We start from the raw sequence: 273700 nt of genomic DNA, 5'->3' as shown, positions 1-273700 counted from the left end.
GGTATAAAAACAAAATAGATTTTTAAACATAAATCAACACTATTTGATGTCCATCACATTCAGGCCAACAAAGGCCAGAGCAACTTTTTCCTTCTGCTGCCTGCTACATTTGAGTACGAGCACATCTCTTCACTTATAAATAACAGAGCCTAGCGAGGCCTGTCCACCACACGGACCTGGCTGAAAGAGTTTTTTTTTTTCTTTAATTTGTTCTCGGTCTTTAAAATTTAAACAGGTATGAATGCTTTGCCTGTGCATTGCCCCAAATATATTTCTAAACACAGTGAAATCGATGGCAGGTTTGTACCTGTGCTTGTAAAAAATAAATAAAAAGCATGTAATTAAAACACTTCTCAAAAATGCTGAATTAAGAATATATACTCATGATAAAGTCATTTGCTACATAAGGCACACACCCCCGCACCCCCACCAAATGGCAGATGGTGTCTTTTTCTGGCAGTCTCTGGCAGCCACATCATCTGTCTGCTGATGACAGGAGCCATTTTACTAATGTACTCATGAATGCTTTGTATGTCACACAGCGTCCTTGACACTCACCCCGACTGTCTCATTTACATTTATATAATTATAAATATAATATTAATAACACAGCTACAACTGTTTCCTTATTTTCTTTGTATAATACCATCTAAATATTAAGGCCTTATATACCTAAACACAGTGCCTTTGCTGGCTTATTTAGCTTTGAACACCCAGGCTCCTGCAGATGTCCTGCCACCAATCTGTTATGTGGCCTTTTGATAGCTTGCCCCCTTCAGTTCTAGTTATTCTCCCTCCATTTGTTTCCATCCAGCCGGATGTTTCCACTCCAAATAGCTTTCCTGTGTCATTTCTGCAGATCCTCCTGTCATTCAGCTTGACAGTTTGCGTGCAGACGACTTGACTGATGGTTGCCCTCCCCTCATAAACCTGTACCCTAGTCTTCATGCGGGTCTGACTGAAAGGGTTAAAGCACAACAGCACAAAGGGGGCACACTTCTTTAGTTTCTAGGGAGTCTCTAAGTGTGTTGTTGACCTTGTATTCTGCAAGTCCTCGAGGGCTGTGCTGTCTTATGGCTGTTCAATCAATTTCACATCTGGCAAATGATTTATTGCAACATATTACAACTGGTCAAAATCCTGTTAAAATAATCAATCTAAGGATCATCTGTGTAACACTGACAAAGTTTAATTTTCACATTTGTTTTTTTTTTATTAATCATGGTGACAGATACTGTGTACATAGTTTTAGTAGCTGTGTATTATTTTGCAGTATCCCCTTAAGTGCAAAGTGCATAGTGAAAATACCTCTATTATATCATCTATTCCACTGCCTACCTGTGCCACTGTTAAAGCTGCTATCATCAGAGTTATTACTTATCTATTTATAGTTTCAATTATGATAGAATAGAGCATATTTTTATACTCTTTTATTCTAATAGTATGACTTAAGTCTGTATACACGAGAGCCAGCTCTAACTTCACTAAATAGCAAAATACTACATAAATATGTGTTGTAAAATACTTTTTCACAGCATTACTTTACTGAATTTTTACTGATACAATAATATGTAAGTAACACCATAAATAGTGTAGTGGATCCATGGTGAGGTGGTTAACACCTGTACCTAACTCCTCCTCCAAGAGGAGACACAAATCCCAGATTTAAAAAAAAAAAATCTGCCAAATCAACTATGCAGATCCACTTTGTGTGAATAAGGGAGCAAGTGAAAGAAGCTTTAACCCATAAATAGTATAACTGTCACATGGAGCTTTTTCTGATTTATGAGTACTTTAATTTTCAGAACTGTTTTCATACTTTTAATTAAAATCTTCTCTCACTGAAAACAAAAAAACACTCAAATGATAGACTTGTAGTCAAGACCGCCTAATCCGAGACCAAGACAAGACCAAGACCAAGTTGAGGCGAGACCAAGATCGAGACCAAGACCAGGACAAAAAAGACTAACTTTTGTGTGCTTTTGAGGGCTGACATGATGGTACTGACCAGAGGTGGGACCAAGTCATTGTTTTGCAAGTCTCAAGTAAGTCTCAAGTCTTTATCCTCAAGTCTCAAGTCAAGTCTCAAGTAATGTCAGGCAAGTCAGAGTCGAGTCTCAAGTCACTGGTGTAAAAGTCCGAGTAAAGTCACAAGTCTGAAACTTTGAATTTCAAGTCCTTTCGAGTCTTTAAAAAAAAAAAAACGAAAAAATAATGTTGCAGTTATGCTAAATGTAAATATTAGACCATGTAATTTTAAAATCTGTGTTTTTCTCAACACATGACAAAATAGTGAACTTAGAAAATATACACAAATTGTGAAATTGCACCTCTTTAAAATGCAGCTCAATTAAACCTAGCTCCAAGAATAATTTTCACCGACAGTTCTGAGATAAGCTGCATGTTATTCTTGGATGCGGTTGTAGGACCGGCTTTAAAATCGCATGACAAAAATATCATACACATTAAAAAAAACTGCATCACCAACGTAGCCTGGACAACATTTGCTAGTTAGATGAAGTCAGCTATCTCATCGTAGCATATTTATATGCATATTTATAATCATACGGTTCTTGGAGTGAGTGCATACACTCATGAAGTTTAGTAACTTCAGGTCACTGCAACAAGCCCAGGTACAGTTTACCGACGGATGGGTGCAGGACCTTGAAATGCACCGTGTAGAACGAAAGACCATCGTACGTATCATAAGTTTACCAGTCTCACAAATCGTCTTCATAAATACACATTCGTTAACCGTTTATTAATAGGATTTCTGGTAGCATCACAGAAATGTAGCAGTGACAATAATATTGTATGCTGTAATCGCACTGGACAATTAGTGATACAAAACAACTGTTTTATCCTGTGAATAAAAGTATATGTTTTTGTCAATGTACCATAATAACAGAAGCGAAACACAATATTGTGTCAGGACAATTCACTATTTATGCACAATAAACAAAGGAGCATAGCGCGACAATTTCTGTTCAGCGCCAGACTTGCTTGTAACCTATATCACCAATTATGTTATGAAAAATGACGCATTAACTACAACAGCAGACTGACCTTCGTGTAAATGCTTGGAGCAGACTAACCTGTGAGCTGGAGGGTTCTGGGACGTTATATTTGATCTTTGAATGGCTGCAATCCAGGCCATCCGTCGTCTTTGTTACTTCGGAAACATGGCTCGAACAATTTCTCTTCAACGACGTAATCCGATAACAACCGATCTCTTTACCCGTCGGCTTCCCGTGGCTGTCATGCGACCGGCTATTGCAGTTAATAATACAACAGCTTCTTGACATTTTTGTGTTTCTTTTTATCGCTGTGTGACTGATTTCAATTGAAAGCCTGCGTGCGCTAGTACCTCTTGCCACGAGTTCCCAGAATCCTTTGCGGTTTTACCCCTGAATGACGTCACATTTTCAATCTCTATATAATATGCATGTTAAATTTTATATTTGGGGTGAAATATCAAGTCTTTTCAAGTAAACCGGTTCAAGTCCAATTCAAGTCCCAGGTCATTGGTGTAAAAGTCCAAGTCAAGTCACAAGTCTTAGAACATTTTTTCAAGTCAAGTCTAAAGTCATAAAATTAATGACTCGAGTCTGACTCGAGTCCAAGTCATGTGACTGAGTCCACACCTCTGGTACTGACTGGCCCCAAAGTCATCTGACAAAACAGCGATCACCTCCAACAACTGTCTAAAGAATGGGAAATATGTAACTGGTTTCAGTTATACTTTATATATAGATAAAATTGTAACATCAAACTGAAGATTATAATCCACAATGTGGAGGGATTTGAGCATGGCTGAGCCACTGTGTGTCGCTGTGTGACAGCTGAGCAGCGAAAGGAAATTAATTGAGGAGCCGGCTCTCGCTCAATGGGAGTCGACTATTCTGATTCACTACAAAGCACTCTCTAAGCACGGCTCTTAGAGCTAAAGCTTTTGCGCATGATACATTATCGAACGTTACGCTGTGTGTCATGGATACTGTTGACTCCAAATCTCCCGACCACTATGTTGATCTGAGACAGCAAGACCGAGACAGCGAGACCAAGACAAGACCGAGACCAAAGTCCGTCGAGATCAAGACAAGACCAAGACAAAAGTCCGTCGAGATCAACAAGACCAAGACCACGTAAAAGTGGTCTTGAGACCGGTCTCGAGACCAAGACCGGTCTCGAGACATCCAACTCTATCAAATGATAATTCTATGGTAGTAGTATCACCAGAACCAGTATCAGAAGCATAAACCTACAAGTTCTAGCATATCCTTACATGCTAAAGACGGAGGACAAGAGCAGTAAAAACTACATGAGGCATGTGGAAGATGGCAACTAGTGCAGCTGGCGTGACAGCTCCTTCCTGACTCATTCAAAAAAAAAAAAGGTGAGAAGGTGGGGTAAGTATTTTGTGCTGTTATAATAAAACACAGATTTTATTTGAGACAATTGCTTTGCTGTTGTGCAATCAGTGTCTGATGTTAGTCAATGACTAACGTTATATAAACACTTAAGCTGATGTAGTCCTGTTAACATTAACATTGTTAACATTTTACATAAATGGTTTCCCACCATCAAGTCAATGATTTACAATGGCATGTTAAATGTTTAAATAGAAGGGATAAGGATTTAGCTTTACAGTGATAATAGTAAATCATGTCATTATACTGGTACCATCTCTTAAGCTTCTGGTACTATGATTCTTAGAGAAGGAAACAAGACTTCTGTAGCTCATCTTGGTTCTGTTTTTAGGATTTAACAAGTCTGACCAATCACATGTATTTTCAGAGAGGAAGAAATTCAGTTGGCTGTTGAAAAAATTAAAAAGGGCAACAACTGCCTAACAAAGCAAAACAACCAAAAACAGAAATTGAGACTTACCCGATCCCAAAAAAAGAAAGAGAGAGAGTCCTAAATACAGTCTGACATTAAAAGCAATTAAATATGTTGATATGAAAACTGACTTTGAGAAATGGAGTGAAGTTGGTGACTGTCTCAAATTAGATTCTTCTTCTCCTGGTCATGTAAGCTGATGACTACATTTGAAGGTAATATTTAGCTACCTAATAGCCACAAACACAACTTCCTGGGCTAGGTTGCCGGCAGCTACCTCTTTACAGTCTATTATTCAACCATAGTGATAGGTAAGACGTAAGCCTCGGGAGGACCGCTGTATTTTAATTTTTTCCTCCTCATTTTCTAACTTTCTGCCTACTGCTCCCTAAGGTTATATTTTTTTTATTGCAGAGCTTATACTCTAAGTATAAGCTCTGCAACAGGGTATTATGTAAACTGAGTCTTATTGCAGTGCAGTGTATGATGTGAGTTCTTCTACCACCACTGTCTAATCCAGATTGTATTCTAGTTCATCTGTTTCAGCTTGAAATTGTTGCAGTGACACTTCTGTCTCTGTCTTCAGTAGCTGCTGCGTCTTTGAGCCTCTGGTGTTGTTTTCTATCCCCCACTGAGCTTTGTGCTTGCACTGACACACCTGTCCCTTCAACTTCAAGACTCTGATGTCTGACAGGAATTTTCACGGCACACACTAGCTGGATTGTGCCATTGCCCTGTCAAGATTTTTAACGATCTTTACTGTCCTCACTTGGGAGTCAGACTGAGAGTCTCTTGTTATTTAACTGGTTCATTTATGCAGCTCTGTTTCTAGTCTTCAGCCAGTAGGTGTGGATTGTTTCAGCACCCAGCTGCTGCTATAATGGTGGTGGATTCCTGACCGCATAGTTAAAGAGGGCCTGTTTGTGTTCATTAGCATCTACGTTATTAGGATCACTTATTAGGATACCAAAACATTCAAATTTAGGTTTACAGGTCAAGTCCAAAAGTTAAACCTTGTCATGTTACAGCTCCTCAATATTAATCACATTCAACACAATCTGAACTAAAAACTACAGGAGTATAAACCAAGGACACTGTGAATTTGAGTCCATCTACGTAAAATATACAAGTGATGTCGAATAATGACTTGATTGTTAAAAATTCATTAAATTTTAGAAGATAAACAGATAAATGTAACAGCAGAGACTAGTTCAGTAGGTCAATTTAATTGAGTGATGATGAGGCAACCCAGGAGTCCACGCAGTGAAGAGCACTGGTCAACAGCTTATGAGAAACACTTGTGCAAATGATTCTGATCCCATTATATTCAGCTCAGAGGAGGCAGCAGGTTACCTAATTTGATCTCATACTGTAATGAGGATAAACATCTTTATAATAGGTGCAGCCAAGTACTGCTGGACCTGGTAGGAAACTCCAAAGGGCTCACTGTGATCGCCCTATTACCGTATACTGTATGTCCGACAAAATGGCCTTGATGTAATTCTCCATCTCTCAGATCCCTCATTTAAGAGCTGGAACATATACAAGACTGTAAAGCATGATGGAAAATTGCTTTTACTAAATGTGTGCTCATCCCCTGTTGACTGCTGTTATGGCCATTATCGCTTAACATTAGATAGTGGAGGAGTTCTAGATACAACAGCTAGTGTAATTCCCAGTCATTTAACACAGGCCTGAGTGGTATGAGCTCAGATAACGCTGAACGTTATCCTGCTGAGACACTACTGGTTAATAAGAGTCACGCTAAAGGAGCCGCTTCCCCTCCTCTCGTTGTGCTTATTTGCTAGAAATCGATTTGTGTCTCTCCTGCTGCCAATGCGTCTGACAGTTGTCTTTTTGCATTCACGCTGCAAGCAATCACACTGACTTGTATGACTGAACTAACTGCTAAGCTATTCCAGGCCAGATAGGAGGTCTCTTATTGAGTATTGGCATAGGAGCACAAAAACGCTCACAGATGTTCTCCGCTGCAGGTATTGTTTAAAGGTCATCCGATTCTAAGATTAGTTTTGAATCCCAGGAAGTCGACGAGCCCCTCGTTGCTGCTTTGCCTAGAATGGATCTGTTGTAATCAGCTAAAAGCAGCAGATAAGTTTGCAAGAAATACCTTGTTAGCTGTCCAAAGCTACAGGGGTTACATGTCAGTCTGTAGGACACAAACTTCAGTTTAAAAGAATCTTTCTTCTAGCAACAGGGTTTAGGGTTTTCCATTATGCTGTGAAATATCCAAGCATGCCCTGCAGGGCTCTCTGTAAAAACAGCATGTATTGAAGCATGCAATACAAGGAACAATCAGTACATAGCAAAGTGATATTAGCACCAAGCTAGCATAGCTTGCAAGTCATCCCATCGCCTACAGTGTTAGCAGAAAATAGCCAGGCATACAAGATTGTAAGGTCACATTTTCAGCAAAAATTAGTTTAGTTTTGTTGTAAAAGTTTCAGTTTGTGGTTCAATTCATATGTCAACATGTGCAAATTCCAGTATTCATTCGACCTACATCAATTCTTCATACAACTTTCCTGAGGGTAGCAGCATGTGAACGCAAAAGCCGAAGTAGATAAAAGCATTGCTAAAACGTTCTATCGGCAAGATCTATCCAGCAAACCAAGACTCAGAGGGAAGCAGCTTTTAGGGGGTACACATTTAGACGCAAGAAGCCCTTTCCACAGATGGTGAAGGGAGAAATAACACTCATGTCTGAAACATTACTCACAGTTGTTAAAGGTAAACACTGTTGGTAAGTGTTAGGTTGGCTTATAGCTGAAATATATGTGCTTTTTGCACCAAAAGAAGAGCATTATTTACCAGTCATCACCAGTTTTCTGTGTTGCTACTTTTGTGTTTTTATTAAACTGCCCCTTCTGTAGATGGCATTGAGTGGGACATGACCAGGTGCAAACAGTTTTCACCGTGATGAGTCAGGAGCTGCCCACCTAGCGGCTACTTTAACCGTTCAGTGTCAGTCCTGTGGAGATGGAGATTATGATAAAATTATACTTTACAATGCAGCCGCACAGAGGCAGGAGCATGACTGTAACATTGCTTGTTCTTTTGCAGTGTGTGATGAATAATAACTAAATGACTACATTTGCAAAACTGTATTTATTATATCCAAAGCCAAGCTAGGCAAAAGTTCTTATGTGAGTAACCGAGGTGTATAATGATCTCATCGGGTTCATAAAGAAAGGCTGCAGGAGGTGCCCGTTAGAGTCTCCGACTTCACCTCATTTGGAGACATTAAGGTCTGGATATCAAAGCTGGAATCAGTCTTCCTGCTGTTTTTGGGGGGAACGTAAAGGGGTTCAATTATTCTGAGATCTGAATTCGTGCAATAAAAACATAAAAAGAATTTTACCTCGTGTCTGTGAAGCCGCATCGGTTCAGGCTGTGGCTGTGCGTGCTTTGTGCGAGTGTAAAGTACAGCTTTTTTTTAAATGAGATGAGTATTCCAATTATCAATATTATAATTGGTAGTTATGATGCTTGACATGCTCTGCAATCAGCTGCAATACACAACAATTTGATCTTACAATGGTTTTTAAATTGAGGTACTCACCAGCATCAAATGTTAATTTAATTTAATTAAGGACTAAAAGTCAGATGTGTGTGTGCATGTGTGTTTAAAACGAGCAGGTGTGAACCAACTGTAAAAGCAGGACCCGATGTGGGGAACAAAACATGAAGCACTGTGAATACATGTTCTATGTATTCAGAGTCGGTGTTAGCCAATGAGCTGCGAGAAGTCGATGCACCTCCATGTTGAACAGGGTGAAGTGAATCAATCATCTCTTTCAGCGTGTGCTTTACATAATACACCAAGATCCAGACACGGCTAACTGCTGTTTTCCAAAATGGAAACCTGGAACACAATGCTTCACTTAAATATTCAAAAATCCTTCAGATTTTCGAACAATGCGCCGCTCCGCTCACACGTCACCTCTTGTCACATACGTAACATTTTCACAAAGCAGTCATTCTGCATAATGAGGATAATCCCTTAAATCAAGCTCCTATTGTCAGTATTGAGCTGATCCCATTTGATTTCCTTATCACGCTGATCTATCGTCAGCATGTTCTGCTGATAAAAATCAAAGACACAAAGAGGTTGGATTATGAATAATGGCAGAGAAGGAAATCTAATCAAATTATAGATGGTGTTTAAGCTCTGAACTGACGCTCAAGGACTTCAATGTGACAGTTTACTCTGATAGGCTGGCGTACTCGTTATAAAAACATGTGCATTATACAGTGGGGCAAAAAAGTATTTAGTCAGCCACCGATTGTGCAAGTTCCCCCACCTAAAATGATGACAGAGGTCAGTAATTTGCACCAGAGGTACACTTCAACTGTGAGAGACAGAATGTGAAAAAAATCCATGAATCCACATGGTAGGATTTGTAAAGAATTTATCGACAGCCAGAGATACAACCCCTCATATTCAATTGATTTATCTTGATCTTAAAAAACTGAGGAAAAGGTTTTGCCAGTTATTGGAAAATGAAAACACTCCGCTGGCTGTTCAGTAGTGTTGCTGCTTAACCCTGTAACACCAGGAGTAACATATTTGAGTTTTTTTGAGATGTCTACATCGTCAGTGTGATTTGATTTGGTTTTTTCCCCCCTGAAAAACCTGATGTATGCAGTCAGACACATGCAATGCTACTGTGAGCAATAAATTACACAAACATTTCAATTCAAACTCAGCAGGGTTAACCAGTTGTAATGTCTGCAGATATGGTAGACAAAAAAGGACAACATGATTTAAGTTGTGTCACCTTCATTTTCTAAATGCTAATAAATTAGGAAATACACATAACACACCTTCCCTGTGATTTTCACTTTTCTTCTCTCCACCAGAGCTTGAGTATGAGCTTCATGGTTGTTTCCTTGGTAACTTTCGATCCACGTTTATTTTTTGTGGACACGTGATGTGCTTTATGTTAATGTTGCTTTCTCAGTTGCATTTAGGTTACCTTGACATGCCCTAGATTACTGAACTATCTCCAAAAGCATATTAACCCCACTACCTCCTACTCATCTGCAGATTGTTCAAGGTTTTAGCTTCGCTGTGGTGGGATTAGTTTATGTAATCAGTCTCTTGTGACTCATCACGAATGCCTCCCCCGTTTTCTGTGGGCTTATCTAACTTATATGGATAATCATGCACCTTTCTCTAACTAAGCCTGCTTTCAACTGCTGGAAATGACAGATGTGTGAGACCAATCAAAATGATCGTTATCAAAGTGAAATTAGGAGGGTAATGTAAGCAAAATAACAGTGCTGTGTAAAGCTGTGCTGGCATTTTTAAACATCCAAGATTTTATGCATTAAAGTTATATCAAACTGCAGAACCACATTTAAATGCACATTAAAATGCCTCTGTAATGCAAGACTCTGCCAAATTAATGACCCCGCAAGAACATTATGTCTTGGTTTATTGTTACATGTCTTTAGCATAATTACATGTCATCAAAAACATACTTTGTTTGACAAAACTGCCCACAACTTTAAGGTTTTTTTTCCATACTTCTTTCCCTTCCTTAAATATACAGTAAAATACATTTTTTTTGGTTGCTTACTCACATAAAGAAAAACAAAACAAAACACAGCTTCACACCAATAACCATCAAAGCAGGCAGATGAAAGCGTACAGATTAATATCAGTTATGTATTAACATATGGTCACAGTGTAGATTGAATTCTCCTTCAGATGAAATACACACCTAGCGTGTGCGCTTTGACCATCATTGCCTGCTCTGACACAAACATGCTTGGATGAAAATGAAATGCAATTGCTTTTTGATTTGCCACAGTAAACATAATGACATTTTTCTTGTACGATAATAGAAACCTTGCATTTTCTTTATCATTTCCCTCCCAGGTGTTTGTGTTTTTTACAAGCAAAGCTTTTTAACCACAGTAAGTTGTCATTATCTTCAGCGGCACATTCTTGTTTTTCAATCATTTTCTCATACTTGGCATGATTTAATGGCTGGCTTAATGAGCTGCGGCTTGAATGTGGAAGGACATCTCATCGTGTTAATGAACCATGAAAAGGGCAAGCACACATCATTGTGTGAACGGTTTTAATAATCAGCCCAGTGTCAGACACATGGCGCCGTCTACCAAAACTGTGCTCTGTCAGTAAGCACTGATGCCGAATGTTTTATTTAGACAACTTATTTTCTGATAGTTCAGCAATCACTGTCTTCCCTCTGCCGCTGTTCTTCATCTCTCCAACTCTTCCTCTCCCTCTCTCTCTCTCTCAACTGTATGTGCTACCAAATTCATGTTTTCAAGTCTATACCGACTTCCCACAAATTTGCTGTCGCAAGCTCAACTGTGATCCTAAAATGGTTCATTAGCTTTCCCATGAATATTTATTTTCATGAAAGATCAAGTGCAAATCTTATTTTATGATGCGATGTCACTGGGAGCATTGGTCTAATGTTGACTGTCGAGCTGTTTAGAGTCACATATTTTATATTTACTGCTGTTAATGTAATTTTCTGATTTATTTATTTATTTCTCCCCTTGTGTTAATATTTTTTCATATTTTTTCATTAGTTTCTCCTCTAGAAGGAATGCTAAACCTTTGCTTTTGGTAAAACAAGCCTGTAAAGATCAACAGGCTTTGACTCTAAGGCAGGCTTTCAGATGCACATTTTAGTATTGTTGCTAAATGCAAATGATTTTGCAGTAACTTAAGTGTAATGAGCAAATGGGTAGCAGTTCTTAAAATAACCAGCCCTGAGCTTAGCTTAGTAGCGCTAACAATAGTGCTGCTAATCACAGATCTTGATTTAAATTAGATACCATCTGAATCTGTTAGCAAGGGATACTATTTTTGCTACATAAGACTTTGTGCTTTTCTACTTCTTCTCTGTCAGTGTGCAGTCTGTTTTGTAGTTCAAGTTCTAAGTGGTGTCACAGACCAATAACAGTCAGTGTTGCCAACTTAGCGACTTTGTCGCTATATCTTAGCGAGTTTTCAGACCCCTTAGCGACTTTTTTTTTAAAAAGCGACAAATCTGGCGACTTTTTCTGGTGTTATTGGAGACATATTTATGACAACTTTTTGGCAGCATGTTCGATTTTCGTTTAGGAGACTTTGACACTTTTAGTGAAAGCGCATCTTACTCTCAACAAGCAGCAGTGCTGCCGGTGGCACCTCACCCGCAAGCCCACAGGAGATACCTCCATTATCGGAAGATCGGCGGACAACACTACAGTCATTCTACTGATGCTTTGTGACACATAACACAACTACACTATACACTACACACACACACACACACACACACACACACAACACACCACAAGTAACTCCACCAGAGTGCCTATTTCGGGTCACTTTTGCCGGTCCAAGCCCGGGTAAAGGAGCAGGGTTGGAATTGTGACATTAAAAAAAACAATAATTGCTAAAAGAAATTTAATTTGTAGTTCTAAATAAACTCTAAATGCATTTAGGACGTTTTTTTACTCACTTTATGTCTCTTCCACGATGTTATTTCTCTCTCCAACAACGTAGGTTACAATTACATTAGCATGACCAATTATGCAAATTAGGCGATGACGTCATTTAGCGACTTCTAGCGATTTTTGGGACAGCCAATAGCGATTTTCCTTACTGAGGAGTTGGCAACACTGATAACAGTGATATGGTTAGCTTCTGATTCAAGATGGCGGCGCGTGAACAGCGCGAGGCTCAGTGTCTCTCCAGAATCTGCTATTTAGTGGGTTTTTTTAAAATCTTTTTGGCTAAAGCACTTCTGGATGGATGCAAACTGCATTTCGTTGCCCTGTACCTGTGCATGTGCATGTGCAATGACAATAAAGTTGAATTCTATTCTATTCTATTCTGTTAACCTCTGTTAGCGGTTCTTAGCTAGTGTTAGTGAAACCTTCTTTAAAGTAGATCGTTGCTGGACTCAGACAGTCGGCGAATAAACTCAGTGTGGTGTGAGAATCAATCAGCGGTTTATCAGAGGGAAAGTGTGATTTTTGTGACACTCGAGCCGAGCCTAACATTAGCTGGAATAAAATTAGATTAAAACAGCTATTGTTGTTGTTTAGCCAGCTCGCTGTCTGCCGTCCGGAGGCGGGAGGGTTGCATGTCTAATCTGCTGACAATAAGTAACTGTGAGAATAAATTAGCATGTTTATGCACATTTTTATAAAGCCCTGACTGCAGTTCTGGAGGTGAGACGGAAGTGAGGGAGGAGGTGGAGGCGAAAGACATAATAAGAAGGAGATTATGAAAATATACATGTACAAATGTTAAATGATTAGCTCTAGTTAGAAAGAACCATTTGTGACCTTTAAGTTGTCATAAAACATGATAAGGTGGAATCATAAAACATGATAAGGTGGAATGCCCATCTCGGTCACTGTATTCAAGATGGCGGGCAACATGGCGGCTTGCACAAAACGGCACCTGCTCTAACGTGTTAATGGATTAATTCTAATTTTATGAGAGTGCATCAGTCTGTAGGAAGACGTAATTAAACACTATTCAGTATGTATTTATGACTACAGTATTCTTTTTTCTATTAAACAATCTCACAAAATTTGTTACTTTACCTTTAACTTTGAGAGCAGAGAGCCTGTATACCCTCCAGCACTCTCCATGCAGAAACTCTCACCCGAGTGATAGCGGCTTTTCTACATGGACAGTTGTTGACTTGTGGTGACTGCATAAGGACTTCTACTCTCAGCATGTGAGGACGTCTTATTGCACTCTTAACTTATACTCTTCACCTCCAAAAACATGAGTCATCATTTTGAATATGAATGTTATCATTTTTTTTTGTTCTTACAGTGTAGTGTAATCGCAGTTTGCGGGACATGAAAGTAGACCCACGCTGCGTGTCAGCAAAGTGACATGACAGGCAAGTTTTGTCTCCTTCCTTTTCATGTCCTCTAAAAATTTCGCTCAGCCTTCATCTTTGGACCTTCAAGGTCATCCTTAGATGTGCTTCAGCAGCCCTGGCAGACCCACGCACTGCACTCCCATCATCCCTCCTCTCCGTCTGCCTGCCCTGCCAGGCAGAAAGGAAAACTAGTCTATGTGTTGCAGAAGCCCTCTGCTCACCCTCATTTCCAATAGTATGCACACCCACAGCCACATCTATACACAGGCATGCATGGACACACACACACACTCCCACACATACGCTATGCACACTCGCTGACAGAGACAAGCCAGGTGAACCGGTGAAAATCTGAGTCGCCCAACAGGAACAAGGTGTCTGAATCTACTCAGACTGGTGTCCTGTGTTGACCTTCAGTGATAATGGATGAGAAATAATGGAAAAAGCTGATATCCAGGAATGAAACATTAGTGAAGCAACTTGATGTTTGTCATGGCCATGAGCTAAGACGACAGCTTTGATGTTGCATTTTTGGGGGTTAGATGGTGGTTGAGATTTATCACATAGACACACATTATTGCTATGAACACAAAATCCAATTTCACTGTTGTCTAGCTTCAGCAGATTCACACAAATTAAATAATCTGCTTGTAATTGCCTGTTTTCAAGGTCTACGTTAGCGAAATGACGTTAAAAAAATTAATTTTGTGGCCTTTGAGATGCTTTATAAAACTCTTAACTGTGAACTTCTTAGTTTCAAACCAACTCGCAGATAAGAAAAAAGCGGTACGGGGGCATGAAGTCCTTCCTTTGAAGTTGGCCTTCATTTTAATGTCAGCACACACCTGTGCAGTTCGATTGCACGGTTTTGACACTACGGCGTTGGAAAAAAAAACTGTCAACAGACCGTCTGCCTGTCTCCTTGCTCATATCACACATGCACAGACACATAAAGCCTCGCAACTGTAAACGCTGCAGATATTTAGCATCGCATTGTGCAAGGGCATGCATCACATTTAAGCTAATTTTTTAAAAATCTTCTTGTGACAATTTCAAATTTAAATCTCTACAGTTGCAATAGATGGAAATGTCTTCCTAACAAGGCTTTTATTGTGAAATGTGCAAATGGAGTTAGAGCCAGAGGCTTTTAATTTACTATTTATTTTTATTCAGAGCTTATTTTTTTTTATCTTTAGGAAAAAAACACTCCATAGAAATGAATTTATAAGGAATTTTCATATAAATTGAGAGCCTGGCGGGCACGCCACTGCAGCCCCCTCTGGCTTCTGCTCCGTGGCTACTGGGTGACCCCTCATCTGGGGCTCTCCACAGCTCTTCCCGGGGAGGGTGGCACAGATGCCCCTCCGGTGGTCCTCCTTGGGCTCTTGCACTCTGGGGCCTCTGGACGTCTGGAGCCTGGATCTCCTCCATGCCTGCTTCATGCCCTGGGGGACAGGGCTATGGCTCTCTACATCCTCTAGCAGACCATTACATGTGGAAACCTTTTGAATACAAGCGCGCTGATCCACACAGGTGTGCACACGGGTGTTCACTGTTCATAGACATAAACTACACTTTTATTGGCCATTTCCAAGCAGCCAATAAAGCGCTGTCGGTCCTGCTTGCTACACAACAACATTCAATATTTAGTATTTACTGCTGTCTACACTTAGCTAGATTAACGTGATGGTGTTGTGCTTAGTATGTTGCTGTGTTTTTTTTTTTTGTTTGTTTTCTCTTCTTTTTCTCTCAACAGGTGATCCAGGAGATTTTTTTTTCTTTCTCTTTTTAAGTGCCCTTTCTCACTGTCCCTCTTCCCTTCTGTTTTTCTTTTCTTTCATCTTTCTTTCCCCCTTTCCTATCCCTCAGTCATGTCTGTCCCGTCTGTAACAACTGAAAATAAAATAAAATAAATAATAACAACAAAGGTCGATCAAATGGACCAATACGGCAAGGCCGTGATGATCCATTTGACAAAGTAAATCCATTGGGTATCCTTGTTGGTCTTCAGACAACAATTTTGACGGCTAAAGAACCAAATGGGACAGGCAAAAAAAAAAGAAAAAAAGAAATTGAGTTAATGCTCAGGTTATAGCATCTTTCAGTTCCTCCAAGTTTTGTCCCTTACACATTCATGCGGCAAATCTTCTATTACAGCTTAAAGGTGCTGTGCTGGGCTGATCCCTGGCCAGTTGAGTAGACTGAAGTCATTGTGATTTCCCTGGAAGCTTGCAGAGATAATGGAAGCTTTGTAACATAGTTCATTATTCTGCTGGAGGTGTCCTATTGAAAACGGGTAGACTGCAGCCATGAAGAGATGCTTTTGGTCAGCAGCTAAGAATGGTGTAGCATTTAAATGATGCTCACTTGGCGTTAGGTGGCCTAGTATATGCCAAGAAACAGTGCTAACAGAATTACAGCACCATTGTTTGCTCCTCCGACACAGACTGGATAGTTCCAGGATGCTATTTGCAATAAATTCTCATCCCACAGCAACATGGTGCAACAGAAATCAGAGGTTTTCTGTGTGAGAAATGTTTACTTCTATGCCATCATGCGCAGTGTACTGTAGGTCTGGCGAACATAGACTCTCTCTGTCCTTATTTCCTCCCCAATAGCAGACAGCAGTTGAACCTTGTAGGGTCTTTTGGTGCAGCGACCCGCACATTTTCAAGGTTCAACAAGATGTGGCAGTGAATGCTCCCCTGCACCTTGCCGTTGTACTGCACTTTTATTCATTAACTCATGTCCTTCCTGTTAGTGTGAACAACTATTGCCAATTTCCTTTGACCTCACTTACTGATGAGATGTTTTCACCCACTGTACCAAATTGCCACTGACATCACGCTACATTTTTCCCCCTTCTAACCATTCCAGGTGCTTCAGACTGTAGTTAACGGGCTGAATAAATATCTCAGAAAAGGAAACAGCTTGCACATTTGTCACTGCATCTACGCTCTTCTGATTTATACTTCACGGCCACGTTTTACGTCCTCTAATACTGTGTTAATTTGCAGCCATTTATTTTGGTCCAGTACTTATGCAAAAGCTCTCAAAATGTGAAATTCACAAATGAACCAGAAAAGAAAAAAAACATCTGCTCCTTGATCTGCAGGGACTGCGAACAAGACTGTACATTTCTCAGTGATTACAATCTAGAACAGAAAGTGTGCAGTATTGCAACAGTATTGCAACCACATGATCCTATCAGTCAGATATCAGAGTGCCAGCGAGCAGATATGTCAGTGATCTGTGATCCCCCTTTGGGAGTCACACTTTTTCCCTGGGTTTGCCTCCTCAAGACCCACAATTACTCATTTTCCAACATCAGAGTGATTGAATGTCACAACACTGTGTGCACCTCTCACTTCACAACGCACACACACATGCATAAACACACACAGCACGTGGATATTAGTTTTTTTTTATACTACATTGAAATGCATGTTATAAAAGGCTAATTCAAGTAACACTAACTATAAACTATAAAAATTTCCACAATGACTCAGCCCTGACTAAATATTACTCTTAAATAATACATTTGAGATTAAGATGTGAGTGCACTTATGCTGAGTTTTAAGTCAAAGTTGCTCATTGGAAAAACACTTCTTTAAAAAATATAATTTGTCACTACATAACTTTGCAAACAAGTGCTTATTTCCTGTGATAAGAAACAGTGAAAAATGAAAATGAAGAGGAAAACTGCACAAAGCTCACCTTCATCATTTCATGCTTCAGCGCTGAAGGAGGATTTATTACTGCCATCCATTATATATACAAGCCTTCAGTCTCACTCTTCTTGTAGAACTAGTAAACATATTGATATATTGTTTTATAATAGGTGCTTATGAAGTCTTCCTCTCCATTTTGCAAACACTGATATGGAAATTTGTACTTGCATTACCTAATAGGAGAAACAACAAGTAAAATATTTATAAAAAGCAAACCAATTATTTTTTCCATGTGTATTCTCTTCAGCAACGAGATGAATTCACTGATAACAGACCACACTACTTTCATCTCATTTTAGAGACCTAACTTACAAATGTATTGCTCATACAGTTTTGACAACTTCTTTTCTTTTCCAGCCTGGTGAATTTAAAAGGTTTGTGTTTGTGAAATCGTAGTTTTCCCCAAACTGATTATGCTATTTTATTATTCATCATGCTATAACAGGAATGGTGTAGTGGTAAAGTGGTTAGCCTTGTCAACTCACAGCAACAGAGTTTGCGGTTTGGCTCCACTGACCAGCTGGGGCCTGTGTGTGTGGAGTTTGTTGTCATTCCAGGTTCCTACCAAAGTACAGTGTTGGGTTAATTAGTGATTCTTGCCCAAAGGTGTGAATGTGAGCATGTCTAATTATTGAATGGCAACCTGTCCAGTACCTCACCTCTGCCAGTCCCAGTCATAGGCTCCAGACTCACCATGACCTGGAAGTTGTTAAGAAAATGAATAAATGCTGTTACATAAGCAGTAGTGAAGAATGTTAACTATGTTCAAATTTTAATACTCATCTCCTTGTCTCTTTCGCACTGCCAGTTTTACTACATTTAGCTTTACATTTATATGTTTCACATACTGCTGCTTAATTCAGATAAGCTGGTGGGACTGGATTGCAAGTTTCACTAATCTTCCCCAGCTGATATATAAAAGAGATCATGGTACAGTAGCTGGAACTGCAGTGATTTCATTTCAGTTAGAAATTTTGGTTTGAACGGTTTGGGTGCTTGTTGGAAGAAAAGTCACTCATAATTGAATTCTTCAATTTAATTTTGTGTGTACTCTTTTAGGGAGCACAGATGTGAACAGACACATATACACACAGATAAATATACAGTGATATGAAAAAAAGACTCCACGGGAGTCCTGTGAAAAGTAAATTAGACCCCAATGATTCAGTAGCTTGTAGAACGAGTTATAGCACTAATAACTTGAAGAAATCGGTTTCTTTTTCGACTTTTTCAGTCTCTTACGTTATTGTGGAGGAATGTTGGCAACAATGTTTCAGTTCACAGTTCATTTTCAGAAATTGGTGGCTATTCATCCATTCAAAGCTCTTTTCAGATTAAAGCACAGGATTTTAATCTGGTTGACACTTGACTGGGCTATTGCAACACCTTGATTCTTTTTCAGCCATTCTGTTGAAGATTTGTGGCTGTGCTTGGGATCATTATCCTCATGTCCCAGTTTGGTCCAAGATTTCGCTGTCAGACAGATAGCTTGACATACGACTACAGAATACTTTGGCATACAGAGGAGTTTCAGGTGGACTCTATGACTGGAAGACACCCAGCTCCTGTTGCTGCAAAGCAAGCCATAATCATAATCCTTCCATCACTGTGCTCGACTCCTGATATGAGGTGTTTGTGCTAATATGCTGTTTGGTTTTCTCCAAACTTGGTGCAAACTTTGGTTTCAAAGGTAATTGTTCAAGAAGTCTTGTGGTTTCTTCAAATGCAACCTTGCAAACCTAAGCTGTGCTGCTATGTTTTTTTTTTTTTAGAGAGAAGAGGCTTTCTTCAGGCAACCCTTCCAAATAAAACGATACTTGTTCAGTCTCTTTCTTATTGTACTGTCAAGAACTTTAACATTTAACACGTTAACTGAGGCCTGCAGAGTCTGAAATGTAGCTCTTTATTTTATTTTAATTTTTTTTTTGAGGTTTCACTGAGACCTCCACAGTCTGACGTTGGAGTGAATGATTGCTAGGACTTCAACTCCTGGAAAGATTGTGGTATTGTGTTATACTGGAATGGTTCAGAAAGCAAACTACCAAAACGACTTATTTTATAGAGATGATTAGCTGCACCTGGCTGCTACTTACTCTCTTAATTCCTATGGAAGCAGTAAGGATGTAGTTGTATTTGGTGATCTAAAAAAAATTTCCCAATATTTTTGGGATTACATTCATTTAAAATTTTACTATTAACGGTTCTTGCAGAAGCTGGACTTTAAATAAGTAGGGTTATAAATAATTTAGCAGTTGAAGTTTCAATGTAATTGTGGGGTTCAGCCTAAAAAGCTCAAAGTTTTGACACCTACATGCAAGAACGTAGAGAAAACATTAAACTGCAAAGCTGAGCAGCCCATCAGTCTTATTAAACCAAACAGTTTAACTTGTTTTTGTGCTTCCTCTTGGAGTCAGAGAAAATGTTTTGCATCTCAGGCCAACGTTCATATTTTCAATTGATTGCCTCCAGTGAATGAATGTGCAGCAAAAAACCAAAACTCAAGCAGTTGGCATACACAGAAGACTTTTCTTTTATGGGTTCTTCAATAGGTTTTTTAAATTCCATTTCAATTAACTTTGAGCGTCTAACACATTGTGGAATAGCAAAGTTCCTTTTTCTAAAGAACTGAATTAGAGAATTAGTCTTCTCGTGTCCACCTCTGCCAAATCCATAACAGGAAAAAGCTCAGTAATAAAACTGTGTGTTAGTAAAAACCTGTTAATAGGAACAACAATGGCAAGCTGTTTAATAGCATCAACCTGCTTCCTGCCAACAATCAAACCTAACATGCAAGTTTCCTGGCTTAAACAGATTTTTAGAATTGCTTATTAAAATTTAAAAAATGAGACATATACTTCAGTATACTTTAATACTGTAACAAGCAGATATACAACTAGCCAGTTGAAGTCTAAAAACACAGTTCACTTACATTTTGTGATTGGCGGTTATAAAGCAGATGATTGGCTCTTTTTAGGGAGGAATGGGACTAGTAGCATCTTTGCTTTTATGGAAATGCATTACCATAATGTGTAATGTGTTTTATGATGACAGATAAAGCCAGAAGCAGAAACCCATTGGTGAAAGAGTAACATTCTTTATTCTGCCTGTGCTGATTTAGCTTTAACTCGGTCAAATCGTAATCTCCTCTCTGTGCACCTTGGAAGTAAAGTACGTGAAGTTGTGGCCTGAAAACCTCTACTGTAGTTTCTCTCACAGATTTCTAATCATATTCTTTGTGTGCGATTTCTCTTTTTAATTTCCATGATGCAACTCAAAATAATGAGGATTTTAGGTGGTGTGCAGATGTGAAACCTACATGATGTTGCTTTAGCTATGATTGAATTCAAATACTTGTATTTGAATTGGCCAATACAATTATTATTTCTTATTTTGTTTTGTGGAGATTTAGGACAGACTTGGTTATAAAACTCACTGTTTTAGTCAGCTTCATGATGTAGCCTCCAAAGTCTGTGTTATACAATAAATCAAAGTAATTTATTATATAATTTAGAGCCTGGCCGATTTATTGGTGGGCCAGTCTTTTGGTATCTACATTCATAAGAGCTGAAAAATTAACATCTTAAAAGTAAAGAAGGTCCTGATTTTGATTCTAAATCTTGCTTTAATAGATGAAATTTTAATCTATCCTACTTTTCGTCCACAAACTACTTCTACACTATTCGGAGTTAAGCAAATGTGGTGAACAGTGACATCTTAGTTGCTGCCAGTGGGTTAGAACAGGGGTGGGCAACTCCAGGCCTCGAGGGCCGGTGTCCCTGCAGATTTTAGATGTGTCCTTTATCCAACACAGCTGATTTAAATGGCTAAATTAACTCCTCAACATGTCCTGAAGGGCTGTATCCCAATTCAGGGTCTGCAGCCTTAAAGGCTGCATTTTAAGGCCGATTACGTCACAGCGACGCGACGAAGGCTGTCCCAATTCAAAGGCTGCACGAAATGCGGCCCTCAAATGCGTCCTTCATTCCCCTGAATTTTAAGGATGTGGCGGTGTAGACTTCGTGGCCCAACATATCCCAGAATGCATAGCGCGGCGGTGGGTGTGGATAATTTTGCTGAAAAAAACGGCGGATGAGGGGCGCCCGAAGAGTAAACTTTAAGTACTGAATATTATGTCACTTATTTATGTGCAAATTTTAAGTAACGAAGAACATTAAAACATTACTGTTGGCCACATGTCGGCAAAGTTATGTGACATTAGTGACGTTTGTACTAACTTGGTTTTAAAGCCTTTACTTTAAAATATACACCGTTCAATAGCTGACCTTAATCTTACAGAGAAAGATCAAAGCTCATGTAGAAACAAACAAACAAATAAACAAAAGATTTTCTCCTTCATTTCTGTCAAACAAAGCTGTATGAAACGTTTCCAGCTGTTAGATTCATGGTTGCTAGGCAACCTGGGCAGTGCGACGGAGGCTAGACCGTCCCATTTCACAAGCCTCGCACTTCCGGCCTTAGCGGTCTTTGAGTACGCGGCCCTTGTGGACTGTTAAGGCTGCATACTTTAAGGCTGCAGATCCTGAATTGGGATACAGCCAAGTTCACCACAGGCCTGGTAATGAACTAATCATGTGATTCAGGTGTGTTGACCCAGTGTGAGATCTAAAACCTGCAGGACACCGGCCCTCGAGGCCTGGAATTGCCCACCCCTGGGTTAGAATGTCATTTTATTTCACAAAAATAATATCTAATTTAGCAAATATTGAATAAACTAATTTTTCATATCTGTAGATTGTGATTGTTACAGTATCCTTATTAGGGTACATCATTTAGCACATGAACTTAAGTCAAATTCACTGTAACGAATCTTTAATGTTATAGAAATGTTTATGAAATGTAATTTACTAATTACATGTGATTAATTAATAATTAATAATAATAATAATAATAATAATAATAATAATTTAATGTAATATTACATTTTAATAATGTATGAAATCATCGTTTACTGAATGAGTGTAATGTCAAGTAACAACAAGACTGACAAAAAAAGTACATCAAGTATGTAAGTAGTAAGAATGTCAAATGCATCACTGAAGTCTGCACCTATGTTTCCCACAATTCATAAAAAACCTTTTTGTATATGGAATAAACATTTTATTTGTTAAGAGCGTTCTCCATAGAGGATCAGGCAGTAATGGTCCATCAAAGTGCTTCCTGTCTCACAATCGGATAAACGCTCATCACATCAGGCATCTAATCCAGTTACATTTCAGCTGAGAGTAAACAATCAAGAGTTAGATTACCCAAAGGATGATATCACTAAAATAGCAATTACTCTTATCACAATTGTAATGGGCCTCTTTAGGCTTTCTCTGAATGCCGACGTTTTTTGCTTCACTTGTCTGTGAGTACTGGTCAAAGATGTACAGTTTAAATTATTCTGCTCCACATGACATAAACAGTTAAAGTGAAGTAGCTGCTGCTTTGGAGTTATGAAGCTAGAGTGTGTTTACAGTTTGTGCATTTAAGAGCATTATCCCACAGTATTGTTACATTAAAGTAAGGCTATTGATCACGTTGGTTCAGAGTTTGCAAAGGAGCTTGAAAGATGTCATGCGGCAATGACCTTTCATCAGACACAAATCCTTTTTGTGAGGATTATTGGCAAAACATGATGTGCAAAGGTTTCACTGCGTCCAGTGTCACAAAGTCAGATGGTTTGAGTGGGCTAGATGTTTTATCAAATGCTTGAATGCCATGCTGGCCTACAGTACTTCACTTTATGTGTCTGTGAGGATTCATAAAGATTAAATACGTTAATATTATCAGCAGGGACAGAGCTGGATTCAGCTGGATTGGAAGGAACGAGATAGAGACGTCACTCGATTCCCTTACAAGATAATCTGTTCTGACCTTCTGCTGCTTTGGTCCCAAAATATGTTTGCATCAGCTTACGTTTTATCACCATAAGAGGAAACAATAGTGCTTAAATAGGGAGAACTCATAGATGATTTATTTTTCTGTTTTGACTAAATTCTGAGGACATTTCTTGTTTTTCTATGAAAAAAGTCAGCAATAGTTGAAAATCCATTGGAGCAGGGTATTCCTGTTAGAGCAGAATTTGAGAGGATGGACATCCATTATCTCTGGTGCTGTGGAGGTAGAGAGAGGATTATCTGACTCCTGCAGGTTCAGCTGGCGTCCCACAGTTTACAGACATCAAGATCCATCTCCCAGCTGTCGATCAGAGTCTGGCGCGTGTCTCCATTAGCGCCTCATGGCAGATGTTTTCCATCCACTATTCATCGCTTAGTGTCACACATCCTTAATTGGGCATGGTAATTATCCAATCACACAATATTAAGTGTCCTATTTGTGGAAATGTGGTTGCTGAAAATGAATAGTTATTGATCAGCAACACTGACATTCAACTTACTCCTCTTTGCACATTAGCCTAGCATTGATTGCTGGCAGCACTTCCTGTTCTGCAATACCAAGAATCGACCAGATTCCTAATGTGCGGTCCAGGCTTGACCATTAGAACGATCCATTATCACACTTGCCGTCCACGGCCGTGTCACTAAGGCCTGGTGGGAAATTGGCAAGCAGACATGATTGTGACTGTGAGGCAGAGGCAGATTTAGGTTCTCCAGTTTCTGTCAGCAAGCTATTGCATAATTAATCAGCCATAGTCTATACTGTATGGGTTGCTACTGAGAATATGTACAAGGTTTGTGCTGTTTTGTTGTGTGCCAGCCATAATATATATTTTTTTTAATAATTTACATTAAGCTTGTGGAATAAGACTCACTTTTGGAGTGTTGTTTTTTCTTTATGTGTGTCTTGAGCACTGTTTATATATATATATATATTTAAGTTGGGCGTTTTGAACTAAAGTTAAAAATTTATGGGACGTGCACATGGATCTGCTGCAATCATGCCAGGAGTAGCAAGCCAGGAAGCCAAAAGGCAAATATTTTTTGGTTTGCCCTTTTAAATTTTGAAGAAATACAGAAATATTACTCAAGCAGAGGTGTATTTGACATGTAATGCCATCTCTTGGTTGTGTGGCCTCCAGGCAATTATCTATTTTGGTACATTTGAAATGTCAACACCTTTCAACTACCTCAGTCATTATAAATGTGAGCTTTTCTTTCCAAAGACATTTCTCCTTCCATGTGCTTAATTTACTATTGGGGCCTGTATTTATATTGCTGTACTGTTATTGTAACTGTGTTGCATTGTGTTGTACTGCATAGTTCCACCCAAAATGAATGCTATGAAAGTCTTTTTATCCCATCCATTTGCCCTCGGTTCACATACAAACTCAGTCAGCTGTGTGGAGCCTGATTTCATTGCTTACAGTGGTTGTCCGCACAAGTAATCTCTTTATACTCTGCATTTATGGGTAACCAGGGCTCGCTGGGCATCCAAAGTTTTGGGGAGATCTATCATCATAACACAGGTAGGCAGTTTAATAACCCGGCTATGGGCTCCTGAGAAAAAAACAGGCATTTATTTAATGTAACATGGGCAATGTTGGGGGGCTGACAGATGGCCCAGGCAGGAAAAACGATGTCCTGTTTCCACTGCCTGCTGAATTCACAGGACATCAGCCTGAGGAGGAAAAAGAATCTGTTCCCTTTAACGTTCTGTAGGGATCAAAACGTAAATTAAGAGTTTTTATTTTCTTTGTGTGCATGTTTGGAAATGTGATATATGATAAAGGCTTATAAAACTTCTAAATTCCACAGGCATCCACTGAATCCAGGTAGAGAATATAAATCAGGGTCCACATTAGCTTAACTTCAGTTAATTTTAAGAATATACTATAATATTCATTCTCCATTTTTTTCATACTACTAATAAGCTTTCCTAAATGGACTCGGAAATTATTGCTTCAAGCATTTACAACCATTTGAACATTTGAAAGATATCCTCTTTTTACCACAAAGGATTCAGAGGGAGGTCGCTGGATGAAAAAACAAAAACCAGCTCCTTGAAACACTGGGATAATGTAATGGAGAATGTCAGTCACTCAGGCCTAGAGAATAGCATTCAACAAATAGTTGCTAGTTAGGAAATCTGTTTCTATAGTTCCAGTTAGACAAGTCTAGACCAGTCAGTGATGCTTTAACAACCTCCAGTCACTAGAGAAAAATGTATTCCCCGAGCAGATGGTGGTGGTTGCTGTCAGTTCCTAGTTTAAATTGCTCACAAAGAGATATACAGTGCTGAAAATAACATTGCAACTGCTGTAGTTGCCAACATATTGCTATGCTCACCTGTAGTTTGCATAGAAGAAGCCGATTTCTCTGCAAACACTCACCAACTACTCACCGAGTGGTAGTGAAACTGTGAAGTATGACACAAGTTTGGAAAGGTGTTGGTTAGACACCAAGCAGTGGTAAGGCAAAGCTTTTATTTTGAAAGTAGTCTTTGAAAAGCTCTGTTTCTGGTGTGCATCGAACTCCTTCAACTTTTACTACTGCTCGGCCAACAGTTGCCGATTATTTGCTATAATTTGCTATTGGCCAAAGCAGTCGCAAGAAGAGTTTTAGCGCAGCACTCTCTCTGCCAACTTTGGGGAATACACATTTTCTCCAGGAACCAGAGATCACTAACTGTTGGCCTGTGGGAATGAGGCCTCTGAGGGCTTCTTCTTTCCTTCATGTTTCCATTTTGTTATATTTTTCTTAATTACAATGAAGAAGTCACTTGGATGAGTGACAAAATATTTCTCCCATTGAAAACGCTCCGTCCAGATGAACAGAACCAACTTTTTGGGATAATAACACAATAGTTAATTGTTGATAACATATGTTGCTGTAAAGCCTGATCATTCATTATTTTTGATGCATTATTTACTTTTTTAAAAAGTAGCTGTTAAGGCCCCAGCAGGGCCGCCTCCTGAGGTTGCCCTTGGGTGGGTGTGTCCTGCTGTCTCTCCTGCCTTAGGTGCCACCCTTTTTCTACACAGCTGACTCCCATCAGCAATTAGAAGCATTTAAGGCCAGAGAAAGGTGAGCTCCAGGGTGAGAGCTTTGTTGCTTTGCAGCTAGTGAGCTTACTCTTTTCAGTTTACTGACCAACACCTGCGTTTCGTTTTGTTTCTATAAATAGTGATAGCAGCTTGTCCATCTCTTTTAGTTCAGTTATTAATACAAGTAGTAGCAAAACTCTTTATTTTAACCATTTTGCCTCTCTGTCTCCTTTTTTTCAACCTGGACACATTGTTACTTTCCCTCATCACTTGTACTTTTTTAGGGAAATGTAACACATAGAATAATGTTTTGGGGTTTTGTTTGACTGGGGTTGTTTATATCTGTTTTATTGTGTTCAAGAACATTGAAACCTTTTTTTTATCACTGCAAACTCATCTTTAACATCATTATCCATGTGAAGACATTAGATTTTCAGTCAGGTAAATCACAGAAAAACCTGAGCAGGCTTGACTATGCGGCATAAATAAAATATGTACATGGAAAATATGTGTTGTGAAGCATACTCTAGAACCCACAGTACTCGCTCAGACGAAACATTTTACATTAGTGATAGCATCACGCAAATCCTGGTGTACATCTATCCAAAATTCTCTTGGCTATCAGTTGATAAAACATTATTAAAACAATGCAGTGCTTTCCAAAGTTATTGTATAATTAGACTTTACATTGTCTTTTCCCCCTTCATTTTAAAGGACATTGTCAACACCTTTAAAGTGAAAAGTCATCCAAACTGGCTGAACATCTGGGTTGTTTGGGATGACATGATAGAAACATAAATTGATCCAATAAATAAAGCTCTCAACATGTAGCTGTGATTAAATTTCTAGTCCTGTTTGATAGGAACTTTGTATCTCTTCTGTATTTTCAGTGTATTTTTTCTCAAATATTGCAGAAATTATCCTTTTGCAGCCCTCTAGCCACAATAATGTAAGGAAAGGCGATCCAGAGTGCTTACAATAACAGTAGTTGGGTTAATATGAGTGTCAAACAGTTTAATGATAGTATTTTCTAAGTAGGGGATTTGTAAAATCTTATCTTGAGTCAGTCAACATCAATTTCATTTTAATATAGCACCTGAATCAATAAAACAGGAGGTTTCCCCTTAAAAAAAAAAAAAAGGTGTCCTCTGCAACTCAGAGCTTCCCAAAACAGCAACGGTGTTTATGCTGTGCTTTGCTTATAAATGTTTTAAATAAAATTACTCAGGCTTTTTAGCAAAAATTTTAATCCTAAAATACAGTGATGACGTAAAGCAGAGAGCAGCAGGAATCCTCTAACTTTGTTGATGCTCTCAGATTCTTTTGCATTGCATATGCAGCATGATGGCAGAGTTCACATGGAATTTGTCATGATTCGTGCGATCCAGAATTCCTCTATCTGTGCTGGCTGTGTACACCACTTCACGCTAATGCTCCTTATTGCGTGGAAAGTTTGCTGTGGCAAGAAGCCTGCTTGTAAATCATGTATATTGGATGAGACATGCAGCAGATGAGCCTGGGCCCTCCAGTCAGGCCTAGCATTAATTAAATATCAATTGGCCCTGCTTCCGTACCTCATTTCATGCCACATTCACACCTTGTCTGGGCTCGCTGAGGGAAAGTTAAAATGAAAGTTGTGGCCTTGCAGTTTCGTATAACTCACAGCACTGCTCGACTGAAGCATTGTGGGTCCTATGAATTCTGACTTCATTTCTACGGGGAGTGCACAAGGAAAAACTACAGTTTTATTACTGTACACAGTAATATTTTATAGCGAGGTAAGAATAAAAAGAGATCGTATCTGATTGCAAATTTAGATCATTCTGTTGACAAAATTATGAAACACTTGAAATAAGAAGCAAATAAATATGTGATTTAATGAACTTTAGTGATTTTAAATGCGGCTGTGCAAGACAGTGTACATGATGCCTAGATGGGAAGGTGTTACCTGTGAAAAGTTCACACTTCATAAAAATACGAATGCCTTCATTACGAACTTAATCAAATTTACATAATTACAGTTAATTGCAGTGTCCTCATAATCACACATCATCAAAGTGCTTTTACTTCAGTGCGTGCCTTACACTAATCAGACCTTCGCTGTTGTTTTGATCTTTTTCTTTGGTATCCCGTCCTCATTAGAGCAGAACTAAGTTGCACATTTTTATAGTTGTACTGAAATAACAATAATAAATGACATTGTTATCAATAATAACACACAAGGTTTGGGAAAGTGTCAGCATTAAAAGAAAAAAAAAAAGACTTAGATCATGTGAGTGACATGCGAAATACTGCAATGTGAAATTATTTTTGGTATTTTCAATATCTTTTGGAATTGTTTTGTGATTATTTTTTTCCTCGGTGTAACTGTTAAAAATAAAGCTTCTGTTCTTTTGATGAACACAACCTATAGAGAACTTACACATTTACTTTTCAACAGTTTACTTTGTGAGTGCTCTACATAGAGAACGTATGAGTTAATAAATACTTTCATACTGTGCCAATAAGGTTAAAATGAAGAAATATCTTCTTAAATATTCTGTTTATGTAAGGTTTTCACAGCTCATACTTCTTTTATATTGACTTTTCAAGGATGATATTGCACTGAATCTTGAATTATAAGCAAAAGGTCACAATAAATCCTTAATTTTTCAGAGTTCTCAGTACAAATCAAATGCCTATCCTAATGAGGACACATGTATGAACAGAACACTGAAAACACAAGTAACAATGTAATTGTAGCTATAATGTGATTACTGAATTTTATACTGTTACACATTACATTACTGGGTTACTGAGCAATGTAACGTGATTACAGTAATCCATTACTTTGGAATGCGTTACAGCTAACACCGCCTACATTATTCAAACACACTTGCATTGGATAGAGACTAAAATCTGAGCCTGCTCAGTTGAGTTGCTGCTCTCTTCACTGACACTTCATAGAAAGTCAGTGGCATGGTTCACCTTGGAGTTCCTTTGATGATGTGTAAGGGATTCCCCTAATCCTCTGAGGGTAGGCTGGAGGGCACTTTCTCCCTACTGAGGGGATGAAGCCACTTAATGCATCACAAAGTTAATCAACCGTAGGGAGAGGAGGTTGAACCATTAGACTGGATTTCTTTTGTGTCGCACACACCCCCAACCACACACACACACACACACACACACACACACACACACACACACACACACACACACACACACACACACACACCACACACACACCCAATAAACTTCATAAACTTCATGAATGCAACATTTAATGTAAATGTTAGCTTAACTGAATCTGGTACAGTTTTTTTGTTATAATATATAAGAATACCTATAATGTTTATCAGAACCCTTGTTGTGAAAAGCAACAAAGATACACACAGCATAAAAAAATACAACACAGTAAGTAAAAATTAGTAGCTAGGCTTTAAAGTGTGAAATATAACATAGGATAAAACAGGAGGCAGACTATCGGTGAAATTCACTGAAGCGCAGATGTTCAGTACAAAAACTGGGGTGACGGACGTATAGGTGCTGCAGTCAAGTTATATATGCATTTAGCAATCAAGTGTCTGCAGCCTTTGTATGTTGTCAGTGTAGTGATTGTGTGTGCTAAAACAAGGAATGAATAAATTTAACCAAATACTTATTTGCATTCAAAGCTGTAAGATTTGCATATAATTGCCATAATGGTAGCAGAAAAGATGCGCACATCTGTTCCACCAAGCATGAAATTCGTCACTCTATAAAAGGAAGTGCACATGGGACCAACCTTTCTTCAGCTTTATTTAATTATCTTTTTATTATTTTGTGCATTCTTTAGTAGCAAACACTTTTTCATCTTTCTTTTTTTCATATTTTTCGAATTAGCAGTCGAGTCACACGTGTGACGTCCTCTTTAACGTTGTTCACTTAATTTTAATTCAGTTCAATTCAGTTTCATTCATATAGCACCAGTCACAACAACAGTCACCTTAAGGCCCTTCATATTATAGGGTAAAAACCCTAAAGTATTAAAGCGAAAACCCCAACAATCAGATAACCCACCCCCAACCACGTATGACACAGTGGGAAGGGAAAACTCCTTTTTGAAAGGAAGAAACCTCCAGCAGAACTTGTTTAAGGGAAGGCAGCATCAGTCACACAGGGTTGAGGGGACAGAGAAGACTGCAGAAGCAGACACAACAAAAGAGACACTACTGAAGAGGGCCAAAACTTAATAATCACTAATTACTAAACGCCATTTTACTGATTTTTTTTAAAATACAGTACTCACAGTTTTGTTTGAATTTACAAGTATGACTTTAGAGGTCGTCCAGGCCTTTATGTCATGCCTGTAGCCTAAGTAATTGGTTTATGTTGTCTCGTTTTGTGGATAAATAATCTTGTTTATCATCTGCATAGAAATGTAGGCAATGTTTTCTAATAATGCTACCTAAAGGAAGTTTGTATAATGTAAAAAGTATTGGTCCCAGCACAGAACCCTGCAGAACTCTGACCAGCTTTCATTTGTGAAGAAGAACTGGAGTCCATCCAATACATACAACTGAAACCACTGCAGTGCACTGGTTTACATTTTAGCACCAATTATTCTGATCTCTGTGGTAAAAATATTGTGATCAGTAGTATTTAATGTTGCACTGAGGTCTATCAGGACAAGCACAGAGATGACTCCACTGTCGGCCACAGGAGGATCAGTGCCCTTCACCAGTGCTGTGATGAACTAAATCTTCAACTAGACCATCTCTCTGCAGATGATCACCCAGCTGTTTTACAACTACTACTTTCAAGAATTTTTGAAATAAAAAGAAGATGACTAATGAGCCTATAATTAGCTAAGACACCTGGGTCAAGTAAAGGCTTTTCAAGTAATAATTTAATTAAAGCCACCTTAAAAGCCTGTGGTACGCAGCCACAGCTGCACTCAGTCCCTCTGATGGATCAGAATTAGAGACTGGTTTGTTTCTCTGCAGACGAAGCTGTTGATGATTTTTTGACTTGCTAATTTCTCCTTTAAAAACAACTTTTCTTTTGGCTTTGACGCTGATGAATTGTCTCATTGTGCTTAATGAATCATTCTTATGAGTTAAGTTCTGCTGAGACCCAAACATGTATGTGTTTTTTAATTGTTAAGGCCCTCACTCATAATCAGACTTTATTCAAGTTAAATGTTATCTTCTTTTTGATAATTGTAGAATACGTAACTGTTTGCTATGTTTTTTGCCTCTTTCTTTAAAATAATTTGCTTTTATTTTAAATCTTACTATAATCTCTGCCTGTCTGCAAACTCATTCTACACACTCAGGCGTTTAGCAGTCAAATTTGACAAACAAGTACATCTGAGTACATCTTAGCCAGAAGGTTATTATCTATATCACACATTATGATGCCAATATGTTACATAGCAACCACCTAGCAACCAATAAAATGGCCCATTAGTGGCGTTCATGCACCTGTAACACCTTATAAACTCATTGCATCCTTTTTATTTCATTATGCTAACATAGTCTGTATCCACAAAACGTGACTTTTGCATGGTATTTAATTGGGCCATCATTGTACCTGGCAACCACCTACAGACAGACTAAAATTACAGACCAAACCATACTGTAGCATGAGCATATACTGCTATATATATTTCTGCTGAATAAATTTTTGCAATAAACAGATATTCCCCTCAAAATAGTTCAGCAATCCTAAACCTTTGACTATCTTAAATTGCTAATGTAAAGGAAAACATGCAGGCTGGACCAAAGTTTTTGCTATTCTGCAGTCTACTTGCTCCCGAGCAGTTTCTATGAGATCTTCATCTTCACTGAGGCAAGCAGCTATCAGTGGCCTAATCACCCATGAGCAATTCCACAGATGGTCTGATGAATTTCGACCAAGGCTTTTGGTGTGTGATCCCAGGGAATAATGCTCAGAGCTCCCTGTGTTTATCTAAAGGTTAATGGAAGGTTAATAAGAGGAACGGTGCAAATTCAAAACCCTTATTATGGAAATTGTGTTTTGTGAAAAGAGTAATACTGTATCTGCTCGTGATCTGGCCATACTAATTAGCAGATTGTCACCACATTGGTTGAAAGAGACACATCTGAGGTATAATTTGTTGAAAAATAACCGTTTTTTTTATATTAAGCTTACATGAGCTGATTACAGACACCATCAGATAAGTCTCGATCAAGGTGTTTCATCAACACCTACTGAAGAGACAGAGACACGCTTGACTTAGCAATCTCGTCTTTTTTTTAATCAACTGTTTTTTGACTCTGTGTGCAGACTTTATTACATATACAATCTAAACTGAGACCAGTGCATTCCTATAGGTTGTTGATACAGTTAACCACATGCTGAGCTCAGCATTTAACACGTATATCATGTAATTGTCAATCAAAAGTCAACGTTCCCAACAAATACAACCAGATGAGAAATGATACACTGGCAAAGCGCTCATATGCCTTCCTCAAATGAACTAGATTACATTTGAGTTACTGATTAATGTTTAATCATTCAGAAAGTAGTTTTAGCAAGGCTGGTTGTATTCAGCACCCAAAGATTTCTCTGTAGTATAGCAATATTTAAGGCTACAGATACATTAATCAGAAGTCTGTCTGGTCTTCATAAAATAGCCTTGGTTAGAAGTGATTTGATTGACAGAAACATGACAGAGAATCTCTTTCACAAAACAGCCAAGATTGTAGAGTTCATGTGGGACTCCTCTGCTCTGAAGATCACTGAGGAAAAATTGCAAGAGACTTTAGTAACTCGAAGCTCATACATAGGAGTTCTGAGTATAGCAAAGAAATAGTTGGATGACCTTCTGTTTCTTATAAGGCAGCCGAGGAGGTCGGTTTGCTCTTGCATAAAGTTGACTTTAGGGTTAACTCTGAGGATGTGAGATGAGCTTATAAAGAGAAAGAAGGGGAAGATAGTGAAGGGCAAGTTTGCAGAGACCTTTACCAGCACATGTCAATTTGAGCAGACCACTGTGCTTTGTTTTCCTCGGTTGAAAAAAGGAACTACGCATGAAAAATTGAAATCTTTCTTCCCTTTGTTAACACTCTCTGACTTCTTCTGTTACAATATTAACAGGGCTGTTTTCAACCTTTTGTTTATCATTTGGCAGGAATGAACCCTTGAATTTTTTTCTACTTTTGCCAGTCCATCCATTCGCTACCGCTTATCCTTTTTCAGGGTCGCGGGGGGCGCTGGAGCCTATCCCAGCTGTCATAGGGCGAGAGGCGGGGTACACCCTGGACAGGTCGCCACTCTGTCACAGGGCCAACACACAGGGACAGACAACCATTCACACTCACATTCACACGCACATTCACACCTAGTGGCAATTTGGATTAACCAATTAACCTATCCCCACAAGCTGCATATCTTTGGACCGTGGGAGGAAGCCAGAGTACCCTGAGGGAACCCACGCAAACACGGGGAGAACATGCAAACTCCACACAGAAAGACCCCGGCCTGATGGTGGAATTGAACTCAGGTTATAGCACTGCGGCAACAGTGCTAACCACCGTGCCACCTTGCTGCCTATGCCAGTTAAACTGTTCTTGTTTAATTTATCTGAGATTTTCTTTTCAGGAACTCTGATCTTCCAGGTCACAACAATTTTCATCAAGGCTCAATTAATTTGTTTACAAAATGTCTGTAATTAGTCAAATATTTCCAACATCTCAAGCTGATACACCAACATCAGTTAAAGGCATTCACTTTAAATATAGTTATATATATAGTTTATATTAAAAAATATAAACTACTACGATATGGAGCCGCTCTCATCTGTGACAAAAAAGCTGAAACCTATGAATGTTTTCCAGTGTTGTGATCAATAGATGCTACGATATGCTCTCCCTTGTGTGGAACAGATAAATAATTTGAAAATAAATGTCTGTCTGATTACTTTTGTGGGGACTACTCAGAGGATGATTTGTGCCACCTTTGGAGAAAGATTTGTTTATTTGTGTTTATTTTCAACTGGCAGATGCTTATTTCTGACTTTATGAACTGCAAATGACATGCTAATGATATGTTAGGAGAAAGCTGTGACCTTGTGCACAAGTATTTGCCCGCAGCGCTGTGCGCATCTTGCATATGCATTAAACAGACTGATTCATAATCTGATGTATAGGTAACTAACCAATCAACAAATTGGTTGTTGGGTCCTATTTATGGGATCTACTACAGTTAGATATGACCAGATAGAAGGAAAACTTTTGGAAAGCTAACACAAATACAAAGATTTTCCATTTTGTATGTTGTGTTTGGACAGTCTCAGGATGGCAGGTTCTGTCTATATCAACATTTAGCATTACCAGATAAAATATTGTCTAGGATCTAATGTGTGGGTGTCTTTGGTTCTTATTTTGTTGGGCTATTAACAGTCAAAATCTAAAAGCCATTAACGGTTTTTACAAGTCTTGGTTTGTGGGTACGTTTTTGGCTATTCTGAAAAAAATCTGAGAAATTGTTGAAGTAACACGAGCGACTGTGCAGCTTTGCTGCTTAGGCCCCAATCGGTAGCTTTATGGTTTTATACATTATCACGCCAATATTACCCTTAGTTGATTTTGTTACTTATTTCCCCATTAATGGATATGTTTGCTGTGTGACCCACTAGCTTTGTAGGAACATGTCTTTCCAAAGAGCAGTCTGCTAAGAAAAGGTTTGGACACAGCAGAGCTCGCAGTTTTCCAAGCTGATTTGTATTCTGCCTGTGTGTGCAACCTGAGAGTGACTGGTGGTCAGAGCCCAGTATTGACTGCTCTGAGGATGTAATAGAGGCTGGGGTGATGAGCTCATGGACATGAACACTCTCCCTGTGGCATGTGCAGCAGAGCCATACAGGATATAACCAAGGCACTTAATCATTCTGCTGGCTCCATGTAGCGATGCACTGGGCTCTGTGTTTTAGAATAATGCTTCTGTCTTAAATTAGATCCCATTGATCCTCCTTTTCTCTGTAATTGTGCAAACACGATGGATGCTAGTTTTATTGGGGGTCAGACCAGACATTTCAAATACTTTAGCTTTAACTACAGAAAGTAAATTAAATCAGACAAAAGGGAGGCACAGCTGATTCAAAGTGATTGATCTATTAAGGGATGCTTAACTTAGAACTAACTTCTCTCTCTAGTTTAGTCATTAAAAAGAGTGCACGTGGCTACTCATCATTTGTCTTTGCTTCACTGATAATGTAATTGTGCCAGTGTACTACAGTGTTGTGTGTTTAATTCTGCTATGATGACAACCAAGCAAGGAAGGGGAATAGGTATCTGTTTATATCGTTGCTTTCCAAACAGCCATGCGATGTGTGGTCAGTAAACACAGTATGTTTGTGTTTACCAGCCTGGCCAGTCTCTGATTGCATTTCACTATGGCTACGAGACAGGAAGTAAATATACCATCAAATAGTCTAGCTTTCTCTTCAAACAGAGAGGACATTACTTTTCCTTCAGTCATTCCTAAGACGTATGATTTATGTTATAACCATAGTCTATGTCTGCGTCAAAATATAAGCTTGCTAATATCTGATTTGTTGCCTCTTGCTAGCAAATCTATTTTAAAAAACCAACAATTAACTGATTATCATAACAAATATTTCATTTAAAATATAGAGCTATGTTACAGCAGGCATTGTATCTTCATTACCATGACCTTACACATGCTGTATTTTATTTTGAGTCACTCATCTGCTGCCTTACACCAGGCAGCCACAACTATACAACCACAAACAGGCCAAGTGAGTAACCCTTATTATCTTGTTTCAATGGCACCTGTCAAGGCATGGGATATATTCGGCAGCAAGTGAACAGTCGATTCTTTACTTTAACAAGGGCCAAATTGTGATGGCTGAACTGGGTTGAACTTCTTCAGCACATCTTATGGAGTGCTCCCAGCATGCAGTGGTTAGCAGATACTAAAAGCGGTCCAAGAAAGGACCACTGGTTAACCAGCAACCGGGTCATGGGCAACCAAGGTTCACTGCGGGCAAAGCTAGGGCTGGCCTATGTGGTCCGATGCCACAAAACACCCACTATAGCACATAATGCTGGAAATAACACAGAAGAGTAAGAAGGTGGCCTGTTCTGTTGAATTCCCCTTTTTAAAGTTCATATCAAGAGGTCTGCATGTATGTTTATGTGGAAACGTATGACAGTAGGCTGCTTTACAAAACAAACAAACAAGGCAGTATGATGCCATCTTCTCATCATGTTGAGGCAGTATGACTCTGCTGGGAAATGTTGGGTTTTGGCATTTAAGTGGATGATACATTGACAGATAGCCTTCTCAAACATGGTTGCAGACAGTGTCCATCCCTTTATGGAAAACATATCTGCTTACACCAGGGGCCTCCTACAGCAGGGAAATGCCCCCTACCACATGTCAGAAAGTGTTCAGGACTGATTTGTGGGATAGGAGTTCAAGGTGTTTACTTAACCTCAGAATTCTAAAGTTGGCCAATCCAATTTGGTCTTTGGGATGTGCAGGGAAAATGTGTCTGATCCATGGAGATCTCCCTCGAATTAACCGGACTTACAGGATTGCTGCTAATATGTTGGCGCCTCATTCCACATTCCATTCCCTCAAGGGTCATGTGTCTATATTTGGACAAGTTGGAGCTTTGGGTCACGTAGCGGAGGTCGTTACGATATAATATTCATACTCAGTATATCTAGAGAAAATAGTTCCCAACAGATACACAGTTTCTTGTGTCTGGAAATGTACGCTACAACTACACTGGTCATTATTATTTTAGATACCCACAGTGAAAGATTTAAAGTTGTTTAGAAACCATTAAGGCTGAGACTATATGTTACAGACTGAAAAAGACTGATTGAGATTTACTGTTGATTTACTGTTCTACTCTCAGTACTTACTGATAACATAATCTAGACTTAGACAATACCGGCAGCTGACAGAAGATGTAGTGCGTGCCAATGCTCTAAGCTAAATTATCATTTTTGTATACCAACATAATCAGAGTGACAAACCTAATAAAGTGTTAACATTGACTTCAAATTGTTGGCATGCAAATGTTTTCTTGTTGCCATTAAACACAAAGCAGTTGAGGCTTATGTGAATGACAGTATTTACCTGGCCATAAAAACAAAATAAGGTATCCCCAGAGTTGCGAAGAGGAACATAAAGGTCTGACAAACAAATTTCAGGTCAAAAATGTACGATTAAAAAGCTACATGTATCATCCTCAAGGTGATGCTGGAGGTACTGTCATAGGATCACCTGGGAGGTCATTAAGAGTCCTCTAAATACCACATCTTTCCAAAATTGCATGCCAGGCTACCAAATGGTTAACAAGACATTTCAGTCCGAACCAAACTGGTGACCCGATTAATGAATCATCCCAAAAGTCACACAATCAGCACTGCTAAAAAATTAGAGAAGCAACATTTGATTCTTTCAGAATAGAGTTATGTGCCAAAAAAGCTGCCTTTGCATTATTTTTTTGTTTTGTAGGTTCATTATATAGCCTAGAAATATACATCATTTCTTGTTGTATTTTCAAAGCGCTTGCGAGACCACTTGTTCAATGCCATTTAATTGTGACTGAGGTGTTAGACACCAAAGTGAAGATGTGTGGCAGATAAAGACAAAATCAGATGTAGGAAAAAAAATGCAAAAAGAAGAAAGTGGCATTTATAGCAGATCAGTGATCATAAACTAGCTAATCATTAATTGTGTGGGCAAACTAAATGAATGAAATTTTATTAAATGATATTATTTTTGTGGATAAAGAGGTAATTTATTCCGTTTTCTGTGGGAGTCTGAATCTAATTGAAAGAGGATGATGTCTCCGGCACAGAGCTATATTCAATTGTTCTGTTTGAGAATGGGAGCACTCAGCCTTCCCTGCAAGAGGTCTCAGGTGGTTTCTCTTCATTTAGTTTCTCTCCTCAGTTGATCTCATTCTTGTGTAAACAAAATTCCGGGGGAAAAAAACAACTGGCTGGAAAAATGCATACGTCTTATTATTTCCACATATCCTGCCTGTCATGCTTGATATTGTAGATTGGGCTCTACGGCAATCACTGAAATTCATTGTACGAAGCTTAAGTGCAAACTCTTCAATCGTTCATATGCCATCCATATGTATGTGAGAGTGGCTAACGTAACTTGTGTGGGTTTCACACTTTGAAAAATTAGCTTATCCGCTTTCTATCGACACTCACAGCTGTTGAGTCTTCTGGGTGTGATTAGCAGCCTTTGGTCAGGAGAAAATTTACGACCACACCAGGAGCTAAAACAAGAGATAAACATCGTTTTACTGGAGATATGTGGACAGCACACATCGATATCATTTCATCTTGTACACACAAAACTGGGGGATGGAAGCCTCTTTTTCACAAAGAGGCTTCTATCAAATAAAAGAGACAGGTTCCAGAAATTTCTGGAAGCTGCCGTTACCTTCAAGATTAATAGAGATATCACAAAGGTCAACAACAGAGTGGAGTTCACGGGAGGCCAATTTTGGAACTCGATGTGAAACGAAAAGGTTTAGCCACAAAACAGTGAATTCTAAAAAGCCTCTATAGCAACAATTCCCAAAGCCAAGAGTGCTGCGGCCCACTTAAAAAGTAGAAAAAACCCAATCTTAAATCCTTACTCTAATCAAAATACAAGAAAGTGGTGTATTTCCTTGAAAATGTTATGTAAAAAAACCCACACACACACAAGCAAGACAGGTTGTCGGTTATGAATTGTTAATGCTTTCCAGTCATATCTTAAGTGTTAAGGCCATTCTGTGACTCAGCTGCCACTGGGACACAAACTTCAGCTTTTCAGGTTGGAGATGCAGGTCCAGGTTGAAAGGAGTTGGTGAAAGGTGGTTTTAATGTCGATACATTTGTGTTTATTATAAATTAACCAAGCTGAAGAGACTGAATTTGTTTTACTGGAATAGCTAACTTGTGCTAAATGCTGATTGAAGTGAAATTTGCTGGTATTGGCCTACATCACTTTCTGCTCCATGCCACAAGGGGTTGCCACTGCTGGTTGAAGGTGGATTTGGCAGACTTTTATACTGGGTACCCCAGTGGGGATCTGTGTCTGTAAATGGAATTAAACCAGCAACCTTTCCCTCACAAAGTGAATGTGTTAACCACTACACCTTTGTAGAAAACTGAATCTTTCAAAAAAGAAAAAGTTTTGGGATCCACACTACACACTATCAACACACACCTGGTATTTAAGATCATTTTGGTTTGTCCAGTTGATTTTGATCCACTGAAAACAGTCAAATATGTATAAACCTGCTGTAATTCCTGAACAGTTGATGTAAAATTTTAACAAAACCATTTGAATTAAAATTTACAGTTTACACTTCATCCACATATTGACTGTTTGATTTAAAATCAACTGTGGTGGTTTACCAAGGCAAAATTTTAAAACCTGCATCTTTTTCCAAAACATTAGGGACGTAGTTATAGCTCCCTTTGTTGGCACACACGTCAATCAAAAGAGCCACAACCATAACTGTAAGCCTTACCAATATCCAAACGCATGAGTTATACAACTTACACTCAACAAAAATATAAACGCAACACCTTTGTTACTGCTCCCATTCCCCATGGGATGGACGTAGAGACCTAAAATTCATTCCAGATACACAATATAACCATCCCTCCCAAACAGTGGTCACAAATCAGTCCAAATGTGTGGTAGTGGGCACATCTGCTATATTGAGATAATCCATCCCACCTCACAGGTGTGCCACATCAGGATGCTGATCTGACATCATGAGTAGTGCACAGGTGTACCTCAGACTGCCCACAACAAAAGGCCACCCTGGAATGTGCAGTTTTGTCTCACAGCAAAATGCCACAGATGCCACAAGCAATGAGGGAGCGTGCAATTGGCATGCTGACAGCAGGAATGTCAACCAGATCTGTCGCCCGTGCATTGAATGTTCATTTCTCAACCATAAGCCGTCTCCACAGGCGTTTCAGAGAATATGGCAGCACATCCAACCGGCCTCACAACCGCAGACCTCGTGTAACCACACCAGCCCAGGACCTCCACATCCAGCAGGTTCACCTCCAAGATCGTCTGAGACCAGCCACCCAGACAGCTGCTGGAACAATTGGTTTGCACAACCAAACAATTTCTGCACAAACTGTCAGAAACCGTCTCAGGGACCTCAACTGCATGCCCGTCGTCCTCATCGGGGTCTTGACCTGACTCCAGCTCGTCGCCGTAACAGACTTGTGTGGGCAAATGCTCACATTCGATGGCGTCTGGCACGTTGGAGAGGTGTGCGCTTCACGGATGAATCATGGTTCACATTGTTCAGGGCAGATGGCAGCTGAGAATGTCCCAGTTCTTGCATGGCCAGCATACTCACCGGACATGTCACCCATTGAGCATGTTCGGGATGTGCTTGACCGGCGTATACGACAGCGTGTACCAGTTCCCACGAATATCCAACAACCTCGCACAGCCATTGAAGTGGAGTGGACCAACATTCCACAGGCCACAATTGACAATCTGATAGACTCCATGCGACGATGTGTTGCACTGCATGAGGCAAATGGTGGTCACACCAGATACTGACCGGTTCTGGGTCCCCAGACCCCCAATAGCGCAAAAAACTGCACATTCCAGGGTGGCCTTTTGTTGTGGGCAGTCTGAGGTACACCTGTGCACTACTCATGATGTCAGATCAGCATCCTGATGTGGCACACCTGTGAGGTGGGATGGATTATCTCAATATAGCAGATGTGCCCACTACCACACATTTGGACTGATTTGTGACCACTGTTTGGGAGGGATGGTTATATTGTGTATCTGGAATGAATTTTAGGTCTCTACGTCCATCCCATGGGGAATGGGAGCAGTAACAAAGGTGTTGCGTTTATATTTTTGTTGAGTGTATTACCTCAGGAAAAAAAATCTACACCTGTTTTTTTCTAGTTGCTTAAATACTTTATTACTTAGTTCTGTTGTGTTCATTTTGTACCCACATCATCTGCTTCTGATCAGAAGAATGACTTTTGTACAGCTTGATTTTTTTCCCTCCAGAAGTAAAGGCTAACCACTACATATGATTTAGCTATACGTAATCACACACTTTACTGCTGGTGAGAGGATTCTAAGAGACTTTGAAGAAGGTGTGAAGAGGCGTTGGGGAAACACTTAAGAGCAGCTAGCTTTGAAAACACAGGTACTTACACATGTATTTGAAACCACACACATACTCATTTTTACACTCCACATATCCAGACTTCTCTCAAATTATAAATGAAAGTTGTCATTATGGTGTAATATAGTATATATATTTCACTATAGTATAGTATAGGATACCATCATATAATCTCATATAAGTAATAGTTTAAATGCTGGCTTCTTAATTATTTATTGAAAATACTCAGAAATAACCTTCAGGGGAATAGTTGTTTACTCACCCATAACAGCATGTATGGGCGTGGTGGTAAAACACTGGAACACCGAATCACTGGTTTTTGCTCCTGCCTTTCTGTAATGCTGGTGTAATCTCTATAAACTTACAGTTTCACAACAGACTGAAAATAAACAACAAGCTGTTCCATCTGGCAGCTTGTTTTCTAGCAGCACTGCCCAATAACAGAAATCAATGTGGTTAAAAGGTAGTGATGCACCTAAGTGAGATGAAATGTACTCAGCTAAAGATAAGTTCAGAAAAGAAAAGGCTCCAATTCAAACAAACTGACATTGACTGATATTTACATTTATTTCATGTTCAAGTATGTTTAGAGTCATTTTATTGGAATCCATCATGTTTTCGGGGAACTGTGCTTCCACACAAATTTCTTTGTACCCAAGACACATACACACACAAATAGTCTAGTACAAAGACTTATCTGTGAGCTGTATACTGTCAAACATCTATATGGTCAATATTTAGGTGGCTATCCCTGATTGAGCTTTAAATTGAATCTCTCGATGTTGATGTAGCTTTGATGTACTTATTTGACGTATTTTAAGAAAATGCATTTTAAAATCAATTCACTGAACTCTTGCCCAAACAACTTTGCTCTTACTAGTTTCAGTTAGTAGTTAAATATCTACTTAAAAACATCTTAGTAGCATCACTGAAGTTCTAATCTGTCATTAAGTTTGAAAACAGGAGACAGTTGGAGCATTTTCTTTCACCAAATTTGACAAACTCACTATCGTGCCACCCTGTGAGAAGTTTGATGTTTTCTTCTTTTTTTTATTGAATTGTTTGGCCACCAGGTTAGAACTGGAGTGATGGATGAACTGACACTTCCCATTGAAGATAACTCTACATAATAATAAGACCTCTAAACTACAGCAAGCTCTGATGGAGTTTGTCAAAATCAGGCTGTACATAAAACTTTGTTACTAAACCAGATTTGGACGTAAAAACTCTGAAGGTTGAACCGCTTATAATAATACAAAAGGTGCTTTCTATCATTGCAGTTGTTAGGTATTTTTTCCTAGTGCTGTTAGTGTGGTATTGATCATTGCTGGTCCATGTCCTCGGGAAATCAGCTTGTATTGATTTCACTTCAGTTGTAAGCCTCTCTTTCTGCCCTATGTCTCTCTTCAGCCCAAGCACCTTTTCCAACCCTCTAACCTCTCTTCTGTGGGTTTAGTAAAACATGTCATTACAGGAGCAGTTTCCAAGCAAATTCCAAAATCATCTCTGCTTGGATTCCAAGAAAGGCAGCCCATTATATCTATTTTCATCCAATAGTTTTTGGAGACTAGATAGGCTGCCTCCTGAACCGACCACAAGAAATATTTATTGTCTGTTGTACATTGAGGATGTAGTTTTCCTTTTAGAGCCATAATTTGCTCTTTTGTGTAGGCCTTCCTTATTGTTCATAAAAAGAACCTACTTAATGTATAGCCAGATAATGGTGGATATTAATAGCTGGAAGGCAGTCAAAGTCAATATTTGTGCATATATGAGCGATTAAGTAACACGTATTAGTCTTTTTGTAATGAAGTATGTGGGTGCAAAGTGAAGAAGCAGTTTTGAGAATTTACTTCAAGAATTTAAAGATGACCTTTAATGTATATTTTACTGTTAAACTGCAGAATTATCTACTCCAGCTACATGAAACTGTTTAGTTTTGCTCCCTTTTTTGGTTTCCCAGCCTCAACCTTCCCTTGTCTGATTGTATTTGCACATGAAACCTAACAGTGTCTTGCAAAACTTGGCAATGTAAAATGCCTGTTGCGTCTTCATTTCTTCATTCCTTCCCCCAAAAGAGATTTCTGGCCATTGCTTTTGGCATCACAGACTACACACACAGCACCCTGTGATTAAGTCAGTAATGCAAATTAAACCTCATCCACATCCCATAATAGTCAATCCAACCACTGACTGTGTCACTATGTACCCCTGTGCATCCTAATACAGTCTAGTTCTGTTCTGAATCTCACTTTTATGTTTTCCACATTGTTCAGCTTTTGCTCATTCTGTCAAAGTGAATTCAGTTACATTTTGCACTGAGTTGTTGTGTTGTACCAGGATTCATTATGCCTTACAAGTTCATGAATACACAATAAGGTGCGATAAGATATATAATTTAATTGGTTTCTAACAACGTCAACAAAAATCCCGCATTTGTTTCGTTGTAAACTTTGCACATTTAATGGAAGAGATATATCTGATCTGAGGCTGCTGGTTGAAGCACAATATGAAATTATTGCTTTGTTAACGTTAGAGGACTTCTCCAGTCACAGTTACAATAATAATCAGATGGTAAAAAGAAAGCATGAAAGAAAAAGTTCAAACATAGTATGTTTGAACCTTTATGTTTTGACATAATCATGTTAAGGTGGTGCTGGTTTGTCAGCTAGGATTTAGGAGCCTTGATTTTTGCACTTTTCGGTTAGCAGCTAATGCTAGTTCTCGACAGCTAGCCTGATTAGCAAAGCTTATCTCAAATTCACTGTGATATTAAATGTGAATATGAAATATTTTGGCTAGCAAAACAAAAGTATAAACCAAATATACTTACCAGAGTATCTTTAGGTAAAACTGAATCCTGCTGAGCAAGATAATAATAGACAAAACCACTGTCACTCATTGTGGCCAGGCCTAAAAATATGCATGTCTACAATTTGAATGAGTAATTCATTGAATAAAATATTCTCCACCTGTGCTGTTGTCCTGCACCTGTCTATAAACATGTTTATGTCTGCTGCGAAGGCATTTTACCTCGAATTTGACTCATTTTTGGAGTCAGGAAGGCACCTTTGCAGGTGAGGAAATTTCCTGTTGGACAAGATCAGGTCATTCTTACAGCTTTTTGAGGGCTGTTATACAACTGATGTTACTGTTCTTTTTGCTGGGAGGGTACTTATTTATATGGTTGCTTCCATTTATTTTCGTATGTTGGTTAAGGAATCAAAAAAATCGTGTTTTAAAGTTTTGCTTTACTACTGAAGTATTTTTGCTCTACAAAATATAACATATATCCACTAAATTTACAGTTTATGACATATTCTTTTGGTTCCTTTTTTTTCTTATATACATTCAGTTCTCAATTGAATCCTCACATATATTCACTGCATTTATGTATTTACTTATTTACATTTATGTTTGTTGATGCTTCTTGAAATCTGACATCATGTCTGTACCTTTAAGTTTTTATATACAATAAGTCTCTGGATGTTTCCTCTGCAACTAAAATAAAGAAAGTAAAGAGTGCTTTCAGCATAGCACGGTTTATTCATCAGAAAGACATTCTGTGATTTAGTCTGCAGCTTGTTGCTGCATTTGAACCTTGAAGCTTCAGTAAGAGGAATTGATTGAGGTCCTCTTGGGCACAAAGACTTATCTGTAAGCTGTATACCATCAAATAGCTATCCTGGGGACAGTGAATCAATGCATACTTAACTTCATATCACAGCCAGCTTCAAAAGTCATTCCTGTGTGTAAGTGTAGTCACTTACTGCAACATGGCATTACATGACAAAAAAAATTGGTGAAATCCAACAAATTAGAATAATGAACTGGTCATAAAGATACAAAATATAATGATATAATCTTATATTAGTTATAATGATATGTTTTTACCTTTATCTTCTTGTTATTTTACGAAATAAGACTAAACTCGTAGATTATGATTGCTGGTAAAGCAACTAGTAATTTTTGTGGGTGCTGCTGCTATGGGGAAAAGAGCTGCAGTCAATTTCTGCTGCACCATAAAAATCAGAATTAAATCCCCAGAGTACAGATGGCCTCTGGAGCTAGTCTTATATTTCTGCTTGTACGATACCCTCTGATAGCACAGCCTTTATAGACTTTGAAAAGGTCTGGGTTAGACTAATCCTGCCCGTGACAGACTTATGACTCTTGGGCCTAAGCAAGAAACTCGAAAGTCCTGGGGCAGCTGGTCATCTATTGGAGTTCAGCATCACTCTCTCCCTCTGGGAATGAACCGGGATGAAGTCTGAGGTATCCTGAAGTAACTTCAGCTAGGCTAAAGAGGATGCTCTATTTCACTTGGCAAGGGACATTGAATTTCCCCCCTGAACACTTCAAGTCTCCAAAGAGAGGTGTAAACAGCAAGATATATGCTGACAGATGGCATGGTGCAGTTGTCTGAACTGATATCTGTTGAGGTGTAATTTTTTTTAAAGGTGTACACACAGGGGGGTGTTTAGGGGATGTCTAGGATATTTAAGTTCTATGATGTTAAAGGTAGGGGTAAAAAAGATGGATCCAGGGGCTGTTGTTCTATTTTTAAAGTTTATTAAATTATGATCCTGCACACTGTACCATAGGCCCACTATCGGGGATACTTGATCACCATTACACTAACCTGCCCAACTGTGATGGATTGATATCAAGGATATTACTTTTAAAGGCTCAGTATTATTCACCGGTTTGACTGAGTTTAATGATACACCTTTCAGAAAATGTGAAACCAGCGTGAACAGCCAGAGGGTTAATACCAGAGGCATACTGCTCTACAGCTTTCTGATTTATGCACAATCAGAGTGAAAATTCTAATTACTTAGATGAAAAAGTGCAATATAATAGAGACTCTGACATAGTGTCCAAATAAGCAGCAGTATTAGCAGTAGCAAAAATCACTGTGACGCTTATAATAACGGCAATAAAAGATATTACAACATGCAAAGGACTACAGTATCATGCAATCAGCAAACACACACATGCCATAAATATATAGCATGTGGATACACATAAACAATGTCACTACAATATGTGCAAAATAAATCCTAAATACCTAGAATTATGTTTAATTTTGCATGATTTGCATCGTAAAGCGAGTGGCACTGTTGTGCAGATGTTAGCTCTGTTGCATCACGGTGGAGGTTGCTTCCTGTGGCTGCTTGGGGTTTCTCCCGTCTGAAGACACTTGAGGTTAATTGGTTATTCTGAATTGGTATTAGCCTTTTGAATGACCAGCGATCTGCCCACCAAATTCTGCTGCTTACCCAGTGTCAGCTGGGATAGGCTTCAGCATCTGTGTGACCCAAAGAGGAGAAGCAGTCATGAAAAGGGATGGATGTATCAGGAATTGTAGACTAGATCACTATGTGTAAAAGTGGGGGGGAAAAGGAAGTCGTCTATGGAGCGTATCTGTATGTATTTACAAATTATTTAGCATCCAAATATGACATCATTAGACTCATGTTATCATTATTTGGGGTGGTGTGTAAACTCAAACTGATAGCTTCATGGTTGAAACAAATGCCCTCTTACTGAATTGTTGTGTGCACATTATGCCTCTCTCACTCTAACTTTTTGTATCTATACTTTTTGTTTTGTTTTACTATGGCATGTTTTACTATACATGTGTGTGTGTGTGTGTGTGTGTGTGTGTGTGTGTGTGTGTGTGTGTGTGTGTGTGTGTGTTTAAAGCTCTAAAGAATTTTATAGGTAATTTAGAGATGCCCCAAATTGGAGTGCACACATAAACTGAAGGAAGAAAAAAACTTCCTGTAATCCATCTGAGGATTACTATTTATAGCGTGTTATGATGATGATGCGTTCACCGTTAAAACATTGACATAAACATATTAATGGCTGTTGACACAAAGGAACACCCAAGATGCCTTTTAAAGCACCTTTGGGGGGGGATGACACAGAGGCTGAAGGTGCACTGTAGTTGCATCAGCTGATTATAAATAGGGTAGTGGAAAATTAACCAACTCCCTTAATGATATAGTCCGAGCATTGCTGTATTGCAGCTGTTAGATGTATGCAAGACATTAGACCTCAGGTAATAATGTATCTTTTAATGTGGTCTATATTGACAATATAATATAAAGATGTGCAAACTTGACTTATAATTAAATGCCAGCGACATTTTCTTTAGAAAGTAACATGTTTTTAGGAGGCAGAAGTATTTTTGGATTAAAATATTAAAATTAAAGTTAGCAGATTTGGTTAGCAGAGTGCTTCCTTAGACTGTAAAGTTCTTACTACCAAAGAGTCTTCCAATCAGTGTTTGCTAACATAAACATTTAAAATAAAACTAAATAATCTTTCTTACCAGAACTGCCGTACAAACTTCTCCAGCAGGCAAATACCAAAAAACACTCCAGTTACAATTATAAGTTATACAGTTATAATTCAAGGTCAGTGACAGGAATTAGCTTGTGATTCCCAGCATACATCTACCTGTGTTAGCATATACCTATCAGTCAGCTTGAAGTGTCCATTTTTCGGCACTTCCATGTTGGCTTTACTTTGTAGCTCCAGAAGTTGCTGCTCGAAAAAACATCCCATGCAGAATCAATTCATTGCTAGCTAAAGAACAGCCAGCAGCACACCGAATAAACAACAAATTGATCCTAATTATTTTGTGTAGATCCAAAGCCCGAGACATCTCTATGCCATAGCCCTCCAAAAGCTATTAAAACCTAAAACAGAGCGACACTACGTCTTACTTTATTGCAGTGAACATGAGGACAGTAGTTTAATTGAGCAAAATTCCATGCTGGCATTAGAACTCAACAAATCTGCATTAATTTACTGCTGAAAATACTCCACAACGAATTTAGTGCTTATGTACTTAAACAGTGACATATATGCAGTTGTGTATCTGTGAATCTCCAGCAGAATTAAATGAATTTAGGGGAAAATACACAAAAAAAGGGAGAAGGTTTGGGCAGTTTTATAAGGAAGGGAGATGATTTGTTGGTTTGTTGTTGTTTTTTTTGTTTTTTTTCATGGCAGTTGTTGATGATAAAGCAAATGAAATATATCAGTCTCATCCTTTCACTGACACACAGCATCATTCCTTCCAATGATGTCATGTTTCTAATGAGCTTCCTTCTGACTGGCATTTTGGTTTGTGCTCTCTCCTCAGTGAGCCCGGATGTGACCGGTAATCACAAACATCATCTTCATTATCACCATCCTGCCAAGGATTCAGAAGTGAAGGGCAGATCCAGGAGCTTCAGACTGACAGGAGCCATCTGGGTCCTGGGATTGCCTTGTTTACATGTGCTCCTGGCCTTGTAACAGCTGCTGCTTTGCAGCTTGAAACTTTCAGACTTGATTTCAAGATTATTTATCCAAAAAAGGGCCAGTGGAAGCTCTAATAAATCATGGACCTTCACTTCCACACAGAGGAGGACAGGGCAGGAGTGATTGTGTGGAAACTACAAGACTCAGTGTCTCCTATAAGCATATGGTGGCTTTGAAATGTATGAATTATTTTTTATCAGTTACATGGCATTCATTAACACTAACCATGACTTATTTATAAAAGGTGATGTCAAAAAACAAACGGCTACCGCATATGTTGTAAAGTTGGATTTCTGTATATTCAGCATAAGGTGTGTGGAAAGCATTTAATTACAAGAATCAAACTACATGTACATGCAGTATTTCATTTAAAAGCAGTTTTTTTTTAATAATATAAAAGTGCTCAAATCATTGTTGAAACCTTCAATAACTTACATATTATACATCTTACTAATAACAAATACAAAAAAGGAACTTGAAATATCTGCTTCTCTTCAATAATAGCTGCCTTGCTGTCCAGGATCCTTTTAATTGGTATACTTCAATTGTAAAACTGACCTGTGATGCTATGCGGAGAGAAACGATGAAAGGCAAACGGTGAGCAGGTGGACGTGGGGGGCAAGTGAGAGAATTTATACCCCTTTCTTCTTTAGAAATAGATTAGTTTCCTCAGGAGTCTATTATCATCTTTCAAACTCAATCCTCCTCTGCCTTCATAGGCCTGGATAGGGGCTGATAGCTCCTGGAGCCGCTGGTGAGGAAGAATCCAATTGCTTCTACCTTCTACCTGCCTGCATACCGTCGCTGTGCCGCTGACAGGTTTCCGTACAGAGAAAAGTAAAATGATTTGTTTCACATATGCCATGCAGGTCTCTCAGTGGCTGAGAGAGAAAAGTGGTGCTGAATAAAGGCTCTTTGCTCACATATCCTAGGGAGCTCTCTCCAGTGGCTAAAATGATCATTTTTATATCTAAAATGTAACTACTATATTTAGCATATGCACATAAATACATACAGTACACATTGCAGAAGTAAAGGTAAACCTTAAAGCTGCTACTGTAAATATAGATCGCGGTGTAACTGAGGCATTCCAATGGTTCGAGTGTACAAAAAGATTTCTACCACAATATACTTTAATAGGAGTAATAACCAATAATGATTATTGTTAGGAGGATGTGAAATTAATTTATGAAGTCATATTACAATTAATTTGTGCTGAGAAATGTATGTGAGACCCATGACTGTTCACCGCGCATCTTAATGTGGAACTTAGCGGCACAAAGTGCAAATTGGATTTTCTCTTTAGCTTCACCTTAAATCCCCTCTTCAGTTGCAGCTTTTTTTTATTTTCCAGCTGAAATATAATTTCCTTGGGTGCTCTGTTTGATCATATACGATCATATTTTAAAAGCCTGCGACCTTGCTCAGACTGCGGCTGTGAGGAAGCGCGAACACTAATTGCTTTCATTGGCCATTTTCACCTTTTATACGCCAGGTTAGACTCTAATGCATTCAAGGTTGTTTAACTAGCTGGAAGCTTTGAGTCTCAAGATTAATAAACGTGTATACATTTTACTCATCATTTCTTGCATCGATTTAGTGTCTTATCTTGTGGCTTCTGATCTTGGGCGAGATTCCCAAATGACAATTGCACTTGGAAACAAACTTGAGGCAGTCGTTTGACTTCATAATAAGTCACAACTGCTGCCTCAAACCAATTATATCACAGGTTACTTCCCTCAAAGTTAGCACTGTTGTCGTTTGAACAACCGTCTTAATGACACCCCTGAAGAATGTGTTCAGCCTCGTAATGACATACGGCAGACGCAGAGACAAAGGTGCCTTGAGGCTAAATAGAGATGCCAGGTTATACTGGTTCTCCTTACTTAAAGAAAGGATTTGATATATAAGGATGTCTTATATAGTTTTTATTGCTACATAGCGAGACTGGCATCCAGAGGAGGGAGGTAAGGGGCCAGAGGCTGATAGTGATGCCAAGGAGGTGCCATTGAGCTGTCACTGCAACATGCCAGAACCTCTTGAATAACATGTTTATTTTCTAATATCCAGTTTGGAGAGAAAATGTGTAATTTGCAAAATGAAATGTGTGTACGACATGTAAAATAACAAGTTTTTCATTACATCTGGGGCTTAATTTTCATGTTGTCAGTTCACTCTGTTATAATAAGGCACTGAAGTGACTGCTTAGATACTGGAATGCAACTGCATTTCTAAAAATAGGTCAGACGTTACGAGAATCCCAGTCGGACCATCAGGTCAAGTGAAATGGGTTTGGAAGAGAAGAACAAGAGATTGAAGTCGAACTGTAAAATAACTAAATGTCCATACTATACATCAATCACTGTTAACGGAATAGATTCAGGTTTAGCTTTGACCTACTGTACTTGCCATAGTTATTGCACCGCAATCCTTTGCAGTGATCACGAGTTACTCGGTTTCAGCTCTGAATAAAGTCTTGGACTGTTTACAAGTTGTCTGTTTTTTCTGCCTGCTTGTGTTTGTGGCTCTCTTGGTTTGCTTTTTTTTTTTTTTACCACAATCCTGTCTTTACAAATATCAGCAGTTTAAAAAATGAAATGATTACTCAACGACATGACTTAAATTAAAGCATGTTTTTCCAGCTTTCAGCTGTCATCCATACAGTTTGTTTTGCTCCTCGCCAGGCTTACGGTAACTTCCAACCATCCCTGGACATTTGGAAAAGTAATCCGTATGTGTCTGTATGTGTCTAACGTTTAAATATAAATGAGAGCACATGTTAACACTTTATGATAAAGTTATCAAAGTAAACATTGTTACTTTTTTCAGGTTTATGTAAAACAATTTTGCTGACATTTTTGGCTTTGGTGGTTTGAGGAGCTCACAGTGAGAGCCCCTCACTGTCCAGCACTGTGGCCTCATGTCGACACCTTGAATCTGCAGTGTTTTGGTGATGAGTCATGAGTAGTTGTGAGAGTTGGAACAGAATAAAGCAGAAACCTGAGATTTTGGACTCTCTCTCAACTCTAAGTCCCTCTGGTCACTCGGTAGTCATTCACATGGTGAATAAGACAGAAGAATACCCCAAGGCCTTCACGCTGGGCTGCAGCATGTCTGCCACATGCCCTTTTTCTTCCAAATTGCCCATTTAAGTTGCTGCAATTGCCTCATTACGGCAGAGATGTGACCTGGATACTACCAATGACTATTATTAAATTGTGCATCAAGCTACATCCCAGTTGATTGTGTTTCTAACTACAGGACTATGACAGATCATCTAGACTGCTGTTTTTTGCGAACAACAAATTTACTCATCGTGGGTCTTCAGTGGATGTCACTTCATGTCACATAGTGATTTCACCCTTAGTCTGAGAACGATATGGCAAAACACTCCCATTTGATGCTCCTAGTGAACACACATTTCGTCTGTAACAGTTATATTTGTGAAATGACTCATGGATTTTTGCACATTGTTCTCTCTCTGAGTAATCATAAGCTAATATTTGGTCTTTTATGTCACATGGACAGAAATATTGTGCCTATGGTTTGTATTTGTTGTCTGTTATTATTCTTTTCTTTAATCAGAAAAAAAAGACTATTTCTTAATTATAACTTAAATATAAAACAACACATTGACTCAAGAGCCCAGTTTACAGACTTGAAAAGAAACAGCAAAATAATGACTGTAAAAATCAATCCGATCATGAGCAATTATTATGATTACTAAACTCCTTATTAGTTTGTATAGTGTGTCAGAATTTTGAACTTTTATATCAGGACATCATAAAAATGATCTACTCCATACTCTGTTTTTCAAATTATGTAAATATATCCTGAGATGAAAAACAACATTCACACTTACATTATTTATTGAAAAACAAAAGCCCAAAATGCACACACAGTGTGTGAAAACAAGCAACAGTGGGAAGGAAAACCTCCCTTTTAACAGGAAGAAACCTCCTGCACATCCATGCTCATGGCCATCTGCCATGACCTGTTATCAATAATAACTTGAAATAACAATTTTCTGTAATTGATTAAATATTAATATATTTCTTTTTTTTAAACACCTAATTAAACCTAAGAACATAAATCTAGCATACTTTTGTTTTACTCTGACTGTAAATGCTTCTATTAAAGGCATGTTATACAAGCATTGTTTATATAAACAATTACAAAATACACAATAATAAAATAAATCAAATAACTTAATTAGATATTTATGGCAATCCAACATGTTATTTCTTACCCTGTGCCATTTGTGCCATGTAAAAATTTTAGTTTAATTTCTTTTTAATACAGAATCAGGACTAAACAAAAGAAAGAAGTTGACACTGTTCTCTTTATGGAACCAATGCAGAAGACGACTATTATCACTAAATCTTATTTTTTAACCATGTGGTCTCATTGAGATCGGAGTGATGATGGAAACAGTTGTTAATGTTAATTAAATAACTACTTAGTGGTTCAAGACACCGTCTGTATTGTCTGTGGATATCAGGCTGCTGTGGCTCAGGTGGTATAGTGTTGGCCATTAATCACAGGGACCCTCCACGTGGCCAAGCAACTGGCTTCTTATGACAAGTGATCGCCTTACAGGAAAACTCTGTCTCCATTGCTGCACGACTGTCTGCGTGAATGGGAAACACTTTGGAAAGCTCTTTCCAGATTCAAGCTAAAGATAAAGTGAGCTACATTACTGTGAACTTACCATTATTACGTTTAACCCCCCAAACCATCAAAGAAACCTTTTTACAATGTCTGCTGGTGTAATTACTCGATAATATCATGTGAAATGTTGAAGTATTTTTCAGTAATGACTGAAGTGAAACTACATCATAAAATCACAATGCTTTAATGTTTAATTTTGTGACAGCGTCTCAAAGTGCAGTTATTCTTTGCAGAAACCCTGCCTTTGGCATTTTTCATTACTGGTAATTGGGAGTTGAAGAACCTGGACGGTAATAGGACAGTGTTCAGTTTCCACACAGAGACTAAGAAATGAATGGCGATATTAATGAACTCCTGCATTTTAAAAGAGGTGAAGGCAGGTATTTTTGAACAGCTCCCATTGCAGTAGTTTCTCTGTGCTGGAGTGAGTCCAATTACAATACACTTTGCTGTCTTCAAAATTACTCAGAGGTAAAGCTTAAGATAGTATGAACCGTTGTCTTTGGAGTCTTTTATCTCCGCATAGTGAAGAACGGCTCCTGGGACCTTCTGAGGGGAATAATGCTGAGCACTGCTTAAATGCATACAGAGATTAATTTCATATTCCCATTGAGGTTTCTGTTTCACTCAGAATTATGACTGTGACCTTGACAACGGCTAACGTTTAGCCTCAACTTAGACAGGAGCTTTAATCATCACAGTGCAGATGCAGCCAAAGCCTTGTGGCATTCATCAAGTTGTTCACGGTAAAGGAAGTGTTTTTACAAGCTTTACTCTGAACACAGGGCATGTCTTTGAAAACTGACAATTACTGTGAAGTGCAAGAGGTCATTTTTAACTAAATAAGGCTTATTGCTACATTAACACTGCATGAAACAAACCTTGGCCTGACAGGATTTTTTTCTTTAATTTAGCAGTTAGTTTAAAACAGTACATTCAAAGTTTTTTAATAATTCTTTTGCCTTGGTATGTTGTTATTATTCCCATGCAGTTGGCAGGTTTTGGGTGGGGTGGGGGTGGGGGGCCTTCAGTCCACAAAGGCCACCCCACCAGACTTGCTGTAAAACCACCACACCTGGTGCAGGACCTTTTGTTACCTGTGTACCCACTGCCCCCCACTAATAGCTATTTCCATTCACCTGTTCTCCAGTACTGCTGGATCTCCTGCGTCATAGTCCCATACACTATAAGATGTTATAAATAACAGTATTGCTTTGATATGGAAACTAATTCACTGCAGCCCACTTGATATACTGTATATATGTACAGTAAAAGTAATGTGCTGCTGGTAAGCCATACTTTGGGGCTGAGTCAAACCTTAAAATGTTGTTTGCACACTGGACATTCAGTCCTGGTGTTCATACATGTTGTTTAGCTTTGCAGGTAAGTTTTTTGCAGCACTGTTTTGGTTTGATCACTTTGTTTGATCAAGTTTGATCAAGTGATCAAGTTTCATTTTTCTGCTCCACACTGAAATTCAATCTCTACCTTTACTTTTCTACAGTGTTGGTTTGCAGCACCACTGGATTACTTTATTATACTAATTTCTTAGCACCAACAGTGCTTATTCTGGACACCTTGACTGCTGTGGTTATGTAAGTGGAATGTAGTGGTAACCCTTTTCTGGGTAGTAGCACTTAGACAACAATCAGAATTGCATTAGCAGCTCATAATGTTGCATTTCACTGTTGCTCAAAGGAAGAGGTGCAACACAAACATGCAGGTTTGAATACTAAGCTTTGTCTTTTGTAACACATCCCTGTGTCAGCACACGCTTGTAGATTTGAAGTCTCCAGCACGTTGTGAACTCTTGGTCCGATTTCCTCCTACACAAACTTAAAAGTCACATATCTGCTACACACAGGTAAGTACATATACAAATAATTACTCATATGAGCCGAAGTACGAGCTGGTAGGGCTGACAACAACAGGTAGCTCAGGTCAAGTGCTGCTGTTGACCCGCACAGTTTAAAAACACAAAGACATTAAAAATGATAACATGAACATCTGAGTGAACATTCACTGCCTAGATCCAACGGTAAGGTTAAGGACCCACATTTATTCAGGACTATGCTTCTATTCTCTCTTTTTTTTTTCATTTTCAGACAAAAAAGAGAACAGTCAGCTCTACTGAGAACCAAACTAAGAAACCCTGCTGCCCCAAATGTGCTTTCAACATTTCTTGATGTGTGCTTTCAGAAATTAATGGCATCTGAAGGCTTTCCCCAATCGGACACACCTCTCGCACCTCTTGGAGACTGCAGCGTGGGGCTTCTCAATCTCTTTCTGTCTGCACACAACTTTTTAGTCCCTCTGAGATTGGTGTAAACAGTCTCATCAATATAGTGTTCACCACTGTCTACCCACCCACTGCTTCCAGATTATCAGACAGGACTAGAGCACAGGTTTTACGATAAATCATCTCACCCTTTCCCTCCTTGACTTTCCTTTTCACTCACCCTCATTTTTCATCACTCTGAGACTCCCTCCTCATTCATTCACTGATCACTCTTCTACTACAGGGAAATGTTGTTCACCTTAGGAGACTAAGGCAACTTCTGTATACACACAGTGCTAGGAAAAAGCACTTTTGCCTGGTTTGATTTCTTTATTTTTTGCATATCGGTCAAACTTACACATTTCAGATTAAGCAAATTTTAATATTAGACAAATCCATCCATCCATTCGCTTCCACTTATCCTTTTTCAGGGTCACGTGGGGTGCTGGAGCCTATCCCAGGTGTCTTAGGGCAAGAGGCAGGGTACACCCTGGGCAGGTCACCGGTCTGTCACAGGTCTAACATAGACAGAGACAACTAATCGCACTCACGTTCACTCCCCCATTCACACATATGGGCAATTTAGTGGTTGCAATTAACCTAACCCCACTAACTGCATCTCTTTGGACCGTGGGAGGAAGCTGGAGTACCCGGGGAGAACCCACGCAAACATGGGGAGAACATGCAAACTCCACACAGAAAGACCCTGGATGGTGGAATTGAATTGTGTAAATTGTGAGTTTCCTTCTCACTTACTTTTATCTTTATATCCACTCTTGGAAACTTGGAAACACACAGTGAATTATTCCAGAGGGTGTAGCACACAACAGACGACTATCCTGTCAAACAATGAGAGGAAATGTGCACTAATTCTTAAAATATGAAAAATTCAGCAAATGCTTATATTAAACCTGACTGCTAAATGCTTTTATGTTGGGTCATAATAATGAATCATTGTCCTAATTTTTTTTTTCAGTTCATGCAACAGCTTTAGCAATGCTGCCGTCGCTTTCAATTTTGAGAGATGAGTTCCATTCTATTTACTGACCCACTTATTATGGCTCACACAAACATGGCTGCCACCGCTAAGACCATCCCTACTACTCCCCATGGGCACTGACCCATTTGCCAGAGAAGCCAACCCTCAAAATTTCACATTTTCAGATCACATACAGTAAGTCATGCTTAAATCCGTTCTCTAATATTTCTCCTCTGCTGCACACCACCATCTAATATCCATCCCTTCCAATTCCCACCCCCTTTTTTTCTCCCCATAGCTTTCCGGTGCAAGGTAGGTGTTCTGCTTAACATTAGCTCCTGACTAAGGTCTGACACATCTCTGCATCCAGGGCAGACCGACTGCCAGTTCCATTTATGACAGAAGTCAATATATTATTCATGCCTCTTAATTAAGCAGTGAAGCAGCAGCTTATATGAATAACATGCAGAACATCGAGTTCTTGGATGGCACTTTGAATGCAACTTTGCCACCACATACACAAGAAGACACGATAAGAAATGGCACTGAGACAGACATCGCAAAGGAGGTGGTGCTTTTATCTACAAGAAATTATGTTATTATGATCATTTGAGGAAACTTACAAATGAGAACAGAGTGCTCATTATCATGATTGCACACAGACTGACTGATATTAAAGACTGTGAATGTTATACAGGACTTTAAGAACGCACGAAACTCCAGAAGATAAACAGCTTCCATTAACCATAAGATTTACCCACACAGCTACCTCTAGGGTTTAAAGAAAATGGTCCACACAAGAGAAAATATCAAATAGCAGCACTTTTGTGGGCAAAATATTTCTTGTTGGAGGGGAATTCAGACTGCTTTGAGCTGAGAGGAATTTCTTAATGTTATAACAAAGGCAAGCAGAAGAGCATCTCGGCACAACTGGTTGAATCTTTAAGCAGATAGATTACAACAACCCAAGACCACACAGTGTAGTCCCCATCAGCGAAGAACAGGAAACTGAGGTTACAACTCACATGGACTTAACAAAAGTTGGATCACAGATTGTAAAAATCTTACCTGGTATGAGTTTCAGTGTCTGTTGTCACATTCTGATGGTAGGGTCAAAGTTTGGTGCAAACAACATGAAAGCGTGGATGCATCCTGCCTCGGATCAAAGGTTCAGGCAGCTGCTGGCAGTTTAAAAGGGTGTTGGACAAATTCTGTGCACACTTTCAGCCCCTTAGTACTAACTGAACATCCTTTACACAACACAGCCTACCTGAGTGTTGTTACCAACCAATTCCATCCTACACTGCATCAACCTTCTGATGGATGCTTCAGGACGCTGCTATCATGAAGAGGCATCTGACAAATCTGCAGCAACTGTGTGACGTTATCAAGCCAACATGGGCCAAAATCTCTGAGGATTGTTTCCAGCACCTTGTTGAATCGGTGCCATGAAGAATGAAAGCAGTTCTGAAGGTAAAACCCAAGATGTACTTAATAAAGGTTACTTTAACTTTTATAATGATATGGCAACAGATTTCATTATTGATCATACAGTTTTTATGTTTATGCTCTAGTAAACGTTCAGTTCTGTAGTGGAGTAGAAATATAAAGTGATATAAGGTAAGATATAAGGTAAGTACTTTATTTAGTGCAGTGCTTAATATAGCAAACCTTTTTAAAAAAGCCTACATTGTTTGTTTATGTTTGATTAATGACCTTATGACTAGTTAATTTCCTGCTGTTTAATCAATCCTTGTAGCTCGAATTGTAATCGATATTTGGAATCTGTGGAGAAGAATAAATTCTTGGACTTCTGTTTGACACAGTAATAAAGTTATTATTTATTGTTTATAATGGACAGTCTAATGACTTAAAATGCGGTTACAACCGTTTCTGCACATTTGCGTCTCTGTGAACATCAGTAAGTGTAGACACGTGCTGCAAATGTATGTTTAGAGCAGATAAATCCTTGCTGTTTCGGGAAGCCAGGCTGTTTTAGTCTTTGATATTAAACAGAAAAAAAGGAGAAGTGTACTCTACCTGTTGGCTCTAGAGCCATATGCCTCTGACACGGTAGTATGCAGAACCTCACTTCTCGTCTTTCGTTCTTTTTTTTTTCCCCGAGTACAGATCAGTGTGGTGACAAGCCTAACATCCACTGCACTGGCTCACTAGATTCCTCTCTATCTCAAGTCAAGTGGTGGGTCAAAAAGGATAAAACCGTTTTCTTTCTCTTCTCTGATGCATGCTAATGCACAGTCTGTCAGTACTGAGGTGGTAAGGCCCTCAGGGAGGGTTTTCACTGAACTTCTTGCACGGAATTTCTTGTCTGTAGAAAGATCAGGGAGGGTAATCTCTGTCTCTGCTATCCAGGATTGTTCTGCTGTGTAATTCAGTCTTTATCCTAAATCCAGGGAGAGAAAGACAGTGGAGAGAGAGACAAAGACAGAGGGGGAAAGATTTATTTGAAAATGTCTAATGCAAACGGTTTAGGGCATTGAGAGGAAGACACTTTTTAGGATGATACTAGATGGAAATACATTTCCACAAAAACTCATTATACAGGGAAAACTTGTCCAATAAAGTAGCGGATAGCCAAGATTTTTAATCACTGAACTGCAGCTGTCAATTGAGCATTTCAGAGACAATGTTTATGTTATGGGAATGACCTTGGTGAGTCAGTCTATCACAATATGGAAGCTCCAGTGTTGGTTTGAAATGAAGCATAAACACACAGTGAGTGGGTGCAACACTCTGCATCTGTTCCTATTGGTTTAATGAGTACAACGTACGTGCCAGTGAGCCACAACATTAAAACTACCAACAGAAATTATTGATAATCTTCGTACAAATCAATCTTCTGAGGAATAGCTAGATAACTTCAGCTTTAACCCCTTAGCAGTCCTATTAGTCCCCTAAACCATCCAATGTCCCGTGGGCGGTACGTCCGACTGCTAACAGTTTAACTCAGGATTTTCAGGGTTACAAATGTGTTTCACTACTACTCTCCATGGTAACGTGTTTTGCTGAGATAAGAGTTCAGCACATACTAAACCAACACCTACTGACTAATCAATTCACCATTCGTTAAAGATCCTATGGACCCTGGTGCACAGAAAGTAGGAGGCCCTGCAGTTTATTTGAGATAGTTTGCAGGTTTTTATCTTTCTTTGATCATCAATAAGAAACTTGGAGCAACTTTAGTTTTTGCTTTTCTCTTGCTGGTTGAAGCAATTTTGAGCCTTTTAAAAAGAAAAAAAAAATCTATATCTTAATCTAATAATATGATTCTGAAATAGCACTGCAAGTCTTGCACTTGTTGCCCTTTTAATAAAACGACCCCATTGTCGATGAGAGTCCCTAAACATGGGACTGGTGCGTGGTAGAAAAACGTATCCCAACATAGAGCAAAAAAATGTGAGCAGGAATGGCTCGAAGACCACAACAAAGAGCCCAAAGCATCGACACAACCTCCAAAGGTTCAGGGTTATGGGGCACACTGGAACGAGTCCAGTCCCTGGAGGCCTTCACTCTGCAACCCAAAGGACCTGATGCATGCCCCAAAATCCTGTCTACTGTGCCCCGCGTGCTCAAAGACAGTTTTGTTGCAAGAGACCTGCACTATATTAAACAAGTGGTTTTAATGGCGTGGCTAATGGGTATATATAAAAATATATTAATATATATGCATACAAAAACGTATTTATGTCTTATTATACAGTACTAGGTTAAACCCATTTAATTGCCCACTCCCATGTGGGAGTGAAAATTGAAAACCAAGGTTTAATTTCATAGGTCTCTATTTTCAAGGGACTTTTTCACTGTCTCTAAAGCCCTCACACAATTACTTGTCATGTAAAAAGCAATTACAATCCGTGCCTGGATGAAATGTGTCATCAGAGAATCCATTAACAATGTCCTCAGACCTTAATATTTACAGTCACCACCCTACTTTCAGAGGCAACACTGAGTTTTATGAGTTGTGAAGGACAGTTAAAAGGCACATAGTCGTTGTTAGATCTGTTGTTTTAGGCAGTCTGTTTGAGGCAATTAGGATTTCAGAAAGGTATTAATTGCAAAGTTATTATATTACATAAAATTATACAAGTGTTCCTGTTGCGTTCCTTTATTTGACATCAACAAAAGCCACTTTCTTTGTACATTGTAGTTATCTAATTAAACCAGTGTGAGGATTGTGTAGGTGAACTACAAAAAGTATGTGTGCAGAAAACAGTAGATTATCTCCTCTAAGGAGATGAAAAGCGGTATAAATAAAGCTCAAAATTAAAGCCTATTATACCTTAGGAGCTCACTAGTATGTAGTACTCACTATTTTTCTTTCTTTTTACATTTCCGGTGTAGAAATGTTAAATCAGTCCGCTGTAATGCTTGTGTTTCTGTCTAAAACTAGAACCCGCTAACAAGGGTGGCCCATTCTTTCAAAAACTGAAGCAACTACACTTAACACCTGTTCTCACATCACAGATAGATCATATCGTCTCACAGCACGAAGACCACAGGTAGATTTTAATAGCAGTAATGATGGCTTGGATGTTCCACTATAGTGAACTGGAATAGATTACTGGTGCAGCAGCTCCTCAAAATGGAATACAGCTATCAAACAAGGCCCTAATGACCAGTTACCATCTTATCTTAAAAACATCATAGTAGCATACTATCCCAATATCAAACCCTATTTTCAGAGGACAGGCTTACTTCCAGTAAGCCTGGCTTACTTCCAGTAAGGCTTACTTCCAGTAAGCCTGTCCTCCAGCTTCCAGAGCCTTCAGCAATAAGGCTGACTTTCGGTGGAAGAAGAACACCTGTTTTCCTCCCATGATGCATTAAGCATCTTTTCTATACTCTCCTCTCTTTCGCGTCACATTGGCTGTCATTAAATTTGCAAAGTGTTTGCTCAAAGGGGAGTTGCTATTTATTGTAAGACCTTGAGTTAGTTGGTGTTAATGTAGAAAGGTTAGGTCCACAATTTGACTAAGGAGTGTCAATTGTGACATGAATTACAATAATTCTGTGTGATATGCAACCATATAATACTGGATTCCCATTTAAGTTTATTACAAGATCAAATATTTATCTAAATTTTCACCTAGCAAAAAAAAAATGTTAACACAAATTGGGAAAACTGGAAAATTGGCTTCAGACCCTGTGCTTCTTACACATGAAGTATGCAGCTGGGCACTTTTTCTATGTGTTGATTGCTAACGTTGAGGTTTGGAAGCACAGCCCGTTTTAAAAAATGGTCATCCATGTAGCCACTGTGACATAAGTCACTCGTTAGCGCTGTCCCTTTGTGAAGACTAACTCAGAATTGTAGCTGTTTTTCCCACCTTGCTGTTTGGGAATCAGATGTAATGAAGATGGTAGTGACCTCCAGTTATTCTTTTTATTTTGGCACTAATTTGTTTCTTGTGACTTGTATTTAGTTTTACTTCCTTTTGTCATGACCTTGGTTTGCTTATGTTTGCCTGCTGTTTCCTATCTCCCTGATTGTCTTGTGTCTATTTATGTCCTAATTCTCTCTTTCTCATTTCATGCTTTGAATGATTTTTTTTAATTGATGAGTTTGTAGGTTTTGCACCTTGTGAACTTTGACTGCCTACCTTAAAAATGTCAGCTTTATGTTTACCTAATTTGGCTGTGAGTCCTGTTTTTTGCTGAACCTTCAGACATGAAGCATAGAGCAAGTGACTTCATTTATTTCAGTGCCATTTCAACATCATACTGTATTTCGTTTGCACCACAATGAAACAGAATTAATTCTTTTACAGTCACAAGGGTTTTTTTTCTAAGAACAATTCAAAATTATCAAGTGGATCATGCAGGAAAAACTCAGCTCTGCCTTTGAAATCCATAAACTTTTTGTATTTCATCTGGAGTTTGGCCCTTTCACACTGCTTTATCCATAATTGAAGCACATAAATAATTGTACAGACAGAAAGCGTGATTGTAATGAATAATTCTGGTTCAGATGTGAAGCTGTTTCGTGTTGTCCCCATTGATACTGTCATGTGAAAATGAATAAATGGATGTTTGGGGGAGCTACTCCGATGTGTTGAATGCAGCAAGGCAGCAGGGTTTTTTAGTTTCTGCCTTTTTTCTCTGTCAGAAACTCTCTGTCAGTTCTGCTGCCTCCACTAACAAAATGTGACACTGACGCAGGTTTGACAACTGATAGATTACAAGTAGCAGTTAGTACATTGATCTCACCTGTGGTCGACGGCGCTTGACGCTACCTGTTTCTTGCCTGTTTCTCCTTTTCTTTCACTTAATCTTTCACCCTCAGAAACAGGAGTGCAGTAAAATTTACACCGTATGGCTCATTATTGGAACAAAGCAAACTTTTGTGTTTTTTATGGACCAAAAACTACATTACTGTTACCAAGCAGCAAAGGGGACATATTTGCACAGCTGCAAATGATATATGACCATCTAACATTTGTACATGTGTATTGTCATCTCATTATGCCTTTCTCCTCCTCCTCCATCACAGCTCCCTCATTTCCACCTCATCCACTTCCTCCTCACCTCAAGCCTCATCTCCAGAAGTGGTCAGAACTCTAATACACAAAAATGTGCATAAACATCATATTTATTTCTGATATTGACGGAATTACTTATTATCAGCAGATTAGACAGGCAACTCTTCCTGTCCCCTTACAGTTGACAGCAAACAGCTAAACAACAACAGCTGGTTATAAGCTAACATAATGGCAGCTAATGTTAGGATTGAGTGTCCTACAAACCATACTTGCCCTCTGATAAACAGTTTGATTAGATTCCCAAATTTCCTGAGAGGTTGTTGACTAAGTGTCTGAGTCCAACAATGTTAGATAAACTTCAGAGACGGTTTCATTAATGTTAGCTAACAGCGGCTAACAACAGCAGCTAACGACAGCAGCTAACGACAGCGGCTAACGACAGCGGCTAACGACAGCGGCTAATGACAGCGACTAATGACAGCTAACACCATTACAAAAAAGTTCAGAATATCACCAACAACTGCTATCAGGATGAAGTGAGCTTCACTGACTCATCGACTCTTTACACAAAGTTTTATAGCATCCTCCAGAATAAATAGACATGACACACATTGACAGCTGAGGTACACAGCAGACTGACAGCCTACGCTGACTACAGATGAACAGCAGCCAGAGCTTTCACTGCATTGGCCACCATAGCTAGGAGTATGCACTTAAACTGGAAGGAGTAAGAAAACAAAATTCAATTGACTGCAACTGATCAATCTACTGAGATCTAGCAGGAATATATAAAACACTGTACATTTAAAGTTTTCCCAGTTCTTTATTTATATGAGTTAAATGGAAATCTATTATTTGTATTTAATTATTATTATGTTTTAATAGATTCTGGGTAGCTTCATACTGTCTTGTATCTTGTATCAGCAGCATTGTGGTGCAGAGTTTTGCACTTGTTCTCTATCTTTTCTCCAGGTGTTTCACTTTCCTCTTACAGTTCAATTGCTTGAACGTTAAATGGTGATTTCAGGTACCCAGCATACTCGGTTTTCCACCATTTCTAAAAGGTCGATTGTTGTACAAAACCATAAGTTCAATACTGGTCTTCAGTATTGAACCTCTGGTGACAATACAGAAAGGATACAAAGAAGCACCTGCTCTCAAGAGTTCAGCAGCACTAACTTAGAGTGTATTGCCCCATGCTGTCAAAGCCTAAAAGGCACAATAATAAAGTACTTTATTTTCTGAGTGATGATGCTGGTAGAATGAGCATTTGCTTAAATCTCTACCAAATGTGTTTCTGCTATCAATACTTTTTAATATTTGTACTTTTTTCTCCAGTTTTGAATATTCAACTCACAGTGCCAGAGTAAGTCTCAAAACATATCACAAGTAATTTGTTTTTGTCACATTCCTAGTGTTCAAAGCAATTTGCAAAAGAATCTCACCCCGTCTTAAACAGGTGAGAATAAAGGACATGAGAAAAGTGAGTTAGTGTTAATATGGTACAAATGAAGTGAAAGAAAAGGCAGACCAGACTGTTTTTAAATTGAGCTTCATTTGAATTCATTAGTTTTCATGCAGTAATAATTTTGAAAGGGAATTCATTTTATAAGCATGGGTCTGTAATTTAGCCAGGAACTATAATTGCTCCACCTCTTAACATACTTTCCCCAAAGCATTTACATCCAAAACAAGATCTCCATACTTTAGTGGAAATAAGTTTCTTGTGTTGCAGTCCTGCTTTTAATAACCTGATATGTAAATGTTTTCATACAAATCCTAACACAATCTGCCCTCTGAAAGGTAACCCTAACACGATTATAGCCACGTTAGTTCAACAACAGAAGAAACTGTCGTGCTTGGTTTGAAGGTTTTCCAGTCGGTAGAGATTTAACTGTAACATGCTGTTTTTTGTCATATGTCAGGATAATTATTTCAAATGTTAGCACTGCATTATCATACTGTGTTTAAGACCCCGAGACAAGCTCGAGTTAGTGTGTGTAGATGTTAATTGCTTGGTAATAATGAAATGCCAGTCATGCAAAGCATTCTCATTAGGTTCCCTTTTGGGCTGCTTTACATGACCAGGAGAAGCATGCAACTCTAGAGAAGACAATTTGACATGTCACAGTGAGGAAATTACAGTGCAGATAAAATGCATCACAGCTGATTTCTATTCAGCTGATGCAAGTTTTTTTTTTTAAAGGGATTTTTCCAGTTCAAACACTGTCATGTTTGAAAGGCAAATAATCTTAATAACAGGTGCTTTTCAAACTTTAACAAGTCACAATGTCAGCTGTGAAAACTGCCCATAGTTTTAATGAGTTCATTCTTCCTTTGTGTTCTACTGCAGGTTTATCTTATTAACCGTTGAAGATACTCATTAGATTTTCTAAATAATGCTCAATGCTTAGTATTGAAGCAGTTCTGTATTAGACATAGATACTAGTTGACAAGCAAATGCATAGCTATTGTAACACAGTTTAACTGACACTAGGTAATCTATTTTTCACTCATATTTTCCAATTAACAGTGCTGCCTATACCATTCAAGAGTAACTGACAATAGGTAATCCTATTGTGAAAAAAAGTCTTGTGTATATACAATATATACAGTATATGGACAAAAGTATTGGGCCACATCTCCTAATCTTTGATTTTTTTATTTTTAGTCCCATTGGCAGTGATATACAAAATCATGCGTCAAGCCCTTTACAAACATGTTAATTTAAAAACACTGCTCACTTGAGCGTGATAGGATACCACCATCGCAACAAGTTCCTCCCCTTCTTGGTATTCCTACTGCAGGTGGTATTATTATAAAATGGAAGCGTTTAACCTCCTGTGTTCATTAACATCAGCACAAAAGCCGTGCACCAGGAGCTACGTTGCATGAGCAGCTCCTGTATCTGTAATAAGTAACTGGCTCAGTACTTATAGTGCATTCATAGCCATATGTCCATGCCCATATAGTGTATTTGTTACAGTTGTCTGGTCAGAAGCCATGAAACTATCACTTCCACCAAAGATATCTGGAAGGTAATCTTCCGTAATTCAAAGGTATTTGCATGAATAAAATGTTTTTGTATTTTTTAAATGGTAATTTATGCTCTGAGAATTGCACCTGTTAATACAGTAGTAATATAAATGTGGAAGCTCTCTATAAATCAGCCTGGGGAAACAAAAAGTAGGGGGAGGTCCTTGTTATATGCAAAGCTGGCTGATTTTCTAGGGGGAAAAAAATAAACATATATTAGCTTAAACACATCTGAAGCCAATTTAGAAATGCTAAAACTCTGAAGGCAGCATAGAAATAAATGATCAGATTTTTCTTCCTAGTCTCACAAACATTGGAGTCATGGATCCACAGTAAAGCAATAAAAAGAAATACACAGCAGCATGGGAAAAAAAACCCAGAAAACTTTTTTTTTAAATAAATGTTTATTTTTTACCATTGTATTATTTTCTGTATACAAGAATGTGTAACAAAAGCCAAATAAGCAATCCATTTTAGTCTTTTAAAAAATGGTAAGGCATGTCTGCTTGTATAACCATCAACTTCGACCCCCCCCCAAAAAAAAACCAAAACAAAACTTTGAACAACGTGCACCAACAGTTCCAAAACGCTTGATGTGCTCCTTATTTATCAGATTTCGCAAATCACAACAGTACCACACTCACAGCATATGTTTTAGCAAAAGTGCAGCAAATGATTAACATCAAAATGAAGATTCTTGCATAAAACACTCTTTAAAAACCTCACATCACCTTTTTCCCCCCTTTTTTTTAAAATGCCAAAATGAATGAATGAGAGAAAAACAAAAACAAAACAAGTTTAGCGCTGAATCGTGTCAAACTGTGAATGCGTGACCGTGGTAACGTATCACGCCAGGAAAGAGAGGAGTACACAAGGCAGTGGAGAATGGCAGACATTCCTCTTGTAATGAGAGAAGACTGTTGTTTAGACAGACACAAGCTCTTTGGAAAAAACTGCACCAAACTTCCAAAACATTCTTTTCTTAATTCACTTTCTTGACTTTGTCTGAAGAACACTGCTAAAGCCCAGCCTCATCTTAGTCATCCAAAAACTCTTGTTGCTGCAGTCACAGATCTTGTAGAGGCTCTAATGGGTGCATTCGACCTTTGTATGGCTGCAGATGCTTTGAGTTTTTACACTTTGGAGAAATAAAACTGAGCTGTTAAGCCCCACTGAGGAGCAGAAGTGCCAAAGCTTAAACAATGCCGTATCTGAAGCCACACGGCTAACTTCCTGCCTTATTATCAAGCACACACTGCACTGATTGTTCCGCCTCACTACCGACCCTGACTCAGAAATATCTGCCTCCACAATGTTTTGGCTGCGTTTGACTCCAAGTAAAACCCAATAACTTGCACTTATAATTGAGTTTTATTCCTGTTGCGCAGCATATTCATTTAATTTGCCAATTATGAAATCACCAAAACACAAAGCGCGTTTAAAAAAAAAAAAGACAAGGAAAAAACATTTTTGCCATTACGGTCGAAACGTTCTAGATATTCTCGCTTAAGTGTAAACGTCCAGAGCTAAAATTAATTATCAGTCCACACTTCAACAGCCTCCATGTAACAAACCATGACTTTTACATGAAACCTCCTTCACTTCAATTATCGCGTCCTCAGGGCGGTACTCCTGGGTGAGTAAAGATGAGGAAAACCAGCACTGCACAGGACTGACAGCTAGTTACTTCAACGGCATTTAATTCAACATTCACCATGTTATAAATAGTTACAGCGTGACGTCCTCTCAACTCCCCGTCTGACCCACTGAAACAGCAGCAGCTGATGCTTCTGCTGGTCGTCTGTCTGTTACCACAGGATACGTGAGCAATTTTAAAAAGCTGTTAGTGCAACACAGTGACTCGTATAACTTCTGTATAAAAACGATTTAAACACAGTCGAGTCATCTAACTGTGTTTATGTTTAAAGTTTCCAATGCACCCCTCGTCCCGTCTCATGCAGGCTTTGACCTTGACAGGCTCCAAAGACTTGCTCAGTCATCCGTTTTAGTGTGCACTAAAAATTTCCATGTACCTTTTCAAACCCAGGGCTTTAAAATGTGCATCGCATCCTCTCTCCGGCACCAATGAGTTGCTCAGTTATTACGGCAGTGAAGCGAATGTAGATAGGTCTCCTGCATGCACAGTTTTGGTGGGTATTGGGGAAGTCTTCTCAGTCTCCCAGGGCTGCTTCCAGGCATTGTTGGTGACTAATTAACACAGGTAGAAATCACCCCCGTGTTGACTCACTGCTCCCTTTTTAATGGGTGCTTTGCAGTTTACTCATTAGAGCGTTAACTATGATCTCAGACCCTCACTGGACCATAACTGCCAGCTGCAAAATGGTTATTTTGACAACTGTGCATTGGGGCACATTGCATGTTGGCATTTAGACATTTTTGAGTGCACAGCATAGAAGGAAAACACAAACGGATTTTATACATACACACACACACACACACACACACACATATATATATATATATATACATATATATGTGTGTGCGTGTAGATAGATAGAGTGAGTGAGTTCAGGCACACTGTTTCTTTATAGATTTGTCTTAGCAAAGAATGTAGGCGGTAGTTCTATTTTGTATCCAGATGTACAGCACATTTTAAAGAAATTTCTAAAAAAAACAAAAAACAAAACCCAAACAAACCAAAAACAAACAAGCACACAAAACATCTTTTTGTTTTCTATCCCCCTGCTGTCATGTGAATATTAGAAACTAAGCATTAGGGTAAACAGCAGATAGTGCTAAATGTTTAGTCACACATCAGGCTGCATAATGGGATGACATATAGTAATTAAAATAAAAGCGGTACCGTGAAAAGATGGAAAACGCCATTAGATAGTGAGGAAAATGTGTATACGCTTGTTTTATAGAGTAATAGAAAGAAGATTAAAGTCTCTTCATATGTCACACGCTTGTTTTGCATCATGATTTATCCTCCAAATCTGTTTACAATTTACTTGTCCACTTTTGTTTTGCTCTATGCGCTAACATTTCACCTCAGTCAGGGTGAACCCTTGTGATTTTCAACCAGTTTTGATGACAGGTGAATGGAACTGCTTCGTGTTTCTGTGCACAATTAGTTATTGGGTGGCCTTTTGTTAATCGCTTCAGTGTTGTCTTTAGTCATGCTTTGGTTAAACACAGTTGTTGTGCTACACAAATAAGGTTTGCTGCTCAGTGATTTAATTGCTATGCTGTTGGGGTTTTTGTGTTTTTTTTAAGTAGGAGGCTGCTGTTCAGTCACCTTATCCTAAAACCATTTCGATAAGAAGTGAGGTGAAAGAGGTCAACTGTGGGAGCTTCCTGTGGTGCTCAGTTTCTCTTTCGTGAGTCATATGAGCACACCGAGGGTAGATTTCCCTTATGGTGTTTTCTGTGAAGAGATCCATGACGCTTGCACAAACTTTGTGCTTTTCTATCCCCTCTTCACGCTGTGGAGACGAGGAAAACTCGTGCCCCGAATTTTCTTTATTAAGCTTTTGTACATGAAACACAAGATCTCTTTAGCTGCTCATAGCTCCTATTGATTTGTCTATTTGTGTATTTACTGGAAGGTCTCTGTTGAAGTAATGGGCTTGTGTATTGTGAAAACATTTCAGGTACTTATGAGCTGATGAGATTCAATCCTCCAGGCACACTCGTGATGGCTTCAACAAGATTCACGCTACATATTGCAAGATATTGTATCCGAAAGCTACATTTCTCTGCGACTAGATGTTAAAGCCATTAGTTGCAGATGAATTGTCAAAAAAAAAAAGTCCCATCTTTTTTTCTAAACCCTTTCCCTTGATCTTAATAGAAAATGTCATAAGGTAAAATGTGGAGGAGAATTAATGAGAACTTAGAACTTAGTGCTAATTGAATCTCACTTGGCAGATTGGTGTTATCAAGTTGTTGCTGGGTACTTTAAAACTATCGTTTCTCTAGTATAACAAAAAAGAAAAAGTCCTTCTTGAACACTTACGTAAAGCTTGAGCCTATCTGAGCTGACACAGGGCAAAAGGTGAGGTCATCTGGCATGATGTGATAGACAAAGCGTGCTTTTTAAAAAATCTTTTTTTACCAATGTTGGAACTGAATTTTTTCTTTAAAGACTGCAGGCTAACAGTTATTAAACTGAAACAACAGAGTGCTCACATTAATAACGGCTGCGTGCGCTCAAACCCCGAGGAACTGAGAGACAGCATTAACTCATTTCCTTTCATAAAGTATGGTGCAGTGCATCTCATGCTAAAGGAGACAGAACAGGAAGTGCATTACTTTAGCATTCGGCGAATGTGACCAGTTCTTATTATGGCCGCCACTTATAGCCTTTCACTCAGCTATGAACCCTTCTGGTATACAGTTCGACATCAACCACTGTGTTGTGTTTGTGAAGTGCTTTGCTCCCTGAGCCTCTTGAGTCTGCTAAAGGTCAAAGCCTGCAGGACACAGAATGAAAGTTACGAATAGTTACCTTAGTTGTACGAGTACATTTGGAGCCCTCTGGCCTCGGAACTCTTTTTTAAAAGTTGCTGACTTTGTACGCGTCCTCTAAGAGAACACGACCAATTACACCGCATGTAGCCTGTAGGGGGCATAGGTCTGCTCTCATTAACCAAAGAACATGCAAATTTCAGTATGATGCATTGCAAGACATGAGGGGTAACCAGCAGAGGATATCAGAGGTTACGACGGGTAACTTTACATGTATGCAAATAAACAAGTAACATAAAGCAAAATTCATCAGTGTGGCAGCCAAGAAAATTAAGGAAATTAAAATTTCATAAGGATATATCTATTATTACTCTCCTCCAAGTCCTCTGAGAATAACAGAACCAGCGTGAGTGCATGTTAACTACCCAGACAGACGAAAGTAAATTAGATACCTGAACGCTGTTAACAGGCAATTAGTGCTGCTGCAGAACCATTCTTAGTTTTTATTTAACAGATGATCAAATAATTTGTAGAAACAATGACACAGTTGTTAAAAAAAAAGTATCCATTGCCAGTAAGATTACATTACAGTACCTTCCACTGTAACACATACTGTAACTGCTTATAATATACAATACAATCAATTAAATGATCTGAAAATATAGATCGTTTTCTCTGTGGGGTGGATGTTTCCTGTAGCTGTAGAAACTTATGAAGCCAACAAAAATAATCTGTGCAAAGTAGTTCTCTTAGTGCAGTACGATAGCACTTTCTCAAGAGATAATCAAATGTGCAACAATAATGTGGCTGTAAGACCTGCTGCTTCCTGAAGCCACGTCGATATGACCAAACGGGAAACCAGGCAAACTGCTAGCACTGTACAACCTGCACAATCACTCCAAAAAACTGTGTAGCCTGCATAAAAACGGAAAAAAAAAAAGAATGTTTTGTCAGTTAACATCATATCCACGCATGCACACAGTAAAACTTTCTCCTTTTGATTTTGTTTTTCCTTTTGGGGGAGAAGACTAATAGGATAAAATAGGTGTTGTCTCGTTTTCTCCATTCATCATACAAAGGAAAAGAAAAATAGATTCCCTTTTATCTGGAGCAAAAAATCACTGACAGAACCATCTTTAGAGGGTTTCATTTCTAAAAGATGTTTTGGGCTTTTTTTACCCTCCAAAACTCACTTTAGAATAATGAGAAAACACATTTTCTTTATTTTGATGTGAAAGCTGGTTCACTGATGGCACCAAGCATTCTTTGGGGGACAAGCGGGATGCAGCACTGCACTCACTTTCACTCCTACCACACCATACAGTAAGCCATTCTCAACAGGTTTCCAGGAGGCTCTACATGTCCAGTGAGGGAACAGCAGTACAACTTGCTGTTAAACATACTGTTACGTAACAGTAAAAAAAAGTCAGCGGTAATGCGGGCCACACTGTATTATCTCCACTGAGTCTGCATCGCCCAAAGCGGGAGTGTGAGGGCAACCGTCAGCAGCAGTACGGAGGGTCCGCAGGAAACTGACTTGCCCGCGGCTGCTGCGCGCTCATCGCTTCTGTCAGCTCCGATCACAGGAGCCTCTGTTCCAACAAAAATAAACTCTGTTGTGCAGCCGTCGGAGCAACCGCTGCCGCTGCCGGAGCTGCTGCCCTCGTCACCTGCAGCAACACAAATTAAAAATTAGATGAAAATAACATTATCTGAAGCAGCTACCGAGTGCGGTTCATTGCAGAGGGGAAGAGAAAGCGCACAATCGAGCCCCGGTCACACGAGAATGTGGCAGAAAAAGAAGAAACAAAAAGCTCACCCACACACATCCTACTGATATATTCAACAGTGGGTGTTATAATTTGGTTAGTCGCTTCGGTTGTTTGAAATGTTTTGTTCAGTTCAAATATTCACAATTACTGACTATCTACTATGCTATTATTATTATTTTTCTTGGCAAAGCTGTAGCATCACTGTTTAAATAACCCTCAGTATTTAGATTAGTGAGCGACTGAAGGTTGTGACGCTTTCAGCTTTGGCACAGATTCCTGCAGTCTTCAGCTCAACAGCAGGTGTTAAGCAGCTGCTTCAACTATTCAGTTCAGTTTTGTATGAGCGGAAAACTGTTTGGTTAATTGCTCAACAGCAAACTTTAGGCACTGGAGTTGTTACAGTGAACATAAAGATAGAAAATATCCTCTAAACTCTTGCTGATGAACAAGCTCTTTACCCTACAGTGCCTGAACCATGAAACAAATGCCAGAAAAATCTAAAGTTTTTATTAATAAATATCAATTTGCATACTAGTTTTAATTCATATCAGTTGTCCTATATCTGACTTTTTTGTCCAATTTATTGCTCACAGCCTAATTATCTTAAATAAACTAAAACATACAAGGGTTTAAGGTTAGGGTTTAAAAAATGACACTGACGGTATAAAAACCGTATCCAATCTAATACACTTGGTGTTATTGTACAGGGTAATTATGCAAATACATAAAGAAAATCTATGAAATCTGAATTTAAATACAGCAGTACAATCCATTCTTGTCAGCGAATGCCTGCTTTCTACCATAAAAACCAGGAGGAGAAATGAGGTTGTAAATTGTTCTAGCACCTCAAAGCAACAGCTTCACACATTAATTACAGTATGTTGGGAAAAGAAGGCTGAAATATGTTATGATTAAAATTTCACAGACTTTCTCAAATGTCCTACAAGCACTTCTTTACTCATTACCCTAATATTGCCTCCACATGCATTTACTTGTTGATTCGGGGGAAGGGGACCCACGGAGTCTGCACATGATTTTTGTCGTTGTGGTAATTCAGGAGGGTTTCTTCGATCTGAGGTGCTGGTGGTACATAAGCTGAACACCTTATTAATGACTAGTTGTATGGCTAAAGCAGCTGTTGAACTAAGACTTTGCCGGCTTGTGTACCTAATGAGACACTGAGTTCAATTTTTTTGTACAACACACGCCGGCTTCTTTTTTTGGAACAGCTTGACAGCGTGAGGTTAAAAATTAAAGTGAACGGTACAACAAAGCTAATGAGTTGGGTTCATTTTTTTCTGTTTGGGACTCTCGGCTCCTTCAAAGCTACTGTTGAGACAGTTCCTATTGTTCAGTGTGGCAAATTTACATGTCAAAGTTAACCACAGACCTCAATTTTAAAAACATACAAAGATTTACTTAGCAGCCATGAAAAGATCTGCTTCTCAGGGCAATTCTGTTTGATTATCTGATCTCAAGTGCTGGTGTAAAAGTTTCCTTTACAGCCGACAGTGCCAAGCTTTCCTCGCTCAGTTTAAAATGGTGGGAAATGTGATTGTGAACGGCAAAGTGCGGGAGAAAGTCTCACCAACAAATCACGCGTAAACGTCCTTTTTTTTTTTACGGTTTTCTTGCCTCCCTTGCCAACCTATGCAATAATTTCGGGCGCTTTAGCGTCGGATCTACAATGCTGAAGTCGACACCACTCCCAAGAGAAAAACAAACATGACAGCAGCAAAGATGGAGCTGAAGTACAAATTATGGTGGCAGCAGTCATGCAGCCACATGTTTTGTTTGTAGCTCGCCGAATTTCTCCCATCTTGTCAGCTTAAGCGGATCCACAGAATCAGAAAGAATGGTTTCTGTCATAGCAGCATTTGAGATGTGCATCTTCCTAAACATAGGCTTGGTTGTCTGTCATTGTCTGTGTCACCACACCTAGAGCTATTTATTCTCCTAATAAATGTCAGTCTTGCTTCAGTGCAACACTAAACATCCTGCAGAGTTGTATACTGAGTTCCTACATGAATGACAACTGAGATCTTATTTCAGTAGTAACAGTGTATATATTTGTCACAGTGCCGCGTGTGGTGTAATGTAGTCCATATCAAAAGTAACATGCAGTGAGGGAAAGCTTTTCTTGATCTATTTTACTTATTGTTAGATTGCTTCCACCCACAGATTGAGCTGTGAGCGTGTGTGTAATTGATAGAGTGCAAAAATAAGCAAATAAGAAAGCTTACTGGAGTCCTGGAAGTAGATGTCATTTCCGTTGTATGCGTTCTTCAGCTTGTTGGTCATGACACGTAGCGCCATGATCTGTTGCCGAATCAGCGTGTCGGGCCTGGTGATATCCACTTCCACCTCTGGGTTGTTCACCTGGTTGGTTAGACCCTCCTTCACCACTTCAGGAAAATATCTGGACACAGCGACACATCAAAAAACTTGAAAGTATCGTCGAGTATTTGGGGACATATGTTGATGACAGTCAAGTCAGAACTGACGGAAAAAAAATAAAATAAATGATATTAAATAAATAAACTAATGTAAAAAATCTGTACTGACACATCCTTTAGTAAATAATTTATTATCACTATGTTTATGAAAAATATTCATGAATTATGTTGTTCTATGTATGCTTGATAGCTTGGCTGCAACAACAGAAAGCCATCATCACTGACGCTAAATCTACTGTGAGGCGGCTCACTGAGCTTAACACTGTGTAACTTCAGACCATGCACACTCACAGACAAACCGAGAATAAAGCATTCCTATTTATATCACGTGTTTTCGGTGTAACTGGTGAAATGTGATTCTCAGTTTGCTTGTTGTCACAAAGAAGAATAAAGAAATCTCTCCAATAATATCCCTAATGTGATATTCATATACACAAGTCTTGTAGTCTTATACAGTCCTGTGAAAAAGAAAGTTTTCACCAAACTCTCTGAAGTCTTGTTAAAAACTAAGTACACTGTTACTGTTTCCAGAGGGTAACCAGAAACCAAATTTACTTACTGATCAACAGCAAGTGTGAGCACCTCTATAAGAGCAGAAGTTTGGCAGTTTCATGGTAGGTTAAAACAATGCCACAATATTCCCAGGAGTGGAAACCCCCAGGAAATTCACCCCAATGTCAGACGGAGCAATTCTCAGAGAAATAAGCAGAAAATCCAAGAGCTACCTCTCTGACTCTACAGGCCTCGATTAGCATGTTAAATGTTAAAGTTATTAACACTGCAGTTAGAAAAGACCGAACATGACTTCTCTTATTTGCCACAGGACCCTGGACACCTTTCAGTCATGGGTCAACCATGAACATACAGAAAACAAGTGCTTTAAAGTACTACGACTGCAGGTAGTTGAATCTTAGTGTATTAGTATTTCAAAGAACTGCACACAGTCCTGTGAAAACTTTCTTTTCCACATGGCTGCTTGTCTCATATAATCATTTATTCGTGAAGGTAACAATCACAAAGTTCTTTTACGCATGTTTTATGACATAAAGGTGAAAATGGCCACTTTAATTAGTAGATCAGCGGTCCCCGACCCCCGGGCCTCGGACCGGTCCGTGAGTCGTTTGGTACCGGGCCGTGAGAGTTGAGACTCAGGTGTGAAATGTATTGTTTTCAGGGTTTTTATCGGTTTTTAGTTATTTTGTTATCGTTTTTAGCGTTAACTCGGTTTTCCTGGGTCTTTTCACGTGTGTTATGATATGTGTTACATACCGTAACACATATCATAACTAGTTTTATTTTGTTGTATTTATCCACGACACCTTAAAGGCCGGTCCGTGAAAATATTGTCGGCCATAAACCGGTCCGTGGCGCAAAAACGGTTGGGGACCACTGTAGTAGATCATAGCACGAGACACATAATGTGTAGAAAACATAACTATTTACCAAGGATTTTTCTTTTTCTCTTCCATAAGGGTAATTTCCATGCAGCATATCTCTTAAATGCAGCATGTGCGCTCATGATTTGGGATGACAAGCTGAGTCCCAAAGTAGACCAAGTGAAATTAGACAGAATTACAAGAGCTGTTCTTTCTAATGGCAGATGCTTAAATCAGACAAAACACAGGAGTGCAATCAGGCTTAACGGTCTATTTCATGTTGGGAGTGGTTGCACTTCACACAGAGAGCTCTTAACATGCCCGAAGCACACAAATGTCTGTTTTGTCTGTTGTAACTTAGTGAATCAAGAATTATTTAACTGCTTTGCAGCGATGCAATCTGTGCTTCATCATCTTCTCCAATCATTTTGTATTTTATTTAATAACTTAAAGGTGAACGGAGCTGGACATAGTCCGTTTTCAAATAAGAAGAGAATCCAATGATTTTACACACTTCTAACACAGTTTGACTGTTACTGATGTTTTATTATCAATTTACTCACCAGATTTAGAGTGGTGCTTAAAAATGTTACTGGCACAAACAATTGTCTTTTATTGCACCATCTGCTGATTTTGTTTCTTGGAGAGGGCTAAAGTGATGAGCTGATATATTTTCTCTGGTTCACGGTTACAGACACGACACAGTGACCAATCAACTGTACGGTTTAGCTTCACACTGCAAACTGAACGCCGGTGACAAGAAGTGTTGGAGCGCCTCTCTCCTCTGGGTGTTACAGCCTTCAGGGATTATATACTGTACAAGTTCTCCATAAGAGTACTAACCCATTGTACTTACAGAGAGAGAGAGAGCGAGCGATAATCTCTGAACAGAGTGTGGTTATTTTAATCCCTGGCAGGCAATATGTGATAACAGGAGAGATCGTGTGACTTTGCTGTGCTTATAAAGAGTACCAGAAGTCCTCACCTGCCCTTAGTGTGGCTGTTCCAGCACTGCTCCTCATCGGGCTCTGTGAGTTTGCCCTTGGCACAGATGTCATCTGGCAAGTTGGACCAGAACCTTTTGGACTCCTTGAGTTTCTCTTTGATGTCAATCACCTGCCATGGGCCAAAACAGTGAGCAGAATTATATTACATTTCTAATATTTGTTCCACACTGCTTCAATAATATTAAGGTCTGCTCCCTCACTCCATGACAGACATTACACTGTGTTGTAAAGATGGCTGTAGACACTCGCTGTTGGAGCTCTACCTGACCTCCTCCATACATATTGACAATGATTTAAAGCAAAATGTTCAAATTTGGATTCATCACTACACAAGACCCTTTGACACTGATTTTCAGTCAGTATTGTGCAATTCAGCACACCTCAGCCTTTTCTCCCCTTTCCCCCTTCTTATAAAGGGCTTCTTGACAGCCAGCCTTCCACTGAGACCATTTCTGATGAGGCTTCAGAGAACAGTAGATGGATCAGCTGAAGGGTCAGATACATCTCTTGGGTCCTGTATCTTTGTTGATTTTTTTCCCCCTGTTTCTTAAGGGCATGACTTTCAGATACTGTTCATCTGCTGTATATAGTTTTCAGGCTTCTCCCTTCTTTCTTGTCCAATTTAAAAACAAAAAACAAAAAACACACTGCACATTCGTTGACATGTGCCAAGTTTTCAGCAAATTGATCTTTGGGAATCACCAAAATATTACCCTATATCTGTCAAACTGTACTATTGTTGACATTTTTGTAAATTCAGAAAATGAAAAATCTCTGTTGCTCAAGAGCTCCTTAAAAACTACAGCAAAGTTTGGCTCCTGTGAAGCAAAAAGGAGAGAAATGAGCAAACTATAAAGGAAAGACTTTTGCACAGTAGTGTGAATCAAGTTAAGGCTTACTAGTGTGAATGACACCTTGAATTAGGTTAGGTTAGGTTAGGTTAGTTAGGTTAGAATGAATATCACTTCTGTACAGAACCACAAGTTTAAAAGGTCTCAACAGAGTTTTCAGATTAAAAAAAGTAATTTGAAGAAAACAAAGATCCAAATAAATTTTCATAATAAAACTGTGATAAAAAATATGACTGATATTTTTCTAGAAATGGAAAAAAAAAAAACACACACACACACACACACACACTTAGAAAACACTTCAATATTTCCTTCTTTGCACATGAGTGAGGCACGTCGTGACTTTAAACAGTCATGTTGCACAAGCCTGTTTTTAGTTTATTCCATTAGGACAGTGGTGCCCGACCTTTTTTGCGCCACGGACCGGTTTATGCCCGACAATATTTTCACGGACCGGCCTTTAAGGTGTCGCGGATAAATACAACAAAATAAAACTAGTGCTGGTACAGAAAAAAAGAAAATTTATTCATAACACACGTGAAAAGACCCAGGAAAACCGAGTTAACGATAAAAATGATAACAACATAATGCTAAAAACCGATAAAAACCCTGAAAACCATACATTTCACACCCGAGCCTCAAGTCTCGCGGCCCGGTACCAAACGGCCCGGGGGTTGGGGACCGCTGCATTAGGAGACCAGTACTCCAACCAACCCCTTTTTCATTCCATTTAGTTTTGAATCCACTTCCATCCATATTGTGTTCATCTGTGATTCATACAAGGCAGACTTGAGATTTCAAATTTGATATCTGGCATGAGTGTTCACCCCCAACCGATTCCATCTGGGCTCAGCAAGAAGTTTGAGCGCGTGATCAGAGAAACGGGGGAAAAAACTCCACAAGGACTCATCATGGACAGAAATCTACTGTGTTGCTTTTGTCATTTTTATAGAATTGGTAACAATCATGAAGACGGAATCAAGTTATTTTAAATCCTAACAGATGGAGTAACATATTGCTTTATTATTTATACTCATATAGAAGTCCATAAACGTCTTTGTGTTTAGCTTGTTGATGAAGCACACAGATCCTTGAACACATAACAATTAGCTCTAATAAAAAAGCAAGACGATGCACAGTTTGCAGTATGAAATTTAAACCTTTGTGAGCAGCGGAAAATTTGCTTAATTGTCTGTTTTAGAATTAGATAAAAACACTGACGCCACTCTTACTGCTATTCGTTACACTGTGAGATGAAGCATCTTGATCTGATTCCGTCTTTGTGGTCTTGGAGTTGTCAGTTTTCCAATATTGAGAGAAAACTTTGTCCTCAAGACCATCGCTTATTTAAAGAAGAATATCAGAGTGGTTATAACGTTCAGCAGAACAGTGAGATAATTACACTAAACATCAAAGTAAAGCTTCAAGAGAATCTCTTTAAACAAAGAAAAATCATTTTTAGGAGCTCAGACCTCAACTCAGTATGGAGATACTGTGTGACGATCTCCAGAGAGCTGCTCACAGCAGGCGACCTGAGCATTAGTGCTGGGAAATATGGCTAAAAAATGGCAAATGTACGAGAGAAAGAAAACTTTAACAAAGTATAACATTAAAGTGAAGACATGGGCAATTGTGCACAATTAGTTTAAACACATTGTCTATCTACTACAGGCCTGTATTAGACATGTTTGTTCATTGATTCTCTGCGAGTGTGTGTGTGTGTGTGTGTGTGTCTGTCTGTGTGCGTTCGTGTTAATATATATTTTATACATATATATAAAAAAAACATTGTTGATGGGTCACAACCTTCACTTTGAAATTCTATTGCTTTTCACAGTGTTGCAATTTTTTTTGAAAATTGTTTTGGACTTAAACCAATTTCAGCTGCTGAATACCTCGAGGCTCTTCAAAGCATAGACTGCAAAATATCTGTCTCATACAATTTGCAGCCATATATTTCTAAAAAAAAAAACATCATGTTATCGAATGCAATACCCAAAACGTCTCTTCTTAATCTAAGTTATATTCAAACGGAGTTGCCAAAGTATACAAACACATATATTTCAACTTTAGAGGTAAACCCTGTGATATTAATAATGACTGCTCAGTCAGGAGGAGTGACTGCCTTCACTGGAACCTTTACATCAGACAGCTGAAACAGTGGTTGATAGACATATTGCAGTCTAGGCACAGTAATATGGTAGAAACAAACCAATAAGGAGAATTACTTATTTTGTACTCGTCTATAATTCAGCTCCATGAATCAACTAGTGAACTGTGACTGACACATGCTAACAACTCTCTCTTGGTGGTAAAGCTTCATGAACAGATGGAGTCTGGTCATGTGACAAGTGAATCTACTAACACATGAGTTCAGTAATGATACAACATACAGCATGCGATAAAGGTGAAAGCTCCAGAAAAAGCAAGTGAGTGGGCCTTCTTTACCTTTAGGCCAACTATAGAAATGATGACAAATTGCAAATGAATCCTGGGTGGATGAAATCCTAAACACTGCCAGTGTACTGTATTAGACAGTCCTCCTTCTGTATGTTTTGAGCCAGGCTTGGTGTGATTGTAAGCTGTAGTTCGGCTTTCTTACTTGGACATTGCCTTACTTTTTACTCATTTTCATACCTGGCTATTTTCACAGGGTTTGATTTGTTAAGCCACTTAACAATGACCCATGAATCATTCAGGTATAAAGGTACCTAACTCTAGGGATGAAATGTATGTGTTGACGCATAACAGACAACTTAGCAAAGAACCAATTTTTTTTGTATCTTTAGGCAGCAAAGTATATCATTTGTTCCTATTTCTTTAGTTGAAAAAAATCCAAACAAAACACTGTTTGACAGGCATAAAATAGTATTTTTGTACCAACAAGCTGATGCCCAAAGAGTTCTTAGCTGAAAACTTGGCATATCTTGGCGTGGTCTGCAGTGTGTCCATAACAAATTGAGAAAACTGCACAAGTGGAGGACAAAAGAAGAAGTGGCAGGCCTAAAAAACAACCTACAGCAGATGAACAGCATCTGAGACCGATGTTCTTAAGAAAGAGAACAAAATCCTGCAACAACCTAACACAGGACCAGAGAAATGGCCTCTCAACCGATCTGTCTACTGTTCAGTGATGCCTCAGAGATGGTCTCAGAGGAAGACAAGACAAGAACTTGGTATCAGTGGCAGCAGGTCTTATGGAGTGATGATCCAAATTTGAATTTTTGGGCTCAAATTGTCACCTGGAGGTCAGGAGAGAAGCACAACAGCAAGTTTATAAAGTCATCTGTTAAACACGGTGGAGGCTCTGTCATGGTTCGGGGGTGAACTTTAGTCAGTGGTGTTGGGGATCTTGTCACGAATGCAGAAAGGTAACATTAGATTTTAGATCTACCATCCAATATTAACTGGAAAGCGTTTGATTAGCAACAGTTTCACTTTTTAGCATAGCATACTGCCAAAATAAACATATAAAAATTCACAATGAAACACTATCAGTAATGGTTTGGCCTCCACAGAGAACTTTCCATTATTGAAATCATGGGATTAATGATGAGTGTGGTCATCTTGACAAAAAACAGGACAAAAGGCAGCCAACATCCGAAGAAAAGCTTTGAATGTCCTGCAAGAAGCCTGGAGAACTATTCCTGAGGACTGTTTGAAGAAACAACAATGCCTAAATTAACTGCCTGAGAGTTCAGGCTGTGTTGAAGAATAAAGTCGTCATACAAAATATTGACTTTCAGGCTCGTAAAATTGTGCAAACTCTGTTTGTTTGCATTTTGTCTGTGAAGGTTCTCAGTCATCCAGGTCATCTTAGTCTAAGGAGCTTGGAAAGAAAAGCGTCTGGACTTCTTTAAGTTGCTTGAAGACGTTTCACCTCTCATCCGAGAAGCTTCTTCAGTTCTAGGGTCAAATGGTGGAGAGTCTCAGATTTAAACCCAGTGGGAGTTTCCCCCCAAAGAGGGACAAAAGGACCCCCTGATGATCCTCTACCTAATCACATGAGCCAAGGTGTGAAAACGGGTGTGGGTCACAATCAGCCAGGGTTTCGGGTGAGCTCATTGTGAAACATATCCCCACCCTAGCATGCAATTTCCTGAGGCCCAGGATGTGAGTGGGCATTAAGACGTCTGGGAAGGGAACTGAAAACTGGATTATAGATGGCAGACAGTTGGTGTCGTAAACCACCGCCTCTGTTCAAAGATGGTCGCTCACAGTGGACATAGATGGCTTCTTTCACTCCTCTTTCAAACCATCTGTGCTCTCTGTCCAAAATGTGAACATTGGCATCCTCAAAAGAGTGACCTTTGTCCTTTAGATGCAGATGGATGGCTGAGTCTTGTCCTGTGGAGGTGGCTCTTCTATGTTGTGCCATGCGTTTGTGAAGTGGCTGTTTGGTCTCTCCAATGTAGAGGTCTGGGCATTCCTTGCGGCACTGTACAGCATACACCACATTGTTAAGTCTGTGTTTTGGCGTTTTGTCTTTCGGGTGAACCAGTTTTTGTCTGAGTGTGTTGCTGGGTCTGAAATACACTGGGATGTCATGCTTGGAGAAAAACTCTCCTGAGTTTCTCTGATACACCGGCTACATAGGGGATGACAATGTTGTTGCGTCTGTCTTTCTTATCCTCCCTCACTGGTGTCTGATCTTCTTTTCTGTGCCTCTTTGCTGACTTTAAGAACGCCCAATTAAGATAACCACACGTTTTGAGTGCTTCCTTTACATGTGTGTGTTCCTTCTTTTTTCCTTCAGGCTTAGAGGGAACATGTTCTGCCCGGTGGTGTAGGGTCCTGATTACTCCAAGTTTGTGTTCCAAAGAGTGATGGGAGTCAAAGAGGAGGTACTGGTCCGTGTGTGTGGGCTTCCGGTAAACTTCGATGTTGAGTTTGCCGTTCTCTTCAATGTGCACAGCGCAGTCCAGGAAAGGCAAACAGTTGTCCTTTGTGTCTTCCCTGGTGAACTTGATGTTTTTATCCACAGCATTAATGTGCGCAGTGAAGGATTCCACTTCTTGTGTCTTGATTTTGACCCAGGTGTCGTCTACATATCTGTACCAGTGGCTGGGTACTCTTCCTTTGAAAGTGCCAAGAGCCTTCCTTTCCACTTCCTCCATGTAAAGGTTGGCTACAATAGGTGACACAGGGGAGCCCATGGCACAGACATGTTTTTGTCTGTAGAAGCCCTCGTTATACTTGAAATATGTAGTGGTGAGGCAGAGGTCTAACAGTGTGCAAATCTGATCGGGTGTGAAGTTGGTCCTGTCCTCCAAGGAGCTGTCTTCTTGTAGTCGTTTTCTGACAGTCTCCACGGCCTCCGTGGTGGGTATGCAAGTGAAGAGAGAGACTACATCAAAGGACACCATGGTTTCATCTGGATCCAGGGTAAGTTTCTGGACCTTGTCGGTGAAGTCGGTGAAGTTCTTGATGTGGTGTGCGGTGTTTCCCACGAGAGGTGCAAGGATGGTAGCAAGGTGTTTTGCAATGTTATAAGTGGCTGAGTTTATGCTACTGACTATGGGTCTGAGTGGGATCCCTTCCTTGTGGATTTTAGGAAGTCCGTAAATGCAGGGTAAGGCATCCCCTGGATAAAGGCGGTGATATGTAAGGCTGTCATTGATTTTGTCCTTTTCAAGGTCTTGAAGGCAAGCTATAACTTTCTTTTTGTAGCTGCTTGTAGCTTGTAGCTTTGCATTTTGCTTTTTCCCCATATATGTTTACACATGCATCAAGAAATCACTTCATCTATTTCTCATTTTCCAAGCACAATATAAAGAAATGAGTGGTGACTCAGTATTTCCTTTAAAAACTTTTATCTTCATGACAATTTTGCAAAATCAGTCTGGAGTGGAGATCACATGACATGACTGAAGGGTCTAAAAACAGCTAGAAACAATGTTAGAGTTGTGAGTGTTTCTTCAAGCTGCTATTTCCCAGTTTAAATGATGAACTTTGATACAGTCAAAAACACTTTTTAATGTATAAACTATTTATTTGTCAATCCAATTTAATTCTTACATGAAACCTTTTACATTTTTCAGCTAAATGAAAAATACTGCTAGCAGACTTTAGCTTGGTTATAGTCAGTTACATTGCTTCTCTCTGACCAGACTGAAATCTCATAAGAAAAAGAGGCAATGTAGCCTGCAGGCTTAATAAAAAAATTATATTGTATTTAGGGAATTAAATGCTCTGACGCTCTTGAGGCTAGGCAACGCGAGGAAGCTGTTGTATATAGTACACTAGTTATGCCAGGCTCACATAATAGTGTGCTTATATTTGCACTTACGTCAGTGCAGACAAATGAATTTTGGGATCCACAGTTTAAGTTCTGTGAATAATAAAAATAATAGCAATAATCTAAGGTTGTGCAGCAGCTGTTTGTTTCATATGTATACAAAAGAACTGCCATATATCTTTCAGCTGTCTATCACAGACACACTTTGTGAGTTAGAACTAGAAAATGTTGCTTTTGCAAGATGGGGCTTTTTGTGTGAGACTGGATGAGAAAGAGAGAGAGCTGAGAGACTAGAGCAGCTATCAGGTCATATCTACCGAGCCTGAGGTAATAACCCAGTGAGCAGCAACGTTTCTTTATCTTGGCTTTGGCTCCAGGCCACAGTAACATTCAGCAAAGCCACAGCTGCACAGACTAAATACCTCATACAGTGTAACTCTGATGTTCTTGAGGGGGGTCTAAAATATGATAACTTACTAGTTGTTGTTATGACAGATATTTAATAGTGTAACACATCTGCATCTCACAGCTGCTGTTGCTTAAAACGAACCTTCACCGAGACAGATCTTTACACAGATACCTTGATGTTAAATACGCTCTACCCACTGAATTAGCATTAGCATTGTCCGCTATAATCACACTGCAGAATTCTAATCAGTATTTTGCATTTTTACTAGTTCTACAGTTGTCTATAAGTTCAAGTTTCCCACATACAGTTAACACTGCAGTCCCTCCATTTCTCAGTGGGTTTTTTTGTCCTGTATTTTCATCCTGTTCTCAAAGAAAGACTTTACGCTGTGTTCTAGTGCTGATATATGTTTATTTTCATAAACATATATGAAAATAATATATATGAAAATAAACATAAGATATATGTTTATTTTCATAAACATATATGATCTGACAGTAAATACACTGAGACTGCTTGAACTTGAATCCTGTATACTGCTTCATAGGGTGTGCATGCTGTGAAATGCAACATAAAGGTATGGTCAATTCATTTCCTGTACTACGTATAACTTTTCTACTCTTCTGGATCACTCAAAAACATTTTTCCATGCATATAAGCACTGCATAGTGAACCCAGCACTTTATCCATCACTTACTTGTTCTAGATTTTTTGTTTGACTGAACACATCTGTCTGGTGAGGTTTCACTATTTTTGGGAGGTCTGAATGTGTCAGGGTAGAACATAATGTTGGACCATCTTCTATTTTACCTCTGTGGAGGTCTCAAGGACAGCCTCTGTGCTTGTTGTTTAGTATAGGAGATAGTGCTGAGCATCACTGTGTTCCCTTATCTAAAGGGGATGCAGGAAGGGGAATAAAGAAAAGCCTCTCTGGAAGGATAACCTTCAGTATGGGCATGACCCTACCTGCTGCAATGTGTGTGCTCATCTCTTCTTAATACGGAGAATTTTCAGTTAGGATGCTAGGTACACTTTTTTCTTAATAATTTGCCTCTGTACCACATGACAGTGGATTTAAAATAAAAGATAAAGATTCAGTTAAAATGAAATTTTTTTTAAAACTATTTCGAAATTACAAAAATGCAGTGAGCCATTTTCTGATGCCGAGTCATCAATGTGATATGTACGTATTTATGTTTGACTTCTAACTTCCCATCGTCCAAACATGGCTGGTCAGGGACAGCAAATGGGCTGGATGTTGCACGTGGATGAACAATGCCCAGGTCTACTTTCAAGGGAACACTGGTGAGTATTTTTTTTCTTCCCAGAAAACTGACATCAATCAGCAAAACACCAGAGCTGCTTTTAACTGTAGCATCTTTTTTTATGTTGCTCGGCTAGCTTCTGCATGCCTTTTTCTTTTCTTCCAGAATAACACATAATCACCCAAAGTGTATTAAGCATCCAGCGTCCTCGGCATCAGGATTCTGAGAATCAGGAAAAATACTACTCTGAAACACATGTAAACTGTAAGTAACCAAAACACCAGATCTATTTGTCTGGTGACGTGTGTGTTTTCAGTGTGCTAGGTGCTTGTGCATGTTCAGTTCTTTTCATTCGGATAACCCAAAATGTATCTATCTGTCTGTCTGTCTCAAAACTCATGAGGGGGCACATGTGTATTCATGTGCAAGTGTGAACACACACACACACACACACACACACACACACACACACACACACACACACACACACACACACACACACACACAATGTCCTTGTTACACTGGGGATTTGAGAGAAGTGTATACAGTGAAGCCTCGGGTCTTAACAGGACATGAAAGGGCCTGTACCAACAGGATGCCACTGCAGGAGACTGCCCTCATATTTGATGTGGTAATCCTGTCATGGAGACACCAAAGCTGGTTAGGTTTAACACATGCTGGTGTGGCTCTGATTCACAATAGCCCATAGCGTCCTGGCACTAACAAAACAATATGGACCAGATCACAATGTGCTTGGTTATTTTTGCTCAAACTTTAAAATTTAACAACAGTAATGTGATATCGATACGGTCCATTCTGACAGCTAAGCATCTGCAAGCAGGAGCATTTCAGGTGAACTGGAGAAAGGAAGGAAGGATCATTCCAATGTACACATATAAGTAAATAAATCCATTTATGATTCATTGTGAAGTGAAAGCTTATGGAAGTTTAATTCAGAGTTTTCCATCTGTATAACTCGATGTACGGTCTACATAAACAATGTCTAAAGTTCAGTAACAGTTCAGTTCAGTACAGTCATTTCAACTGCACAAATACAGCAGTAAACAAACACTCGTTCATGAATAAATAACTGCAAGCATACACACATAAGCACACAAACACACAGCGTACTAAGGGCAAATTGTGAAGACAAAAATCTAAGCATGAGTCTTTATATGAGTACCTAGGGCAGTGAGTTTGACTCCAGCTAGAATAGCTGCTGCTTTCACCACACATCTATGCTGCAGCTGCAAGATTAGATGCTGCTGAACCTTCAGCATTTCTCTCCGTCTCACTGGGAGCCCAGAGGTTACTGCTGCGCTGCTTTAAAAAACCCTTTAAATAACTGATAATATCACTGGTAGGTTCAAAACTACATCACTGACAAGAGTGACGCAGGTTGCTTCTACATGCAGTTATTAGGCATAAACTGATAATAGCTGCAGTCTAACACAATTAGCAATCCTGTAATAATTCATCAGGGTTATTGTGTTTAAGGTTTATTTATTTATTTTTAAATTAACACCTATTTGAGAGGTGTTAATTTAGCTGCACAGAGACCGCACTTCCTGGTGCAACACTGGTTCTTATATTTGACATCTTAAGTTATTACATGTAACAAGTGAAATGTGAATTGGATGTAATTATTTCATAAAGTCACAACCTTTAACTTAAATGAGACCATGCTTAATTTTTAAGAAAATCAGAGAAACTAACTCACATTTGTGATGTTGTGTTGTTAGTCACAGTTAACTCAACACACAACTCAATCTGCAAAATATAACCACATTTGCAAGGATGTAAATTACAGAAGAACACAATGATTTGCAAATCTTGTGAACTGACAATAATCAAAGGAAAACAAATATAAATGTTTAAGATGAGACATCTTAACACTTCATGAAAAATATTAGCTAATTATGAACAACACATCTTTAAAAAATTGGGGCGTAGGGAAGCAAAATGCTGGAAAAGAAAGTGGTACTAAAAAGAAGCACCTGCAAAAACATTTTGCAACTAACTACAGTTAATAGGCAGAAGTCAGAAACATGATCGGGTTTAAAAAGAGGATCTTAGAGAGTTTCTCAGGAGTAAAGATGGGCAGGAGTTCATTAACCTGCATTTATCTAGAAATTGTAGAACAATAAAAAAAAAAAAACAACTTAAAATTGTCAAAAATATTTCACCATCTACAGCACAGAAAAGCTTCAGAGGATTATGGGAGTCAGGAGAAATCTCTATGCGCAAGAGACATGGCCAGAATCAGTATTGGAAGCCTGAGATTTTAAAGCCTTCAGGCCACACTGCATTAAAAACAGGAATGAGCTCATTTAAACTGGGCATGGAAATTCATGCATGGGCTCATAAACTCTTCCAGAAATTGTTGCCTGCAATGCTGTACTGTGCCGTCCACAAATGCAGGTTAAAGCTCTATCATGCAAAGAAGAAACAACACTTGAATGCGATCTGGAAACACTATTAACTCCATCATCTTCTCAAAGCTTATTTAAACTGAACTGGACTGAGGCAAAAACTGTTCTGTGGTCCGACGAACTGAAATTTCAAATTGTTTCTGGAAAACATGGACGCCAATGTTCTGCAGACCAAAGAGGAGAGGTTCCAAGCAAAGGTTCCAGTGCCTATATTCACTTTGAAAGTCTGACCTAATCCTACGCTGAGAGGACTGTTTGTCATCATTAATAATCAATGAATTATCCTCTTCACATAGGTCAAATTTGTAGTGCCTCCACAAACGTCTGCCTTAACTGGCAGCTTGTAGAGAGGGACCGATAACCTCAACAACAAACTACCAGGTGTGATGATGCAACATTAAGATGGATAAAATGCTTTAAGTTTAATGTAAACAGTTTAATTTTTAAAAAACTGGAAATGAGCTTAAAGGGTTAAATATAACTATACTTTAACATTAGGATCTCAGGGTGATTTTTTTCAAAACTACTACTAACAATAATGCCACATCAACATCACAAGGTTACACCAAATGTCAAACAGGACCTCTATTCCATTAAATCGTTTATACAAACAAAGCTTAATTCCAATCTGCCTTCCTCTGGTTTTGCTGAATCCTGGAAGTGGTGTCAAGTGGCTGATGAGCATTCGGCGCATGCAGCAAGCAGGGCAAACTCCAGCAATGCATGTTAATTCAGGTCCAGTAATTTTAATTAGGGCTTTCACAGGTCAGATCCACCAGCTTCAATTCCAAATTTCAGCCACAGAACTGTCTGTAGATATGAGCAGTACAACCTTCTTAAACAGTTTTTGTTTGTTGTGTTGAGTTTGTTGTCTCAGCATATCACATGCATATAGCCCTGAAATATGATCAGCGCTATAAGTAAGTGCCAATATTTCTGCTAATATGTGCCTGCTTGTCACGATGAAGTGCTGTATACAGACAGGAAGCAGACTTATAGCTCACCGAAGCACAGATTAAACAAAGGGACCGGCCCCTGCTTCCTCCCTGCCTTTTCTGTTAACAAGTGTTATACCCTTCCCAAGCACACACATGCACCATTAACAAAGCCAATCTTAATCGATTTCACAAAAAACCCCCACTGTGATTCACCATGAGTCACTCTGTTTGAGAAGAAAGCATCAATCGCAATCAAAACACACAGCACCAGTTTGTCCCTCATTCCAAATGACTCACACAACAAGCAATTTTATGAGAAATAAATAAGAAAAACCAACAAAGTAATACACGAATGTCTTTTAAAAAAAGAGCCCGTATGAACACTACGGTAAAACAGTGAAATCAGAGAAAATTGACGACATGACTGTTTAAAAAGATCCCTTTTAATAAAAGAGGATGCTGAGGCACTCCTCTGCTTTCACTTTGCAGCAGCAGTGTCCCTTTATCAGATGCCCAATACGACACATTCATATTGGGCTTTGCAAGATGATCTCACAGTCTGTTTGGGCTCATGTTGATTTATAAGCCCGGAACGTGCTTTAACTAGTTTCAATAGAACTAAAATCAATACAGATTTTCAGAGCGAGCCTGTGTCAAAAGCTAAAATTGAGATAATGTGTTTGCACACTGTAGATGCAGTGAGACGTCTGCACTATAGAGACAATCTAGAAATCCTTAAAATACCACCTTAAAATATCAAAAAGGAAACAGTAATCAGTCCGGCTCACACAAAGTCACACATGATGATTTCCTGGATGTTCAAAGTTAAATACAATACCTTCTTTGTCTTCAGAGCACATGTTCTCAACCAGTTCCTTAGTTTAGTACAGTTTGAGTTGTATGGGCACACAATCATACCCCAAAATGCGAACGTTTTAGTTATTTCACCTGAGAGTTTTTCTTAATTGTCCAAGGGTTCACTCATTTAAAAAAAACACGATATCATTTACTTCTATGCACCAACCCAAATTAGGCAATATGAATGCAAATGTGTGCAAATGTTGTGGTGTTCTGGCTTCCGTCGCCGGGCTGCCCTTAATCAAAACTGATCAACACAACACACGCACAGGTTTGCATGTAATTATCATTATTGCTTATTTTATCATAAATATTTAACTTTAGAAAACAATCATTTACAACAGGTTTCAAGCCTATGGGCTCCATGCAAACACCGCCTACAAATATTTATTAGGGCTATTTAATAATTCATTTAATTGAATGAATTAGGCATGGTAAATTGAATGTAGCAGTCAGAGTTAATGCTTTGCATTGTTTGTTTGTTTTTTACTGATAGTGATAATGAAGGTTATGCAGAAGTTCAATGAGTAAGACCTGTGTTTGCTCCTCTGCCTGGATTCCTGGCCGCCCGGACCTCCGGTCTATTATTTAAATCACTTCTGCCTCACTTCTGTCGTCATCACCGTGGCCCAACCATTTTTTCTTCAGTGAGAACTGAGCCTTAGTTTTGCATGCTTTAAATCTATTCTCATTCTGCCTCTCAGTCTCTCAGCCTGCCTCCTCCCCATCTCCACCTCATTCTGGTCACTCATCCAAGTTCCCATCTGCTTGATAACCACCACCGCCAGCATCTAGATTCTGGGGGGTCCTGTCCTACTTCCTACCACTGTTGGAACCTGTCAAATTCATCTGAGCCTAATCACTAAAATGTTTATGACTCAAACACTGTACTTCAATGAATCATCTTGTTCTTTCAAATGGTCATTCCTTATTGAATTACCAGTCAAAAAACTGATTGGCACTAGGGTCCCGAGTAAATGGCCAGAGCAAAAACAAAAATCTTTGGAGTCACTGACAATCAGGACCTATGGCTTGAATAGTGAAGATGCTTGGATACTAGCCAAGGTATGGACAGGCCAACTGGCTTGAGCTATGGCAAGAATTCAACAATTCCACATAGAGATATCTAAGAGCTCAACATCCTATAATGGAGAATTTTAAACATGTTTTGAAGTCGGACCTTGAGAGGGGAACAGAAAGCAGAGGAGAGTCCATCCTTGCTGCTGCAGGACTAAGAGGGCCTAGAAGCATCTGTGTTGTTCATTTTTTAATTTAAACAGAAAGAACAGTTACTACAAACAGATGTCAGGTTGTGCGGAACTGAAGCCTCTGATCAGTAGTGCTTCTTTATGGAAACAGGATTCTAGCAAGATGAGAAGAGCAGCAGTTTTCAGGAATTTAAGACAAGAATTCTCCTTCAGATGTCATCTAAACTTTTAATGCAGCATCTACCTGAAGTGCTGTGCCATCAGAGTTGAAATAACCCTGTATTACCTTACGGCTGTAAACCCAAGGACTTTGATGAATTTAGTATAAATATGGATTTCAGACATAGCTCATCATTAGATGTTTAAAATGTTCCCGTGGCTGTTAAAGTCAGGTCATTTCTAAATAAGCTAAACATCCCAGTTACCAGTGCTGTGACTTTCACAACAGGTGAACTTGTTAATGTAATATTTTGATCCTCTTCCTGATTATGTATACAGCTAATTACACAATTAGCAGAGGCTCTGTAAGCGTAATGAAATCTCCCACACATCTGTTAATTCCTGCAACAGGCAGCAAGCGATAGTTAGCATGCAGTTTGCAACTTATCCCCATGACAACAGCTTTATGCAGTAGCTGTTGTCATTTTCAACAGCCCTGTGCGCGTGTTTGTGTACACTTGTTATTTCTGTAATTATATGTGCAATAATTCTCTTACACAAAAATGCTCAGCTTACTTTGTATTAACTGTAACATCTGTTAGATCTTATTGTTGACGTAAATGTTCTCAAACATTTATCTTCAGTGGGAGAAAATACACAAGACAACTTATATAATCCACATGGATGCACATTATTTTTTTTTTTAAAGAAACATTGTGGGTGGCTGCTTTAACAGCTGTAAATATAAAAGTATTGAAATTTCATAGCAGGAAAAAGTCCAGGGAAAAAACCCTGGTGTGTCTAAACAATTAAAGCCATAGCAGATGCAGCAGCAGGAGATTACAGACTAAACGGGCTTGTTCCACCACAATAATACCGGATACGTGTTTACAATGCACCTGTGAACTGCCAGAAGCTTTCTGATTTGTGTTCCTGTATTTCCTTAAAAAAAGACCAGTATAGTATGATATAACACTAAAACAACCCAGATTATATAAATACTTTAAAATAAATAATTTGTTAACTTGTTTTAATGAAGTAAATACGTCTCAATATTACCTGACTCCATAAATCTCATACTGACTACTTTAATATAAAACTTAAATGTAATCTATTTCTAGGTATATTTGTGATATTTATACTGGAAAGAGCTTAATTCATGTTACTGTGAAACAGAAAAAACAGACCTCAAATGACGCAGATACTGAGCAGCTTTAGTACAGCACATTCATGTTAAACAAACCGTGACCTGACTAATGTAAGCACAGATGGAAGTTTCATACACAGCTGGTTTTGTGTCCCATCCCAAGGGTAAACCTACCATTTGGGGGAGGGGGCTTTATAAACAGATGCTTCTCTGTAACATAAAGTTACTACACTAACTTCATGGAATAAATTAGTTCAAATCTCTTGCATATTTTAAACTCTCGAGGCAGGAAACTTTAAATAAAAGCAAACACGTTGATGTAGGGGGGGAAAGCCCCTTTATCAATGCACTTCCCGCAGAAACTAAGATTAATAAAAGGAATGAATTTATAATGCGGATTATGCTGGTGCTGACTGATCATCGGGGAAAGCCGGCTCAGCTGTTAAACACCTTGGTTCAAGAGAGGGCGCCTTGATCATTTAAATCATCTATTGGAATTATTCTTATAACGGTTCATGCACGAACCAGAATCTTAAAATCATGTCTCACCTTATTCCTTTATATTTTGTATAAAAAAATGAGAAATATGTGCAGTGGTACTGAAACATATGCAAACATAAATGGAAATGCAGCATTTCAAACTGTTCTAACAAGACTGAAAGTCATTATTTGGCAAAATGGCATGTATTTATATAGCGCTTTTACTAGTCCCTAAGGACCCCAAAGCGCTTTACATATCCAGTCATCCACCCATTCACACACTGGTGATGGCACGGACAGCTGTGGCTACACAGCCACCCTGGGGCGCACTGACAGAGGCAAGGCTGCCGGACACTGGCGCCACCGGGCCCTCTGACCACCACCAGTAGGCAACGGGTGAAGTGTCTTGCCCAAGGACACAACGACCGAGACTGTCCAAGCCGGGGCTCGAATCGGCAACCTTCCGATTACAAGGCGAACTCCCAACTCTTGAGCCACAATCGCCCCGCAAGACTGCATTTATTCTTCAATACACCCTGAACTCACTCAAACAAACTTTCTTTTAATTTCTGTAAGCAGCCTTCAGGAATAGTTCTCCAGGCTTCTTGAAGGACTTATTTGGATGTTGGCTGCCTTTTTGTTCTGTTCTCTAGCAAGATGATCCCACACTGCTCTAATGATGTTGAGGTCCCTGCTCTGGAGAGACCTGGAGAACCACTACACACCATGCCGAGATATTCCACGAGTTTACCTAATAGCACTTAGAGGCTTAGGGACTAGTTTATGCCTGTCATACTGTGCTATATTTAAATGTTGCATTTTTTCAAGATTAAAAAAAAAACCCTATGTGCCTAAAATTACAATTTAAAACTGAGTCTTTGGAAATTTTCTGCTATGTGTAGATGCAAAACTGGTTCATCCCTTGAGTTAGATACCTTTTATATGTTTCATGACTCATAAGTGAGTATTGAGTAGCTTCACAAAGAAACATAAAAACTTCCTCTAAAAACGGTCAGGTACAAGGACTGGACTGAAAATGAATATAAAAGCAGGCCATGTCCAAAGAAAAACTTTGAAAGACCTTCAGAAAGTTTGGGCAACTGTTGTTTAAAACCACACCAAGTCTGGATCACTGGAAGCAAAAGAGAGCTGTATACTAGCCTAAAAAGTTATTGTAATGTCATACTTTAACAACTACAAGTACATAAAACAGCCTGTTTGCAGTGGGGCACAAATTTAGAGTGAGATTTAACACGCACCCACAAATAGCCACCATCTAGCTTTAACTGACCAGTTATTAACAAATATCATTGTATCAGTACTTAAACACTATGAACACATTCAGCAAAGAAAATTTGAATCATCTTAGAGTAAACTTCAATCACCAATAAAAAGCATCACATAAAAAGAACAGATACCGCTGGAAAGAATGTGTGCATTGACCAATGTTCACCAAAAATGTGTTATGTAACCTTGATAAATATGCAAAGATATCCTGCAGGATCACTTAAAGTCCTGGAGTTTCTAGGTCACACGGACACCACCAGGAACCGGCTAATGGTATTGTGGCTTGAACCCGTCTGCACCGGGGGATTTAAATTATATAAAGCATAGCAAAGATGGGCTTTGAAAAAGTCGGGAAATCTCCAAAGAGAACCAACACAAATGGTCACTTCCTTGTTATGCTCACAGCAATTGGGTTAGCTTACTTCAAACACAATGGCCCTGCATTTTGTGATTCAGTGCTTTGAATAATGCTCTAAATAGGATTTTCTTGGCCACACTGGTTTATTTCAGTTTGCCTGCCAGCCTATGTAGATGAGTTAAGCTCACAAGGCTCTGCAGTGCTAAATCAAGGTAAACACCTTCTACCTTTAGGCAGGAGTGATAACCACACAATGTCAAGGGAAACAGTAGTGGGCTAAACAGCCTGATGATGAGAAGAGATGCTAGAGCCGAGGCAGATTCCAATAAATGCTGCACCTTTCTGGCTTCATATACACACAAACTGCTCATAGGGTAAAGCAGCCAGGTTTAGCTGAGCAGTCTGGGCCCAAATTTAGCTCGAGATGGGAAATTCTCATTTACACTGAAACTGAAGATGAAAACAAGAAAGGTTGAGCTTTCTTCATTACTGTGGCGAGATAGTGAATAAATGATGTATGATAGATCACTGTTTACCTCATGGACATTTCGCTTCTTTGACGGCACTGGCCATGAATAATGGGAGGACAGATGTTAGATTACAAGGAAATTTTCCATCACTGTTAAACGACAGAGTATAGTGACTAGTTAATTAATCAGCAGACTGAAAGTGTACAGTATACTTTATGTATATGTAGCAGCATGCTGAATAAGCTGGTTTGTCCATATCCATTTAGATCATATGCAAGGGAGAGATATCAAGAGTTGGACAATGTCTCATCAGTATCACGTATTATCAATTATTGTGTGTTTTTATATCACATTAACTAATCCAAATAACACTAGCATGCCAGACTGACATTTGTTTTTGTCCAAGGAATGCAATCTTGTGATGGCATGCACACATGGGAGGTGAGCTTGATGAAGGATACAGCATGACAAAGAGGCAGAGAAGGAGACAACAGGTTTTATTGTGATTTCCCTCCAGTAAAAAATGCAAAGCACACGAGCAATATAGAAAACAAAACCACAGTGGTGATGGAAAGGAGGCCTGGATTTTAAAGCCATGCACACTGATGGGTAAACAAAGGAAAGAATCAGAAGAAGCTTGTTGGTGGTTTGCCATTATGCCATTTGGATGATTAACAATAAAATTGGTTAAAAGGGTCTGGATCTCTCTCTCTCTCTCTCTCTCTCTCTCTCTCTCTCTCTCTCTCTCTCTTTATCTATCTATCTATCTATCTTACATCTATCTTTCTATCTAGATCATTCATTCATTCATTGTTGAATTGTGGGAAACCTAATATAGTGTTATCCCTGCTTTAAAAATCAGGAATACCAGAAGTAGAAGCAGCCTGTTAACTAAGCACAGCTGTTGTTGTTTGTTTTTTCATTGTGCATTTCTTGTAAGAACTATATTTTTGAAAATGTCACACATTTCACCAATTTTTGCTTGTCTCAGACAGATTTATGAACTCTGAAACAAAGTCCACATATGTCTCATGTCTGGATTTGAAAGAGTGTCACTGATCTCATTCTAGTTCTTGGGTGAAACTTGATATCTGACAGAAGATTTCACGCCATCTATGTCAAAGAATTTTAAACTCTGCTGGTTTTGTCAGTAGAAAATCATACGGTGCTCTTGCACTGCAGTGAAAGATTTGTAAGGAGCTCCGAGAATAGAGAGCAGAGAAAGCCCAGAAGAGCTTGCAAATAACCCAGGCAGAGTAGCTGGAAACCAGCAAACAACAAAACATCACCATGGTTTTGTAATTTACTGGAGTATCTCCCTGCAGCACGCACCATACTGTGCACATTTCCCAACCAGCTGTCCACCACAATAGGTGTCTAGCTTCGTTCTTTCCTCCTTCGGCGGCAGAACAAGCGCACTGACAGAGAGTCCTGCGAGCTAGCCGTTCTTTCAATATTATAGTGAAATATATTTTTACTCATTTGTGTGTTTTTATGAAAATGGGAACATTAAAAAGCGCAAAACCACCACAGTGGAAGAAAATATTTCACCGCTTAATACACGATCAGTGATGCATCATTTAGTGTGCGCTCTGCTAAGTTGGCAAAGTGAAAAAGTATTGGAAAAAAAGACTGCTTATTGTGAAGAATGCAGACATCCTTGGGCAATTGCTCAATTGGGCTTAGCATAAGAACGAAGCAAGACATAAAACTAAAAGGATACATGAAATGAAAGAGAAAGCTATACCAAATTAAGCGTGTTGAAGCAAAGGAACTGGTGCAATGGAAAACAAAGTAATGAAGCTGACTTTAAACACAAAGGAGTTAGAAGGTGGCCACATTGATCTGTTGTGTCTGTCCATGTTCATTAATTCTAATTCATTTTGTGAGACGGGTTTCTGTTGAGCGAGCATGGCTGATTACACATCAGTCACTGTCAGATTTTCATCACTTTTGACAGACAGAATTACCTCTGGACAGTTAAATTCATTGACCTCTACATAGCCATAGAGGGTAGTCCTGAGACAACCAGTTCATACCATCCCATTATTGTAATTTCTTTGTTAATAATAAGTATTATATGAAGATTTAAAATAGGCCTGGTGAGGTGCTGGACTGGCTAAAAGTTTTCCATCTCAGTCTTTAGTTTAATTTAAACTGAGGAGTGCGTTCTGTACGTGAAAACAGACCCACTAAGACAGAAAATCTTCTGCACTTGTGTGGTTTCACCCCGTGTACAAAATAGAGATGAATTATCAGTGAATTTTACTTTTTATCTCTCAGATCCTTTGAGTTAATAACATGTGTGACCATCTGTGTGAAAAAATGCATTAAGTGAACTCAAATTAACTCAAGATATCACCCTGCAGACTACAGACATGGATACATAATGTCTCCCTTTAAACACACGTATAGAGAGAATCACACGCTCTTAAGTGGCTAAACTATAGCGCTTTCTGTTCTATTTAAAAAAAGAAACTGAGTCAAGACACTGCTGAGATTCTTTTCCCCAGATTTTTGTCAGCATAATCTAAAATAGAGTTTAGAAACCCCAAAAGCACTCAAGCCCTTTGGTTGTTACTGCTTCTAAAACATTAGCTCAGCATGCCCAGTTTTCCGAATTAGCATGCCAGTGAGATTAACTGGTCTTAACACTTGTTCTTTTTTGCCTGCTGATCTGCACAGGCTATTAAAGAGAAAAACTGTAGAGAACAGATCTGCATTACATGCCAGAATTTCATTAGGGCTGTAACTCGATCCATTTTATGGCATGACTCATGGATTTACCCAATTTGGCTCTGCTACCATCGGTCATAATTGGCAGTTGTGTCTACAATTGCACTGGGCGGAGTGATTTCTATATGACTGATTATTCTGGCAGAAAGAAACTTTCATGTGGGAATAGTGATGCCGGCTGCCATTCAGAAGCTGAGGGATGCTCAGATCGACTCTTTTCATGCATTCAAATTGACAGTGTGTTCAGCTAAATCTCTATAAATCCCTCCATTCTTTCAGTATACTGTGGCTATGTAAAAGTTGCACAATAAAGTACATATAGGTTGATGCCTTTCAGCACTGGATTACCATGATTGATTAAGAAATAAAGCAGTGATCATTTATTTAACACTTTTTCCTTCCTGAGAAAAATGCCATTTGCCAGATTGTTTCCTGGCCCTGGCACTCTGCTAAAAGAATGTGAAATGGAGCATGGAGAAAGGCCTGGCCACTGCTAATGACTGATTTACTTTCTTTTCAACTGCATCCCCATTTCAACAGTGCACAACAATAAACAGCCCATTAGGGAGACTCAAAATAGTTAGAATTTAGTCGAATAAATCAACAACTGAATCATCTAACATCCATCATTTTTTTTTTTTTTTTTTTTTTTTTTGTTTGTAGAATGGAGGCACCGACATTAATGCCGGGTCAGCAATGCTAAGCAGACAGAGAACAAAGTAATTTCTGTCAGAACTGTGCTATCAGACATCTGTCAAAATAAAAACAGAATAAAAATACTACAAATGCAAGGAACACACCATCAGCATCCTCTTGAATCTGAACATGGAACACATGGTTGATGATATGCTCAAATACTACTGTGTATACTGAACAAAAGGCTTTAGTGCAACACTAAATGAAGAGGAGTCGGCTGAATGGCAAGAACAACATCCAGGCTATCAACACCTTCACTCTGCCGGTGGTCAGGTATCCTGCTTGGATAATACGCTTGCCAAAGAAGAAGACAGAAGCCACTGATATCAAGAAGAGGAAACTCCTTACAATGCATGAAGGTTTCAACCAAATCCAGCACCCTGAGACTGTATGCTAAGCGGAAGGAAGCCGAGGTCTAGTGAGTGTCAGTACCAAAGTCCAGGATTAGACAACGAACATCCACGAGTACATCAGGAAGATAGGGACAACTGACCATGTGTTTAGTGAATACCTAACGCAGCAGAAACCCAAGAAAGACGAGGAGCGAGAGGAGGAACCGTCATGGAAGGACAGGCCCTTGCACGGTGGTCCTGGGGTCTATCACACCAGGCAAGACCCCAGGTGCAGGCTGTGTAAAGATGCCCCTGATACAATCCAACACATAACAGCATGGTGCAAGATGCTAGCAGGCAGGGCATATATGGAACGCCATAACCAAGTGGCCAGCATAGTTTACAGGATCCTGTGAGACTTCCAGATACAGATGGACAAACTGGTGATGGCTAACCAACCGGAGATAGTAGTAGACAAGCAGAGGAAGACGGCCATAGTGATAGATGTAGCGATAATGAATGACAGCAACATCAAGAAGAACAGTGGTCCTAGTGGTATTCGGAGCACTCAGTAAAGTGACCTCCAAGCTAGGCAAGTGGCTCCAGCAGATCCCAGGAACAACATCTGAGCTCATCCAAGGTCCCTCAAGCTCTCAGGCAGAGGACCCAATATATATAAGCAAGACGGTGAAGCTGCCCTTGCTCAGTGTGAGAGGAGACCTTCTTTGAATTACAAAGAGTTCATTCAGTTCCAGAAATGAATGAGTCATACAGGAAGACATATTTCACTGAAAGCACGCTATGGCCACACCATTCATATATATCATGCATTGTCAGTAAATTAGGATTCAGTTAAACCCCAATTAAGCTTCAAAGAAAAAAAAAAGAACACGCTAGCCATCAGCTCAAAAAGGCAGTGTTTTTACCAGTAGCTGTATTTGTATATGTAAGCCAGGACAGATGTGTGCTCAGCTGTTAGGACTTTGACAGTCTGAACCACCGAGTTAGGCTTTCAGCTTAAAATCATTCAGAGTGAGGCAGATGAGATAGTGGAGTACTCAATATATATCGTAGCACTAATTCAGCATTTATAATGCCTTGGGCCTTAACGTCAATATTTTAGTTCTTTAGTGTTTTGGTCTGAGTTTGTAAAGCTCACAGCTTTTACTTCAAATACCACAGACAATTGAAGAAAGACTGCGCCACTAAACTGCACCTTTTGACCATTCCTTGACTTGAATGTGTGCTGAAGTCAGTCCCAGACACTGATTATGTAATCAGCAGCTGCTTTTACAAATCAGACCGTAATCACATCCAGAGTGTGAGAGAGAAGCGAAAAAAGGACTCAGACATTTCACCTTCCAATCGAAAGCACAAAGACCTTCAAATGCTGAATGTTTGAAGACTTCAAGAGTTTGAAGACTTTTGGAAGACATTACCATCACAATTATTTAGAAAGAGTTTACATATTCTTTCTGATTACTCTGGTTTTCTCCTACAGTCCAAAGGCATGCTTGTTAGTTAATTAGTGATTCTAAATTGGCCACAGGTCTGTCTCTTTGTGCCCTGCGATAGAACAGAGACCTGTCGGGAGTGCACGCCGCCTGTCACCCTGTGACAGCCAAGGGATAAATAATTAATTCATTACAATCAATGCCTTTCATGCAGTACAGTGTGCACACTAGGGTTGTCATGATACTAGAATTTCAAACTCAGTACCGATCCCCAGAAAAATACTTGCTACGCCAAACCATTTTTCACAATGGAGGAAAAAAAATGATAAAATTAACAGACATATTGTAAAGAATGCATATTTCCTGTGGTTCTTGGCACTATATTTCATTGCTAATTAAATGAGGTTATCAAGGAACTTTACACTGTTTCTGTGTAGATGCTGGTAGACTGCTCTCACCTTCAATCTGCATTATTAGTAAATCAGGACTTTAAGGGAAATATATCACTTTCTATAGACAAATAACTACATTATCCCGTTATGTGAATATTAATATTACAGACCAGTAGAACTGATAACATTTACTGCCGAGATCCAAGATTAATGTTGTTATGTTATTATTAGCCATAGCCGCTAGCTGCCACCTCAACAATAACGGGAGGGGAAGGATAATGTGGGTGATATTTCCATCGGCTAACTGCAATGTGTGTGTCAGACAGGTAAGCATTCAAAATAACTCAAATACTTCAACATTGTCTCAAAATTCTTGATAAAGACTGAAATGTCAGCCTTTAAGCTTCGCCAAGCTTGTTCTATTCAGGTGTTTAGCTGCTAGCGTTATGAGGGGCTCTGTGAAGATGGCACTGTTAATATTGCAAATGAGTATCTGATCCAATAGTAATATTTAGCATCAATTAGTATCCAAGGATCAGTTTTTTGACAACTCTACGCGGCACTAATGCTGCCTTCTGTACTGAAAAAAAAAATCAAGTATTGTTACCTTTCCAGAATTTTGTTACCAAAAGGTGCTATAAGACATACCTAATACATGCATTTTTAACTTCTATATGTAAGTGCTAAAAAAACACAAAGAATATTAAACTTGAACTTATGTAACAGACTGAGTCACTGTTTGCTACAGCAGCTAGACTAAGTACTATACAGTAGCTGTAGCTGTAGCTGCGTATATCAACAATTTTGCAGTTCTTTAAGTCTTTCAGATTTTCCTGGATGATATATGATAGACTCAATTAATTTGCTCAGCTTGTCTACACCTATACAAGGAATACAAAAAGTCATGCACAACACAAGCAAAAACAATGGGGAATACTCATGCATAAAAGGGTCGCAACAGGGTTAATATGAATAAAACCTACAATACAAACAAATAATTTAAAGCCTCAGATCAAGCAGAGCAGCAGTAGAAACACAATATAGGAAACCCAAAGAGAAAGCCATCCAACGCTGTAGGGCAAGTTCTGACAGCTGAACCATCTTTCTGCCAATGTAACCCATGTTAGACCAAATGTGAGGCAGAAAAACACAGTTGTAAATATTGGTTTCAGCTGTTCATAGTTTCAGTGTAGTTACCAAGTTACCAAGAAACAAAAATACTAAGTAAAAATAAAGCAGACATGCCACAAACAAGCAATCAATATCAGTTCTAAATAATGTGGCAAAGTGAAGCACTATTGGCAGGTTGATGAAAACATCACGAGACACATGACATTGTGAATGTAAGAGGAGGAATGGAAAGCTTACACTGTGTTGCATTGTCCTCCAGACAGCCCTCTGAGAGCAGCAGAGAAATGAAGAAGAAAGACATTTAATTGGACATCAGAGAAATAGAGAGACTGAGAGAGAGAATAGGGCCAAAATAATGACTAGTTAGTGAAGCAAAAAGTTAAATGATAAATGGTGCTGCTAAAATATTCTATTCACCAGCCTATGAGATTGAGTACCTCAAACCATTTTATTCACAATACATTTTCCAGTGTGAAATCAGCTGCTATCAAGTCTGATCAATGCACAGATCACCACCTGCATACAAACAGCAACCTAATGTGGGAACGCAGGCTGAAGTGGTCTAATGACAGTGGTTGTTTCAAGCAATGCAATGCAATCAGTTTAGCAAAATACGCCAACTTTTTAATACTTCAGTGTTTCACATGTATTTGTACTGTAAGTATTACACATAACACACCTAATAAATTTACACAGTGAGATGCAAGTACATTGAAGAACGGGTTAGATATGTTTTCCTGAGCTACCCAGTTCCCACTTCCTGGAACAACTTTTCAAATCTTTTGCAAGCAGCAGGCTGGAGTGCATGTAAGCATACATTATTAAAGATAGTGAAACCAGTGGGTTTTCTCTAAATGCGCTTTTGCCTTTTAGATTTTTCCCACACATTTTAATGTGCATGTTATGAATCAGAAAAAAGTGGATTTGGTTCTAATTTTCAAATGAGGCCTGAGTGTAAAGATACGGAGTGTTCAAGAATAACACTTTAAAGGTTCTGGACATCTTTTATACAGTCACTGTGGTATTCCTAACAATTACAGCTATTTTTGGAGTAAAGACTACTTATGGAGACTCTCTGCTGCCTGTAATCACGTCTCTGCTCCTTCCTTTTTTCCATTTTAATCCCATGGAACAACTTGCACAGTTGAAGATTATAAAATGTACCTTTTATTTTAAAAGACAATACTGTGTTTAATAAACGGATTTACTTGTTGGAGTGAGGATTACATAAAAAAAAACATCGTCTAAATGGATTGGCCAGAGGAAAAATTCACAGCATAAGGAGCTATTTTCTAGCCTGTGTGAGTGCACACTTCAGCTGATATTCTGTTAGTATTACTTCACAATTGTCTTTTAACTGAATTTACTTAAAGCAGTAACTGTCGAGAAACATAACATATTCATTAAAGATTTGGTAGAAGGCCATATCGTGTTAAACAGCAGGAATAGTAACAATTTCAGACTTTTATGAGTAAAAAACAATAAAATATATCCACTCATTAGGTACACCTTTTCAACTGCTTCTTTAACACAACTATCTAATCAGAAGGTCACAAAGCAACAATGCAATGCATTTAGGGATATACAGATGAGTCCAACTGAGCATCAGAATTGGGAAGAAATGTGTTTTGAACGTGGCATGGTTGCTGGTGCCAGACAGGCTAGTCTGAGTATTTCAGAAACTGCTCATCTCCTGGGATCCCCCCCCCCTCCCCAGAACTATCTCTATAGTTTACAGACAACAGTCAAAAACGAGAAAATATCCAGTAAGATGCAGTTCTATGCCTTGTTGATGCCAGAGGTCAGAGTAGAGTGGCTAGACTGCTTCAAGTTGATAGGAAGGCAACAGCAACTCGAATAAATACTCGTTACAGCCAACGTATGGAGAAAGGTGTCTCTGAATGCACAACACATCAAACCTACAGCAGCAGAAAACCACACCTGGTGCCACAGACGACTGGAAAAATGCCACCTGGTCTGATGAGTCTCCATTTCTGCTGAGACGTTCAGACGGCAGGGCCAGAATTTGGTGTAAACAACATGAAGGAGGATTGTTCCTTAGCATGTCTATCTCTTTATGGCCACAGTGCTTTATGTTAGGCATGCCTACTCATACAAGTGTGTTTCATATCCATAAGAATAAGTCAGCTTGACATGAAACACACACAGCTTAGTTAATATCAGGTGCATCGCTTTTGCTGCTACATGACAGCAGCACATATTTTGTAGCAACAGGGGAAAAGATGAGGAGTCGTGGGCTGTGAGGCCCGGTTTAACATCGTATCAACTTATGGGCTTCTGCGCAGCTCTATAGCGAAGCTTGACGTTGACAGCCTCCTACACAATGTGCCTCAGTAGCATCAGGGGGCTCCGCAGACCTTTTTTTGTAGCCTCAATTAATGTCTTAGCATTTTTTCATCATTCTGACGTTTGGTGGGTGGATGTTGAATCTTTTGTATGCTGTTGTTCACTCAACATTTTGCACATTTTGGGATAAGGCTTGGGCCTTACCCTTCTCTCATGCTCACGAGGAATATGTATTAAACAACATGTCCAGCTTGTGTTGAAAAAGCGTGTGCTGTTGTGATTTTTCTCTGTAACCATCAGCAGTGAGTGAAAGAACAGAAATATTTTAAGTCCGAGTACAGCAGCAGTGGAAGTCACACAGCACCTGGGGGCTATATGGACTATATGAACAAGCCTCTATTTTTTCTGGCCTTTTGACATGAGCCCCAGTAAGTCGACCTTAAACTCAGCATGCCACCACCGAGTCTGCCTCTGCCAATAAAATTTCAAAAACACTCCACTTCTGTACAGTGGAAATCAGTTGAGCTTTTGAAAAATGTGAGAAAGGAAGCGTGTTCTGCATCCTTTGTTGGCAGAATCCTGACTTCTTTACTGGAAATCATCATGCATTAGCACCGCATGAGTTAGGCTTTAAAGTCAAGGCTTTGTATTCGAGGTTTGCTTTAGGAATGGATCAGTTCTTCCACATATTATTATTATTATTATTATTATTTCATCTTTCAGTCATCTCTGGAGCTGTTTATATCACAAAGGTAATTATTATTTCATTTAATTTTTATAACTGCATTTTTCAATCCAGGTTTACAGTACTGGCGAAATTATCTAGTCTCGGTGCATACCAGTCTATCCAGGCTTGTTCCAGCTGCAGTGGTTGGCCTCTCCTCAGGGGTGTAGGGCCTGAAACGCCCACTGAACACATCTGAGATGCCCCGCACAGACCTGCCTATTCCTGATGGCTTTGGTTGGCCACACCCTTGAAAGACCTAAAAACAGAAGAGAGGTACACAAAGTTACCGCAGAGAAAAGGCAGACGCCAGGGAAAAGAGGACAAACTGCCCAGTTTTGTAATAATAATGCAAGATTTCCCCATAATAATGACAGCGAACTTTGCAGTGATAAATAATTTAGTTGTCAGCATTCAGAGGATGCACAAAACTGCACTGAGCCAGGGCTGAGTCTGTTACTTTGTAGATTACACATCCATTTTGATCCCACAAAACTTGTACTTTGCTCTACCACTGATATTTCTCCCTCTGTCAATTTGCTCTCAGCACCATTTCTGCTCTGTGATTTGAGACAGCCAAACTGTAGAGAGCCGTCCTGGAACCAATACTGTCTATCAGTGATGAGTCTCTTTTTAAATGAAGTGTGATATTGTTGGGAGAAAAGGAATTAACCCTTGATATGTTGTTACTCAGTTGTCCTAGCGAGACATAAAATTAAGAAAATCTGACATCTGACCAGGATTCTGTGTCGCATCCTTGCTTTGCATCCACGTTATCACAAACTACAACTGAAATGAAGCTGTCAGCGTACAGAAGAGATAAAAGTAATAGGCTAATTTTATTCTAAACTGCAAATAGGAAAACTTTTGGGAGAGGAAAATGCAGAATTGTAGCAGTTTGTAATATTTAGTGTTACATGGCTGAGCGATACAGAGAAAGTAACTACCCGGGAACAATGTAAACCCGCACACACATTGGCTTTTTTAAAAGGAAAGTTCTTAAATTTAACAAACAAAAGTTCAGTTGTTTATGCTTTGAGAAGTGCAGATTTACCACTGGAATCTCGCATTAATCAGTGTGTGGCTCATAGAGGTTCATATGAACAGCAGATTGCTTTTAAGGCCCAAACAAGACACCTCCAAACAGCACAGCTCATTAGCATTCATCCCTGGCACATTTACTGGCCCCTGGCTCAGTAGTGATGGAGCACCCTAATGTATTAGATGGCTGTCATGACAAGAGACTGCTTTTTTCTAATATTTAGCAATTCTTCACCATGATTACGCTTCCAATATCTTGTACATCGCACAAGCAAAATGTTTTTCAACAGGTTTGAGGAGCAGTAAACGAAGAACAAGACAGCTCAGGGAAATGGTCAAAATGTGAAAGATTATAATCTGACACCAATCTGTCAGCCAAGCACAGCCTCAGAGAAGTGAGACGTCAAGCGCATTGACAAGGGGGTTAAGTTGGACATTGACAGCTGTTTGATATGGGAGACAATGTGACGGCTAATTCACAGTGACTTTTGTAACTCTGGCATGGAGATGGGCCACACGTAACCATCAGAATAACAATGATGAAGTGAAAAAGCTGCCTTTTGACAAGAAAGGCAGTGAAAAACCATCCACTGTGTGATAATATCCTAATTGTGCCACTTCATATTTAAAATGTGCCAAAGACCAATTTACAATATGAAGTCTAAAGAGGACAAAGACAGAATTAGCAGCGAAAACGTTAATATGTCCTGTCCCAAATTTTAGATATGCGAATACAATTGTGATGTTTAGGAGACTGTGTTATGTGTAAAAGCTTGTCACAGGGCTCCAAATATATGTTGCATTTACATTTCACAGATTGACATATTTCTGCTGAATCATGCAGATTCATATGAATAACAAAATAAAAAGGGACAATGAGATGAGAAGTTGAGGACTGCTAATATAGTCCAGTTATTATGCTCATTATTTCCTGGATGAGATATTAGACAAGGCAATTTTTTATGCTACTTGTGGTTTTACACTACTTAAAAATGTACACACTGTTTATCAGGTCAGATATTGTGTGTGTGTGAACACTGTTTTCAGCACAAATTCAACAAAGTCAGCACAGCTTCTTCAGGATACAGTACCTTGGCTGACACTTGCATGCTGTTGTCCTGCATAGTCATGATAGCGTCAGAGATCTTGATGTCAATTGGTTGTATAACTGCTTCAATATTGGAGGGGCCTTGCAGCCTGTCTGCCACCAGCAGCATGGCATCTGTCAAAACACAGAGGACACATGTCAGTTTAGAAATATTTAACACAAATGGATTGGTTCTCCATTATGAGTGAGTATCAGTATGTTAACATTGCATTTGAGTATTATCAGCTTTCAGCACAAAACCCTCAAAGTATTAAGCTCTGCGACTGCGACACTGATTTAAACAACAGGGCAAACAACTGTCTCGAGATTGTCTTGACAACCAAAAATTACAAATCCGAAAAGGAACCTGCAATTTCCATTGTTTTTGTAGGTTGAAATAGTACATCAGGTAGAAAATAAGTAAAACTACTTGCAAATGAATCAGCCTTTTCATGTTCAGCGACATGCGATACAGTTCAGTAGGAAATATTAAAGTCAGAAGTTTTTTTTGTAGAGGAAAGAGGGAAGCATCATCATGGCAACTATGACAACAAAGTTTAAAAAGACTGGCAAAGATTTTTACCCAAACAATGATGTTTTTTGATGCCTGACCTTAACCAACTAGCTTTACTTCTCACATATGAATCAAACTTGGTGTAAAAGTCAAAAGAGTTTAATCCAGCACTGCCAAACCAACATCTAAATGTTGACTTTTAATTATAGATTTTTTTTCCAGTTTTCAATTCAATTCAATTCAATTCAATTCAATTCAATTTTATTTATATAGCGCCAAAACACAACAACAGTCAGTTCAAGGTGGTTTATATTGTAAGGTTTAGACCTATGAGACCCTACAAGCAAGCGCTGGGCGACAGTGGAAAGGAAAAACTCCCTTTTAACAGGAAGAAGCCTCCAGCAGAACCAGGGAGGAGCAACCATCTGCCACGACTTTAATCTAGTTTTATGACTAAAAAAGGATGAAAATATAGTAATGACATATACAGCAAAGTAAATAACATATAATTTAAAAAAAACAAAACAAAACCCACACATATATTCACAACACACTGGCAGGCTCTGTGCTTGTCTTAATTTAATTGCTGCATCTTCTTTTCTTTAAATGTGTCAGAATATTTTCAGTGAATAACATCTCTTGAGACTCCGGTGGCTACTGAATGATGCACCAGGAATGATTAATGAACTGATTACCAATCATCTCGGGACCTAAGCCAACACATTCTTCTTCAGTGGATTGTCTCTTTTTAAACAACATGACATCTTGATTCATGGATCCAAACAGTTCCACTTTAGTCTCATCACTCTGTTAACAGAATCCTTCAATCTACAGGCTGATCTGTTACTTTCGTCCACATTTAAGTCAGCTTGTGTTTTGTTTTACTCGGTAAAAGTGTGCAGCAAAAGTGCCGTCATGAAGTCCCTGCTTGCAAACAAAGCAAAGAGTCTAAAGGCACTTTAGCAGCGTTTTGATTCTCGCGTGTTTCGCTGTGAAGACAGATACTCTGCTACATCTGGTAGATGTTCACAGTTTTGATTTCCCATGTGAATTTTGTAGCCTGCTCTCTTTTCCAGCAACACACCTATAAATCATCGGTGTCATGGCTTGTGTTACTTAAGTGTCTGTGTTTGTATTTTATTTCAAAACCCCGATGAAACCTTCCAGCTGAAAAATATAGCTATGTAATATTTCCTTGACAAAGTCCTTGCTTGTTTAGTGTTCTTCTTATACTCTGCAGATTCTTTGTTCTTGCTTTCATTAAGTCTTTGGCAGTTGTGTTTATCCAGTGAGGTTTCCTGCTGTACAGTGACTTTAGTATCATGCTGCCAAAACTGTATCTTGGAATTTGAAGTCTTTGAGCAATCTTTAAAAAAAATGGTTTAGTTAAATAATTTCTTATCTTAGCTTTTGAGACAGCACCTTTATCTTATCCAGGTTTGCTGCAGAGCTTGGACACCTGCATAGGTGAGAATAATGCCTGCACAGGTCGGTCTAGAGTTCCCAGAAGCTTAATTATCTTTTGACAGCCCTATATTACAATTTTTCCTTTTTAAAAGAAGGTGGTGATGCTCTGGAAATATAAATAACAGGGGCAAAACCATAGATCCTTCTCACAACACACCAAAAACACCCAATTTCCCATTTCAGTGTTTTACAAAGGCATAAAAATGCCCCCATCTCTCTTTCTGACATGTCATTGGTGCTCGTGCCCTCCATCTGCTGCCTGTTGTTTTGGACCCTCTACCACCTGTAGGCTCTGGGCAATATTTGCTCATCACTTCCCAATTTTATACATAGACTATTTGTGCAGAGTGATGAGCCTAGATGCCAAGCTCTAACAATATTCTGCTGCTGTAAGAAATGAATCATTAGGTTAATTTGCAAATGCTCAGTGACATAAATGAATATAGGAAGAGCACACCAGAGAGGCTGAGTCATGAAGAAGAAAAGGTAAGGGGAGAGGAGTTAACTGGGAGAAAAGGCAAGGGCAAATAGATCAACAATTTAAGAAGCTGGAGAGCGTTGCTTAAAGAGCTAAATATACCCACTGGTAGGCATGTGCGAGTGTGTGTGTGTGTGTGTTTTTATGTGCACACACACCTATATACACATACATACATACATAAAGCAGGGGCCGTGACCTTGGACGACTCTCGGCACGAATCGATACCTAAAACAGATTACCCACCGAACCTGACACTTTTCATTTTCATTATAAGACTGTGATATTAATATGTTCATACAGAAGAATGGTACTATTGATTGAGTCGGGCTGGGAGATGTCTGAGGTGAAAATAATGTGTTTGATAATACACTGTCCTGTCTCTCAAAAAGTAATTAAAAGTCTCGTCTGTGGGTATAGCACTGGTTAAATGGAAGGGTAGAGATATCAAGGAGACGTCTATCTCTGTGCAGTGACATTTGCAGGGATGTGAACAAATCAGGAAAAGCCTATTTAGCCCAAAGGGCAGAAGAAACACTGTTCTGGCTCCACTGAGTCTTCAGTAATGTTTGAATCAAATGTGTAAGTCATTAAATAGATGTGATTATAACCAGAGTTCTGGCACGGAGTGATAAGTAGCCTCTAGGTCTGAAGCCTGAGGGGGCGAAGCCTGCAACGACGCTGCCAAAAAGCAGAACTTCCATCCTCTTGCATGGCCACTTAAATCAGGTCTAAATGACTGTATGCAATATAAAATGCTTAAACAACATCGAAAACTGCTTCTGCTGACAACAAATTATTTAGTGAATATGGCTCCACAGCTTTAGGTTAAAAAAACTGTGCTTTTTGAAAAAGCCGTGTTATTGTTTAACATCAACTAACAGATATGATGCAAACATGTTTACAGTAGCCAGCTGCAGTGTGTGGGCTCCTCTCAAAATTACACACAATGCCCAAGTTGATCATAACTGAGCAACGTATCAGTTGGTGACACAACGACAATGGAAGTCTGCAGAGACAATACTTGTCATTTGAGTATGATGTTGTTTTTTTGGGGTTTTGTGTGGAATCTGTTAACAGTAAGGAAACTGTAATAAAGCATCACTGCATCGGTACATTGTCTGCCACTCTCCCATCACTGCTGATGTTTTGTTGTTGCAGTGCAAGTTCGCAAATGCAGTTTCAAAACAGCTCAGTAGTTTCAAACTACTGAGCACTCCAAAAAAATCAGGGCAAGAGGCTCTTATGTCTAAATGGCAAAGCGGGTCATTTGTCAGCATGATTTTTGAGTGCGTGCTAATCGGACACCCCTGTGGTTCAGGCATGATTATGTTTAGGCAACTGAAATTACTTTCTAATGGTCAGAAAGTTGTTATTGTTGTTAAACCAAATCAATAGTCACTGATTGTTGGTAAAAGAAAGAATATAAAACCATTACCCAAGAGTCAAAACTGAGCTCTTTATCCCCAGTGACTGCTCTAAGGAACTTTTCCTGAGATTGAACTGCATAATCTCGGTTTTAATATTATGCATTATAGCCTGTGTGGAAACTTCACCTTGTTCACTAAAGAAAAGCTTAGGGGTCTTGTAAAATTGACAAATAAGATCGTTGGGGTAAGTCAGCTACAGCTCTTGCAATTACAGTGCAGCACAGAGGCACTGAGGAAAGCCAATACCATTCAAGACTGTCCTGACCAGCCATTGTGGAATGTGTTTAGCTCCTGCCTTCAGGCCAGCATTTCCGAGTGGCTATCATGAGATTTAAAAAATATAAAATCCCCCTTCTCTCAGTGGCAATTGACAGGGCAGGATATTAAGCTCACCCGCTTGACTAAGAGGAGTGATTTCGGAGACAGATGAGTACAGATGAGGGAGTACTAACCTTTTTCGAGAGGGGTCTATTAAAAACAAAGATTAAATCACTAACCTGGTATTAACAATTAACAAATTAAGCTGTAACAGCTCTCAGGTCTAGTAGGGCTGTGCAGCTACCATGCTGCAACACAGCCTATTCAAAAGAAAAAGTGTAACATTAATGTGTAACATCACTGTTATTATTACATCCTTCATTTAAACTGTTTTCAGGAGAGACCTGTGTACAAAGACATACAACCACATAATGAAATGACCTTATATGTGATCACAAATTAAGAAACATATATTCAAGAGTAGCTGCAGATAAATATATATGACCTTTTAAAATGCTCCAATGAAATAGGAGAATGTAGCTTTGTAGTTCTTTTGTAGTCTCCATTTGTAGGCAGGAAAATATAAAGTACGTAGTATAAAGTAATTCATTTTCATTTCAAGTACAGCTAATGCTAAAATGTCCTGGGACCTGACATTGACAATCTATGCAGTAGGGCCTTGTAAATAAACCTCGTGCAAGGTTGCCTGCTTTTATTCATTAGGGAGGACCATTCCACTTTTTCATGTAAGATACAATGGTGAGTAAGAAATTAATCACCTGTGCTAAATTGCAACGCATGGTGATACACAGAGTCAAGCGGCTTCAAGGTGGTTGAAGCGTGCATATAAACAATATCCCTACAATCAAGCACAGACAAAACTGTGGACTACACAGTGATCTGACTATCTGCGAATGACAAAGACCTGAAGAAACAAGATCCCAATCTCTGTCTTTAACTTTGTTGACAGGTTTTCCACACGTTTTTTTTTTAAACTGTAAAATCTCTAGTATTTAAATAAAACAGATACCTTTACAAAATAAAGTCAGAGAAAGATTAACAAAGACATTTATCAACATGACATTATGTTTCTGGTTACTAGTGCTGAACAGTGTTGGTCAAGTTACTTGAAAAAAGTAATCAGTAACTAATTACTGATTACTTCCCCAAAAAGTAATCCCGTTACTTTACTGATTACTTATTTTCAAAAGTAATTAATTACTTAGTTACTTAGTTACTTTTTAAAAACACGATTTACAACCTGAAAGGTGATAAAGCGATAGATCTTTCAGCCCAATTCTACTTTTTCTACATAATCCATCATACAAAATGTAATCAAATGGAAAAGTCTCTTTTTTTAACTTGTTTTATAGTTTTAATCTTTTAACTTTATGCATCAAGCAAAAATTTAATTATATGCAACATTCTCTGACTTGAATAAATTAGTTTAACATTTAAACCTATTTTCTGCACATTCCAGCACATAAAATAAAATATTTTTTGTGTTTACACTCACTCTTTCAAATAGATGCAAGTAAAACACAGCAGAAAATAAATAAAGTCAAAGACTCAGCGGTCCTGTTGCTCTATTTTCACCTGTAAAGCAGGACTGGGTAGGCGGAGGTTTACCCTGGTGCAGGTGTGCCGCGGTCAGTTGAAGAATCCGCGAGTTTCTCTGTGAATTTCCCATTACGTCGTTGCGCACTCGGTGCTTGCTTGGAAGTTTAGGGGTTTTTTTCGCTGTAAAAAGAAGTTTTCTTCCCACGCACAACGGACGCTAATGTTTTTGTCACTTTTTATGGAATCAAACTCAAAGTAAGGTCAGTACTTCCACGCTTTAAACGCTGCACGCTCATACTCTCTCCGCACTCGATATATTATCCATTGTTGATCTGCACACAGCTGTTGTCAATCACGGTTTTAGTAACGCAGTAACGCAGCGTTCCTACGGGAAAGTAACGGTAATCTAATTACCGTTTTTGCAATAGTAATCCCTTACTTTACTCGTTACTGAAAAAAGTAATCGGATTACAGTAACGTGTTACAAGTAACGCGTTACTGCCCATCTCTGGTGCTGAAGATGGGAGAGCTGAGTGTCTATGTAGCACATAAACAGTCTTAACAACATGAGCTATTGATGATGAAAATCACTGACAGCTAACCATTAATCCACAATATATCTGTGATTCCATTGTTTCACTTAATATTTCTGTTTTTATGTTACATTTTATATTTTAACCATTGCATGTTAATATTCTTTACATATACTATGTATTCTGCCCTGATTACTATGTAATTGTTTGCTGATGCAATAACTATCTGAAAAGGGCCTCATTAGCTTGAAGAGTTTAACTTATGAAGTTGTTAATAAACGTTTCAGATTGGTTATTTTTTCCTTTGACATTTTGCTTGTTTAAGAAGAGAAATCAGACTCACAGGCAGCACACTCAAAGGGCATTTGCAGCATCTCAGATGCCAAAGTTCAGATTTTGACAGACAATGGGGGATTCATTGAGTATGAGTGTTAAATCTGAATTTATTATGAGTCTTTTAAGGATGCTAAACTTAATGACTTAAATGTTACTTTTCATGGGTAAAACTAGAGCTTTGATTTTGATGGGAAAAGGGGAGGCGTCTATATAAGTTCATATAGTGTATGCATTCAGTTTATAATTTGTACTCGAAATTATTTACCATTCGAACAAATATGTCTGTGTTCTATGTTGTCTACTGTATGCAAGGCCCTCGCTTTTAAAGCGTACTGAGTGAATACAGACGCAGATAGTCTCCCTCTTCGCTCTGTTAGTGCCTGTGCCTTTGAAAAGCGCTCCTGTTTGTTTACTCTGTAGTCTCAAATTGGGCGTGATGCTTGGTTAGATTTCCATCAGGAGCTGGCTGGAGGTCATTGCAGGGGACCAGCTTCAGTCCTGTGAAGTCTTCAGCTGCCTATGTTTAGCAGAGTACTTCTCTAATGCTTTTGCAAAAAAAAAAACAAAAAACAAAATGCCTCGGTGGAATTCAGTGAGAGTAGATGGGAAATTGGCAGCAATTCTGTTACCCATTCCATAAAAGACTCAAAGACCTAAATGATATCCTCAGTGGAGTTCTGACAGCCTATTTTTCATATAGCTTAATGAATATTTGATGGATTGCGAGTATGAGTCAACCATATGAACTGTTAAGAGGGGGTTAGTTGTACATGCTTAAATGACTTCTGATAAAATATAAAATACAAGAACTTTAGAAAATATATATCTTGAAACCGTGAATGATATTAAAGTTCATGTACTGTTTTAATTGTTTTGTTTAGTTTCTAAGTGATACCACTGACACCACTACCCTTCACTGCCATGCAGTCTAAGTGTTTTGGCTTGCTTCATGTCCTAGACCCAGTTAGTCAGGTTTAAATGGATAACGGGAAGCTTGCTACCTATTCTGTTTGCAATTCTTCTGCATTTCCCAACTTATACAGAGTTTAAGCACAAATACTTTGTGAATCTAATCAATGGAAGTCATTCTGTGACCAGAGTTGGTTGTGTTAAAACAGGACCTTAAATAGAAAAAAAATTATTATAATATATAATTATAATATAGTCTGTAGGTGATCTGCATACATTTAAAGCTAAATATGGGGTCTATTTCTAGTTCTGTTTTCACTGGTACTCCTACTTGGTACATCCTAAACCTGCATCATCATATACTGTAGCAGATTATACACGAGCATGAAGTTGTGAAAGTTGTGGCAAATGGGGGGGAAAAGGACTGGGTATAGTGATGGCCACACTTACTGGCTTCACGTATTCACGGCTGCACAACTTAAATAATCAAAACATTAGGTATTTAAAAACCAGATGATGAGTGCAGCCACTGATAAGATAACTCGCCGTCATTGGCTTTTCTTTGAAGCGCACAGGCTTTGGAAGTTATTCTACAATAGTCTGCTTAATGCCTTTCATTTACCAAACAGAGCTGCTGTGTGATTGTGGCAGCACAATCACTGCTGTTAGATCACACATTTAGATGACTGTAAAGAGACACCCTAGAGTAAAGAAACGGCCTTTAGTATAGTCAACTAATCCATCCAGTGCCATGGTACTGGGTCGTAGAGCTGGTACAAAAATTGTAATATAATGTGACATCCATCCATCCATCCATCCATCCATCCATCCATCCATCCATCCATCCATCCATCCATCCAGGGCATTGTTTGGTTTTAGCACTGTTTATGGTTATGTGAATGATATGAATTTGCACTGAGCTGTTTACCTCCTATAATTTGAAAAGTACTATTAGTATCACCACACCATCAAACATACCACTGCGACACAGGGTAGGGTCATCAAGACTGTGCAGCAAAGAAAAGAAAAGAAAAGTCCTGAAAGTTAACTTTAAATGCGGCCAGGATCCGGACTTTATTGAAAATGGTTCAGTAAGTGATTTCTTTCTGGAAATGCAATTTCAAGGCTTCGAGACAACAAAGACAATGTTGACTTTTATGTTATTCAGATTTCATTCGTGGGGACATTTTCCCGTCTACTGACCACCAGATTCACATTATGAACAAATGTTTAAACAAAGTTGTAGAAATATGTGATTTACATCCAAATGTTTTGGCAGGGAACACCTCCCCGGGTAACTTCAAAATGCCTTTGAATGCAAAGGTCTCAAAAGTAGAAACACAAAGAGATTTGCAGTCATTTCTGTTTCTCCTTTACTCTTTTTGATATCCTGAGATTTCTGGCAATGACAAAAACAAATTTTTCTTCATAAATTGTTTTATAAAGGGGTTTTTTTTGCTACTGCAATTATCTGATAGGGATCTTCTGTAATTTGGCCTTAGTTTTAGTAAATAAAAAAAATATATAATTTTTCTAACAAATGAACAATTGATTTGTACTACTATTCATCCATCTATCCATTGATAGAAACAGTGGGCTGTATTGGCATGGTTATTTATTGCTTCCTGCATGGTGCCAACTTTGCTTCAGGCAGCTTGCTCGGTGATTTTCTAGCAGAAAACTCTCCCTTTTTTGTCACTCTGTGGGATTTGGAAAGACTCCAGCAAACTACCTGCAGAGTCCCTCGGTACACACAGCGGTCGTGGATGAATTTGTGAAAATCAGCCACTATGATGAGAAGCTGAGAATGTTGAGAAGCAAAAAATAAAGAATTGTAGTAATAATTAGCACAATTATTAATAACTTTTAATAACTTTAAAATGGATTTGGGCGTAAGTTTATTTTTTCACTGGTAGATTAAACTGAATCTTTTTTATTTTTGTTATTTTAAACAAGAAGGGCATTTTTTCCAGACATCATCAATAAGTTTAAGATCTGGTATAATATACACAGTATGTGTTCTCTGGTTTCATTAAAACAAACAAACAAACAAACCACAAATTAATAATTTTAGGACACTGAACTAATAAATGACGAAACACGACACTGTTCCCTTCTACACTGCGTTCACAATTTAATGTGTGAGTTCAGGAAAACACACATTTTGATTTTTCTCTGTTTCTTTACATGTGATACTGTGACATTTTTAAGGCTTTATAGGTAGCAGCACAAATGAGATTCACCTGGGTTAGTTAAATTACTGAAAAAAAAATCTATGTTAAAATGGGACTTGTTCATAATGATTTCTCTTCTTATTCATTGACTACCCCTTGAATCACACTCTGGTTTAATTGGTGGAACATATTGGACTTTTTCACACCACATAAGCCAGACTGGCCCAAGTGGAAAAAAAAAAAGGGACAGCTCACTGGGCTGTGCATGACTGCTCTGGAGTCGGTGGGAGGAGTGTCAAGTCAAATGTACGGAAATGATCCCTTCAGGCCATTCATCCCTTCTATTCATGTGTGACCTACTCCTACTCTATAGGGATTAAAACAATATCACTGTCCCAACTAAGAATGAGATGTAGGTTTTATTTTGTAAAGTAAAGATGAGTTTACTAACACAGATTAGGGTGCTGCAATAGTTTATAATAAACAAGTAAAGTGGAGATTCTTTACATTTAGTCTACATATTGTTGTAGCCCTTGTTAAATCATAAATTGACTGATTAACTACATATTTTGGAAAGCTGGGGTCAGTTTTATACCCAGGCTTGATTACTTCCACAACGGCTGAATAAAATACCTCAATAAGCAACACAACATGTTACGATCTAAAGAAACAGCTAAGAAACAAAGTTATTGACATCTATCAGGCTGGAAAGGGTTACAAAGCCATTTCTAAGCTTTGGAGTGAACTATGGTGAGAGCCATTATCCACAAATGGTGAAAACGCAGTGGTGAATCTTTCCATGAATGGTCGGCCACAATTACTCCAAGAACACACTGACGACTCAACCAGGAGGTCACAGAAGAACCCTGAACACCCGCCCTCTCACATCATCTATAATTGACTGAGACAGGACTCTCTTCCAGACACTCTAAACCAAGGCACAATGTACATTCCAAATTCCTTTAACTTTAACTTTAATTTTAAATATGTTTATATTGTCTATCCTGTAAAATAGTCAGATGTCTATTCATACAGGGAGTGCAGAATTATTAGGCAAATGAGTATTTTGTCCACATCATCCTCTTCATGCATGTTGTCTTACTCCAAGCTGTATAGGCTCGAAAGCCTACTACCAATTAAGCATATTAGGTGATGTGCATCTCTGTAATGAGAAGGGGTGTGGTCTAATGACATCAACACCCTATATCAGGTGTGCATAATTATTAGGCAACGTCCTTTCCTTTGGCAAAATGGGTCAAAAGAAGGACTTGACAGGCTCAGAAAAGTCAAAAATAGTGAGATATCTTGCAGAGGGATGCAGCAGTCTCAAAATTGCAAAGCTTCTGAAGCGTGATCATCGAACAATCAAGCGTTTCATTCAAAATAGTCAACAGGGTCGCAAGAAGCGTGTGGAAAAACCAAGGCGCAAAATAACTGCCCATGAACTGAGAAAAGTCAAGCGTGCAGCTGCCAAGATGCCACTTGCCACCAGTTTGGCCATATTTCAGAGCTGCAACATCACTGGAGTGCCCAAAAGCACAAGGTGTGCAATACTCAGAGACATGGCCAAGGTAAGAAAGGCTGAAAGACGACCACCACTGAACAAGACACACAAGCTGAAACGTCAAGACTGGGCCAAGAAATATCTCAAGACTGGTTTTTCTAAGGTTTTATGGACTGATGAAATGAGAGTGAGTCTTGATGGGCCAGATGGATGGGCCCGTGGCTGGATTGGTAAAGGGCAGAGAGCTCCAGTCCGACTCAGACGCCAGCAAGGTGGAGGTGGAGTACTGGTTTGGGCTGGTATCATCAAAGATGAGCTTGTGGGGCCTTTTCGGGTTGAGGATGGAGTCAAGCTCAACTCCCAGTCCTACTGCCAGTTTCTGGAAGACACCTTCTTCAAGCAGTGGTACAGGAAGAAGTCTGCATCCTTCAAGAAAAACATGATTTTCATGCAGGACAATGCTCCATCACACGCGTCCAAGTACTCCACAGCGTGGCTGGCAAGAAAGGGTATAAAAGAAGAAAAACTAATGACATGGCCTCCTTGTTCACCTGATCTGAACCCCATTGAGAACCTGTGGTCCATCATCAAATGTGAGATTTACAAGGAGGGAAAACAGTACACCTCTCTGAACAGTGTCTGGGAGGCTGTGGTTGCTGCTGCACGCAATGTTGATGGTGAACAGATCAAAACACTGACAGAATCCATGGATGGCAGGCTTTTGAGTGTCCTTGCAAAGAAAGGTGGCTATATTGGTCGCTGATTTGTTTTTGTTTTGTTTTTGAATGTCAGAAATGTATATTTGTGAATGTGGAGATGTTATATTGGTTCACTGGTAAAAATAAATAATTGAAATGGGTATATATTTGTTTTTTGTTAAGTTGCCTAATAATTATGCACAGTAATAGTCACCTGCACACACAGATATCCCCCTAAAATAGCTAAAACTAAAAACAAACTAAAAACTACTTCCAAAAACATTCAGCTTTGATATTAATGAGTTTTTTGGGTTCATTGAGAACATGGTTGTTGTTCAATAATAAAATTATTCCTCAAAAATACAACTTGCCTAATAATTCTGCACTCCCTGTATTAATGTACAGAATTCATCTGCTTGCTGCTACTACTGCACATTCACCCAATGTATATACTATATATATATATATAATGTTCTTCCTCTACCCCCCCATAGTTACACTTGTATAACTATGCATGTGACAAATAAAGAACCTTGAACCCTGAACAAAATGTAAAGAACTTGTGTTACTTTTCCAAGTTAAGGTTCATGATTCAACAATAAAAAAAAAGACTGGACAAAAATGGCATCCACCAGTTTCAAAGAGAAAACCACTGTTGCCCAAAACGAACACAAAGGATCATCTTATATTTGAACCACGAGACTTGTGGCAAAATATTCTTTGGACTGTCGAGACAAAAGCTAAAGTTTTTGGAAGGTTTGAGTCTCGTTACATCTGGTGTAAAACTTTGCACAGCATTTAAAAAAAAGAACATCATACCAACAGTTAAACATGGCAGTGGTAGTGTGATAGTGTGTGACTGCTTTGCTGATTTAGGACATGGACGAACTCCAGAAATCGATGGGACCATAAATTCTGCATTCAGTACGTCCGACCATCAGTTTCTACCCTGAAGCTCATCTGTATTTGAGCTGTGCAATGGGACAATAATGTGAAACACACCAATCCACCTCTCAGTGGCTAAAAACAACAAAATAAAGCTGTTTGAGAGGCCGAGTCAAAGTCTGGACTTAAATGAGACTTAGATGCTTTAGTGCAGAGATTCCCAAAGTGGGGGGCCCGCCAGACAGGGCTCCCACACAAATGCAAAGCAGAAGATGAAGCATCGCCAAATATGTTTCCAAACCAACTTCCTTCCAAGCAAAATACTAGAAAATATGATGACGGTGTAGCCTTTGGCTTCACCTGCACAAGTGACAAGGTAGGTCTCCCCGACAGAATTACTTTTCTTTGCAAGATCTTACAAAAGTTCATCTTAATTTTTTTTAATCTCCCATGTCCCATCCGGGTCTCCATATTAAACAAAGGGGGGCCTAGCAAAAAAAAGTTTGGGAACCGTGGCTTTAGTGTGACCTTAAACAGCCGTTCATGCTTAAAAACCGTACAACGGGGCTGAATTAAAAAAATTCTCCAAAGAAGAGTGGCCTCATTGCCAACTATCACAAGTGCTTGATGGCAACTTCTGCTGCCAAGGTTGCTACAACCAGTTATTAAATTTAGGGACAAATTACTTTTTCACACAGGGTCAAGTAGGTAGGTCCTTAATAAGTGAAGTCATCATTTAAAAAACTGCATTTTATATTTACTCAGATTATCTTTGTGCAATATAAAACTCTGTTTGATGATTTAAAACATTTAAGTGTGACAGATATTCAAAGGTGGTAGACACTTTCTCACAGCGCTGTATGTTTCCAGTGATCATTTGTTAATAGTTTGTTTTTGCAGCAACTGCCCATCAGGAATTAATATGAATTAATGAAGGGACTATTCAGCTGTACTAAAAACGATGAACACAATGCTACACAGTACCCATAAATATATGCCTGCCTAGTGATTCAGGGTTGCAGTGATGAAAATGTAAAGAATAACTTTCACCATCCGCTGGTGCAAACTGCAGAAAGTGTCTGCACACAAACACAAGCTGATGTCGCGAAGCTGTCTTTCTCCACGTGCCTGAGCTCATCATGAAAGGTGTCACAAAAACAGCACGTAGATTGTTTACTCTAAATTCTAGTCGACAAATATATCACAAAGTGGTGGCAAACGGATATGATTAACCTAAATTTATTCACAACTTCATGTTTTGGTTGTAATCGTGATGAATGAATGAAGAATTCCCGAGTAAGATCGCTCCCTTTGAACAAGCCTTTTGGTTGACATAGTAAACATGGCCAGTAAACAGTTCCATAATCATAAACAACAATGCTGCCACTTTAATATGGAAAGAAGCGTCAGGGGCAAATCACTGCGTCACTGCACTCGGGGATCGCTGTTTATATGCTTTGCTTTTTTTGACAAACCATGCTGGCTTTGTTCAGTGGCGGAATGGCTCACCTAAATACAACAGTGCACCTGCTGTCTCCTTTCATTTCTTGTTCGATCACAGCACATAATTGCTAGTCAGCACCTGCTAAGCATTCATGATGTGGGAGTGCCTGTGAAAATACAAACATATGTACAGAATTTTTGATCTTCCTGTTTAAACTCTCAGTTCCGCCGTGTTGTAGAGGTGCAATGCTAAATTTTAGCATAAAATAAACACGAGGCAGATGACATATGAGGGCCTTACAAGACTAACTGGGAAAAAGCCATGGAATAATCTTTGCCCACAGGGCTCATTGATCTGCCTTTGAAGAGCTGAGAGGATGAGAACATACAGACATGCCAATGATTACACATTAGGGTTCTGCAGTTGTGTTTCACAGTAAAGTGACACATTTGTGCTTTATTTGAAGTATGACAGGATAAACTGACATGCACATGTTATATAATATTCATCATCCTTCTTTAAAGACATTCATGGTAACACTCGTGTTTGTGACGATAAGCCTCAATCTTCTACTATCACTTCCACAGAACCTATAGGATTGCCTTGAAGAAGTCCAGCTTCAATCATCATTGGACTTTACCAGAACAGCTTTGCATGTTTCACAGCTCCAAAATCCTTATTTATCTTATGCTAGCTCTTAATGCAGCACCTCACTTCATCCTGAGTCTGAAACAAGCCGTCTCTTTGTAGCTCCATCTCTCTCTTTTCTCTGATTTCCTGCTGCTTTGCCTCGTTACAGCAGCACTGCCTCGTCTGTTGCTTGTGTGCAGGCTCTGAAAACAATCTGCAAAAATACTATAAAATATAAGTTCCTGATTAAAATGGTCACTTCTCAAATCCATCCATTTATGTTTGAGACTGAGTCTGATCCGGAACTTGAAAAGCTGACAGCACATGCGCAGCCTAACCGAAAAACCTACTCCATACTCCATATTTCCTGCCTTAATGGACAAGTGCATTGGCTTGAGGCTGAGGCTAAAAACTGACTGACAAAAAGAAACTGCACCCACTGTAGAATAGCGCTTTTTCCCCCAAAAATGGAAAGCAAATGTAAGTTTACTTCATAACCAACAAAACTTATAAAGTAGTCCTAAACAGAGCAGCAGAAAAACATAGGATGCAGCAGGTGGTTGCTGTGTTAAAAAATAAAAACACATTTAGAGCAGCTTTTGGCTAAAAGAGATAAGATGTACATACACTGACCTTATTTGAAACTATAGGTATCTAACATTGTAACAAACGAAAGAAAGCAAAATCGTTCCACTTTAAAATTGTGCCATCTAAACCAAACAAAAACAAAGCCAAAACGATTACGCTATCACATCATTTTCATGTAACATTTTTTTCTAATGTGCAGCTGTAAGAGGTGAATCAATTGCAAAAGATTCACTACCCTGCCAACATTTCTGTCTGTCTTTTAGCAGCCTGCACAGCCAGTCTCTCAGGCACTTACAGCTGGATTGTAGCTCAGTAGCAACACCAACAAATAATTCTTGATAGGACCTTTTTCAGTTTGTTTGGCTTTCAGCTATTTCTGGTTTACTTTAGCTCATCTGACACCTCAAATACCATGTCTCTTCTTCCACCAACTCTAATGTCTTTTTACATTGGCAATTTTTCTGCTTTTCCAGCTGCAAGAAAATAAAAACCCAATTCTGCTGCCTCTCTGTTAATTTTCCTGTTTTTTGCAGGGAAACAAATGTATACTGGTAAAGGAAACATTAAGAGCAGATGCAATGCTCACTGTGATGGATAACCCAAAAAGTAACTATATTACCAAGGGCTTATGTTCCCCAGTTTCATAATCTGCTTACACACATCAACCTCACTGCACGCCTCACCCACGTGCAGCAAGTTTCAGAGCTGAAATTTTCACACTGGTGAACACAGCACTTTGGGAACATAAGAATGGCCTCTGCATAACAAATTAAACTCAAGCTCCAAGCATGTTGCTGTTAAGTGAAGGAATTGAATATGATACTGCAAATCTGCAGTGCCCCAAAAGTGGTAGGCGTCATCTTTGGGAAATGGCTACTCTGATTAAAATTTCAGTGGAACAACTGGGACGGATCAGTCGATAAGCAGATTGACAGGTGTCGTTAAACAGAACCAGGATGGATTTTTCTTTACTTTCAGTGTTTTTAAGTTAAGCTAACTGACTTTATTTTACCATCTTTATTTTAATGAATTATTCCTGTGGAGTCTGATTTGGCCACAACCTTAATAAATATGCAAAACAATATGCTCCACAGTAAGTAACAATATGTCTTCAGCAAATGTGAAATTGGAGGATAAAAACTTGCAACACTCAATATGCCTGTGTGGATGAAATCAGTTAAATAAATCATACAGCTTAGTTAATTCAGAATATTACAAAAACCACTCGCTGGTTGTAAATATAAAGGGCATTGGTGTTAGCATTCGTGCCAGAGATGCAGGAAAACAGTACTCTGCAGATCCTGCAGAGCCAGTAGCAATTACAAAGAAAAGACATTGTTTTTTGATGATGCTGGGGATATGGAGATCACTTCCACTCGGCTAAGTGAGTCATCCAGCCTTTTCAGCTCTTTGACAGGCAAAAAACCCCACCAGCTACCTTGTTTGTTCCTGTCATGTCTGTTACTGAGACTGTAATGCTTGATACTTGTTCGAGTGCCCGTGTGTCTGTATGTGTATGTGTGAGTGTGTGTGTGTGGTTTAATTTAGAGGTACAGTACTTATGGCATACTAGCATGAATCTTAAATCTTCTAGAAAAAACTAACTTTGGTTTGTGCAGAACTGAGCACAGTTACACAGCTATATCATTTAAAGCACCGACACACTGTTCATCTTCATGATCTCAAAGAGATCGCGGAAAGTCTTTCTTGGAGGAAGGAGAAAACATTGGCTTCATGAACTGTGGGTTGTGGGAAGGTACAGTTACACGGGGACCCAATCCTAGCAATTAAAAAGAAATGAGCAAATAAAATCAATGAGGATCACTTACGCTGTGGTGTCAAAGGACTCACCAGAGGACAACACAAGTCTATATCTTAATTAGGAGAAATAATGTGTTTATGGGCCCAGCACAGAGGAAGAAGTTGGCAAACTACAATGGTCTTTACAAATCACACCAAATTTAAAGCTAAAAGAGTTAATTAATTCCACTGGACATGCTTTTAAGTATATTTACTAATCCCTGTTCAGGCACACATCATCACTGTAACAGTTTTTGTGTAAAGCTCTTCATTATTTAGTGGGGGGTGCAAAAATATGCAAATTTGAACTCTGCTGAACTTTGTGGGTGCAGCCAACTGAAAACTGTTCACAATAACAAACAGAGAGACAGAGAAAAACCCAGCCTTTCTTTGGTTAATTATTTCCATACCTGCATTGTATAGTAATAAGCTTACAATATACAAATATCAGATATAAAACCTCCATAAAAATAAAAATATTTATTTATTAGCTTAATTTAAGCAAGCAGATGTGACTGCAAATGAGCCTGAGTCTCTCAGTGGTAGTAAAGTGCTGCTACCAGCAACAGCAATGTGGATAAAGGTCCATGCAGCATCATCCAGGGCTGAAATATGAAAGAAATGCAGCTTCTGTAGTGCCCACTTTAGAGATGCTCTAAAAGCCACTGAATCCTAATAGGCTACATGTTAAAATACCCAGCTAAGCTTATTAAGAGTCATGTTTATAGCTTGGTACAAAAGGTCTCAGTCACACCAGGTTGAAAAATGTGTATTCCCTAAACAAAAAAGCTGCTTTTGAGTTCTTTGTTTGGAAGCTGATTGCTGACATCACCCATAGTTTTCATAAAAGATGCCAACTTGTCTGACAGCATTCACCATTTTACTCTCTAATGTTGGCCGATCAGAAAGTCTAGAACCTAGGAGGGAAAAAGTTAAAGATGACAGTTTCTAAATGGAGGGACAGTAACTGTGTGTCTATATGTAACTCTAAGTGTATATTTTGTCTATATCCGCCATTGTAGAAATTCATCTCATGTAAACAATAACGTGGTGCACAGGGCGACGTCAACAAGCCCCACACCTTTGGCGTTGCGTGACTAAATCTCAGTTTTCCTCATCCACATGTAAACGCAAAAACAAAGTTTTCGAAAATCTGTGGCAGGAAAATCCCAGTTTTCAGTGATCCAAAATGCCGTTTACATGTGGACGAAAGGCCCAAACGGAAAGAAAAAGCTGCGTTTTCAAAAATACCCGTGTACATGTGGACGTAGCCTGTAACTGTAAAATTGTATCAACTCTTAAAAGCTAGCTAACTAAGCTAATATAAGCAGCAGCAGCAGATTGAAAGTTGTGTCTCTAAATGACCCTGATGTTTATAGTTGGTTAGCCGTTGTTTGTTTAGCAGTGTTTTATGGCCAGGTTTGCAGATTCAGTTGCATTTTTAACATGAAGGAATGAAACAGTAAGTATGTCGAGTGTAACTGGTAATATTAGCTAGGGTTGCTGGGGCATTGAACAAGAACATTAAACTAGAATTAGGCTAATTAGCTGAAAATACTGAAGCCACCCATCAAACTCTTTTCATGTTAAGACTGTGAAATGTGAAATCCAGTGACAAGCCTGACATTTGGAGTTAGAGCTGCAAAGCAATTTTTAAATCTCCTATTTGAGAAAGAGGTTAACAGTCAATTATTATCTGTCTCTAATTTTAGCCACATGTAGCTGAGACGGTTATGTTACACTGATAACATTTGCTTGTCAAAAATGACGTTGTTCACGATGTAGCCTGAGCCTAAAAAGCTACTGTAGAGTTTGAATAATAGGATGCGTGTCCCTTCCTCTTTCTCTCTCTCGCCGTCTCTCTGAGGGTATTTTAACAAGGTGCTGACAAGAAAAATGATAATGATGTGTCTGTCATGATGCAGAGCTGGGTAAATTTGTCACAATGGCAGGTGACTGATGGTCTAGGATCATCCAACGGCCAAACCCTGAATTCTTTCCCTGAACACACACGCAGACACACACGTGTAGACACACACAAAAATCACTCAGCACGGGCAGCTACAAGCAGGTAAATCACTTTCTTCCTCAGGTTTATCCTCATTGTTCATGAACTGCCTGTCTTTTTTTTTTTCAGCCTGCAAGTGACAATGTCATTACAGTAACCTTTACAAAGTGTAAACTACTGTACTGTGACTGTAACTTTATATGTATGAAACCGATGCTGTGATCATTCTTCTTCTGCATAGCAATATGTAGGCTACATCAAAGTATTCACCAAGGTCGTTACTGTTTCAATGCTACACAGATTTCTGCTTTAATGCTCGCATAGATACAATGTGATGCTGACATCTTAACATACAAACTGCTTTTTTTAATGTATCCAATAAAATCAGCAGTTGGTGTTAATTTGTTTGATTGCCAATATTTTAGTTTCTAATCTCATGGTGAGGTATTGTCAGTGTTAAGAGACATTTTAATGGTTCTGTAAAGCATTTAGAGCAATCTCTCTTCTTTTATTCAAAACGAAGGCATAGGCTATTTTCACAGCAGTTACTCTGATATGAAAGGGTAGGTGAAACCCAACTGTTATAAGGACATTATGAAGGTTATGCGCTGCGTTTATCCGCTATTTAATGTCAAAATGGCTGCTGGGAAAAAAAAACGTGTGTAATCTAGATAGAATGAAAAATATTTCACCACCTACTCTTACATAGTACCACTGCGATACTGTCTTTTAATACTTACAATATTAATACTTAAATAGGGTTAGGTTAAAAAATATATAACAAGGTGTAAAGAGCATTGCATAGATTTGATATATTTAATCTATGTTATGCTTGACCTATTGGCTTATTTTATAGATTAAATATAATATTGAATTAATTAATTATTCAACAAAAAAACCCACAACACCAAAACCATCATCTGACAAACAAACAAGAATAAAATTACCAAACCGTGTTTTACATTTTCCACAATTCAAAAGACACAACATATCTTATGGCAGATAAATTGTGATTGTCAGATGTGACACAACTTTTATGTGCCGAGAGAGAAAAGACCAAAGTCACTGTGAGTTTTGTGTTTGGTGACTGAGCAGACATGCAAAGAACATTTCCATAAATATTTAAAGAGAAAGTAGGAAAGCAAAGCTGTTTCCATACAGTGATGGAGTCATGCTTATTAAAATCTGCCTTTCAAGGTTTAGATACACTAAAGTGCAATATAACACGTAGCCAGAACCTGATTGTTGCGACAGGATTTTATTTCTATTAGTCTAAATGACATGTGTATTAAGTTTAATAATGTTAATGTCAGTAAGGTTGCAAATCTACTGGCATTTAGCGAAGTCTGGTTAAGCCAAAGTATTTTCAGTATAAGAAAAATCCTTCTCAGGAAAGAAGATTAAAAAGAAAAAACTTCAAATGATAAATTATTCAAACCCAAAAAACTGAAAACACTTGGCCTGCCAGTTATTACCTGGCAAATAAACCAAAGGTAAAAACAAAATGTTCACAAATTTTGTCCATTATTTCTGTGTTCTTTAATGTAATTACAGATCACATTTCCATGGTGAATATCAGACATACACGGCATGTAAGAAATGACATTATGATTTCATTTTAAGCCACAAAGCCTGCCTTACAGCAGAAGGGCTCTGGCACCAATTCACCTTAATGTTACTAACTACATCTGTGCCTTTTTCTGTCGTGACATGTCAAAATGACCATCATTAAAAATAGATGTTACAGGCGTATTGGTACTATTAAGTATTGTGTGTGAATATATATATATTTTTTTTATTTTCTTGCTGTGTATTGGAGTGTTAGGAGCACTACACTTGCAAACACATTAATAACTATTTTACGTGCCAGAAATAAAATAAGTGTTTTTCTTGGTAGATTTGGTATAGCAAATAAAAATGTAGATTTATTGGTTTGATTTTAATGAAAATAAAGAAACAGCACTTTATACATGCTTTTTTCCCTCCTCTTTTTCCTGCTGTGGAATAATAAAACAGCCTTGAGCTTCTCCTGTGGTCATACAACTACTGATAACATCAATGGTATCAATAGTGACATTTAAACATGAGCAAGGTCCACAGGTAAATGCCACTGGGGGTTCTTCAAGGCTTTTAATCTAACCTCCCTTAATAGTTGATGATTTGAAAGGAGGACAATGACAGATTGTGTAGGGGTTCAATCCATAAATTTCTATAATGTAAAGATATGCTTCAGTGGTGAGAACTGACCTGTGATACATTTAGAAGTCTCTGAAAGGCAGATCAATATTTCATGTGAGCTGCATGGTAAGCAAATTGAAGTACAGTACTTTAGCAACAGATAACAAATACAAAATGTCACCAGACATCAAAAACAAATCTTTTGTAGCAAAAAATAAACATCCCCTGGGTTCTGCATTTCTAATTATAATACAATGAAACACACTGGCTTTCCAAAGCAAAACCCATGTCTGCACAAAAAAAGTGATTTAGAATAAAAAAAATACACTTTTTCTGACACCCCAAGGGTGTTTGGGTCTAACTAGATTCATCATTCTGTTGCAACAACAGCTTTTCCCATTACTGTCAAGCACATCATCCCTTTGCGACAATAGATTTTCCTCTTCACAACCAAACAAGACACTAACTTTTTAACACATGTCATAAAGCTGTGAGACATCTCATTCAGTGCATGGGGGCCCATGTTGATCTGAGACTTCAGACGTGCCATCGGAGAGAACAAACGGTTCGTCATCTCATGGTTTCTCAAATGACAGGCTTGTCACAAAACAGCGAAAAGCTTAGATGTGCAGTTCACTTGACACACAGTCTTTGGGGATGTCTCTTAAAAAATGGTGCCCCATTTAAAAAAAAAAAAAATCTGTTAGTGTGGGTGGGAGGATGGGATTGGGGTACATAACAAATAAAGCACTGGCCTACAAAAGATCCAGAGGGAACACTCTATATGCCTTCTTGGTATCCATTTAACAGGAGGGCTTACAGCAGCCGGCTGCTTACAGCCAAACTGAAGTGCTATATTACTCACCATGCTCAGCTGGAAACACTATAGAAAATGTGTTTGCCTAGGATCTACTCTCCTTTATCAATCCCAAACAGCAGGGACTAGAGCTTTAAGCACTATGCCAGGGCTCCAGCAATAGCAAACAACATTTCAGACAGAAAAAGAAGAAATGGTTTCACAAATAAGATTTCAGTTTTGTCTCTTTAAAATCCTTTAAAGCTGAATCTATCACAGTGCATCCTACTGAATTCCCATCGAGACAATTCAAAGGCACTGCCTTAGAAAAGAAACATGCAGCCTTAGAAGTACAAGCTCAAGTTTGAACACATGTCGACGAACCTACAAAGAAAGAGAAAACGAAAAACAGGTGCAAGGGCACTCGATTCAGATCTTACCAATGAAGAGGTTCCATTCAGAATCTAGGTCTGCCTGGTTTGCTAGACAGCCTCTCATTACGTTGTGACAGTAGTTGGGACAGGGTTTGAGCCCAGGCATTCCACGACAGTATGGACAGTACAGCATCCTGGTCAAGGCTTTAACACATGCTGGAGCTACATTCACCTGCAAAGCAAAGAAATGCTTTTTCAGTTATGTCAGGGATTGAAATGGTGATTATTTCTAATAGAAGTTGAAATGTTTGATGGTAGTCAAAAATTTTCAAGAGGTTTCTACCAGCACCAGTGCATGCCAAAGCATCAGCAGTCAAAAATGCAGTTTTATATGAAACTATAGAGGGGATGGAAGTCGGACGGACACTACACTCTATTGCATCTTCTGAAGCTTGAAATGTGGAAATCCAGCAGATGAAACTGCATGACAAGGTTTACATCTCTGTCCATCTCCATTTATTGTGAAGGCTGTGCCTTTTGTTGTTGGGCCATGTAACTGTGCTGGCTTGAGTAAAAGTGACAGGATTCTCACATCTGCTTCCCCTCAGAGGTGGGGATGCAGAACGGGGAGTACATCTGATAATTGGCCTGTCAGCCTCTGTATTCATGGTTGACTTTAGATTTTGAACAGCACACACTGGAGACTTCTAGTGTGTGTGTGTGTGTGTGTCTGTGTGTGTGTGTGTGGGGGGGGGGGGGATGGTTTCCGATGGGTCAGCAAAGCAGGATAGTTAAAAGTAAAGCTAACTAAGCCAAAAAGGGACGTATCCTTACATTTAAGCAATAAAAAATAATTCAGCAGCACTTTGGTTTAGCAGATATTCAATATATACTAACAATATAAATATGTGGAAAAAATATTGATAAAATATATGCAATTTGGTGCATAAGCAGTGATTTTGCGGACTTTAATTTAAAGTCCACAAAATCACTGCATTTTTATTCATTTTCTTTCACTAATGTATCACTTTAGTGCTACTTAAACTTCTGTTAATTTTGGTACTGTCAGACAAATAAAGAAATAAAAAGCAAAGACAGACGGCACAAAGACAGACGGCACAAAGCCTGCGACGAAAATAAAGCACAAATAAAAGAAGAATATAAGAAGATAAAAATGAAAAGAGAAGAACACATTAGTGCACTACTGTAGCTCCATGGCAACATCTGAGGCTTTGCCATGACACTGCATACAGCCTGCGTCTGTTTTTAACATTCCAGCTTGTCTTTGATTTCACTCATACCATGACCAGACCACCTGTGTGTGAAGCGTGAGTGTGAGAGATTGGGGGGAAAAAAAGACAAGAGCGATGTTAGAAAAAAGGCAGAGAGAGAGAGACAGAGAAGCAGAAGGCAGAGATGAGCGCTATTAATGTATTTGCTTCCACTGCTGCTCGGCACCAAGCGACAAGGATCAAATGAACCATCTTTGACATTTGCAATCTGCCAGTGACATCACGCGATGTCTTGTAAGAAGGCCATTAAACCGGGTTGCTAGCTGTCAGTTGTAGCACTGCGTGTCATCCGCTGGTATGTGTTCTTGTAAATTGTTTATATCTCTCTGGGAGTGTAGCGAACATATGGGAATTTTTCAGGAACAAGGTTCATTTGACAACACATTAGAAAGCTGACATGCATGGGAAACTAGAGTGTTACATTTGAAACCATTAAAAAAATAGGACATCACTGCATTATAGACAGAATTAGGAGGATATTACTACTGGAGAGCTGGAACACACACACACACACACACATATAAATAAATCTGTGTGTGAGTGTTTTGCTATTTTCTACACCACAGTCACACACAACACTCATGGTGCCCTAATGAGGAGTTGTAGATGTTAAAAATATATTAATAATCAGTTAGAATATGCTTACAGCTACATTACTATGTCTTAAAGCCCATTTAAAAATGAATTGTGGTGTAAAGTAAAATGCTGCTAATCGACATATTTATAAATAATTCATATATTTATTACGTTGTTTCTTTGTTTTTTAAAGTGACATACTGTACACCGATCAGTGTACTGTTATAGGAGCCTACTATAATGCCTTATCGAACCCTTTGCGAAGGGCAGTTTTGTAATTTAATTTCTACATTTTCTGATTCACAAACTGAGCTCGAGGAAGTTTTTTTTCTAAAAGAAACATTAGAGCAGACTGAGAGTGAACAGGCTGTGGAGAAATCCTAAGATGCTGCCAAGGATGCAGAGCAACAAACACCAAGAAAACAGAGAGACAGATACAGATGAAGCAGACGGAGAGAAAACCGGACAAGACACTAGCAGACAAACAGAAGGAATAGGCAGGTGCCGTCACCACACTTGGAAACAGAAACAGGACCAACTAAATGCCAATCACAGTGTTTGGTTTGGAGAGAACATCCTGTAAAATTCCACAGACTTTCTGCTTCCAAATGTACACTTTATGATTTTCAGGATCCAATACATATCATACTATATATATGTATTTATATATATATTGCCATCTATTTACAGACCTTGAAGAGCAGTCTCCAGTGACAGTGCTCTCATCTTTAGATCTCAGCCTGTTTTCTTCCCTTGCCTTCAGTACTTGCACTTCATAAAAATCCGTATCTCACATAAATTCACAAAGTCTGACTGCTACATGCAATTCACCAATTGACTGAGACAGGGATGAGACACTTTTCCGATCCTACTCCCCCCCACATCCCTGTGCTTCTTCAGAAATATCCCCTGTCCTCTCCCTCATCAACGACTCAAATCCCACAGATTAAATACATTATCCTATCGAGCATTTGAATCATTTTTGTTTCACAAGCTAATTTGCATATAAATATGTTTTGCGTAGTGAGAGAGAGAGAGAGCTCGTCCCTTTTGTTTTCTCTTTTGGCTCACAGTGGCCTAGTCACTGTACCTGAGCAGCAACATGAAATCCAGTTTAAACCACAATTGTAAAACAACAACCAGTTGACAGCATGACTTTGGAGTATCTGTGCTTGATAACTTCCTTGTTTCGCTGTTGTGGTATAAATGATGGCAACATCATACAGGAGGATAATGAAAATATAGTCCCTGCACCATCTGCAACATCAACATGCAATTTTTTTCCCAACTTGTAAAAAGGATTTCATTATTTATTCAAATATTAAATAATGTATCTTTTTTTTTTAAATTGTCAGAATAACTTCTGTCAATTCAATTACACTTGGCCCAGTTTCTCAACATAAAGAGAGAAAACACTGGGATGTTTTTTTTAACCACAGTCCAGTTTCAACTACGTCCTTTATATTCGATGTGGCTTTTTTGTGGCAACAGAAGAAATACAGTTAATACTGCATATGGGAAAAGTGCTTTAAGCTGCCCTAAAGCTTTGTGAGCCTTTGGAAAATTTGCATTAAAATGATGCCTCCTAACACAATTATCTTAGTGGGATTTTTTTACATCATCGCTGTTACTGTGCCCAGTAGTCACCGGGTGCCCTGGATGAAGGGTAATCTGATAATCTTGTTAGCACTTATTTACAGTTGAGTAGATAAAATATTTCACAGCAGGATGAGGGGAGAACTTGGAAGTGAGATGACTCAGATCCAGAGCAAGATTAAAACACTAATCTACTCATCTGATGTTTAAGTGCAACGATAACACCGCATGGAGAGCATGTGCTTGCGCGCAAGTCACTGTGTGTGTTTTGGAGTCGTGGAGGACAAATTCAGATCCTTTAAGCAGAAAAAAAAAAACTTAATTAAAGTCCCAAACTGATAAATATGAGTGCCTATTATACTAAAAAATAATGTACTTTAGGCTTTAGTTATTACATTTTTTAAAGTGACTAAAGATAAAACACTGCATAGTTCATATTTTACCTTTTCATAACTTTTAAGTAGATTTTCTTGCAAACGCATACCTTTTTGTTCACATATATTGACACAAAACCTATTATAATATTTACATTATGTGATATTGACTTTGTTCTGTAAGTGCATTTACATAAGGACAGTGTGTGAGTAAATAGACTATAAGAATGGGATGAGCCACAAACAGCAGCCAACTCATTAGCCTCCTTGAAGATGTGGTCAGCTCCTGAGGTAAGCGTAAACATTACCAAGAATTTAAAGTGCAAGATTATAAATGCAATGAGCCTTATGGGCAACAGCACAGCCCCATAAGGGGGCCACAGTCAGGAGACATTACACACACCTGAATTCAATCAGCAATAAGACACATCAATGATGGGTAAATCATTAAAATACGAATAAAAGCGTTACCATTAAAATAAGGGATAACTCTGAAAGACACTCGGAAGATATCACCTTGTCTCTCCGACAAGGTGTTGCCATGCTTACACGGTGTGAGCTCCCTTTAGGGGCAACAAAGTAGGAGAAGCAAAGACGATGGAAATTGCTTTGTGCCACCAAGTAATGAAGTTGTGAGAAATGACAATGACTTTGCAAGCTACCAAGGCCAATCAAGGGGAACACTTGTGGGACGGTGAGACTGTTGCCAAAAAATTGTCTCAATAGTTCTGTCATAATTATTGTGACAGGTTGTGTTGCTTCGCACTGATTGGACATGGATGTAAGACTGCATTGCTGCCCCAGTGTCCCCACTCAATTCCACAGCCATTAGTGTCAATGGCAATATGAGTGATTTGTTACTGTGCAAATAAGACTACCATCTGCTACGAAGAGAAACATGTGCTTGGTTGCATAAATCTCCGTGAAAAACTTAACCACTTATTTCTTCCTAACCAAAGGGTAACATTAAGGGATATTGCAATAAACATCTGATATTAATTCCATAAGTCACAGGAAATGCAAATTGTAAGAAGACAATTAACAATTTCACGCTGCAAGGAAAATCTGATCAAATTGTTTTTATGTTTGTCGAACTCTTACTTTTATTTTAAACATACTGTGAGAAAAGCTACTTTAAAATAAACGAATATTTAAAAAAGTCACGCTTATGCACAAGCTACTCCTTGTAGAAACGATCCAATCTGAGAGATAACAAAAAAAAGGTTTTTGGGGAGCATGGGAACCATTTTGGTGATGAACAAGCTTCATTGTAATGGCTTGCCAAATTGCCCTCTCCTGAAAAGTATTGCAGTTCATTTAACCATGAAGGTGATCTGACCCCAACCAAGTAGTATTACTTCTCTAAACATAGCCACATCTTAATCACAAGGGTGTCAGAGCAGAAAATACTCATATGGGTCCTTGTGGGAGGTGCCAACAGATGTCCTGAATTGTAGGTAGACATTTTGTATGTATTTTTTATGTATATTTATTACCTGTGTCTATGTATCTTACATGTACCGTATACTCCCGTATCCAGTCAAATTATAAGACGTTGATGTAGCAGTAATGTATAACAATGTTAGAATTGTATCGTATTTGTCACAGCGGCAAATGCCATACATGGTCAGTAACAAATAATTATGCTCTAATTAAAAAAAAAAATCCAATTTACAAACACATGGTAATACAATATAATAGAAATACATTTAGAGACTTACATTTACTTAGATTTACATTTTAACGGGGCAGCTAAGGTAAAAAAAAAAAAAAAAGGTAACAAAGTAACAAAAACAAAGTAAACTTTATGTTTATAGTACGTTAGTACATACAGACCAGGCAAAATAAATGCACCAAAGTTGTCATTGAAAATAAAACCCGGTTTTCAGCACTTCATACTAATCACACCTTCTTTCTCTGCTTCTCCATAAACTTCAGTCTCCCTCCACTCCGCATGTTAAATGTAAGCTGGAGCCAAGACAATTCCAGAGGGGCTGCACTAAAATCAGCTGCTGTCAAATCGATGAATGTCTGAAACAGACAGAATAATCCACATGTGAGCATCTGTGCCTCAATGAAACAACACAGTGGTACTTGGGGGACCCCTGTGACCCACTCAAGTCAGCTCAAGTGTCTGTCTTTGTTGAGATGTGGGCACAACCGTTGATCTGTCCTGACATATTCCATGTTATGTAGCATGTCTGGAGCAGCAGTTGGGTCTGTTTCTTTAATTTACAACGACAAGGGAAAACACATTAAAAATCAACCTCACGCTGCTCATTGACTAGGCACGGCGTACCATGAGCGATTCACCATCTCTAGTGAGTACAAAACCTTCATATACTACATTGTTATCCATCTGTCGTGTTGCCTCCTGGATTATAGCGTAGCACTCACCCTCTGTCCAGCTGACTCTAAAGGTCTGCAGCCCAGCCTGAATGTCAGGGGCAGACAAGTCTCTGTGCTGTCAAGAAACCTCTGAACAAATGTCACAACACTGCTGCTGACAACCTTCTCTAAGTGCTTGTTAAATAAAGATATGGTGCCATACACTTTAAATCAAGGTGCAAAAAGTTGTCATAAGAGTGATGTGGGCTGCTCCAGTCGGATGACATATTTTCACAAGTTGATGAGAGGTGGATAAGAGGTATTTTATAGGACATGTTAAAACTTGATGGATCATTTTTCTAAATTTTTTTGACAAATTGCCACCCTTTTGTATTTTGTTCCAAATTTCCACCCACTCTGTACTTGGCTCACTGTGCCCTTCAGAGTATTCAATGCTGAATGGAAGACAGCACAGACTACTGAAGAGAGGAGGATACAGTATATTTCTTTATTATCCGTTCTTATAATGTTCTTGTATTTCAGACCACATGCTGTCTTTCATTTTTTCCCCAACATTCTGCAGTTCACTACAGATCAAAATCTTTTAATTAAAAAGGACATCTTTGGTGCAGCACATTTCCCGATGACGTGCCAACCCTTTTGAGCCAGTTGCCATCTGCCGTCACAGCACTGTGGCTGAGGCCTTATCCCCGGCAAGCTGTGTGAGCTGTGAGCCAGCAAGAGAGAAGGAGACAGACAGAGAGCGAGAGAGGAGGGATCATGCATGAGAGAGAGAGAGTGAGAGAGGAAGTCCGTCTGGTGCATCTGTATCTGTGTGGGCCTCGGCTAAGAAACATGGACGGACCACACTCGCTCACGAAGCAGGTCACTTAATCTGCCCTGAGCAGAATCTGCTGTCAGACTGCTCTCGTTCACTGTTTGGTTTTGCAACATATTAATTACAAGTAAAGACGCTGAACTACAAAATCACATGAACGCAGTCACATTTTCTTAATCAAATTAAGGCATTTTGTATCTTCAGCTAGAAGTGATACATCTTTAATTGCTAACGCAATCTGTAAAAACACAACCAGCTCCACTGGCATTGTCTGCAGTGTCAAAGCATACTGCAGTTCGCATTATGTGCATCTCTTTTGAGGTGTGATTACATGAACTTATTTCCTCTATGGCAATTTCCTTTTCAATTAAGAATCGGAGTCATTATTGTTTTCTATCAGGCAGTTGTTTTTGTTCTCTTAATTGGCTAATTGTTTTGTCTGCAAATGTGAGAAATGAATGAAAAATGTCCAACCACATTCCCAGGAGGTCCTAGATATAATACACATAATAAAAGTAACTGTTTTGTTCCAGCAAAACAGTTACTTTGTAACATTGTTATATTTCTGTTTTCAGCTTGTTTGATGTGTGTGAATGAATTCTCTTTATATACTTTCGAATGTGAACTAGCTTGCCCTGAAATTGCTATTTGGCCGATGAATATAAAAATGATTATACTAGCATTAAAGTCATTTATACTTCTACAGCCTATTGGATGAAACATGTCTGAAGTGGTCCAAACTCCAATAGCACGCGTATATACAGAACAACATCATCAAACTACTAAGAGACTACTAACTAAGAGATAACCCAGCGACTTTTTTCACATGATGAGCCAGTCACATGGTAGCAAGTCGTTTGAAAATAGACACGATGAAGATGACCAATTAAACACCAAAGCCTAACTAAGTATTGTTGCTGACCACGCCCATCCCGCCTATCTGCTGGAAGCAGCCATCTTCTGATGTCAGCTGATGTTCAAATCATCTCAAACTGGTTTCTTGAACATGTATGTTCACTGTACTCAAATGGCCTGAGCATCAGAAAAGAGAAGAAGGTGATTTTTGTGACTATGAATGTGAGATGGTTGGCAGTCCCACACATGCTGGTTTGAGTATTTCAGAAACTGCTGATGTAGTTGTGAATCTCCTCCACCATCTCTAGTGTTTACAGAGGCTGGTCCAAAAAGAGACAATCTAATGAACGGCAGTTACCTGGAAGAAAATGCTTTGCTGATGTCAGAGGTTAGAAGAAAATGGCCACACTGCTTTGAGCTGATAGGAAGGCAAAAGTAACTAAAATAACCGCTCATTAAAATGAGGGTATGCAGAAAAGCATGTCTGAATGCACAACATGTTACATGCTGAAGCAGATGGGCAGCAGAAGACCACAGCAGTCATGCTTGTTAGCTGAGAATTGGACGTTGAGCCTGCAATTCACATGGACCAAAATTGGATCATAAAAATTGGTCTGCACTGATGAGTCTCATTTTGTCCTGTGACATCTTGCTGGTAGGGTCAGAATTTGGATTAAAAAACATGATAGCTTAGGATCATAATACTTTGTATCAACAGTTTAGGGCAGTGGTGTTGGTGGCAGTAGTGGTGTGATGGCGTGTGGGATATTTTCTTGGAGCACTTTGTCCTCGTTAGTACCAAATTTCATTCAAACAACATAGCCTACGTGCATATTCTTGGTGACCGTATCCATTCCTTTATGATTGTAGTGTACTACCTTCTGATGGCTGCTTCCAGCAGGATAACACACCACGTCACAAAGCTCAAATCGCCTCAAACTGGTTTCTTGAACATAACCCAATGAGTTCACTGTGCTCAAATGACCTCGGCAGTCACCAGATCTCAATCCAATAGAGCACCTTTGGGATGTGGTGGACCAGGAAATTTGCATCATAGCTGTGCAGCCGACCAATCTGCAAGAACTGTGTTATGCTATCATGTCAGTATGACATGGACCAAAATCACTGATGAATGTTTCCAGCATTGTGTTGAACCTATGACATGAAGAATTAAGGCATTTCTCCAAGTAAGGCTTAACTAATAAAGTAGACATTAAGTTTATACTCAAAAGTTAGTATTCATGGTGTGAAAATGGTTTAGTTCTAAAAGTGGCCTGTTTTGCCATTATATATCACACACATCATACAGGCATCAGACAGAAAAGAAAAACAAATCTCAGGGCTTTATAATGTAGCACATTATAAAAAGAAACATATCCGTTTGTCTGTGTGCAGATTAAATGACAGTACTGTACTTGACCTTTTTTTCTTAGAACTAACTCTGTTAACACAACTTTGCTGACCACTAGTATGTATAGAAGCACAGCTGGTGCATATTTTAGACACGGCAGTGATTTGCACAACAGCTAAATGAATGTGCTAACTGTGATGAAAACAACAAAAGTGAAAACATGTAAAATGACTGGCATCATTTTCTGTAAGTGAATGAAAATGCTATCTGATTAGTAGGACTGTTTAAATTCAAACAAGCACATATTCACTGCTGACACACAGGTCGTGTGTCAGCAGTGAATATGTGCTTGTGTTTCTGTCTTTTTTTGCTGAATGTTGAATGCATTCGTTAAAAGTAATGTAGGGCAGCGAGTTCAAAAAGCAGACAAACAAAACATGAGCACGTATGGAAAGCACATGGAACTGATGATGATATTTCTCACGTGTCAGCAAAGAAATCTGGCAGAGGATTAATCTAAGGTAAATGTTGTGTAAAGATTAGAAACTGCCTCGGAGCTTAATGTGAAATTATCTGACAGTTCGTGGTCGGAAATGAGTGTATAATGAGATCACCGTGGCAGCATAAGCCATCAGGGAAAACAAATCCCTCTCTACAAAATACCCTACTTCCTTCCATCATCGTGAGCAAAAGTGCACCACGGACTAGGCCGGCTTCCCATGCGTATGCAGAGTGAGTGATAAGTGCTTTAAATGCCTGAACTTTAAACCGTTCAAAAATTCCAAATCCCTACAATCTTCTTTGAGTAGGTCTTAATGTAGTTGGACTGTGTTTTAAGTACCGCAAGGATAAAACTCCTAATGGTCATCATAAACTGTAATCCAAAGGGATTCTGCTCTTAATCCAGGATCGAGGTCCAGGAAACTGTTCAGTGCAAGTCTAGTGCAATCTCATTTTATGGCGTGATATCTCTCCTGCTCTGACTTTACACCATACAGCACTGTGTGTTAGCTGTAAATATTTACGGCTCATCGTATTGGAGCATAATCCAGATGCAAAGTAACATGGAAAATTAAACAGACAGCTGGTTGAAGGCAGGCATCACATGGACAAAGCGTGTTTTTCCATTCTACAACCTCGAGTTTTAAACATTTAATGATCAGTTTGTATATTTGAATTTAAGCCCCAGTGTTGTTAGAGTTACCCACTAAGCATCATTTGCAGCGTGCGGCACTTTACATATAAATGAGACTCAAAACCTGTAGCAACAGACGATTTATTTCGCCATTTGTTTGCAATGTCCCTGACAAACCTGTTGGTCTAATGATCTTTCACTAGCAACCTGTAAAGCACATGTGTGAAAAAAAAAGAAAAAAAAATCAATGGCAAGTGAAAAGACTCTATCGTCTAAGACTGCCTGTAAATAGAGTTTGTAGTGAGACTCTTTTGTCAACTGGACAAGCTATGATGAAATCGAGCACAATCTCGATGCTGCCAATCCATCAGGGACAATAAAAAGTTTATAAATTATCATTTCACTAAACTATCTTTATACGTACATATGCACCAATTTATCATTTATTCTGTAAAAAAAGTATTTACTGTAAAGTAATGCTGACTTTTGCTTCTCCTCAGAATAATTTTAAGTAAACTTACAGCAGAATCAGAGCACAGAATTCTACCTTCGTGACAGATGGTGTGTTTGTCACTGCAGTCTAGCTCTGAGGTATTTTTCAACACTATTTGTTCGCAAATGGTCTGCTAATAAAACACACTGCCAAATGACCAAACACTGATTTATGAAGCTGTAGTAATTGCAGTAGTAACTCAAAAAACAAAACTGCATTCTGCCATAAAGCATATAAAAAGTCTCAGATCCTTGTGGATCTACAATTGAACGGGATGCAATAGTGTGCTTAAACCCAAGAAGTTTTACATTGCTATTTACTCTAACAGTGTGCGGTAAGGAGATGCATGTGTGCAGTGCCACTGAAAACAGCATGGCACTGAGGGTGAATCTCAGGTCAAGGTGATTTGTCATGTCAAACAACTTTTCACCTCGACTTCTTCGGTTGTTCACCGGCCTGACAGCCTTCAGCAATGCCACAGTGTTTCCAGGCTCCGCTTCATAATTGATGAGGAAGAAGGGAATATGGGATTTGATCCAGAGTGGCGGTGCCATTTGGGCCTAGGACAGATGTATAGATGTGCTCATTTTAACTCTTCCTCTGAAATGGCTATGCCACTAAGGGAATGGTGACTAGCTCAGTAGTAAGCTAAAAGACATTATGAGCATTAAAAATGACCAGCTCTTTAGGGATTATACACGGCAGCAGAATATGACATAGCACTTTAATATGTACATAATACTGAGGTGGAAAATTCACAATCCTGTGAAATAGTGCAAGTATAGGGTGGGGCACTGGGGGAAACTGATTATACATCACACTGATGGTAGAAGTTCAAAGATAAAATATAAATTAAGGGATGATTTGGTTTCTGATCTAATGAAAAAATATGAAGAAATTAGACAGTGAGTTTCAATGTAACCATTTCTTGTGATTAAGTATGATGTGACTTCTTATAAGTCGTAATACGGTGTACACTGTAACAAAGCTTCCTGCTGAATTACAGTGAACTGCTGGCAGCTCTATTTGTCAGCATGAAACTCTGCAGTGCATCGACTACAACACTTTTTAAAATTATTTTAAAGAACATTACAGTACTGTGCTGTAATTATCTAAAGTAAGGATTTGAATAAACCTTACAATATATTAGTCCTAGTTTTTGTGAGATGACTGAAATGATGTTGTGGGACTTGAAGCAACATGATTTCACTTATGCAAAGAAAGTCAAACTCCAGCTTAGCTTAACTGCCAAAGAAAAATACCCTACTGTATTCTAGCTTGCTGTTCACATTGTATTTCTGAAAAGCATCAGCATTTCGAGTATTCACTGTACTTAAGAAACATTAGTGCACCAATTTCCCTGTCATTTTTTGCAGCAGTAGATCTGAGTGTCATCCAAGTTATGAAAAAGATGCAACTAAATACCCTAAAAATTGCTCTTCACAGTGAAACAGATAACTTAGGTGAAATATTACCATAGGTGAAGGTTGACTGTGTAGGCTTTTGTCTAAACATTACTTTTTATGCAGTCACAGACCAAAGTTCTAATATAAATTTAATGCATTCACTTGTGTTCACACTCTATGATCTGTCTCAACTTTACACAGGGAGTTAAGCCTCCAACATAAAAGTGAACTGCACAGATCATTTCTTTTTTTTGCCCTGCCACTCTTGCATCCAATTTCTTCTTCTTTGCTCTTCTTACAGTTTCTCTCCCTTGTCGAATTGAAAGGCACGGCGAGCTTTAAGCTAAAAAGGAAACTGCAACGAATCGGATCGCTGCTGAACTCTGAAGACATTTTTAAAACTTAATGTTTGAACTTATGAGCATCTAGTTTGATATGATTTATGTCTAAAAGCAGGTGAAGAATATTACTTTTGGAAGGGCGAGCACTTTCCAGACTAAAATTATTGTTATGATTTCTCAGTCATTTAATTAAATCTTTTAAGGCCTCTGCAAAATAGCAGAAACTAAAAATTTAGTTTCTATTTTAAGGACAAATCTGTTTCAGTAAGCCTTAAAGGTGTTACGTGTTTAGAGTATATAAAAAGTATTTTCTTTAGAGCGTGCCTTTTAATCTCATGCTCACAAATCATCCAGAATGCGTTTTTTTGTGTTTTATAAATTGTAAACCAACAGAATCAAAAGCTGATGATGACTATAACTAGAAGAAACTGGCTTCAAAATGAAACTGTTTAATTAAGCTCTCTCAGCCCCCACCTTCCACATCTATTTCCACAGTTTTCAGAAGCCCACTCTCCTTTAAACTGAATGATGGAACCCAAATGTAAATAACTCAAGTCGGATCATTAATACCGGTGTTTGAATCGTGCCATCTGCAAACAGCTGCGGTTATATCATATCTCATAGTTTTGATGTCCACTAAAAACTGTTGCATAACTTTCTGTGTTAACCGTGGAATTAGAAAACGTATCCTCTAAGCCTTTGAAAAAAAACATTTGAAATCTTCAGGATTTGATAACAGTCTTAAATATACTTATTTTACAATCCAATCTACTAAGATTTCAGACGAAACACTAATTAGTTTTAAATAAACTGTCACATTGAAATGAAGCAAATTTTTACTTATGCACACTGAAAAACAAACAAACAAACAAAAAAAAAACATGACAAAATACAAACTGCAAAGACGAACAATGCAAACACAATTCCAACATGAAATCTCAGCTGACCTGTGCTTTAATCTTTTCCCTTTTTGCAAAGCTTTGCTCTTTGTGAAGGAGTAAAATAAGGAATGCATATCAAACCGTCTGCATCACCACATATATCTATGAAAAATGTCTCAAACTGCCCTCCACATCCGGTCTGTGCATGAGCTTTTATTCATTTGCAATTGTTTAAGATGCATAATGACAAAACCATAGTAACCATCTGTACATGTATTTTGGCTTTTTTTGTACACTTTTTTTTCTGTTTTTTATTGTTTTTCTAATATATGTATAATCCCCTTTTTCCTTGTGTCCCCTGTGCTGCTGTAACAAGTGGATTTCCCCAGTGTGGGATTAAATAAAGTCTATGCCTATGTCTTAAATAGCTGCAAAGCATTTAAATCTCATGCAACGACCTGGGGATCAAACATATCCACAGAAAGTTGTCATGTTAAAGGATATGTTCTAATGTTTATTGCATTAAAGCTAAAGCCAGCAGTGCTAAACAGTCACAAAGCAACATCACACTCAAAGCAGCCATGAGAAAAAAAATTAAACTCACCTTAGCGACCCTGTTGGCAACTTCCCGGCCCACCATTAACCCCTGGACGAACGTCCTTGCAGCGATGAATGCTCTGGTGACCTGGGCCTTAAGTTTTCTGGGAATGTCTCCAAAAGGCTTTAGCTGATCTGTGTATTTACTGACGCACTCCAGGTAGTCATCTGTAAAGTGGTACTGGGAGTTAAGTAACTGGAACATGCGTTCCAGCAGCCTGGACCAGAAGTCATTTAGCATCTCTTCCAAGTTGACGTTGCCCCCCGTGTAGTAGCGCTTTAGCTCAGTGAACAGGTCCTGGAATACTTCAGAGTTCTGCATATACAGCTTCCCGTATGTCCGTGTGAACATACTGTTGAGTGACTTCTCAGAATTGTCCAGCAGTTCCAAGAAAAACTCTATATTTATGGATGTTTTGGGAGATGGGAGAGAAAAGGGGATAGAAAAGACACAAAGCTGGGTCACCACATGATATTTACCATCTTCTTTCCCGCAGCGTAAACCAAACAAAGGGATGAGAACATCTATCGAAGTATGCCTGTTGTATCTATGGTAATTCAGTGGCTTATTTTATGGCCCTGTCTGCATATACAGGAGCAATGTATAGCAGCCAACAATAGGTACTTGATTATGTGAAGAAAGTCAGCTCAAGGCATTAATAATTTAATAGCAGAAATAATGGGCCACAAGGACTATGAATGATTAATGTAAAGTTTCTGATTGCATACTGTAACAAAATATTCATAAGTTTTAGACACAGACACTAGTATACATTATCATCCTGGGCACCCACCATTATTCCCAGACACATTAGTTTCTCACTGAAACAATTTATTTGTCCACTGAGGCAGCTGGCCTATGGGCCTATAATTGAATATTGTGTTACGGAGCCTTTATTCCTTTTGAATTATCTGAATAGTGTGTGCCAACATTTTACTGTAACGACCTTTTTTTAATCAGTATAATTGTCACAGAGTTAGTATATGCGCCGTACATTATGTAACGTTATGTCATTTTATAATAAACCTTTACATTAATTACCTTGTAACATCAATTCTTGCATTTCACAAACATTCTGTAATTACTGAGCACTTCATGCCCATGCAGCGGCCTGTTATTGATTCAGGTTGCTTAAAAATCAGTGTTAACACAAAGAACATCGAAATTCACGAGTGAAATTTTGCAATTCAGATTTAACATTCAAAGCAATTATATTATTGTTTCTTTGTCATCTGTCTAAGTGCCTTTCTTCCATGTGAGCACCTGATCTCTGGAGTACTAACTCAGCCAACAAAGAGAAAAACAGAGAGAGAGAAAAAAAAAGCAGAATTAGCTGGGGAGTCTCACTGAAGCCGAGCTAATAGGATCCCATGTTCCTGAGTGCATAGGCGTAAATGTTGGGAAGATTATAACACGTCGCTCCAAGCACAAATGTCAAATATTCCTCCACTCTTCTTTGCAAACAAACACTGCAGACATTTTACGTGTCGTGCTTGCTAATAAACCATCGGAGGGCCTCTTCTTCTGGTTGGTATTCTGGGTGGCTGACATTTCTTTGCATTGTTAATGATAGCAGTCGTAACCTTACATGGTGGGCACGTGTTGTTCTAATGATAGTTTCTACTTTGATAATATGACAACCCACAAGGCATGATGAATATGTTCTCATGTAGCCAAGCAGGGTTTAGCTATGAATTATTAAGAAAACAACAAATTCAAAAATCATGTAAACTCTTAAAAATATTATATCTACTATACGTTAGAATACGGTTGTTTCATTTTACAAGATTAACAATAAAATGACCATCATGCCCCACATATTGGAATCATTCTTTCCTGAGTGCATCACAAGAGTCATATTTAAGCTCTTCATGTATAAAAGTAATGTTTAAATAAGCTCCTGGCCATGACATCTGAATAATCCACATATCTGCACCAGTGTCACCATATGTCAACTGCAGCACTTACAGCTGACATATGCCATATGACCAACTTTGTATTTCTTGCATTTTTTTGTGTGTGTGCAAACGGTACGACGTGTACACATACCTGAAATTGCTATCAGTCTAATCCCTAGTGACTCATTCTAGTTTCTTTGCAGCTAAATGACCTGCCACTACACCAACATTTGTTTAAATATTAGCAGCCTGCAGGGCCTTTTCCACTCCATTTTTCCAATTAGATCTGAATCAAGGACACATAAGCCCTTGTGTATTGCGCGTGCTATTGTATCCGTACCATTTAAATTGCTCACACACTGAGCGGTAAATGTGGAAACTCATGCGCATTTGCAGCCCAACATGTGGATATTTAACCTAAAATGATTTACACTTAATATATTCTGAAGTATTTCAAAATATATGATTAAGGGTAGTTTGAGCATAAATAGCATATTCTGAGATGGGGGAGGGTCTGTGCTGGTGGACGTCGGTTACTGGCCTGGTAGCCTGGCTGCCCCTGGGTGGGTCCGGGACGGGCGTGGAGGCTTGGGGGTCTGGGGGTGCTCCGCCCCTGGTCTGGGGTGCTGGCTGGGCCTTGGGGCTTGGGTCCTGGTTGTTGTGTCGCCGGGGCTGTGGGCGGGTGGGTGCAGGGGGACTCAGCCCCAGTGCAGGGGACCTCTGGTGCATCGACCTAACTAGGGGGCTCTCTAACTGGTGGGGAGGTTGTTATATCTTTGCAGGTGGTCTCCTCACTACAGGAGCTCACTCTGCAGGTGGGGGGAGAGATTTAGGAGAGGTGGAGAATGAACTCAACCTGGGCATCTATTGTCTTATGTAGTTTGGGAGATGATTGGATGATGGGGTGGGTGCAGTTTTCTCTGCGGTGGAGTCGGGTGGGCTGCCCCGGACTCTGTGGGGCTGGGCGGTGCTGCTGCTGCTGCTGCGGGCCCCGGTCCGGATGGGCCTGGGCCCCCTTGCCCTGGTGGGTTCCAGAGTGTGGAGGTGCCTACTGGGGTCAGCGGGCCGTTTGCCCCTCCCTTTCTTTCCTCCCCATCCTCAGCTACCTCCCTCTTCCCGCTCTACCACACCCACCCACACACGCAGGGCTTCGGGTGCAGGTATGTCACCAGGGTGCAGGGGAGGCACTCCCCCTCTGTCCCCTTCTGGCCGCCTGTGCCTCAATTTTATTCTGCAACCTAGACATCTATTACTCACACTCTCACATAACACATACATATAGGGCCTTGGGGGTGGGCACGTTTTACAGCATCCAATCCAGAGGATGGTCGGTGTACTCCAACCCACCTCTGGCGCTGGTGCCCTACCCTCAATTTTAAATGCATTTAGACACTAAGGGTTTTCGGGAGGAGCCATGCTGCTCTCTGGCAGGAAGCAGGAACCATGCTCTCCTGAGTTTTAAATGCACTTTAGAACAGCACACAGCAACACTATATATGAGCGGGCGGCGGGAGGTTTGGGGTCTTCACTCACCCCGGTTCTGTTAGCCGTCAGGGCTCAGGGGCTGGGAGGAGGTGTTGGCCGTCAGACTGGGGTCTGGGATGCGGGGCCCCCTGCTACTGCAGATAAGGAAGTGGTCCGCTTGCCTCCACCCCAGAGAGAAGGGTTAAATCTTCTGGGTCTAGGTGCAGCTTGCCCCTCTGGGGGCGGGGGTACCTGGACCTGGGATATAGAGCATGTTTGGGGAGTGTGACTGTCTGGGCAGCATCTATTTGTGTCTGTCTACACGTTGGGTGAGTGCCGAGTATTTGGTTGTGTATATGGGGTGGGAATGCACGTCTGTGTCCGCGTGTGCCTGTTCGTCTGTGTCTATATGTCAGGTTGGGTCTTAGACTCAACCTCTCTGGGTACATCTCAGGCCCTCTAAAGTACGGAGGCCTATCTCCCCTCACCACACTCCCTGCCGGTGGCTGATGCCCACAGGCGTTGGTGTGTTGGTGGTTCTTGTCGACTGGGGCTGGGCGCTCATGTATGTACTGGATCACTCTTGGTGGCCGATTGGCGGGGCCTGGCGCCTGTGGCCCGGCTGGGCCCCTTCCAGGGGGTGGGGTGCCCTCAGGCCTCTGGGCCTGAAGCTCGGTCCTCTCTGGCACAGCTGGCTGCCGCCACTGCAAACCCCTCTGGCCTCTGCTCCGTGGCTGCTGGGTGACCTCTCGTTTGGGGCTCTACTCAGCTCTTCCCAGGAGGGTGGCACGGTTCCCCCCCTTTGGTGGTTCTCCTCGGGTCCTTGTACTCTGGGGCCTGGATCTCCTCCATACCTGCTTCATGCCCTGGGGGACGGGGCTGTGGCTCCCCACACTCCCTAGCAGATCGTTACATGGAGAAACCTTTGGAATACAAGCGTGCTGATCCACACAGGTGTGCACACAGGTGTACACACGGGTGTTCACAGACGCGGACTACAGCTTTCTTGGCTGCTGCCTCAAAGCACATTGTGCGCTGTCTATCTTGCGTGCTGCACAATATCATTTAGTATCTACTGTTATCTACTGCTAGCTAGTTTATTGTGATGGTGCTGTATTTATTATGTTGCTCTTGTTTGTTTGTTTTCTCTTCTGTTTTTTTTTCTCCATTCAGGTGATCCAGGTGTTTTGTTTGTTTTTCTTTCTTCCTTCCCCCCTTTCTCACCATCTCTTCTCCCCTCTGTTTTTCTTTCTTTCTCTCCCTCTCTTTCTTTCATTCTTTCTCCCTGTCCTATCCCCCAGTCATGTCTGTCCCGTCTGTAGCAACTGAAAATAAAATAAAATAAATACATAATTATAATAAAGGTCAATCAAATGGACCCAAGGCCACGATGATCCACTTGATAAAGTAAATCTGCTTGGCATCTTTCTTGGCCTTAAGACAACAATTCTGATGGCTAAAGATCCAAACGGGACAAAAAAAAAAATAGCATATTCTTTTAGTTGGTCGAGGATTCATTTAAAACTACTTGACACTGCACGGTCCTCCCGAGCAGCATCACCACATGAGCACATGAAGTGCAAACTACTCCAGAAATGCAACATGACCTTCACATGATGAGCTCTGACATTATGAAATGAGTGAAAAGAGCCCATTTATAGTAAATGCCACAAACCTGTGTGATACAGGTCTTAGGTAGACTAAGACAGTGCTATAGACAGTAGCGTTCCTTGCATAAAAAAATTGTCCACATACCTTTTGAATACTTTGAATATAAAAATAGTGAGGCAGTGAAAGATGAGTACATTGCAGTTAATTCCCTGAAATAAATGGCCAAAGGAATAAGATAAATTTTACTAAAGAAACAGAACTCACAAATTTAATCAAGTTCTACACGGCCTAACGTGGTCCCCGGCAATGCTATGAGTGGTTAGAAACAGATTACACACTATTCTGCGCAGAAGTGTCAGGTTAAGTAAAGTGACTGCTGAAAGATAATAATTAGATAAGATAACCCGATAAAACGCCCTCAGGACTCGGACTACTTACTGTAAATGACGCTGACAGTGTTTTACATATGCAGGTGAGAGCCAGTGGCACCAGCTAATGACATTCTGGGTTCCTGTGATTACATGCAGCTCACTACACCCAAACCTAGGAATACTGTATGACTGCATTTATTGATTTCCCAGTTAAAATACTGTTAAATGACACTGAACAGCTGGTTTGGATGGTTTTCTGTTATTCACGCCTTTAAGAACTAAAAACCAGAAGTAAATGGGACGTCAGAATTTTTCTTGCTTTTTTAAAACTCAAGTAACAATAGCTCTTTGATGGGAATGTTGTTTTTTGTTAAGCCTATTGTGTGTGAGGTGCAGCACGTTCCTTAACATCCATTCGACTGAGGACAAAGTATTCTTCCCACTGCCCGAGTGCATTTCCAAATTCTGTGCATGTTCAAGCTATTATTTAAATATCTTCATCTTATTTTTAATCATTATTACAGAAGATGACTGTCTTTACTTTTGCAACCTTGTCTTTCAAAAGGCATTTGTTGCATTTTAGAATAACTATTGTTGAAAGAACAAATTACTTTCAGTTTAAAGTTTTGTATTGTGAGTCCAAGACTTGAAGAACAAGTACGCAGAATAAACTCCACCCTTGTGTTTGCATAACTGTTTGTTTTTTGTGTGATTTCAGGGTCCACTACCTGAAAAATTGGCCGTACTGAGAGTTTCACATAGCAGCTGCAGCCTGCCAACTCATGAAGAGTGAACTGCTCTCCTCTGGCCAAAATACATATTTGACAGAGGATTATCATTGAAAGTTATTGACCTTGGATAACATTCAGCTACCCAGCCGTGATGGTCTTAATACTTGGAAACATTTCAAACATGCTGGAAACATACAGGGGTGTATGCTTACTGACACAAACCATTTAGGAATCATCCAGCATCCAAATTCCTCAAGTGATCGAGGCTCTAAAATTGAGTTTTAGGGTTACGATTCCAGTAATAATATGAGAAAAAAAAACAACAGCGTCTGCTTTTTGAATTATTTTTTAGCTCAATAAATTCAGCACATCTAAAAAATAATGAAGTAAAATGAAAATGGATGAAACATAGCATACCCCCATAATAGCATTGCAGTTGTTTGTTGTACTAGCATGGCCGCATTTAATCAAATGAAAAATTATTGTGTTACAGTATAAAGCATGTTGAGGCGACTGCTGTTATGATATGATCCTATAGAAATAAAACTGAATTTAATTTAAAATATTTTTTTCTATTAAGACATTGGTAATAATGACAGTAATGTTAATAATTCTGACCATTGGATTGCAGCAAACAAAATTTAGGGAAATTTTTTGATTTGTCCCTTTCGGAGCATTAATACCAAAATTCAAATTCAGTCCACTGTGTAGTTGTTGAGCTAAATCAGTTTGTCAGTGCTGTGCAGGCAGGCACTGCTGACCTGGCTATGAGCACATTATCGCTGGTGCTAGAGACAAAATTCAAATGGAAGACAGGGGTTAAAAAACAGCACCAAGTGGTCTGGTGGACGATACTAGGGTGATAAAGAATTACAAGAAAATATAAGAAGGTCTGGCGATGTGGAAATGGAATATGAGGAATGGCTATAGACTTTTGCACACTACTGAACATTTGGACGAAATTTGTAAAAAATATCAGTTTCCTTCTTATTTTACATGTCTCTGTTTTGCCTGTGGTTGGACTGCATCATTAATGCTAAAAAGAGTCTACAGCCTGCCAGAGACCCGGTATTTCTTTTAACACGATCAATTAAAATGTATCTTCGTGCTCTTTCTCTGTCTTGATAAATTTTGTAAGACTTTTAAATGAAAAATAAAGAAATAAAAAGAGTATCTGCAAAGTTTTTAGAGTATAGTCCAGCCTTCCTAAAGTCTTCAGGCACATAAATCTAATAATATCCCTTTTCTATTTCTCGATTCATTTTTTTATGTAACATCTTAGTTATGTAACATACAATAACTTTAAGTTCTTCAAAGTGCACAAAAAGTCTGTCATATACTGTTGTTATTAGCATTATTATTAATCATCCTGTCAGCCAGAAGCTTTCTTTCCTGTTTTTTTTTTTAACTTGGAAAAACACAATAAATAATATGCCGCATAAAAACTATGACAAAGTGAAGCTCCGGTTTACTGCCAGTCAGAACCGAGGATGGACTTGCATACAAAATAAGAAAATGCACATGGTGTTCATACCCTTGAAGCAATTCTGAGTGTGAAGAATCAATTTTCTCTGAGAGCAGAAGTCCTCCTTTGATATCTGGCCTAATTACTGTAAATAATTATTATGATTAATAAAGGTGACCTTTCTGTTGCTCTGATAATAACACATTATCCACAAAAGAAAACGTGTGCTCGCCCATTAATTTTACTTCACACAGTTTGAGAACTCAGTCGCTTAAATGCCTCAAACAATGAAATTCCTCATTCTTTGTATGGTTAATTAAGACAAAATTTCAATTACTGGTCCAACAGACTTGAATGACCAGAGGGTTATAGTACAAAACTTAGCATAAATATTATTACAATTTAGATATTCTGGCCTGGTAATGTAATGCATTTTAAATACAGTCAGAGAGAGACGCAGAGCTGTCTGCATAATACCAGAATGCTCAGTGTTTTACTGCTTCCCTATAAAAAAGGGACATATTAGAAAATGAGTAAAAGTCAGACAAATATATGTTTTTACCTCATTCACTCACAAATTAACATTTTATGTCACCATAAAATATCCATCACTTGGAGCTTTTTTTTCTTGATTGGCACAGTATTTAAAGAAGTCATATTATCTACCAAATAGGACTCGTCAGATGCAGACTGTGTATATGAGCCTCCCATTGGCCATAAATTTCTCAAGTTCCACTTGCTCGGTATTGCCCTTTTTTCAACATCTCCTTTGTTCTGGGAAATAACAATAACCCAAACTAGCAACACGTGTGCAGAAAACAGCCGTAAAACAAGCCTACACAGTTCTTCCGTTAAATTAGCCAAGTTAATAACAGTGCTTACATCTGTAGCACCAAAACAACAACAGCTTGACTCAAGTGAACTACTTCAACCGCAAATAAACACTGTTTAGTATTCCTCTGAACTAATGGAGTTCAGTGTCAGACGGGTCACAAATTGCAGTGAATTGTTTCTTTTCTTGTGAGGATTTTCAAAACCGAATGGCACAGGGGAGCTGCTGTTAGCATTGCTGCCTAGCGGCGACGAGGTCCTGAGATCTGACCAGCTGAGTTTGCATGTTCTCTGCATGCAAATGGGGGGTTTAGTCTGGGTACTCCAGCTTCCTCCCGCAGTGCAAAGACATAACTGGTGATTTTAAGTCAGCCATAGGTGTAAGTGGTTGTCTGTGTCTCTGTGTTAGCCCTGCAATAGGCTAACAAGCTATCCACTAGACTAATGACCTTAGCTGTAGTGCTATAGCAACTGGCATAGCCCCTAATCCTTAATAAGAGAAGCAGTTAAGAAAATAGACAAATTTTCAAAACCCCAGAACACAATGTTTAGTGAATAAGGGAAATAATGTAACATATGTTTTTTTACAAGTTTAAAACATGAAATAGGTTGTAGCCCACACTATTAAAATCCAATGTGTTGTCCCACCCATCCACTCAAAACTCTTCCACTCAAAACTCAGATGAGAAATGTTTTCATCTTACTTTCTATTTTTCTCACATCAAAATAAATGCAATCAGTTGCACTCACTATGCTCAACCAAGCAATAGACCAGGGTAATGTTGTACTGGAAGACAGTCTGTTTAATGGATTTGAATTAAATATGCTACAGTTATTGGTTCCTACTGACTTTACAGTGACAACTTTGTTGAGCATTTACATTTTAGTGTATCCAAATGTTGACAAACTAATCAAATCATTATTAGTACCATCTATACTTTTTTTTTAAACTGCCAACAACATGATGGGCAGCTGTAACTTAAAATAATTTAAATACAGCAATAAAGGGCACAGTCTCTCCCGGAAAACATGCACAGTGTGGGTTTCAGCCAACACAGACATACTAGTCTGGTCAATTACTGGGTCAGGTAGGCGTGAATGTAAAGGTGTGCAGTTTAGAAAGTGAAGCAATTTTAACATTTGAGTCGCTCCTTGATCAAAATGTCCTAAGACCTGTCAGTAATAACGGCCCAGAAAATATTGTGGTCACCTTCTGGGCTGACCAGTAAATTATGCTGGACAAGCACCTAACAAACCTCTGACCTTGGCAGCTTCTATGATGCAGATCCTCTTACAGCTGTGAAACAGAAGTGCCACATATTCCTGGTTGAAGAAAAAGGTTGTATTTCATCTGCCGTTATCTCCAATGTGTCACTTTACACTGGCACTGACAATGAAGCTATTTTAATGCTTCTTTAATATATTTGTAGCACCTTTTTAAAAAGTTGCATCTGTGGTTTCTCTTAACATTTGAAGACACACACACTAAAAATAACAGCAGTATTCATAAAGAGACAATGTTTTCATAAAACTGAATGGTCTGTCACTATTCTACGACAACAACAAGCTACATAACAAACAGAACCTAATTCATAAAATCCATGTAATTTCCTGCACATGATATCGGCTGATTAAATATTCAGAAACATCTGTTTTAATTTGTGTTCATGTCCATGTTGATGAATTCCAATCATTCATTTAAGGGCGATACGACAACAGGACCTTAATTATCATGAATTAACATATCCTAATGACACTAGATGAGAAACAACAGATTAGTCAGTGGTGAACACCCATATTTATTTCCAAAAGGACCATGGTGGCATTGATGAAAGTAACAAATAGGAGCTTCAACAATGCTGACTTCCAGGCAGCATAATGGGTGTCAATATTTAAACAATCTAGCAGCAGCAGGAGCAGCAACAGAAGCACTGCTGCCTCACAAAAAGTACACCACAGAGGGAGTGAACCAGCACTTTAGAGAACCAAACATAAAGGTATCCTGATTTTACAAAGTGCAACGTGCAAAACAGCAATGCAGAGGAAAGTTAAAGGCCACAGCAGAAGACACCACTTTGTTTTCCCAAGCTGGTACTGGGCATTTTCTTTCTTTCTTTTGTTTTTTTAGCTTTGGCTTTGTTTCAGGTTGGAGCGGTGACACTCGGCACTTAAACCATTCACCGACTGATGGACTCAAGAGGACATAAAAAAAGAAAGAAAACGAAGCAAAAAACAACTCAGACTGCTGTCCAAGAGTACAGAAAGTGCCACTCCACAGTGTCACCGTAATCTGTGTTCAGCTCTTAAAGTTACTGCCTCTGATTACTTTTGTATTTCTACAGATATCTATTAAAAAGAAAAAAGAAGTCCTCAGTTAAAGAATAAATTAACAAAAATATCATCAACTATAAATGTAATTCCCCAACCTTTGTACTAATTATAGTTCCCAGTTTCCACACATTATACTGAGTTAACTGTAAAATTAGAATCGAACATCGAACATCAGAACAAACTGGGCTGCAGTAAATGTTAATGACAACATTTTTCACACTGTTTTGAATTGCTTACTGTGCAGAATGGATGCAACACTATCCTTCTGTGACTGGCTTTATTTCTAACACGGTACATTCAGGTACACGTTCTACTTTGTAGTTTGGGCCCTTTAACTTTATTTCTGTGTTAATGGTGACTCTACATTTAACACAATCCGTCTCCTGAGGAAAGCTATAAATAAAACTTGAGTTATTACTTACTATCTATTTAATGTATTTATTTAAAATACTACTAGTCCTTATGTTGAAGTATACGGAGTATGATTTCTTCATGAAATTCATTTTACTCTTATGGCAGTCTGATACATAATAGAAATGTGCCAGCTGTCACAAAGTTGTTAAAAATAACTTACCTGTATTGTTACATGTTATCTGGCACAATTGTCAACTCATTATACTCAATTTTCATCTTCAGGCTGACATCGCCTCCACTCTAAATAACATCCATGAGGGAGGGGATTTAAATTTCCAAAATCAGTCACTAATGAACCAATGTGTGATCCTGAGTCCTTTGTAACTACTGACGCACAGCCACATTTCAGAGTGGAGCGACCTTAAAGAAAAATTAGTGTCGGGTGATATTGAGGATGCATATCACACAGTCATACAGCTGGCTAGGATTGCTGTTATTACTTCTCCGGATAGATAGAGACCTGAGGGTGAAGCATGTCTCCAAAGAATGAAGTGGTACTTCTTGATCAGAGTGTGATGGATTTGGTGCACATGTCCAATTCCAGAGTAGGCAAAACATCCTCAGACCTGAGGACTACCATATTTCACTTACTTTTGGAGCACGCTGCATGATTCCGTCTTTCCTTTCATCTCCTTGAATACTTCTCTCACACCCACAAATCTCAAACTATTAATTATTAATTGGACTTAAAAAAAAAAAAAAAAGGATTCGACTGACCAAAATTATTTGGTCTTGTTTCCAATCCTGAGAAGTAGTTTAGAGATCCCACTCATCCTCTGAAACCAGTAGGAGATTGGTCTCTTCTGGCCTTGCTGGCGTTTATTTATCAAAATCTGTATCAGTTGTGAAGCAGTTTTTCCTTTTTGCAGTTACCAAACCTGAAGCATTGATCTTTTTTATGTGGTGTGCTTATTTTTTGTCTGCCAGAGCTGGTTGTTCATGAAGCTGTTTTTTGGAGTGCCACGCTGCACCCCCTTTAGAAACATAAGAAACATTTCTACTCTGTCACTTTTCTTAGAATAAAAAAATTATTTATTTTCCTTTGATATTTCTAATGCCATGTTTTTCACTGTCACAATGATAGTAAGAAATGCTCTGCTACAAGCTTCTGTTGAGTAAAACGAATCCACCTCACCATCATCTGAATACTGCGATACAACTGACTGAAATGTCAGTCTATAATATAATATTTATGTAATATTTCTTTCTTATTTTACACCTTGGAGGTTTCTTTAGGTGTCCATGAAAATATCCAGTGAGCCTCAGCACTGTTTCTGCAGAGCAATATTCACCTTACATGTTCAAATAAATATTTCTTCTATCATCATCAAAACAATATTAAAATATGCTCATTTATTTTAACCTAAAACAGTGACCTAATTTGAGATCTGTACATTTGGCACAACAGATTCAGCACACAGGACATGCCCAGACATAAAGCCTTAGACACTCAAGTTACAACAGTTAAAAATAGCATTTACTGCCTGGCATATTAGAAATGTCAAACTGTAAAGATAAAGGAACAGTTTCACATTTCACAATGGTATCCAAAATTACTTTCTGAATGCTGAAACATTATAGTTTTATGCACAGGGACTTTAAAATTCATTGTTTGTATGAAAAATAGACACACGGAGAGCAGATATTGATCAAATGGTAAGTCGGTTCGTGCATGATTGTTCATCGATCATAATCAAATTCACTTTAAACTATAAATAAAAGTGAGCATGTGAGTGAATGTATGAATATCAAAGGCCTCGATCCCCAGGCAGTATCACTCCGCAATGATGACAATGCATTTTCAACCGATGACATTGTGTGCAATGAGACTGCAAGCAGCTGGCAGCCAGGTGGTAAAATCCATTTTCCTCACACACATGATGCATATCACAGTGGAGCTGACAGCATCGATACAAGGGGCTCGTAATTAAAGCCCTCTGTTGTAGGACACAGATGAACTGGAGGCAAGTTTCTCCCAATCTATCAATCATCGAGTGACAGCTCATTTAAAACATCTTTAAAATTAAAGTTGCACCAGCCACCGCTCTTTACAAAGAACAATTGTTTTCTGACAGCTAAGCGAATCTCTGCTTTAAATCTCAGAGAGAAAGGTTGAGCATAGAATTCTTTTATGCCGCGAGCTGACAGATTGAATTGAGAAGAAGCCCGTTCTCTGCTATCAAAGAAACAACTTTGGCTGTACTTGATGCTCTCTGATAGCAGCAGATAGGGAGGTCACATATTTGCCTTGGATAATGGGCTTTTAGACATAATGGCATACAGCCAGCTAGCCAAAACAGAGATATTTCACAATTCAGCATCTGCTGTATTAAAAGATACTTGATGGTATCCAAACGTACCATCTGGCCCGGCAAATACCGGATGAGTGGATATTCATTCCAGTTCCTTCTACAGATTTGTAAGTTAGTTGAAAGATAATGTGTATCCAGTAAATCTTAATGAAGGATTTTAATCATATTTTGTCAAATGCTGTATACCATCTGAGGAAAATACGGCTATTATTTGAAGTAAACAAAATATATTATTGTAGATTAGTCTATACATGATCGTTACAGTCTGCTGTACAAATTCCATCATGTAAAAGTAAAATCTTGATCTGATTTAAATTTGTCCCCGTCAAGACAATCTTCTGCATGTCTTGATCATTCAATTGCAGCTAACGTTTCTTTCTAGAAGTCTCTGTGCATCTGTGAAGGGCGATGGAGCTCCTCCACGCCACAAAATTACAAGCAATTTCTTGTCTTCAGGATTGGAAACTGTAGTCTCTTTGATGAAAACTGCTGAAAACTGCACAGCTGTAGCTGGAGACCAGTTATCATCACCAGTGATGATCTGCCACAAAAAATTTGGGTCAGTTAGAAAGAGAAGTTTTCTTTCTGTGCAAGTCCGAGGTTTATGTTGAAATCGCTGAGAGCACAGTGAGAGTGGTCTGAATTCCCACAGTCAGGACTTCCCAGGAGCGATCTAAAAGTAGCAGCCGGACTAAAAACTGTCATTCCGTTTCCAAGAAGATGTCCTTGAACAAGAGATTGACCAAATTTAAATCAGTTAAGGCTTTTGATTTTTATGGACCTGCTCCCAGAATCTCTTAATCACACCTCTTTCCCCCTAACTCAGCATTGGTGCTCATGCTGGTGCCAGTGCAGAGACAGCTTTTGAGAACAAATCCTTATTTAGACAGGTCTGAAAACTAAATTATCCAAAATTAAACTCATGTATGATTACACAGTAGAAGAATTTGTGGGATGCATCAGGATATTTCTTTTCTCCTTCCTTTGCGTTTTTTTTATTTTATTTCCTTCCACGGCACCAGCTCCAACTTTTAGACCAGCAACTTTCTGTGCCAGTTCCTTCTGTTAGACAAAAGCCTTTCTTTCAGTAGACATGCATGGAGCCAGTTCCTATAGAAGAGAGGAAAATATAGAGTTCTAAAGCATGAATTCAAAGCATAATAAATTAGGTTAGTCTACCTGAAAAATTCATGGATAACAACTCATTATTCCTCTTTGAAGATGCTCTCTGAAAACTGGCAGAACACATACTTGAAAAGCGTTAAGATTCACACCCTGGTATAATCACGGAAGAGCCACACGCAGACATTGTCATTTCTCACATGAAGAACTGCTGTCATTAAAGCCTGACGCCTTGTACCTTGAATTTATATTCCAGGATACAACTGTAATGTCCCCACAGCAGAGGAAGGAATACTGTATTATCTCAGTCACAAGATAAATCGCTAAAATGCATAAATAAGACCGTGTTAGCTTTACTGCCTTGTGTTGTTGTTTGAAATGCAGACATGTTTGAAATAACGAGTGTGTTAAGCAAGTTCCATGACGGCGGCTAATAATCAGTGGGTTGGTAACACTGCCAACATCCTTTGCAGGATTTGCATCCATTACATTTTGTTTAGTTGCTCTGCCTTGGCTTCAGTGCATCTGGTGACTTACTGAGATATGTTAGATCTGTTATATGTGTTTTACAAAAGTCTAATACTGGAGACGCAGAGCATGTAAAGAATTGTTGATCAATTGCAGGGTTGACCACCACGCTCAGCCATCAGCAGCTTTAGCCCGGTAATTAGGATTATAAATGTAGATGCTGGTAGATGTAAGATACTGTATACTGGGCACCGACCACGCTTTCTTCTCACTCTCACTTGAGGTATGTTGGGTGTTTGAGTGAAAAGCTTTCAACGGGATTTAATTAGGTGATTCTATTGCAGTGCAACAATAACTTATTCAGTTTTTTTTTTACAGCAAATGGTCGAAATGCTTTCTTTCTTTTGTACCTTCCTTGTTGTAATGAAACTATGTACAGTGCTTTCAGTACTTGCTAACTCATGTTAAAGTATATGAGTTTGACATAGACAGTTTTTACTTGAATAATTCAATGTACATAATACCATGGGGGTGACGCTAGTACAAGCATTGTACTAGCATGAATGCTTGTAATTAGTAGTTATTGCAGTTTGGACAGCAGTTATTTGGCAGCTGTAAACACTTTCTGAAAAATGGTTTCATGTTCTCCCCGTGTTTGCGTGGGTCCTCCCCGGGTACTCCAGCTTCCTCCCACCATCCAAAGACATGCAGCTTGTGGGGATAGGTTAATTGGATAATCCAAATTGCCACTAGGTGTGAATGTGAGAGTGAATGGTTGTCTATCCCTATGTGTTAGCCCTACGACAGACTGGCGACCTGTCCAGGGTGTACCCCGCCTCTCGCCCTATGACAGCTGGGATAGGCTCCAGCGCCCCCCGCGACCCTGAAAAGGAGAAGCGGAAGCGAATGGATGGATGGATGGGTTTTCCATTATTACGCTGGTATTTTTACAGTAAAACACCTGACTACTGTAAAAATTTCACTATTGAGGATTGATAAGCAGAATTTGAGAAAAAAAAATCTACACACATTTGCTGTTCTCATAAATCAGCTCAAGAGGCACCAGGCAGGCACAAAAAAATGAACAGCTAAATCATTTAAAGAGAAGAGTGATTTGTGATAGCCTCCGGTGTGGGTAAGACAGGGCAATGATTGTTTAAGACATGCTGAATGATGGCATGAACCAGGAGGGAGTTGCCTTTTAAATAACGGATGGTGGTAAATTATACGAGAGGGCTGAAGCTGAAAGGCATGGCTTAGGCATAAAATTGAAAGAAGAAAAAAGGGGAAAAGGAAGCCTGATGGAGCTTTCATTAAACATCAATGCTTAATCAAAGATGTTCTTCTCTTGTAAATTTAACCATATTGACCCACGCAAGATCTACATGACTACTAACAAGTATAATCAAAACAATATTCATTACCATTTGTGCTCGAGGCAAGTCAGCATACTGTATTCATACCTAATTTAACTGCTGTTATTAAATCTTCGTCTGTTGTTATCAGGTTTTAAGGGAACAAGTCTTGGCAGACACATTCATTCTCTAAGTGCAAATGCAGCTGGGTTTCTGTGGCTTGTGTTTTCCTCCTTTGTTCTGTGTAAAAGCAACATCTCTGAAGATTTGCAAACAAATGACCAATTCAGCCTTCGAAAAACAAAAAGATACTAGTTAACCAAGAAAGTAGGACAAATATTACCAGGAAATTACCTCCCAAAAAGTTGATTTGTTTATTCTTCAGCCTGAAGAAGTCAATTGGACGAGCGACGAAACATTTCAAAACCAGCAAGTCTCATTTCTTGTAGCATGAAAGTTCTTTTAAAGAGAGAGGCAATCTGTTCCCTGATCCATCACTGCTGCCACCCATCAGCACCCTGTGTGACAGGACTGGAAGCAAAAGAGTGGTTGCTACACGGGCTTTTCATTGGGAATTACAGGAGATGTGTGATCTATGGACCACAGACATCAAGGCCAACTGGCAGCATCATAGGTTTAGCTTTTCTCTTACATTCAGTGATAATATGAAATATTATTAGATTGTTTAAAAATTCAGTTTTTAAAATAAGTGATTTACAAACATCTTTGTTACCATTGCTGCAATATAATTAGTTATGTTAGTTAGTTATGTGCTATCCCATGTGTTTTTTTCGTATATGAAAGAAGAAAAAAACTTCAGTGTGCGTGTGTGTCTGCTTCCTACTATTAGTCATCAGATGGGCATAGATTTTACAACATGTGCATTTATATTCATAAATGTTGACAAGGATTTCTTCTGAAAAGTGAGTTTACCTTAAAAGTGGATAATGCCTGCCCTTGGCAGCAAATATGAGGTACCTTATATTTGTGCCTTGCAACTCCCTGACAAGGACATCTGTTTTCTCTTGAGAGAATCCACCCTTTACTTTCAATTGCAAAACTAACAGCACACCATGTAGGGAAAGCTCTGCTTATTAACAGGAAAGAGAGGAACTGATAGTGATAGACAGTGATTGATGCTCGACCTGAACACACCCGCTGATAATGTGTTCTTCCTCATCCCAACTAACTCCTTCCTGCACAGCAGGAGAGATGTATGCCTGTGTTCTCAGACTAGAGCCATAATCACCCAGGCATCACCCTGGTATGTGTGCCTGGATGTCAATCACTACGTGGTGTGTGCAAGTGTTTTAATACGCCAAGACAATAAAGTATCTCAAGTATCAGTTGGCTAAAATCGACACAGTATTATTATCAGTATGTATTTTCAGCCGTCTTCAAACTATCAGCACACTGTACACAGTATTTTGTCTATTTATCTAACCATGGTTAAGAATGGTAGATACAATATTAATAGCACACTTTTGAAACACAAAGAAAGCTGTATTGTGACAGTAGGTCTACACTTCCCATTTACGTCGTGCTTTAACCAAGATTGTCAATATGTAATAACAAAGCAGAAAATACTACAACAATAACTGCTCTTGCTGCAGTGTTTCATTGTAAGTCTGAATACAGTTCTCTGAAATAAATATATGCTGCATGGTGTATTAACTTCCCCACCAGGGATGGTGCTATACCGACTCCAGTTTGGGCCTTTGAGGACAATTTTCCTTCAAAACCACCTACTAGATTGAACTTTGAGGAGTTCTTGTCATTATCTTAAAGTACTAAAATAATTGCCCTTGAGGAAATTAATTACCTTTGTGCACTGTTGCACTCTGTGTGGAAAGTGATTTAGTTAATGAAAGCTGAAGTACTGTCATCTCTTCCATTGTCCCTCATTTTTCAAGCTAATAATGTCAGTGGAACCGGTGGGTTATTCCGAGCACCCGAGCGCCCACCTTGTTCACGCACATGACATTTAACACCTTCTTTGCTTTTGTCTTTTTGGGCCATGAAAAAAAAGCACTAAACAAATAAATTAATTTATGTGCTCTTCTTTCGCAATATGGTCAAAATAGGGTGTAAAATCGCTTCAGTCAGGCACTTGCTTTACCTTATATTTGCAAAACAAGTAGCAGTTTCTACTACAATGGAAATTAGTAATGTGAGGAGAATAATCAGTGACAGCTAATTGCATTACACTTCAGAGATTGAGATAAGATTATGAAGGATGTGGCAAATCATACTGTTATCGGGTGTAGCTGTAAAAGCAATTAAAATTCCACCATTTTTTGTGTCACAATAGCTTCTGTGGAATCTGAGATTCAGTGTCAGTGAGCATATAAACCATCTGAGAAAGTTAGTGTAAAAAAAAATGAAAATGGGTTGTTTATTTCCTGATAAGCTTCAGTCCTACATAACTTAACCTCCTATTAAATCAATGAAAAAAAAACATCTTCACACAATCATACATATGCATCACTGAAACAGGAAATCACACAGCAGGATGCCTCAGATACAAAAACAGTCTAAAAGAACAGCGCTCATACTAACGACCTAAGACGGTAGACTAGTGCTAAACATTTCCAAGTTTGTGAATGTGGTTGATTAAATTTTGTCATCAGAAGGTACGAGGCTTCGTGTGATTATACATGTAATGTTCAGTTTGGTGTGCCACATACATGTAGGGCGACAGCTGGCTGTATCCTTTGAAGGTAAGGAATCAACATTTATCTGTACAAGTCGTTTCATAGACAAGAATCACAAGGTGCTTTAAAACTGGAAACATGCAGCAAACAAAACCAAAATAGACACAGTTTCACAAACAGGATCATTTCTACCTCTATAATGAATGCACGATTCTTCACTGTGCCTAAACTTTGGCAAAAAAGAAAGCGCTGTTTTGTCAGTGTCAGTCTGCAACTGTGTAAAATGCATTTTCCAAGCACAATTACATGAAAAAGAAATGCAATAAGGCATAAGCAATAAAAACAACTGTGCATCTGTGGTGGTCCACATGCACATCCACGAGGGATTCCCTGCCTTTTAAACACTGCCCCCCCCCATCCTAATATACTAAGGTATTTCACTGCACCCACACCCACTGCAGTCTGATCCTCTTATTTGCTGTGAATACGTCCCATCAGCCTAAGGCTCAAGAACGGAGGGCGGAAATTATTCTCTTTTAGTGACTATTGTGTCTGGAATCTGAGGGGAACTAAAGGTGAGATATAGCCAAGGTGCCCACAGGCTTGGCAGGGCTGCCAAGGATAAACTAATTAGCATGTGCTATGTTGAATGGGAGAGCATTAGCAGAACTGAAGTCAGTTAGAGCTGAAGGAGCAACTTAGTAGCCCCCAAAACCTTCACAGTTTGTTTGATTTACTTTCTGAAATCTCATTGAACACATTTCTCTGTCCAGCTGCCATACATGCAAGTTTTTTTTCCTAATGTTCATCATTTTTTCATCATCATAACGTCAATGAAAATGTTCGTACACTCATCAGAGTTGCCTTCGGCGGTTAAATTTGGACTTTGGACCAGAAAGGTGGGGGGTGGAGTAAGAGTGGGGTTGCTTCTACAGACACACAGCTCACAGCTTCTGTTTTTTTAGAGTAGAAAGCACCCCAAGGAAAACTGTGGTCACTGTGCTCTGTGAAATGTCACAGTGGCACAGTTTCTGACAAGAGATGCTTCTTTTGAATTGCCTGTGTGTCTTTTTTTTAACGCAAACCCACAAACTAGTAGCATTCTCTCTCTGAATAATCATATTTTTAAAAAAGGAAAGCTTAACAACATCTCTAAGAAAGCAGTAGTCTACGAAAACAGTAGTCTTGAAAATGCATTATTTATCATAAATTATCAATGAATCAATTTACTGCACATAAAACTTTCAGCTGGTGTTATTCAACCCTCAGTCATAAACACCACAACCAATTTCATCATGATTGATCATCCTTCACTAGATAAATGTTTGAAAAAAGCTTCACTGCCATGAGTAGGTCATAGTGCACAAAATGAATAAAGAACCCACCTGATGACTAATACTAGGAAACTTAAACCCATGTATAACATTTAATTAAGCATAAATTTTAGCACCTAGCTGCAACATCCCAGCTTCCTTAAGTCACACTTTGGAGTGTGCGTTAGTCATGATGTCATTAATTAGCAAGTCCCACTTAACGATTTCACCTGCATGTAAAATGTATGGATCTTTCAAAAACAAATTACTGTTGTGAATCATTTAATTTTAGCTCCATGATTTCATTTCTATCAATTTCAAATGATGGTCACATTAAGATGCCTTGTGAAGCATTAATTGCATCCTTTTTTTCTGTTTTAGAAGTCCAGGTTTATTTCGAAATAGATCTCAATCGACCTTTTCAGAAGACCGCACTGCATTTTCACTTATATTCAAGCCACACTGCTGGCACAAAGTTTGATGCGATGAAAGAATCTAAAAGGCCAAATCATGTTTAAGTGGCATTTTGATGACATTTCTTTGGCCTGTTTAACCTTTGGTGAGTTTCATTTTTCTTGTGCATTACATCTTATCCATGCAGAGCCATTTCTCATTCCCTCTGCTACAAAAGACTATTTTTTTCTGACTTTTCACCAATCTCTCCACAAAACCCTCCTGATAAATGAAAAAAAAAATCCTGAATGCATCGATGTAGTTGCAGCAGTGGTGAGAAAACTAGAGTATGAAGAGCGTGAGGTTCAGGGACAGAAATAAAAAGCGCGAAAGGCTGTTTGTATCAGACGCTATGGAAGTAAGCAACGAATCCTAATTTTCTCTGTTTACGCAGAGCTCCGGGCTGTAAACATGTTGCTTGCCTGCTAAGTCCATCGAGGAAAGATGAGAAAAAAGTAAAGACACTTTAGCTCAGACCAAGACTGATGTTAGCCTGCCTGCATTGCTTATATTGTCTGTTGTGGTTGTGTTGTTCTTCTGCATAGTTTTCTATCCTTCTTTTCCCATTGGGATGGGCGTTGTGTTTACTGTCTCCTATATCTGTGGAGAGGTCTTATGTACAAGATTTTCAGAGCAATGCTTGTTTTGAAAAAGTGTCTGAAGCAGAGTAAGAATTAATAAGTTGAAATAATATAGCAACAATTGCAGTTCCTTCAAACATCCATCGAGAGGGCAATTTGCTACTTCTGGCTCTTGAGGTGGGGATGAGATCTGTCAGCATACCTGTCCGATATCTGGAATTTTGACATTCATGGTAACCAGAGAATGAATTATAGTTTAAGTTTGCCTGTATTTTGGCCTCTTATTGTTTTCATTAATGGTGTAAGATATCTTAACTTGTTCCCCAGTGAATGTGTCCTAATGAAGCTTGTGATTCACTGACTTCTCCTGTCTTTGCCACTGTTTCGGCACTTGAAGCCAGCTTTCTTGGGAGCCGCTCATCCAAATATCATGAGTGAGTCATTAAAGTTCTTTGTCATAGCTCTACCGCTCCACATAAGAAACAAAAAATAACATTTTTAAAAAAAAGGATTATAAAGATTATATTATATCATCCTTAAACATCAAACCTTTTTGCTTTAATTTGAATTATTATGGTTTAGAGAGTTCATGAATATCAGAAATACAATACCTAAGATCAATCAGAAATAATTGATAGTAAGTCTCAAGATATAATAAAAAGTGTTAAACTCCTGAAAAGTGCATGTTCATTTATACACGCAATACATAGGGCTCCTTTACTACAAATTGCTGCATTATTGTTTTTTGGGATTGTGGCCATCAGCTTGCGGTACTGCCAAGCTGTTATTGAAGTCCAGGCTGCTTTGACAGTGGCCTTTAGCTCACAGATTATGGGGTTCAGGTCTGTTGAGTTTGTTGGCCAGTCAAGCACAATAATAACCTAGTCAGCAAATCCTTTGGTAGTAGTTTTGTCACTGTGGGGAGGTACTAAGTCCTGGTGGAAAAGGAAATCTGCATCGACATAAAGCTTGTCAGCAGATGGAGGCATGAAAGTGCACTAAAATCTCCTGTTGGATAGACTTGATAAAACACAGTGCACCAACACCAGCAGATTTCCCTTGTGGGAGCAATAAAGTATCTATCTATTGATCTGGATGACATGGCACATCAAATGATCACGGACTGTTGAAACTTCACACTGGACTCCAAACACCTACAAACACATACTCAACATTTACTTTCATCTGAAAAAAGAGGGAACACTGAGCAGCAGTCTAGTTCTTTTTCTCATCAGCCCACATAAGGAACATCTGACATTGCATCTGGTTCAGCAGTTGCTTCGTAATAGAAATGTAACATCTGTAAATGGACTGGCTCTTCACTTTATACAACGTGCCTCATTCAACTACTCACACCCATTTACACAGGCACGTTTTTCTATTGTTAAGTGTTTTCAAGAGCAACTTGCATCAAGGAAATTGCCCAAGGAAGTTTGGCATGCAGACAGGAGCAGCCAGGGATTGAACCGCCTTCTGATTAGTAGATGACATGCTCTACCACCTGAACTGTAGCCGCCCCTCAGCTATGGTTGTAGCTCCTTTTCTGAAGATATCTGTGCATGGTGGCTCTTGATGCACTGATACCAGCCTCAATCCGCTCCTCATGAAGCTCTTCCAAGTTCTCCACTTTACTTGCCTTGACAATCCTCTCATCCTTGTTGCTTGTGTACCTTTTTCTACCACACCCATCTATCTGTCTGCCTCTCTATTCTAGTCAACTCTGCACTAATACGTTTTGACACAGCACTCTGCAAACAGCCCGTCTTTTCAGCAATGGCCTTCTGCGCCCTGCCTTCCCAGTAGAGGGATGTCAATGATCGTCACCTGGACAACTGTCAAGTCAGCAGCCTTCCCTATTATTGTGGTTGTATTTACTGAAAGTATTCATATTCTTTATTCTAAATTAAATATTCTAAATATTTCAGGAAGTGGATTTCTGATTTTCTATAAGCCACAATCATTACCTCTAAAATAAAAAAAAAAAATCATTAAGTATTTGAGTTTATAGGAGAAACTACCTTTTTGAGCTAAATGGCAAAACAATGACATTTTAATGAAGCTTATGTGTAAGTTCAATAATGAACATCTGTATTGACTCATCTGTCTGCTCTCCCAGATGTTTGGCTGCTAGTCTAGTGACTTCCACTTTCCCACACTGTAAAACTCAATGCTGACATCACTGCCGTAGTCCAATCAGCCTCCACTCTGTGTACTTTGAATCGTACTGCTCATCCTTCATTCTGTCATGCAGACTCTACCTCACGCAAGCCTCCATCTTATTTTCACCATTACTAGCGTGCAGACTGCAGGCGGCCCTGCCCTAATTCCTGTCACCACTGGGATTCAGTTCTGCTGTGATGGGCCATTGGAATCGAATCACCAAATAGCATAACTGAATTCTGTATGTCAATAAATCAAGTTCAATTCCTTTTAATGATCTCGCCTTATTGAAACAATATTTTACATATGTGTATGGATGTGTGCCATTTCTCCCACGCAGAGTGGAGCAGACCAGCCAACTCTGGCAACACAAAACAAGAGTACTTATCCGAACAACCTTTAAATGTAACACTGCGCTGATTCTTTGATTTATTACAATGATAAAAATCAGAATGTAATATTTCAACGTCCACACTACAGTGAACTTTAAACCTTCCTGCTGGGCACGAGAGACACCACATAAAACACAAAACTTTTCCCATTATTATCTGCCTCAGTCACAGCCCTCTCCAGCAAGGACTCTGTCTCCCTGCACGAGGTACAGAGCCTTTTCTTGGCTCAAGCAAATGCTACAAAACATTCACAGCAGCTAGTTGGCTTGTTTTCAAAGTTAATGAGGCTTGAAGAGTTTTAGGAATGAGAAAAGTAGAGCACATTCTCGCACTTCAGTTTTCCAGTGAGAAATGGACACTGTTCTTTTTATACACAAGGTCGTACTTCAGATTTAATGAGACACTGCGTGCATATTTGGGTACCGAAATAAATGCTGTAAGGCAGAAACATGAAGCCAAGAGAAATTTAAGATCTACATTTAATATTAATAAAGGGTGTTCCCGACCTTTTGCTCAATGCATGCTGAGATATTCTTCGGTTTGCACAACACTCAGCAGAATAAGAGGATATAGAAAATAAACAATTTGAAAGAATATTTACATTTGGATGCTACACTTGAATTTTGCAATGATCTACTGAATGTTGTTGAAATTGCCATCCGTTTTTTTTTCTTTACATCTATTGTTATATACTGTTATTCATATTTATTTTCAAGTATATATTAAACTGTCATTATGACTTGGTCACACTAGACAAAGCCCTGACAGCAACCCTCGCAACCTGACGCCGCAATCTGCCTCACATAAACAATTATTTAGCCCTTTACTTTTCCTTGTCAGTTACACTTGCTGAAACACCCGTCTCCTTTAACTGCAGCTTGCCTCTTGTCCTCCACCCAGTCTCTTGGTTATGAGCCCTAGAGAACAAAGAGCTCGTAACCAACCACTGCTTGTCGCTCTTTTGTTACTTGTCTTCATTAAAGGTCTTGTGTTCAGCATTTTCACTGCCTGCTGATTTGCCTTCTGGCACCGTTGACGCTTGAAGAATGTTCTGAACACTGAATTTACGCCAAATGTCTAAATTGTGACAAAAGTGAAAAAGAAAAACAAGGAATTGGTGAAAAAAGACCTAAATGGATAAAAGACAACACTACTTACTATATGACAAATCCTGGATACTGAAAGATACAAATGACAGGATCAAGAAAAGGTTTGTTAAATCCTGTAACAGAGCCCCATAAATCAGTGCTTGTGTGTTTCTGAAAGCTCAATGAAAAGCCGAGCCTTGCATTGAAACCAAAAGATAAATGTCCTAGGCCTGACTGACACACCTGCAGAGTTGTGGGTTTAAGATTGTTTTCCTGTTGCTGAATCGCTGTTCACCTGACATCCCAGAGCTCAGAGCAAGCTGTCAGCACCAAAAGATAAAAAATGGTTGTTTTGAAAGAAAAGAACTGGAATGGAATTAGTGCTACTTTATCCTGGTAAACACAGTTCTGGGATGGAGAGAGCCAAAAACACAAGGCTCAAGAGCCCAGGTTTCAGTGCTCTCAGTGGGAAACAGGAAGAACTGGGAAGAGAAGTCTTAGATGGAGTGTTGTTAGAAAGGCCTGACTCTGGTGAGCCATCTCTGCTGACCATAGTCTCCCGGCTCCTGATCATCCTAAAAACGCGAGTTGAGGCTCGAGAGAGGTGATGACGTCTGGCAAGTTGTCTAAAGACTGCATATTGGGGGTGCATGGAGTTATTACCCAACTTAGGTAGCTGCTTCTAATCTCTGCTTGAGGCTAACACCTCAAGGTTACATATACAAATCTCACAGTTAACTGTCAGCATTTGGGAACAGGGTGCAAAATGTATAAATCTTATATGCCTTATCATACTGCATAATTTTTAAACTGTCTGCAACTCACTGTTTTAAACTGAAAATGCAAGTAATACAATCCAGAAAGTATTATAAATTTTGATGCTAGCTGAGGTATCCTTCATTTTAGTAAGATAAGGCATCATCACTAAAAAGACAATTCATTACTTTTTCAAGACACTGCAGTACTTTTGAGTGATGAATTTAATGCTATTAATAACTACAATATAAATGTATTTTTAAAAGAAAATAACACCTCATAAGCAGCATTGGACTGCACTGGATCCCAAAGTATAAACTATTATTCTGGGAACATTCTTGTATTTCATTCCTAAAGCAAAAAGTAGTTACTAACTTAAATGCTTTCAGACGCGACTCTATATTTAACCACGATTAGCAAATCCACAGTTGTTTCACAGTTTATCTCCTTTGCTGAGGCCGCCTCTGGATCTTCCAAGATCTAACACAGAGTTCAGCATTGAGAGGCATGGGATGAGTCAATAAGGAAAGCTTTAAAAAGCCTTGATTCTTTTCATGGACGATATTCATGCAATTTGAATAGCAAGGAGCAAATTGGCTGCACACACCATTACATTACTGTGACCCTGTGGATAAGCAGCTTTGTCTCAACCTGGCTGTTGGAGTGCCTCTCCCCATGAAAGCTTGCATGCAGAGCTTTGTCAGACTAATCCATCCTCCGGAGTGTTTCCTGCGCCTGACTGAGAACACTGAGGTTCTCAGACAGGAAAAAAAAAGTATATCATTTTAAAATGAAGGTTAACTTTTCTCTAGGCAAGATCAGGAACTACACTTCCGTTGTGGAATTCCAGTCAATCAACCTTCAGTGACACCGGCAAGTGATGTTATTCAGTGTATTATGTGAATATTACACTTGCAGTATGCAGTACGTCTAACATTTGTATGTATGACATGAGTGACTGCAAATCTTTTAACGCCTTAAGGGCATGCATGTGCAAGAGTGAGTTTTGGGATCTGAGAATGAGGCAACATCAGAAAAACTGTACAAATATTTCAGAGGAAACAGACGACAGCTGTCGCACGTAGGACTTCTGTTTTGAGTTTGCCTTCATAGTGTCAATTGTTTGGATATATTAGAATATGTCGCAGGGCTATACGGCCTAGATGGAAACTGATTTTCTTATAATTTCTTTAAGTCTAAATGACTGTTTTGTTCATTTTTTTAAGATGGGAAAAAATTCTTTAATATTTCCCAATTGTACCTTTTAGTTGTGCTCAGATTGAAATGAGCCAAGAAACGAGAAATTTTCATTGCATCAGCTGAATCGAACCTAAAGCATTAATTCAGTTAAATCAATAAACAATCACCAAAATAAGCACTTCAGGCAAACAGGCCAAAAGATTCAATTTCAAACAGGTTGGAGTTCACCGTCTGATAATGGAACATTTTCCATCTTCTAAGGTCAAAGTCTGCAAAAAGATTTTTCTACTCTTCAAACACCTGAATAAGACAAACTGGGAAAAGCCATTTTTACATTTAACAAATAATAACAAATAACAAAGTTTCCATTGTGAAATGATTTCTGAACTACATAAAAACAGCGTGGAAGCAAATGCTTTGGCTACTAGCCTTTCTTTTCGAATAATATCAATTATTATTAATATATTGTTACACCACCACATCAATCACACATTATAGACAAATATAAAAAGTATATAAGGATAATAAAAAATGGTTCAATCAGCAATGCAGAATAAAAATCAGCCTTTCTTTCTAGCTCTGCTGATGTCAACTTGCTCTTACTGCAATCTATGCATATGGCATGACATGCCAATTACTCACTGTCACATCTCAAGTGGATGCTGAACTAAAATTATACCAACCTCAGAGTCCCCATATTCACTAGAATTTAAATGATGCATGGAAATCAAAAGGAGGTGAAACCATAGGAATCTATGAGGGAAGCATATCAGCAACTTTGCAGGAGGGGGGTAACATTTTTCATCTGTCGCTGCAGACGGCATGATCTCAGCTGTAGTCTGAGCAAACTCAATATCCTTAGGATAGGATTTTTCGTAAGTGAGTTTTCACAGCGTATGTGTTTCAATATTTAATAAATACACAAAGTTTAAATTTAATAAATATATTGAAGAGAAGAATCACATTGCACCACACCTATGGATTTCCTCCTCTTTTTTGCTACAGCAGCTTGTGGGAAAGGCATTCCTCTCATAGCCTCTCCTTGAAGCTCACCAGTGGGAGAGACTTAACAGTGTCCAGACCGTACAGAGCCATCCATCCTGAAGTGCAAAAGTGACACAGGGCTGCAGCCTGTGCCAGATGATGGAGGCTGCCACCAACTCCCAGCTAAAGCACTGCTGGACAGACCCCATTCACTCAGTCCTCGGAGATTTACCGTCTTCCTGACATTCACTTAGGATAACACAGGGACACCAAAACAGAGGTTATTTATTTATGAATACTTCCAGGAACCGTGTGCCCTCACGGTTTTAGATTTCATTAGAAGTGGGCATGCGATGGAAACAGGGGTTTCAACTTTGGGGTTAAATCAATGTATGGCCTGTCCTCACCAGCGTTCTGCTCTGTGTAATTTAGTGTCATCTCCGGTGTAATGAAGGTCTTGTACCATCCGATGCTTACCAAGTCCTGGAGTGTCCTTTGTGTCCCCTGCATTTTTTTATGTTCTGTTTAGTGTGTCCTCTACTAGGAGATGTCGCGCTCGGAGTACAGACATGGTGTCATTGATTTGTCCATTTTAATCCAAAAACGTTTTCTTTGGATCAGCTTTTATGTTAATCCAGGGTGTGAGGTGCCAATATGTTCAATAAGTAAAGCTATAATACATCTATATTTTATTATTTAATTTTCTCTGTATTATTTTGGGCTCTAACCTTATAAAATGCATTAAGACGACTGTTGTGATTTAGTGTTATATAAATACAATAGAATTGAATCTTGTAATTGACATTTCATTTGACACTAAATTACAAAGCATCATTATTCTGGATTAACTCCTGTTTACAGTGCATATAGCAACCCCTGTAAAAACTTTACTTTAAGCCTAGTTGACCATGTCATCTGTAAACAAATTATATATTCAAAATAATTTAAAATAATTATTACATTTTTATCTGTTATCTATTACAAATTGCAAATTATTTTTATTTTAAAAATATCTGCAAGATGTGCAATTATATATCAAATGATATGTGAATGTATTTTCTGTAAATTTCTTTAGTAAGAGCGTACAGAGAGTTCACACGCTTATGTCTGTTAAATGAACACACAGTTAGCCAAACTCAGCCAGCGTTTAGTGTGAAAATCTGGTACAAGATCAAAGTGCAAACTCTTACCAGAATTTTGCAGTGTGCATGAAGTATAACCTCCTTTTTAAATTCATTCAGTGTTTAAATTAATAATGCCGGATGTTATACTATGCACAAAGCATAATGGGAATTACAAATCAGTCCACAAACTCAAATACTCAGTTTGCAACAATGGAGCCTATGTAATTACATGTGTTCAAGCTATCACTTAAAATTACAGAAGCAACACAGGAGATTATAGCTTGTCAAGCTGTGGATATTAAGGATATTTAGGTAAACTTTTTTTAAAAAAGCATCATATTTAAAAAAAAAAAAAGATGCTTTTAATGACAAAACTGCTGATTAGAATTCTAGTTCATAACTTCAGAGCTGAAGTGGGGGGATAGCATAATGAGGACCTTTGAGATCCTGTTTTGATGTAACTATTTGATGTCAGCAATGAACGGTGGGCATTTTCAAAGTTTCACTTGCTAAGTACTTCAATGAATGTCAAACATAAATAATAAATGTAAAAGAATCTAAGTTTGTGATGCCTGGGAAAGTTAGCAGAGGTTTTATAAATCCACGAATGGTATCAAACCTCTGGTTAGGATACAATGGCGTTAAATTCAGCTCAGAACAGGAGTAGCACTGTGGGGGATTTTTCTCTATAGAGGGGTAACTATGCACTGGAAACTGATGAACCTCCTGAAAAATGCTTTGCTGTTAACATTGTGCATTAGCATAGCATAGCATAGCATAGCATCTTTATTTATAACGCACTTTACATCCAACAATGTTGACCAAAGTGCTACAAATATTAAATTAAATGCATACAGATTAAAAAGGCACATTCTTTAAAGAGGAATCAATAGCACTGAGGACCCCAAGTATCCTTTGTTGAAAGGCTTTCTTTAAGAGGGAGATGCAAAGAGAAGACGCTGTGAAGAAGTGCAGGATACACCACAGTGCCATTCTCATTGAACAAATCCCCCAGTGTCATAGCAATGCAGTAAATACACAAAAAGTTGTTGACATAAAATCTTATTTAAAGGATAAATAGAGTGTGCTATTTGTTCATTTGAAACCCAACCATTTGTATCTCAAGCTTTCAATCCATTTCTTGACTGGCCCCAATTTAAATTTTAATGCAACCCAACATGCATTCAAAAACTTAATTGAAGGTGGATTTGTTTGTGAGACATTACTATTAAAACAAAAAGTTACTATATGTTGGTTCACAGGCCTCCATCTTTCACTCTTATTTTGAAGTGCAGTGACTCATCCTCTAGTTTTGTTAGGATGCCTGGGTTGAGTTTATTGTATTATTTATCATTTCTATTCTGTGGTTCCTTTGTTAGAGTTATGTCTTATGTCTTATCTGGTTTTGCCCCTCCTTGTCTCGTTAGGCCTGATTTGCCCCAGCTGTGTTTCCCTCCTGTTACCCATTCCCTGATTGCTCCCTCTGTGTATTTAAGCCATGTGTTTCTCTGTGTCCATGTCGTGATCTATCCTTATCTAGCTGTGTGGTCTGTCTGCGTAAGTGTATTTTGTATTCCTAGTTTTGTTACCCTTTTGGGTTCAGCATTAAAGCTGTGTTTCGAGTTAGTTCCTGTTTCCGGAGTCTGCACTTTGGGTCCTTCTCCTGCCTGCACACAGCCGTCACATAACAAGTTTCCCATCACAGCTTGTTTTTCTACTCAGTGTTTCACGGGGGGCCACAACATCATATGCAAGGCTTCTGTGCTGACTACAAGGAACACATTCTATTGTCTCCCACCTCATTCATCCCTGCGTGTGTTCTGTGATCCACGAACAACTCCAATGCACTAAAGAAGTCGTGTAAAAACTATCAAAATTTAACTCAAGTAGCCTAGAAAAACTGTCAGCTGTTCAGCTCATCTGCCTGTTCAAAATGACGGATTTTTGAAATTGATGTTATATCTGAGCAACTTCATGTGTAAATAAAATAAAGAGAATAAAGACAAAATCTCTCAAATTCAAAAAGTCCAGTTGTGCTTTCTTCCTATCTGCCAGCTTACACAGTCTAGCAGAAGCCTGTGAATTGGTAAAGATGACAGATTAGAGAGAATAGGGTGCTGTGTTCAAGTCAGTCTTGGTTTAAGTTGGGTGTGAAAAAGTGATTGTTGAAGAGAATGAGGGACACAACACCTCTCAGTGTTGAGCAGAGATCTACCGAGGCAGGATCAAAGAACTCAGTCAACCAGGGCACTGCTCAATGCAGACTGTAGTCAACCAACCACACACTCTAATCTCTTGCTCAGGTCTTGTGAGAGAACAGAAACGTATCAACCAAACTGAATTTAATGAGCATCTACCATACAACTAGAGCAAATAGTAAACAGAAAGGTAGAGACAGATATCTCAAACTTCTCTCCAGTTCTGACTTTTAACCTCCTACAGGACTACCAATCATTATTTTGACATAATGCTCAATTACACATGTATAAAAAGGAGAACAAGAAATCTGAGTTAATGTAATCTTTCAGCGATAAAGTGGTAGCATGCTTTGCAATTTTACCATATGAAAGTTGAAATACTGTAGCTCCAAGCAAAGAACAGGAACAAAATGACAGATTAAATTCTTATGAAGCCAGGAACTTACAGCTGCTGATATGAAAATTTGAGATTAAATTCTTATCATGCCGTTGACCCTCTGAAGTGTTGTGAGTCACAGAGATACTTGAAACAACCTGGATCTAACCTTAACAAAGAAAATAAATATATTTTTGATGCATGTCAGGTAAAATGATTATTTACTTTGTGATTACTTTGCATAAAGAAATATTTAAAAATAAATAAATAAATACTGTGTTTACCCAGGGTAAGAGGTCATTTAAAGTTAGGGAGTTGGGGTTTAGGTTGTATATTCTATTTGGCATTTGGTAATTGACACTTATAAATAAATAAATTAAAAAAAAAACAAAGCATAATTACAAATACATACAGAATTAAATCAGGTAAATCTGCTGGTATGTCACACCACACCACACTGATCTCATTCTCAGTGTCACAATAATCAAATTCACAGATTCCAAATCAGTTTCATTGTCACATTGTTACATCTTCCAATTTTACATGAATCTCTTCGGGCAAAGTAAACACAGCTTCACAAAATAGCTTTATACAGACAAGTGATTTGTGTCCCACAAGTATACTATGTGGGCAGTGCTCTAGAGGGTGTGTGTGTGTGTGTGTGTGTGTTCCTGAAACCTGGATCCTCTACCAAAGGGCTGGGAGATTAAGGGGTCTGCACAGTATCTTCAATGTTCCCAGGCCTGCAGTGTTCTGCAGAGAAGCTGCCTGGAATCTGTTGGGGTCAATCTTTTGGTTTGGGGGTCTCTATTTTCTTGTGCTCCTCATTCCTGATGTTGCTGTCTTTTGGGATTGCCACGTATCACAGTGGTCCCCTGTATGTGTTGATGATACATCCCTTTTATGAGTTCTTCCTTCAGTTCATCATCCACTGTCTGTCTTCAGCTGCCTGAGGGAATCTTGGAATGCCTCATCTCGAGGTGCCATCTACCTGATGTATTCATGGATGTTCCGTGTTTCATCCTGGATTGTGGCTCTGACACTCATTCATACTCGCCATCCTGCTTTCCATTGCTCGTAGAGCCTGAGGGTTCTGGACTTTTGTTGCAGACCCTGTTTTGTGGAGTTTTCATGTCTTAGCATCTGTGGTATCTGTCTCCTCCTATGGTCAGCTTATTATTCCAGCTGGGTATCTGATGACAGGTAGGACAAATGTATTGATGGCTTGGATCTTATTCCTAATGTTCAACTGGTTCCTCAGTACCTGTCTTACATTCTAGAGGTTGGCCTGTGGGATACCAAGGTACTGGCCAGCTATCCTCTATATCTGCTATTTTGTTTTGGATCACTTTCCCTCTCTTTCTTTGTGTGTGTGTGTGTGTGTGTGTGTGTGTGTGTGTGTGTGTGTGTGTGAGAGAGAGAGAGAGAGAGAGAGAGAGAGAGAGTCTGTGGAGCACTTTCAATCTCAAATCACTTGACTGAGCATGAGGCACCTTTTATCATGGTTCATCCTCAGCAATTAATCTTTAACAGATGCGATGCAATTCTCTCCCTCTCTGCCTATTTCATACACAGAGTCTCTTTCTCCGTATTTCAGTGTCTCTCCAGCTTTTGCGCTCACATATAAATACTGCAAATATTTATCACATTTTGTGTGTCTAATTCAAGTTACCTTAGGGCACGTACTAGGCTAAACAGAGAACACTAATAATTTCAGAGAATTATAAAAGTAAATTTTTGTGTGGGGAAAAAAATGGAGATTTGCATTATGCACTGCAAAGCTGGTTGTGAGGTTCCTTTCTTACAGCCTGTTCTTTGTCTTGGACTGGAATATTACTGAACTTCAAATCTCTCTGGGAGAATATATGGCATACTGAGAGATGGGGTAAGAGGGTCCTCAGCCGGATTATTGGACTTGCAGAATACCCAAGCCTAAATTCTAGTGTGCAACAGTCATTCATGGCAGTAGGATTGCTCAATAATGCATCAAAACCCACAGGCCTCCAAGGGAAGCAGTCAGTAATCAAAAAGTAAGTTAAGGTTTTCATAATAGGGCCCTATAAATAACTGAGGACAGAAATGAGGGCATGTAAAATTGATGAGGGATGATTCAAACCCCACGAGGTGGATGGAGCTTAACGCAAGGAGAAGGGATGCGATGTTGAGTGGCCCGGTGATACGGGCATATGTAGAAGGTGGAATTGCACGAGTGATTTGTGTCCCCAGTGTTACCACATAAACGCACAGATATACAATATGGACACTGCTCTAGAGGCAACGTCACTGAAATGGTGCTATTAATGTAGAAATACGCCCCTGCCTTCAAACTATTCTACTGAACATTTAAAACAACCTAGCAACAATTTCATAACCTGTGGCTACCTATTAAGCTTTTACAGAAGAAGAACTCTGCTGCACATTTATATTATTTAATCAAAACCAAGACTGCGAGGTCAGAAATTACATACATTTTCAAAAAAGCTTCAATATGAGCCAACAAAACTGTGAATTACAAGATCTTTTTAATGTGGGAATTCATTTTCATATATTTGTGCTCTCTAGAACTGATGTAAGTGTGTGATTAAAAAAAAACGACATAGTATAACAGTCTGAGATCTTGTCAATATGCAACGGTAAAGAGCGAAGGTTTATCCTAAATGAGCACTTGCAGAAAAAAGACACCATCAGACAACTAATTAGACATTTTTTAAACTTTTAGTTGGGATGAACAGTAACAGTTGATATGACCCACTGATAGCAGTGTTTGTCATTTTAACAGGTAAAACTGCAATTTGATTGTCAATAATTTATACACATGAGTAGTGTCCTTTATATAAATTATGCATTTAGGCATTGAAAACAATCTCTTATCAGGCCTTCAGTCTTTGTCTAACAATTATACAAATAAGCTGATTTTACCAGTTAAAACAATAAAAACTGAATTTCTACTGCGCTGTTGTTCCAAGGACATGCAGGTATTGTCCTCAGTTGACTGCCAACCTGTCAGATGGCTCATTTAACATTTGGCAGTAACAAATTTGAAAGAAACTACCATTGATGTTTTTAGCTAGTAGAACACTGATTTCTCGCTTCTTCCAACTATACTCACTACACAGTTTTCAGTTCGTATCACACAGCGAGGATTTTAGACATGTATTCAGCCAAGGATGACAAAAATGCCCTAACTCAAGATTCATTAGTGTCTATATTTTGTACCGAAGGTCCTTCATTTCCTCTTCAACCTGCATAAACAAATTTATTTTAAGCTAATTTTTGTTTATATAGTAGAATAATATAAAGTTAAATTAAGCAGTCATTTCATTTAAAAATATTTATATTCATGGATGTTTATACGGACTAAGACGGAGTGTACACAATAGCTTTTCTTTTTTTCCCCAGAAAGCCAGCATAGTTTTTCATTTGTTCACAATTGGATCGCCTCATACTTATACAATGCTAAAAACGGCAGGCACTCGAGGCAGTGAGCTTCTAATCTGCAGTGAGGAATGCGTGGTCGGCTGTTCACTTCACCCCCCAAAGCTAAAGAGGTTCATCTCTGGGTAAAAAACTGTTTGTCACAGTCCCTTCTTTACACAGCCATCCATTTACAGAGGCTGATGGGACCAATAACACACCAGCAACTACCACATTTTACTTGTACAAGTGCTAACAACAGTGGAGAAAGTTAATCCTGCTGGTTTTTGAGTACCCGAGCTAATGGAATTTTAAATACAGTCTAAGAATTGTTTTAATACTTGGATAAAAATCCTTTTCAGTCATTTAATCCCTAAAGTCTAGAGCCCTTGGACACCCTCAGTTTCCTCTCTTCAGATGCTCTGTTAGGCCTTTACTGCAGCTGCCTTCAGTTGCTGCTGGTTTGTGGGTCTCTCTGCATTCAGTTTGGTCTTTAGTAACTGAAAAGCATCGTCTGTTGAGTTAAGATCAGCTAACTGGCTTGGCCATTGAAGACTATCCCATTTCACTGCCTTGAGAAAGACAGTGTTGTTTATGCAGTTTGCTTTGGGTCATTCGGGTCATTATCCATTTGCACCATGAAATGCTGTCCACTCAGTTTTGCTGCAATTGGCTGAATCTTAGCAGCGAGTAAAGCTCTGTATATTTTTTACACAATTAATCCTGCTACTTCTATTAGCAATAAACACTAATCACCTGGTTCCACTGGCAGTATACATGCCCATGTCATAACACTGTCTCCACCATGTTTGACAGATAATGTAGTATGCTTCAGATCATAAGTCTCTCCCTATCCATAATTTTACCAGCTATATCAGACGTTTCCTGACAAAGTCTAGTCTGACCCGCCTATTCTTGTGTGTAAACCCTCTGCACCTCCTCGGGAATGTTCCTGACTTGAATAGAGGTTGTAAAGTTTTTTTTCTTAAACAAGGAAATAATTCTGCGATCATCCACCTTAGTTGTCTTCTGTGGTCATTCAGGTCTTTTGGTGTTGCTGAGCTGGTCAGTGCATTTATTCTTTGATTTGTGTTACTCTGCAAAAACGTATGGACCTAAATGTAGATAATGCTTGGTCAATTACATTAGCAGCATTCAGCTACAACCAGACATATTACTATTATTAGTTATGGAAAAAACAGTGCACCTACAATTTGTTTTTTCCATCTGACTAGTTCAAAAGAATGCATGATATCTTTAGTTAGTGTAAAAAAGCAAGCCTTGGATGGCACAAGCAGAAACACAAGTGTAAATGGCATTAAACACCATGGAGCCTTGGTTTAAAGCCCTGTGAGCTCTAGCAGTTATACAGGGATTAAAGTGGGCCTGAACAACCTGGAACAACGTTCTGACACCTTCAATTAATGAGTAATTAAATAGGCAGTTTAACACTAAATACTATCAGGCAAGTTCATTTTTTATTTGATACAGTCCGGCAGTGCTTTCAACTGTTGTCACAGAGACAGTAAAGTCATGACTCCAGCTGCATGCCTCCTCTTTTCCTTCTTATCCGTGTCATGCACTCATGCTGTCGATGTCAATAAAGTTTCTGTTGCCGTATATCAGCATCTATCTACCTCTACTTAAGAGGAGAGAGCATAACTGTGCAACTTTTTCTTTAAGTGGCAGGTTATCTCAGATACAGGATTTGAAACAGCTCAACAAATATCAGTGAACACACAAACTGTTTTTGTGCATCTTGGTGCACAATCTGTCTGCTAGCTTAAGGTACAAAGGCTCTGTTTTCCAGGGAGAAAAAAAAACACTGACATGGGATAATTTTACTCTCAGAGATAGAGAAAGATAGAGGAAGAAAATATAACAGCAGAAGCTGACAGATCATATTTAAAGGTAAGGACTGCTCTGCAAGTGACGTTTAATAAAATAAATATTTAAAGGTTAAAAAAATTAATTGTGTTGGATTGCTTTGAATCAGACAGTGGATCTGTATATGATGAAGTTATCTAGTTATATTAGAAGCACTTTCAAATATGTTTTTCAATGAGAAAAGGTTACACTCCACATCCATTATATGTCCCAATAATTAACATTTAAGGGAAACTGTACATTAACAATATTTGTTTTACTATCTTACATTACGTTGAATATAATTGCCATCAACATTTAACCAAACATTATCATTGCATTAATTAAAATATTGTTGAAAGCTGAATGTCATTAATAAGGTGAATCTCAATTAATTTTCAGAGAAACAGCTTTATTATCAAAGACAGCTAAGCTGAGCTGTCATATAAATGCTAAATGGCCTGTATTTGTATAGCGCTTTACTAGTCCCTAAGGACCCCAAAGCGCTTTACACATCCAGTCATCCACCCATTCACACACACATTCACACACTGGTGATGGCGAGCTACATTGTAGCCACAGCCACCCTGGGGCGCACTGACAGAGGCGATATGGTCAGGATTTTAAGTTATGCTCATTTTTAGGCTGCCGTTTCCCTCCGTAGGTTTTATGGTGGCGACAGAGCACGCTTACGAAGGCTCTGACTCTTGTATTTGCTCATCAACAAATCTTTTGTGAACTATAATTTGAAGACTTGGGTCATCATTCAGCCTGTATAGACATGTATAAACTGTTTATATCTCAGTGCTGTAATATAAAACAACCATAACACCTGTGTTTGATTCATGACATGGTTCTAGGATTTCAATTGTAGGAACAAATTACTTGAAGCTTGCCTTAATAATCTTTTAACATTCAATTACATACAGGCCATTATGATATATCAGTATTATGATACAGTAATACTATCTAAATATGTTAAAGCATCAAACAACATTATGTTATTAGTATGAGGTTGCAACAAGTTTAATGTCAGTATCAGTAAAAAATGCAAACATTTTAGTGCTACCATACGTTATCAATATACTGCAGTACTACAGCTACTGGACAGTAATAGAAATCTAGATCTTTATTTCATATTGGGAAGTATCTTTGAAAGCAGATTAAATCATAGATTTAATGTTATTCAAATGCCGTATTGGACAGTATGTGCAGAATAAACTGGGTAAACTGGGCTGTTTGCAGTGTTCTTTTACAGTTTACAGTTATGCAGAACTGGTGCAAGGCAAACTGTGGTATCCATGTTCATTACCATGGTCTATACTTATAAGATCAGACCAGAGATTCTTTGCATACAGTTTTTATTTCTTCTTGACTATGAAAATCAAGGTTAATTCAGACACTGCTTTAAAATAACCATCCAAATAAAGCAAAAGATCGCTGCTGAGTAACAGGACTCGGCTAGGAGTCAGTTTGCATTTAGCTGATGATATTCTTTGGTAACACTTGCCAAATTCCACATTTATACCAGCTTCATAGTGGCTAGCAATCAGACATCTGCCTTGATGGCTCATATAACATCTGCTTGTATATTGTAGAATGTAGATGGCTAAAATCAGAATGAGTAGGAAACCTCAAAAGCAGCATCAGACCAGGTCAGCTGATCACAGCCGGTTTAAAAACAAAGCACATGTACTGGAGCTCATATATATATTATTATATGATTTATTGCAGAGTGAGTCATTTCTCCAGACTGCACTGCTTCACCAGAACTTAGTATTCTCTCACCTGCAAAATCCCACTTTAACCCCTGCTTATACAGACAGGCTCATTAGAATGAAAATATTTTTAAAAGCCACATTAGTGCCATCTTTTACTGTCAAAATGTCAGTAGTTCACAGTGTATGTGCATAAGGAAGAACAACGTCATAGTGAGCTAGAAAGCCCTGAAGATAAAGAAAATCCAAATAATGCAGAACTGTAGTGAAGAAGTCAAGTGTAATAGCAAGGCTCCAGAATAACCATCTTTAAACCAGATAAGCTCATTTCTTATTAATAACAGTCAAAGTAATAATTAATCATGACATCAGAAGTCTGTAGTTACAAGTTTGACAGTGCTTGTCTCAGTACATTCAGCTTGGAGAGGTGGTGTCTGGGATATAAATTTCTATGAATCACAGTCTCTGCATGTTAAATAGATAAAACAAATCAATCTACTGGAACTTACCATCAAACTTTTTATGCCTGGAGACAAATGTTGTTCTCATTTTGTGGCTGCTCTCCTCAACCAATTTCTCAAACTCCAGTTTGCTCTGCTGGTTAAGTTTGTCCTCCATCTCTGACGTGCAGCAGGTGTATCCCTGAGGACAGACACGCAGGTGCTCACCTGAGGAAGACAGAGAGGCAGAGCGGCATTTTTACACACGTCACCGCTTCGACATTCAGATGCTCGAAAAGGCTGAACCGAGTCTTTGATCAAAATTCTCTTGTTATTTTGTCATTCTCATCACTGAGGCAATCAAAGTGGGCCAGACCGTAACAAACGGGGTAGGAAAACATTTGTCGGTCATTTGGAATCATGAATCAGAGAGTGTCTGTGATAGCAGAGCTCCTACACCTCATACAGAATTCCCCTTATATCGCAAAGCAAAGCGCTGCAATAATGACTGCTTTAATGAATATTATGTACATGAAGTGAAAGGCACAGTGCTAAGTCATGTCAAGGAAATTTATTTATATAGCCTAACACCACAAATTGGTCTCAAGGCTCTTATCAGCATGCCCTTAGCTATGACATCAGCCAAACATTTAATTAAACTGCATGGATTAATTTACGATGTCTTGACTTTGGCACAGCAAGCTGTAAATGAACACTGACATATTTTTGCCATGGAAACAATTGCTTATTTACACATTCACCACATACCGAACAACATTAACATTCATTTCAAGTCATGCTATCTGACACATGATGAAGCTAACTCTCCATTCTGTTCTGCTCGTGGTTTTTATCAAAACTGGAATGAAATATTTGTCTTTTTGGCTGCCAAATGCTCCATCATGTTCACCAGCTCGTTACTAACTGTGCGTGTTTGCTCTTTTGTCCAGAGCAGGAAGGCTACAATGAACTTATCATAACTTTTTAGTTTTCCTAAAAACAACTTTGCTGCAAAGATGAGACCAAAACAATATCAAGTTGCTAGACTGAGAGATGAGAATATTGTTTTGCAGATTACGGCGAACAACTGTGTTGCACAGATGCGCTGGTATCCATGGTCACTGTTAGGTGCCGGGGAGCATCAGAGGCATTATAAGAGGCTGACAAGCCAGCAAAAGATATCAGATGTGACTGTGTATTGTGTGCGTCTGTGCAGTTTTTATTTCCCACAGTCCATTAAAATGAAAGTTAATTTAGGCAGAGCTGAAAAACTCACACCATATTCTACATATCACAAAAATAACATTTAATATAAATGTTTAAATTTCTCAATATTTCTTTTTACACTATATCTCATGCACTCTGGTGCACTGTTGCTGGCATAAGAACAACATTTAAAAGATTTATTTTAAAGACTGATTCACTCAGATTAAAAAAAAATGTTTTGGGCTTATTGTTATTTTACATAGTCGGGTGGTAAAATCACCAGCATTAAGGCTTCACATGCCACCTGACTACAGTGATATTAACTCAAGGATAGCAGCATTTCTTTTTGCCTTGCTCGCTTACTTTTTAACTTTCTACACTGCGAACAAAATTACACAGCAACCTTTAGAAGAATGTCGAGGTATCAGTGAGAGTTAGTTAAGAAATACTTGTTGTAGTCCCTCTAAGTAGAAAATAAGAGATGCTGTGCGTGCGTTTTGTAATGAGATGTTTTACAGAGCCTTGGACTCTCGTCTTCTTCTACATAATTTAATTTTGAAGCATTAATTTAATAAACTGTGAAGTGTTTGACTATTACATCAGTTAGAGAAAAATTCTCGAGTCCACTCAGACGTCAGTGTATAAAAGTGTATACCAAACCAATGAAATGACTCCAAGATCCACAAAGAGAAATACTGGAACTGAAGGCCTGAAGAATTTTCAAAACTTGGAGAATTCACACTAGATTTTTTTTTTTTTGTAAATGAGTAAAAGTTTTACTTTACTGGGTTTCGAGAAAGGTAACAATCACTTAATTATGCCACACATCTGAAAATCCTTTCACTGAAAAAGTGAGGGGTTTAGTCTCAGATCTGTGGATTATTCATGGTGAATAGAGTAGTTTTCAAAAATACTGATTTACTTAAAGGGATGAGGAAAATGATTCTGATGAAATCAATAAATTATATCTACACCCATAATGCACAACACTATCTGCAAAAGACCATAAAATGAGGTTTATTTATTCCAATAATTAATCATTAAGGAAAATATGTTTAGTATAAACTAAATGTATCAGTCAAGTATATTCAATATCACCAGACTTGAAATTTGACATTTTACTTGCATATCAGACTTACATGAATAATCTACAAGTAACTATGTTAACTAATGTTAGCATTTTGGGCATAAAAATGACCAAGCCAGAAATAATTTTCCAGTTAATAAATGAAATATAAAACCAGATCCACAGAAAAAACAAAAAAATTGTTTGCCAAAAACCGAAACGAATGCTTAAATGCAAACAGAGGCTTTAATCAGTAAAAGTGACTAAGAGCTCCATGTGAGTGGTGTGTACATACATCTTTTTTGCACAGAAGTTTGTACTTTCATACTACTACCCATTTTAAGAGGTTTTCCCATTACTAATAAACTAAAATGTAAAATAAAACTTAAAAAATGTTGGAAAAGTGTTGCTAAATTCCAAAATCTAGGCTTTTTTTTTTATTAAAAACAAAAATACTTATCAAATTGTGGTTTTTGTTTTTGTTACCTATAAAGTTGCTGCTGTGATCTTTGTGCCAGAGCCACACAACCTTATAGGAAAGTTTAAGGGGGGGAAAAAGTCCTCCCACACAAGCAAAAGCTCAGCGTCTTAGTTTCTGTCAAACACTTAAACTGGTCCGAATGTGAGTTTTCATCTGGTTGTCTTCCTGCAACAACACACACCAGCAGTTATCATCACATGATTATATTAGTTTTTTTGCCCAAGAAATATTTGGGCAATTTTTTTGGAAAAGAATTACCATAATGCATACTGTATGTAATTTTTTTCTGCATGCATGCGGTATTTTCTTTCCTCTTCTGCAGAGAGCATCAGACATCATTATTAGTTTTTTTTTTTTTTTTGGTCTGGCCAGCAGTCACATAAAATATTTGTGTTTTTCCCATTCTATCTATTAACATTTGGGAAAGATGAAATGAGTATCGATTTATCAGTGGAGGACAGAACAGAGAGATTGTAGGATTTCCTCTGAGGAACACAATGCAGGCACTGGCAGGCACACTGCATGCATATACAGTAAGCTGCAGATAAAGGAGCTGTGTATAGATAATGAAACAAGAAGATGCAATATGTACGTGCTGGCACTCTCAAATGTGCTTAATCCTTAATCAGTCCTTAGAGAGGCACCAAGCTACAGTAATGAGGTGCACCATCAACAGTTCAACACAAACTCGTTTCTCCAGAGTAATGCACAAGGCTCCGAGCCACAGCATCCAAACTCTACAACACAAAATAAGCTGAAATGCACCACTCACTTTCTATTAGGCGATTCCTTAAGGCTTTTTTGTTTCTTTACTAAGCAGCAATGTCCTATTTTTTAACAAAGTAACAGCTGCAGATAACGTCCACTACAATGGGATTCAATCAAGCGCATGCATATGGATTGAATCTACAGGCTGGCGACCTGTCCAGGGTGTACTCTGCCTCTTGTCCAATGACAACTGGGACAGGTTCACGAGGGAAATAGATGTATGGAAAGTTAATTAGCACAAATACATTAACCTGTAAATTTTACAGTAACTTGCTGAAAGCTGGATGCCAGTAACCAACTGTAAAAAAGGATTTGCAGGAACTTTAATTTACAGCAAATAAAGCTGCTGTAATTTAATTTACAGTAAAAGTAAACACCTTTAACAGTAAGTTGCTAGTATCCAGCTGCCAGTAAGTGAGTGTATTTTTATATATGGTATTTTGTTACAATATTTAAATTTAAATTGCTATAGTTTTTATTTATTTATTTATTTATTTTAGCTCAAACAATAAAAATGCAGCTTCATTTAAAATGTACATCTCTACCAAAGAAAACAGAGTTTGAGATGATATACTGATATAGTTCCAGTGAAGTAAATAGTTTTTACACATAAAGTTTTGGTATTTTCGGCTTTTCAGCCAAGACTCATGTCTTTTAGCTTGGGTTGCATTTAAGCTCTCGCTGACAGAAGCACGGGGTATTTAAAGTATCAGTGTAGTTCAACATTGTCAGTCATATTGTTTAAACAGGGACATTATTAAACTGAGGAGCTAAGGAATTATGAAGATGGTATCAGATGGCTGGCTAATGTCCCAAAGAAAGAAAAAGCCATACAACATATTTGGCACCTTAAATTACACGGGCATGAAACACTACTCTAGGATGACTTAGGCACAGAAATATAAACTTTTATTGTCATAAATGATGGATAAGCTGAGGAAAATTGCATTTTCTCCTCACTGTTATGTGAAGCTCTGTAACTCTGAAGTAAGTCAAATTCAATCTGAAGTTTCCGTTGATGCAATAAATGAATTTTACTTGTCGATGCAGGTAGAATACTACTTTTGGCCACTAAAGCGTTTAAAAAAAAAGAAAAGAAAAGAAAAAAAATCAATAACAGACAAAGCTGTCCTTAAGTGTGAATGACAGCTGAAAGGAATCCATGGTGCTTTTAGCTTTCATAGGCTGTGCACCACTCTATTCATCTCTCAGTCGTGTTTTGGTATAAACACATAATTTGACATATCCAACTACTTTCCTGTTTTGAAAACTGTTGTCGTAAACCAACATAAAATAGAAGTTTGTGAGAAGCAGGCACGGCGTGAGCTGCATGTTTATGATGCTGCTACTTTGAGTTTATCTCACATGTTTTCCCTTCTCTCTTTCATCAAAAGCCCAGTTCAATACTTTTATGCATAAAACTTTGATGCACATTTTCCTAATGTGTGTGTGTGTGTGTGTGTGTGTGTGTGTGTGTGTGTGTGTGTTTTCTTTTCCAAAAGAAAAAAAAGCAAACATAAAAGCCTACCTTAGTGAACTTTGGAGGTAATTGTCCCCAAATCTAGATGGGATTTTGGCTCACTAGACCATATCTGTCCTGTTCTAGCTGGTTGCTTTGGACCCGAGATGGAATTTGAAACCATGCTGTCAATATGCTGCACACTTGTGAGATCACACTTGTGCAGTCTCTGTCAGGGAGAGTTAAACTTGTAAGACTCAATACCAGCAGTGCCAACAAAAATGAAGACATGGGGGATGGCAAAAAGCACAAAGGTTCTTCTTATAAAAGTATATTTACTAGGTGAATAACAGGAACTAATGTGCCTACTTAGCTGGCAACAGCTCACTGACACCCACTTTCCACCTTTCTCAAAGCTGTAAGATACTGTATAGCTTTACAGCGCTTATATAAATTAGTCTGGCCATTTGTAGCTGAACATTTAAATGAATCTTTTAATAAAAAAAAAAGAGCACTTCATGCGCTGTGACATTTATAATAAAGCAACATTATGTTTATCTAACATAGCTAATCCATTTAATTCAAAATCATTTGGAGAGATAATAAAAAGTTTTTGTTTTCTCACATAAATAGTGTTACAGATTTTTACAAAGAGCTGCATGAAAGTGGAGCATGAAAGGGGTGGGGAGGGTGACACATAATTTCACTGCAGGTGAAGAGGGGCAAGCGGAAAAGTCGGGAACAATCCCAGCGCATATCTGTGGCATCTGTTGAAGTGGCCTGCCAAATCAGTAACGGTGCCACGCCTTTTGCTGCTGCTGAAAGTTTTGGACATTTATTAAAAAGACATTAGTGTCTCCGCATTTTATAAATTCTCGATAAAATGTATTTAAAATGCAGCACTTTGTCTGTAATGCAGCTGCCTGTTCTGTCTGTAGCAACCACTCTGTGATCTTAAGTAATGTCACAGCTAAATTGTTAAACTTTTGCCTGAGGAGTACTATTTGATGCAGAGCATGTTTCAAAGGTGAAATAGCCGGTATTATCAAAATAAAAAAAATAATAACTAGAAAAAATAGAATCCTGTGATTTATTTCTATGATGATCATTGAGCTTAGTTTTGAAGTTGGACTGAATATTTCTGAATAATTAAATGGAATAACACTTTTTCTGGTTTTCCTCACCTCTCACTACAAGCCGCATTCATTTTTCCACATATATAGCCATAACGCACTTTAGCATTTTATTTGCCTTGCATACATATCGATAGCCAGTTAGCTTAATCGCTCATTATACTAACACGCATGTCTTTGGACAATAGGTGGAAGTGTCTAGTGTCACAGTCTAATACTGAGTGTCACAGAGAACATCCAGACTCTATACAGAAAGGCCCCAGCCAACCATTAGATTTGAATCATTAGATTTGCAGTGAGACAACAGTGCTAACCACTTTACCACAAAGCCCTCAGCATAAATATTAAAGATTATACAGCATAAACAAACAAATGCATTTCAGCAAACGGTTGGAATTTTTGTTCTTTTCAAGATTTTATTGTACATTTATATTGATTCAAACATCACTTATCCGTCTCTTGGATTACCACTTATTGTGTTTGATATTGGCTTGAATAAAACATATCTGTCAACTCCTAATCTATTTCTGACATCCTAATAGGCAAAGGAAAAAATGAGTGTATAGTTTGACTTTGACGAAGTGAGCAGCAGAGAATTGCATACTGTATAGAAGCCTGTGGTGACAACGCTGACAGAAGTGCTAATACGATGGTGTTCTATCAGATTTTTCATTCACAGAGAAAGAAGCCTGCTCCCATGCAAATGTAAAACAACAAAGTTAGCTTTAGGTCTGGCACATGCACTCACCAGCCTCATTCATTATACTCCTAACATGATCAAAACCATGGATGAGCACACACAAGCATACACGCACACACTCATGATGCATTTAATCACAGATTACTTGGGAGCAAATAGTTATGTAATCACTGGATAAAAGGAAGATAAAAGCTGTCACTCATATGTTCAACCAGGGGCGGTTTTAGCCATTTCTGAATCAAAGCACCCCCAAAGGTTTCTTACTTTTTTTTGACAATATTTACTGTTTGTGTGACACACTACTAAAAATATAAAAAGCATTCAGTACTTGTTTGAGACATAACATTTTAACAACAAAAGTATAGATACCCCCCCTGTATATGTCCTGTATAGAAACAGGACATATTAGCTGCATTTAACCTTCAGTTACCCTTTATATAGTTAGGTAGGAGTCAGGCCATGTTTCTTTTTAGCTGAAAAACATTACACCCTGGTAACCTGCAGTGTTGGAAACATGTTTTCCGACAATGTTTGCTACCCTACAATCCGTCCTGCTCTGTAGTAAAATCAGCGACATTTGACCCTCCCGTTGCTCCCATTGAAATGTATACAGCCTATTTAAAATCTAAAACTTGAAATTGTCTGTAGCCTGCTGTTGTTACCACTGTCCTGTTTGAAATGGAATGAGAGAAGCTGGTTATTTTGTCATATGTGCCGATATTGTAAGATCAAATGATCCGTCAATCAAGAATAATGTTGGATCAGTGTTTCAATATTTATATCTTTTATTAGATGTTCATGTGGTTTGGTTATTTGCCTTTTGGTTTTTTATTAGTGATCTTAATAGTATTTGTTTTTCATATTAATGTAATTTTTTTCATCCAATTGAATACAATCTATTTGTGTATGATTGTCAGTCCAAAGAGGGAGAGAGGAAAGAGGGGAACGTGAGGAGAAAGTGCAAGGTCAGGAAGAACCAGGTAAAAAAACCAGACTGGGAACAGTGACAGGCACAACAGAAACTGTTAAACTGCTTGAGAGAGTTGATCACCAAAAAGTGATTTGCCAACCTCAAGGTGAGGCGACATAGGTTAAAATAAAATAAAAAATCTGCAGAGCCATAGTAGTATCTGCAGTAAAGATCTTTTCATACATTGTACCATAGGCAAAGTTGCCTCCATTTTTATAATTTTATCTATCAATATTTCGTACATTTGTACATTTCAAGGACTCTATTTTTGGAGTGTATTTTCATATATCTGTATTGTATTATACATACACATTAAAAGTGAATCTCATGCAATCAGTTTACTTCTTACTCACTATGATCATCATTCATCATTTTCCCACAGTAATTAAGGTTACCATATGTATTTTTTTTTTTATTCCAATCCATTCCAAATTATGATGACTGATAACGGAGACGAAGACAGCAGATGACAAGACAGGGAGGAACAGGGGTTTAAATGCACCAAGGAGACAGTCACAGGGAACTCGGGACAACTGGAGACGTTTAAGGATGCAGGGACTGACAGACACGGGGAAGATGACTCATCGTGACGAGTAAAGTTTATCTTGCCTGGCTGGGCAGCTCTCTGGGTGCTCAGCACCCCCAAAGCTCTGATCCTAGAATCGCCCCTGTGTTCAACCCAGTCCAGTTTGCTAATGTACCGCTCTGTCCTCGAGCGCAGATGTCAGAAGGCGCCGCAGCACATCTTTCAGAACGAGCTGATTAGAGATTTAAATATATGTAATTACAGAAAGCAACATAATTAAGGACAAATGATAATCTTCTTTGGGGATTTTACAGTGAAACGTTCTGGCGTTAACTCAAATGTTTCTTAATCAGAAAGAAATAAAGCAAAAGAAATATTGCTTTTCTTGCATATGCAATCAAACACTCATTGTTTCGTTCAGATTCTTTGATGTGCAGATGTGTTTGGTTGCTCTCGATCACTATCTTCACGATGTCCAAAACACGACTGAAGCGTAGCGTTATAATTAGGTGAAACTGCTGACTAGATTCAGGCAACGGACAGATGGGCCCGTTCGATGCCCATTTAACATGCAATCAACCACACAGACGCTTTCACAGAATTCAAGGTTCCCTGAACCCATTATACATGTTACTTTAAGATGATTTTTAAATGATATCTATCTTTAACCAACCACACAGACTAACTGCTAACTAGGAATATGTAGGTCAGTGGGAAGAAGTAGATGAGATGACCAGGAGGCATGATCAGACACAGATTAAAGAACTAACTTCATATAGCATGCTTTATTTCAGCGGCCATGTATATGGCCTCGGTTCCCTTTGGCTTCATATCCCTTGATGTTAAAGAAGCATGCACTCAGAGTGTTTGAGGTTTCACATGCAGGCGAGGCATATGCTGCAATCGTGCCTAATGGGCAAGCAAAAAGGATGGCACATTTCTTATCCTTTCTAACAGTGGTTCATTAAAATTGGCAGCAGAGCCTACAGTTTCTTAGGCAGTCGTGTGATGTTAAAAACGCAACAACTGGAGCACATTCCCTGGTGACATGCAACAGATCTGAGTTTAGAAGTGTCTCAGATGCACTAAAGCAGAGGACTGCCACTGGGGTTTAGATTTACAAGACTAAGTAACCATTCCTCACAACAAATACAAAGATTTGTCTTCACACATACAAGTGTTTTCTTGACTAGAGGTATCAAATTATTGACAGCCACACCAGTTTATTGAAGTTTTCCACACATCCTACTTTATTATGACAGCTTTTTTCTTTTACTGCCGACATTTTCTGTTATAAATTAGTTATAAAGTTGTTTTTGGATGTCAAGGAAAAAAAGAGATGCGCTCTATAAATTGATAAGTTTATATTTTTTTGCAACGTGTGAAGACGAGTGCTAAATTATTCATAATTATAAGCAGCTGTATCAGCTGGAGGTAAAATTACATGCTTAGCTGATACAAATTCCTGTTTGAACCAGGTTTGCATATTTTAAAGGATGACATGTAATCACACCAAATTCAACAAGTAGCCACCGCTTCTTCGGCAGTCACAGTGTCTACTGAAAAGCTTGGTTGGTTTGAGAACACCCCAGTGACTAGCTGATTACTTATGTTGGATTTTCAGATTAAGGCTTGAAACCTAATACATACCTGGTATTATTGGATGCATTTTTATAGGTCCCCCTTTCCCACACTAACAATACAAAGGTTTAAACAGGAATAGTGGTTCTCTAATGTAAAATTTTGATTTCATAAAAGTGTTTTTATGAAAATGTTGACTGCTTCAAATTTGCCAAAAAAAAATCGCGGCTATGATGTGGCAGGGGGCACGCAGCCATGTTTACAAAACCTGGGCTGTAATGCTGAAATATTTTTCTCCTTTTTCTTCATAGACAGAAAGTAAACAAATATCAAGGCCAGTGGGGAAAACTGAAAAGAAATGTTTGGCTCAATGCAAAGCAATGGTGTAAAGTAGATAGTGGACAGAGGCACACATGAGCATGCAACCCTCACTGGTGTTTGCTCAGTAACCGATCTGCTTGGTCTTCCGGTGGGTGAGTTTGTATATTGTGTTGTTGTGCTACAAGGTGGGGGACCTCAATAGTCATAGCCTGCCCAGATGAATTTCGATTAGTCTCAGTCACTTTGCCAACTCATGATAAGCCTTCAAAGGAAAACCTGAGGATAAAGCATCAAAGCTGAAGTTAAGGAGGTCCTGAGGCATCCACTTCAACATAGTAGATCGCATTATGCGAAGAATCTGATGCAACAAAGAAAACGAAACATCGCGGTACTATTCTTCTTTTCCACAGTTTGAGCTGGCCTATTGGGCTGTTTTTTCTCAGCCTCTCCCCTCTGACCTCTACAGTCTGGATTTAAGAGCCCCAACAGGTTCAGTACATGAGTCTGTGTGAGCCTGTGCTCCCAACATCTCCAGTATGCACTGTCGGTTTAATTGTGTCAAGTTGGAGATGTTAGTCGAAAGCACAGCACATTTAAACAGCTCAAACATAAGGCAGCGGAATTAGTTTTTACTTTGGCATAATTACATATCATGATTATATTTAGCATCATAAAATTTTTCAACAATTTAGATCCAGAACCATCAATATAGCTCACATCAATGACAGATCCATAAATGTCCATCATAAAGGCTGCATAGGTAACACACTTTTCACCTGTAGTAATTTTAAAATGCTAAAGAGATTTAGCTTATCTCTAAAGCTTAAAAAAAAAAACATCAAGGGAAACACAAAATCTCAAGAATATTTCAGGGCAGCTGTGGGAAAAGTGTGGGTTCTACACCCACTGAGAGTCTAATGCCAGATTAACTCTCACAAGGATTCATTAGTCTACCTGGCCAAAGGGCAAACTGCATATGGGTGGTGCCATCTGGTACATCTTTTGGCCACCCTTGCCAGCATTTATAAAGTGAGGAGGTTCTTGCCAGAGCTCCATGCCAAACAAGCCAACAGATCATCAAGTCGAGAGAGAGCGAGCATGCAAAAGAGAGAGAGAGAGCAGTATTCATTCATCCTGAAAATTCATAAAAAGATGTAGTGAGGCAGTAAGTGAAATTAATGGCTGCTCTATTGTAGCACGAATGGGTGAAATGTATTCTAAATTAACTGGCCAGAAAACAGTTAACAAGAAAGACTCTAGGTCCGCTCTATACAGGAGATACTGTACAAGTAACTCGTACCTAGACTGAAATCTGGATTTGTTTGCAGCAGGTTCCAGCGTGTCTTCGACGCTGCCAGTTACTGCGGTTTTCACGCCACAGCAGAGCCACGCTCGATAACTAGGAAGCACCATCTTGAATGAATCACGTTTATTATCATTGATCTACCACCAGATTCCAGCTCCACTCTTATTGAGGCTGCCTCCAGAATATTGGCTCTTCTCTGCTCTTACAGCCCAGCTGCCATAAAGCACCAACGTGCACAGAGACTCGCTGACTATGAATGAGAGCACAGGCCTACAGAAACAGGTCCACGCTCTTGACATTTTAATTCACCAACTGAGGTTACTCTGCCTCCATCTCATATGTCATCCATAGCGCAATTTGACTTTAGCGTTGTTTCTTTGCTTTTAGCACAGATGCCATTCATAATCCACCGCTCGCTTTACTATACAGCTTTACATACCAGCAGGTATATTGTTATGCAGTACACACACAGGACAAAAAGCATTCAGTCAAACCCCAGGAAGCCATTCAACACACTGGAAATAAAGATATATCACAATGATCTATCTGTTTTAATATCTGTGGATGAAGAATTACTGCACAAAAGTGCAGCCGTTCACTTTTTTACATACTGAACTACTGTCACGTTTGTGTCATGGATGTCGTATTTAAGTTTCTACTTAATGTGCTGCTACTTAAAAAAAAGACTGAAATGATATGATTGCTTTGAATAGTAAATAGTTAGATGATGATTTGATTTTTTTAGAATTTATGACATTTTTACATAGCATCCTTACTTTTCCAATCCTAACTCTAACTTTAGGTAATAAGAATAAGTAACTTTTGTTTTTATTAAACTCAAATTTATTCAAGTCTAGTCATTTAATTTGAAATAACCTGAAACTATATATCCTTTATCTACCTAACATACATATACTCACATACAGTGCAGGTATTATTCCATCACCGTATATTTCTCTATATTACTGAATAATCAAAAGTGCGATTAGAGACTCTTTTGTCTGCTCTTCATGAAAAGGCCTGTAAATGTTAATGTTATGTATTGAACAACCAGACTCCCTTCAAAGTAAAGGTTATTGAAGCTGCAAAGAAAATGCACACTTATATTTATGACAAATCCAGGCACACTGACGTGTCTGTGAATTTCGGTCCCTGCCACTGGTTATACTGCTGGTTATTGTCATTCCACTTCTCTCTCTCTTTCTCTCTCTCTCTCCTCTATTTATACTAAATGGCACAGGCCAGGTTCAGCACACTGGGCAGTAATAGCTAAAAGACTGCTTGAGCATGTGAAAGGTTGACACCTCTATCTTTGAGATCTATTGACTCCGGTACAGCTAAGGTCCCCTCTCACATCTGAGCCTTGACTATACTTTCTTTATTCAGGCTGTGGCACATGTTAAAGGCCCTTTATTCATCTGACATGACCTACATTAGAGGGCAAAATAAAGCTCAATCCAACTTGCAAACAGAATTAAAGGTCGTTGAATGATGGAAGACTTTGTGAATCCTCTGTAATGTTCAAAACGAGAAAAAAATAGCTTTGAGCAAACTAACGTACTGTTATGGGATTAATACTCCAGATAAAATGTTAACTTTTAAAATAAGCATAATGAATGACTGCAATCAAAGGCATTCTGGATGTAATGGGACCGGCTTTATCCCTACACCAATCTAAGAAACATTTAAAATGCAAAGTAAAAGTGGGTTACCAACTGCCTGATGATACACTGGGTCAAGCTCACTTTCTGCAATACGCTACACTACATCATATTTTTCATTACCTTCAGCCATTTTTCAGTTGAAACACTTTAGAAATTCAGAAATTAAAGACACTGAAACACATTGTGCAGTTTGAAGCCTCTCAAAAGTGACATTTTCAAGTGACTGGATATAACTGAACCTTTGCCCTTTAACAGACTTTCACACTGAAGTGTCAAGAAATGTATTCTGTGTTCAAATCTATTGTATGGGTCACAAAACAGGTACACTGCAAAATATTGGAAGACTTTATCTTGGAACTGTCAACAGTTACTCATATGCTGATACTGAGTAGCATATTTTAATAAAAATATTGCTGTCAATCGAAATTGCTTTTCCCACTGAGCTGACAGACTGTGGTCAGTGTTTCCTGATTCCCACCGCTATTCTCTATCACATGACTTTAGTTTCCTCGATAGTACTGGCAAATTTTGAAAACTCAAATGGTGCAACAGATTGCTACATTCATACTAGGGAAAAACCATGGTATGAACAAAATTACTGCGATCAAGTGCAATGATCTCGTTGCCTTTGAAATTGCTGCTTTGAAGATGGGGACCAGGTGTGTGACCAATCACAGTCAGTTGCTGTCTTGACTTTAATTTTGTGTTAAGACAGCAATAAAATGGCAATAAGATGGTGATGATTGGGGAATTACATGCAATTTGGGAATTAACTATGATAAATCAGTAAACATTGCAAATCTGTTGCTATCTACACAGAAATTCACATCAAGTACTTGTACTCAGAATCCAGCCAGAACATCAGGTTTGTGGAGACATTTCTCCACAAGTAGTGATGTAGTTGCTGCAAGATGATGGTTTAACTGCAAAATGACATACAGTAGGCACCAGGCAGTATATAGTATAATAGTATACACTGAGTCAAAAGGTGTAGAACCAAAATAAAATCACTTAACAACCAGTTGAGTCGAGTCCCCTACTGCAAAGAGACACATCGCAGACAAGTTAGCTAACTCAGACTGATTGCAATGTGTCGGCAATCTGTCTTATGTTTATGAATAAGCAATTATTTACTATATTCTGTCTGCAGCCAGTACAAGTTGGACCACAATCCTTTGGATATAAGTTGCCTGCCACTTGGTGATCTGTGCAAATGTCTTGTGATCATAAAGTGGTCACTCAACCTTTGGGTGATCAGTTGGTCACTCTGAGTGTTTGCAGTCAGTCACTGCTACTTACACTGAAAATGAAACTGTGTATGTAGTAACCTTCAAATAATTAATGAATCTAACAGCTAATCTAATAACAAATTGAATTCCCAACTATTGGGATAGTTATGTGTTGTTTTTCCAGTTTTCTTTCTTTGTACTATACGGCCACAGGATTCATCAGTTTAGTCTTGGCATTAGCAGAAAGGATTCTATATCCTGCAAGTACATCTTTATGTATAAAATGAACTTAACTATAAACAGTTTCTTTTCTGTGGCCTGTTAAACCTGGAAAGATGATGGATGGTAATTTTTTTGGTAGGATGGAATAACACATCAAACAATGCACACTTAAGAGCTTTTGTGAGCATGTTTGCACATTCTTTTTATGGTGTTATTACTTGTCAACAGAAATCCACAACCTGGAAGTAAACCCAATTACTGAGTTAACTCACATCTGTCTGCATGTTGAAGTGGGAAAAATGCATCAAGCATGATTGATCTTACTGCTGCTCTGCCATCTGGACCTCCTCTCCATCACCCAAATCACCCACTTTCAACTTTTTTCCACAGGGGCTCGAGACCCAAATTGAATATGTCCAAACAAGATGACACAGATAATTCCCACAATTGCTCCAACCATATGTTACCACACTTGGAGACTACTGAAAGATTTTTTAATTTTCAGATAACTTACAAAAGTTGGAAACTGTGTTACAGTAATGTATAGATACATATATGCTTCACAGCGAAATGTCATCATTTCATGATGCCTTTGCCAATTTTTTACCAGTTCTGCCCTTCATTTATCCCCAGCCTGTGTGCTTGATACAACATCAGAGTGTGTGCTAATAAAAAAAAAAAACACTTTGAGTATGAAATAAAAAAGACAATATGCAGATTGTTTTGCTGTGATTATCTCTGCTTCCATTAATGTAAACTGACAGCATAGCAGATAGGCAATAAAAACAGACGAGGTAATTACATCTACAGTCTGTTCAGTACATCTATAATCAAATATGTACTTTTACTGAATGCCCACACAATACAGGTGTTTGTTTGGGTTAAAATCCCAAAGGACACTTTTTTCTTTTCTTATTTTTTCTCCAAAACTCTTTTGCTGAAACAATGATACGTGCTGGAGGCATTTCCATTTCACACAATAAAATATCAGTACTAGCCAGTTCTTGTACCTGAAAAAACATTTTAGTTAAATGAGAAGCTACTGCAGATTTGGAAATATGAAAAAGGCTGTATCACAAATTGTAGGAAATTGACATGAACCTTAGATAGCAATTTTTGAGGGAAAAAGAGAAGCAATTTAGCAGCAACGGTAGAACAACTTAAAACTCTCAAATCTCTCTGTGTTTCCTGCAAGAGTGTCCATATATACATACAACAATTTGTTTATATATAAAAGCGTTACATACTGGTAATTACTGTAAATACCTTCTTCTACAAATTCGATTTATGTACTAACTCATTCTTTTAATTAAGTGTAAATGAGGGAAATAATAACTGTACTATGTTCAAAATCAATAAGAAGGTGATTTGGTTCTTGTTAGGTCACACTTTGACTTTCTATCAACATTTTCTCTCCACCAAGTCCGCAGCCTTTCTCCAACCATAAACCGATGTTCTTAATGCGCTGATAGAACCATAAATCAGTTTAATAATGCCCTAGTTACTAGGAGTTGTTATCAGTGTCATGGTGGGCAACTTCAACTACTCTTGCCCAACACAATTTATTCCTTCACATTTACAAGGAGTACTCGCTGAGCTCTTAGCATTCCACCCACCTAGCACCTTTATTCTACACATTTTAACTCCATTTCTTATTCATTATTGCTTAAATTAGCATTTGCATTGCATTGGAGTTCTTCGGCTGCAAACCTGGTATCTGGAACCAGTGTGCATTAGAGGACCTCTCCAATAAATGTCAAAAATATCCCATCATATAAGTCAAGCACTTTTGTGCATATTATGGCTAGTAGTTTCAGTCATGCATTCAGTTTATTAAATTGGAGCTGCAGTATATTGTATAGCTACATGCCTCTGGCATAGTTAATGGCTGTGACCAATTTTCCAAACAGGATTTACACCAGTCTACAGTGAACACTGTATAAGGAAAAAAGAACACAAGAAGCTATGGATTTGAGAAGAGGTGTTGCAGGATTATGTGTCTGTGAATTTGAAATCGCTTATTTCTTTAATTTCAGCTAATGCTCAGATAAATGGTCATCATGTCAGTGTTGTTCTGGAGGACACGAGTTAGATGAGAGAAAACTCATAAGGCACATGAAAGCTTGCAGAGGGTTGACAACTCCTTCTGGAGTGAAGTACTGCGTCGTAAAAATTTATTTCAGAACATGAGTATAGCTGCCTGGTCGAGGCTGATGCTTTGTTCACTGTAAACCCAGGTTATAAAAAAATTGGTAAATCACTTTGGATATCTGATAGGGAGAAATTGAGGAAGTGGGTATTATCAAGAAAGTAAGCAACAACCATGCATCCACTTATCCAATTCAGCGTTGTGATTGGGCGGGACAAGAGGCAGGTTGCCAGTCTTCCGCGGGGCTAACACAAAAAGAAAGACAACCATTCCCACACACAGTCATAGTTGGTCACCAGATAACCTAATGTGCATGCCTTTGGACTGTAGGAAGAAGCCAGAGTATCTAAAGGAAACCCACACAGGCAGAGGGAGGACTGCACACGGAAAGGCCCCAGCTGGCTGATGGATTCAAACTCAGTTCGCACTCGGTGTGAGGTGATGCTGCTAACCACCATCGTGCCGCCCACTATTTGTAGCTTTGCTCCTGGATTATTTTTATCTGTAAATTTAAATATATTGCATACTAAAGTTATATTGGCAATATAAGTAGTTCTTCTGGAAACTAGCTGCACTTTTGACTCCGATATCGACAGAAGCTGTCAGCTTCTCACTTCTAATTACTTTATTAAATATTATCAGAGTAACTCATCCATATAAACTGATGCAAGTGCAAATTTAAACAGTATTGTAAACTGACTTCAATTAATGAATTAACTTGATTTAATTTACTGGACCTGCCTTCAAGTCATTTTCTCTGTGTGTATATGTTCTTCTTCGATCAATTTCTTCACAGGGATTAACCAACAATCCTAAAACAAACAAGATCTCACTCAAACCTTGAGGACATTTGGTGGGAACTTTCTACAGCTGTATTTATTTCCCAACGTTTTAGTGCATTTTATCACACTGGTTTAATAGTAAAGGCTAGAAGGGAAGAGGAAGAGGCATACAGTGAGGTTAAAGCCTTGTACTCATTCTCTGGATTCATCATGCTAACTGGTGCATGACTCAGTCCTAAACACAACAGCTGGTGGTCTGAAGAGCCCGCGGTAGAGCCCCGGGGTGTGAGTTGACCAGCCCACTCATTTACCGGCAGCTTACACAGGGGACACAAAACAGCAGGGTTCTGGGAGCAAGAGATGAGCCTGGCATCGTTTCATATTCTAGCACCCTGCAGCTGCCAAAGAACAAAGATGAGCCAAGAAGCATCACAATGGCACCTGTTTCATCTTACGGGTAAAGAAATTAAGGAGTTCAGAAGATTTAAACACTAGACATCGGCTGTTCAGTCCAAATGAGCCTTTCTGAAATGCCTTCTTTCCAACAGCACTTGAATTAGCAGAGCTGAAACTATTAATGCAGATGGTACTGGTAATCAAGCCTTATCAACCTTCTTTGACTGACAAACACTAAGACTACATAAGCTTGTCACATTTGTCATCGCTGGGCTCCCTGAAGCTACACCACGTGGCGCCACTCAAGTCAGCGGCATGAGTCTAGCCAGCCTAGATGGCTTTTCTTGCAAGACGTAACTGTATATTCGCAACGGCTATGAGGATAGGGGATTTAAATGATCTGTTGGCTCACCCCCCTCTACTTCTTTAGTTCCAGATGAGATCCGATGTCTTTAGCAAGTTGCAACTTGTACATCGAACATGCCTCATTACAACCTAATTTTATGGGAAAAAAAGAAGAAAATGCAATATACAGAGCCATGATACATACAGGATGATGGCTCCAGAGCTATTAAAACACACTCATCAAACTGCACATGCTTTTTCAGACAAGCAGAATCATTTTAATTAATATCTAAATTGCAACACCTCTTTGGAAATCTTCTCTCTCTTGCTATGTTGTCGGCAGTTTAATGTGTAGATTTTTAGCATTTTACCAGAAGTGTATAATAAAAAAAATTGGGGGCAGTTTAATTGCGGCTCTCATATATTTCTGTGTGAAAGGAATACGGCCGAGAAATTATGTAACACGGGGTGAAAGAAGACGAGCAGACCTTTGACACAAAAACAGTGTCATTATATCCCCCAAGGCATTTCACTGCAAAGCCTATTATTTAATGTTATAATTAAAGCCCGCAAATGTGACTGGGAGGGTTAAGATCTGCCCTCTACATATTTGCATTAATATAAAAATAATAACGACCTCCAATTAGTCTCTCCACCTCAAAGCTGCAAACGAGATCACACTAAACTAGGTCGTGAACTTGTGTAATCAGTATAAATTTCCTAATTTATAACTGGAACAGCATGTCTTATGCTGACTAACAACTGCTGCTATTTGAAAATACACTTTACAGCAGATTGTCACGAGTGTTGCAAGGTTAGCACTGTGATATCCTCTTGTGTTGTTGCTTTGTGAGGCAACATCTATTCACTGGAGAGGCGCGGGCTTGCAGTTTCACATCTTTTGTTAAGAGTGTCTAAACCAAAGAAATGGACTCAAATAACAGTTTTTGAAACATTACAGCACAGTGACACTGATATGAGGACTTTTTAGATGAACAAATGCAAATGACATTTATTTATTTATTTATTAATTCATTTATTTCTTGTATGGTTTGAGAATGAGAGAAGTAGGAGCAGCACACACCTTCACACAGACAGCTGACTGTGAGCACAAAGCCTTTATTTTTTTGCCACCTAATTCCCCCAAACTGAAACTGACTCTAGGAAAAGACAGCACAAAGTATCAGGACCAAAAACATTTCAATCAAGTCACCAGGCATGTTAAATCAACACTGTATAAACGAAATAAAACAGGCACCTTTACTTGGGGTAATATACAGTGAATCACTCATTGCTTTAAAGCTGAAAGTCAGTTGTTTGCTGACATTCCAGGCTCTGGCTACCTAAAGGCCTAACGTATTTACCACAGATAGTAAAAAAACATGGGCATAGCATCCAGATCAGAAAAATTAAGCCAATCCAGCAGTGCCTTAAGCATGCACTCTATCTGCCACCAGATGGCCAGTGGACTCGTAGTAAAAATCTACAAACATGCTGAAAAAGCATTGAGGACGGGGCTAATGCAGCAGTCCCCAACCTTTTTTGTGCCACAGACCGATTTATGTCTGACAATACTTTCACGGACCGGCCTTTAAGGTGTCTCAGATAAATAAAACAAAATAAAACCAGTACCGGTACCAAAAAAAAAAGATTTGTTCATAACACAGAGGAAAAGACCCAGGGAAACCGAGTTAACGATAAAAACGATTTTAAAAAATGATGCTAAAAACCAATAAAAACCCCGAAAACCATCAATTTCCCACTCGAGCCTCAACTCTCGCAGCCCTCAAACGACTCATGGACCGGTCCGTGGCCCTGGGGTTGGGGCCCGCTGGGCTAATGTACAATAAATAAAGAGAATTTAAGACTAATTTCAAGACACTTTTTTACTTGACCTGACATAATGATGTGTTTCTTGTTTTTCAATGCTTGTTTTTTTATTTAATTTTGTTAGAAAAAAGAAAGCAAGAGCGATTAAGTAATTATTGTATTGAAATATTTATTTTTCATAATTAATTTGTTCTGCTGTGGCTTTCTTTGTTGTGAAAAACATTTAGATGTTGGAGCATCTGCCCTATTGATTTTGATACAACAGCCCCCTGTGGTTTCGCTACAGTTAAGCCACCACTGAGGCCTTTGAGGGGTAGACAGCGTCTATGTATCTTTAACACAACAAGCGTGTCATTGTCAGCTCTGTGATGCCTGTGACACCATCGCTGTCTGCATTTGTTGACAGCATCTGAAGTTTCCATGACAATTTTTGTACACAATGTTTATTTGTACTTAATGCTTGTTTACTTCCAAGTCTCCGAGGGGTGGCTTTTTTTTTTTTTTAACAAATCACCTCAGCCATGTGTACATGTCTGTGTCTGAAAAACACAAATAAAGAGTCCCCAGTGTGAAATGTATTTGCATCCTTGACACCTCGATGTGATATACCCACGTGGCTTTCCCAGAGCACAGTGTGGCTCTCATCTCACTAAGCCCTATCATTGGTGTCAGGCTTGGGACTTCTATTCAGAGACTTCCCTCCAGAGGCAAAGGGCTCTGTGGGTAAAAAGAAAGACCATGGCAATAAAAACAACAGAATGCACTGGTTCTCTAATGTACATAATAAATAATTGTAGGAAAGCCACAAACTCTCTCACAGCGTAGAATAGAAGTGATTAGTGTTTGCCGTGTAATAAACAATGTGTTTGATATGGCTTTAGGTCGAACCTGAAACACTAGTAGGGTAGCAGCCATATAATCATGTATAAACACATGTTATTTTTCAATGTTAACCAATTATTTGACAATGTGACACCCACTTATTTTCCCTGCAGCGCCCTCACCCACTGGTAGAGGAATCCTAGAGGGGCACAATTTCCACAGTGGAATAATGCCACGTGTGACGTTGTGTGACAGTTTAGTTTAGAGAATACTTTTCAACAGTGCAAAATGCACACAAATACCACAAAACATCACTAATCCTTCAAGTTCAAACTTCCTTCTTGTATCCCAGAGCCAGTCTCGCTATCATTTCAACACGTGGTTACTCGATAATGCTCTCCATTACAAGGAAAGCTTTATTTCATTAATCATCAATTAATGCTAATTTTCTTTTGTCTCTGCTCCAAACGTTCAATCACACCCCACACTGCTTATTTTCTAGTTCCTCTCAAGGCTTGAGAGGGTAGAGATTCTTAATCCCCCCCTCCATTACTGATTTAGGCCAGCAGTTGATTGAAAACTGGAAAAAGCGCTATAGCAGGCTCCTACGCTACCCGGAGGCTTTTCACACTACTCAGAAAAGAAAAAGCCATACATGGTACAGAGGAAGGTTCCAGAAAGCTTGCAGACCTTGTGCATTTCAGGGATGAATGCCTGCAGAGGGCTGACAGATTCTTCAGGTCAGGACAACTGTCAGACATTCTTTCACCATATCTGAACAGCACCACAGGAGGATTCACAATCAAACTCATTTAGCTCTTCCATGCACACAATCTGTCTCACCAAATGAAGAACAAAGCACGTTTTGTCATTTTCTACTACAATAGAGATGCAAAGCGAAAGAAACACCCAGATAGTGAGGCTAAACTGCTGCAAATACACACACAAGGAGATGCACGTCCACATGCGCACAGCCTAATCTCCCTCACATCTAATTAACTGTTCTCTCTGAAGATGTATACAGGCTGGCAAGAGACTTATTTCCAATTTGGCAGAGCCAAGAGTATCTTAATGGGCTTTGGAAAAAAATTGCCCCTCAGAATTTTTATATGGATATTTGCTGGGCAAGGGCTTTTACAGCAGTATTCCCACACTTTCAGCAGAGGTCTGATGTGTTTCCATTACTTAGTGATTAGGCATGCAGACACACACAAAAAACAAATAAATACATTAAAAAAATGATAGATAGATAGATAGATAGATAGATAGATAGATAGATAGATAGATAGATAGATAGATAGATAGATAGATAGATAGATAGATAGATAGATAGATAGATAGATAGATAGATAGATAGATAGATGAAGCCATTTCCAATCACACTATCCAGGTGGTATTGCAAGGTGGATCAAAATCTGATGGTATTTTCTACATTTCCCATCAATTTTGACAAAATCTCCACACCACTGGCTGAATGCAGCTCCAAACCATGACAGAGCCTCCACCGTGTTTTACAGATGACACATGGCGCAGACACTCACTGTTGCACCTCTTTCCTGACCTCCTCTGTGAATATTGTTGAATATCTGTACAAAAGATTTCAAATTTGGATGCAGACCTGTAACCCTGATTTAAGGTCCAGTTCTTGTGTAATTTGGCACACCTCCGCCTTTTTGCCTTGTTTCTCTACCTTAAGAAAAGCTTCATACGTGAATATAACTTTTTTTTTTTTTTTTTTTTTTTTTTTTTTTTTTGCCTGTCCCGTTTGGCTCTTTTGCCATCAGAATTGTTGTCTAAAGGCAAAGAAAGATGCCCAACGGATTTACTTTACCAAATTGACCATCCCAGCCTTGCCGTAATGGTCCATTTGATTCACCTTTTATTGTTTATTTTATTTTCACTTACTGAATACGGGACAGACTTGACTGGGGGAAAGAAGGGGAGAAAGAAAGAGGGAAAGAGAAACAGCTGAGAAGAGGGACGGGGGAGAAGGGCAAAAGACAAAAACCAACAGAACGGGCAGAGAAAAAAAAATGCATATATCAATCACCTGGGTCACCTGCTGAGAAAGAAAAAAGAAAGCAAGCAGAAGAGAACAAGAGTAATAGAATAAACAACATCACAATGATATATGGGAATATGACAGTAAATACTAAATATTAAACATTATTGTGCAGCACATAAGATCAACAGAACACAGTGTGCTTTGAGGTAGGAGCCAAAAAGGGTGTAGTTTGTGGGTGTGACCACCCGTGTGTACACCTGTGAGCATGGACGCGCTTGTTTTTTGTTTTTTAAAAGGTTCCTTCATGTAATAATCTGCTAGAGGGTGTGGGGGGGCCACAGCCCCGTCCTCCAGGGTATGAAGCAGGTATGGAGAAGATCAAAACTCCAGACTAAAACCATTTCTGATGAGGCTTCAGTGAACAGCAGATGGATCAACTGAAGGGTCAGATGCATCTCAGGTCCTGTGTCAGGTCTTCGCTGGATTTTTTCCTGTTTCTTAAAAACATGACCTTCAAATACTGTGCATCTGTTGTAGATCGTTTTTAGGCCTCCCATTTCTTCTTTCCTCCACTTCAGTGTCTCCAAATTTTCTCAGTTTTCTATGGACACACTGCACATCATGCTGAAATATGTAGGATGTTATACTAATCGCTCTTCGGGAATCACCAATACAATTTTTAATACTGAGTTATCTTTGGCATTTTCTTAGATTCAACTAAAGAAAGTGAGTTAATGTGGATAAAGATACAATTTAAAACTGGAACTGCTGTGATGTGTCATGCCCCTTGAGTAAGATGTGTTATGCTTTAATAATACATAGGGCTGTATTAAATGGCTTAATAAGCAAACACAAAAGTCCCTGTGAAAATGATGAAATGATGAGGTACAAGGACTGGAATAAAAAAGCAGCATGTCCAAAGAGGAGTTTTGAAAGACCTCCACAAAGCCTGTATTATTACTCATCGAAACAACTTAAGAAAATTACAAGAAAGTCTGGCTCCTTGGAAGAATAAAAAGAAATTAGACGTGGGCTTAAACTTTTGCACAGTATCTCTCTCCAAACACATACACACATGTATACATACATAAATAAAGAGTGAAAGAGCCAAAGAGACTTTAGTACTGACAATAATATTAATAACTGTGCTATATACTTAAGCTTCACAAGCGTCCTAACATTCAATCAAGTACAAAAAGCAATGTTATCCGATATCTGGGTTGTGTTTATAGGAATTTGGCATCTGCAACAGCCGAGCACAGATCACAGCGATAAACAGAGTTGGAGCATCAGGAACTCACACGAGGGAAGACGATGCTGTATTGTGTAACAGCTAATAACTGTTTTGCTCAGACAAATCAAATAATATTCTTTAAATTTGCTATGGATGAACCCCAAAGGTAATTGTTATTCTTGAAAAGGGAAACATAAGACTCTGCGCAGCACTAACAGGAACTGCAGCACATCGAGCGATTTTGTTTGAAAGCCATAGCAAAGAGTCGAATCCACCCATGAGAATCCCAACTGCTCTGTGTAAGTAGATGTTGATATTAACAGCAAAGCCTCAGAGAAAGAGCTCCGTGGCAGGGCCTTACTGAAGCATTCACAAGCAGATGTGCTTTTGAACAAAGGGCTGACAATCAAGCAGTAATGTGTGTGATGCTATAAAGGCTGACACATGAGCACAGGGGTGATCCTCACAGGCTAGCTGTACTGCTGGCTGACTGCTGTATAACCAAGCATTGGATGGCATATCAATAGCATGGACACTACAGTAGAGGAATCACAAGTTCAACCTGGTGGAGTTTAATGAAGTTGTCCAAGAGCCTGTTTTAGACATTTTTCAGATCCAACAGTGTATTTCACTACCTCCACTCTGTCCTACCCACCTGCTCTTGGCACTCTTCCAAGAGACCTCTTACTGTATGAAAACTAAAGCTGGTAGGATTTTTTTTCTTACTGCCATCTACATCTCACTGCTCCTGTACTGTAAACCAACCAGAGCACTTAAGAATCCTTGAGCAAAACAATATCAGTCTTCAAACACCAAAGTGTCTGACCTCCATCTAAATGAGTTCATTCTGTCAATTCACCCAATGTTTGCCTTAGTGCAACAGATATTAAATTGCACACGCACACACACACACACACACACACACACACACACACACACACACACACACACACACACACACACAATTATATGTATAGCACAAATTGTCACTTGTGTACTTCTTTTGCTAAATGTTTCAAAGTCAAGTGTTATTGGTATTATAACAGAGAGGAAGTGATTGAGAACAAACAGCAACTCAGCCACAAAGTGGTATGTAACGTATAATCACAGAGCAGTCGGGCGCCGGTTTAGCTCCCTGAGATGAGCAGGCGACCACACGCTGTATAGCTGAGAGCGGCCAGCCCAGGTTTGAATCCGGCCCTTTGCCTGCATGTCTTCATGTCTCTCTCTCTCTCCACTTTCCTGTCACTCTTCACTGCATCTATATAATAAAGGCTGAAAAAAGTCAACTAAAAAAATTAGAGAGAAGCAGCACACTAAGGAGCACAGTGTGCAGAGGTCACCAACTTCTTGCAGAGTCAGTCACTACAGACATCTAAACCTCATGTAGCCTTCAGATTATGTCAAGAACAGCGTGTAGAGAGCTTTGTGGAATGGGTTTCCAAGCAGCTGCATCCAAGCCTGACATCACCAAGCACAATGCTTCATTACAGTGGTGCCACTGGACTCAAGAGCAGTGGAGAAGTGTGCTTTGGAGTTATGAATTACACTTCTACTTCTGGTGATCCGGCGGACGAGTTTGTCTGACTGCACTGTGCCAAGTGTAAAGTTTGGTGGAGGGGAGGTGGGTAATGATGTGGCGCTGTTTTTCAGGAGTTGGGCTTGGCAGTTTGGTTCCAGCTTAGGAAACCAAGACATTTTGGACAATTTCATGTGCACAACTCTGTAGGAAGAGCTTGGGTATGGGCCCTTCCTGTTCCAACACCAGCGCACAAAGTAAGATCCATGGATTAGAGAGTTTGGTGTTAAAGAATTTGGCGCCTACACAGAGTCCTGACTCGAACTCGATAGAACACTTTTGGGATGAAATTGTGAATTTGACTGTGAGCCAGCATCTCGTTCAACATTAGTGTCTCACAAAAGCATTTCTGAAAAAACAGTCCAAATGCCCAGTGAACACTCCTAAACCTCATGGAAAACCTTCTCAGAACAGCAGCAAAGGGTGGGCCAACATATCATATTAAACCTTATCGGTTAAAAAATGGATGTCACTGAAGTTCATATGTGTGTGTGAAGGCAGACGAGTGAATACTTATGGCAAAATCTATCTATCTTTCTATCTATCTATCTATCTATCTATCTATCTATCTATCTATCTATCTATCTATCTATCTATCTATCTATCTATCTATCTATCTATCTATATTACATCTGTTCACAGTTCAGTAAATGTGATTGTCCAAAAAGCAGCAGGATAGTTTCCACCAAATGTGCTGATTTTATATCACAGTTAAAATTCGTAACCATTATTACCGGAAGCCCTTGTACCATTAAAAAATGTAAAAGTTAGTTATGAAATACATGGCAAGTACAAAAGCAATTTTTTTCAACTGGTTACAGATTTTTAAAAATGATGTATCAGTCAGCTGTAAATCCATGGAACATTAATTTGAGGTCTCTCTGTTGCACTGAAGGTTTACCGGGTTCTTTACTTTCTGGATAAGTTTTATGACCCCACAGCCCATGAGACTCATTCAGACTCTTTCTTTACTGTAGGTAACACTGTGTGGGTGGAAGAGAGCTTCCACTTAGAATTCAATCAACAAACACAAATAAATAACCAACGGAAAGGTCTGTTTTTTCAATCTTTGTTCCTCTTCATTTCATTATGATTAATTGTTTAATACTAATTAAAATAAAGCTAAAAGTGTCGATTCAATAATTATCACCCTGTTATATTTCATAACAGATAAACATGTGGGTTTGTCACCTCTGAAATAATGCAGCTCAGCTTGTCAGTGGCAGAAAGCTGTCAAAATAATTAGCTTATGCAAATGGGAGCTTAGAACCTGAGGAAGCCACCTCTGCAGAAATAATAAACCTGTGTGTTTTGTATCTAGAGGCATAGCAGTAGCATGACATAGCAAATGATGGAGGGATGAGCGCTAACGCTGCTCATGCTGCTTACCACACGTTTGTATTGGCATAGCTAATTAAGCATAATTGAGTGCTTTCTACTATCCCTTCTCCAGAGGCCCATATCTACCCTCTGTTGTATTTATGCAAAGGTTATTTGGAGACAAAAACAATCCAATTACCTGTAGAGTACTGGCTTTGCAAAAAATGCAACAAGGACTTGGTCACAGGCCCTCAAAACATCTTGCTCTATAATAAAACCAACAGTCTTTGACTTTAACATGTGGTCAAATGCCACGAAAATTTAGTCCTTTAAGAGCTGTCAACCAAAAAAAAAAACTTTGAACATGAACTTAAGCTTTGAACCGCAGTTCACTCGAGCATCCTTGCAATGCCAAAGTATTTTAGTGCTATTTTACTTTTTTGCACACCCTAAGTTTAATCACAAACCATCAAAAAAGGAAAGACTAAGACATCAGAAATCACCATGCACCCCTGGACTCATTTAGTTCTAACTATGAAATACGATAAATTTCTAATACACGTTCACACATGCAAGATACAGACGCTGGCTAAGATTTAAACACACATTCAGTCATTAACAAAGCCATCATATTCCCCATCATGCCAAAACCATGTTAAGACCATATAAGAGGGCTCTGTGATCATTATGAGATGACACTGCCAATTACCAATACAGCATTTCCGTTTTGTCTGTAAGAGGCAATAGAGGGATTAACTTCAGGACTCTCTGCCTCTCCTCTTCCCTCTCATGAAGCAGGCTATGTTTACTGACTAATCTCTTTTCTTGCTTTAACCATAAATGTGATTACCACTACACAAGAGATAATAAAACCCCATATCTTAGCAGTACCAAAGAGCATGAATTAAAACCTAAGCTGTAGCCTTGAGGAATATCTAAACCAAATAAAATCCACAGCATAAGAACTATTTCATGTTGGGTGCATACAGCCCCCTGCTGGCAAACACTACTCACTATTTAGCCAAATCCAACACAACAAGCTCCATGATCATCTTCTGTTGAATATGAGCAACAGGTATGCAGACACTTTCCAAAGGTATGTTCTAGTGTCACTGTTCCAAAGTCAGTCCTTTACTTGCTCCGATTTACAGACATGAGGGAATCTCAAATGTGTGTTTCAGCAGATTACACATGATGCACTCACATATGAGTCTCACTGTTACTTTGATTCTTACTGTCACCTCCGCCAACTCTTTAAGGAGAGGAAAACCTGCCTTTAATTGTCAATGAAGTTAAGTGTTTGTGCATTAACCAAATATTTAAATTGGTTCATAAAATGTAAAACACACACACACACACACACACACACACACAGGCGATGAAACTACACGTTGAGATTTTTACATAAAGAGCAACATGACTAATGCTTTTACGCATGCGGCTCACTCCTGGTGTCTGTTTGATTGTGGATAAGAAATGAAAGGCAGCTCAATGTGATTCACCACTGAGCAAGTTGGAAATGGAGAGGACCACGCGACCTTCAAAGAGCAAATATAAAAAAAAAAAGACAGAAAGAGAGAGAGGATATATAGATATAGACCGATTCAGTCGCAATGGCATCCACTGAACACTTTTCAAATACCGACGAATAAGTTCAGATAAAAGCTTGGACAAAGTCGACCTCATGGAATATATTAGGAGAAAAGGCTGATACTTTTCATGAAACCGCGGAGGACTCTACATGAATCCGCTATTAAAAGCGGGGGTGAAATGCAGCATGTTAGTGACGGGACATATTAAATGGTTAAAGGTCTGAGGGAGATCACAGAAATTATTGCAAAATTGTTTGATTTAAGGGGAAGAAACGAGACGTGACACGTGGTGAAGGGGGCCAAACGCCTCGTTGATTTGTCAGTTTCGCCTACCTGATATTTCCTGATGAGGTACATTGACGAGGCTGAATCCTTTAGCGTTATAAGCTTGTCTAACCTCGCTACAGCTCCGCGCTTTGCTTTCACCACCGGATGACAGGGACAGCACCGACAGAGTACATAAGGCGACTTGCAGTCTCCACATCGCATACATCAGTGAAATCCTTGATAATGTTTCACAGAGAAATAAGAGATCCGATAGAATAAGAGAAATCCCACAAAACAAAGCCTGATTGAACGATTTCTCCAGTCTGCGCGTTCAGATTTTCATTTTTTTTTAAAGAGAGAGAGGGAGAGAGACTCCTCACTTTAGATGCTGGTGCTTCCACCTCATTTTCCCCTCGAAAAGAAAAGAAATAGCCAACGAGTCAGATCGGTCCCAGTCTGAACAAAATCCTCGTGAAGAAGATACCTGGTGCTCAGTGTGCCAACAACTTCTCCAGCGCACGCACACACCGCTGCCCAGTGTTTATGTCAGTGTGAGGAAAGCGAAATGCAACGGAGACGCACGCTGCACAGCGAGCAGAGCGCACAGGGCAGGGCAAAACATGGAGTGGAGTGGCTGCGACTTCAGCAGCTCACATCCAGGGGCGCGTACTGTCCTCTGCCATTTATGCATTCTCGGTAACGCACACTATCGCACATTAGAGTGGAGACACATGTTGGAGGCGCAGGGAGTGTGGGCGGAGTACAACGACACACTGGCCACACACTTGAGGTTATTTCCTTTTAATGTCATCAATCTGATGTTGGCGCACGAAATAGAAGAACCCTCTGTGACCATTCCGTGTCTTTTAATGAATCCAATCGATGGGAGTAATAAGAAGGAAGGCTAGAAAACTCATCGAAAAGATAAGGCACAATATGATCTTAGCAGCTATGAACATTTGTAACGCACCAAATCCTGTTTGGAGCACCTCAGAGGACTGCGCGTTAACTTACTGTAATTTCCTGGACACATAACCCCAACACGACCTTTGGTTAATGGTATACCAAGTATTCATGAAATGCAATGTTTCAGGCAACAAAACAAATACTAGTGGCACAAACAGCCACAACATTTATCAAATATATAATACAGCACATCACACATTTTATCTCTAACCTTTTTTTCCCTTAGTTTAAGATGATGCTTTAAGTCAGGACTGTTTGTCTGTCTTATATTCACGAAGATGATTTGACCCAATTTAAATGCACTACCCACAAATGGCAACATTGAGCTGACTTATCACACTATAGCATCAAAGTGATTTCCAACATCTTTTAACAATGAGGTAACTTTGTTAGACGAGGAGGGAAAAGTTTTACAGTTATAATGAAGAAAATCTGCGAGGAAAAGTATCTCGTTATATTGTGAAATATTTCCTCCTGAGAGTAAAAAACAAAAAAAAAGTAGAGTGAATCTCATAATATTCAGTATAAACACTCCCTCGGTGTGTTTTTGTGTTTCGGGAGCTGCTTGCTTGTTAAAATCAGCTTTAAAATACACCGCATAAGTGCAATTAGACATAACTCAGGGCTGTGAAATGTAAAGGAGAAAACCAGGAAAGCAGGGTTGCACTAGACCATAGAAAGCATAAAAATTTGAGAGAATGATCGTGTCTTAATTCGTTTGGGGCTAATGCAACATGAAATTATGCATTTACTAAGCAATGTAGATGGACTCATCATTTCAGACTGTGAATACTAAGGGATGCTCTCTGCGATGTTTGATTATCGCTTCAGGATGTACAGAAAGACCCATCTGCCCCAGTGAAAAGTCTACCTCATTTTTAATGTTAGATTATTAGGATCTTTGCGCCCTGAAGCAACAGGGCAGCCCAGTATCTTTCAGTAACAGGCAGGCACATTTTTTCTTGCAAATACAAAATGCATGGTCTTAAAAATATTTCAGACTTCAGTTGTAGTAAGGATTGATCATTTAAAACTATTAGTCTGGTTTGAAGATAAATATTCAGTTGCGGATATATTTCTCAGCTCATTTGAAATCAGCTCCCTTTATCCACACCTTTGCTCTGAATCCGTTGCACGTCCCTTGAAGTTACATAACACAATAATCCTGAGTAATAAACATCCTGTAAATAATCAAGCTTTATTGAATTTTTGTTGATACTGGAATGAAGGTGTGTCAGATTAGCCTGCAGGCCAATGAAATTGCTGTGTACTCAGCTAATGCTGGTAATGATTAAATACTGAGCAGGTCAGATTTGGATGTTAGTCAGGCACTTTGATATTTTACAGAATAACACGATACTACATTAGCTACTGCAGAAATGATTAAATGTGCAAATTTGAAGGGAAAAACTGAACTAGGGTGAACTTTAACCTTAGTCTGCAGAGGTCAGCCAAGCATTCACAGTAAAATAAGGAGCATCAATTTCTGCCTAAAAGTCTTTTAACTGAACCAAATACAGAGTAAAATCTGTACAGCCGTACATGACTGAACATCCAGATGTTTTTAACAGCTGATGGACCTCCTCCTATAGGTCGGTGTATGTCATCATGCTCTTAATCTCTATGTGTTGGTCAAAATACCCAGCAGGCTCATTGGCAGATACAGGGGAATGGGTCTAAATGAGAGCTAGCTTTTAGCTAATCTCTGTTACCTAAAATAGTAGATGATTACAGTATCTATAGCTGTAACATCCACAGGCATAACAGCCCTGTGAGAGCTGTTGTCTCTCTCTCTCTCTCTCTCTCTCTCTCTCTCTCTCTCTCTCACTCTCTCTCTCACACTCACACACACACACACACACACACACACACACACACACACACACACACACACACACACACACACACACTGCCTAATGCACAATTATAGAATCATTTCCCAGTATTTATTCACCCACCTACGACAGCAACTACACTACAAAAAAACACAAAAGAGTTCAGCGCCTTGGAAAAGTACCATAAAAACAGATGTAATGTCTATAGCATGAAACAAATGAGAGAGGCCCATTAACCACAGGTTACTGTACCAAACAAGCACACTATTCAACCAGCTTCTAAATATATCACACAACACACACACACACACACACACACACACACACACACACACACAACACACACAACACACATTACAGTATGAGTGCATATTTTTAACATGTAAACGGTAGCAATGTTTCAGCCCTTTTATGAAAATAGAACTTTTTCTTTTGGGCCTGGAGTTCAGCAGAGTCACTGACAGCACTGCTCAGATCCAAAGTCCTGGTGGTATGCTCGCCATGTTCTCTTCTCATCACTTTTTTGTTTTTATACTTTGGCTTGCTAAACATATTTTATAATGCCTCTGCACCAACAAACTGCTCCTTTAGACACTTGCCGAAAAACAAATTGTTGCATAGCTGATGTCAGCAGGTTCGCAGGCAAAAACAAGGTCAGGAAGTACAAGTAATATATTTCCCAGCATGCCCATCTGCCATCAAAACCTTTCAGAAAAAGGGTGCCTGCTTTAATCAATGGAGGGTAAAGGACTGAATAAATATTTGCAGAGCTAACATTTGTATAGCCTGTTCACTTTAACGTAATTATGTAAATATGTGCTTTCCGTGTAATGTTGAGGGGCCCATTGGCTAGTGCTGTCGAGTGGTCCTATCTGAGCTTTCAGATTATGGGACATTCCTCCTGTTACCCCATTAGACATAATGCCTGTGGTAACAGTGGCGTGCAATACTTCAAATTTAGGTATTATATTCTCATCTCCAACAAAAGCAATTTATTGAACACACTTCAGTGGACTACACACTGTACTGAACCTAGATGATAGAAAGTATCAATCCTATCACGCTGGTACTGATCCGATAGCAAACCACTGTTGATAGCGATACCATCAATATTTGGATTGATCCGCCCACCTCTAGTAACGGCCATGGAGATTCAAAGCAAGACAAAATATTGGATTCAAAACTCAAGTTGAGATTAAAAAAAAAACTATTTCCTAAATCCACCAATTAGCTAGCTGTCCATCCGTGAAACAGCACTCTCAGCATTTTGCAGAAAAGCTCACTCTCCAGATCAGAAGCCAAACTGAAAATGTGCTAAAGACGTTTCTTGTTGGTTTCGCTGTGGCTGTGAAATATGACTGGCTGATATAGACAGGAGACCCTTCATGCATTACAGGCATCACCAGTGTTTCTCCTCGCAAAGTGTTTACTCTGTGTATGCAAGCATGCACACACCATAACAAGCTAACAAGTGAGTGTGACAGCTGCAGAAAGGATGAAAGGGCGAAGAGCAACATACGTGTTTGAACATGTACATTATTAAGCTGGATATTTTGCCACCAAATTCACATTCAGTTAAACTTTATTTTCACACGAAATCTATAGATAGGCTGTGACCATCCCCTCCCCATGACCCTGAAATGCATAAGTTGGAGAGAATGGGTGGATAGATGGATGGATAAAATCTGTACATCAGCATATATTACTCTGCTGCCTGCCAGATACACAAATAAAATGATCTCCCTGAGAAAATAACATTTCTTATTAAAAACGAGTCATTTCCTGCTCTGAATTGCTTTTAAAAGAGATGTGGGGAGCATCATCATACCTAACCACTAAAACAGTAAAGCAGTATAGCTGCAAAATGTTGAGTAAAAAAAAGTAAAATCTGACGTCACCATTGAGGGAATTCTGTCACGTGTAAAAATGATTGCTGTTGGAAAATTACAAGGACTCCAAAAAGAAAAGATCTTCACTGATCTAAATGAGCCACAATATATTAGTTCTCTGTGTCAGCGCTGGACATTATCTTGACACCGCCGAATAAGACAGACTCGGCCATTTGTGAGATCTAAATGAAATGGAAAATGAAATTAATTTTCTTTCATTCTGTTCCTTTTATACAAGGCTTTTGTTTCATAAGTTTAAGAAGTAAATCAGTTTTTGTCTGCAGAATATTGTAAAAAGTGACTGTGACTGAAAAAGGAAACATCTGGTGACCATTCAGGAACTTCTCTCACAACTGTGAGTAAATGAATTTCTGTCTTAATTGCATTTCACTACACGCCACCCATTTGGGAAGTTCATGCTTTAAATAGTAGAAATCAGATAAATATAAACACCAATATGGACATGGTAGGCTGACATGTGGTTATACTTCCAGTGAGCTGACTCTGGCATTACAAATATTCATCAGTGAGAATTTTATAAATTTGTTGCTGCTGACAACATTGGTCAATGGGTCTAAAGTCTAAGCTATTATAATATAATATGATATAACATAACTCATCAAAATTGTGTGATTTTATCAGCTTTTTGTTCAAACGATCAGCCCACCTTAGATCATGCTAAAGTGTTTTATCTTCAGCCTAAATTCAGTTATCGATTCTATTTAGCAAGAATTTGCCAGTCAGCCATAAACCAAGTCCTCCGTGTTCACCGTGGGTTTCCTCCGCACAGCACTCTAATGCCCCTACTCACGTAATAAGTCCTTGTTAATGATGCCTAAAGATGATGGCCAGAAGGTGATCCTGGTAGTGGATCGATAACTCACCACGAGGAGTCAGCCCATAGTTCATCGTGCACCACAGGGAAAACTGAGCTTTCCCTCTCCAGGCGTACTGTTTCATACTAGAGTGTTCATTTCAGAAATTTGATTTCCCCTTTTCACGAGATATGAAAGGTTTTTTATTTTTTATTTCTTTATGTGTAAATCCATCAATCCTGACTTAAACAGTTGCACTGACTGACATACTTAAAGGCAGATAAACCAATCAATCAGAATCAATAGACAGAGAATCTACCCATAAGCCAGCTAGAAGAAAAACGGACTGACACGATCATTTATACTGTGTGTGTTATATATGCCTCACTGATGGATCTCCAAGCATCCCACAGTAAAAAGAAATATTCGAATCATCCATAAAGGTCAAAGATTAAATGGGGCAAACCCCACTTGTTCATTTTCCTCTCCAAACTCGAACTACCAGTTAGAAATATTGATTAAAACCACAATCACTGCATCCCAGTTTGCTGCATCTCTGCTTATAATTTGCTTTTTATCTTTTAAACAGTGTGGCATGCAATGTCATAGCTGAGATACACAGTAAGCAGATGAAGAATAAGGTCATTTTGTTCACATTAGCACAGCAAGCAAGGGCATGAATAATTGATCGCATATTTATAATTCATGAATGTTTAAGACAAATATGTGCAATCACCGTATATAGGTAAAACTTTTGAGATGGATGGCCACAGCTTTTTGATGGCTGCACTGTGAATAAAAATGCCCAAATATTGCATTTATTTATTTATTTTTAATTTTCATAAAAAATACAATAGCTGTCATTCTTCAAAGAGTCATAACACGTCTATAAAACTTAAGAATATGCTGTACTAAAAAGATTCTGTATCTTCTTCTTCCTGTTCAGAATGCCCAGAATATCTGCACATGGAGGAATTATTGAGTAATCAAAAGTGAAATTATCATATAACAGATCCTTTCCAGCCGTGTCCTCAGCTGAACCAAGTCAGGAGAATCCTGCTTGTTTAGCCCCTATCAAAAGACACCAATTAAACCATAGTTTAAGGAAACAACACAAGCTTAGCGTTACAACTTTCACATATAAAGTATTGTTATATCATCCTGTGTAGCTTACAATATTTTAATTGGTTTGGAGATGAGTTTCCTCCTGTGTTGGTGAAATCTGGTCCTAAATCACTCACACTTTCAGAATATTACGCTTGTATGTAACAATCCCTTCAACAATACAAGTTTGTTTCACATTAGAGTCCTTAAAGGCTTATCTTCTTTATTCATACTTGATTCATAACTAGGTAAAATGAATTGTATGAGACATATGTAAGTCTCATGAGGCATACAATACATACAAAATAGCAATTCCATTATATGCTGCACCCTTCAGTGCAAAGCAAAACAGACTTGAGAATATAATGTGATCAGATAAAATCGAATATATTCCAAGCAGTCTGCACTCTCTAATGATTTTGGGTGTGAAGACACAATCAATAAACTGCATGGTTTCTCAAATGTTAAATCACAGTAGGCCTTGTCCTTAATCATTTTCACTCAACATGGGAAAGGTCATGTCAGAATAGCATCAATCTGTTGCTGACATGCATTAAGTGGACTAAACAGGCAGACTTGATCAATTTTCTTTTTTCTGATTAGGCCTTGGTTGAGACTGCCAGCCGATTATGTAAGAAACAACAGAAATGTAAATCCTCTCAAAACCATGTATAATATGATACTGGTTAATACAGTTTAAATCATTTAATGTATTTAGTTAGCCTCTCTTAGCCTGGGACAGGCTCCACAGCAACCCTCAGTGACCCTCTACAAGAAAAAGCAGTATAGCTGATGGATCAAATACATCAGATGTGCCAACATGACATGCAGTGATGCAAATGCAAAAGTGTTTTCCTTAATTCTTAACACAACACTTCATTTTCTCTGATATGCATTTAAACCTTGACAATTTATTCAAATGATTGCAGCACGAGCCATTTCTATGTATCATGCATAATTCAAAATAGTTTCAGGTGGTTGTTTTCACGGAGTAAAAACTGTTTTGAGTTAATGATTAATGATGTCCTAAGGCTTGGTAATTAGGGATCTGAAACTTTTTGTAAATACGGTCTGACGACTTATGGAGTGTTGGAAGAAAGATAATTATTCTTGAGCTAAAGTTTTGTTTTGCAGAATGTTTGATATTTCACAAGACTTGTTGATTACAAGTAGAGAAAATCGTACTTTTCGGTGTATAATATGCATATTTCATGATGTGATTTGAAGCTACCAAGAACTTTAATCACATAAGAAAGGAGGTACTCCAGAAATTTCACACAACAAGATTGTGCTTTGAAAATGTGGTGATTGTTTGAAGACCATCAGCGTTTATGAAGCGGAGAGGCTTTGCTGTTATCCATTTTTTCTACAGAACATTTAAACTTCCATGTTTCAGCATCTTTTGCCTGGCAACCCCTCACAGTCTGGAAACAATCAGCCCAGCAGGGCGCACTGGAGGGATGAACCACAAATAAAAATGCTTTTAGCTTACTAAAAACATTATAATTCTCTATAACAAATGCTTATTTTAGCAAACTACTATATTTTCTCATGCACTTGCATGCAATTGTACACAAATTTTAGCCTTTTGGTGACAAATCCCACCACAAAAGCATTTAGTCTTTTTTTGTAGGTGGAATTTACAAGGATGTTTCTTTACAAAGGCACAAAAAGGCAATAAAGAGCTAGGAATTGTTTCTCCCCTCTGTAAGGACAAGAGGCCTGTGCCAGTTGGTGATCGGATCAGGTTTCAGAAAACTAAGGTGAGGCATTAAAATATGTTTACCCACAAAAGGGGTTTGTGCTCTTGAAAAGGTTACAAACCACAAGGCCAAGTGTCTGAAACAGTAAAACCACTTAAGTACAGGCATGTGAAAAAGAAAGTTCTCTGTGGACTCTTTGCTGTCTTGTAAAATACTGAGGCAGACTGTGATTCCACAGAACCACCTTTAGCAGCAATAACTTGAAGCAATTGTTTTCTGTGTGACTTTATAAGTTTCTCACATCATTGTAGAGGAATTTTGGCCCACTCCTCTTTACAAAGTTGCTCAAGTTCATTGAGTTTTGCAGGTGTTCATTTATGCACAGCTCTCTTAAGGTACTGCCACAGCATTTCAATCAAGTTGAAGTCTGGACTTTGTCTGGATCATTGCAGGAACTTAATTCTTTTCTTTTGCAGTCATTCTGTTGTAAATTGGCTGCTGTGTTTGGGATCATTGTCCTGTTGCGTGACTTAGTTTCAGCCAAGCTTTAGCTGTTGGACAAATGCCCTCACCTTTGACTCTAGAATACTTTGGTATATAGAGCAAGCCCAGATATCCTGGGTTGGGTTTTTCTCCAAATGTGTGTCAAAAATCTTGAGGTTTGTTTGGATGTCATGTTCTTTTCAGAGAGAGAGAGAGAGACTGCTTTCTGTGGCAACCCTTTCAAACAAGCCATACTCGTTCACATATATATTCTTCTGAGCACAGTCTTAAACACCAGAATGCTCGGGACCATCCAACTGCCAAAACTCCTGCTTTTATCGAGGTGCTCACACTTGCTGATGATCGGTTAATCAAGCACACTTGATTATCAGCACCTCGTTGTTATTTATCTTCTTAATGCCTCTGAAAGCAATACGGGTACTTAGTTTATCTTAAGATGACATAGATGTTCAATCAGTTGTGTTTGTTTCAGTTTACTGCGAAATGTAATGGATACATTTAAAAATGCAATATTTTGGAAAGTCAGATTTTAAATGTATTTTTGCACAAAAAATGCATCTGCATTCATTTTGTCATTATAGAAGCACTTTATTGGAAAAAGTAGATCTGCAAGTGTTTTTTTTTTTACTGTGTATCACATATGTTTTAAGTTATGTATGTACCAGTAACCTACACACATAAATATATTCATTTGTTCCTGTCAACTTGTCAAACAGATAGATGAATCCATGCTCAAAAAGCAGGTTTTATGGACTCGGCTATGGTATATCCTTATGCAGCTTAAATGTACATAGGTGTGACAGAGCTTAACTGCAGTGCATTCATCATCAATGATTTTCTGTCTGCACATTTATTTATGTGTTTTAATAATGGATAAAGGAAAGTATGTCAGGATGAGATATGGTTCTAGGTACCAAATATTTAAGCTGCAGCATGTACTTTGGGCTTTATAGAGAGCCCGAGCTGAAGCTGAATAAACCTCTGTCCTAAGTTTGTAAAAGAGGATGCACAGCCTCCTGCGAGGCTCGTTTGATATTTATCACTTCAACCCATCAGTTGATGAATAGGATGACTCCCCTCATTAATGACACGCCTGGGGGTGACACTGATCAAAGATACAATCTCAGAATGAAGTGATAACTTGAGAACTATATATCCATGATAATAAATGACTCAGGTGTGAAAGTATCTTTTGGGATACCCTGCGTACCCAGGATTGAAGGTGCCTGAGGGTGGTGTAACTTCTCTTTGAGTAAGCAACACGTTGGGAAAAAGCTGAGTCTTTTGGCTTCTCTTTTTGTATCTTCAAACAGAGCTCTAGTGCGAGTTTCCAAAGGCGTGAGGCAACCTCTGGTAATGTCTTACTCGTGGAAGTGTGTCCTTTAATACATCTCCCAATAAAGTTGGTCTGTCTAAGTTTGTAAGACAGACAGATTCACTTGATGCTTTGGCCCCGGGTATTTTTTTTTTCCTCCAAGAAAATTACAGTTACTCCTGAATAAATGTCCTGGAAATGCTTGACTGAAGCAAACTCTGATCTTTATATACAGTAATTCAGCTTTCTGTCGCACTTTAATGTTTACCTGTGCTAAACACCAGAAACAGATTTTTCTATCTGTTCTGGGTGCCAGTTCTCATGTCATTTTTAGTTAATACGTGCTGGTATGTAAAACATTATTGGATTCCTGTGACAGAAGCTGCAGTCATCTGAAAAAGTAATTACACCCTGTGGAATCTGTTGTGCTCAACTTCAGAAAAAGCAAAAAGAGGACTTCATGGAATGTTTCTCTGGTGTCAATGTGGGCTGATAAGTTTGTTTTTAGTGAGTATGTTGACAACTGTCAGACAGACTGCCAAAAAATATCATGTGAACATTCTTGCAATTCTTTGCTTTATAACCTGCAGCTCCCCTTTAGCGCTATGAGCCCTATATTGCAATAAAGCAGAATCTTCCAAGGCTGAAAATATAAGCCAACAAATAGTGCCAAAATCTACTCTTCCAGGTATGGCTACTTGAGGTTTGGCACTGAAAGCTAATTAATCCCCAGTGCCTTCCATATTAAGATCCTCAGGTTAACTACAAAAATAAAACAAAGAAACAAATGTTGTTTTTCTCTTCACCAACTCATCAGAGTTATAGCAGACATTTTATAGGTTATTTTCAAACAAAAGCCCAAGGGCATATGTATTACATCGAATCAGTCATGATCTTAAAGGCAGTCATGCCCACAATGGTGCTGATGCACACAACTCAAACTTTCTTTTGCACCTGCTGCTGTCTTTGATACCGTGGATAATGCCATCGACTGCAGATGACAGGAAAGCTCAGTGCAGCTTTTAAAGGAAACCAAGAAACACAAGTTGTGGTGCCTACCTACATCTTACAAAAGTTGGGGATGTTTTTTTTAAACAGCAGACTTAAATAGTTAAAAGTTTCAGTATATACTATATAAGTGGGTTGCTTGCGCATGTGCCTGAGTGCACAGAATCTAATTTGGGTATCTGCAAAATGGAGCACAGATGTGCATGGTTTGTTATGTAGGTGGCAATTGTTTGTGGCTATGAAGCTGGCGGTGATGCACAACTGTCCGCCTTCCAACTGGCAGCAAGAACAGCAGAAGAGTGCTCCTCTCTTTCAATGCATGCATGCCTTTTGATTCGTTTGTTGATTCGGTCATTCTTATGTGCAATCAGCTGCTGATTTTGCTCTTGTGTTTTGTTCTTGAATATGATGCAGAACAATGATGATTAAACTCAGCTAAATTTAAAATAATAAATATTTCAGGTGGTTTTCTGCACACATTGGAAGTTTTGAATAGGTTTTAAGCTGGCTGCACTGCTGCTAGGGTTTGTTTCGATTATTGATCCTGACCGCTCCGTTGTGTTTGTGCTGTTGGTTTGTTTTTTTGATAGAATGCTACTCACATGTGGTACAGCACACCCAAGATGTCTGTACTTCAGCACTAACTAGCAGGTAAGTTTATCTGTGCATTGCTTCTACACTGTGTGAATGCAGCTTAAACAAGTTCAGTAGCCTTAGTTAATCACTTAGCATGTCTTATCTCATTCTCCAAATATGCTAACACTGCCCACCACATACACCATGTGTGATCATGCTAGCATAACAAAGTACAACATTTTCCTTTCTTGTGAATGTGATACCTTTGGACTCTACAGCCACTCAGGCAGAGTTTGAGCGCATGATCTAAGCTGGCAGATCAGGGTTATTGTGACAGTGTGACAAAAACTTTACCGTAACATAATTTCTCTGTTTCTCTACTTGCATCTTTGGTGATTTGTTTTGTCTATAGCTAGAGCTATAACTCCTTCAGTTTTTTAAAGAAAGTATGTCATTACGCTGGTGATGACAGCACAAAAAGATGCATCTGTCATTATCAATGACAAGAAGGCCTTTTTTAAACTTTGCCTTGTGTTTTTTTTCTCTCCAGTCAGACTTCACAGTACTTTTCTTTCTGTCTTTCGGGAGCTGGCATCCTGTCATTCAACCTTTTAGAAAAAAAAAATCTTTGGGACATCCACCTAAGAATTTTTTATTTTCTTTGTTTAGTTTCTCTTCCTGTCTTTCCTTAAAAACACACACACCCCACCCACACACACACAACTATTTACTGTAACCAAACAAAACCCATTCAATTTTTTACAACAGCACAACTGAGGCTATTTTAATTTTCTAATTTGTAATAATGTCAGAGTTTCCTGGTTTAAATGAGCACATTTGCTGGCAGTTAGTTAAAACAGCGACTGTCTCACACAAGTTTTGAGACTGACTTTTATACAAGAGTGCGCTCAGATGTTTTAATTATTTGTGTAGCAACGGCAGCAAAACAGTTTGGGAAAATAAAATAAAATAAACAGCTTGCCAAGTCTACAACTGACCCACTTAGCTGCAGTGTAATATACTGCAAGTTGCCTGACAGGGGAACAACAATAGCAAAACACCCAATAACAGAAAAAAATACAGCATCTTTCCAGCTTATTCACAGAATTAACTTTTTTTTCAAAATTTTCTGGCTAAGGTAACGCAAACATTGTGCTAATATATAGTGTGCACAATCACCTACAATGTTTGCCATGCCATAGGCAAGCTCTGCTACTGATGGATTCGGTCACACAGGGCTAGAAACTCGTCCGCAACCTCGTGTCAACCACTAGGGTCACTTGGGAGAGATGTGTACTTCCCTACTGGTGGTAAGAGGTTGCTTGGGTGAAACTGGTCAAAAAGAGGATATAGCACCAAAAACCTTTTAATTGCTTTAGTCAGCCAGTGGTTGCTAGGCAGTCACTAACCAGTCTGTAGACCAGTGTGACTGGGAACTAAATCGATTTAACAAACAACCAATGATGTAAGTTTTCCAGCTCTTTCAGTCATGATTAACGCCACAAAAGGTTCCTCAAGGTTTGGAAATGTAAATGTGTTAAGTGTGTGGCACTGCGTAGACTCTTACATGAACCTAAATGCTGCTGACATGAACAAAGGTGGTGTTCGATACATGGAAAAACAACATGAAACCTGCATCGTGTGATCTGTATTTCAACAAGGGATCCATTTTTGGTTTCTCACCCATCACAAGACATTTTCTCTTTCAATATTTAGTCTGATCTGAAAGACACCATTCTTGTATCTCTTTCCAAAGACAAGCTTGGCCTTTTTTACTCTGTGAAACTTGGAGGCGAGGGTTACACATCATATCAGCTCCAGGACTATGGATATTTCACTGACCTTTACAGCTGCAACAGGGGAAGCAAAGAACTCTGTCTTTAACTTCAAATGCATCATTTTGAGCTCTTGGGCAGTTGAAGACTGGTTGTCAGAAGAGTTAAATTGGCTCTGTAACAGCCAATGTAAATCTACTGTAGCCTCACTACGCAATAATAGATTAGCATTTCAATGCAGAAATAACATCAAATATTTAAGTGGAAAAAGATTATTCTTTGCTTTGTTCTGCAAAGAGGAAAACTGAAATGTGTTCAGGAACAAGAATGTTTTTCACTACAATTACAAAATAATCGAACTCCTGAAGGACCAGGCAAAACACTCCAGGGAGTACAGAGCATCCTGTCCTGTGCTATTTGAAAAGTCTAACTTTTCACAGCAAAGCGTGCAAATGAGGTAATTGAAATACTCTTGTTTCCAGCAACATATGAGAGGGTGTGATTGCCTACTTGTTGTATAATAGCAAGACTAAAACAAGGAAGCACAGAAATTGCGTGCTCTCAGGGAATTTTTGTTAAAGCTGTATTATTCTGGATCAACAATGCACTTCAGCTTTCAGGGAATCTGCACTGGGAAAAACAAGGCAACTTCTGCTGAAGAAGCTGGGCTTAAGGACAAGATTATGCCATGGCTGTTAATGCTGAGAATGCTGCTGTAAGCAATTAAAATAACCCAAAAAGGACAGATAAGAGTTTTACAACATTGCAAGAGAGATCCACAGAGGTACTGTAAGAATTACAATTTGAAAAGATTCATTTAGAATAAACTGTGTGGGTGTTTCTGTTTTTATTTTTTGTTTTGTTTTTTTTACTAGAAACTGCTACAAAAATACAGACAACATGAGGAGCCTAGAACACAAAAAGAACCCTGTGGTCCAGGGAGATGTAAACATGATGGGAAATTAAGGGGGCGGACTAAATATGTCTTGTCTGCCAATTATGTCCCTGCAAGGCAATGATTACTTTAGAAAAAGAAGGAGAGAAAAAAACATAATGGTCCAAAAGATGACAACGCTTGCTGGAAAAATGTATTAGTATTACTCTGGATTGTGTTACAGTAACAAAGGACATCAGAGCCATGAATCTACAGAACCATCAGCATGAAGGATCATTCATGAGCCAGCTAATCCAATTTCTCTGGTGGTTAATGTTTTGCATGTCACCACAGTTATCAGTGGACACCATTTAGTCTACTTAGAGTGAAGAGACACATAAAACAAACAACTGTAATAAGAAATTCGTCATTCGAATACACGTAGGCCCCATGGCTTTGCAAAAGACACTTCCAAGCAGAAAGATCACAAAATTATGTGGCGTTATGTAGAATTAAATAATGTTGCTTTCAAGTTACTGACATATTTGCAGCTCACATGTTCATATACTTCACTGCAGTGGAAGTAATGTTTGTAAAGTCTATATAGTCATACATCTCCTATCTATATCTATAGACAACAAAAATAATCTGTATAAGTGAAAAATCCCGAAATTTTACAAGTTTTTTCACATGTTTTAATGACAGACAATTTTTTAAGGACATAACTGATACAGCTATTTGATGATTTAAAAAGTCGATCTGTCACCAATCAGCCGATATGTTTCATTTGTGGTCTGGTCGACTCTGCTTTGATCAGCGTTACAAAAACGTACCGTGTGTTGTCAACAAGGAAGTTTTAGAGCGTCCTCTGGTGGACAAACTCTGCAATGTCATCACTTGTAACTTGGGTTATGAAGGGTGTTTCTCACATGTCATTCTTTTCATTTAGGGGCCATTCTGAATGACGATGTTGATATATTGGCAAGTAGCTAATATTGGCCAATATATCAGTCGGTCTTTGCTTAAAAGTTTGAGACATAGACACAGTTTTTGTAATTCTGTCTCTGCACACCATCACAGTGAGATTTTAAAATCAATCAAGATATTAATAAATGGCATGGACCTGCATTTATAGAGATTCAAACGTAAGTGGACAAATTGAGATAATTTTAATTGTTCTTCGTCTCAATACTTGGAAGACAATATGGATGAAATTTGGATGAAATCCTTTGTGGTTACCGGCTGCCTGAATTCTAGAACTCATCGAATTTATACAATCAAATGCTGTTAATGCTGCTTATTATCATTAATAAACACTAATGACCTTATTCCATTGCCATGCCGACACCACGAATCATAGACCCATGTGCAACCATACCACCCTGCCCAAAGAAGCACTAAACAGACAACCTATCCTCTATAACTCACACTAAGCTATGCAGAGTTAGTTACTCTCTGCAGATAAGTGCTACTCGTTGGTATTGAGTGTTTCACTGAAATAAATTAACAGTTATTACAGCAGAAGAACTGTTACGATGATGTACAAAGAGGGGGGAATAAAAAAGCAGAGGCAGAGACCAGCATATATTAAAACTTTTACAGCATTGTCTTCTGTAACACAGAAATATTAAGTCATAACTTGACATAAATTAAAGCAGCTCTTTTAGTTTGCAAAGGGGCGAATATAACTTTAGGGAATGTTTTTTAGTTTCCTCCTAAGAAGCTGCCTGACAAAGTGACTCAAACACCACACAAACAACAGTAGTGATTTTTACAATTTGTGGCTGGGGTTTGTACACAGTTTTAGCATACGGATTTTAACAGAACAAAAGATCTGATACAATTACATCTACATAGTTCTCAGTGGTAAAAAGTATCCCTTTAATATTTATAATACAGTCGATTCTTGTCTGGTATTTCAGGAAGAATCTAGACACTTTATATGAGTTTGCCAGCAAATGATATGACACCTATACAGTTATTATTATTAATGTGTCACATAAGACACTGCATAGAAGTTTTCATGACTTGTGGGTTAAATCATGAATAGGATGACCAGATCCCATAATCTAAATGCAGGACAAAGAGTATTTTCATGTAGGCCTGTGTTGGGAAAATTACTAAAAAATAGCCTGAAATGATGATGTATCCAATTTAAGTAAAAAACAAAAGAACACACTATGCAGAGGCAAGCATATATTTATTAATTCATTTTTCCCAGCTGCTTAGGAGCATAAATCAAAGCTCATGTTCGTTTTCATGGGCTTACGAAAGTCTTTGTGCACTTATTTTATTTCCTTTTACTCTTGCAGGGGTGTTAAATTAGCTGCTGTTCTGTCAGCTACTCATTTTTGGGTTTCAGTGGGGATGCATCTACACACCAGCGCATCTCTTTTGAGCCACAAGTTTGTAGTGAGGCATGTTTTTATTTTGTAAGCCACAGCCAATGAAAATGTGGGACATTGGCTCTGTGGGACAAGAGAAGAAATTGCTGTACTGTCCCAGTGGACACCTGGTCACTGTGGTCATGAGTGTACAACAGTGTGTCACCAAGTAAATGTCTTATCTTAGGTTACTTATACATAGATATTGTATGTTTAGACCTGCACATATGTGTATGCAAATGTATTACTTATTTGTAGTATGCAGTATTGTGCAAAAGTCTTGAGCCACTGTTGATTTCTTCATATTTTTTGTACAATGCGAAACAGGTATAGGGCTTTATTGAAACATGCACAAAATGAAACTGAGATACAAGGGAAGACTAAAATGCATCTCCACACCATGGCAGAGCCTACATCATGTTTTACAGAGCTCCAAACATTCACATTGTTCCTCTCTACTTCTCCATACATGCTGACAATGATTTAAAACAACCATTTCTAATTTAGATTTAGCAGGTCATAAGACCTTTCATATATTTCACCAAATATAATAATAATAATAATAACAAAGTGCAAAATATGCAATTAAAGGATGCATCCCCAAAGCACATTTCACTTCCATTTCTTTTAGCGCTCTTCTTTTCCTTTTGAGTCCAGTTCTTGTGTGATTTGGCACACCTCAGCCTTTTCTCTCTTCCCATTCCTTAAGAATAGCGTGTTGACAGCCACCCTCCATTGAGACCATTTCTGATGAGGCTTCAGTGAACAGTAGATGGATCAACTGAAGGGTTAGATGAATCTCTCAGGTCCTGTGTCAGGGGTTTGCTGATTTGTTGTTGTTGCTGTTTGATTTTTTTAGTTTTTTGTTTGTTTCTTTGTTAGGGCATGACTTTCAGATGCTGTTCATACATTTTTTTGTAGACCATGTTGAAATATGTTCTTTGCTCATAGGTCTCATAGGAATCACCTTGTTGGTGTAAAAATACTATTTTATACTCATACAGAAAAAGAGTAAAAAAAAAATACACATTACAAACAATTTTTTTGCTAAATTGTTTTAATGTATAGACAAAAGACTGGTCCATCTGGTGCAATACTGGTGCCTTTCCTAGGTTCCCTAGCAGTTCAACAAATAGAAAAAGAAGAAAAACATCTGACCTGAAAATCAGTGAAAAAACAGCCAAAGTACAACTTCAGAAAGCCTGGAAAACTGTTGCTCAACACCACTTTAAAAATGACAAGAATGTCTGGCTCCTTGAAAGCACAATATGGTGAAATGAGGAGTGACTTAACACTGCACAGCACTGCCCACTGTACTTAAACAAATGCAGTATTATAGTATGAAGTCAAGTTTAATACTTCTTTAACATTCAAAATTGTTTTAGAAGGGAGATGACCTTACATTCAGATTGCAAACTCATTGAGTGATATTGACAGGGGATTTTATTTAGCCCTAGAACGGACGGGCAGCCTGTCCAGAATATACCCTGCCTGTCATTCTATGACAGCTGGGATAGACTCCAGCCCTCCCTGTGACACTGATAAGTAGTTAATGCATTTCTGTGTATATTTAAACTCATTATAGTACTACAAATATCAAAAAATGTTCACATGCTAGTAGCATTTACTGCAATTTTTTTGTGTATCTAATAAACTGTAACTTGCATCTGAAATCAACAAAAGAAAAAGAAGTGGGTGAATAAAACAAAAACAAATATTAAGGTGAACACAGAATCTGTACTTGGAAGCTTTAGCTGCACAAAATATTTAACTGTGCTTCAATGCACCTTCTTGCATATGCATATACACACATTTGTGTGCTATGTGTAGTTTAGCATTACCACATCTTGGGAAGCACATGCTGCTAAAGAGGATGCAGTTTCGAACAATACAAGTGTAATTAATGGAATTGGCTCCGATCACCCAAATCCCCTGAACTCTTTGCCTTCAGTTAATTCTGCTGTGGCCTCTTGGAGACTCTTCTCTACCTGATGATGAGCGAGAGACTCCCGCTGTTGTCGTAAATAATCCTCAGCTCTCTTGGATGACATCCAAGGCAACTTCATATCAACAATAGTTCCAGAAACCTCCCGCCTTGGCAAACAGCTGGGCCAGATTCATCATTTTCTGGTGCTCTTTTTCCCCATCCTGCTGTTTTTCTGCTTCCCACCATTAGCCTCTGTCACACCATGAACACTGAGTTTGAGCGTTATCAATCAAAAAAAATATATCTCTTAATCCAACAAAATCTCATTCTGATGTTATACTATGATGAAAAATCATAAATATCATTTTTTTTATTATGGGTTTTAATCATTTATGTAACCACTCAAGTCTTTTGGAGTTTGTGTGTGTCCAGTAAGACGGTGTAAGATGAGTATACACTGTGTCATTTTGGGCTGTTCCAAACAAAAGATGGCAAATGGGAAGGAATGGTGATAATGATCTCAAGTTGTGACTGCTGCTCTATGATCTACGCCTGCTAACCAACCAGTAAGATCAGTGCTATACCCACTTGCACTTATAAGGAGGAAGAAAATGGGAAAAATGAAACTACACTGTGCAGAGTAAAATTTCTCAGATCCCCACAAAGACAAAAAGTGTAGCTGAGTTGTGGCAGCAAAGACCTGGTTTTTAGCAACTCCAATTCCAAAAGAGTTCAGAAGCTGCATAAAAGGGAAATACAAACAGAATGCAATGATTTGCAAATCTCATAAATGCATATTTTATTCAACAAAACATAGAAAAAATAATCAAATGCTTAAACTGAGAAAATGTACCATTCAAAAGACTAAAATGTGTGTTTATGATGTCTGCAAAAAAGTACTTTCTGTATTCACATTTACACAGTGTCCCAACTTTTGTACGATGCCTTGCTATGCTGTTATTACTGCACCAAAAAGAAGGAAAAATAGTGAAGGAATTACAAGCATAAATCTGAGCCCAGGATTCAGGTATTATCATCATATAGTCCACTGTACTGTACGTACATCAAACCTGATGTTCCACCAAGGTTTATTGTGTCACAGAGTGTGGTTTGCAATCAATCTATAAGACTGCTGAAACCTCAGAGTGTGTAGATCCCAGAGTACCACCTTAATGAAAAAAAAGTGATTTTCCTGCTTTATTATTTTTGAACTGGGCTTCGTAACATGGCTCTCGAACAAGTACGAAACCAGACAGTGAGACTCCATAAAGACGGGAGTAGTGGAGTAAATGAGATACTTGAGTGTTAGTGGGCTATAAGCTGAAACACAACTGCAGCAGTGGTTAGAAGACACGATACCACCAAAAAGAGAAGGTCCAGTGGCCATCTTCAGAAAATGACTCTGCTTTGCATTCACAAGCAGACGGATAAGTGCTTCTGAGTTGGCACAAGTAGTATTCGTGGAAAATGCCATTTCAGTGGTGACTGGACAGGGCAAAAAAACTAAAATAAATGCTTAAATGCTGCCAAAAAATGTTTTGAAAAGGCCAGTTGAATTTTGGCAGGCCATTCCAAAATACATTTGTTTGGTTTAGATGGGGAGAAGCTTGTTACCTGACTGCCTGGAGTACTTTAAAATGAAAGATATAACAACACAACCCATCTAGCCAAACAAAGTTCATGAGAATTATCCATGAGAAAGGATAAAATATCAGTCCAAACAGAGATATTATCTTATTCTCTTATCTGGCAACATTAATTCCTGGGAAAGTCAGTATATCAAGATATTAAAAAATAAACTAAAATGCCATACTTTTTTAAATAAAGAGTGCACTGTTGGGGTTTTAAGTCTTAAGTTTTATATAAGCTCAAATATTCATCAATGCATCATTTTAACTTCTTCAGCTTGCGCACTGGGAGGGCTGCGGTCTATGCGAGCATAGTTTTGCTGAGATCAACACACTCCACGCCACAAAAACTGCTCAGGAATGGGTTGTGGAGCAAGACCAACAGCAGCAATAATCATGCACCTGCAGGATGTGCTGGAACAAGCTCAATCCAGGAAGCCCATGTGATAACCTGCAGGACACCCCAGGAGGTCCCGTGTCAACGGGTCGATGAGTCAGAGGCGTTCTGAGGAAAGCAGATGTTTTCAGTGCTGCGGCTGGCTGCTGGATATGACTAAGCCCATGAATGTATTCAACTTCAAATAACATATGATATTTATTATTATTGATTATTGGCACAAAAATGTATTCGGTTTCATATACTTAATGGATTTCTACTCAAGACTTAAAATTATCAGAATAAATCATTTCTAGAGTAGAAATAATTGCAATGAACTGTTGTGTCATTATTTTCAACAGTACATTTATGAGGATTTCACTCTATAATCACTATTTATTTTGTCAAGCCAATATATTTTGCGATGTTTTTGTACTGTTGTTTGTGATTGTGCTACATCTGCACAGTGTTATTTATCTAAAATATGACAAATTCACAAAAAAATTGTGATATATATATATATACTTGAGGGGAATTATAATTTCCAAAGATTACATGTTAAGGTGTTACCAGCAGCAATTTGTTTGCCTGAGTTGGTGTTGCCCTTAAGGACAAGAAAGTGCATTTAAGACCTTTAGAAGTACCTATGTTCCTTAGGCTTATGGAAAGCAATTATTACTTGGTCGCTGTGAATCACACTGTGCAGACAGAAATAATGGATTTCACTGATTAATTATGGTGGGGGGAATTTAATTGCCAAAGTGCTTCCTTTCAGACGAGTCCTTTGAAAGAAGTCAGGATCTCTCTTTTCTTTTTTTTTCATATCGCAAATGGACTAGTATAAAGATTCATATATTGATTTAAATAATAAAAGATGTAGTGAACAGAAGTCTTTACAAGGTGAGTCATGTAGCGTATTGGAAAAACCATCTGTTTACATTCTGTTCATTTTGTCACGTTACGGTCAGTGCACAGCATCTCAAACAAGATATCCAGGGTTTATCCTCAGTAGTTTGTAGCTCACATGTCCCTTACAAGATACACACTAAACCACAAATAAACTTTTTGCAATTGCTCCCGTTTGTCAGACACTCTTGTTTTAATCAGTGAAGTATTAAGTAAAGGTTAATAACAGAAACAGGTGACTGATGCGCAAACCAGCATCTGGTTCATCCAGCGCTCTGATCTGTTCCCCCGAGCTGCTCTGCTCACTGACAGATTTCCTCCAGAGAGGAGTGCTGCATGTATGAGCCGCTGCTGAAGGATCAGAGTGTGGCCTGAAATTAACTGGATATTGATTCAGTGCAGAGGAGTCCCCCAGACAACTATCTGAAGGTACGGCACATAGACACCCCATTTCTCTGAGCTTTAGACTGTCTTCATTTGGTCAGAGAGCCTGGGATTTCTGTCTAAGAGGAGACCTACAACACAACAGTGACATAAAACAAAACAGAGATGCCACTAATATGACATTATACCATGTACAGAAATTGCTCCCACTACTTCCATATACTTAATATTGCAGGAGGACTGTGTTTCAATATATACAATGTTGTTTGTTCACTGAAAGTCTGTTTTTCCTTCAATATCCAGTAAAAACTGAAGCATGATAAATCATTTATTGAGCTTATGTTTAGGCACCCAACACTGTGGGGTAAAAGTGTCCTGTAAGAGTTCTTATAATCAATAATAATTATGTTCAAATTTACAATCTATAAGAGCTTTGAGGTCACTTGTTGTAATTTGGCACTAGATAAATAAATAAAAAACGCAATACTATGAACTCTGGGTCGTTCATATCCATGTTTGCTTAGATTACAACCAAAGACACAAAACAAAACAGAGATGTCATATAATCAGTGAAATAATGGGTTAATAACAGTATCCAAATGGTACAGCCACTCTACAAAGCATTGCTCGTTGGCATTATCAGTGGTCAAAAATTCCAACTTAGAGTTTCTCCTTAACCCAGTGTTATGAGCACAGTTCCTGATTATGGGTGCCTATTCAACTTCCTGCAATAATAGCTGAATTACAGTATGTTTATCCAGGCTGCACGTAGGCCTATTGTGGCAAAACAAATATTTAACTAAACAAAAGGCTAAATGTGTCCTTTACAAAGAAACGGTAATTCATTAGGAGAACTCTGGATAATCTGAGCAAGCACGTCACAGTTCAAAGGTCGTCCAGGAGAGGATAAAGAAAGTTTATGATCTCTGATTCAGTCTGGATCTGTCTGATACCCTTTTTTTTTTTTTTTTTTGGGGGGGGGGGGGGGGGGTCGTGTATTCTTAATCTGAGTGCCTTTCTCCTGTTGTTCATGACATATTTAAACAGTCTCTGTGAAAAAATAACGAAGCAAGAAATGTGTTGTGACATTGACAAATAGGTCACCAGTAACTAATGGATGTTTTTTGTCTTGCAATTCTATTTATGATTTCACACTTTTTTTCTTAAACAGTTGAATACTGTCTCACAGAATGTGAGTAAGGTGTTAGAGTGAGGATAAAGTCAGCTAATGCTGCAAATACAGTTTCTGTTGAAAGAAGAGACAAGATGTGAAGGCTCAAGATTTCTGCCTGTTTTATTTTTCTCCTGGAAAGCATAGGTGGTGTTTATTGAGTTAAGTTAATGAATGTACAGCACAGTGCGCCACACTCTCTGTGTTGGTCAACGCAGCTCACCCACAGGCTTTCTGTCTCAGCTATAAGACAGTTTCTTTCTTTCTTTCTTTCTTTAATTACTCTTTGGATCTCAGTATTTAAGTGAATGGGGAGCCTATAGTGGTCTTTACAGCTTACAGCAAAAATAACAATGATAGCTTGAGCACCGTTTCATTCATTTATACACTACCTGCCTTTAATAAATAGAAGAGGTGGCATTAAAAAAATTAACTTCTGCAATTACAAGGTCCAACCAAGATTACATCTAAAATCAGAATCTTGACTATATGAATTTTAAGTGCCATGTTTTTTATATTATGTAGGAAGATTATTTTTGCTCTTCAAATGCACCCTTGAAAAGGCTCTTCTCTGGCCTCATGTCTGATTCAAGAACTTATTTTACTAGAAACAAAAAGAACTTATTCCAGGAGGCTAAAACTGCTGTCAACAGGTAATCAGGAATGCACAGACTGTAAAATTTGGGTTGTTTGTGTGTTTATGATGGGCTCATTTTGTGTGCCAGGGAAATAAAGTAATTTCCACTAGTAAAATAATAAGTAGTTTAAAAGTCGTTTAGCTTTTCATCACCCACATCTTTGAAAATTGAGAAAAAATAAGTGTGGATACCATTAGGCGTAAATGTCAGTTGAATAAACACGACTAACATCGATTGAATTATCAGGCAATGCGATGCTCCAACTCTTGACTCTGTCTTTGAACACAAACGGCAAAGTCATGACAGTCTTTGTTTAATAATACCACAGTGTAACATGTATATCAAAACTGTCTCCAAAATCTAGTAATTGGGGTGCCGCTGAGCAGGCTATCATGGATGAGTTGCGCAGTGACAGCAGCCATTAAGTTGTGTACAGAGAGCACCAAGCTGGCTGTAGGCCTCCAGGGAGATATGTCAGAGCCTTTTAGTGGAAGAGGAGAAGAGTGATGGAGCACCCCACCCCTCATGTATCTCCCACTCAATGAGCAGCCCGACCACTTAAAGAATGCCAATGATTGGCAACCCGAAATCTACAAACTGCTTATTGTGCTGCTAAAACGTATGAATAATACATGCCCGGCAAAGGGTATGTTCCAGTGTCTTAAAATGAAACTGTGTATCACAAGCTACTGTATACACCTTTGAGGTTAATAAATATTCTGCTGGTGCTGCCTTTATAGCGATTTTTTATAGATCTGTGGTTTGCCTTTGTGTGGTTGGCCACTTTTGTTTGTGGCTGCGGTAATAAAATAGCAGTTAGGGTAGCTGGCTTTTGCACCAAAGTGATGCTCTAAAATGCTGAATAAAGAAAGAACCCCGTGCGTTTACAAAAGGTGAAGTAGTGTCCACTTTGAAATTGCTGATAGTTCAGTAGCTACGTGTGAAAAGGTTCCTGAAATTACTTATGCCTTTTACCGTACATATAAAATAGCAGGTTGCAATCGAAAAGATAAATCAAGAAACAGAGTGAAATCACCTTTATGAAGTACAAAGGAAATTACAGACCAAGATTTCACTTTTCTTCTTTTGGCAACAAGTATCTTCTATAAATTCGGTGGGGAAATAGACTTAAATGGGCCTTGCTTGCTTGAATATTGTTGTGCAGCTACAGCTAATGTTTTTCATCTTAAGTACATCCACCGAATGACAGCATCCCAGTCTGTAGGCTTTGCAATTGCCTTGCAGCGTGTGTGAGTCATATTTTTGTCACCCACAAGATTTTACTGAAAAGCACTCACATGACACTTTAATTGCTGCAAATCAACCTAATTGTACCCCGTTTCAGAGTTTCAGCTCACTGAACATCTTTATTACCCCATCATTGTTGTAATTCCTCTCCCATTTGTAGCCTAGTGTATTAGATTCCATTTAAACAGATAAAGGTGAAAAGTTTAAACTAAACAAACATCCAAAACAAACATTTTTTTTTAGATAGTTTTGCCTCCACGTATGTTGTCCCTGACAAGCCATTTGAATGCAAAGTAGCAGCACAGCACACACAGGTGATTAGTATGCTGGTAAAAGCCATACTCTTAAGGTCATTAGAACAGATAAACACATGCAGCACATTTGCAGAATGCTTAATGCCAAATTGTCTGCTTTCTCTCAGGGCAGAGACAGCTGTGAAATGTTCCTCAACAGGCCCAAGTCTCATAATATTTCCATTTAAATGCCAGGACAAAGAATACCAAACTGCAGCGTTATTCAGAAAGAGGAGCAGGCTTTAGGCTGACAAGATTAGCTTCTTTATCCTCTGCCTCCTACTCCACTCCCTGTGTCATGGTGCCTAAATAAGCCCATCCTCAAGCTTTTTTGAGAGACATACTAAACTGTGGATTCTACTCAGCACCCTGAGGCGACATCAAAGCCAATCTAACTCCAACTGCACGACATCAAACAAGTTTAACCATTTTGATTTATCCCTGCAGAGCGCAAATTATCTGAATGTGATCTTATGCTTAACAGGTTATGACTTAATGAGAGCCCAATTGATCCGATGTTTGCCTCAGATTCCTGGTTTTCATAGCACTCGTGTCATTTCTCGGGTGTGCTGGGTATGGAATAAGTTATCGCTAATGCTGATAAGCATAAATATAAATGCAACACCTGCTGAGACTCTGCATTAGTCGTGAATGAGCAGCACGGAGAAAACTGTGCATAGATTGCATCAGAATTCAAGGAACAAATGGACTTATCCTGTTGAATTGCATAAACATTAACCTGCTGCTTTATGATACTACTTAAAGTTTTTTTTATTTTATGATTAACCTGTGTTTCCAGAAAATGTACGCTTTATTTACTTGTTGCTAACAGTGGAAAGTAACATAGAATCACATGTAATGTACGGTTGGTAAGCAGCCAAATAATGTTCTCCCAGCTTTGAATTGCACTGCTGTGTGGACCAGCACTGTAGCCTCTGACTCGCATCTCCAGCTTGCTTCCAGACCTCTGACATGCCACCCACGTTTAAAAGGGTTTTGCTAAACAACTAAGATAGACCATATTACAGCTTAAATAAATAACAACCTTTAAATCAATATACTTTTTCATTTATTAAAAAACATAAAAACACAACCAAAGAAGAGCATCATGTAAGGAGAGTGACCAGGAGAACACCTGTGTTATACGATCAAATGAATGAATATAATGTGTTTAACATGATTATTTAGAATATCAGACATCGTCGTTTCCTGTTGACGTCAGCTTTGCAGCTCATGCTGTTTTTCTTTGATTAAAAGTCCGTTTGAAGTCTTGTGTCCCCACCAATACCTGAGCTTGTGCAACAAGGTGTGCTTTATTTTGCTGGCATAACATGACATAGCTTTTCACAGCAATCATTTCACACCTTAAAATATAAAAATCACCATAGCCCTGACCTGGGATATCCACCTTTATAAACCCTTTACTGGGGAGTGGATCACACATCGGTTCCACTATGCAAGAACTGTGCAAACGTCAGTTTAGGATACCAGTCATCACAAAAAACTACTGTATGTAACTCTCGGACACAAAATGTTATAATTATACTAACAATAGTAAAAAAATCACCACTATTTACACATAGTTAAATTATTTTGGTTATTTTTTTGTTTGACTGTTGAAGGCCAGATATTAGCCTACATGCTACATGAATTTCAACATAGGTTTACATGAAACACATTTGGAACAGAAAAATTAAGTGTACAGTTTCTTTAACGTTTTCCTTAAACTAAAGTGTTCATTTCACTTGATCCCATTACTGCCCACTACTACCTCACATGGAAAAGAAATAGTAAAAACGTATATGTGAATACTCATGAAAGTGGCCACTTTCTCATTACTTTCATACATTGTTTTAGTAAGTATCCAAAACATACAAGTTTCATTATATAATTTTTCAAGGGATCTTATATCTGTTTTCACTCTTATATGCTTTTCATACAAGTTTCACACAAGACAGATAAAAACTTTATAAGATTTATATATATCTTTTCCATATGGGACATTTCAATAGAGACGATAACGTATCTGACCTCCAGTTGTTCTCAAGTCAAATTAGCAGAGAAGGCAAAAGACCGCAGTCGCTCCACATGCTTCTATCAAGCCAGTTTGTTTAGAGCATACGTGCATAAAAAGTTGTGCCCTTAAGGAATGGAACAACTTGTTCTCAGAGTTGTTTTTTTTTTTTTTTTAATTGGCCTCAACTCAATTTTATCTCACAGTATGGTCAGTCTGGTCAAATTAGTACACATATTATGGGGTCTATTTTAAACGCGCAAGTGCAACAACAAGCAGCAGGTTTTCTTGTTAAGGATTAGTCCAACACTGTTAGCATGAGCATAGGGTGTTTTGTTATATGGCAGAAGAAGGAAGCAAAAAAGGCAGAGAATGCCATTATAGAGCATTCTCACCGTGGACTGTGGTGTGCTAATGGAAGCCTGAGCTTCATACACAGAATACTAAACAAAACAATCCCAATAACCTTTGGAGTTGGATTTTATATTGTCGTATCAACGATGGGCATAAAACAAGGTTTATTTAAAATTAATAATTTCTTAAGGCTAAAGGCTCATGCTTTCTATTGCAGTTACATTTCTAAATGTGAAACTGTACACAAGTGTGTGTTTAGTTTCATATTATAGACAATCCTTCATTTTCAAAAGTAGTATGACCAAGATTTTTAAATAGACTGAAATCTTTGTTCATTATGACACAAAATGATGGACTGAACCTATAAACGTTTTCTTGTAGACTTCTATAAGATTGCAACACCAAGTGTCGCCATTAGCCGCCTTCAGATAGAATCCAAGTTAGTAGGTGTTTGTGTTTATACTGTGTTTGTTTTTCATCAAATCTGGAAGTGTGCATTGTACTGAAACATCTCCACTTTGGTCTCATCTGTCCAAAGGTCATTGTTCCAGAGGTCTTGTGGTTTTCTCATATGCAAGGTTGCAAAGTTAAGCTGTGCTGGCGTGCTCTTTTCAGAGAGAAGACTAAGTACCGTAAGCAACAAGGCTCTTTTTCTGTTCAGTCATTGTCTAATTATATTCTATATCTTGATCATATCCTGATATGGGGTGCAACTTCTGCTGCTAATGAGTCTGCTCTTAAAAACTAAACCAAACCAAACCCTGTACAATTTGCTCTTTGTCTTTTGAATCAATTTTGGTATGTTTGAAACCAAAATCGAAATATGTAATGATGTTGAAACAAGATAAGTGTGAAGGAGTTTAAATAACAACCAACAAAGGATTTGAACATTAATCAACACAGACTCATAAATGGTCTCATCATTCGGAAACAGCTGAGTCAGTCAGAGGAATGCATGACAACAACGGCTCAACAAACGGTCACATTAACGTGCAAATAATGATATTTGTTTTTGACGTGATTCAAAATGCAATGTAAATGCACCTTGTTGTCTTCTCCTCTACACATTTGTTTTAAAGTAAATATGGAGTACCCTCCCTCAGCAGTGCCTCTGATGTCTGCATAGCTTTCTTCTCTTGTATACATCTGTATCTGCCTCAGACATCTTCATGGAGAAAAAAAAAATTTAAGGGAACACAACTTAAATGAGGAAATCAAATATTGATTCCACTTCACATGAGAGCTGTGATTCTGGAGAGGATAGACCACAGGCATCGGATCTTAATCAAGTGTCAGGAGAGATGCAGAGATGCCATCTGGTGGTCCAATTTCAGCCAAGCTGGTAAGAGAAACGTGTTCTCTCTGCAAGAAGCACAGACCCTGTGAGCACTGTGAATCTCTCATCACAGCTCCATAGGCAGCGCTCCCTTGGTAAATGTTGGCAAGCTGCTTTGGTGACTGAAAAACTCCAGAGTTCAAATCACATCAGTTTCAAAAGTTTTCCAGTTTGTTTGCCATGCAAATAATGTGGTGGCTCTTTGGCCTCAAGACAGACTACCCATGAGAGTGAAATCAGCCAGCAACAGCTTTCATATTAGAAAACTGTTCTGTACTATATCTAGGGGTCAGCGAAGAATGTTTGCTAGTTGCAGATCATGTGGCTTGTGTGTCTTTCCTACTGTGTCCTTATTTCATAAGCCTTTAACCCTTGAAGCAAAAGCAGAAAGACAAGGTTTTATAAAAACTGAAGCGTCTGAGGCTGAAACGACCCACTTGCATGCCACGTGCAACCCACCATCAGGCCCAATTTTATGCAAAGAGATTACAAAAAAACAAAACAAAGGGTGGGACTACAATTGTGTTTTTATATTTGGAGCACTTAAAAAAACAGCATTTAAAGAAGAAAGCACATAGTCGCAGAACTAGAAACAACATCCAGAATGTATGGATTGCATTAAGATAATAGAGAAATATGCAAATATGATATATTCATGCACATGGTCACTACCCCTTAGAACCATAAAATAAGAAAGAAAAAGATCACATTTCTTAAACACTGTTCAGATTCTGTGATCTTTTCTCTTTACGACTGAGTCATACTTGAGTAATTGTTGATTGTAAATCATTTTTTCACATTCGGTGACCGATTAGTAATTGTGTGGTGACCAACTGGTGGCCTAGAGGTTAAGCATGCAACACCTTCAACATCTGGGTAATCCTACAAAGTCTCCAAATAATAATAGTTTGACTCACAATAACTGCAATCGTTCTCAGACAGGGTGGCGAAGATTTGCGAATAATTGCCATCTAATTTCTACACAAAGACAGATTGTCAACACATTGCCATCAATCTGAGTCACTCTGTGCCAATAAGCGTAAGTTGTCTGTGACACATCTCTTTCCCACAGGGGACTCGACTCAACCGGGTGCCAGCTGGTTGTATTCTGGTTATATTTGTATATAAAAGCACGGTTGCTGAGTGCTCATGTCATTTTGCAGTTAAATCATTGTCCTAGAGCAACCAAGTCGCTATTTTTTGAGAAATTTCTGTTTCAGATATGTGACATTCTGGCTGGATGATGAATGGACTGCCTATGGCTGTCGCTGTCTCTATAGATGGCAACAGATTCTTGATTTTCAACAATAAGTCGCTGAATTATAACAACTAAATTGCATGTAATTACCAACTTGACCCCATTCAATCACAAACTGATAGCAGACTGATTCTGTCTTATTGCGCTCTTGATGCACCACTTGATGCAAGTCACTTTGAAGATGCTAACTGACTGCAAGAGATCACAGGTTGGTTCCTGTCTTGCGTCATTGAAATCAGTTGTAATATTTTTGCTCATGGAGTGGTCTCTAACCACTGTTCTCCTTAGAGTGGCTGCAGGATTATGGAAGGGAAATATATGCCAAAGAACATAACAGTTAAAAAGAAACCTCTGATCTTTGGACAACATGTCCATATATAACACCATATTTACTTAGCCATGTCAGGTTGGTTCAGTCAAATCTGGATGATTTATACATCACGCTCATGCAGTATTATACTTCTAACTTAAGATTGTCAGCAACTGTAAACCATATTTATATTCAGTAAATGTATTTGTACATTCCTGAGTCAATGGGGATATTTAGCTATTGGCTGACATCATGCTCTCCCAAGGGCAGATCCAGTTTGTTCTCTGGGATGCTCAAGTTGATGAACAGAATTATGCTCCACAGATTCGTCACAGATTGCACACTCCTGCATTGTAATTTTCTTGACCTGAGCACACCAGGCTGCTGTCCTGGGGTGGCAGGCTGCTGTTTTGCTGATGAGTTACTTTACAGCGTTCACACTGAGCAATTGCCCTCAGTTCGCCTCTGTGCTGGGAGCTCTCTGTCGAGCTCTCACATGCCAAGCAGCTGTGAATGAGAGGTTCAGGCTGACGTCCAGGAAGCACTCCGTTGCAGAAGTTTAAGAAACCCTGCATGTATCGGGCTGCATGTATTATCTCGTAAAAATAAATAGAAAAGGGGCTTTTAGATTTTATCGCTGCCATTAAGGATTTATTGAGTATGCATGCAGGTTTTGAATATCCCTTATACACCTTCATAGAGCATTACATGCTTGGTTGGTTTTATTCTGATCTTCAAAATGTATTATTTGATCATTTGGAGAGTTTGTTGTTGATTGTATCAACCCGTGTGCTGTAAGTATTGCAATAAACATCTCTGCATGCTCTAAATATGCCCAATATGGCTTTCCAAGCCCATTTTGGATGAACATATATGAATTTTGATTCATCTTTAGGAAGTTAATCCATTTCTCAGCACATAATTTTAATCTCTTAAAGAAAAAAACATATTCTGTGGGAAGCATTTGAAGGACGATAAAACTCAAATCAAAATGTGATTAATTGAACATTTTCCCATGATTGCAATTAATGAGCGATGTTGTCTTTGCGATCGCCAAACAGAACGTCAGACACAGCAACTTTATTTGCAACTTTATTTGCCACAAGCTGTTTGAGTTATGCAGTCGGCTCCATGTTCGAGTTTTCCACCAGGATGCTTCCAGGTTGCAGACCGCATGCAACAGAGTCGCATGACAACACACTCAGATGTACACACTAGGAGGAGTAATTAACAGACTTTTAAAACAAAATTAAATAAACAAATAACAGACATGGACAAGATTACCTTGATTAGACCTTCTGATTGTTATTTTGATTCTTTTTCGATTAAATGTAAAGCCCTAATCTGCAATTTATTTGCCAAATTCTAATTAATTTAACTGTACACTCTCCAGCTGCCTCCCTCTTCCCGCTCCACCACAATCACCCACACATGCAGGGCCTTGGGGTAAAGATGTGTCACCAGGGTGCAGGGGAGGCATCCCCCCCTCTGTCCCCTTCTGGCTGCCTCGTGCCTCAATTTTATCCCACAACTTAGACATTCACATTACTCACACTCTCATTACACATACATATAGGATCTTGGGGGTGGGCACGTACACGGAATCCAAATACCATCAGGGTGTACACCTCACCCCTGGCGTCGTTGCCCACCTCTCAATTTTAAATACACGTAGACATTGAGGGCTAGCAGGAGGGACCATGCGCTTACCTGCTGCTCTCTGGCAGGTAGCTCCATGCCCTCCTGGGTTTTAATGCACCTTAGAACACACATGCATCAACACTACAATGAGCGGGTGGAGGGAGGTTTGGAGTCTTCTCTCACCCCCGTTCTCTGCGGCCTGCTGGAGCGGGGGGGCTAGGAGGAGGAGTTGGCCGTCCGACTGCGGTCTGGAGTGTGGGGCCTCCCTGCTGCTGCGGAGTCGGGGCGGTCTGCCTCTCCCCACCGCAGGGAAAAGGGTAACACCACCTGGGTCTGGGTGCAGTTCCCCCCTCCAGGGGCAAGGGTACCTAGACCCGGTTCGTAGAGTACGCTTGGGGAGTGTGATCGTGTGTACAGCGTCTCTTTATGTCTGTCTCCACGTTGGTTGAGTGTGGAGTAAGTGCATATGAGAGCATGAGGGTGGGAATGGATGTTTGTGTCTGTGTGTGCCTGTATGTCTGTGTCTATATGTCAGGTTGGGTATCAGACGCCACCTCTCTGGGGACATCTCAGGCCCTCCAAGGTTTGGAGGCCTATCTCCCCACCACCACTTCCCCTCCAGTGGCGGACTCCCTCAGACATCGGTGCGTTGTGTCTGGGGATGGGCGTCCAGGTACACACCGGCTCACTCCTTGGCGGCCGCTTATCGGGGCTGGAGCCTGGGGCTCGCTCGGGCCACTTCGGAGGTGGGGTGCCCTCCGCCTCTCGGCCTGGGGCTCGGTCACTCAGGCACGGCTGGCTGCCGGCGGAGCTCACGGGCGCGTCACTGCAACTCCCCCTGGCTTCTGCTCCGCGGCTGCTGAGTGAGCCCTCATCTGGGACTCTCCTCAGCTCTTTCTGGGACAGTGGCGCGGCTGCCCCTCTGTTGGTCTTCCTTGGTCTCTTGTGTTCTGGGGGCCTCTGGATGTCTGGAGTTTTGATCTCCTCCATACCTGCTTCATGCCCTGGAGGACGGGGCTGTGGCCCCCCCACACCCTCTAGCAGATCATTACATGAAGGAACCTTTTAAAAAACAAGCGCGTCCATGCTCACAGGTGTACACACGGGTGCTCACACACACAAACTACACCCTTTTTGGCTCCTACCTCAAAGCACACTGTGGCTGTCGATCTTACGTGCTGCACAATAATGTTTAATATTAGTATTTACTGTTATATTCCCATAATCATCGTGATGTTGTTTATTTATTGCTCTCGTTTTCTTCTGCTTGTTTTCTTTTTTCATTCTAACAGGTGAAATTAAAAAAGTATTACTGTTATCTATTGTTAGCTAGTTTATTGTGATGGTGTTGTTTTTATTATGTTGCTCTTTGTTGTTTGTTTTCCTCTTCTGTTTTTTATCTCCATACAGGTGATCCAGGTGTTTTGTTTGTTTTTCTTTTTTCTTCCCCCCTTTCTCACCTCTCTTCTCCCTCTATTTTTCTTTCTCTCCCTCTCTTTCTTTCATTCTTTCTCCCTGTCCTATCCCCCAGTCATGTCTGTCCAAAACGATAAAATAAATACATAATTATAATAAAGGTCAATCAAATGGACCAATATGGCAAGGCCATGATGATCCACTTGGTAAAGTAAATCCACTTGGCATCTTTCTTGGCCTTCAGACAACAATTCTGATGGCTAAAGATCCAAACGGGACAGGCAAAAAAAAAAAAAAAAAATTAACTGTACACTTTAGAATGGGTTCAATTTACTTCATTCTAAAGCCCAAGCTCAGAGCACAAAAAACAGTGTATGTACAACACTTCCTTTAGGACCGCCACGCCATGGCTGAGTGCAGTTGACCAAGGCTGGGCTACTGATAGACTGGATGGTGTCTGAGCTGTTGCTGCAGCCTCGCATGTCGATAAACGCACCATCGCTGATCTGATTGTTCTTGGTGTAAATCTGACAGAGGCACTGAGATGAGGCGTTCTAACCTGTACTTGAGCTGTTTCAGCAGGACAGATGCGAGAGTAGCACAGGTCTTTCTGGATCAGGAGCATATACAAACACTTCCCTGGCCAGCTTTCTGTCCTGACATGTCTCCCATTGCTGTTGCTTGGATGATGTGTTCATCAGAGGCAGTCAGTGCTGCTCCACACACTTGTGCAGTCCAAGAAGGGTAACTTCATATTAAACATCTTATATATACATACATGCGTTATTTTTTTTAACTAGTTTATCATGAAATATAAATCTAAACCACTGAACCTACAAGGCCTTTTTCTGAAACTTTTTTTTACTTTTAGCTCAAACTAAAAGTAAACTTACCTTTTTTATTAAAAACTTAATTTCATTTACATGTCAAATATATTTAGAACAAAAAACACATCCTACTGTTTGAAAATAAGGATGCATCGATCTGATATTTTGACTGGCATTTTAAGATTTGTTGGGAACCAATGTTAATGCTATGTTGTTATGGCAACGCACCATGGCCACAGTTCCACTAACATTATCTTCACTTCACCTTTCTCTGTTTGCTTTCATGTGAGTGAGGAGGTGGACACGGTGAAACTAAGAGCAGAAAATTAAGACTGTTGCTGTGTTCCTGTTTGATGTGTCAGCACTGTGATGATTGTGATGTTTAAGAGAGAGAAGCACTTATTTGCAAGTTTAACCCATGGCCGAGCATTTTTTTTCTTTTTTGGCTCATGTTTAGCTATATTTTCTAAGCATGCTTAGAAAATATAGCTAAACATGAGCCATTTTATAGAGAGAAAATGGCATGAGCCATTTTCTCTCTATAAAATGGCTCTATAAGAGCTCCTGCAAGGGGATTTAAGGCAGTGAGATAACACACAAAAGCCACCCCGAACTGTATGCTATTCCAATTAGTCATTTCAAGATGAAGTTCATTGTCTGGTGGTCCCGATTAGAGTTAGGTAACTTGTAAGGATGTCGAATGCAGTATATATCAATGTATTTATGATGCTTTATTTCCAAATACACAGTTAACTCTCACTCTCAGACATAAAAGACCATGTGTGTATCTAAAAATCTCAGACAAGTTTGAATCTCAGTGACCTCAACCTAAAAGTCAAGGGTCAGAAGTCAATATTTCTAAAAATGTTATGAATGGAATAACTCAAAAAGGAAGTCACCTATGATTTTCAAATTAATTCCATAAGTGCATCTACTAAACGTCTCAGATGAGTGACTCTCAGTGAACTCGACCTCAATTTAAAAGGTCAGAGGTCAAGTTTTCTGCAAATCTTAGGTGGTGGTTTAGTTCAGTGCATTGAGCGGGCGACTACATGCCATACCGTCGAGAGTGCCCCCCGGCCCTTTGCTGTATGTCTTCCCCTCTCGCCCCCCACTTTCCCGTCCTTTCTTCACTGTGTCTGTCAATAACGCAGAAAAGTTTTTCTGAAAATCTTACGATATGTGTGTAATTGACACTATAGGTGTGTCTAATATGAGAGTATTTTTATTCACTCTCTTGCGTTTTGGATGCTCTTTTCCTGTGTTGTGTGCAGGCACAGCTGGATCTTAAAGGAACTTTTTAGGACTAAATGGAATGCTAATCACACTTTTCCCATGACTTGTTATGCAACTGCATTTCCTCTAAAAGATGTCTCCCAATCTGTTTTAAGAGATCATTTCAATATCCTCTAATCCTACTGTGCAATTGGAATTAAAAATCCTATAGCCTATATAAACACAGATGTCTTTATGACTCTAGTCTGTTTTGTTTGCAGGTAAACCCCTCCTGCAGCATATTGAGTTAAAATCGCCCATGTTTTGTTTTCTGTCTGTTTTCCATGTGCACTAATTATAATGACCTGCACCATTGCATGTTGATACAGAATACACCATTTCCTGGAATAAACACACACACACACACACACACACACACTGCAAAATGCAGCAATTTTATGAAATTTATTTCCCAGGTCGGAGCATCCTGTACTATTACCCTTGACTATTACCCCATTCTCTATCACATGTCCAGACAGTGCAGCAGACACATACAGCATACAATGCATCAAATAGCCAGTGTGTGTTAGCCTTTCCTCATGTGATGGTAACCACGGTTGGTTTTCAGTCAAATCCATCAGCGTCTTGTTACAATGTAGCATAAAGAAATTACAATGTCTGTTATTTGTAGTCAACTACAACATTTTCAAAGATCGCATTTAAAGTACGTTAAGATAACAAGGCAGATTAACAAATACATTTTTTTTTATGTAGTATCAACATCATCTTGCGCTCGTACTTTGTGATAGCTCCCATAAGAATTTCTTCTGTTTTAACGCAGTCTGTGGAATTGTGTTAATTAAAAATTCCATCTGCTTAGGAGACTCCACGGCCTCTCTGTGGTGGAAAACACTCCTTTCCGTATTATCCTCTGTGCAATCTCACAATGAAAACTAAGACGGAGCTCAATCAATTTAACTCATGAATTGCTTTCAGAAGTGTGATGAGCTATAACAATTTAATCTGCTTCCTTCTTTCGATAACATTACTGAAGGCATTTTTGGTTTTATGCGTGTGTGTGTGTGTGTGTGTGTGTGTGTGTGTGTGTGTGTGTGTGTATGTGTGTGTGTGTGTGTCTCTGCTAGCTGAATCTGTCAAAGGCACAAAAACAAGTTCTACCTGGGTTGACTGGGAGTAAAGGGAATACAACAAAGGCTGTTAATAATTCCCAGTAAAACTTATGTTTACCTGGTGACAGACACAGAGGGTGGGCTCACTGATTGAAAAAGCTCAAACTAGCACTCAGTATTTCAACACCTGCAAACAGCATCTCTGTGAGTATCTACAGAATAACAAAATAATCTTTCAGATTATGTTCTGATCTGTTTCGGTCTACAAAGCAGAGGCAATTCTGAATGCATACATTTATATGTGATAAAATCCCCTTGGATTTAAGGCCCCAGTCACAATGGTCTAGAGGCCTGTTAGTGACCTCCTGGTCAGGAAAAAAATGTGTCATCAGTCAGGAAAAAAATGTGTATTCACCAAGTGGCTGGCAAGTGGTTGCTGCTGTTTTTGAAAGTGACTGCTGAAGCTCCATTCTTGTTAGCCTAGAGACTGGTCTTCTACCCCTTGGAAATCACAGTTAATTAGGGAAAAATCTATATTCTCCAATCAGCTGGAGCGTGGTTGCTGGAAGTTGCTGGCAGTTAGTAGGTGAAATTGGTTAGAAATTCAATTCAATTCAGTTTTATTTATATAGCATCAGCAGTCACTTCAAGCTGCTTTATACTGTAAGTTAGAGATCCTACAATAATACAGAGAAAACCATAACAACCAACTGACATCCTTTCAGAAACCAATTGGCGACAGTGGGAAGGAAAAACTCCCTTTTGAGAGGAAGCCTCCAGCAGAAACAGGCACAATCATGGAGTGGGAGCTATCTGCTGTGATAAGGGGGTGATGGGAGAGAAACGGGACAAAAAAAAGAAAATGCACTTATATGTATAAGTATATGGTTAAAAGAGGCATACAGTGCTCTGATTGCTAGCAGTTTGCCAGTGTTAAATGGTAAATGGCCTGTATTTGTATAGCGCTTTTACTAGTCCCGCCTAGGGACCCCAAAGCACTTTACACACCCAGTCATCCACCCATTCACACACTGGTGGAGGCAAGCTACAGTTGTAGCCACAGCTGCCCTGGGGCAGACTGACAGAAGCGAGGCTGCCATATTGCGCCATCAGCCCTTCTGGCCAACACCAGTAGGCGGCAGGTGAAGTGTCTTGCCCAAGGACACAACGACCGAGACTGTCCGAGCTGGGGCTCGAACTGGCAATCTTCCATTACAAGGCGAACTCCCAACTCTTGAGCCACGGTCGCCCCAACAAGTGTTGCTTGTAGTTTCCATGTATGATCTTGTCTAAACACTCATCGATTACTCGGCAATTGATAATGACCAACAACACCAAGCAGTCATCTTGGTCCCTGATTTCAAACAGTTTCACCTAACAAGAATGATTTTCACATTACTTTCAAGTTGATCCCAAAATACGTTGTATCTTTAAAGCATTGTCATGAGAAATAGAAAGACTCAGTCCCTACTATCCATTACCCTACTCCTACATAATGTTTATGTTCAATTTAGTACATTTAAGAAGAACAACGAAAACAAAATGATTGTTAAGAAAATAAAATACTACTCCCTTAAAAATAAATACTGCCCAGAGTTCTCAGAGTGCTTTTTGTATTGTTTTATTTTATTTTTGTTTGTTTTTGGTGAGCAATTTGACAAAACCTCAGGAACAAAATGAGAGATTGATAGGCTATCTCGGCCTATATTCAACTTGTTGACTGCCATCAGCCTATTTAGTAGATAAGGTGATGTTTATCAATGGCACTGGGTGATTCTTAGAGGGGTCCTATGAGATTTGCATTGGAATCTTCTAGTATCTTATCTTGTTACTTATTGCTCAATATTCATCAGTAAATTGCTAAATTGTGCCCAATGTGGTGCTGGAAAAATCTTAGAATATCTTGTTGAGATGAAAATAATCCCAGCTCTGTAACTAAAACAAATGAATTTATTTGATAAGTATTCGTGTCTTGAAGATAGTGTTTCATTTTACTAAAATGAAGTGCAAGAAAATCCCAGGAAAAGCTATTACACCAAGTAAAAATTACTTTTATATATGTGGAATACTACACTGATAATACACTGAGAGGCAAGGCAAGTTTTTCCTGACTGAAATGGAGAAAGGGAGAAAATTAGTATTTATCTGGAGCTTTGTCTTTAACTATCCGGCAATTAGAAGACAGTTATATTTTTAAACCAGTTTCAGTTTCCACAAATTTCTAAAAAAGAAGTTTGGTTTTTGAAATCTTATTAGAGTTTTTGAGATGTTCCTCTGTATTCACCATTAAGTAGATAACAATGTCTGCTCCTATGTTGGCAGCAAAGAGGTGTACAAGGGATTATCAGAGCTTTCTTACATCCATTTGTATAAAAAAAAAAGCTGTTGCTAATTTATGTGTTTTGGTCAGACTTAAATATTAAATTCAAAAGAGAAACTAGGAGAAAGTAGCACTGATTTAGTGCTTAAACCAAAGGTCAGCAGATGTAAAGCAGGAAGCCTTCCACACCAAGGATGAGAGCTTCCTCCTACTCCTTTGTGTTTCTTGCTCCTCTTGTGCTTCTTACCTTAATATACCCTGTTTACAAGCTGTGGCTGAAGTCTGAACGGCATAACAAAAGTCACTAAAAAACAAAACTGTCTTCTAAGTCAGTGCAAAATCTAGATAAATATTTATGAGCATCTTTAATGAGTGTAATTTTCTCCCATGTTTAAAAAGGTAAGAGTGAAAAAATATTACATTTGTTAGATTTTGTAACAGATCAAGTAGTTCTACAACATTTTATTGGACATCTACTTTAAAGAGTAAAAAACAGTTTGGTACTTATGTATGCAAGTATGTAGGTAGCTTCTGAAATTGCACATTGACTTTTTTTCTCCATATGAAGGACAATGCATGATGCATTTTGGACCCTCTTGAGAGAAGTGCAAGGTCAAGTATGGTTGATAAATAGTGAGTAAGCTGCAGGACTGAGAGTGGCAGTACAGAGAAATGTTCCATATTGACCCTGTAGAAGAGGGAATGTGCCATGAAATGAGTTTCTGAGCATGGTGATGTTTAATTTAATGCAAAGTAAGCAGGATGCCACTGCTCATTCCCAGGTTATTTCATGAACGGCACTAAAATGGACTCTTTTCACAAGGGGAAAGATACTAAACAACTTGATTGGTGTATGCGTGTTTGGCAGTAGCTTAATTGGTCAGAGACTCTCTCCTTATTATCTATCACATAATAAATAAAGCAAGCACAGATCGATCTGTAAACTATAGTACTGTTAATTTTATCACTGCATTAGAAACATACATGGATTATATTTTTTCATTCATATAATTATGATACAATTATGATTAAGTGCTAAAAAGAAAATAGAGATATGATCCCATCCGTGGCTCGAAACAAACCTAAAATCTGCAGGCCTCTCAAATAAATGCATTTTTTTTTAAACATATCAAAAATAGCAACACCAATAGTATGGAATTTGTTTTTAAAAAAGGAAAACATCAAAGTCAGGGATGCCCCCAATCTCACCTCCACTACATCACTGAGAAAAACCAAAATCACCTGTCGATGGTGAACAATATTTGAAGCGCCATGGCCAGTTGTTAAAAACCCAGATGGACACTGCTCAGTTTTACACTGCTAATGGAGTGTGAGGCACAGATGCATTAAAGAATGAAGCATGTTGGCCAATTTATTCCATAAGACCTGCTCATACTGATACATACACGGAGAAGTATCTCTCACAGGGTATGACCATTAGCAGATTTTAGTGGCTGAGTCCCTGAGAAAACTGGATCACATTGCTGCTCATATAGTCACTTTTTATTAAGTGCAAGAAATATGATTTTAACAAAATATGACACTTAATAATAGTCACGATAGAAGCAGACGGCATACAGACGTCTCACTGAAGCTCTCATTAACCAATTACTTTAAGTCAAGTACAAAGGTTCAGGTACCCTCTAAAGACCATATGGCATATCCAAACTAGGCTCCAGAGGGTATTAGGAGATTTTTTTTTCATTTCTCTGTTCTTTCCCTCCACAATATCAGAATAAAGTAATATGCAATAAAAAAATAATCTTCTGCACTCAAGTCTCTGTGCATCTGCACAATCATCACATGAGGCAATAACAAGAAAAGGCAGAAAAAAACATAAATACATGTTAAATTAAACACCCATAAGAACGGGCAGATGTCCTCACAACATTAGGGAACTGAAGCAAAGAGATATCATGAAAAAACTGTAATCTGGAAATGCTCCAATGTCATTTTCACCATTTGAAAAAGCGAACACTGCCATGCCACCAAGCATAAAGAAAGTCAAGGCTGCAATAAAAAAAACACTACACTGATATTAGAGTGATCACCATGCTCACTTAAGTCGGTTTAAATCCCCGAGGCAGTTGCTGTGTCTCTGTTTTCAACCAATTTTACGCACACCCACACACAAACACATCTTTAAAGGAAATAGATACTGAAACATAAATTAAATTTTAGTCATATAAAGAACTAGTATTATAGTATTTTCAGTATTTAAATATAAATCTGTTAACATCAATGCTAGTCATCACAAAAAAGTTATGCGTATATAAAGGTCAGCCACTTCATACATGAGGGACACTTCATGGTGTATAGAGTGTTAGAATTAGAAATAGTTAGTGTTAGAAATATATATTATAATAAGAGCCCATGAAGCCCAGTAATTTCAGTCTCAGTTTTGCTTCTAAGTTAACACGGAGTCAAAATTACAATGAAATATGTTTGATGAGACAAAAAGCACATCACTCAACATCTCAAAATTTCACACAACAAAAACGAAAGCGTTTAAAAACTACGATGAAAAAAGGTTGAAAGACAAGACAGGCTAAATATGATCGAATAGCAGTGTGTTGTATGGCTATGGTCCTTAATAATACTCCAGTTGGTCTCCATACCAAACTGTGTGCAGCCCACCAGCAGGTTCTCAATTGTGCTTCTGCAGAAGGTTGAGGTGATGTTGACATTCATGAGAAACTACCTGAACCTTAAGAAGTATTAGAGATGACAAGCCGTCCATCCTGTGAAGAGTCTCGGTCAAATCTTTCGTAATGTTCACACCAAGAAACAGATCAATAAACTGCTGATCATTTCAACCTTGGCACCACTGATGTGGATGGGCCCGTGATCTCCTTTGTTTCGTTGACATTGGGAGACAGTTGGAGAAACCTCCAATGACATAAACACCACTACATAAAATTAGTTTGTTAGAGAACATAAATGTTTAATTTATAAGCTGGAAACAATATTTGCTGGAAGACAGGAGCAGCTTATTGCATTCCCTACAATGAATGACACGTAATGATTTTTAGGTGGTAGGGAGAGTATTAAGTGGGATTCCACAGACAAAATAAACAGTTTTCCACAAAGCTAGACCTGGGAGAACGAGTGGCAGGCAGGTACAGCACACCTATGAACTTTAAGAAATATCACTGTTTCTACAACCAGAATGAGAAGAGTGCATTTGTTAGTCCTCTATAAAATAAGAGTTAATTTTGCTGATTTTTCTCTGGTGACACATATCCATCTGTTTTTAAAACAACACCAAGGTTTGCTTTTCACAGAAACTGAGCAGTATGTATATTTCAGACAATAATCTCTTTTTATGTTTTCTTGTCTTCATTTGCTTTCAGATCGTTAACCACCACTGACGCTGCAGCTGAAAGAATAAAGACTGAAACTGTCTTTTAAACATTAACCTAATGAAATACTCAATTATAATCCATCAGATTCTCCTGTCTTTTGATGATAGAGCTGTGATACTGATTAATGTGTCAACTCACAGTTTTGCAGACTTTTCTTTCTGCTTTCAAATAGGCTGGGCTTCATTAATATAGTAGGTCTTTTATCTTTCTTTGTAAAATAAGTCTGCTAACACTCATCCATGTTTGTGACTGGTCATATACTCCTGCCATTGCATATGAACATGCTGGGGATGCCCTGTGTTAACTTTACAAGCTGATAACCAGCTTTGTGTGATTACTTATCCCAATTGCCAATCTTCAAGTGATTTAAATATTATTTTTGGTCCCTGGTTTGTGTCTTTGTATGCTTACTATGTGTATTCCTTATTTTTCCTCGTGTTTCCTGCCTCCTGTGTCAGGTTTCTTGTATGTCTTCCCTGTTTAGTTACCACGTCCTGTTTTACTTCACGAGTTTCGTTCCTTGTGCTTTGCTTTTAGTTTTGCTTCCTGTGCCTTGTCTTCTTTGATTTAGCTCACTGTGTCTCATTCTTCACTTCCCCTATTTACCCTTCTGTGTATATATTGTCTGTGTGTCCCCTTGTCCCTTTTCAGAGTGTCTGTTTACATTTCTTTTTTCCATGATGTTCATCCTCTCAAAGTGTTCCCCAGCTCTGCAACCTTAGTGTGTTTTTAAGTTGAAGTTTCAAGTAGTTGAAGTTTTTTAAGTTTCCTTTGCATAATAAATTTTACATTTGTTTGGAACTGCTATCAGCCTTCAATAAACGGGTCACTTTTTCTTGACTTTAGTCTGCCTAATTTTACGTCTCGTGTTTGGATCCTCAAATTTCCCATGACAGTCAGAATCCCCCATGTCTTAATGACACGCTGTGATACGGATGAATCTTTTAACTCACATGGTCAGTGTTTGTCCAGGTTTTCTTTCTGGGCTCAGCTAATGTAAACTTTATTATTATAATAGTAAGTCTTTTCCAATCTTACTGATCAAAGTATTTTTGCAATATTGTGATTTTATATTGCTTTGTAAAAAAAAAAAGGAGTCACTCTTCAGGCAGTAAACTCCATGTCTCTGATTGGTCAGATGCTGCCTAACTTAGACTCAATGCTAATGTTAGCATAAGTGAGATAAGGGAAAAACATCCTGGGTATCATTTACAGTGAAGGGCCCAGGTTTTGCAGATAGTGTTTTGCTTTTGTTAGAACATTAAAATGAGATGGTGGAAAACAGGCCTTTAGGCACATTTCAGGGATTTTTTGTTTTGTTTTGTTTTTCCCCGATTGATCAGTGACTAGAGTTCCTTAAATAAAGTGCAGTTTTCTTCTATAAGCTTTTTGAATTTTACTGTAAACAAAGAAAGAGATGTACATTTTGTGCAAGGAAAGATGCATGCAAATATCTTCTTCTGAACATCCGCCCAGAGGGCAAATGTCACTACAGGTGGCACTTTGATGAACGAGGAGGTCACGAAAAAGCCCGGCAGAGGCCGCACGTTATGACCGGGTCGATTGGTTGATCACAAGCGTGAAATTGCTGTCACAGATCAATCGCCACTAATCTGGAGAAGGAACAGATTCAAATCACAAGGTCTCTAATCAATGGTGATTCATTTTCAGGAACACATTTTCTAAATAAGACACTTCATTGTGTGCAATTAGATAATTACCCATTTCCATTTGAGACATTAAGCCAGTGGATGAAACGCTTTACAGAGTCAATTAACAATGAAAATGTTATAACTGTGATGGATTCGTGGAGTAAATGTGTAAAGGTATATCACATTGCAAACTTAAAAGTAGTCACTTACCCTTGTAACAACATATTTATGACAAATTATTAATTAAATTAAAGTTACTTGAATGATTTGTAATGTAATATGCTAATGGTCTCTAATCCACAGCCATACTGGACAAATTGAAATGTTAATAACTGCTGCACTAAATCATGGAGAGTGTTTAGTGAGTAAATTGGGACCTAACCTTTTGTTGATTATTAAATGACACATAAAACACGACCGTAAACAATTTAATGAGTGAATTATCTGCATGTTGTTCCTTGACAAAATATTTAACGGATCTATTAGCACTCATTCGAAGAGATGCAGGGCAGAGGATGTCTCCAACAGATTTTGGAAGTTCGTACACTGTACATATTATAACTGGAAACATAATGAGTTAGTGGTGTGATTTTATTCACGATCATGGGGGGAAGTATGGCAGGACCAAGTAAACTAATAAGTAAAATCTGCAACCAAAGAACACTAAAAGAAACATGAACATACAAACCATAAAGATCAATGTAGAACATTGTAGTCTAAAGCAGGTCGCTGTTCTTTCACTGTAGCGTGAGCATGAATGCCTGTGTCTGTTAATCCTGTGATGGAGGGACAGGATCAAGTCTCCTGAGACTCTAGTTGGATAAATGGTTAAGAAAATGGAAGGCTGGATGGATGACCAGATGGAAGGATCAGTGTTTCACAACAGAATAATTTCTACTGCATATATGGATATTATCACACATACACACGATACTGCTCCATAGTGTAATTATCCAACAACCCAGCTGCTGGACAAGGTGACACATATCAGTGGCCAAAGGAGGGGGAATGTAAGTTGTGTTTGAGGAAGAATAAATGCTGCAAGCTGTGGCTAGGCTAAAAACAAAACCTAGCTGTTCTGCGCTCTCACACACCAGCAATCACTTCCAAAGAGCTTCAGCCATAAATTGTCAGTCATTCACTAACTGCATGTCATCCAGCATGATTGAAAAGAGGTCAGAATTGCAGGCTATGAAAAAGAAAAATATAGTCTCTGGCCAACGCTACATCCGATTCTTCTCACGTCAAGCCATGGAAAGACTGGGCCCTGCAAGAGTACAAACTGGTGCAAGCATGTTGCATGTTAAGCCTAATGGATACCTCAATAATCTAATACATGGACAATTATTTACATTCTGTTGGTAAATATGTGTCAGGCTTAAAAAATGCATTTTCAAATGACTCGAGTGATTCAGAATGTTTCAAACCTGAAACCCTGAAACCTTTTTTGCACATATACAGCAGTGAGGACAAACTAAACTAATTGTTGCATGTTCTAAATTTTGTTAGTGTTTTCAAGTGAATGTGCATATTGTTGCATGTTTACCCATCCAAGAATGGTCAGAGATGGAAACACTTTAGAGGTGCATTTGTGGCCTCCAAACCTACTTGGAACCTATTTCTTTCTCCACCGAATATGGATTTTAGCACTTTTAAAGTCCACAAACAATAAAATTGGAGCAGAACAAAGTCCCTGCTATTTAAAATTCAGAGTGCCATTCTCGCTGTTGAGTGGCAATGATGCTGAACGTGATGAACAGATATTAAGAGGAGCTGATCAGGCAGAGCATGGCTCTGTAAGTGAAAGCAAAAGTACTCAAGTTGCCAAATATTCTATCAAAGCCCAGTAGCACAACATGCTGATGTAATGAGGGGCTCTCTGGGGCATCTCCTCTGTTTGAAAGGCCTCCTCAGCTAAATGGCTGTCCTCACCTGCCCCAGTGAAGCTATTCACCATCTGTACAAATGAGACTCAAGTCCATGCTCACTCCATTTTTCATCTAACATCTAAGAAGAAGTGAATATGTAGGGTGCTTACCTACAGAGTAGAGTTATGGTTTGCATTGGCGTGTGTGTTTGTCACCTTCATACCCCGACATTTATGGGGGCAGCTGACAGAGAAATATCAAATTCTCCTCTGCTTGCTGATAAGCTTTCAAAGAGGTTGTAGGGGTTACAGTGTGGTGTGCATAGCACCCCTCTTTTGATTGTTTTTGGACACATTATCTGAGATGCATATTTCATTACCCAGGAGGAGTTGATAAAGCCGCTTTTAGGAGGCAATACATCATATCTATTAAACCAAACTGTCAGGCTTAGAAATTTTTGTTGGCAATATGAACAAATAAAGTTCTGATACTTGATCAAAGGGAATACAGCTGCTATGCTATTTGTTTTTTATGAATGATCTGTGGAGAGATAAAAATGAGTCTTTTTTCAATGTCATTCCTACTTCATAAATATTTCAGAGAAATCAGTTTTATTGTTTTATGTGCATGCTCTGTGAGGCGTCATCACTCCATGTAGTAATTCCCAAGACACAAAAGCAGAGCTGTGTCCAAATGGAAGAAATGGTTTCAATTTACTGCTAAATCAAATAAATGTCCTTTTCCTTGTTTGGTAGTAAACAGTGGATTGCCAGAGTCACTGGTGAGCTGGTCAGGATTGTAGAGGGTCTGGCAAGCTGCTAACTACACTGTCATGGCCCTGGGTCTTTGTCTCTGTTTTGAGTTTTGATGTGAACTAATGATTTATTGTATTTGCATTTAACAAATAATTATGTTCAAGCTCTAATTTTTAGTCTACAGCTTAGTAATTCTAGTGCTGCTGAGTTTTGGTTGATTGATTGGTTGAGTATGTTAGTGTCCCCATGTCTGTCTGGTCTCACCGTGTCCTGCCTCCTTGGTTCTCTGGTTTTCCCGTTTAGTTCTGTCAAGTTTGTGCATCTTAATTCTGGTTTCTGTGTTAGTCTCTTCCTGTTTTATTTTGATAGACCTTTGTCTTCTGCGCTTTATGTTACGTTTTGCTTCCCCTGTCTTATCAGCTGTGTTCTTGGTTTCTGTCTAGTTAGTTATATATTATATCTATAACTATTAATACTAGGGCTGAACGATTATGGAAAATAATCTAATTGCGATTTTTTGCCCCAATATTGCGATTGCGATGCGATATGCGATTATTTTTTAAGGTCTTTGTCTTCTGTATTATTAAACAAAGACAAGCAATACATCATATAGTATGGCCAATACTATATTACATTAATTTTAAACTGTTCTTTCCTGGAAGACAGACCTCTGTTATGATGACATGAGGTGATGCATGAATTGATGACTGACATTTTTATTTAACTTCTTCAATCACAACAGTATATTTGAACATACACAATAGTTTATTTTTAGCTTACAAACATCTGAGCATAAAGTGCTGACAAGGAACCCTGGTGTAAACATTAAAATGAAAGTCAGTACAATGTGCAGATTGCAGAAATATACATAAAAAAAAAATCAGTGGCTTTACCACACTCAGTTTTTCGACATCTGTGAACTACTAGACAGTCATTCAATTAAAAAATAATATTAAATAAATAAAACTAATAAATAAAAAATACACACATCTTACTGATCTCTGCAGTCAGTAACATTACACATAAAGTGCAAACATAATAGCAATTGTATAAACACACACACAAACACGCCTTTAAAATTTAAAGGCGTGAAATTGGACGGTCTAGTTCTGATTAGCGTCACCGCTGTCTCGGTGGAGTTTAATAAACTCGGCCGTCTGCTTCTTGCTATCTAAAATATAACCAGACACTGGTGTAAATTCTCGACTGTCTCATACTTCTGTTTAATAGTTTTCTGTTTGACGTTTAGTCAGCTGTGTGAAAACCAAGGAGGAACCCACCCGGGGGATTAATAAAGTTTTATTTTATCTAATCATAACTTTAATCTCAGCCAAACCGATTTACTCACGAACAAACAAAACACTGAAAAAAGCCCAACAATAACATTTTTAGGTTGTCTAAGTGACTTATATATTACGTTTAACCCGAGCAGCGAAACTCCGCGGTGATCTGAAAATGATGTGCCGGGAGTTGTGCCGTTCTCGGCCGCATCAGTGACCCTCGAGCGTCCGTAGCTAGTCAGCGGATGGGTAGCAGACGCCTCTGAAAACGTCGAAGCACTTTTGCAAATATGGCGATATCTTGATAAACCGAGCAGATATTTGATGTTTACACAACTACTTTCTCGCCTGAAAATATGTTAAAAGTTTATTTTGTGACCCAGAAAGATTAGTATGAGTAATTTTAAAACTTAGTAGCGGCCGCCATTGCTTGGAAACTGGAGTTTGGCTGGGCCGCGCTATGAATTCTGGGATATGTAGTAATTTGGACAGCCTTCGGCGCGTCGCTGTGACGTAATCGGTCTACAAATGCGGCCTCAGGAGGATGCAGCCCATGAATTTGGACATGTCCAGAGTATAATCGCAGCCTTTGCGGTTAGAAAATTGCACTTGATCATGTCGCGATATTATCGCAAATGCGATATATCGTTCAGCCCAGCCCGTAATATAGTACTTATAAATATTTATATAGTTAGTATTATATATATTAGGGGTGCAACGATACTCGTATCGATATTGAACCGTTCGATACAGTGCTTTCGGTTCGGTACGCATATGTATCGAACAATACAAATTTTTAAAATTTATTTTATCAACTTTCCTTCTGACGATGCTGTCTGTGTTGAGCGCTCAGTGGATCTGCGCTCGACAGTGCAGCCTAGGCGGAGTAGTCGAACAGCAGATTCACTGAGCGCAGGGCAAGCTAGCGAGACAGAAGTTAAGCTCTCCTTGCAACATGGCAAATTGAACCTCCCCCACCTCATTCAGATCTGGCGTTTGGAACTATTTTGGTTTTCATGTGACGTATGACCCTGAAGGTAAGCGAGTCATGGACAAAAGTAAAACAGTATGTCGGATGTGCCACGCAATGCTCAATTACATGGGTGGGAACTAGTGGTTAGCGCAGTTAGCTCGTTAACGTGTTGGCCGTCCAGCCCCACGCACGGGGCGATCCGTGGTAGCTCGTTAACGGAGATTTGCCGTGTTGTGGCGTTAACGTCATTTCCAGATTAACGCTGACAGCACTAGTGGGAACACAACGAATATGACTGCACATTTACCGCGACATCATCCTAGTGCAAAGACAAGTGGAAGCAGACAAAAACAACAAGCACGCATGCTACAAACTTTACCCGAGTCATTTAGACAGCCGTTAGCACATGATTCTCCTTATGGGGACCTGATATGTTTAATATGCTGCTGAGAATATAGCCCAGAAGAAGCGTATAGTATAGCTTTTATTTTGGAAAGAGCCATTTCTCTGTAATAAACTCTCTTTTCCAAAGATGAGTGATTTCTCGATCAGATAGATTTATTTTTTTATTACTTTGTTGTTTCAGCAACATTAAATTTAAAAACTGTACTTTTGAGTTAAAATATATATTTATAATTTTAATAAATGACAAATTAAAAAGGCATGAACATTTTTTTTTGTATCGAAAAAATATCGAACCGTGACACCAAATGTATCGGCACCAACCGTAATAATATATATATGTACACATATATGAAAAATTCGGGCTATCCTTTAATCTTGGGTCCTCTACCAGAACTTGAGGGTCCTGTGCAGTATCTTTGGTGTTTCTAGGACTGCGCTCTTCTGGACAGAGATCCAAGGTGTTGTTCCTGGGATTTGCTCAATCTACCACTGGGACCACTGTTACCATCACGCTCCACATCCTCCAGAGGTCATCGCTCAGCCCTTGGTGTTTCACTAGCTTTTCGTGTTCCTTTTTCCTGATGTTGTTGTCATTCGGTTTTGCTACATCTATCACTACAGCTGTCTTCCTCTCCCTGTCCACCATTACTATTTCTGGTTGGTTAACCATCACCAGTGTGTCTCTCTGTATCTGGAAATCTCAACGAATCTTAGCTCGGTCATACTGAACCAAACGAGGTGGGGTGTCCCATACTTAGTGTTCCTGTTTACTATGTTGGCCACTTGGTTATGGCCTCCCATGTGTATACACACACACACACACACACACACCTGAAAGTAGCCATGCTTTGCTTTGTTGACAGTGCATCAAATGTTTGGCCTTCTCTCAATTAACTTCATGATGTAGTCACTTGCAATTGTTTTCACTTAACAGGTGTGACTTGTCAGGGTTTAATTGTGTAAATTTTTTGCCTTCTTAATGGAGTTGGGACCATCAGTTTTGTCAGGTTGGTACACACCTGACAGCCCTATTTGACCACTGTTAGAATTCATGTTATGGCAAGAACCAATCAGTTAAGTAAAGAGAAATGACAATCCAGAAGAGCCAACAAGTGCTCAGCATTTCTGGGAACTCCTTGAAGACTGCTGGAAAACCATTTCAGGTGACTACCTCATGAATCTCATCAAGAATATGCCAAGAGTGTGCAAAGCAGTAAATGTAGTAAAATAACAAAAAAGTGTTAAAGGAGAAGGTGTAACAGACAGACAAACAGACCAAACACTAAGTCACTAACAAATTAGTTATTGGAGTTTTCATTCATATATTGAAAATGAGCTATGTTACTATAACAGAACCATGTACATGATTTTATGCCAAAGTGATATTTTGATAATTTTTTGCTTATGTGTTGTTCTCAATGAGATTATCTTGTTGCCCAAGTATGAAACATTATTATGTATCGCTCAATTAAACTGCAATGTAAAAAAAGCCTGTAGATGCAGAGGTACTGCAGTTGTGTGGTACCTACATCAATGAAGTGCAGTTTTTAACTTCAGCTGTATCTGATCCTACGTGCTACATCCGGTGACGCCATAATAAGGTAGATAAATCTCTACAAGCTTTCAGCTTATCTCGAAAAATTCCTTATGGGTAAGTGATCTATTGCTTATGCTATAATATAGCCTAACATATTTACATAGGATGTAGAAAATGAAAATACTGTCAATACACACTTATTAAAGTCTCTCATACATCTTGAAGATGAACAAATTGAGTAATTACAAAATGCAGGGATTTTTATAAATATTGTGATATTTCATTTTTCAAAATCATGATATAGCTTTTAAGATTCTGGCAAATTAGTTAAGAGACATATTGCCCAGCGTATCTGCTAATCGGGTTCTGTCATTTTTAAGTATTGCTGTTGGCAGAATAAAAGAGAAGGGAACAAAAGAGAATGAACTTTGCTAATGATGTAAGGACTCTTTTGGTAGGGTGATTTTAGTGTATCTGACACAAGGCTGATTACAAATGGTCATAACAATTCATAGAATGACATGTAATTGACCTTCTCATGGTTTATTAATGCTGATGTGTGCTGTGCGCTGGCTACAGCTCATTAGTCTGCCTGTGAAATGGTCAAATGAAAGATGTGGAAATTAGGAAAACATAATATTCATGATGACAACACCAGTGTCAACTCTTATATTGTGCAACAGTTCATTTAATCCAGTAAAATGTAGTTAGGAGCAGTGCAGTATATCCTTTCACCAGTTTATCATTGCATCTTGTGTCCAATTTCCATGACTTTTTACCATGTCCCTCTGAGGGCTGCCACAGACTTCAATGACAGAGGACAAACAAGAGGAAGAGGACAAAGATGGTAGATAAGAAAAGGTGAAAACATCGTGTTCCTGCAGAGCTCAGTCCACCAATACACACAAAAACAAATGCTAAACATTAACTTTCAGCTAAAATGTTCAAAATGTTGTTTTTAATGTTTTATGACTTCCTATTACTTGTAAGTTCGGACATATTAAAGAACCTAAATAACTTAAAGACGTGTTTCATTGTCACTCATCACGTATTCTGCGAAACCTGACTTTATGTAAGAAGGCTCACAGAGCAGATCTTTATCTGCTTTCAGGGAGTGATACCCTTTATTAGGCTCTAGTAGCCATCACAGTGTAACTTCACTAAAAGCCTTAAAGTATCTGACAGAAAATGAATCAGATGAAGCTTTTTTACCACGTTTCCCATAATACTACGTTTAATGTGAGTGTCCTCACTCCTCTCTGTGTCTCTCTCCTCCATTTATCCATTCGTATTACAGAGTACTGTATTCTAACAATTACATAACTCAGTTATGATATAAAAATATATAAATATGTAGTACATAGCTAAGGAGTTAGGGCGTCTGCGGCTGAGAAAGTAGAGTGAGTCGTCTACCAATCAGAAGGGTCAATGATTCGATCCAAGGACATTTCAAAGTGTCCTTGGGCAAACTACTGAACCCCAAATTGCCCTAATGCATCCACTGGAGTTTGCGAGTGTGTGTAATAGGTAAAAAGCACTTAAAGGCATAGAATGAAATGTTGGATGAATGTGTGTATAAATGGATGAATGTGGCTGGTAGTGTAAAAAGAGCTTTAAGTGCTCAGTAAGAGTAGAAAAATCACTACATAGATTCAAACAAACAAACAAAAAAATTGGAGCTAAGCCTCGAAAGCAAAGCCTGTTTGTTGTGAGGTCCACAGTGGTGCGTACACCTGGGTGGAATTATGATTTACTGATCAGTACATTTCAATTTCTTACTTGGCTAAAGTAGTTAATATGACCAAGGAGTTGCTTCCCATTCTCCCACAGAGTAAAGATGTCTGTGTTTATCAAGTACCTGATGTCTAAATGCACTGCACCCATCTCATTTTTGTGCAATAGGCATATTACATAGTTAAAGTGCATTTTAGTGACGTTAAGCTTTTATTAAATTCCTTATAGTGGGTGTTTTTATTAGTGCTGGAAACTTGTGGTGGGTGTGTTAATCAGTTCTTGAAACCGGTGATATTATGTGGTCTGCAAAGCCAGCTCGCTGCAATATTCAATCTCTCAGCTCTCTGTATGAATAGAAACAGACAGAGACCTCATCATATGATACTCATGATAAGGTAAAGAGGATGCTCTAGTGCTGCATACTATAACGATCATATAAAATGCAGTGGAGGTGCGCTGCACACAAGATCTCCCTCACATATTATTAGCTGCTGTTCTGTGATGAAGAAGCAGGAATCAGATCATGTAATCCCCTCCTGAGACACTATTAATTAATAAGAGCTTTGCTAAAGAGACCGTCCTCCACTTAGGCGCTCTGTGCTTTCTTGCAGGAAATCGATTTGTGCCTCTCCTGCTGCCAATGTGTCTGGCGGACATCTTTTAGAGTACAACCCTCACGCCATGAGCAGTCTGCGTGTCTGCCATTGAACCATGCGGGGCCAGATGACACCTTCAGAGCCAGGGATCACATTTCATTCATGGTCTTTGCTTCTTGCTGGACTTGCAAAGCATTGTGCAGGTTGCAGGTTAGACGGTGACAGTCTAACGGTTATTATGGTACAGTATGTTATATATCTTCTTTTTCTCTGTACAGACTTTCCTCAGAGGAACCAAACTTTCTTGAGGGAAACTTTCTCTCTGACAGAGACACCGTTTCTTCCAGGATCCAAACTCGCTTTAATTAGAAATAAAAATTCTGACTTCTAGAAGATTCAGCTTCAGTTGATGCAAAAAAAACAAAAAAACACGACGTTCCCAAAAAAAAAAACCCCAGAAAAAAACCCAAAAGAAAATAAAACGAAGCATATTAAGAAAAACATATATCCAAGCATTTTTTAATTGATTGGAGCTTAGGGTGAAGCAATGCAATAGAACTATGAGACTGACACATATGAAGCAGCACTATTAATAATTGATGCACCAATGCAATAAAAGAATAATTAAATAGCGCACAATCAAAACCTTCAGAGAAACGTGACATATTTATCTATCAGCATTATACAACAAAGCAATAAATGCATTTCACTGCTAGACTTGAACAGTCTGACTAATCTGTTGCTTTTTCTCTAAGCCAGCGACTACAAAGAGCACACCCTGCAGAGAGATGCATCAATACAGTGGCGTGCACACACTGTACTTCACCTTTTCAATCTATTAAATTGAATTTCATTGGAGAACAGCTAAAGAGTGACATTGTGGGCTCGGCTGTTATTTCTAATTTTAAAAGAAACCAGTGAGTGTTCTTCAGAGCAAGTATCTTAGAGGAAAACTATTAAAAACTTATACAAAGGCTGACCAGAAGTTCTGTTTGCCTTGAGATCTGCAATAAGCCTCTAAAGCTCTATGATAAAGGAGGATCTTAGAACTTAAAAGGGACCACAAAGCACCCAGTACTGTGCATCCAATATTTACTAATCATCTGGAATGATTTAAAGAATATTAAACTGTCATGCACTTTAGATACATTAGCATATGATGAACGAGGCAGTGCTTTTGTTTAGCGACATAAAAATTAACCTCAATTTAACAAGTTAAAACATCTTCTACAGCTCCATAGACCTTTCAGCACACCCGATTTTGCAATTCTGCGTAAGTTATAAACAGAACGGCTGAATCTACTACTAAGGTTTTGATTCTGTGATCTTCAGAGGTTCACCCAAGTTCACAAGTCTTTGAAATTTCTAATAACCTTTTGTCAGGAATTAATTTACTGCTAATTAAAATATGCATGACAGACAGTTCATCTAAATACACAACGTGTGTTTCGATTATCTTTTTCTGTGAGCATCTGTTAGATTTGACGCAGTGTTTTAAAAATGTATTCTTGTCAACACGATATCTGCGGATGGTAATGAACAAACAGTGAAGCAGAGCACACACAGCTGAGGGACGCACGAGCACTGGCTTTAGTTTTTGAAGTGACTGGAGACTGACTGGCAGACAGTTTTAATGGATGCCCCGCCAGCACTGACTTCAGTTTATTGATTTTTCTCTGACTGCTAAATGGATTGATCTGTCCTTCCACTGAATGGATTGATCTACTGTAGAAGATTTTTGGTGTATCACTGAAAATACAAACAAAAGTGGTTCGCTCGCTTGAACATAACTCAGACATCAGCAGTCCGCATATAAATCTATCCGTACTTGGAGAGCATGGCTTTGTCAGGCAGTCGTTTTTATGTATTATTAAAACGAAATAAAATCATTTGCATAAACACATTATATTCTCTACTATCCTACTGTTGTAAAATGCCATATGTTTACAAAATTATCCCGGAGCATGATAAGTGGAGACTACTGAATGCGCACTCAATGTTCCTAATCTTATAAAGATATCTAAGGAAACACAATAAGGCAGCTTAATTGAGCAGTAGATCAGAAAACCAAGAAAATCTTCAAAGGGAACATGACGCGTCTATTTGCAGTGAATCAGTTCGATAATGAGACAGTTACAGTTATTATCCCCATCTCATCATGCAACCACCATTCCTCACTGTGTTAGTATTTGTTTTACCTAAGGGATGAAAACCTTTTGTGTTACATTAGTGCAGAACAAGAGATAACAGTAGTTTAGGGCTCAGCATCAGTTAACAGTGTGTTTGAAGAGTAAATGATTTGTTGTCATGTTGTTGAACTAAAACAGGCGTCTTGTCTAAATTCTCAACTGACACACCAACAGCACTGATCCAAATTTAATTAGCAGAAACCTTACGCAGATCACACTCAGTCATTTCATTAAGTACACTTGGTAGTAGTGGGTTTTGACGCCCTTTGGTCATCAGAACTGGCTTTATTTTGCATAGCACGGATTCAACAAGGTGCTGGAAACATGACTCAGAGTGGTTAAACCATACTGACATGATGGCATCACACAGTTGCTACAAATCTGCCAGATTTAGAACGGGGGACTGTGGAGGACATTTGAGTACAGTGAACTCATTGTCAAATCAGAAACCAGGTTGAGGTGATCTGAGCGTTATTACATGGAATGTCATCCTGCTGGAAGCAGCCATCAGAAAATGAATACGCTGTGGTAATAAAAGGATGGACATGGTCAGGAACAACAGGTAGGCTGTGGCATTCTCCGTTTGTTACTAAGGAGCACAAAGTGTTCCAAGAAAATATATCCTACACATTTACACCACCAGCATCCTGAACTGCTGGTATGAGGCACAATGGAGCTTTGATTTCATTTTGTTTGAACTGTACCATCCAAATGTTGGATGAGAAATCAAAACTCATCTGGTGTTGTCTTCTGCTGCTGTAGTCCATCTGCCTCAAAGTTTGATGTGCTGCGCATTCGCAGATGCTCCTCTGGATACCTTGGTTGTAATGATTGGTTACCTTCCTATCAGCTCAAAGCAGCCTGGCCATTCTTCTCTGACCTCTGACATCAACAAGATATTTTCACCCGGAGAGCTACCGCTCACTGGATATTTTATCTTTCTTGGACCATTCTCTGTAAACCCCAGAGATGGTGCAGGAATCACAGTAGATCAGCAGTTTGTTAAATTAGTAAGGCCAACACATCCTACATCGCCTTTCTTCCCCATCCTGATGCTCATTTTGAATTTCAGCAGGTGGTCTTGACCTCCTCTACTTTCCTAAATGAAGTTTTGGTATAAAAAAAAAAAACTTTATACTTTATGACACTTCTCCCAGCTACAGCCCACTAAGATGACCTGGAGCATATAAACAGTGATTTTTTTTGCTGATAACAAAGAAAATCCTAATATGGCAGATTTATTAAACCAAATCAAATCAAATCACTTTTATTGTCACATCACATGTGCAGGTACATTGGTACAGCACATGTGAGTGAAATTCTTGTGTGCGAGCTTCACAAGCAACAGAGTTGTGCAAAATACAATAATGTAAACAAGCAAAATACAAGAATGGCTACATCTGAAACTAATAAATATATGTACAATATATAATAGTATATGCATTTCTGGATGTGTATACTAAATATTTTTCTACGTGTGTGTGTGTGTGTGTATACACATATTTTACAAATTAAATAGAGTAAACAATAAATGAAATATATAAAAATATACAGAGTTGAGACATGTGCAAAACAGTGGCATTACTGTACAGTATGGACAGCATAATGTTAAAGTTCCAGTAGTGAAGCTGAGGTGTCTATGACGTGTTCAGCAGTCTGATGGCCTGATGGAAAAAGCTGTCTCTCAGTCTGCTGGTACGGGACCGGATGCTGCAGAACCTCCTTCCTGATGGAAGCAGTCTGAACAGTTTATGGCTGGGGTGACTGGAGTCCTTGATGATCCTCCCCGCTTTCCTCAGGCACCGCTTCCTGTAGATGTCTTGGAGGGAGGGAAGCTCACCTCCAATTATCCGTTCAGAGCACCGCACTACTCGCTGGAGAGCTTTGCAGTTGTAGGCGGTGCTGTTGCCATACCAGGTGGTGATGCATCCAGTGAGGATGCTCTCAATGGCACAGTGATAGAAGGTCCTGAGGATGCGGGGGCTCATGCCGAATCTTTTCAGTCTCCTGAGAAAGAAGAGGCGCTGCTGCGCCTTCTTCACTGTTTTGTTTGTGTGTACTGACCACGTAAGATCCTCAGCCAGATGTACACCAAGGAACCGGAAGCTGCTCACTCTCTCCACAGCAGCGCCGTTGATGGTGATGGGGGTGTGTACTTCTCTGCACCTCCGGAAGTCCACTATCAACTCCTTTGTCTTTGCGACGTTGAGTGTGAGATGGTTGTCTTGACACCAGTGGGTCAGGGCGCTGACCTCCTCCCTGTAAGCCGTCTCATCACCGTTGGTGATAAGACCCACCACTGTAGTGTCGTCCGCAAACTTATTAAGCGATTCTTTCCCGGTGTTTTGCAGGGAAAAGTAGCTATCTGAACTCAAACCTATAAGATTGTACCATGTTGATTGTACCTAATGTTTTACTTTTGTAGGAAGTATGAATATGAGTTGATGATTAAATTATTTCCTTTCTGTCTCCTCTTCCACCTACTTCTGTATGTTAAAATATACACAAAATGTTCATTTGCAGATGTAGAGTTACACATGAAATATGGGCCATTTTAAATGCCTGCGCTTATTAAACGTTGTTACACTAATGAATATGCGCATTCAAGCTACACGAAATGAAACCTTAATGGTCCTCAAGGGTATGTTCAAGAGGTTTTTCCTTTTTTCTGCTATTATCATATTCCACTGCATCTCCTTTGTGAATAATTATACCATTGTGACACTGACTGTTGAATTCTTATATTTTTAAAAGCACTTTGCTGTACAGCACAGCTCTGAGGGTGTGGAGCCAATCTTTAAGGAAAACAGCAGACTTCACCTTCAATAGATGACTTTTCTTCAAAACATCTGATCTTAGACATTCAAATATCAGATATCGTATGGGGAAATGTGAACGCAGGAGATAGCTATCTCTAAGCAGGTTCTGTGGAATGAAGTAATCTAAATGCATTTCTGCTCCGACAAAGCCGACTTTGACCAAGGCCTTCATTTGGCTTATAGAAATGTTGCAGTTGCCAGAATGATCAATAACCCCATTAACACTACAAAAAGAAAACATACTCCATCCACTTTTTGGGGGACTCTTCTAAAGGGTCTGCTCTGGGAATTTATTTGGATAAATGCACTCAGTTAAATGTGTGTGTGTGTGTGTGTGTGTGTGTGTGTGTGTGTGTGTGTGTGTGTGTGTGAGACCGTGTATGTCAGCATGTACGCCTTTGTGTGTAAAAGTAGAAGCAGCTAAATGAAATGATTCAATCACATGCTGCACACACTGCAGCTATGACAGATGAACATTTATCCAGAACACCTGGGAAAAAATGTTTTCTTTACAAGTTCACAGAACAGCTCACTGGTATACAGTAGCACAGCAGACTCGTAGGGGGATAAATTGTTCTTGTTCCCAAACATTTCATTACTTCATTACCATATTAAAGTCATACACCACTGCACTAGTCTTTGCAAACCAGCGAAGAGTCTCAAGTCATATAGAAAGGCAGCCGAAGCTGCCTGAAGGAAAAAGAGACAGTAATGTAATCAACTAACAGGCAACTCACTCACTAACAGACTGACAGTGTCATCACTGGAGCCACATGACTGGAACAGTTAGAACATTTAGGAACAAGGTATATTAAATTTGATTTTCTAAGCAGGCTATATTGAACATCATAGAGTTCTTATAAACTTGTCACAGCTCCCTGGTGGAAAAAGTCAATAAAGCGAAGGCTTTCTGTAAATTTATCTCTAGCATTTCAGTTGTGGTTTTTGGCTACATATGAGATAAACTAATATAAAATGATTTATCAGCCCCACAAACTGATCAAGGGTAGACATTAAAACACATCTCAATGAGGGCTGGAAATTGGGATGACCAGTGTTTGCTAGTTCTCTGACATTTTACGGACTAAATAATTCATTATTCTTTTTATAATGAAAAATTAATGAATAATTAACGATGAAAAGAAAAAAAACAAAAACAAAACAAACCCTCACAAAAAAAGAGGCTATGTCTATTTAGGTCACAGGCAGGAGATAATGTCGGTATAAACACTGGAGATATCCAAAACAGGAAGGCTGCTGAACCTGCCTGAAAGAAAATGTTATTGAGATGTGCAGTGGGGCGGACTAATGGATATCACGTAGATTGACATTTTAAAGGAACAAAGCAGTCGGGCCACAACTGATTAATAACAGGTTTTCCTCCATCCAGAAAGATGCTTATTAAAACATGAATTTTTAATGAATCAGTCATCAAAACGTTGTCCACCGTCGTCCAGCTGTAATTTGTTGAAGCTTTTAGACGATGGTATCTCTTTGGCCTGAAAGAGAGGTGGTAAAAAGACCCTGGCTGGCAAATATATGGCATAACCATAATTTCCAAATAACTAATGGATTTGTTACAGTTCTGATTTACATTTAAATGAAAACCTTTTATCTGCTAGTCTAACTGCTAATGAACAAATTCGGCTTTGACAGATGTGACTCCTCTGTCCTTCATAAATGGAGCGAATCAGCGCTATAATATTGCATCCTACACTTACAAACACTTGAAAATAAATCAAGAACAAAAATGTGTGTTTATACTGTTACTCCTCTTGCTACATTATCCCTTTTTGTACACAAATGCGCAAAAAGAGGTCAAGATGGTAAATAGGAGTAGATTAGAAAAGGTGCAATCTTTTGTGTCTGTCGGGGTGAATATAAACACTATCGCTTGTGCACAGATCAAATTACTGACAACGCTTTGTTCTAAAAAAGGAACGTAACATTTGCATATAATGCTAAAGTTATGGGTCTGGATCACAGAAGGTAATTAGTATCTATATATTGTTACTTTAACATTTGATATAGATATCTTATATATATAGATATATATAGATATCTCAACTGTGACAAAACAAATTTCCCACGTGTGGGACTAATAAAGGTTATCTTATCTTATCTTATCTTACTCTTAATCATATGCTGCTGAGCTTATGTTACTAATTAAAACAATTGAAATAGCGAACATGATTTTGCAGGCATGTTTTCAGTGTTTGTAGGTAACTCTTTGTTTGCTCTGGTTTTAGACAACTAGTGTTAAAATGTTTCAAAAGAAGCGAGTTGAGTTGGTAAACTCTTTTAGGTACTAAAGAGTTATTTCATTTAAACATTTGTTTAGTTTTTTTACCTTATATGAATAAAAAATGGCAGACTGCTAATTTATGAGCTAACATTTGATAGCTTGGTTAGCAAGCTGCATTCATGAACAGTGTGTTTGTGCAACTCACAAACACAAAGAGCTAATTAGTGCCATGTATTGGACAAGTAAAACACAAAACTCTCACTTGCCAAAACTGGTCTGTATCACCAAACAAGACGTGATATTAGTCACATCCATTTAAAACAGCGCATACACAATAGTCCAATTCAATGACTTAAGGTAGTTGATGAGTCCTAGGTCAATCAGCTTAATTATCTGGTGGATGAGTTATTAAGTAGCAGTATAAAATTCAGTAGCACATTATAATGTGGCCAGTGACTAAATGTCTAGTTTCCCCCAAATTGAAAATTATAATTTAATGTCTTTTTTAAAAAATTGGGGTGTTATATAAATTACCCATTGGCACACTGGAATAAAGTGGAAGGAAAAAACAAATTATACTGATTATAAGCAGTGTGTAAGTAATTATTGCCAGTCGGATCATTTTTTTCAAATAGTATGTTAGTAACATTGAGCCAACTCGTGGGCCTCTCCAGTCTGACAGTCCCCCATTATAACTCTAAGCTCACCTTCCTGCCTCAACACACCAGCCAACAGGCTTCTTCTTTTCAGCCACATGCTCTTCTTTATTTAAGATTTACTGACATTAAACCAATATCTTCATAATTAACCTGAACACCAGATCAATTCTGGGGTTCTGTTTCTTGCATTTGTGACAGTGCAACAATATTCAATGACCAGCTGTAGCTGGCTTCATATTATGTTCATAAAGTTGCCTGAAGATTTCTTTCAATCTTTCCCAAAAAGTTTTTCAGGTCAAACAGACTCAGGCCAATGTTATAAATGTCACGACCTGCGGGGTCGGCAAGGCACTGATCAGCAATCTCTCTCCCCCTCCCCTGTTTTGCCGGGGCGGAACTC

At 38.8% G+C, this 273700-nt stretch overlaps 2 protein-coding genes across 3 annotated transcripts in view; one reads left to right on the top strand and one right to left on the bottom strand.

The window, feature by feature from the left end:
* Positions 1–51392, top strand: part of gpc5a (glypican 5a) — a 163732-nt gene extending 112340 nt beyond the window's left edge. Inside the window, exon 9 of the mRNA XM_005932695.3 lies at positions 48746–51392. Within this exon, the coding sequence (XP_005932757.1) occupies positions 48746–48900 (155 nt within the window). The 3' untranslated portion in view covers positions 48901–51392. The remainder of the gene's footprint in view (positions 1–48745) is intronic.
* Positions 51393–70131: 18739 nt separating this feature from the next.
* Positions 70132–212799, bottom strand: gpc6a (glypican 6a). 2 transcript variants are annotated; one of them, XM_005932697.3, is made up of 10 exons: positions 212150–212799; positions 183200–183358; positions 144047–144438; positions 130043–130208; positions 107417–107547; positions 105400–105543; positions 102491–102520; positions 77391–77521; positions 74817–74992; positions 70132–72471 (listed from the first exon to the last, which is right to left on the bottom strand). In XM_005932697.3, exons 1-10 carry the CDS (start codon positions 212307–212309, stop codon positions 72254–72256), a joined length of 1707 nt encoding a protein of 568 aa, XP_005932759.1. In that variant the 5' UTR covers positions 212310–212799; the 3' UTR covers positions 70132–72253. The 2 variants fall into 2 exon arrangements, with proteins under 2 accessions (XP_005932759.1, XP_005932760.1); XM_005932698.3 differs by lacking the exon at positions 102491–102520.
* Between the last annotated feature and the right edge of the window lie 60901 nt (positions 212800–273700).

The sequence above is a fragment of the Haplochromis burtoni genome, unplaced genomic scaffold, assembly GCF_018398535.1.
Source record: "Haplochromis burtoni strain Fernald_Lab_line unplaced genomic scaffold, NCSU_Asbu1 Contig_161, whole genome shotgun sequence".
Lineage (NCBI taxonomy): Eukaryota > Metazoa > Chordata > Actinopteri > Cichliformes > Cichlidae > Haplochromis > Haplochromis burtoni.
Note: the sequence above shows the minus strand (reverse complement) of the source record. Positions and strands in the feature narration are given on the sequence as shown.

Excerpts from the sequence above, each read along its gene's own strand:
- gpc6a (XM_005932697.3), bottom strand. The coding sequence starts at position 212,309 with ATGTATGCGATGTGGAGACTGCAAGTCGCCTTATGTACTCTGTCGGTG. Across the intron at positions 144,439-183,199 it reads CAGGCATAAAAAGTTTGATG|AGTTTTTCTTGGAACTGCTG; the intron begins GTAAGTTCCAGT and ends CCATAAATATAG. Across the intron at positions 105,544-107,416 it reads GCATGCAAGTGTCAGCCAAG|GTCTTTCAAGGGTGTGGCCA; the intron begins GTACTGTATCCT and ends TTCTGTTTTTAG.